This window comes from Battus philenor, unplaced genomic scaffold, assembly GCF_028537555.1.
Source record: "Battus philenor isolate CCGP_79_NKW_IND1 unplaced genomic scaffold, ilBatPhil1.0.hap1 SCAF_22, whole genome shotgun sequence".
Classification (NCBI taxonomy): Eukaryota; Metazoa; Arthropoda; class Insecta; order Lepidoptera; family Papilionidae; genus Battus; species Battus philenor.
The window spans coordinates 3,568,101-3,827,980 of record NW_027181685.1 but is presented as its reverse complement, the minus strand read 5'-3'; the positions used below and the strand labels follow the sequence as shown (position 1 = coordinate 3,827,980).

The following is a 259,880-nucleotide window of genomic DNA, read 5'->3' as shown; positions in this document are numbered from 1 at the left end:
GTCGCATGAGCTGTAATGTTAAAAACTAGACATTGTAAGAACGCTATGAAAAAAATAATTCAGCTTAATTTATTTAAGAATTGATTAAGGTTTAAGTTAGAAAATAGTTTGAGAAAAAACTAGAATAACTTAGTTCACACCGTGACCTGCAAAAACTAAAAAACAAAGACGAGGAGAAAAAAAAACCGGAAATATTAAAAGTAAATGTAAATATAGATCCGAGAATAATAAAAAAACTCCGGCAAACGCTACCCACAAAGTGGATATACGACCTAGTCAACGTCTTAGATGTTGGGTGCAGCTAGCTTTTGTGGTGATATATATTCACAAGAAATTATGACGTTTGAGTAAAAGGAGAGAGCGAGTTATTACAGCGAAACCTCTATACGGCTTGCGGAAAGAGTTTTATCGAAAATCTAGAGCGTAAATCAAATAATTTCTGGAAAGGGCCTTTAAAGCAACGATGGTAGGAGAAGAATTTAAAATTAGGTCAAGTAGGAATACCAATCCATTGCAAGAAGGCCTCTGTAAACTAGTTACGCAAGTCGTCAGCTCTGAACTCGGCCTCTTCTGAAACCCGCGCAGTGAATCCATGGAATGCTGAGAAGGTTCATCTGATCTATTATATTAGGAAACCGTCAGTTCTTTTCCCGAGCACACACTTCCAATGAAGCCCCGGTACTTAGTTATATTTGAAGTTTAAATTAACCAGCGTTCTGCCACCCGCCGATGTTTAATGATGTTAAAAAAAAGGTTTCGAAGATTTGGCTATTATATATATGAAAATTGCAAAAAGTAATGGTACATAAATAAGGGACATAGACAGAAGCTACCACTGAGATATTATCGTAGCCAGATTCTTGAATTTAATTTGTTTCCACTATCGCAGTGAACTGTCTTACCTAGTCTTTTTGTACAAGATCTTGAACAATGGTGTTGATTGTCCGAACTTGCTAAACAATTTTTGCATCGAATGTTACTAGTATGATTCTTCTTTGTGCCTTAATTGAAAGCACCTCAAACTCTGATCGATCTTGGACTTGGATCCTGGGCGAGGACCAGGCCATGCTGCATCTGATCACTTAGTTAATGACCGATACAACATGGTCCCCTGGCTGTCTGGCATTCGAAAGTTCTCGAAAACGAAACAAAGAGAAAGATAGAGGTCGGTAACATCGCCTCTGATGAGCGACGACGAACGTCGCCCCGCATTCCTCAGATGTTGCATTACGAGTAACCAGGAGGTTATAAGAAGTAAGAAATAAGTTCGGCTAAGAGTCAAATATTTAGTCAAAAAAACAGAAAAGTACAAAAGAACGTAGAGATGCCAAAAATATTAAAAAGATAGATATATGATAAATTTGTATGATAATAATACCAAAGATTTTAGAAGAGAAAACTAACTGTGGCAATGAGGAAATATTGGAGAAGAGAGAGAGGTGGTGTATGGGAGGAGAAAATAATAATAAAAGTAAGAAAGAAACTGCGATGGAAGATAGATGAAAGGAGTAGAAGATAATGTGATGTATGGAAGAGATAAAGTAAATAAAATAACAAATTTCTGTAAAAAATATAGAACTACTAAAAAGATCCAAACAAATGTCCTTTCCTAAATAGAGTCGAAATAACGAGGACTCTAATACAAAAAAATACTCACCGATAGCCAGTATAAGGGACGAGTAAAATTAACTTACCGTCATTAAAATTAAACGACTAGTTATAGAGAGCTGTAAATGTTACGGAGCAGTGTTCGTCTACTTTGTACACAAAGTACTGTTTTTCAATTTATTTGGTTTTAAAGCAATATTTTTAATATGCCTCTTTAATAATTAGTAGGTCCAGTAGGAAGTGTTCTGCGTGCACCGTGTTTCGACGACTTCCAAGTAACTTTGGTCCTTCTGTCCATTCTGCTTACTTACGCCGCTTTTGTGGATCCGCGGTTACCACACTAGAACCTTAAGGCTGCAGCGGCCATCTGCTCTGTGCGCTGTGTAGCCTGCACATTGACACTTCAACTTTCTCAAATGTTGGGCAATGTCGGTTATTTTAGTTCGTGTATCTCATTCCTGAGTCGGTATCGTACAGAAATTTCGAGAATTGCAATGCACTTACTTAGTTTGTGTACCGTGTTTTATGTAAACTTGTAATATTTTCTTTTCAAATGAAGTTTTTGATTGTACAAGGTTTAGCCCTTGAAGTTTAAGTTTGTAAAATGGATACCCGAGTGTTTTAACTAACATTAGGTAAGTCTATTGACTAAATTAGATGAGTATGCAGTAGCTAGTTGTTATAGAACACAGGCCGCGTTATATAACGCGGGCGATGGAATCGGCGTCCACACGCGAAGGGCCAATCTTGCTATCTCGACTTACAATCGCAGATTATAGCGGCCTAAAGAAGTTAAACAACACACGTTACATTACAGTGACAGCTTTTAACGTATTGCTATTTATTTAATTTTTAGACATTAAATTTAATAGCACAGAGCGATTATAAATCATACTGTTTTTTTTATTTATCGCCCGTGTTATTGGGAACTTCTCGTACATTTCCTTGTTCTTGGTACGGAGGGACAAAATATTTTCAATGAGTTTTTCACTGACTTTTTTATTTTCATCTTCATTTTTTATCTTTCACATTATCTTCTACACGTCGTCTTTCTTTTATTCGTCATATTCTCTTTCATTCCTTTTCATACACTATTTATCTTTTATACGAGTATGTCACCTCCCTCACTTCCAGACTACTAATTTTACATGTAATATTTTATATATGTTTTATTCTTATTTATTTGCTTTTGTTCATTAAAATTTTATACATTCCATTTTTTTTTGTTTTCTTTTGCTTTGATAAATTCTATATCATATACTATCTCAAATTGCTTTCACTTTCTGATCTTACCCGACTAGGATTTGTTTTTGTCTTTTAATTACCTTACTTAGTTTTTTTACAATACTCTAATTTTTGGCGCATTTCTTCTTCCTCTATCAGCTTCGCAATGTTTCTCCCCTCTATTTTCTTCTGCAACCGAATTTGGCAGTCCATATGGTCTGCGCCAATTACGGGACATCCGGTGCGCCACGGTTTGGTTTATACCAGGCATACGCAGGGTCACAGGTACACGAGGGACTCTCTTTGGGTTAAAACTTATGCAAGCACTCAGCGAATTCCCCGTATTTCCCGATCCCGATGGTCGATTCCAATCGATCTTACTGGATACCTATAGGAGATGTCCAGAGAGATTGTCCTATAGCCGTAATGATGATGATGATGATGAAATTTTTGATATTACTATTGACAAGATGCTCTCTCTTAATAGACACGAAGCATGATTTCACGTATACCTGTAGCTGATATCATAAAGCATGAGAATGAATCAATCTACTACTAAATTTAAAATAACCCGAAAGAACCCGTTTTAGTTTGCTGTGGGCACTTGTTGATCACACATTTCTAAACATATTACGTATATCGCAGTCGAATTAAAATAAAGAAAATATGGTAACAAATTAACCATAATTGATAAATGCGCATAGATTTTTAACCAAAAAAATTAGTTGAGATCGTTATTCCTATCTATCATCATCATTTCAGCCGCAGGACGTCCTCTGATGAACATAGAGCTCCTCCCACATATCAACCGGACCGGCAATATGCAGTCTTCTTTCTTCAGAAAACCAATAAAGGAGGAAATTGAGAGAAATAAAAATTAGATCATAACTATTAAAATTAATAAAGCGTCGGGTAAGGCCAAAGGAATGTAAAAAAATTTAAGAATATATAAAAAAATACTAAATATGAATAATAATAAATTAATGTCTAATCTAATTAATAATTAAACGTAAGATACAAAAGTCAAAACACAAAACTAGGAAACAATAATACGGTAAATAATCTGTGATAATTTGGAAATGATGAAAAAGGATGAAAGGCGATGGTTGAATGACAATAATGCTTATGGAGTAAAAGATTTTACGATGGATGAAGGAAAGAAAAAGCACGAAAGATACTATGGAGGAAGAAAGAAGACAAATTTTGACAAATATTAATAAAAAAAATATGTCTGAGAAACTTATTATTCGAAATTGTAACGTTCCTGTCGCACACCAAACTGAGGGATCGAAAAAAGAAACCAGCCTGCAACCTCGTATGTGGACGTCATTTGCTGCGCTTGTGGGTCTGTGATCTCCATTTCAGATCCTTAAAGGCTCTAGTGGCTATCTATTCTGCCAGCTATGTGCTCTGCTCGATGTCATCTCAACTTACCAATCCACTGGGCTATGTCAACTTCTTTCGTTCGACTATGAATATCCACTTGAACTTGTCGTTCGATAACTTTACTATTCGTGTATTTAAAATCATATTCAGGTTCAAAAGTTTCAGCATAAACAACCGCATGAGCAATGTTCCGAGGAGGTACACTCACGCACAGGATACGGCTTAATGTGGCTGCGATTGTACCCCCCATATTGGTGGAATTTTTATTCACCATAATTCAGTTCAGACCGCGTTAATTACCCATTTTTCGGTCACGAAAATTCACTTTCGCTGCAACCGACAACAGAACTTGTAAATTATAACGATTATTTATGTATACTATAATTATGGGGGTGAATAGAGGTTAGTTTAGTTATATAAATATTGTTACATAAGACTTTGTGACGGTATGAAATAGTTAATATGTAAAAAGCCATTCATAGTTGTAAAACAGCGACGGAATGTATACGATGAAATCGCAAGGCAATCATCACATCAACATCTTTCTGTTATATAACGTATATTTAAACCACCTTTTAATACGCCCGATTTAATGATAAAATTCTAGATAAAACAGCGTACGTTTTAGATACATTGATACAAGATGATTCGTTTCGATGGCCTAGATTTCTTTTTTGAATCGAAATACATTTCCACAATGTATAATAGTTTGGAGACGGATAGAAACGACTTGGTACAGATCTTCACACTAAAGAACGCTGTTACCATACGTACGTACATAGAGTCTATATACGAGACATAAGCCTCCCCCATAGATTGCCAATAAGACCAGTCGAATGCGGCCTGTATCGTCCAACTTGTGAGTGCATCGCAAGAATAAAACAGAAGAGCAGTAAAAGTAACAGAATAAGGTAATAAAATAAAAATTAAAATAAATATATTGATATTAAGAAGAATCAAAAAAACTATTAACAGTAATTTACACCTGTGATACATATAAGCTTTAATCAGTGGTGTACCAAGAACTTTTGCCGCCCGGGGCGATCTCCAGTTTGCCGCCCCTTCTATTATAAGTCAATCAAATAGTGGTTTTTCATAAATTAATACACATAAATAAATTATTAAGTTATTTAATCAATATTAATTAATACACAGAGTAAATTTTTTTAGACATATGTGTATGCACTCGTAAACATATTTATATAATATCTACTCTTCTTTCTAGCTTTCATACTAGAAAAATCGTGTATAATGCTCTCAAAATTAAAATTATTTGTAATTTCTTGTTCTATTGGCAATATTGCAAGATTTTGTGGTCTTAATTGACTCATTGTAGAACGAAAATAATTTTTTATCAACTTCAATTTTGAGAAGCTTCTTTCGCAACTACCGACACTGATTGAAATTGTTAAAAAAATTCTTACGTGCCGACCGCACCCACCGCCCCCCCCTAGGTACGCCACTGGCTTTAATAAAATAAAAATAGACTGTGATGCATTTTTACAGATAGATCTACTCTGTGATAATTAGTGAGAGGATGAAAGGCGATGCAAAGAAGTAAAATTAAGAATGAATGAGAATGTTAGATGGGTGAATGAATGATTATACGAAGACTGGAAGAAGAGACTGAAAAAAAAGACACGTGAAAAATTTATTAAAAAATGTAATAGTTCCACAATAAGCTTATAGCCATAAAAGAAAAAAAATACTCGCCGGGCTGAATCGATTACTTTCATTTGTCTATGGATATTCTCATTCTTAATTCGAAATTCCTAAGTTAGCCCTCTTCATAGTTTGTTAAGCGATTGAGCTAGTCAATGAGGCTTTAAAAGTAAGACCCCTTACCGTGACGTAAATCATTACGTCATCAAAGAAATGAATATGAGATCTTATAAGTATATTTAGAGCGACGTGTGTAATATGATGGAGTTTGAAATTTTGAATTTTAAATGCTTAGTTGACATCGTGTATCAGAGGTGAGCTTTTTTTTAATTAGCCTGCCATAATTTAACCATAATGGGTGATCTCCCACAGCTCCACCGACGTCGTGGCCGCGATGTGTCTCTACTTAGTCGCAGAGGGTAGGTAAAGCGGCGCATTATGACACCGTCATTCTTCTGCCTTCACTACTTTTTTTATTAATTCTAACTTGTTTGTTTTTTTATAATACATTTTTTTTTCTTTTACTAAGCGCAGACATTTGGGAGAGGGTTGCCGCTATTTGATACGGATCTTTGTTCTCCTAGCTGCGAGGCACGACAGCGTTTTATAATTTTTACAATTTTTCTTATACAATTTTCTCTTATGGGTAAACACAGCTAAAATTTATACATATTAACAATAAAATTTGTAAGTTTTACCCAATTATATATTAGATGGTACATTATTTTATTTCAAATCGCTACCCAAGCGCTACAGACCGTTAAATGCCTTAAATGCCTTCACTACTAAAACAACGATGCCAGCGGCTGCCTTGGATCATCTACAGGGTGATTGGTTATATGTGTAAAAAGTTTAAAAGGATGAATATATACCTCATTTGTCAGCAAAAAGCTTCAAAGTTTTTACACCTGATTATAATCACCCTATGTAAAGTGATCATTCTGAAATATGTCACATCAATTTTTTTTATTTGAATTCGACAACAACTTCCATCAGTACAAAGTCTGCATACAAATAGTAAAAAAGGAATAATTTTAAAATGTTTAAATCTGAATTATGTAAACGCTATTTCTTAACATATTGTAATTAAGTTATTTATTATTTTTGTAACTTGATTTTTGTATAGATTATACTATTCATTAATTTACAGCAACTGAACTATACATTAATCTCTTTAGTAATTTTACACCTATAACCAATCACCGCGTTTGACATTGGTCTGAATACATGGTCACAAGCAATTTATATGCATTATTGCTAGTTCGCCGAAGTAGGCGCTGCAGTGAACCACGCAACCAAACCGGGCATTTTGTTAAAAGATCTAGTGTCTGTAAGACCTATTCTTAATAATCTAAATAATATTTATTGAGGTAAACGACTTAAACTTATTAATGCTAATAGAAGAGATAGTTTTAAGTTAAATAATACGGTGCGAACAATGTCCGTTGATATTGAAAAGTTATATTCCTCGAAGTAACTTTAGTTTTGTTATAATCTTAACCTATTGTGCCAGTGTTCGGTCATCTCATCATCATCATTTCTATCATATCCTCCACTACTAGACATAAGCCTCCTTCTAAAATTTATAACAGGAAACACTTTCCTTCAAATTATAAGCATTTCAAATGATATCTGAACCTAAGGTCTCCTGTAGGGTTACTTTGAGTTCAGTCACTTGCTCAGCGCTTGTTATTCTAAGTAAAAATATGCAAGAAAAAGGCCAAAGATATGTGTGGCCGAGAGTGTTTTAGGTCTCAGTACACAGGTTTAGTTTTAAATTCTCTATCATCTCAAACTTGGTAACGCTGTTAATGTGTGTCAACATCGTCGTTTCACCTCATAATCACTCCCAGCAAGGCATATGACACCTACAAAGATATCTGTAGTGTGTAATATACTATAATCGCCACGTTATCAAGTTAGTTTGCGATTGCAGTTACGTATGATGGTATGCAGAGATCTGCCCACCGGGAAATACATTTATTTTTATTATACGTAACATATTTTACTATTACAGTTTGTCAGTCTAATACATTAATAAATAACCATTAAATAAATAAAGCTTATTCGAAGTGGCTTCCATTGAACACAATACATTAAACGTTGAATCTAGTTATCAATAGCAGCACGCAATCTTTCTGTACGAAACTTCTTCACTGCTCATCGATAGATTGTTTAAGAGACTACAAATTATCATAGCATATGGAGCCAGCTTTATTCTCTATAACTGTCCACATATCATAATCCAGCGGAATTAGATCGGGACTAGATGACTGCCAGTCTTCAGTTCTGATGAAGTCGGAACGTTCGTTTCTTTGAGTCTTGCTGAAAGGACTATTCTTGGTTATTGGACATAGTGTTGTTAAGATGCTTAATTACCTACTCAACAATGGTATCTTGAAGTACCCGTGCTTGTGCATGTTTTGATACCTTTTTATATGGTATATATGTATTCGGTTGACTTATTGGTACGCCTCTTTAGAGGTTTCAGCATTAATACTAATAATTCATTTTGGATTGTTAAAATATTGTTCAATTGTCAAAATTTTCTCATCCGTTAACAAATTTTTTTTTGATCTTCCTTTACCTACTGCTTTAGTAGCTGTTTTGATGTTACCACCCTATTCTTTATTAAATTATTAGTTTAGAAATGGCAATGCAAGTCCTAAGTCATCTTTTTAAATACGCAACATGGTTCAGGGTGCTATCTTCATCTCTCGAGATTAAAACTTTTGCTTTACGACGGGATTTTTTTAAATTCTTCTCTTTATTATTTTAATCGCCTTTATCGTATAAACACTACGTGGACGGCCTGGCCTTTTTCTGTCACAAACACAGGAGGTTTAATTGTATCAATAGCCTGGTACACAAAATATATTTGCCACCAAATCTACTTTATGTAAAGCAATCACTGCAATTCGGTTCTCTTTATCAACCCCCTCTAATTTAATATCACAACAAAACTAATAAAATATATAGGCGTGAAAACAAGAACACAGGGTGAACTTATACAAAAATGATGGATTCCAAATTCAAAAGTTTTGTTTATTTTTATATATAACAGTATTTATGGCCAGATTAAGTATAGATATTACAAATTCTCTTTATTTTAATATGTATGTATATCATTCTCCAACCCCTCGCATCAAGTGATGACCGCTATGTTTTCTCTTATTATATAGGTTCATCTAATGGAAAATCGATAAGACCGACCTTTTCACTTCTGCTTGCTTCTTGTGATATTTCTTTTATTTACTGTGTTAATGCACAGTAAAGAATAAATGAAGGGTAACAGATAACTTATGCAGATGTTATTTTATATCTCAGAATTAAAATTTAAAAGTTTTGCTACAAGTTATTTTTACATCGCCGAGAGCTATTCGCGTTCGTGCCGAAAGTTTTTCAGTTATGCCATGATCCTGCCACGTAAATATTGAGCGAAGGAGTTCCAACGAAGTTCCGAATACAAGTTTAAGAATTTCTTTAGCAATCCTGGCTTCTTGTTCCACGCTAGTGCGTGACCGGCGGCGTCACGCGCGGCTACGGCCGGAAATGTTGGGGGCCGTGCTATACAACAGTAGGGTTACCATGATATCCCTTTAATTTGATATATAAGTAATAGATCGTGTTCTTTTCATAACCTGTTTCAAAGATGGTATTGTGGAAATACGCCTTTGACCTTCCGAAACCAACGAAGGAAACCATCATTGCAATAGAAGTTATTTTTATTTAGGACATTCAATAGAATGTATTTAAATATTATCTCACTCATTTTAATCTAGTAGAAATATGCCATCAACTTTCAAACTGTTCCAATCCCGTAATGAATATGCGATAAGGATGATAAATAACACTAATTTTCTACATTGAATACTTTATGTTAACACAGGCTGCTTGTGATTGCTTGTGCTGTAATTATTGTTAGCACATCATTTATACATAGAGTATGTTTATATATATATACATATATATCACTCTATGTATACATATATATGTACATATCCATTTAACAGGAATATCCATCGAAAATCTACCCGGACATGATAACTCCCCCATCTGAAGATATCGATACTGTCTGGTAAAACAGTAGTCTTGTAATAGTATGTTAATTTTTTTCTAAAAGTTCTTCCTCAAATGTTTTTCATCTTCTCTACACACAAAAAGATAAAGATTAACATAGAGGGTGAACTTCCTGTGTACACTCCCAAAATGACTATCTGTGGAAAATGGTGAAACCGGTCTCTACGTCTGCTTCGAAGATCACACGAATCCGGACTAATAAAGTCTTGGTCAAACTTAATTGCCTGTCTCTGTAGTCCAAACTGTTACTTAATGTTGTGAAGAACTAAATGATGTTTTGATTAGTTATTAAAAAATTAAATCTGGTTAAGTCAAAATTTTTGATGGTCACCCTACTCGTAAAACCAAAGCTATCGACTTTATGGAAATTCAAGTAACTACTGACCGACACTCCGCTGGCGGTTACGGCGCCTGCAATCGACTTAGTCGACGCGATTTTCATGAAAACGTTTACCGAACGCTCACCTCTTTTATATGGATTTATAGTTAAAATTACGCCGTACTAAATGTAATCATCTTTTTTAATAGAGCTGCATACAATAAAAATCATTTATAGTGAATACTTGTGTCAGTCAAGAGAAGAACAACAGATGAATTTGACAGAAACCAAAATCAAATTTAGGTCTTCTATTATAGCATCCTGTAACTTAAAATAAAGCTACAAATGTTCCAAACACTTCCTGATCAGAGTTGAGGCCATAACAAATACATTCGGATTTTATTTGTAAACACTTTCACGAACTTTCTTTTTACAGTGTTTAGAGAATATATTTCAAAGTTAAAGTAGAAGATTTTTTTTATTTCTCGTAGGGTAATAATATTCCCTAGTGCATTCTTTACCTGACCTACCAAGGTGGTGCTATATTCTCATGTCTTGTTTCATTTGTTATATATATATATATATATGTATATATTTATAGATTATAAATAACATTTATGTAAATAAATATTTGATCATTAACTATTTCGTTTGGAGCGCCCGCCGTAGCGTCAGACGTGCTGCCCATGTGACGAGACCTGAATGCAGAGCGAAGCGGACGCCGCAAAGGGTGCGTCGGCACTGTCAGAGAGTATTTAAAGGATATTGTGTTGATTTAATCATAGATTAAGCTTTTGCTTATAACGCTATTAAGTTTAAGGTAAACATTAAATAAATTATGGAATTCTATTTTGTTCCATCAAGTAGCAAGTTACAGTGTATATATGAACTCGGAAATAAATTAATGTTTATTACTCTTTCATAAAAATTGACTTAGTGAAATTAAATATTATGTTATCATTTTCCAGCAAGTACTGCATAAATTGTGACATTAGATAAGATCTTAAGAAAATCTGTATCATACTTTCTAAAATACCATTAAAAACCCTGACAACAGCCTTATTAGGATACTAATTGACAAATTGAACTCCGAGTGCGATGTGAAAAAATAAATTTAAAATATAATGTATGTTTCTATACTATATCTACACTGACATTCATGTATAGGGTCTAAGAGGTCTCAGAAATGTCAAGATCACCATAGGTCTATGAATTGCTTGTTTGAAGTGATGGTGGCCGGGGCGTAGTGTCCGTGTGCTCGTGTAGCTGATGGCCGTTTGGTCCGAAATGTTTTAAGGTGGCGACCATGAGCCGGTAAAAGCTTCGTGGGTAAACTCTCCACTAGATGGACCGACGACATAGTTAAGCTCGCGGGAAGTTCGTCGTGATGAATGTGGGTAGTTCATGATCTGTCGTCGTGGCAATCTTTGGGGCAGGTCTGGCTGTCGTCTATCGGCTGAATAGAAGAAAAAGTTAGAAATTTAAGATTATTACGAGAGATGTAGACTACAATATGAACTCGTGAGTTATTTACAAATATATAATTATTTACCTAAAAAAGACAGTTAAATAAGTATTGAAGAAACAGCCTCTGGAATCTTCTTATATATAAAAATATGATTGAACCCCACAATATCAATTATCTACCAATCAAGGCGATTTTACAATTCGGTCAGGTTGTAATATTTATAAACAGGTTGATTCGTTATAGGCGTTAAAGATTAAAAGAGGCGTATATATAGATATCTTTTACACCTATTTGCAATCACCATGTATAGTACAGTAACCATTCTGAAACTGTGGCTATGCGACTAGCAACTCCTGTCAGTATAAAGTCTGCAGCAATCGATATATAACTATAATAAATTTTAACATGTAGTCATCCGACCTAAAGACCTTTTTTATTATATCATCATTATGTTATTTATTATATCTGAAATCATTGATTTTTGGATAGTGTATATACCATGAATTAATTAACAGAAAACAACATATATTTAATGACCTAGTATATGTGGACTAACATAGTCCGTTACTTAATTTCATTTTGTTATTTGGTGTTAGCTTTTAAGGCTTTAACAGTTGCTTGAAAATTCAATCTAAAAATATAGTTTATTGCTTAACTTAGTTACAAGTATGCACCCGAACTGCGGAGATTTTTAATAAAAAGGATCAGACGGTTCGCATTTTCATGCGGCGCTTACGTCCGAGATATCACTTAACACGCAGTGCTTTATCGAAGATGTTCCTCCTATTGTATGCTTATTTCAAACCGCAGATTGTATGAGCTTTAATACGAAACGTGTAAAAAATATTAATTTGTATAGTATCAACCAGTTTATACAAGTATCGATAGAATTAAGACAGTCGCAAGTGAAGTCTATATACTCTTAAATTATTGTTACATCACGCCAACGAAGTTATTAGCCCTGTAATGATTCAACTGCAGCGATTTAAGCTGTATCATGCTGTCTCATGTCACTTTGAAAACAAGGATACAAGGATGCGAAATCCTTTCAGCTGTAAAAAGTCTACTACTTGACAAAAGCCTCCTTCAGAAACTTCAAATTAGTCAGTTTGTTTGCGGTCTAAATGTATATTTAAATAATATTAATTTAAAATAGTATTATGTTAGTTCAACGGCACAAGGCATACCGCAATGGAATTATGGAGATTAATCTACAGCGAATGTGGAGCCATTCCTCGGCCGCTACCATAGAACCGGCTGGCACCGTAATGAAAACCCATTCTGTCGCTATTCCTCCACAAAACTACAATGTACAATGATTTGCTAAATTTTCACAATACCGACCTCATTCCCTTTTAAATTACTTTCATTCTGATACAAGTTTTGCCGCTTTTGTATACAAAACGAATAGTGATAAGCTAGAAACGTATTTATACTGTGTAAGGCACCAGCCTCATTGGTGCTTTAAATATTTATTTATTATTTTTATTATATCTCCACTTCACTCTATTTACTTGGTTCATTCTTCTTTTTATTACTTTGAATTAAATTCAACCTTGAAATTTGAGATTCATTTTTATAAAGATGGTTTAAAACCTATTGGTGGAAGATTTGATGAAACTTTTCGAAGCTTCTGGAGTGAAACCCACGAACCGGCAAAACGAACTACGTCCACCAATAATGCGGAAACACTACCTTTCCGCCTTCAATTGACTCTATTTTAAATCTATGGGGGAGGCCTAAATGCCTATGTGTATGTGCAGTTTAAGGTAATTACTTAAAAGCTTTTTTTCTATATATACATTATAAATTAATGAAAGAATCGCCAAATGTATTGATCGATGCAAAAATAGAGAATAGCTTTGGGCGATTAGGCTATATTTTTCATATTTACCTTAAGACTTAGAGGGTTTTGATAAAGATTAAAAATGGAAACTATTACAGATTTTTTTTTGACGAAAGACGTTAAATCCAAGCTGCTTTCTACGGGTCTTTTTTGAAAAATACCTTTGAGGTCTATATTTAGCTGTGGATTTGCTACGGCTAAAACGACAATGGTGATAACGATAAACACTTTCTTTGTGATATATAATTACAAAGTAAACTGAAGCATTGTTCTCTAAATGTCAAACATTTCTCATAACTAAAGTTTTTTGGTTATTAAATTAGACAGTATGAAGTCTGTTGGGAAAGCTAATTTGCATTCTCAAATTGTTCAGTACTTTCATTTCGACCTTCACAATATCTATCTTTCCGTAGCTTACGTATGAATATTTATGTTGATGATGTTATAATAAATCTGATCCTTTTATATAACGCGGACATCAATAATTCGTTATTGCATTACAATCACTGTTAAAGTCTTGATTTATTTTGTGTCTTTATTTTTGTTCTTCGAATAAAAGCTTATTCTTTGTTCTTTGATACACTTAGAGACATAACATTTCCTGTCATTGTTCACTTAGTTATAAAGGGTTTTCAGCTGACACATTTGCTGGCACTTCGAAGAACGGTGCAAGCTCAGCGGTAAGTACAAAGACTTGTGACAGTAGTAAGAAAAGTGCCAATGTTTAACCACTTCCGCACATGCAGTGGTAGTTGTGCAACAAAGTGCACCGCCCGCCAGCCCGCTGATAAATGCCAAACAGAGAGGCACTAAGCGGTGTAACATAACTCCTGGAGATGCCCTGTGGAGGGGTGAAACACGTGTTGAGTGATTTAACGGTGGTAATTGTGTAATTCGTGTTGTTTGCCGCATGCGCTTTTATCAGCGAGCTGGCGTGCGGTGCACTTTGTTGCACGACTACCAGTGCATGTGCTAAAGTGGCTAAATATTGGTCCTTTTCTTACTTAGGATGGACTTCCGCAAAATACCGCCTGATTCCATGAAATATTGCGATAGTAGGTCGCAAGTTCGATTTCCAGTGAACAATCGCATTTAATTCACACTCTGTGCGTTAATAATATAGGTTTAACATTGCTCACAAACATGTTTCTAGGATATGGGGAGCAGCATACTCTGCGTACCATAATACTACGCCGCGGTCGCTAACTTACCTGCCATGCGTGGCGATATTTTTAGGGTAAACTTATGCTTAGCAGTGGACGTCTATGGACTAAAGCGATGACAGCTGACATTTTCAACATTTTAATCTTTAATCTCTATTTATCTTAAATAAAAATCAATAACCAACGTAAAGCTTTCTACATCTCAATGATACTATACACCGTAGATAAGATGCTGGAACATCTTTAGAATTATAATAATCGAGAAGAGTCCATATCAAAGATGAAAATTATGTAACGGTCAACCATATCAGTCAACTTAAAAAAGCAAATAGTTGTAACTATGTTTTGATAAATTAGTGAAAACTCGTGACCATGGTAATAAAAATAGGTATATAATCACGTGATACATTACCATTCAACTTTTTTGCATTAGCAAAGAAATGTGGTGTCATATTTTCCTACTTACAATACATTGTGTAGTTGATAGCATTTTGTTTTTTAAATTTACGAAGAAATTTAATGAAAAACTTTCTTTTGCAAAGTTTGGTTTAAAATTCTACGTAGAGGAATCTATCTATTTAAGTTCAACCAGCTTCCATCTCATATTGTGAAAGCAAGTAGAAAAATTTAGACAATTTGCCAAAAAGTCCAACGTTGACATTATCAACTCGAGTACTACCATGGTGGAATAGTTGCCAAGCCTCTCTTTCTTTTCGGAATTGTATAGTATAGTAATAATACTGGTAATAATAATAGAAAACAGAGTAATAAGAAATAAATTGTATAATGATAAGAATACATTTACTTACTAAATAATTGATTTTTTTACTTCTTTGTGTGTAATTTACTTATAGGGGTAAAATACATGTTTATATTTGAGCATTTTTTTCATTAGAATCTATAATCAATGTTGATTTTTGATTCTTATTAAAAAATAACCAAAAACTACGTATCACTCATAATTTTATTAATAATTACATTACTCATATCACCGAAAAGCGAGGCCTCAAAGCTTATAGATCGTTAAGGCGTTTGATCTATGGAGTGACTGGGAGCAAGGGTTTTTGTCCATATGATCTATGTCATATATAGTTATAATCAAACTATTCAAAGGCATGTTGATACCTTAAGTTACTTAGAACGTAAGTAAAATTAAAATAAGTTGTTCGAGGATGTATTCTAAGTCATACAAAGTTCACAGAGGTTAATAGGTTTATAGAAAAAATATTATACTGTTTCTGATAGTTACCTGTCAACCTGTTGTGGCAGCGAATGAGTGGCGACCGGAGAGCAGCTGTTCAGACACCTGGCACCTGATGCTAGGGGAGGGGCCGATGCACGCGCTTGTACCCTCGCCACAATACACTCGATGTTTAAAACTGTTATATTTTTTAATTTTATTATTGATACTTTATGTGGTACAAGCCTGTAATGACCAGAATAAAGATTTGCATATGCATATTTTTAATTTATTTATTAAGGTTTCTCAACGAAAATTACAATTATACAACCAAATACAAGGTAATAGAAAAACACTGAACACAGCCAACTGAACAAAGGCACTGGAATAATTGCAAATTGAATAACACGCAACAACAAACTGGCGCCAAGAAATGAAAAAGTTAAACAATAAAAATGAAATCAGCAATCTATTTAATTCCATATCTAAGTCTAGTTAAAAATATAACAATAAGTAAATATAAAATAAGTGTTACAACAGTTTGTTGAGAGGATATATATATACATATATACATACGTATATTATTATCAAGTCTGTTTTCATACTATATTAACATAATTTACATTTCAAATGTTAGTTAGTCGTGTTAGTATGATTAACTTATAAGTCTTATATTAGTATGGTTAGTTTCATCTATGAATTGGTTCCCGTTTGGGTTAAGGCTTCTTTCTTTCACTTCCCTGAATTCTCTGTTTTTAGCGAGGGTCATGCAATTGTGTGCTGCCGTTGCAATATATATATATATATATATATATATATATATATATGAATGCGAAGAAATTTTCTAAGGAGAGAAAGTTCCAGAAATTAGACAATATTCGCTCTTGAGTTGTTTAATGGAGAAGAAATATGCCATCAACTTTCAAACTGTTCCAATCCAGTAATGAATATGCGATAAGGATGATAAATAACACTAATTTTCTACATTAGATACCATATGTTAACAAAGGCCGTGCTGTAATTTTTGTTAGCACATCATCTATACATACATAGAGCATGTTTACTTATATATATATATTATATAATATTTATTATATATATATATATATTATATTTATTATATATATATATATATATATATATATATATATATATATATATATATATATATATATATATATATGTATATATGAATGCGAAGAAATTTTCTAAGGAGAGAAAGTTCCAGAAATTAGACAATATTCGTTCTTGAGTGGTTTATATGTATCAACAAGTTATGGAGAGATTTCTTCGTTACAAATTTCGCTCCTAGGTTCACTGTACACAAATTTGCACTAGTCCTTATACTGTAACTATGCTTGGTCAACTACTTGTGCTTCATCACAGACTATTACGTTATTTATTTCACTAGACTGGGAAGCCGTCCAGCTCTGGGATTTTAGGTGGAGCTGTACGTGGTGACGTGTAAAGAACCATAGAGAAGGAACCTCGTGTGGCAAATGAATCTAAAGATTTAAACTTTAGAAACTAATTATATTTAAATCATACTTTTCGATATACGTACATGCATGGCCTATCCGCTAACAGGGTATTAGCATGTGATTATTTCACGCCTCGCTTGTCCATCAGTTCACGAGCGTGACCATATTGAATGCGAGTATATTAGATTGTACGATGTAATCGGCGAATGTACGGTCATAGCTACTATGAATAGCAACCTCGTAGATAAGTGGCCAGTCTTTGTTTTATGATATTAAATGATGAGATATGGAGAACATTGTTAGCACACGTACCGGGTATGAGTTGTCATAGTGCTGAAGGCGTTATACTTATATTTTTATACTGTAATCAATGTAAGGAGATCGCAGAGAGTCCTCGGTACAGTACGTTTCAATACATTTTTATTTGTTTCATGTGTAAAACTGGTTTCTACGAGAAATCATTTACTGTTCAGGCTCTGATCTCTGTTAGAAAATTCAGCCTTTGGAGTAAGAAAGGTTAAATCTTTGGCAAATTTCAAAAACTTTGTTAAGGTTCACTCACTATTCGTCTCTGAGGTATATTGTTTAATTTGTTTTATTTTTTTTATTTTAGAATAGCTAATAATTTTTTTTCCTCCAAAAATTATATCAAAAATTGTCTCAACGTTAACTAAAAAAAATTTATATACTCGTTCTTTTAATTGGATATCTATGATGTTATATGATAGACATTTATGTAAACATTGTATTTTAATTACATAGTCGATGTATTATAACAGTATTTAGTTATTTTTGTGATATGTATTGTATAAATATGCTGCATTTTATTTTGTATGTATGTAGAATTTTTAAATCTTCTATGAATCGATGACCGCCAGCTCTATTTTACTCTCAAGCTTATTCAATGGTTGTCTTAAAGAAATCGCCTTTTAAGAAATACATTTATAAAGGCAGTCTTACCTTGCAGTATAAAATAGGCAAGTATTGAATCGCCTGTTTTATTCTATATTTTTAATATCCTAAGTTGATGTAAGATACTAAGTGAAATAAATAAATAGTTTTGTACAGTGAACACACTTATGATTGATTGTTGCTAGCTGCAAAAAACTTATAAAAAGTAACTGTATCGTAAGTAACAACGCCCATGTGTACAGTTAAGTATCATATTATTTAGACTACAGATAGAGCCAGGAATACGATGATTTGTTGACTAGCAAAAGTTACCGACATACCCCGGCGAATTGGTAAGTTGAAATAATGGTGGGCAGGCCACAAAGGAGTAGAAAGGATAGCGATTGTGCTTTAAGGGGAGAGTGGATATCACGGAACGTCAATTGCAACTTAAAACGTCCACTGACATAGCGCATAGATAAATTTGTTAAGATCATTTGAATATGCTGTATTTTAGCCGCCTCCTATCAGTCTTATTGAAAATCTTTGTAGGAGCATTATTTTGAATAGTGGGTTTCCCACTGCTAATATGACAACGATTTTATATGGCCATTAAAACTATTACCAAACACTGTCCGAGAGGATACGTCATACAGTGTAAGTACAAGCTAATAACAAACTCACTAACAGGTAAACAACTGCTATTACTTATATTTTAGTGTATTTATTAAAAGCATTATTAAAAGCAGTATTTAGTAAAAGCAACAGTTTTTTTTGACAGTGCTTGATCGCTTAATTGACGGACCTCTGGAGGTTTCATCACTGTCCTCTTTGCACAGTTACCTGCATTCAGCATTTTCTGAAGATCTAAACTGGGTTGTCTGTCCATCCGGATGTCCTGCGCTGTGCTTGCCGGAATCTTAACCCCGAACTTTAAAGCTTCTGGGGGCCTCTGTCCGCTGCGCTATGTGGCCTGCACATAGACATTTTTACATGTTGTAACTTTAGAACCGCTAGAATATTTTTTCTTTGAGATTAGGTACCAGTTTTAATTTACTATTCGGGTCAAATGACGCGATCTTTACCCTTACCGCTTCTGAGCAATAAAGTTATTGTATGATTTACTTAGTGTAATTATCTCTCGAGAATCGAACCGGTGACCTGCTATAAACCGCAGTTTCATAATCATTAGACTTTAAATGCTATGCATGAACTTATTAGCGTAGTTATAATAAATTTACTTTCTACGTTCACTTTTCTCCAATTAGTTTCATTTAGAGTAATTCTAACTTTCTAACGTGTGGAGAAAAACATGTATTAGCTCGTGATTATCAATTTTCTTGGTTGCGTTTACTTGTAGTTATTACCCTGGTTCAGTTTGCGACTATTATGAAGACATTATCTACGTATTGTCGTCCACTAAGTCGTGTTTAAGACAATGCGGTTTGTGGTTTAAGTTACCGCAAAGTCCGAGGAATGAGGTGATACTGTTTTTATTGCGTATGCACGTGTCGATGCGATACGTTGTGGTTATTCTAATTAGGCCTCTTATATTAACACTAGAATACGAGTTTTCTTTTGCAAGGAATATCGCTTTTATAAAGTATCTGAATAAGTTCGATATGAAATATACTTAGAAGCTAAAAATTTATTTGTTACTGTTGTTCCGACTGATTTCGCAGCCAGGAAGTTATAGGCCTGTTGAATTCTTATAGAAAAAAGAAATGAATGTGATACACTTTAGAGAGATCACTTTGTTAATTTATTAAATACGAAATAAATAAATTACTTTTACATTTTCTGTAATTATTAAGTTTTGTGCAATTTTCATTTTTTAACGAGGTATAGAGAAATAAGTAAAGACTTTACCGATTTAATTATTTTTATGAGTAAAAATAATTAAATGTAATTATTGAATTTGGAACAAGTTGCTTGCCGGTAAGTGTAAATAACGACGCATCGAGGCGTCGATATCACGGCGGTTCAAAATTACGTCAATCCATCACTCGCCTCACGTAAAATATAATTCTTCGACGAACTATAATAATAGGTTAAAATTAACGAATTAATAAAATTGTGATTTTAAAGAAAACGAATCAGAAGTCGGAGAAAGCCCAATCATTGTTAAATCATTAAAGAAGCTTTTGAGCTTTGCTTTTGCCTTGGCAATGCACTCACATATGCTACAAGAGGAGAATTATCTTGTTGATCTCTGAAAATGTTACGCAGTTTGTCGAATATAAAAAGATATTTCAAAATTTTCTTGTATTGAAAATTTCTTGTAATTACCGAAATAATATTGGTAATGGTAACTCTGACGGAATTGCTGTCAAACGCTATTTATAAACGATATTAAAGCTCTATTACCTATAACATATACATAATAAATATTATATAATAACCTTTTCAAGTCCCGCTTTTGACAGTTTTGTATTTCGAACGCTATCAGGTGACTGGTAGTTCGATCCCTTAGCAACTATAGACCATAAAAAAATTATTTATGCACCTTGTGAGATAATATCATATGCTACGCATATTGTTCTGTGGTCTCCATTTCGGAATCTTAAGCCTCCAGCGACCATCTGTTCGGTGTGTGACCTTTACATAACTTGATCCAGTAACATTATAAACCATATCTAAGCATGTCTGAACTTTAATATTCACTCTATTATTACTAAGTGTAGGTATACCAAAATTCTTAGTATTAAGTTCAATTAAGTTGTCGTATGTTTTCATTAAGCTAACATTATAACTTTTTCAGTACAGAGTTGGCTTCAGCGTCGCGTGCTAGACCGCCCGTGCGGCAAATAGTCGGCTTGCGTGGGTACATACGGAGCTGGGGTTTGCCGTCGCTAGTTTTTATGGCGTTATTATAGGTTATAACGGCGATAGACGAAATATTCGTGTCGAGCTTTTTGTAATTGCTATTGCGATAGCATATAGCATGTGCTATATATAGACACGTGCTGTTTCACTTCTGCCATAGTCACGTAGAATTAAGTATAGAACTTGAATGGTAAGTAAAGTACACCAACTAATTCCAGAAGAAGTCTCCAATAACCGACTTTAATTACGAAAATACAAATGACGTACCCCTCCAGAGACCGCGACAAGTTTCGACCAAATGCAATGCAAAATCTGCCGTTATTTATTCCGCCATTCTTTCTACTAGGGCAAACGCTTTTCTCAGAAGAAAAGTTTTTCTTAAAAAGTTCTCCCTGTAGTTTAATTAGAGCTACTCAGCAGATAAAACAGCCCGTTCACGTATCCACGACTCGGAATCATCATTATCATTATAATATCAGTCAAAGATCTGAAAAGCTAGACAATGCCGAGAAATGCTGGACATCTTATTGGATCATCTTCTATAGACTTCCAACAGGTTCGGCTTCCTAATGCATTCTTTATCTGGCGTCTTTCTATGACTTTAACACGTCTTAAGCATAACAATGCTTACGGTCTGTTGTCTTCATTTCCGAACTTTAACTGTTCTGCGTGCTATGAAGCCTATGCAATGCTATTTTAATTTGGAATCGCAATGCTACTTGTGATTTGAGTCACAGTCAAAGCCAAGGTCCTTTGTCGGGTAATGCTCTTTCTTCTCACTCTAAGTGACCTTAGAGCTTGGTACCTTGCAAACCTGGTAAATATCATTGTCTGACCTCGACCTTATGTACTAAAGATAATAACAAGATTTAAGCTAGACACCTTCAACATCATACTACCACTAATCCGTCCTCTTAATAAATATTCCATCCAAAATATACCCCAGAGATATAAGTCTAAGATTAAGTTTACACTTCCAGCACTAACACGTAATATTAGTAAATGCGAGTAAAGCAAACGGTGAACTTATTCAAAACCTATGGTGAAATCATACGCTAGTCCATACATTAATTAATTAATTAATTTATATAATTATATAAAATATATGGGACCTTTGGATAGTAATTATTCGTGTACATCGTGAGAAAAATGTCGTAAAACACAATTTAATAGAAACCCAAAAACATATATATTTATATATATATATATATATATATATATATATATATATTAATGGATTCAGGCATTATTTTGCGGAAGTCCAAAAAAAACACAGAGTCACTCTGTGTTTGGCACTAATCGATGAAACTATTGAGGATGCCCCGTGGAGGGGTGAAACACGTGTTGAGTAATTTAACGGTGGTAGTTGTGTAATTCGCATTGTTTGCCGCATGCGCATTTATTAGCGGGCGGTGCACTTTATTGCACGACTACTGCTACATAGCGGAAGTAGCTATATATTGGTTTATAATATTTACACTTGCTACGAAGCTAGCTTTTAAACAAAAAAAACAACGATGTATTACATGTCAGATATAGACATGGTTATACTCTTACAGCTGTCTTCGTATTTAAGAACTAAAAATCATTAAGTTTTTATGACCTCTAGATTTCGCTGTTTCAAGGATACGTTTATGGGGCGTAAGTTTTATTTACCAAGCGGTTAACACGTGATTGTAATAAAATCTTATTTACACTTCCAACTTTACGAAATAGTATCGTAAAAATGCTAAGTCATAATTCACAAATCGAGAGAGATTTGTTAATATATAACTGTTGTGTTTTCGAATACGTAACAAAACAGAGAAATCACAGGAGACGAAAATTTATAAATAATGATTAAATTTATATTCCAAAATAAATGAAACTAATGAATTTCGATGTTTTGAAATATATTAGGGGGACCGGAAAGTAATGTCGTTTCTTCACTTTCACATATTTTACAGAAAAACCGATTGATTTTTACAGTTCCGGTATTGAAAATTTGTATACTAGATGGCAAAAGGTTGTTGATAACGAAGGCAAATATATTGTGTAATAGAAATATAAATATATTCTTATAATAAGGATATACATATTTGTTTAATCTTTGTTATTAATTTCCGATTATTACAGGACAGTCGCTGCTGTCAAAAGTGCTTTTGTAGTACTTATGTGGCAAGGCGCGAGTGGTGTTTAGCCTAAAAGTTTTTTATATGTCGGTAGCTTGAAGGCTCTATGGGGAGCGTCGGCTCGCTTCTGTACAAAGTCATGTCAAACCAAACCTAATTATGTTAACCTATTTATCTGTTTTTAGCAAAAAGGCTATTTATTGTTCCTGTGATTATTAAATAATACTTAGGAAATCTCCGACTAAACAATCATTAAATTTTTTCGATTTTTCAGCTCTACGTACATAATAATACGAATATTGGTATTGATTCGATGAATATATTTAAACAACAGACAACTGCACCGAACAACAGACAAATGACAATTGCACCGAAACCTTCTTAAATATTGATTTATTTTCTCTTGCCGTATGCAAAAACGAGGGTTAATTATTACAAATCAATATTAAACTTGGATAAAAAGTATGTTTTTCCGTTGATCAAATGGCTGTCAGTCAAATGTCTTTCGATGTGAGGGCATGCCGGTGTTCAACTGTCAAAAACACAACGCAAGTAAAATAAAGGCGTTATTTGACGATGATTAGATCGCATTAATCGGCTAATTTATTATGATGTACATAGTCAATTCCTCACAAGCGTTCAGAAGTCACAAACATTTATTATCAATTGTCTAATCGTTTTTTTCTACGTACTAAATATTCAGACTTTCATACTATTATAATAAAGACTATTTTCGAATATCTCCTTTTTGCAACGTACTATTTCATTACTATAACTGGTTTTTGATAAATCGAGTAGCGCCACTGTAGCGTGCAAGTTTCCGATATTGTTTTACATCGACACTTGTTTTAATTAAATAGCTGATAAATAAAACGGGTTGCCGCGTACTGCGGGCTGCGAGAAAATGAATATGATATTAATAACTATTCAAAATACACTAATCCTTATCAAATGAATGATTTTAATAACCGTTTATAATAATTTAATTTACATTTTAAAAAAGTTCACAAGGTGTCTTTTTTTAGCTTTTTTTCTACACAGTTAAATAGGAGATAAGAAAGGCATTGAACTTATCCGATAAAATGTTAAAGCCAAGAATAGTTAGGTTGCTTTCTTATGATAGCATAAGATTTTGAAATATAAAATCTCGGGATGATGGCAGGTGTTCTATAGATTTATAATGAAACCGATTGAAAGCAACCTGCAGTCAGCGTCACAAAAACAGCAGTATCCGTGGGCTCATATGAACAAGGTATAGATGGCGCTTTTAATAAACCTCTTTTAAAGGAATCATATATCTAGGATTACCTCCGGAGTGTTTTCTTTTATTTGGTCCCCGCTATTGGAGGCCTCTCGTACCCCTAATTAGTTGGGATCAGGGTCTTTGTTTACAAATAAGTTTTTCAGATTTTTCATCTTTATTCTACACTCACTGTCATTTTTCTCAATTTCTTTTATTCTTACCTTATATCCATCATAATATCTTTCATTCCTTTTTGCTTTCATCGCCTTCCTTCCATCATCTTATTACTCTTAGGTGGCTAGGTACATTTTTTTATTATTCTTTATTTCATTATTTACATATTCCATTTTTTATCATAGTTTTCTATGAGTTGTGCTTTCTTAATACATTACTACACTTTTCTTATTCTATTTTTTCAATTATTAATTGACTAGTTATTTTATGTGCAGTTTATTAGGTACCTACTTATCTATACTGTTTTGTTTCTATTAATAGTGTCACTCACCATCCTACGAGCAAACGATAGGAATGATGGGCGAAGGTTGTCGTCGCCCATCGTTACGGCGATGCTCTCTAAATCTATCTTTAACTTTACCTCCGTTTCCAGGGCACTGCGCATCCTTGCATGTGAGGGACAATAGGCCACCACCTCACCTCACCTTAGGAGTGTTGGCTCGGTCCACTACATTCTACTTTATTACCCGTGTACGTGTTTAGTGGGTGTAGGTGAATTGTGCCCTGAGTACATATCTGTACCTTCTTAAAGGCGAGATCACTAGTATATACAATTAATAGGAGGAGTTAAACTACCACCCATGCATGTATTTGTTCCTCAAAATCAACCCAAACGCAATGACAGCGGTCACATCACTGATGGCAACAGAATTCAAGTCTTCGCTTGAACTTGAATTCGGACGCACAAGAATGAGATTTAAAGGAAAAAGTATTGCGGACATAGTGGCATAATATGAAGCGTTATTACATTAACGCTGCATTGGATTTGATAAAATAGATAATAATATTAGGGAGGTCGGAAAGTAATGTTGCTTTCTTAAGTTCATTTGACACGGCTACATTATTAACAAGTTTTTATTTCTAATCAACAGTATATTCACCTTCGTTATCAACAATTTTTTGCCATCTAGTATACAACTTTTCAATGCCGGAGCGGTCAAAATCAATCGGTTTTCCTATAAAATATGTCGACAGAAATGACATCACTTTTCGATCCCTCTGATATTAATCGATAGTATCACGTCAAGGTTTAACTCTTTGGGATACCCCGAATACTGTGTTCCAGTACACAATAAATTCTTCTGCGGAACAATTAAGCTGTTTTATTTCAATTCATGTACATTAATAATTTCAAGGCACTGAAACCTGATCTCTCACTTTGAATTTTATTAGCATTCATGTCATGTAGCGGATTTCTCTATGAGATCGAATCTGAAATGAAGATCCGAAGACGAATGCAAGTAGACAGTGCAGCGGTTTAAAAAGAAAACTGATAATGGGCAGGCTCCATAGCGTGCTAAACGAATCGGTCCTGTGGCATCCAGGTTTTTAAGTGAAGACCACGGGCCTGCAATCACAGTGTAAGACGTGAACCCACAAAATGAACATAGAATTTTGTTAAAGTTCTTGGAAGATTCTCGATGGACTTCCAACCGCTCATATTGGAAAACTAGGTATAGGTATATGTATAAGTACAGGTATAGGTATAGGTATAGGTATAGGTACAGGTACAGGTACAGGTATAGGTACAGGTAAAGGTATAGGTATAGGTATAGGTATAGGTATAGGTATAGATATAGCTATAGGTGTAGGTGTAGGTATAGGTATAGGTATAGATATAGGTATAGGTATAGTTACAGGTATAGGTATAGGTTCAGCAGTGGACGTCTTACGCTTGAAATGATGATGATAATACATACGAATAAAAGTTATCACATAATGTAAACAAATACATTTTTAAAGAAATCTATAGTGGTAATTGTGTCAATGTAATAGACAATCGTAATATAATCTTAGACAATCGATTTTCAAAATGGAAACGAATAATGCCAATTATCTGCTGCAATTGCGAATTTAGATCAATGACAGCATTTAAATCGTAACCAATGTTAACGGAGTGGTAGCATTGTGCGATTTGCCGACGAAGGCTATATAAGAAGGTTATTCAAATTATGAAAAGAGAAAATTATAATTTATATAATACTTTGTTGTTAACAAAGAACAAAGAAAACGTTTTTTTTTTATTTCTTTCAATAATTATCAGTAAATCGTGTTAATGAGAATGCGAAGCGTTTTAAATTTATAATTTCTATTATCATTGAAAAATAAAATATAACTCCCATCAAGTTAGATATGGTAATGCTTCCGAGACGCTGTTTTTCTGCAGAAAAAGTTTCTGAAGTGAAAAATTATCCAGAGCTACAGCTTCAGGTTCATGTAGACAATACGTAGATTTGTTACTTCTTGAAATTGAGCATAAGTTCTATCAAATAGTAAAACTTGTAAGCCACACAACTAAGCATTTGATTTACCTCTGCCAATCATGATTTATTGATATTATTTTGAATCCTGATTTCAACAAAACTTTAAAACCACCCTATTCCCGATTCGAATACAAAAAACGTAACCAAGTGACCCTTTGCGTAAACCTTTATATACCCCCGTTCACTTTACCGGACCTCCTCAGGAGTCTCTCTGTCTACGGCAGAATCTTTTGATGAGTTGAACGGTACATTGCCCATAACCTCAAGGCATTTACATTTATTTGCACATATATTTTATTTTAATGGTTTTTCTTTGCTTATTTGGTACAAATAATACGTGGATATCAGAACTTTTACTTTTACAAATACACGAGGTTTGATTGAAGTTAACTGCCAGGTATAAAAATGTTCGACCAATATCACGGATAAAGAGTTTAAAAAAATGTAAATGTGTCCATAGTTACTATAAGTAATGTTATAGCAATTCGGTACTTCTAATTTTCATATTCTTTTTGAATATCACAAACGTATATAATACAGGGGAGGAAAACAAAAAAAAATAATCAATAAGAATGACGGATTTAAAACTGAAATATGGTACAAAGTTTTTCTATTCATTTTTAATACTTATGACCAGTTTAAGTTCAAAAATTAAAATAGTATTATTATGTACATATTTATCTAATACAGAAAATTCACAAGAAAGTATACTCTGAAACAAATGAGAGGTTTTGTACATAATTAAAAAAAATGAAATAGAAAAAGTATATCAGCAAGGTTTATCTCTGTGGCAAATGTTGTATTGAATGACTCATTGCATACTATATTCGTAAGTATAAGCATGGAAGTTATTTTTTTATTTTCTTTCACACAATGGTTGAGTGTGGGCTAAGTTCAACGTACGCATTTCTGGGCATAAACTAAGTCTGAATCATTCGATGCATTGTTTATGGTCGGTGACTTCCGGTGTAATATAATTATGATCTCAAGGCTTTGTTACAAGTTTTTATTCGACGATTAATACATATTTAAATAATTAAGCAGTATTAAATATATTAAAAACTATCTGGTATAATAAGATTACTGTCATGTAATGATACATATTTATGTAGGCTTTGTATTTTTTTGACCAAACTCTTACTTATGCTCTAATTGTTTTTGATACCGCGGGTTTTTAATGGCGCCTTTTTCACTCTATTCTTCCAGTCTTCACATAATCGTTCATTCATCCATCCATTATTTTTATTCGTTCTAATTTTCCTTCATATAATAGCTTTTCTATCCGTAACAATATACCACAGTTTATTATTATTTTGTATGATTTATTTTTGTCTTAATTTATATTTCTTTGGTTTTTCTTTATTTCATATCATTTTTTCTTTATTTACTAGTATTATGTTACTTTTATTGCTCTTCTATGTGCTTATTCTTTTTTAAGTTGCTTAACCGACCATAATTTAATTTTCGCTTTTATGTTTTATTCCTCCCGATTACGTTTTTGATCACCCTTCTGCAGTCTCCTGCCTTCGTCTTTTATAATGGAGACGATGCTCGTCTCTTCGATCTTCCTTTATAACCGAGATTCCAATTTGTATCTAAGTCCTCTGAATGCGGGATAGCAGGCTATCAGGTGTACCACAGTTTGGTCCGCAACCGGTTCTCAGAAGCACGCGGGACTCGCCTTAAGATTCTGCGGGTTCAAAGCGGCAGGGCGCAAAACGCTCCTTATATGACCCCTTTCAAGATAGAGAAGTACAAGAGCTCCTGGGAGAGCCTCGTCTAGGGTCACTACATGCTACTATGCGACTATTCAATCTGGATTGGAACGGTCGCTGTGCTCCACGGATAGACAACTCCCTTGGCCTCTACGAGGGGTTTTCGGTTTGAACTGTCGCTCGTCGATAATACCTGCTTAACATTCCAACACAAAGGCACCCTAAAGAGCCGAACCTCGAACACGATCTTGTGAAAGAAACTTTGTATATAATCTAAATATTCTTAGCTCACAAAATTGTCTTTATGTAGGTTTATAAATGTTTTTGCCACGATGCGCCTAAAATTTCTCTTTCTTTCTTAAAATTGCTCTTGTTATATCTACCAGATTTCATTACCCCAAAAAAAGTATAACTTTGACAGTATTAATCCTGTGAAAGTTTATATTTAACAAATACATCTTATAAAAAATAAATTGGAACAACCATTACGCTTATTTTATAAGCTTATCTGCTACATATAAAACGTATGTATACAGTATATACTTATATACTTAAATTATAAAAAAAAATATATAGTGTTAAACGATGATAATCTTTAAAGTTTACAATCGCTGGTTACAAAACAATGTGAAAGGTGAAAAATTATAAAATCAAGTTCTATAAGTTACATCAATTAAACTACAGGTTTCGTTTTATGTAAAAAGAATGCCGGATACGCGAGTCACGATTTTGAGGCAAAAATTTTAACCAAACGTAACAAATTTGTTGTAACAAAAGAAACCACAATGCCGGTTAAAATAGTGATGCATTAGAGTGGAGATAGACCTTAGAAAGATGAATAAAATCGCCACACAAAGACGGACTGCAAAGATTTACAAAGGCTAAAACTGGTTTTGTTTCCACTAGAAATAGAAGAAGTAATAAATTAATAAAAATGTGATATGATGAAGTATTAAATAACTCAATTTTAGATTAGATTCAAGCTTGTCGAGAAAACAGGAACATAGTAAAGAATAATTAATAATAAAAAAAAATTGTAGAATCAATGCATCTTTTTCTCATATTGTTATAATGTAAGGTAAAAAACGAATGTACTTTATCTAGTATCTCTTTCGCTGTGACAAGGGCTCATTCATTCATGTCAGCAGATAGAAGCTTAGTATATGTCATAAGCCTTTCTGCCCGTATCCAGCGACTTCCCGTGACCTTGACTCCGTCGTCAGTCTTAAGGGAAGGACCAGAGAGGTTCTATCCACACCAAATGTATCTCAGGCCTCCACTCGAGAACCTTTTGGCTGCACAAGCAATGTGTTCCGTCTACTGCCAATTCAGATGAGCAGTTCTCCAAGCTATTTCGGTGACTTTGGTTTTTCTACTAATCTGCTCATTTATAATTCTATCTCACTGCAAAGTTTCGAGCACAGCTCTCTCCATTGCTCTCCATGTGACCATGAGTCACGTCTTGGATCTATATGTCATCACTGGCAACATATAATGGCTAAAGACAAAGGTTCGTCCGTTTTAACATTGAGATTTACATTTTGAGGATTATTGTCAAATCTCAATATTGTGATTTAACTTAAATTGGAAATTAATGTTGAGACTTCAATCTTTAAGATTCGCAATGGGTTATAAATCACGAGACGCTAAATTTATTTTAGCTACCAACCCTATATCTGATCAAATGTGATGATATTTTGATTATTATTGATCGACGACTTATGTTCGAATAACGATACGACATCTCATTTCATGAAGTCATTGTATCCATTATATACTATAATGACATTAATGCCTTTGTTTTTGATTCCATATGCGACATTAGAATGTATTATTTGCTACCCAATTTATCATAATAAGAATACATGTAGTATATAATACTAAGATTCTATATTACACTTTACACGACAGACACAATGAAAATATTTTAAGCTTCAAATGTTTATTAGTCACGGTGGGTAGAGTATTTACCTTAATGTAGTGTGATGAGACATTTTAATTATTTGTGGATCCTTCTATGAGCAGAGGCCGCCTAATATCATATTTTGAACGAAGCCATAAAACAACGAGCGACATAATTCAATATTTTATTATATTAAATCAATTTATATAATTGAAATCAAACATATAATTTGCCATAACTTGACAAGTTTTGACGCTAAGCATATATATATATGCTTATATATCTATATAGCATTATGTCGGGAAAGTCATAAAGTTTTAGACAAAACTTTGATTATTGTATAAATAAATGTTTTATCTAATATCCAATTTATAGTTAATAGGTTGAGTAATTACCAATTAATTAACTTAATTATGTAAAAAACACCTCTCGTAAAAAGGAATTTGAATTTATAATTAAATCTTTTTAGAGGTTCGTGCACTGTTGTACCGTGTATTGGCTGTATCTATCCACGTTTTGCATAAAACGATTATGTTTGTAAGGAGCATTCGATTCCGCTTAAGTAATTTTAAAATGATCAATCAAAGTCCAATTTATTCACTGTGGCTTGATTATAGATTAATAGATATCCGTAGATTCAACTTTCAGTCTCTACGCGACGAGAAGGTATCATCCATTTAACCTTATCACCGGCGAATCTATGAGATAAATCACTCCACGTCAATGCTAATAGTAATAATGTAACAACAAAAAAAAAAACCGGACACGTTCCATTTTTGACGCAACAATCGGAGCCTCAACGACTATACGGCCTGCCTTAATATTTGCTATTGTTTTTAAAATGACAGGTGTAAAATACGCTATATGAGCCAGTCGGTGCTGAGCATGCGCAAGCGACGGTTGCGCTCGTTCCATACAGAAGTGAAAACATCGATATCACGTAAAGTGTTTCTCACAAAGTGTGAAACTGTGTGTCAAGTGAATTTGAGTGGGACCCTGGATTGCATGTACTTGTGTTTAGAATCTCAAGGATTTTCGGATCTATTCGGAAACGGTTTTCGGTGAGTTATATCTTTTTTAATTGTTCGAGCGTGCGTTATCGCTGGTTATGATGTTAGAGTAACTGTTAGGTAATTTCTGATAGTTTTTTTAGATACGTTGGGTTTTAGAAATAATAATAAATATTTATTCAGTCGTTATGGTGGTTGCGTCCACGTAACAACAATTACTGTGGACTTTTTATGTTGTTTAATTTAATTATAAAAATATAAATTTATTGTTGTTTGCCTTTATTGTTGTAGATATATCATATCTCTAATTTCAACGCTAGAGTGAGCATGCACGCATTCATTACTACCAAACCAAACTGCATATTACTACCAAATAATCCTTCACTATTTATATTTGAAAGTAAATATTCAAGAGTAACTCTATAGTTTTTAATAAATTTAAAACAATGTATTATGATTGAAATAAGAGAGTAATGTACATATTTTTGTGTATTTATTAGAGTTGATTGTTTAAATTTTCATTTATTTATTTATTTCCTCTTTATTGCATAGCAAAAAGGAACTTAAAATAAATTAGACGAAACACGCAAATCTTCCATGCTACCATTGGATGGACTTAGTTAATACGTGCTATCCATGGGAAAATAGAGCGGGCGTCATTAAACGAAAGAAGGGCTGGGGAAAAAGGTGTAACATATGTACATATTACACATTATCTATTATACAAAGTACGTATTATATATACAGGATGATTGATTGCAGGCGTAAAAGTTAGTGTACAGTAGTGAATGTATAATTTGTTGTCAATTAATGTGTGGTAAACTCAGTTCAAAATATGGTTTAGATTTTTATTATTTAATAAGTTAATGATAATAAAGTAAGAAAAAACGTTGACAACATTCGAATTTCGAACTCAAATTAAAGTTAATTATTGTTTACAGTCTGTCCTTACAGACATTACTACCAAGTTACTAGTCTGATGCATCCCAATACAAAAAAATACATTAATGTGACATATTTGAAAGAGATCACTTAACATGTGGTGAAGTGCAAAAACTTTAAAGCATTCTGCTAACGAATAAGTTGAACATTCACCCCTTAAAGAATTGCACGCAAATGAATGCTTACGAAGGATATTGTTATACAAAATTTGTTTAATATCGTCAGGTAAATCCCTCTTGTTTTACATTCGAAATTAGTTCATCAGTATGAGTGATCGGTTAGTGAGTTACGGGGCTAATAATATCATCTCATGTTTCAAGGCGATGTTCGCGGAAATGGTATTGCTCATAATATTGCATACACAACTCGATGTGACACCAGACTGTCGTGGACCGTTTGTTTTAATATTTCCTCAGCACTAACGCTTGTTCTGGTAAGAGATAATGATGCTACAGACGATATGGTGCTGGAGAAGAACGCTGCTAGTCCTTGATTCAATAATATCGTCAAGTCAGCCGAAAGACGCCCTCTGAAAGGCCTAGGTCTGCTCCAAAGATCTCCACGAAGACCGGCCTTATGCTGTCCGTATCCGCGGTCTTGACTATGTGGTTGGTTCTTCTAGTAGGTGGTCAGTTCGTGGTCGCGACGATAGACGGATGGAAAATCAATAAGCTTACCGTTATAGGAAAGATCTAAACTAAAAGACCAGATTGACAATATTTGAATATGTCAAATACGTAACATTCTAAATAGTAGAGTTTATAATAGCTTCCGATAGCGCAGGATCGTTAAAAAGAAAGTGACAGGTGGAAGGGGTCACGAATTCCAGAAATGAGAATAACGAAGAGAGAAGGAAAATATCTATGAAATCAGAGATTTTCAGGAATGTGCGAATAAAGTCCATGCCGAGGTCCATCTCCAATAGACCGTCTAGGCAACTGAAAATCTTGGCGGTTTTCAATATAATGACACCATCATGCAAGACGAAGGGGAGAGAGAATGCTTCCTCAGCTACTGCAGGAAGGTGGTAATAAATGCAATAGGTGCAATGCAATAGGGAACACTAAAATATAGAAATAAAAGGAATATAGTAGTACCAAAAATAGTGTAATAAATAGTATAATATAAGATGATAATTACAAAGAAAATACGTGTTAAATATTTGAACAATAATTAATGTTGCAAAATAAAATAGTAAGGAAACCTAGAATGTAGTGGTTGAGGATGGATGTATGGCTAATGGAATGAAAGAGAAAGACTGGGAAAATTGTAGAATGAAAGAAACAGTACGACAGATAAGATGATATATGAAAGAGAAGAATGATAATAATAAAAAAATATGAATAAATTACTAGAATTAAAAAGTCTCTGTCCCACACGAGATAGGAGAACGAGAGGTCCCCAACAGCGGGGACCATTTAAAAAAAAATATAATGACATGAACAATATAATCGCCTGAGTTCCTTAGGGAGCTTTCAAGCTTATTGTAAAAAAACCAAGGCATTGCATCAGCTCTCTACCGTCTCAAAAATGACGCGACGTACGTAGAAAATAGTCTGCTTTGTATACTTTTGAAGCCCAACTCCTTCGCAACACAAGCATTTATATTTCGAATATATTACCATCGAAATCTCAATAGGTTAGGTATCGTATCGCTATTTAAAAAGGTTTTATAGAGTCCTTTATGCATATGTCGGAATAAAAGTATATAACTATTTATGTATTTAATATAAATTATATATATTTATGTAAGAAAATACTATAGTTTATTTCAGATATAGAATATTATTTTAAGTTATATCATGTATTAAATATTTTAGTAATTGGTAACTTTGATTATTAATAATTATATGAAATAAAGAATATGATTTTTCTTGTATATTTTTTATTCTTAACACGTGATTTTGTCCACAACCACAGCTGTGTAAAACGAACTAATGAAACAATAATGTTGCTGTAGGAAGAGAGAGGTTTCGTATCGGTCTTGGATTTGGATTAAAACATGTTTATATGGTTTATCAGTTTTAGATTTAAATGTGTTATTGTCGTCCTCGTTTCAGCCCACAGATGGTCACTGCAGGGCATATGTATCCTCCAAAGATATCTATGGGGGATATACCATAATTGTGATAGGTTGGCGAAGTTGGTACGCAGGAGACGTTGCTGCTCATTTTCTGAAAACTTGTTTGTGAGCTGTGGTAATCCTATATAATTAATGGATGAAGTGTGAATTATATAATATTGTATCCCTGAAATCGAACATGCGACCTATGATCGCAAGTCTATCTTCTATTACTAAACTATCACTGTTCAAATATGTTATATATATTGATTATATAAGAAAGTTTCTTCGTGAATGTAGTAACATTAGTAATTGTTAATTAATAGTAATAATGTTTAGATTTTCTTTGTAAATGATATTATTTAGAAGAAATAGCATAGAAAATAAAGATTTTGTTTACAGTGATCGATGTTTGCGTCGCTTAATTGTCGAACTTTAGAAATTGAAAGTACACGTACAACTCCGTCATGTTGATGTCCATTTCAATAAAGTCATTATCAGAGATCGGTATAGTTGAAGTGAAATTCAGAAAACTAACTGTGAGATATCAGTATGGGATTCCGGAATTTATGATTTAAATTTCGGAAACTCAAAGTCGTAAAGAAATGAAACTAATATTTATTTTTTGGAATAGACTTTGCAAAGCACTTTCTAGGTAAATCACTTATATATATAATGTACATTTAAAATATTGATATTTACGACTTAATATTTTTTATCCTACCGTCAGGCAAGAAATTCGATAATAACTCTTTTAAACGCCAGTTTTACATTTTTTTTTCAATTTGAGAGATGATCGGCACCGATTTTTTATCGTCAATTGATTTAAATATAAAAAATAATATATCTTGAGAATTAATATACGCTAAGACTTGACTTCTTTAGTTGCTCTGGGAATCGTAGAGTAAATAAGGAAAATATATTTAAAATAAAAATATATAAATATAGTGCAGTGATAGCCCAGCCAAAGATAACTGACACCTGCGATCATAGTTTAAGGGTTCGATTCTTGGGATACCATCTTGTATAATTTACATATTGTTTATTAATTTTATAGGATCACCATTGCTCACAAATAAGTTTTTAAAGAATAAGCAGCAACGTCCTCTGCGTACCATAATACCACACTGCGATCTCGAACCTGCCTACATGACTATTATGGTATATCCTTTAATAGATATCTTTGGAGGAGACTGATGGCTTGTAGAGGCTTCTATGGGCTGAAACTGTGACGAAATAAATAAATGGTGCATGTAAACACATCCGTAGCTTATAAAAACCGTTAGATTAGTAATGTTTTCTGCTGTGAATTCTGTTCTATTAATGCTTTTTAAAACAAGCCGGTGACTTTGGTATGAATTGTAGTTTTGGTTTATGCTGAATATTCAAGCGTCAGTAAAAGGCATTTCTTTCCCATAGAGTTTGTTACTTACTAATTTAAACGTTCGTAAAGTATGTGAGTTGACAATATTAATTAAAAAAACTATTTAAAGAGAATAACAGTTTATTTTAGTTATAGTTCAGAAGTTTGTTTAAGGTCAAATGAGTCATATGGACTGGTAATTTGAATTTTTTTATTGTATTAAAAGACGACCTGTCACACAATAGTCACTTTCGACAGAATAATTTTAAATTTATTATTGCAGCAGAGATGGAGATAAATTTTCAATGTTTTACGACGTACCAAATGACAACAGAAATAAAAGAATTAGTAAATTTATTTAGTCATACTATTCAACAGGTAAATTTTTACAGATAAATATTTGCTTTAGACTGATTTTTACATTTGTAGAAGATAGTTTTGTATGATTTTGTATTAAATGTTCCACAATTTTCGGAACTTGAACTCATTTTAATAGAATTTATGGACTCTTTTATTCCAGTTAATAAAATAAGTTTTACCTTTTGTAATTACATACAGCACATTAAAAACAATCAAAAAGTGTGTGATTCAAAAATTTGCGTTCTTTCGCAAGCGAAAATTATTCCTGTTTTATTGTCTTCGCCTTTTGTCATAAAAGAAATGATGACAATTTTATTATTTATATATTCATAATTTTTCTTGCTACTTTTGATGTTGAGCTTGAATATTAATCACCTAATTATTTCTTGTGTTTACCATAAAAATATTGTTCACTGAGAGAATTTATTATAGTGATGATCTTATTATGTGAATATCGCAAGCGAATCACAAACTACATCTTTTTACTAACACGTCCGCCGACTTGTCACGCGACAGCTGACAGCCCCGGCGGACAACAAATAAGCGACAACAAAACATGTGTCAACGTGAGAAATTAAATACAACAGAATAAATGATCGGTGGAGCGCTAATAGTCTAGCGGATGGGAAGGCAGTGTTTCGATCTGAAAGTGCCACGTTCGAAGCCTTGCTTCGATTGGCTATGGAGCTAAATTGTATCATTATTAAACCCTTCATGGGTCTTAATTTATGCGTTCGGCAAGATATTTTAGACCTTCCTTTTCGTAGTTTTAAATCTAAAATTCAACATATACTAACAATTATAATACATCTTATATAGAATTCAAGAATTTTTCATTTTCCAGCCAGTGTTAGTTTACTATTGTTAAAAAAACCTACAATTCAAAAGCGCACGTAAATGTCTGTCTACTTGAGAAAAGGTATTTTGAATATTAATTTTTTATTTAAGCACGCGTGTGCACTTTATTTAGATTCTTTATAGACTGCTGTATAATAGTGAGGTTTATTAGTGATAGATTGATAGACTAAAGATGCGTCATTGAGAAATGATTTAAAACAGCATGGCGGAGAAAGGGGTTGAGTTAGCATATAGGCATACTAGACAGGCTTATAATGATTTGAACCATATCGCGAATCAGATTTATGACCTTAGCTTAGGCTTCAAGTGCCTTAGGTCTAATAGAGGTCTTATCAAATTTTATAATCATCAAAATTTATTTAAATAATGTATACGTATTTAAATCAGATTTTTAAATTAAAATCCTTTTTATGAAGACATTAAAAACACCGAAAAATAAACGGTCCCTTTCTCAATATTTTAAGCTCGTATTAAATATTACAAATCGTAAATTGCGCAACCAATAAAAGTTTACCTCAGTAAAGGATTATCTCTTAAATCTTTCAACCAATTACAAACGCATCGTCCGAATCACGAGATGCATTAAACGTGTGAAAAAATATTAATAATCATAAAAATATAATTTAAAACACGCCAATATTGTAAAAAAATGTATGCAAACAAATAATGTTTTATCCGATTTTATTATCTGTGCAGACTTACGACCGTTTGCCCTTGTCTGTGAAGTAAAAAAAACGACAGACAAAAAAAATGTAACCATGCATCGATACCTAATAACTGGAAATATACGTGAAGGATCGATCCCGTATTATTATTGAAGGCAAATAAAGAATTTTGAAGTCGTAAAATGTATCGCTTGCTCATGTTTCTTTATATCAATATACTTAAGTAATTTTAAATAGGAATAGAAAAAGGTGTAACAAAACACATTAATTGCTGCCTAAATGGCAATTGCAGATTCCGCGGGCATGAGGTGACAGGGCGCAGAGTGCATGAGACTTTTAAACTGGCTAAAGACAGCTTCTGTACTTATAGTAATTTGTTTTTCGAATAAAAAGAATATAAACTTACTATGCTTTTTGTCTTCATCCTTCATTTAGATGTTTAATTATTAGTTATTAAATAAAATATTAAAATAGGTTCATTGCTTATGTAATTTCATTCAAAGCTTAATTCGTTGTAAGTGCTGCAGCTTTAAGGGGGTAAATATAAGCTCTTTTATCTGCAATAAGTTTTGAAACTTTTATACCTATTTTTAATTACCCTGTATCACCCTGAAGCATTAATTTATTACACTATTAATATGAATTCAAATAAAATGGCTAAAACTCTTCTGTGATATCAACGTTACCTTATTTATAGCTTTAAGTAAATTTATTTAAATAATACGCAAGTTTGCCTCAGTTGCTATGGTTATTCGTAAAAATAATAACTAAATTTAAACAATATAAAGAAGAGCCTGTACCGATTTTAACATTTGAAAACGGATGTCATTTGAATGTTGTTTGAAACTGGAATGGTTATATCAACATACGTATAAGCTAGATCAGCAGGTGCGGCCGAATGTGCACACGCGTGTATGCACCCGGCTTGTGTAAGAGCGAAATTGTTTCTTCGCTCTATGACTATTGTTAGTTAGATAACTATCCAATGCCGAGTTACGTCACGACAGCTCATGGCGATGCAATTTACATGAAATGAGAAAATTGCGCTCATTGTTGCATTGTTTTGTACACAACAGACTATTTATGATATCAATACTCGGTTGTTTTGCGATTGGATTTGCGATTCGTTGATATAGAGTTAAAACCATGATTCTTTTCACCTTTATATAGTTATTTAAAGAAGCATACGTTATAATTATGGATAGTCCGTAATAGAAAGGTCAAGGTCACAAAGAGAACAATGGCTATGTTCGAGTTTCTGAGAAATGAGATCTGCAGACGAACCAAGATCAGTGACGTCGCTCGAAGAATTGCTCATCTGAAGTGGTTATGAGCGGGGCACATCGCTCTTTCTGATTGACCGTTGGGGGTTAAAGGTTCTCGAGTGGTGATCACGAGATGGTATATGCGACGTGGGCAGGCCGCCCAATAGGTGGACCGAAGACGAACTGAAGGTCGAGGGAAGTCGTTGGATGCCGGCAGCGCAGGTCCGGTCATCATGGCGATCTTTGGGTTAGGCCTATGCCTAACAGTGGGCCTCCATCAACCGAAAAGAAGAAGAAGAATGTCAATCCACACGTAGTTGGACGTTTCAGATAGTGAATTTGGTACTAAAAGAACATATTTTTAAAACGGTTGGATGTGGCCAATCGCAGTCCAATATAACAATGTACGGGTCACCGAAAACAAATATTTTTTACTTCTTCTTTGGAGACAAAAATTAACTAGACGACAAGTATGGCTGCGACTATCCCAATTTTTATTTTCGTTCTTATTTCAATTCGAACTACATTTCAATTAAAAAGTGGTAATAGCCAGTGCATATAGAATTAAATGTCCAAATGTATCGTTTTAAAATATCTAGACATGCGTTACCAAAAAAAATAGGAACCATGATTGTCTGTTATTTTTATTTATTATTTAGAATCGCGTTGATGTCTTTTGTATATAAAAATGAGCAAGTAATTTGTAATTTTCTTAAACATAATTTATAGCACAGTTTTATACTTTTACGATTTATGTGAATGTAGCATTAATCGAAATAAATTTTGTTAAATGGAGGTAACATTGCGTTATTTTCACGTTTATATGAATCACGAAACATGAATCGCGTTAATTAAAAAATCCAACTTCATGCTGTACTGTGAAATGTAGACGAACTCGGAAGTATGACTACATTATTTGGATTCTCTATTTTTAGTTCATGGGCAGATAGGTGAAGAGGGGAAAAGCATGTAGAAGGGCGAGGGGGGTGTGACGCCGGTGCGAGCGCGTGAGGAGATTGTTAAAGCATTGTCATTCAAGATTCTCTATGAGTTAAATCGTCAGTTACATGTCTGGAACATTATAACACGTATGAACATACGTTTGTCTAACATATTCTAATATTTATAATACTTTTGAACATTCATGAACGCTATTTTTATTTTAAATCAAATACTTATCGTATAGTTAATTTATTAATATTTCATTTTTATGTCTAAATATCGTTTACTTGCCAAATATCTATTTTTTACTTAGCGTGTGCTCATGTACCTTAGATTTAAGATACAAATTGTTTTGTCGTTGTCGTCGTTTCAAACTAAAGATGCCCACTGCACAGATACAAAGAAAACAGGGCAAAGATATCTGCTATCGGTCGATATACAATAATCACCACTCTTGGTAGGCGAATTGGCGATCGTAGTGGAGTTCTATGGTACGTAGAGTAAGGCGCTGTCCATCTTCTAGAAACTTATTTGTGAGCAGTGGAATCTTATATAATTAACGCAATAAGTGTTATTACATAAAATTATATTTCGGGAATTGAACCTGCGCCCTACGATCGCCGTCTCAGTCCGTACCGCTGAGATGCCAATGCACGTAGTTTTGTACCATATATTCAATATTGGCCTGTGTTTATTTATAGTGAAATCAAATATTGTGAAATTTTTTTGGGAACTTGTAATTAAAATATATATTTCTACAATTATTAAATGACTTGTATTTTTATGTACCGTCTGTATGAAAGAATAGATTGTATGTAATTTCTCTAAGAACTTTCTTCTTTTAAATATAACACATGAAAGACATATTTTTAGCGAATGACATAGCCATTAGTTTTATTTCTAAGGTGTTAGACATTCATAAGTAATAGTACCATACCGTTACAAAAGAACAGATAGAATTGCTATTTAAAAAGAGAAAAAACAATAGAAAGCTTCAAATGACTATATTAACGAAGCCTTATTATTTTCCTTCCTTTCTTCATAAACTTACAGCACTGTCGAACGTTGCACGAAATTTTAGAGTTATTTCCAATATCCATGTACGAGACTGGCTGTGCTTAGTGGAGTGCTTTATTAAGCACTGGGTTCTATTGTAATTTCGATTGTTAACAAAATGAAAATATATTTATGTATAAAAATTATAAATATGACCCCCGCAAATAATTTTTGTAAATCGATGACATTTTTAAAGCTTGTACACTTATATGGTTTTATTATAAATACTTCATCTGAAGCGAGTTTCGAATTGGTGAATTCAATAAGACGACCGCATGCAATGCGAGCGATTTATGTCTTCGGAAGTCGAACGTAGCTGACTGATTTACAACAGGACGGGTTAGGTAAGAGAAAATATTGCGTCTGTAAAAAGTCCCGCTATTGTATTGGATGCACATATGGTTGTAAATTAACGAAAATTATTTTTTTGTAGCGGACTTGTCTATGGGTTTAACTGTATTAAACTGTATACTTTCCTTATCACAAGATTGATATTTTCTCTCCTTCTTTTATCGACTATAGGCGAAGCAGCTTCGGACCTGATTTTAGGTGACATGTTAGATGATTAAGTCTACGATACATGAGTGCCTAGATAAGACCTATTCACTTTTGAAATGAAGACTCCCAAGTTGAAGTTAGCTGAAAACAACCACGTCGGTAAATTGTTTCAAACCTTAACTTTTGGCTATATTCGATTGTTGCTGGGCGCTGATAGCCTTTCTGGCTTTTACAGCTTTTTTGAAATCAGGGCCTTGGCTATTCACAGTACAAAAGTAATATCAAAAAGTTTTTAAGGGATTTTAACCGTGTATGGATTTCGTGAATCTGTGCGTCTTGTTGTCCGATGGAAGAAAAGAGATGTGGGAAATTAATTGATGTAACTCCGACACACATTCTGGTACTTCGAGCAAAACGATAAAGTTTTTTAAACTTGACGTGGTATGCAAGAATATGAACACCAATAAACCCGGTTAGAAGCGGGCAGTATCCAACCTCTTTTGACGAACTCACAAGGTCTTATTTTGTGGTCGGGTCTATTTTTCCAATCCGCTGGGCTACGTCCGATACTTTATTTCGAATACAGATCCCCATATTCAAAGTTTACAATCAATAAAAGTTCTGTTAAAAGGTCTACTACTGAATAAATGAATTGTTTATTTAAATGTATATATAACCTTTATCTTTGATTATTGTACTTAATCTACAACACATATTTTAAGTAAGATAGGCACCGTTATGGATTTCTATATTTTTAAAGCCGTGCGTTATTACTCGCAAATCGCAATACGAGACGGGATTTGGAGATATAATACACAAGAATTAAATAAATAAATAAATAAAATGGATGGATACAATTTTCGTCGACTCAGGGAGGTTAAACATTTGGTAACATTGAACTATTCGATAAGAAATAAATGGTGAGTAGTAGTTTACCAATAGCTTTAGCTACAATGGGGCTCTCAATAGTTCAAAATCACGACGAATCACCTTCTTTATACTTCATCTGCTAATGTTTTTGTTCTAGTGGCTGTAGTATTCCATTACATGTACAATGTAACTTTGTTGATAATTTGTTTGTACTATAAATAACTCAACTAATATTGACTGTTTTTGTGTTGTTTGCCCTTTTTAATGTTTTCTGTGTTAAGACTCATGACGATGACGTTATGCTTATTAACAGATGCATGTCATGATCACGTGGGACCAGCGAAGATTTTGAATATGGAATATTTTTATAATATCGGATATACATAGATATAATACGTTCAATTGTTCATATTCTTAGTCATTAAAATATTTATTAAGATTATTTATAGCTTTAGCTTAAGTTATTTTACAAAAGTATCCTTCAATATCGAGCTAGGATAGTTCAAAACATGTCCTGATCGGAGAAGAGCCCGGAAAAAACTCAGACGGGGTTTTTCGTGATCACTTTTATAATATTTTTAGCAATAGCTCTAAGTCACTCGAAAATCTTTCCCACTGTAAAAGAATTTTTGGAAGTTTTTGCTTAATAAATATTTTATATTTATTACATCATACTTGTACATACCGTACCCAGTTGCATAAAAAAACATTACTAACTTTATAGAGTCCAGAGAAAGGTACGAGTATATTAGCTTATAATTTTTTCTAGTGCTACATAAATAAAATATAACAATTTGAATAATAATTTCAAATAAAAAATATTTTATGATACTCTACCATTCGCACGATAATTTTTGGCGTTTATAATTACTAATGTTGTTATTAATTTAAAACGCCATCGTCGAACAAAATTTTGAATTGCGAAACAGTTTATTATAAAAAAAACTATAAAAAAAAGAAATGCAGGGAAATAAGACTATGAAAAACTTTAATGAAAGGACAATAAATATTTGCTATTTTTTTGTGTAGTTTTTGTCTCAATTGTGATTGAGCGTAAAATCGTCTGACGGTAGCAACAAACCAACCAATCATTGTTAAGATATTTAGACGAAGCTGTCCACCTACAATATTCCATTATGGCGCGAAGTACATTGTTATAAGGATAAAATTTACATATTGTACTCCCAAAAATATAAATGGAGATGTTTTTGTAATGTCACTTTGTAGTTTAAAAATAGATTTGGCTGTGACTTCTTTTCAATGTGTATATTCTTCATAATTATGTCCACTAATGCTATGCCAATTGAAATACAAATATACTCTCCATGGCTACAGGATATTTAAAACAAAAGTTGTAACAGGACTTTTTCTATTTGTAAAACATTTTCGTTAATAAGTTACGGGAGTAGAAACAGATTACAATTTTTGATAAAAGAATTAGTATCCTAAAGGATTTTTTTGTGATATTATTTGTAATTATTCATATACATAAAATAAAAACTTTAGAAACTTTTTACGCATTCTTTGTTTTATTTGGAATTAAAAAACAAAGTTGTTATTGAAACACCATTTATCATTTATTTAAAAGAAATATTTAATATGTTGTTTAATGATATACTATTCTTTTATGTTTATATAAATCTATATCTAAAGAATAATGTTCTAGTATATGTAATTAAAGATACATAACAACACATGTCGCCGTGAGCACAATTGAACTGCATATTTAGTTGTAATACCGAAGCTTTAATACGAATGAATATTGCGTGTGTTGTATGCATAGGCTGGATGTTGGCAGAGTTTGTACGGTGTGAATGGTGCGTAGTTTGCATATCTAACTATTTAAGTTTAGGCGGGTGCTATTTAGAAGCCTTTATTACGTTTTCGTGCCGATCTTAGAAGTAATGGCAGGTCATAGCTAACTTTAAATTATAAGGAAATGTTTTTTTAGATCATAGCTGATTTAATTTTGCTAGAGTTGTAGTTTAATATTTTATATTACTTATATAGTAAATGTATTTAATTTTGGTGTCATTTACTATTTGGTACACCCAATCCAAAAATCATAAGTTATTAATAACTTAATGGAAGTATAATTAGAAAAAGCGTTTAATAATTCATCATATTAAAATGAATTATTGAAAACCAATTGTCCATGCAGCATTTGCACTGCCAGAAATAAATGTAACATATTTCATAGTGATAGTGATCTCTTCAAAAAGTTTGATTGTAAATAGGTGTAAAAGCCTTAAAGTTTTTTCCTAATAAATAAGTTATACATTAAAAACAAATATAACTTATAACTCTGTCTATTTTATTTATCAATCCTATTAAAAATATAATAAAAATAATTTTAATATTAAAAATATGTTACGAATCAATGTGTATTTTAAATCTAAGCAGTTTGCATTATGTAAATCAATAATCTCAAATATTAGAAAGTATAAATATTAAACTAAACTAAAATTATTGAAGACAATAATAATGAATGACGATCTGAAACAAAACAAAGCTATTTAAAAAAAAAACACTCAAAGTATACAAACACTTCGCCGCAACATACCTCAGTGCTTTCCATAATGACTTTTTAAATACATCAACACTTATACAATTAATTTTACATGCCGGAAGCGGGACGTCATATTTAGTCACTAATTTTGTTTCGTCGTCGTCGTTGCCCATAGAAGATCACTGTAAGGAATAGGTCTCCCTCAAAGTTATCAATGGGGGATTACCATAATTGCGACGCTTAGTAAGTGGATTGACGATCGCAATGTGGTACAATGGTACGAAGAGGACAAGTTGCCACTCTGGAAACATGATAGTGTTTAGTGACATTCTCATATATTGAAATCACAAATTGTGAATTATGTAAAATTATATCTCCAGAATCGAAGTAACGACCTATGATCACAAATATCAATCCTCAACCCCTGGGCTACCATTGCTCGACGCGTAGTTCATTTTATATTGTATTGTAGTATTAATAACGATTGTTACAAAACAAAGTTTACTTATAATCTTTGATTCAGGAAATTATGTTTTACATTAACTTAATATTGATGTGGACATGCTACGGGAATTATTATTTTAAAACAGGAAGTCGATAAGGTAATGGTTACTATCGCTTTTATAGTTTTTTTTTTTTATATTGGCAGATTAAAAATCATTGAATGTCCGCCAAGAAAAGTTTTTATATTAACCGGTAAAATATTAAAAAATATTTTCTACTTTTTATTTTATTTTCAGTTGTAGTATATTACTGAAAATTACGTAAATATGACAGACCGGTAGGTATTGGTAAATTTTTTTTTTCAAGAAATTACACGGATTTATTGTTTAACTTATTTGTGAGGCTGTTGAATATGAATTGAACCATGCCCGATCTTTGCGTATATCAAGAGATTTACAATCTACAGGCCGCAATCAGAGGAGCGTTTAAAAAATTTCTCCATCACCTGGAGCGATGAACGCGGGCGGCTTGTCGGGGCCGAGAAAGCCTCTGTCAACAATAAATATCTTTAAAACGAGGCATCCAGGAATTAGCTCGAAGCAATTCGTGGAGAGAAAAGAGGTGAGGCCAATTCCGAACTCTTCAACGATTATGTAACACCAGATACATTTAGAAAGTTAATAATATAAGTAGAAATAATTTGCAAGGAGTTTATGCTTAATAATGTAAATCTCGTTGTTGTCCAATCAATGTATGCTATGTATACTATTATAATCTCAAAAGTGCTAGTCATTGCTTAAGGTATGTGAACGATGAGTCGGATAGAGCACATTGGACAAGACACACAGGAAATTTTTGAGAACAGATAAATCCTCGGATAACCATAGACAGAAATTATGTAATTGTTAAGTAGTTATAATATTTTATTTTTTTCTATTTCACATACTTCTGTAAAATCACGACATTTTGACTGTTAGATTAAGTTTCTAACCGAACTTTTGTATAAAAAGGGAAATGTCTGACTCCAAATATTATATGATGATTTGTAGTCTCTAAAGAAAGAAATAAATTAGTATATATGTATATATTATACAAATGTTTAAGGAAACCGTTTACAACAGATAGAATAGATGTAAGTTTTCTATATAGCACACACATTTGTAGGTTTGAAAGAAATAAAAAGCCGATACGTTTGCTTAGAATAGGTAAGAAAGTTGTTGTGAGACTGAAAGTAAACATTATGGTAACCAAATGAAGATTGTAAACAAGACATTGACGACAAATAAATTTTATAATTTATTACGAGGGCTATAAAAGAAAATTGAAAATAGGGTAAGAGACATATCCAGCTGTTTTTACTGTAAAAGACGCGTTCAGAATTTCTATGAACTTCATGATTGACGTCCAAAAAAATTTTCAAGAAACTCTAAGCTTTAAATTCAAAAATGTCACATGGCTGATATATTTTTAGTAATAAAATTTTATTTATTTTTAGGCTCTTCAGCAGATTGCTATATCTAAGTAGTCATACGCGCAGTGCATGTAAAGGAGTGTACACGAAAGCCTTTTTTTCATCCAAAATTATTGGATTGCGTGGCGAGTTTAATTCAGGGCGAATAGGGCGGGTCCGGCACAATAGCATGACCATAAAACTACGTATTAGTACCCTTTATGTGTTATATAAAGAAAGCAATCATAACATTTAGTTCGTAATTTAAGAACGTTAATATTTAGCGTGCAGAATAGATGGCAGCTGGAGCGTTATACTGAAGTATAGATCAAAGATCGGTAAGCCGGTAAAGATTGGTAAGGTTCGAGGGGAACAGACGACATTGCTAGGGGAGTTGGAAAGCTTCCAATAGGTTCTATTTGAAATCTTTAAGGGTTCTTTAAGGGATACGTTCAGCTCTTTAGCTGTTCAGATGTTCGATGGCTGAAATGCTAATGACATGAGGTTTCCTTTTCGAGAATTTCAATATTTTGGCTATAAGGACTACCCTAGGATTTTCTTGTAAGACAGATTTCTTACTCTAACTTTAGGGTCAAATGTATATTTTAGGATGTCGTTGGCAATCTAGTCACTTTTAAAAATTCAATTTTGAGTATATATCTTAAAAGTTAATTTGATTTTAGCAATAACCTTTATGGCAACTTCGGTTTTAATTTAGATTTTGTATAACATTTAATTTTAATTCAACGTGATGTAAAAATAAATCAGATTAAATATATAACAAATTTTCTAACTACCGGTCTATTCGCAAAAGGTATTTTTCCAGACAAACATACGGACTCAGTAAAACATAAAATTCATTTAATTTTTTTTTATTTATTTTCATTTAGGCTCTACTCTGGGTCGTTAGGTGTCATAATTGTGGAGAAGAAGAAGGAAGAAACACATTTACGACATATCTTTTAAACAAAATTTTAACAAGAATTTCAAATCGTTGTTGAATATTTACATTGTTGACATATATTTAAAAAAAAACAGTGGTTTTTTAAAATAATCTTAGACAATGATTTTTAATAACATATTGATACTTTTTACACTGATTCGAAAAATGCCTAGCGACAGAATGTTTTGCCTTTTATTATATAGAAACCATGTTATACGGCCAGTAAGCGGTAATATACAATTGATTTAACTAATCTGTACGGAAGAGGTCACTGGGTCAAGTCAGCCGCACGAAGCTTGGCTCCACATACGTTATCTAGTCGGAGATCTTGACCGCTGGTTTATGGATCCATATATACGAATGCGGTGGATTTAGTGGGGTGAAAATACTGGATATACTCTGTACAACCAGGCATATAAATATTTTTACAAATGTTTTTAATTTGTGAACATTATCATCTATCAAGTTTTTTTTCAAGAGTATTGCCTGTCCGCTAGCTCCTAGAAGTTAGATCCTAACTGTGAAGACATTTTTAGTAATTAGGCGCAAGGCTCCCTGAAGTATCATGGCACATGGTAATTTAAATCGATAAATTGCATATCTACTAAATCGATCCGAAAACAGACTTTTGCATGTACTGTCTCACGAAAAGAGTTACAAATTTACCCGCCACGTTTCAATATCATGGCCCATGGATAGGTGCACGTTGGTGTCAATTTTAGTATCGCTTTTCATGCTATTCTGTCAAACTCAGGTTAATAGTGTTCTTTGCCGAAAATCTGCCACTCATAACGACCCATTGTACTGAAATGTTTATTCTTATTGCGAACAGTTATAACATCTGAAGTCCATCATAATTTTAATGTACGCATACCAAACACATTTTTAACTGTCTTAGACCAGTTAATATCGGAGACAAAGATTGCTTATCTTTATAAAAACAGAACCATAAAATGAATGGAGTTGCACTAAATATTTACTCTAAAAGTTTACTTTTGTTACGAATTTACTGGTTATATTTAAAATATAATTATTTAATATATATTTCTTTGTATAATAATCCAATAATAGTAACCAATCAAATTCTGATAAGCACCCCTTAGGTGCTCTCGGTATGTAACATTAAAATTATCCGGAGTGACTCAACTCAACTTGTGGTTCCCCTCATTCCGGCCAATCGATCGAAACTTGGCGGCCTCCCAATACTGATTGTGAGGAAGTTTTCAAGCTTTGTTACTGTAAACAAGTCTAAGAAGTTGTATATGCCAAGGGACATTTTCATGACGATAAAAATATTTTTTCAAAGATACTGCAAAAAATAATGATTATTTTCGTTTCGTGTTATTTTTTTAAATATAATTGTCATTAATAAATAGCACGCGAATGCTATTTGCTCGAATGGGCAGTGCTATTATGTTATAAATATCGTTAATCCCTGTGTTTTAATCCCACGTGATGCGTCGTCGCGGGTCGCAGTTCCGTTGACCCGTGACTCAGACGGCTACCAGCGCGTTGTGTAACGGCCAGCCTTGAACGCTGCGTGTGTACGAGCCTTATGGCTGTTTGCGGACGTGTGTAGACGACTTATTGTTCATAGAGTTGTCACTTTTTTTAAACTGCGTATATCGACAAAAAGTTAAATTGCTTTTAAACAAATAATGTTTTATTTTTATGCTGTCTTGCAGGCTATTGTTATGAATGTGTTTAAATAAACTTTTTTCTGTTGCTCTAAATTATGTTGAGTAATTGCAGTATACGAATTTTTTTATTAGTATTTAAATGTTAGATGAAAGTAGTAATGTTATTGTATGGCTGCAATGTCAAAAATTGTCATATATATTTTTTAAATGCTATCAACATTTTAAGATATCTGTTGTACTTTAGAAGCTCGCCAACGTTAACCTTAGTGTTTTATAATTTTGTTTGTTCAAATTTCTTTGTAATAACTCATTATCTATAAAGGTTCTTGATATAACTTTCAAATAATCCATAACTTAGTAAATCAACTGACATTTTATTTAAAAAAATATCCAATTTTTTGTTTTAAAAATTTTGAAAGTTGAATATTTTTTATTGGTTGTATTTTGTTCTACTTTACAAGAAAAGTAAAGAACATTATTTTTAAATATTATACTTGATTTAATTTTAATTTTTTATACTGAATACTCCTTGATCTAGGAAATGAGCTAAAACAGAGTACTGGCGAGAATTTTTTTATAAGGCCCTCGGAACCATCACTCTATTGTATAAATATAACACACATATACAAATAAATCTATAAAATTCTGTATTATTTTATGACTATTTATTATTCCTGAAACGTTTGTGTTGAAATAATTTTAAGAAAGCATGGAAGTTGCCCAATTAGAGCAAAAAATGTATTGAAAATTGAATTGTAATGTAATGAAATTTAGAAAAATGACGGGTGGTTTAAGTATCCAGGATAACAAAAGTAATAGGTATGTTCAATTATAATCAGTTAGTTCAACAAAAATAATCTGGTTTTCTTCTTTTCGCTGCTTAATGGCTTAATCACCCACATAATAAAAAGGACCAGGAGAACTAACTTGTTTTCCTTGCGGCAAAGAGATAATGCAATAGCTAGTCATTCTACGAGGTATTAAATACACCTGATCATTTCATTAGTACATCAATACCGGCCACTATTTTTCTACCTAGCAATAATAACAGACAATTGATAACAAGAGATCTCCCAAAATTAAAAACAATATTGTCCATTTTAAATAATATATCTTTTACACCAATCGAAGCACGTAGCATAGCACTAAATTGACTGATAGTATGTATAAATTAAATAAACAATAATTCTATCACCATAGACAGTCCTAATTCTTTCTGATACCATTTCTTTTTGCAAAGCTTTAGAACTGCCGACTGCGGTACATAGAGACAAACGAAGAAAGAAAATATGCAGTCTTTTTACAGATAAAGTTTGGATTCTCTCTTATAAGGGACGAACTAGACGAACATTTATTAATGATAGATCTGTGAAACAACTCTTATGGCAAGAGTTGTTTCACAAGAAGAAATCGTCATCATAATCACCTTCATAATTTGGGCAGTAGAACGTCTACAGCTGGGCATAGACATCTTCGATTTTTGATTCGAGATAGTGACATATATCCAGAGATTTCTACTGAAACAATATCGTCAGATAAATTAAAGTTCCTAAAAACAGACTACAAACGGATTAAATTTCTTTTTGAATGTTTTTTATAGCTTTTTAATTAGTCACTTGAAATACTGAGTAGTACAGTCTGGTGATAAACATTGACTTGTATTTTTTTTTATTGACCCCCCTATTGGGGGCCTCTCGTACCCCTATTTATGGTGGGATAGGGACTTTATTTACAATTTAATTTTTCACATGATTTTTTATTTTCTCTCTCTTCTTTCATATTTTACTTTCTCTTTCGGTCTATTATCTATCTTTCATGCTACATTTCTACTTTCTTACTCTTTTGCTCTGTTCATCTATCATTCTTTTCTCTTTATCTTTCTTATTACATTTTTCATTGACTTGTATTTAGGCTAGTAATCAAGTAACTTGACTAAGGTCGGTTTAAATTACCAGTTAATAAAACTACAGGAACATTTATGGTTATTGGCTGTATCCAGCTTGTTATAGACAACGCAAAATAAATATGCATGATCAAAACTCGCGACGCATAGTGATGTGGCTTCTGTAGTGAGAATGGAATGTATCTAACAATCGAACATATGTGTTGATACTAATGTTTAAAATAACAAGCGGAATGTGGGAACTTATTCTCAGCGCACTGTCGTAATATTAGATTTAAATAATTTCGTTGTTACTTAGCTGTAGAGTTTGGAAGTTTTCTATTATTTACCGTTTAGATAGAGTCGGGTAATTTTTGTTGTTTGCTCATTTAGCGTCATATTTGGCTTTAATTTAGACAACCTCAAGGAATCACAGCTCACCTTTGATATCGTCGATGATCGTGGAAAGGTACCTCAGTGAATCTGTAGGGTTATTACTCCCGTATACCGGAGTATTTGAGCAGCAGTCTCCTCCTCTTCCAGGTATACTTTGAACATCAGCCTGTTCTTAAAACGTAAAGTAATCAAATGTTTGTTGTCAAAGAAGACCATGACCAGGTAATACTCTTTTCTCCATACGCAGTGGAGGTGGCACAGACGGAGCAGGATTTTAGAGAGTCTGCCGAAATGGTCAGCAGTCCTTCTTTAGCTTTACGACATTACTCATAACATTGTCCATGTTCAATCCTTATTTGCTTTGATGTAGATGATAATCCTAGTCACGCGCCAAAACGGCTAACAGCGCTCATCAACTTTCGAATATAGTCATGCGCTCAAGCATTATCATAATTTCAGTCCTAGGAAGTCCACTACTAAAGCCTCAGATCTGTACATTAAAGGTCATAATAGGTGCAAACCAATACAGCTAACGATAAACAATGTTGTATGGACGAGATGTGATACCATCAACAGTAAATTTTTACCATACTTTCTAACATAAAAATTGATTAATCTCATGTACTATCTATTTAGCAACATTGTCATTATGTTCGTAGAATATTTCGTCATTATATTATAATAAGATGAAAGCATTGTTACAGACGATATGGTGGGTGTGTGATCATGGTACGCGATAAGCAAAATAATTTTGCTATATCCATGTCCATTACGATTACATAACGTAAATATTTTTTTTTTTATAAGAATACATGATTGGTGTTGACTATATGAAATTTACATAACTTTGATACGTAAAAAGTTATTATGTAAAAAAAACTAGTCATCAAGTTAAGAAACTTGTAATTACAAGTTTAGCAATTGCCAGGCATTGGATAGTTTTTTTGGCCCCTCGTTCCCTTTATCTTATAGGAGCAACAGGAATTTTTGGTTCAATAATTTTTCCATCCAATTTTTATTACCATTCTCTCCTCACTTCCTTCACAATTTCTGCCACTCTATTCTCTTCCAAACATTACATTCTCTTTTCTTTCATTCTTCACACGACGCCACTATCTTTAATTTTACAATGCTGTACCATTTCATGTTAACTGAAGCATAGGATTGTTGTAGTTCTGACTGAATCACTCAAGTGAAATTCTCAGAAACAATACATAGATATACGGTCATATCACCGGAGGCAATTTCTTATAGAAAACCGAAGTATGTAGACAGAAGAAGGACAAGTGTTATCGTTGACATTTCAGCCCATAGATTTTCGCTGTAACGCATAGACCTCCTGCTATGATATTTATAGGGGATATACTATAAGGAACACGCTAGACAGGCGGGTTGGCGATCTCAGTGTGATATTATGTTACGCAGTGATCGTTGCTGCCCTTCCTCTGAAATATATATATATATATATATATATATATATATATATATTACCAATGTTCAAGGACAACATAAATAGATTTAAAAATAAATATTTTTATAACGTCTTAGAAGTGTATGAATGAAAAGTTTATATTATGTATTAAATATTTATTATTAATATTTAGTACTAAAACTGACCGCAGATTCATTTCATGATATAGATCATCTAGCTGTTCAATCCAGTATTTATACTACGTATGGTAAGGAGTTATTTCAATTTTTAATGTTGCATTCTAACTTGAAGTGCTATGTTGGGTCAAGAAGAAAAGTCCTAATATAGGATTATTATATGTGAGAAATTTTGTATGAGCGAAAAGGTTCTTGAGGGACGACAAGCCGGTAAACGAACATAGGCCATGCCACCAGGTTTATCGACGACATAGTCAAAGTCGCTAGAAGTTTCTGAGTACGGGCTGTACAAGACTTGTCATCGGTATCTTGAGGTGAGCATTTATCGACTGACATGACGTGATGATATGAGATCCTAGTAGCTTGAGAGTTTCTACGCTATTATGTAAAATTGAATGACGATCAAAATGTTATGCAATACTTAAACGCCCAAGAATAATTCTTATAGCAGTAATATCCAAACAATTGAAAGATAATTGTGGTCTGCGTTTATTGAATGACAATCGTCGAACGCGAAGTTAGTACCGTTAGAACTCGATCTCGTGTCACGAGAGTTGGTTATTTGCATAAATAAATAAACAGCCGAGCTCCATACTACAGTGACTATAAACGGATCGGATACACATGGAGTTGGTAACAAAACTATTTGAAGAGCAAATATATTTTTTCAAGACTAAATATACGCACTATGAATGAAAATATAACCTTATGTACATGATCTATATAAATACGAGGAATCAGAAATGATGTAAAAAGAAAGCAACGAACAAAGTCCAGAAGATTGCCGATTTGAAGTGGAAATTGGCAGGCCATATGGCACTTGGAAAGAATTGCTGTCGGAAACATAAGATTCTGAAGTGAAGACGACGGATCGAATATAAATGTATATACATAATTGATCGAATACATACATAAAGTTCCGCCAGATAATACATTTTTTTATTTCCCAAATCTTCATTTTATTCTTCTTCTTCTACTCTGCCTCACGACTGGGTGTGGTGGCCAAGCACGTCAGTTTCTGCTACCATATTTTTCCAGACTGTTCTATATTGTAAAATTTTTAATCTATCTTGCACGGTGGTGTTGCACGCTTTTGAAATTGCTTCAATTCAGTGAGTAGGTGTTGGTTTTCTGGCCCTTTTCCCCTCCCCATTGTCGACAACTCTTAGCTTTACCAGATCATTTGAGCTCCTCCATGCAATGTGGCCGAAGTAATGGAGTATTCTACGAAAGCAGATCGTGGTTCGTATAAAGATCTTTCGTAGTTTATAGCTAGATGAGATCGTGATAATATAATTTGCAGACGTGAATCTTTTGTTATACTGTGTAAACTCCATATGTATGTTGTATAATGGCTACATAACACCATGATAATTTCTATATTTTGATCTATAATTGAATAACCATGTTGTACATGCAAGGAAAGTATGGAAAGAAAATTATAATATATAATTTAAATTGTAATTTTCTAGTAAAATGTTCTTGTACTTTTCTATAACAAATTTAAATTTTTGAACAATCTATGAATATATTTACCATGCAGGATGTTCGATTGTAATTTGAAAATTTTAAAAGTGTCTATAGCTAGTACAACAGCCGAAATCTTTAAAGCTTTTACACCTATTTTCGACGACTCTGTGTTTATTAATTATTTAATTTCTTATGGAGTATGACATGCCTGTAACTTAGGGAAGTACATGGTTTGCGTTCTCGTTGTAAAATCGCGTAATTGTTGAAAACTGTTCATGGCCAAAACATATTTGAGCAGTGGTAACCTAGCGGTAGAGGATCGAGTATTGCGATCGTATTTCGCGGGTTTGGTTCCCTGAATACGATCTTATAGTTCACATATTGTGCATTAATTTATAGGATTCCCACTGTTCAGAAACAAACTTTCATAGTGTGGGCACCAGTATTCTCTGCGTGCATATTGTGATCACCAACCACCTGCTTGACAAACTTGGCGACTATATACCCCTCATAAATATCTTTGGGGCAAGCCTATATCTTGAGTAGGTTCTATATTTATGTAGGTCTTATAGTTTGAAACGACTTTACATATATTTTGTAAACACAATTGTTAAAAATTAATCGTTAAGCGTGGAGGAATATTTGTAATATTTAACATCTTGTTGGTTTGTATAAATAATTAAACATGTACGGCACAGAGAGAAGGCAGAAGAGAGTTGTCGCTAAAAGTCGAAGTTTTCGGATTTCTCGAGTCATTCTTACGCTGTTAGTGGTATAAAAGAAGAATCTCCGAAAGTCTTATTGAAAGAGTAATCGCTGAATTAATATTAGTGTTTCCGGAATTGCTGACGTTATACTTTTTAAGAATGCTATTGAGTTTTTATAAATTAATAAATTAATTATATTTAAATGTCTTTAAATGTAACGTTTGTGCAAAAATAAATAATTATTAAAAAAGGATGATTCACAGGTCATTGGACGTCAAAGTTTAATACCGATACTTATAATATTCACGATTTATACTTAAATATTTGAATCATAAATAAAAATAGATATGTATTTTCTTGTATGAGAATATCCGAATGCACATTACGTTATACAAATATTTGGAAGAATTATTTGATTACATTCTCAAGCGTGTTGTTGTAAGCCAATAAAATAATACTACCTGAATATAAATGATATCGAACGGATAAAATAACAATATCAGACCGAAACAGTGTATTTACCATAAAAAAGAAACTTATTTTTATTCATTGGCTGTTTTATTTACCTTTTTTATATTCTATAGTTATCTACGGGTTGACATTAATGTTCTGAGTCGTGATTTTTAATTACCTCGCATTAAATATTCTCAGCGGGAATATTAATGCGGTCCCATTTCTATTTGTTGAGGAAATTGTGTAATAAAGTTGGCATTGATGCAGAGTTTTAGTACTGAAACTAGTTATTGGCTGGACAATGGCGTATAAATCACACGGCCACAAAATATTCTAAAACTTACCGATAATTAACATTTATTTAATAAAACATGTATACAAAGTGCAACAACGAAAAACGGCCAACATTTTATTCCAAAAAAATATTTAAAATTCAAGGTAATCGTAAAAGAGAAACATATCGAAAATAAGTAAAAAAAAACACGTAAGATACCAAAGTTGATATACATTTTTAAATACTACTACTAACTATAATAAAATATAAAATCTATTTAAACTTAAGCTGTGCAAGCTGTGATTTGTGACTATATGTATATCTATACACATAAACGAAGTTTTCACTCATTCATTACAATGTCTCTGAAGCCATAAAATTCTGAAACTTCAACATCTAAGAATAGATTTAAAAAAAATTCCACACGCAAGGGATGAGCTAGTTTATTATAAACGTGATTATTTCTAATCTACAGCTCCTATAGGTTTAAAAATAAACAAAAATAGACTTTAGGAAATTATACCCCGAAAGTTTGTGCCGGCAACGCAAAACGGGGAAGAACTTGTTTTTCATGTTTTACTTATTTTTACAGCATTTTATCATGCGGGATCTTCACTAATGGAATAATGCATTTGATATTGATACAATATTTGTACTACAGAAGAGAACTGTTCAACTTGTCTTTAAAATGATAGGCGAAGCAAAAGTTATGATAATAAGTAACATAGTTAATGTATACACAAAAAGTTTATTAAAATGTGGGGTCAAAAAAAGAACATCAAAGCCACCGCCTGCGTTGATGGCGGACTAATGCAACATAGCAATCGGGACTTCCCCCGTCTCGCCGTTCGCATACCTAAGGCACGGTACAGCGGTTTTGGTGGCGTAGTAGCGTTAATAAACTTTTTTGCTTTATTGTTAGTTCAGGAATACACAGTGGAGATAAACTTGTTAAAATATTTTTTTAAATAAGACACCCATTCTTTTCTTGTTGGACAGAAGTAATCATAGGAATTTATTCTAAATAGAAATTAAAAAATATATAGAACCGCTTTCGAATTGTTATCAGTCTCTTAAATTAAGATTAAAAACAAATCAGGTACATTTTTCGAAAATCTTTTCGAAATTTAAAAGGGTGATTTATAAACCGATTTTTTAAACATTAAAATTTAAGCTGTGACGCAATTGAATGTTCGGACTAATGTATGCTTTTAGAATTACTTCACTCCGCGCTCCAGTAAGTCATTCATTCGTGTCGTTCACTCACCATTGAACACCTACGCGCACTGGCTACTAGCCATTAGTTATGGGACATAAATCTTTTTTAAGTAACCACTTATGTGCCTCTCAAATACTTGCCTAAGTTATACGTGACTCTATCGTACTGCGGTACTAAATATCTAAGTGAAATATTTATCTTGCGTCAATAAATTCTTTATAAATACATTGTCAAAGAATTAATAGCTTTTAATAAACATTGAAATAAATATTTAAAAGAAATAAAATACTGCAAGAAGTAAGAAAAATTTGCAACGTGTTTCGCGAAATACGTTTGTTATAGTATTGATAATTTTAAATTTATTCTCTTTTGTGTTTTAATTATTAAATGGTTGATATAGTAATCATATGTGAGATGAGATAATAAGCGGTTTATTAAAATAAATTTGAGACCATCAAGAGAGAATTAAAAAAAATTTACAACTTCGTATTCTTTTAGATTACTAAAATATTCAAATGATATGAACATATGATATGGTTATGTCATATTCATTTTGATTAACATTTATTTAATAATCAAGTTGAAATTAAACTAAAATAAATAAAGATAATAAAATAATATCATTATGATAACATTCTATAATATTTATTTATATTGGCTGTGCTGAAAATGTTTTTCTTTTATGAATTCACGGAGATAAGATGTTTAATTCTGTGGTGTTTTTGGAAACAAATGTCAAGTTATCGCCATCAGTCACGCCATTTTCTGCAATATATCGTATAAACTGGATCGTCAATATATTAAGTAAATTGTTTAATTCAGAAAATATGTGTAAGAAAAATAATGGTATAAAATTAAGATTTACATATCTTTTTCTATAGACGTTTCCCTCGCTGCTGAAAATCGTGACACTCTTTGAAACTGTTAATCTACTGTCTTCAAAGCTTCGGTTACATTTTTTTGATGAATTGTAGCACTTATTTATAATTCCAGATTCTTCGATATCTTAGCCACTGCTTGGCACTTCGGCTGATGAATGGAAGATAAAAGAAGTGAAAAAAAAAGTTCATTAAAGTCTTAGAAATCTGATGCGGGAGAATTGTAAATATCGTAGATACCGCATCGCACCAATTCTTCAGGAACTTGAGATGAAACAAGCCTTTTCGGCAACCGTCCGCTCTAAAATTTTAATTCACTTTAACATCGTCTCTCAAAATAAAGACGACGCTATAGATAGACTTGTTGTTTAGGGTAAAATGGATTAAGATTAAGAGGTCACCCAGTTTAGCGATGGCCTGTACTGGTGAACGTCATGACAGAATCTCCTTTGAAAGAATATCTGTGATGTACCTCGGAAAGGAAAGATATCGATAAAGATATATAAAATTATTGATACGTTATTCTTTGAGTTCCAGCACTTTTTAAATTGACAACACTAAGAGTTACAATTTACAGAATTAAGAATAAAGGTTGCTTTGGTAACAATGCGTATAATTTTTTTAATTCCGTAACTATGAAGGCATAGTTTTAGTCATATACGTTTAATATAGTTTTCTGTAAATCGTACTATCTATTTTGATTTGTTTATCAAGGTTTTCAAGCTGTACCTCCGCGTGGTTAAACACATACCAAATTATTATCTCTAGACATGTCGCAGATTGTTCATATTGCAAAGGAATTCGTCCCTATTGTTTGCGTATATACCAGTGAGGTGTTGAATCATAAATTATTTTAAAACCCAAGCCAATTTCATCAGAAATCCGTTTACATAGAGACTGTATTCCCGTGGTATAAATATACATGTCATTATTTGAACACTGTGTCATATCAAGAAATAAGTCATTAAGTTTTCAAGGTGACTCACACGACGCTCTTAATGTCCTTTCTGTGTTTCAAGTTGGAATACTCTGTTAAACTTAATACCAGTAAGTGCTTAGAGCGGCCGAGCTCTCTGGAATTTTCACGTACGCCTATTATCATTCAAGTTTCGGTGACTGACACGTAAATTGTTATAGTGAAGTGTTTCAACACTTAGTATGTTATCGTAAAATTAAATCTTAATGCTGGCCAGGTATTGAACATCATATTGTAATAAAAAAAAACATAACACATTTCATTTGAAAATGGAATTGACAGTAATTCTTTTATCTGTATTATAATTACATAGGAAAATGCAACAGTTTTTAGTTTTATTAAGTTGATAAACATTAACATGATACCTATATTATAGCTAAATAAAATCGATCTTATGACATTTAAAAAAAATAATTTTGACTTTTAAAACCTTTTACAAAATTACATGATCTCACACTTTTGGCTTCAATGCAGATGGATGTGCATGGGATTTCTATTTGAGACTGAATTAAAAGTAATCGCCATAGCTCAGCGGATTGGTCGAAGTGGCAATGAGCAGGGTATATATCATAGCATTTACCTTTACTAACATTGTGGAGCTTTTTAAAACAAACTTTAGGATACGATAAAAGTTTTGCCCGTATTTGTCCGCAACTGTTTCATGCTAAGTGACTTGTCAGCTGTTTTAGTCACACGTGCAGTGTGCTGCGATTTAGGCATGTTACACACTATGCAAATCTTTTGCCCGCATTTGAAATAATTATTATAAATTCTCTTCTTATCTGTCTAAAATGGAATAATGAATGTTTTATTTCAATAGAAAGAGTTGTTGACAACAATGTTGTTAGCTGCCAACTGTAAGATGCTAGATTTAGTTTTTCACACACATTTTTTTTCTGTTTGACACATTTTCATTTCTACTATAGTTGTGTCAAGTAAATTCCACCACACACCATTCAAGACACACGGAAAGACAAAACATAAGTAGGGAAAGAAATAAAAATTGATGGGAAAAAAGGGAAAGAAAGAAAAAAAAAGGATGGACATCTACACAAAACCAGCAATCTTTTTAAATTGAATACATCTGCCGGACTTCGTTGTGTAAGATGGTCTGGACTGAAAGTCAGTTAAATGGCGGAAGTGGTACAGCAGTCTTAAGAGGAGACATAGAGGCTTGTGAATCTAGTCTACAATCAAGTAAAATTCTTATCATCTCTATCATAAGTCTCTGTCAACGTCAGACGTTTTTTTTCAACTGTAAAACTATTGCGATCTGTTAAAATACTTTAATGACTTCGGACACGATATAGTTTACACTATTCAACAAAAGAGTGATATCAAGGTCACTTTTAGAACAGAGGGTTAATGATTTTTTTTGCGCTGAGGAAATGATTCGTGATATGTAAAATTCATATGAAGATCAATTAAAAAGACGAGTCGTAAAACTTGGCCAATTAAAATATGCTAATTTGAAATTAGTGAATATAAACAGTAAAATTTGATTTGGATATTGGAATCTATCTTTTTCAGTCTTCACATATTTATGAAAATTTATGATTAAAAAAAAAACGTTTTACGGAAAAATTCTAAATAAACGCTCCTATAATAAAAAAAAAAAACAAAATCGAGGGGAAAGCATCGACCGCTTAGATCTATCAGTTAGGCGACATCATTCACGGTTTTAGCATTCATATTGGCAGTAATTCCCCCCTACTTTGTCGCTCTTTTCTAAGGCGCGGTACAGCGGTTTCGGTAATATATATGCCATCCAAAAGCTACTAAGACCTTAGGTCGTTCAGGCGTCTGTGACTGAACGCAAGGATTGCTAACATATAGATTCTATGTTAGGAACCCTTACGCTTTTACGGCTAAATCCTGGCTCAAGAGGACTGTTATTTTGGGAGGTTTTTTTGGTTTACTGATAAAAATACAAAAATAAAAAATAGTCGTCGATGGTAAAAAAATCGCTAGTTTGAATATACCCTTAAGTAAAGGCATGAGGGAGCATCTTCGCAAAGATGACAATATCGTGTCATCGCATTACCGCGTGGGCTCGCTAGAATCTCAGCCGATTTAATAAAAGAACTCGACCTACGTGATACAATTCGTTCTTACCGTAATACGGCTTCGGCTACGGCTAATTTCTAACGGCTAATACTAATTTTTTATCCGTTTCACTGGTTTACTTTTATAAAAATAAACTGTGACATTCACAGTTTATTTTTATAAAACCCGTTACACAGTTATATTTAGGAATAAACATCTGCTTCGACAGATTTTGTACTGTCAAAAATTATTGACCAGTACCGATTTTAATATTTAATAAAATATAAGAACTGGATCACATCACACTATTTTTAATTTAATTAGAAATAAATGTTTATCAGTTCAGGACATGTCTTTTAATTTACTTCTAAGGTTTGTATGGGAAACGAAAATGTACGCTTCTATTATTTTTTACGACATAAAAACCTTCTTTTTACTTTAATGAAAAAATGAAAAAAAAAAACCATCCGAAATGGCCAAGCTTTTTTCGTGCTTTGCGCTTAGTAACAAACTTTTCCTGTGTGATTTTATAAAGCGATGTGAAATAACTACTCGTTTCACGTTAACATGACAGTAAGTCGTAAATGTACGATTTTGAGTTCAGTGGAATTGTGTAAGCTTTGAAGCTCGTTAAGAACTTTTCTCTCTTCTGCCGAGGCACGGATGAGGTGAAAGAAGTTGAAAGAGAATGCTGTGTATCTCTTCGACGTCGTAATAGTCTAGGAACTCAAAGTGACAACGCGTATTTTGTAAATTGCCCGCAAAGGTGGAAGGAGCCTCGAGAAAATTATGATTATAAGCAAGATCGAAGGTAAAAGACGATAGGGATGAAGCCGAATACCATGGATAGTACAAATCCGCACCACTCTAGACAGAAAAGTTTTCGATGTCTTACATGTAGCCGACTATCGCAGCCAATGGCGCAGGTTCTTCAAACAGAAAAGGATTCACGAAGAAGGTCACGACTCTCAATCAGGACAAGTACATTTACGAAAGAAATTCAAAGATCTTTGGTAATGCGTGAATAAAGGTCCAAGCCGATTCACAACTCCTCACGCTTAGGCAACCAAAAATCTAGGCGACTTTCTGGTCTATTAATATAAATAGTATAATCGCTTGAGGTTCTTATGGAGCTCCTAAGCTTGCTTTACAGATGTGTAGACATGAGAAGAAAGTTAAGTTAGTTTTTTTAGTTAGTATTGAGAAAATAACGAAAACCACAACCTCTAGATTACGACTGCCTTGATAATAGACTTCATAAAATATAACACAACTTAGGAGCAACATTATATTATCAAAATTAAAAATTGTAAATAATTAATTCAAATTGCCTGTGTTTGCTTTTGTATGAGCGTAAGGAGTTACACTTCTTTGGCATCATTAAAAATAGTTTTTAATTTCATGAAAATAAATTATTACAATAAAATAATACGAGATTGGAAAAGGATAGTCAACGAAGTCAATGAAATTCAGTTTAAATTTCAAAAATTAAATAAATAAATATTCATTTTTTACATTAAGTTAGTAAATTCTCTCATTATTTTTAAATTATGTCAACTTCCATAGCATCTTCCAGTAATGATAGAATCGAAAAAAGCTTATTTTAAACTTAGTCTTTTATCTTAATTTTAAATAGTAGTTATTGATTATTTAATATTTTAAATGTAAATGAATAAATTTTAAAATAAATTAATTCTCATAACCAATAATGAACAAGTTAATTCCACTTTTAAATATTAATTATTTATTCAATTACTAACAAATACTAGTGATTAGTGTTTTAATTTCAGGTTCGATTTGAATTTAAATGTTTTACTATAAGTATTTTTTGATTTTGTAATAAAAAAATAAGAAATGTAGTAAATGTTAGGTTGAATAAACATTTTTGAATTTATATATTTTTTTAATTCATTTACAACTTGGTCTCAATTGATATGAATTCATATAATTTTAATCAGAAGATTTTAATTTTATTCCGTCTAATTTTGCAAAATACTTGTGGTGCTAAAACGATGCAATACAATTAACCCGACACTTTATACTTGTCATACTTAGCCGTTATGAACGTGATAAAACCAAAGAGTAGATTACAGCTCGAGTGAATGCACTATAGTATGAACACGGGTTCGTCCCGACGTTACAAGTTTTTGTACGAGCCTTTGCTAAGGTAATGTATGGACTATTAAAACTTTGTCCCAGATACCGAGTCATAGGTTACTATACGATATAGCTTTATATGAACGAGAATTTTCAAGTTTACCTTTAACTTGCTGCTCCGGTACGACGTAATGTAATAGTTGCGTTAATTACCCAAGCAATCTATACATGCTACACGATAAGTGGGCCAACCATTTAGTAGGTAAGCCAATACATTTAAACGTAAAATAGTAACAATTGTTTTCATATTGCTAAAGAGCTCTAGTCTGTTGTTTATAAACTGGTAAAAACTCTTAATGTAAATCTCGAAATAAACAGTACCTTAAGGCAATAAGTTTAAGTTCGAACAGTTTTCCTTTAAAGTTCACTTATATCGATCTAAAGATTTGAATAATTATTTCTTTTAGTAACTATTGTTCTGAAACATAAACTCAATAAACGTCTGACAAATGGAGCTTTAATTCTTCAGTTATCTATTTAGGGAGAGGATCGTTCGAAAACCGAATACAAGACGGATGTCGTATCTAACGAAGCGATTCTTCAATTACCAATTGCCTTCAGAATTAATTTTTACAACGAATCGATTTATTTTGTTGGCGATTGGCAAATACGTTCTTTGTGTTGCAGCAATAAAACATCGTGTTGATTAGTTTCGACTCATATTTCTCATGTAATGCTTACGAAAATATACAAATTTGTTAGTTTTATTAAAGAGTTAACTATTTTTAATTTTTTCCTGTTTTATAAAACTTATAAAGCCTCTTCTTTTTTTCGCAATTAAGCTAATAGTTCTATTAGATATATTACACATCTGATTGCTGGAAAAATTGTCTATTTTCAATAATAAATTGTGAATTGGGGAGGTTCCATCATATTGTGATTTTAGATATCGAAGTATTCTTGGTTGTTCAACAAACTTTTGTTTTGTTCCGTTTGTGAGAGTTGCTAATGTTATATAATTAAAAAAGTATTGCACAAAACTTGATTTCGAACATAATTTCAAAATAATTAAAAGTTTATACATACGACTAAAATGTTCAAGAACAAAACACTAGATGAATTTTTCTAATATTATTAGTGATTATTTATCCATTTCAATACATTTCGTATCAACTAACTTTTAACTGTTGAATTAATAGTATATTATAAATGATTTTTTGCTTATATATAATTGTCGTAACGTTTTCTTCAAGAGTTCTGTTTTAGGCATAGATAGTACATATATCGTAATATATCTCATGTATCTATGATAGATGAATGGATGCAGTGTACCGTTGATGTCTCCAAGCTTGCCTAGGGTGAGAAAGATATAAAGAAAAAGAGAACTCGGCATCAGAAGAAAAAATATATTTGTATATAAAGGGTAATGGTCAGAAAGCCTGGTACACTCAATCTAAGGATTTTATATTGTACAATTTATAGAGGTTTTTTTGGATAAATAGCAAGAATTTAAGTAACTCAAGATATCTAACGACCATAACATCATCAGTTAAGTCGATGTACGTCCAGTATTGGACATATACATCTACAGATTTTCAATTAGATTGATCGAAAATAGACTGCATCTTGTAGTTTCCGACTATCTTAACTAAGGCATCTGTTCACTCCGAAGTCCTACGTTGAGTTTTCTGATCGGTGATCTCCATTCTAGAATCCTAACGCTGTTACCAGTAGCTTTCAGATTAGCTTTATGTGGCTTATCCACTGCCACTACCTTTTTTTCTCGTGGGGAAATCCTGCATAGGATACCCCTCCACTGCGAGGGCAACGAAAGGATTATACCGGACTCCTAATGGCTAAAACCCCATGGTCTTTTGAACTCCTTTTGTTAAATCTACGGAAACGCTTTGGTATACTATAGTAGTTTCCACACCGGTGCCTAGTGCCTTAACTCCTAACTTGCGGCGGATTACCCCGAATCCGTCGCTAAGTCCAAGTTAAGGGGGTTGGAGAAAAGCGCGGTTTAACACCTTCTGACGTCCAGGTCTCACTACCACTACCTAGTATAACTACATAATTTACTACTTAAAGAAAAATATCACTGTCATATCATAAAACATACTACACATACTTTATTAGAAAAGAAGGTTGAATATTTTTTTAGAATTAATAGATTTAATATGGTGTTCTCTTAAGACTTCTAGATTTGATGATTTGAATTTAATTAAACGTAGAAACTAAGTGTGTATTTAAAAAGAGTGTTGCCATATCAATAATTATTTTTCAGTAAATGAACAAAGAGAATCATTTCGCTGGTGATATTTTGAACTCCCACAGGTGAACTTTCTGTAAACGTTAGAAAAAAAAAACCAGTCGTAATATATCGATTGATTTCGAGCCCGCGACGGATTCCAATCGAATATACGCGTCGTTACAATTATTGATATTAGTGAAACCTTATACGCCGAGCGGCGAGTAGCGGGAGGTCTCGAGTAAAAGAGGGCTATTCTGTAACTATGTCAGCTTTTTACACAAATCAACGCGGAGTCTGAGGAAGTTTTTGCAATTGATAGTCGATTCTATAATAAACTAGAGATTAGATAGTATTTTTTATAGACTTTAAAGCAGACTTTACACTCGATTAACTGTAAAGAGAAAACAATTTTATGATTATGTAACTGGATTTTAAATTTACGTAAGATTATCGAATACTTTTTAGCAAAACAGTTTTAATGAAGTAAATAGCTTACATACTGTACTTAGTCTAAGCAAGAGTTTTTAAATTAAAATTCATAAACCTATTATTTAGCAAATCGTATTAAATAATTATCAGTCTGTATGACATGATGTGATGTTTATTCCACAATAATACTGATAATTCATTTGTGTGTTATCAGAAACTTATAAAATACAAACCGATAGGTGAAGTTTTTCATCATAATCACCTTCACTTCCAGCCGAAGGAGGTCGGCTACTCAACATAGCCTTCGACCATAGACTTTAAAAAGGACCGGTTGAAAGCGGGCTGAATCCAATGTTTTCCGATGAAGTTAGTTTGGTTATCTGTCGACCGTATGGTGGATATCCATTTTTGCGGTACTGGTGCATGGTCTCCATTCCAGAACTTCAAGGTCCCAGCTGACTTTAGTTCTGATAGGTCGGCATCCCGATTTGGTCCTATAAAAATTTAACGAGACCGTTTTTTAATTATTGTCATATTATTGTTTTTATTACAAAAACTAGGAACGACAAGAAGACTAGAAGTAGTTTAAGTAAAATAGTGCTACCAATATGCTTTGCAGTCATTATCTACATACTTACTTATACTTATTCTCGGTTGAAGTTGATGCTGTTAGCCTGGGGGTTTTCACAGCTTCATCGGAGCTGAGTTCACGGAGCGGAAGGGTCCGTTAACTTAAAAACTTAAAAATTAAAGAAGCTGGATGGACGCGTTCCAGTTGCACGAAGTCGTTTACACATTGTGAAGCGCTCTACCCGAGTAGAGCTGTGTAGTGTTTATGTTGTGTGTATGCGGCTTGAGACGGCAGCGTGGACCACAGGTGAGCCAAGGAGTGATTCGAATCCAACCTTGGTTCACCCAGGTCGTTCGTGGTTTTTTTTATTTGGCTTCCGCTGTTGTGGACCTCCTGTATCCCTCTCTTATTTTTGGAATAGAGACTTTTATTTTCTTTCAATAAGTTTTTCATAAAATACTTTTATTTTCACGCTCTTCTTTCATTCATCTTTAGTTCTTTAGTACTTTTCCTTTCTTTCAACATTTCTTCTACCTTTCTCTTTCATTCGATCCTTTCACTCCTCACCGCGTTCCTCGATTTTACATTTCTTTATCTTTTTTTTTACACATTGTGTTCTATTTACATTTCAATTTATTTTACTATATTTGCTAATTTACTGTTTATATTTAAAATTTTGTTTCTATTTATTACTTTTGCCACGATTTCCCTGAAAATTTTAAGGAATGTTCCTCTCTATTGTTCGCGATTAGAGAGCGGGCGATCGCCCTCTAATAACGAGTGTTGTGGTGTGGTGAGTAGCGATTGGTTCTGTATTATGCAGTGTCTTTGGCAGAGTGTCACAGGTGCAGTGGTTGCTGTATCTACATATGTAATTTATACAGCATTTAAACACCTAGTAGGGGCTGTCAAAGCTACGTATTCAAAGCGATATTGTCACTAAGCTCTTCGGTTCGTTGAGATATATACCCGTATACTGATATGGTATCGTATAATATATGGGCACTTATATACAAACATGTTAAGTTGAACGGTAACTTGATAGTATTTTTAAGTACATGTTTCAGCTTATATAAGTTTAAAAATGGAATGTAGAGACGGAAACTAGCTGTTTGCGTAAATATTTATTATCTCACTAGGTATGTCGTCAATTTTGTACTTGTAAAAGTTATGAACCAGTCGATAGAAAAAGTAAATTAATGAAACATATTTCATTTTTATCACTTTATTTACAGATCTAATGTCTTAATACTAAACTATGATTTTGATTTGATTACTCAAAAAAAAATTGTTATATTTATAACACCGCAAGACTTCGATAATAATGTGATTATATATACATTGAATCAATATTTTTTGTTATATATCCTAACATGTATTAAAAAAGCTACTGTTCAACATTCCGAGCCGATGGTAGCTTACAACTTCGTTGCCGTCATTTCAACGCGTACATGATTATGGTACGCAGAGGACGCTGTTGCTCATCCTCTGCGTACCATATTACCATACTGCTATCGCCAACCTGCCTGCCAAGCGTGGCGATTATGGGATATACCGCTCTTGATTTCTTTGGGGGGGGGGACACCTGAGCCTTGCATTGGTCATCTATGCGTTGAAATGACGGCAACGAAGTTGTAAGATATAAGAAAAAGAATCATCCCACTATTACTATTTGTAAATTTAAAATAATCAATGAAACTAAAGTCCTATTTGAACATAGATATTTGATATATAGTTTGATGAGTATAGGCGCATACAGAAATATACCAGATCAAGATAAAATGTATCTTGGGATAATTAAAACATATCTGTTGCGTTAACTTGGATCAGATCAACATAGTAGGTCTCCCGCGAGTCGTTTATCTTTGACGCAGCAGTACCGTTCACTGTCGCATCTGATACAAGATTGGATAAAATAAGTTCATCGGTGGTATAAGGCTCTCTTTAATACTGATTCTTTACAAGATAAACATGACTGACTGGTGAACGTTTTCCTCAATTTTGAGCGCTCAACAGACAGCTGCGTCTATTACAAAGAATATTCTAGATTTGTACATATTGTATAAGTTTATCGATTGTAGATATAATTAATTCAATAGGATGCATGTATAGTTAATATGTCAAATGATCGACCATATGTTATGGGTGCTGTGTGGTTTCCAACTGCCATGTGTTACAACTCATGATTATAATAATCCAACACATTAATGAATAGTAAAAGTAATGTGTTTTATATATTGATTATTACTTATTATTCCTTTATACAGTCTTTATAAATTGTACGTCTAACGGTGAACTAAATGCTGATGGCATTCTTTGTCAGTTAATTGTGAAGCGATGCAGTGCTAAATGAACAAAGGTAGGTCAAATAAGTTAATATTAAAAAAGACGAAAAATAGAATGAAAAGTGTAATCAAATTAGGACGTAAAATAATAACTTAAAAATATGTTATATACTAATGGCTACTACTTAATATAATTATAAATAAATATATCGTAATATATGTGTTTAAATATTTACATAAATAATTTAGATAAATCGAATTATAGTGATGATTTCGTCAGTTTGTCAAGCAAGAGTTTTCGAACCCTCGCTTTGAATGCGCAACGATTCCTTATCATCCTAATACCGAAGGAGTGCGTTCCAGAGAATAATAGATTTATTGCGAAAGAGGAGTGAGTAAAGTCCATTAGAGACATGTAAGTAGACGATGAATGCTCAAAGGTTATAATATAAAAAAATTGGATGTCATTTACATATATCAGATGATGTTTGAGGGTTTTCAACTTAGCAGTATTACGTTTTCGTCGAATTAAGGGATATTTAGCAGACAGATTCCGGATTTTAGTTACAAAAAAATCGAATGTATCACCATTTATATCAAATCAGTAACTAAGAGTACTGTATCTCTATCTGTGTCACGGGCTTATTCTTACGTTAGCACACGAGCACCTGCTTCAGCCTCGGTAATAGGCTGTGTAGCATTTAAAAGTAAAATCTTAGATTAGCAATACTAGATTCGAATACCGGACCCAAGATGGCTGTAAAATCTACTGTAAATGGCGCCAAGCGAAGAATCTTAATTGATACAGTGCCGATAGAAATTTTTGTATGTCTTTACGCATTGACCATATATTTCGGATGGTGATTGATGGGCTAATTGCATATATGACTATTTATAGAGTTGCCATCGCGTCTTGTTTGAAACATATACAGCTTTTTATATTGACTCTTCGTAGGTTATAAATCGTGATTTTAAATTTTTAAACTATTACCATAATGATACGTTTTTATTAGCGCTCCCTACGGTTTTGTGTAAACAAAACTTCTCTAACTTTACTTTTTATTTATTTATTTAGAAAAAGCAGACTTTTTTCGTAACGACTGATAGAGATATCCTATACGATACTCAGTCGCGAGTTTTGCTGCGAGATCAAATCAAAAATGTGGTGATCAGCAGGAGAACCAAGGTCATTGACGTAGCTCGAAGAATTGGAGTGGGCGCCTGGAGCAGTGGGTGGGGCAAATTGTTCGTGCAACCAACGGCCATTGGGGTAGAAAGGCGCTCTAGTGGCCATCGCCCACCGGTGAACACGGCATAGGTAGGCCCCCACTAGGTGAACAGCGACATAGTCAAGGTGAAGTGTAGGCATCGCTGTATGCGAACAGCATATATAGGTATAGCTATCAGTTAAATTTATTTATATTTATATATGTATATACAAAAATGATATCTACTTTCAGCTATATGAATCAAATGTGCCAGCGCTTCTTTTTGTTGTCTATAAACAACGATCGACGTCGGAAAATACTGGACTTAAATCTTAGGAAGGAAGGCCTATTATGATTTGTTCAGAAGTCAGACGTGTAATTTTGTTAATCATATATTTATTTATTAACACCTTTTAGTATACAATAAATAGAGGAAAAAAAAACAATTCATATCGTACTAGAGACGGTCTTATCGGTCGAGGCGATTTCCACCAGACCTTTGGATGGAAATGAGAGATATGAAAGAAAGGGCAGTTTAGGGCAGTTTTGTTAATTATTGTTTAAATTTAAAAATTCAATTGATGCTAGATTTATATGAAAAAAGAGTTTTTTTTTTAAATTACAAAACAGAAGGCATTTTAATATTGATACATTTTATTGGGGTAATAAGTATTTAAAATCATCTATTATATCTCTATTTTGTTATTTTTTTTAATGTTTCTACAGTTGGAACAAACCTTGCTATTCAGTTAATACATGACACATATCGTACGACGCAATTTGGGAATGGTACAGTATATATTTTGTATTTATTCATTTAAAATTATTGATTTTTTTATAAAAATTGCAATGTATGAAATGTTATGAAACGAAAAATTTGTAATAAAAAGTTTTTTCTTTTAATTTGCATATGAAAATGTCAAACACGCTTATAGTCGTTTAGTTCTGTAAGCAACCACTGCAGGCTACAGCCAAAGCACGCTATTAAGCTAATGGAAATGTCTCTTTGAAACGCCGCCTCGAGCAGGAAACCAGGAAAAACTATTTTTAAGAATAACGGTACTGGAGACTCGTGCTGTCCTTTGGCTTTACATGTTTGCTATTTTAAATAATATTTCATATATAAAATCGTTATTTAAAATATCCCCGTAATAATTTTTAATGTGAACTTTATGCAGATTTCAGTAATTTGACTATGTGTTTACAAGAATTTTTTTAATAATAACTTCTATACGACTCTGTTCTGTATATAAATGTAATTACGATTAATCAAACATATATTTTAAGCTAATGATCTATGTTATAGTAAATATATCACCAGTATGGGTTTGTTTCAACAATTCTTTTCTTGTAGGCACTACACTTATAATAAAACATTAAAAGTATACATAACGTTCCTTCAGAAAGATTTCAATTACAAGATTATTCCAAAATGAAATTGTAACTAAGAATACATCTTTATCGATTGGTAGGAATTTTCCATTAAGTGCTAAAGACATAAGAAAGGGTATACTTATGGATTTTTGTTATTTAATCACATTCCGAACATAATTCATTTAAATATGTTCATAGTACATAGTTCGACTTTTTTGTATAGATATTTGTTACGAATCTTTGATATTTGATTTATTAACTTTAAACTTGTCTTACTCTACGATCTTTTTAAAAATGATGGTGAACTGTAAAAGCGTTAATCATGACCTAAGTACATATACAATCGATTTAAAAAAAAATATTTTGTTAGAATTATTAATAGTCATATATATTCAAATAGAACAAAGCATTACACTGATTTAAATTCTATTTAGTACTAGCTATAATAACGATTGAATTTTGAGCACAGATGTAAACTCAATAATAACAGTTATTAATTAAAAAAATAAATGCATAAGCGGAAAATAATCTTAAATATATTTATGAAAATACAGAGATGACACTGCATTTCGGAAAATTCGAGATAGGAAACGGTTCCTAAATGAGGGGGCTCCAGGTAAAAGCCGGTGCAGGAAAAGTGCATTAGATGCAAAGGTAAACAGCTGGAGCCGTGCAGGTGCATAGCGGACCACACAGCGGCAGTTAGTTATGCAATTTATTATGAAGTGCGATTCGTTTTGCATCTATATACTATTAAATTAAGTTGCGCGTCTTACAACATTGTATTTTGTTGACTCCAATGTTTACTTGCGTATATGGTCTAATTCACAAGCGAAGTGTTCCGTTATATATATTTTTTACAGGCCGAAATTATTCGAAGACACAAGGAATTAATTACATTTCTTAATAATATTTTTTTTACTCCATATATTTTTTTGTCTATTTTTATTATTAACTTATATACATAACGTTGGACAGGCGATGTTGTTAAAGTCGTCGGAACGCTCGTTATTAATCGATTGTTTTAAGACTTATCGATATAATCTTATAAATATAAAAAGTTATAGGCCGTAGAAAACTAAGACTTTTTTTTATTAATTCTAATTTGTATCGCTAGTGTTTTTTTTACCATATTTATTTTTCGCTTTAATTAAACGCAGACAGTTGGGAAAGGGTTGCCGCTATTTGATACGGATCTTTCTTCTCCCAGCTGCGAGGCACGAGAGCGTTTTATAATTTTTTACTTTGACGTCAGAGGGTTCGATTCCCGAGATATAATCTTAAATAATTAACACTTTGTCCATAATTAAACATAGGATTGCTACTCAGAAACAAGCTTCCAGAGGATGGTCAGCAGCGTCGTCTGCTTACCATAAAACCACACTGCGATCCCCAACATACATATCTTTGGGGGTAGCACCTTGCATTGGGCTTGCAGGTCGCAAGATATTAAAAAATGTGACAACAGTCGAAATCTTTTTGATTTTGTATACTTCATGGCGATATTTTTTCTCCGGGTGACAAGGAGCATTCATAAAAGTACCGTAAACGACCACGTCTCGAATCACCGATAACACATATCTTTGGAAAATCACTGGAACTGGGCAGCGTATGACCGGCCATTATGTCGATCTTTGGGGGAGGCCTATGTCGTGCCGTGGGCGGACATGATGATGATAATGATTATTGATATAACTATCTACATAATCGTTATTTTATGAAAATGATTACGTTAAAGTTATACGTTAAAATGAATGTTTAAAAAACTAAACTGAACTAGTAAAGTTTTTGTATTTCGCGATTTATATTAAAAATAACAATAACTTAACTTAAAGTTGTGTTAATCACTTCGATGTTTGGTTATGTTGACGTCACTACGAGATAACGAGGTTTTCTGTAGTAATATTACGTGCTGCAGCTCAATTTGAAAAGAACCACAAAACTGTTTACTAACCACTGCTTAGTACTCGGTTGGCTAAGCAGGCCTCTACAAGAAAAGCCATATTACTTCAAAAATAATATTACCATTCCCTTAGTTCAACATGATTACGCTAAGTATATAATAGGCTAAGTATATAGCATTGACTGAAAGCGGCTTACATCCAATGTCTTTTTACGATATTAGTTCTTTTGTCCACTTAGTGCAGTGTTTTGCAAATTTTTTGTGCTGAGACCAACCATAGCCTTTTTGAAATTCTTTCATCCCCCTATGTAGCATTGATAACTTTTATATTAAAACGAAAGCGTTAAACATGTGAACGAGTACAATTCAGAATTGCTTCCCTGTAGGGCGTGGGTACTAAGTTTGAAAACACTGACTTAGAGGGTTGATGTACTTCGATGCGCTTGCTAGTCCGTGGTCTTCACTGCAGGAATTTAGGACTTACGTTCTAGGCGCTGTGTGGCCTGCCACTTCAACTTTTCATTTTTCTGGCTGTTGAAGGTTAATTTATTGTAAACAAAATCATTTAAAATGCTTAGGAATTAAATGTATTATATAAATACTTAAACAATTTTCAAGCTTTTGAAATAATAAATATCTGAAAACTTCTCATTAAAATATTTGCTTCGGCGCTTGTGAATTGGATTGGAATCTCGAAATTGCGTATCGTTTTATAAGTCAATCCAACGGTACGATATTATAATAATGAAGCTTTGAAACTGAGAAGGTGCTGGACGCTATTGCGAAATCAATATTAAATGTATCTAATACTTTCGATAAAGAGATACAGAAAGTCGCCGGCAGTCACAAGTAGTACGCGTATATATAAATATACTCAGAAACTTTGTTACCAAGACTTACTCAAGTAAGTAACTAGGTACGTATTGTTAATTATAACTAGATAACTTTGAGAAACACGTCAATCGTCGAACCCATCTCGGCAGGGCAGCGTATGAAATACTATATTACTATTGTCCAATTTACCTGTGATCAAGACCTAGGTTTAAAACCAATACGTTTTACCAGCGATAACTTATGGCAGTTGAACGTGATTTACTCTTCGGGCCTCATTACAAAGCTCACAGTCTATCTACGAGACATAGAGAGGGCTACACTTGGAATATCTATGAAAGATATAAGTTATAGAGTTAGTGAATAAACCTTATTGCACGCAGAATGCATGGCGGTTGAAGCCACAGAGTAGCGGAGACCACAGACTGGCGAAGGCACCGTAGGATCCTGTCAAGGCCGTCTGTCCTACCAGCCGGTAAACGTTGGATACAGGTCGCTTTCAACAGGTCTTATTGGAAATCTATGGAGAGGTTTATGTCCAGCCACGGATTTATGGCTGAAAAGATGATGAAAAAAGATTTAAGCGTTCTATAACCTCATTCCCGATGAAGCTGTTAGTGTCAACGGTCAAATAATAATATTCAACGACAATAAATATTAAAGTATGTGTAAATAAATCTAAGAGTAAATTTCCGAAACATTGTGTATGGGTGATGGTAAAAAATGCCTTGCGATCTTACTCCGCGGATGGGATGTTTCTTTCTATATAATACATCATCAGTACCTATAAAAGTTTAACTTTTTCGATTTAAGTAAATTCATTAATTTATTTATTTTTCCATTCCTCATACAAAGTACATCGGGAAATAATGCGGAAGACATTCTCTACCAGTTAACCGTTTGGGCGGTTTGGAGCAAAATAATATGAAGGAACAAAAAATAATTGAAAAGTTAAAAAAATGAAAAAATACTAACGTAGTGTACTAACTATACTAAAAATAATACAACTTGATTAATATGTACAAAAACGTTTACATTCACAGAGTAAGATAGGTAGGTGAAAAATAAATAACACATATTCGAATTTAGTGGTAACGTTTCGATCGAAATAGTTTTAATGTTCTTAAATTTTTTTTAAATAAAATTATGTATTAATTCAAAAAGGCTAGTGATATCATTATCTAATATTACTTTAATAATCTATCTAACGAAATATTCTTTTATAATTGATATTATGAAATTTTCGCAATTCAAAATAACATTAAATAAAAAGATACCGATTCCTAAAGGATATTTTTTATTTTATGAATGTGCTCTAACCACATCAGATGTAGTAACTAAAACACCATCCCAACAGTAATTGTGACACGTTAGTCTTCCGTATCACGATTACTAGTGTGGATGTTTTTGGCTATTTAATAGACATTTTTTGTATAAAATCACACTTGATGATCCTGTGTTCCGAGTCTACCGAATATTTGATGATCAACTGTCGGATTAACAACAATATCATTACAGATTTATCTGTTAAAGTTATTACAATAGTGAAGAGCAAATATTTACCTCAGTTTTTCTCGATTTATTCTGAAATATTTATGTTTATGAAACTTTTTAATTAGATCTTTGATCAGCTCTTTGTCTTGAAACATAAGATATGTGCAAATGCAACTATTACTATCTTGCAAGACGCCGTGCACTTGTTTTGATTGCTGTCAAATGTTTATTGTTATTTGTCTACTATATACATATGTGTTAAAATTAAAAAAATATTTTTTTAAGTATAAAAAAATATTTATTTTTTTAAACATACATTTTATGCATAACAGGAAACTTAAGGCAGAAAGCATTCTCTACCAGTTAACCGTTTGGGTGGTACAGAGATAAATGGTTAAAGGTAGATGAAACTAGTTTCCTTCACCTAATTTGGTAATCATTACATAAATTATTTGTGTTGCAAAAAGAATGTTTTATGGTGTAGATATTTATTCATTTATTCGACTCATTAGTGAAATAAATAACTCACTATTAATAAATGAATAAATATATATGTACACGATGAAACATATTTAAAAAAAAACATGTTAGAGTCAATACAGCAATGTAGGTATTTCTTATCTAACCAGAACGCCTACCTATACATTGACCCATTACAAGTTTTTGCACATATATCCAATCGCCCTGTGTATGCAAAGAAAATGCGTTTTTATATGCAATTATAACATGATGAGATATAGTGGTAATTTTATTGTATACTAGCTGATCCCGCAAACGTTGTTTTGCAAAAAAAATATTTTTAAATTTCAATTTAAAAATAATGGTTGATCGTAGAGGAGTGAAAATTTAGGGTTGTATGTATTTTTGTATGTTGTATCATAAAAAAATAAAAACAAAAAATTTCGTTAAAAAAATAAAAAAAATTTTTTAAGGGTGAACAACCCTTAAAAAATCACTTAGGGATATGAAAAATAGATAGTAGCCGATTCTCAGACCTACTAAATACGCATATAAAATTTGGTAAAAATCGGTCAAGCCGTTTCAGAGGAGTTCAAGTTCGAACACCGTGACACGAGAATTTTATATATTAGATTTATGTACAGTAAGGTTTAACATAAATGTAACGGTATGTGACCAAAGGGCACATCACTAAACCCTTGCCAGTATACACCGTATACGAAATCAATAAGTCACGCAGGTACCAAATAGAGGCGTAATCGTTCAAAATTATCGATTCGTTCCTTTTATTAATGACCAAATCGTTAATTTAACGGGGCGTCTCAGCGTAATACGTCGTGATGCGATCTCGTGCACGATACCCAATTGTTCGGACGATGAACGTTTGCAGGCATATTTTAAAACCTTACAATGTATAAAAGAAACGCAATTTCGGCTGTACGTCTTCCACGGGAATGCATGCACTTTGTTTCCTTTATTCGAAAAAAGAATTCGTGTAATAGGTAGCCATTAGTATGTGAACTTAAAAAATTAAAAAGCATTTTTTTGTTACCCATTTATACCAGGATTCAATGGTTTTACTTTGATTATATCCGATGTTATTTATCATGAATTCAAAATCCTTCGAGATAGACTTGAAAGAGACAAATATTCATCCTAAATACATACGCGTACAAACCCATATTCAAATAAAAATACTCAAATAAACTATTTACGAACAATAATCTTTGCCGTGGTAACAATCAAAGAAAGAAGTATGATTTTGAGCCTGTAAAATGTTACATAAGCCTTAAGATATAAACAATGGTTTTTTAAAGATACTATGATATCAAAATTAAACTACCTGATAACGATGTGACATACATAGCAGTGCTAGCCCAGCGGTAGTGGATTGGGACTCGAAACCGTTGATCGCTGGTTCAATTTCCGGGAAATAAGCTAAATAAAATATACTTTGTATATTGAATATATTGGATTGCCACTGCTCATAAACAAGATTCAAGAGTATATTTAGCAGCGTCCTTTGCGAATCGTAATACAAAAATAACACATTGCGATTGCCAACCAGCATGCCAAGCGTGGCGATTATGGTATAACCACCCATAAATATCCTAAGAAGCCTACGCAGTGGGCGTCTACGGGGTGAAATGTCGACGACGATAATGATGTTACTGCTGCTAATGATGACGGTAGTGCCGATGACGATGAAGATGTCAGTAACAACAGTAAAAAACTTCAAGTAAATACTTTTTGTTCATAAACTCTTGGTAAATTTGTGGATATTTGGTAAAACATCAAGGTCATGCATAATAAGAAAAAGGCAAACATGTAATTAACAAAAGTACATGTTTATTTGCTAAAAACAGGTAAAACATAAACATTTCGAAAGTTGTAATTTTAAGTTTAAGTACCAATGATTAAGCGATGTTGCTGTAGTAACAAATAATTTCCTCGTTTTTCAAGAATTTGTAATAAGTTCTTCACTAAGTGATACGTTGAGAAAATTATAACAAATTGCCTCTGGGACGTCTTCAGATTGCATATTATCGATGATTAAAAATAGGATATTCTAGTAATACGCATTACGGGGATTATGTATAATTGGAAGCCTATATCTGACAACACTCATGGGTATACCATAGAAAGACGTCACTTTGACATCTGTCAAGACGATTAGATAGATGGCGGGAAAAATGACGTTTCGGTAAAAGAAACTAATTATTTTTAAATAAGATTATAATAAATATAAAAGTCCAAACAGCGCAACATTTAGAGTAAGAGATTTGGTTTAATATTTTGAATAAGTGTTTGAAAGAAAATAGAGACGGAATTTTTCCATAAGTTCGAATCAGCACTGAAGAGATCCGTCGACTAACGAAGTAACAAAGGCTAGCGGATTTGAAAGTTACAGTGTCACTTGGCCACTGGGGTTTGGAGGTTTCAGAATCGAGAGCATGAACCAGCAGCGTAGGATGACCATCCATAACATGAACATAGAGGATGCAGGTTGCTTCCAACTGGTTCTATTGGAAATCTTCGAAGAAGACTGCTAAGCTATGGGCGACCTATGCCAGAAGTAATGACTAAAATCATTATTCACTAATTAAAATAACTGTACTTCGTCTTGATACAGCTGTTTTATATTACCTGGTTTTTATTATGATGAGTAACGTCGCAATAAAGAGTTTACTCTGTCTTCTATAAGATAAAATCAATTCTTCGTCATAGTCCATTAGTATAGCCAATAATACTTGTAGTATACTGCCTATATTGCTATTAAGTACATAGAATTTTATTTATGTAGTAATTTGGTATCTAATCTTTATATTATACGCGTCTTGACATCTCTGTATATAGCAAATTCGAATTCAAAAGAGAACGGATTACATTTTTTATAGAAGTTAAGTTGACTCTGCCATCTGTTCTAATGATTAATGCCTTAGACCTGAGAGGAACAAACGAAAGAAACTGAGCGTGATTATAATTTTTTTAAATATTACAAAGTTGCATATATTTAAACAGTGGCGTAACATGAAGGCGAAGACATAATTCCCAATCTGTTTTATCTCCTATGAAGGAGTTTACAGTTAATCCCTAGCATACGATCGATCATTGACAATTTTTTCTTAAATTTAACAATAGAAGCTTTATTTATATTATCTGGGATCCTCTTGTGAAAGTTACATTAAACATAGAAAGATTTGCTAACTCAATAAAGTAGAGTTTTAGGTACATAAAATATGCTTTTGTTAGTGGTACTTATATGTAGATATCACACACGAGATGTTCTTGGGAAAATTTTGTAATGTTCCGTAGGCATACAATACGCTTTCATACATAGCAACAGTCAACAATCATCAACAGTCCCAAAAGCTCTACTCATATGATAAATTAATAGATAAACAATCCATTTTCATATACATAATTAGTTTATAATATAAGCGTGACATGACCATCAGTTGTTGCGTTGGGTATGCTGTAACAATTAATTCACTTCAACGAATGTGACATGTTACATTAAGTCAACTGTAGTCGAGGAGCACGGTTGAATTAAAATGCAAATTAGAACCCAAAGCCATTGCTATCCACCGGAAGTTGGTTCGGTGGAGGGAGAAGCGTTGTGCGGAAGTGACGTCACAGCGCGCCGGCGCGTGAAGCCCCGCTTAGTACGTAACGGCTTTGCGAGATTATTTAAATGGCAATAGGTTTTTTGTTACAATTATGTAATGTTTCTTTTCGTAATTTAGCATTAATTTATTAATTTTTTTTCTGTCGATTATTATTATTTTTGACTCATTTCGCTGTAATTTTGTCAGTGACAATAATTATCTTTTTTTATTAAACTTAATTTTTGAACAATCGCCATTATTGTTTCCTTTCTAATCTGTCGCTGTAAACGACTACTATCATTATTATTTCAGCCGCACTTAAGTGGGATCGGTTGAAAGCCACTTGCATCCAACGTCTTCCGGTGACTCAACAATGTTATTGGATTAGTTATTACCGTGCACTGTATTGAAACAGAAGGAATCTTTGAAAACAATGTCAAATGTCAAAACTAATCACATCTGTCAAAATATTTTAAATGGCTTTGAATGAGTCATTTGATAAAACAGAAAAAATAACGCTGCTATCACAGTAACATATTCTATGTGGAAAAAGTATATAATTTTGGGATTTTAAATTAAAATTATATTTCGTAATATTGTTTAATTTTTGATGCACAATATATTTTAAAGATTATACTTCACTCTCTTTTTCTTTATAAGAAAGGTTAATAAGCATAGCATAATAGATAAAATGCCGATATATCTATAAAATCTTATTGTTTATATAAAAAGGTACCTACATTCTGTAGCTTTTTGTTTTCTTCACCATGCATTACAAATAATGAAAATTATTTTGTATTGAATACATTAAGGTTAAATACATTTAATATTGATGCAATATGCCTTCTTATGTTGCCCTACATTTGTACGTTTTAAAAGCATTGCAATTGAACTTGTTAAGATTCATTTCAATATTAGAATACTGTTTAGTGAGATATGTTAAAAATATTCCGTAATATTTATTATCCAAAAACCAGCGCCGTTAACGTTAAAAGTTATAAAGGAACATTTTTGTTATTTATTAGGTGTGTCGGAAAGCACAGGGTTTCAAATTACGTCGATGTTTACGAGCAGTAATTTCGGTCGCGACGCCACGAATTTCTCCATATCGATACGCGTCGACACGATTACGATGCGATAAGATCGCTTCGCGAAACGACCGTTGTTATCGATTCCGAAAACGTATAATTTTCCAAAGTCTTTGTTCGCGTGAAGGAACGCCGCGGTCCCGGACAATTACGAAGCCCGGGGGTGTGGGTCAGAGTCCGCTTACTGTGAGGTCTACGGTTCAATCTGAAACTGCATTTCTTTTCACATTTCCTCTTCATTTAATTTTGTACGAAAACAACGCGAAAGTTTAAAAAATTATTAATACTTTCTGAAAAAAAAATACTAATGTGACTATGTATTATTATAAAGTCACAGATTATAAAACTTGCAAGTATACATGTTCTAGGGTGGTTTCTAGGGTTCTGTTCTAGGGTGCGAGTAGGACCCAGAAGTTTACGAGAAGTTGTTAGATGTGGTCTACGTAAGACAACGTCGCCATCTTTGAAGAAGTGCAATGCCTGGCTTCTATCAGTTATTCTATTTTTTTTTAAGTTTTATTCTAAATTTATTTTATCAGTTTGATATTGATGATATATATAGCTGGTTATGAGATTGTAGGAATCAACGTTATACGCAATTATGAGAAAGAGTTAGCGTGGAAGCCGCTCATCAGCTAAGAAAACAAGATAACAAGAGTGGAAAATGTTAAGACAAGAAAGACAAATACTAAAGTTCAATTATGGTATGTGCACGTTTAAATGTAATTACTTTACAACAAGCAATATCTTGGATGGAACCCTGAGGGTCGATAATGCAGCTCCATCGTTTTTATTATGAATCCTTGAGAAGGCAAATCTGTTAATAAATAACTACAAACAAAAATTACTTAGTCAAGTTTTTTAAAGTTATTATACGGATGAGAAAGAATTCTCTGGGCTACTATATTAAAGATATTCCAAAACTTGAAAAAAAATACGCTCCGAAATAGTTAGTTGTGAAAAACTTGCTCCTGAGATAATTTTTGATTATTTTTAATCTGTGTTTCAAACAATTTTATGCTTTAATATGTCATAGTATAGCTACTGATTATCCATATTAACCATTTAATGCCATCTGCTTAGACTCAAGATACACCTGTTTTTGTACAATGTTATGTTAACTTATAGTTATTTCTTATATCTTCTTTTTGGGAGAGTTTAACAATAAAAGCAACGACATGTTGAGCGTGTTTTTATTTTGGAAATACATTTGGAAGTAACTAACATAAAACAATAAATTAACAAATTGTGGTAGTGGGAAGTCCACAGGCGCCTAGACCGCAGAAGCCTTAAGGTTTTGTAGTGTAACCCATAAACCAGCAAGCACAACGAAGGGCGTTCACTCGGATGGTCAGACGACCTTGATAAGATCAATTGGATGATGGTAATATGTTGATACTGTAAATACTTCCAACAGATTTTGTAGGGTGACCTTTTTAATTATATTTAAGAAAAAAAATTATCCAACATGGGGATGCCATTGTCAAAAAAGATCATAGTGAATTAGAAAGCCGTATTCACATTGACCCATAGAACGTACAAGGAAATACTATAATCATTTGTGAAAATTAACCTCACTAATTGGTCGAGGGGCGTGGCTAAGCCGAATATAAAAGATGAGTCACTATTTTCTTAACGCGTATACCCTACGGTGAAAAGTAAATAGTAAGACTTATTTCAAGACTTAATGCAATGTACGCAGATATACATTGTGTGGGCGGGTCTTATCACATACCATCAGAAACGCCCAGCATGTCTTGCGCTGGTTAGTAAAAAACTGTTTAAGGTAAAGAATGATAATATTTTATTTTTATGAAACTTCACAATACGATAATAAGATACAAACCGAAATAGTTAATGATCAAAACTATAATATACCCTTCTTCATTGTGACTATACACGTTTTTAATTTTTCTTTCTGTTAGTAAGATTATGGTGCAATAGTCATAAAAATAGAATAATTACAGCACTTAACTTGCTAGATTATAAGTACTGGTATTATACCGTCTATGTTATATTTTATAAATACAGAAGTTTTAAGTAATTTTGGCCACCTCGCTTGCAAATAGATAGCTTCGATAAACTATTAATTGTATGGAGAGTAGACGGTAAAAGACCAAATTCACGATCACCTATCCGCTGATCCGCAGAAGTATCGATATTCATTTATAACTGAATTGTACTAAACAATTGAATAATAATTCTTTACGGTTATATACCGTTCCATTGAGTTTTAAAATTAAAAATCATGATTTTTTAAAACAATAGCGACTTTCTCAATACCTTAAAACTATTTATATTATATTTAATTATGTTATAATTTATATTTATTTAAATTATAATTATAATTATAATATATATATATATATGTATATATATATTGCACGTACACATATATGATAAATTCGTTTTGTAACTTAAATCGGCTTGTGCATTAAATATAAGAATGTAGCTTCGACCGTAAGAACGCGAGTCAAATTGCATTACCACACCACATCCATTGTGAATCTCCAGTATGGGTGAGACCTTGTATTCGATATACTTTGGTAATGAATACCAAAATGTATTGATCACTATAAGGTTATTTAACTTAAATAAGCATTGTTTTATCAAAAAAGCAATAATAAGTTTCGTAGACAAACTAAAGTAATTGACATAGGCCAGTAAATTGACAAGCTGGAATGACAGCGGGTACGCCTAAAAGTATTAGAAACAGCTGGCAGCTAAAACCCTAAGGTTCTGGAGTCCAAACTATGGACGTCAAGCGCAGCACAGAACGCAAACCTTCAAGGTTTTTCTTAATGGTCTCCCTTTTTAGGGACCTGTCATCAAGTATCAGAAAAACTTCAGTTCACAGCACAGTAAATATTTTTATTCTACTTTTAATACTGATATACCAGGTCAACCAGCATAGTTTCCACTAGACAACTTATCACTTCGATGGTTATCGAACGAGTGACCGAGCTCCCGGCTCAATAATCAAAACGCTGTTTCAACCCCCCCACTCCCAATCCCTTTACTGGAAGTTGTCACAAAAGAGTGACGGGGTCGAGTAGTGTTGCCATTTAATAAAAATAAAACTAATTTTTATAAAATTATTACATAACTTTGTGTTATTGTTGGGAAAGAGAAATATTTTACTACTCTTTTTTTCTCTTCACTCGTCCTACACTCCTCCTTTTTCTTCTCCCCCAATTTTGATATCACAAACCTTGAGATTAAAGATTAATGTTAAACAGTTCTATTGGAAATCTATGGAAGAGGTTTATGTCTAAGATATTACGTCTTATGCCTGAAAGTATGATGACGACGATGACAAACATCCTTTCAAATAATTCAGCTTTTTAGGTTCTGGTATACTATTTACTTACCGTTAACTTAACCGTTTGTGGGTTGTGACCATATTGAATTATGTAAACTTACCGAGAATTGAACCTACGCCAATTAACTATTATAATTCGATCGGTGCCTACTGCTGGGCATAGGGGCATCCCGCGACGATAATTATGTCGGTGGTCCACCTAGAGAAAGATCTACTATGCGTCTACCAGTTCATAATCCGTACTATCAATGTACTACAACCTACTTTAGTACCATATCTTAATAATTTTGCTGCCGCAGCTAAAGTCGCTTCATCTATATCGTCTTCATATTACTCGACACAAATATTTGAATTAAGAACGTAAGCTTTTTTAAAGTATTATGAAAATACAGGCGACATTTTTATGAAATCTTTTCAGATCAAGAGATTGCTGAAACTCTTGAAGCTTTGAAATTTAATTTGATTCTAAATAATTACATTCTTCTGGGAATCTTCTCTTAAGGTACACGTGTGCACTAGATAGATAGATAGATAGATAGAGAGAGAGAGATCTAAATTGGGCATTTACATTCTGCGAACCATGACCATACCATGACAGATAATATTCTTTGATTAACACTGGAAATTTGAATTTGATGTTACTGCTTACTAAACTACGAATGCTTAAAGTTAGCTTTTATAATTAAAATAAACTCAGCACACTGGGGTCATCGTTTGTAGATATAAGACCTCTATGGTTAAATAAATCATTCAATAATCTATATATTTAAATGTAAATAGAGAGTGGTCCCAAATTGAAGTCAACATATCACGCTAGTTGATAAACGCGCACTGCAAGGGGTAAGTAATGACAATAAAATCAATACGCTCTTTTGTTTAGTTTACATATTTATTTATACTGTAACAATAACACACAATATAAATTGATACAAATAATTTTACATGATTGCAAAAATTACTTTATTAATATTATATATGCAATTAAATTTTCACATCAACGACTCTACTCTCTTAATAAAATTTAGTACTTTTAGGCACTGTGATTTCCAAATGATTCGATCTTCATATAACAAATTTAAAACAGCTTAATATCACTTCTAATGTAAAAAGAAATTAATGTAACTTATTCCAAAGTGATCACTTTATATACGAGCTGTGGTAGCTCAGTGGCAGAAGATTGAGAGTTGCGATCTTAGGTCGCGAATTCGATTCCCGAGATACAAAATTATATAATTTAAACTTTGTGCATTAATTACATAGGATTTGCCACTGTTTACAAACAAGTTTCCAGAGGAAAGGCAGCAGGAAACTTTGCGTACCATAATGCCACACCGCGATCGCCAACCCGCCTGCCAAGCGCAGCGATTATGTTATATACTCTTATAATCTTTGAGAGAAGCCTAGGCCTTGCAATGGGCGCCTATAGACTAAAACGATTTGAAATATATGTAATAGTTTAGAAGGTTTTTGTTGACAAATTGGCAATAAATTCAACCCCTTAAAGTCTTTACATCTATAATCAATGACATGGAAAATGGTAGCAAACTTAAATAATGTTGGTCAGCTACAGAAGACGTCTGTTATTTATACATATTCTTTTATTTACTTTCTGTTGTTCTTCTATGTTACCCGTCTACAAGAGAGATCAAATTTGTTTTTTTGGAATAGTGTATTTTCGCCACAACTTTACCGGCAATGATAAAATGTAACAAAAAAAAGACGTTAACGGAAACAACAGCTGGCGACCGCGGGCAATTTCATGGCCCCGCGGATTCGAACCGAAGCCATAATGCGCGGACAATCAGGCTGCCCGACCGGCGTGTCGGTGGGAGCATCCGAGTTAAATTTAACCGGTGTGGCCTATTGTAAACGCGATGATTCGCGGTTTTTACATTCCAGAAACTTCCATGTATATTTTTTAAACGAACCATTTTTTTATATTATCACTTATATTCAATGCCTTTCATTTTATTTTCACTGGTTTTAAATATCGTAAGTTACGCATAATGTTTTTGTGTTTATATATTATTTATATATTACGTCCTATTTTGTATATTACGTCTTAATAGACGTAATATATAAAAATAGGAAATTTAAATTGCTGATTTTTCAGTTTGCTGTTAGATAAAGGTGCGAAGTTCCTTAAAAATAATTGTTGCCAAGTTGTTCAAGTTGCCTTGAATAATAATTGTATAAGATAAATAGTTGCAGAAGAATATAGAAAACAGATATAATTAATAAGATTTATTAAACCTTCTTTATGTTTTTGTTTTTCATTCTAGACTGGCATCATATAACAGTGTTTGTTTCGCGGCCTGGACAACTTTTCCCAATTTTTATATCAGAATAGAACGAAATCAAGTGGTTACCTTAGGGTTGTAACATACAAGTTGCCAAATTGGAAGAAATGTCCACTTTCTCTCAAAACTCCTTCCATTGTAACTCGTTAAAAGTCTCTGCTCTACAAATTTTGATTGTTCCATGAAGATAATATATTCTGGGAGTGTGTTAAACCATATATTAGTGGTCAATTATCGTCACAGGTGTACAGTGCTATGATGTGTTGAACAAATAATCTGTACATATTCTATTGTTGCCTGAAAACCACGCAAACTAAAAGGAAAAATGATGTTAATTGATACCTAGTAATGATAAATATGAAAAAATATCACGTTAGTCGAATATTACAGGAGAAATTTAGTAAAAAAATAACCGCTAGAATTTTTTATTAAACTTTTTTATTAAAGGAAACCCCCCTTAACACGAGGTTCAGCTTGCTTTACAATTAGCACGCAGTACTCCACATTCTTAAGCCACATATCCCATTGTTAAGTCAGCGCTAATGTCGCACGAGGTTCCATAGTGTGTTCGGCTATAATTTCGTGGGGTTATTGACCTGCACTACGCTGGTATGAAGTCGGTGCTAACGACTCGTGAATAGAGTATTAAGTACTCTAGATGGTTTTGGTGGAAATGTTTTGGGTGTGTAATTTTGATTGAAACGTAATAAATAATTATGGACATACCAACGCGTTTTTCTAAGAAATCTGGGGCGTTATATCCTATTGTTTATAAGTCAAAAAAAATAACTGCCTAGTGTGTACTGAAACTTGCTTAGTTTACTCTCTCTCTCTCTCTCTCTCTCTCTGAGAAATAAAAAAAAATTGACGTAAAAAAATAATTATTGATTAAAATACTGGCAGGCCCATATCAAGGGTAAAAGTCAAAGTAAAGTCTTAACAGATTTATTAAATAAGATTATCATTACAATCATTTATAATTGTCACCTCAAACTTTACGCTAGTTCGTAAAGCGCTATCTGCTGAGAAGTACTAACAAAAAGTCAGTGAGGTTTTTTATTTTATTTAAATTAGAACAATTAAATTGTAAACATCTTAATCGTATACTCTGAAATACTATAATATGCCTTTTGGGAGAGCCAGTGTTTAATAAATCTCTTGAATTTACTAAGAAATACATTTATCGCGTCATCTGGTTGTTTGAATTATTTTTTTTGTATGTTTTTCGCAGAGAATTTGTGGTAATAACGTCTCACGCCTTTATTTCTCACCAAGGCTTTACGCACGTACGGATATAGCGATGATTCAGTAAGGAAATTCACTTGATCTGTTCATAAGCGAAACTATAGATCTTTATCCGTTTACACTACCCTGGACAACAACAGACCGTCGTATTTCTTTTTAAAAGATTTCTTTTGTAACAAACATTGTTTATGTTATCATTTAACACTTCTATAGTTGTCGTGGAACATTACTCATCATTTGTTCAAAAGAAAGGCTTGCATGAGTAATATTTACATATAAGAATATGCGCGCTCCTATCATTACGCCCAGAGTATCGTGTGTTTAATAATTTGGTTTACAAATACGATGCCTTTTCTACGTTTTTAGTTGTATTTAAATGCGTATACTTTCATGTTGGCACTTTAGGTTTTTCATATTAATTTAGATAAGTGTAAGTATGTGGGAGAAAAACGGAAACGTAAGGATAGAAAGATGGAAGGATTGACATTGACAGATGACAGTTGTTATGAGATGTTGGTTATGAGAAGGACTTTTAAGCTGTTCTATTAATTAAAGTTTTGGAAGTAAAATCGAGTGTTTTTTCCATTGAACATCTCACATATATCTTCTTTTATTAAAGTAGAAGAGATTGTAGAATAGAACGTCAACGTCCTCACACAAGATATGACATCACCTTGTTAATGTAGTCGTAAGACGCCGAATTTAGGTGGCATTTTACCGACCCTATTAAAAACACGTGGGACATTTTCTATGCCCAGCTGTCGATGTCCTGCAGCTGAAATGGAATGATGAAATAAATAAGTAATTAAACGAACGAATACATTGATAAATAAAATGAAAAATATAATAATACAGCCTTCATAAATAAAATAAAATAATAATAGCCTTTATTTCTACTACTAAGTAGTAGTCGCCTCTTAAACATAGGCTTCTCCTATCTTCTTCCATCCATCACGTTCCTGTGCCACACGCTTCCATAAGGATTTCTAAACATTTTCATTGTTAATATACTCTGAAATACAGTAAGTAGCCTTTTGGGAGAGCCAGCATTTAATAAATCTCTTAAATTTACTTAGAGATAAATTGACCGCTGAATCGTCTGGTTATGTGTTATAAAATTTGATACATTGAAAGCCACCCTGAATCCTCTTGCAGGTGAAACTTCGTAAATTCTATTGTTAGTTGATTTAAAAGTAATACTGTTGCTAAATTTGAATCCTCTATGTGTTATGTTTCTAAAGTCATTGTGATAAGTTAGTATTATTTTATGTCTTTAAATATTAAATATGTTTGTACGGGAGCAATACTCCCCGCAATTATGATATCTGTTTATGGCAAAAGGTTTCGTATGGAACGAAACCTTCTTTTATTTGGTCGTCCTCTTCTTCTTGTCGAGGCTTTTTGCCAATCCGGTGTTGTTAATCCTGCAGACGTATCCTGTCTAATGCCACTTGAGTAATATCACTTATTTTTACATCTATTATATTAGTTTTTTTTTCTGATATTGTTATTGTCGACTTTAGTTTTAGACCGAGCATGTTTCTTTTCATGTTACGTTGGCAAGTGACCACTGTATCTTCATCTAGTTTCCTCAATGTTTCCTTAAAGAACAATGCTCACGTAACTCATGTATTTACCTGAGTTAATGCTACCAACAGATACTTATCTCATTTGGCCTTTCGTAACAATGAATATGCACGAGTAGGTCTTTTTTAAGGCCGTGTAGGTAGACCTCACCAGGGTACGTTAGGTCCGCGTTCACGTTAGGCTCTTAACGACTGTTTCCGAACAAGGTAAATATATTGCAGATTTCAGGTTTTATCCTACTTATTGAAAACCTGTTAACCTGTAATATGGAAATATCGTAATTATATAATTTATAGGTAGTAATATTGTAGGCTTTCGGCATCAATTACTCAAGGCACTATTATAGAGTACTGACAGTTTTTATAATTACCGAAGTAACGCCCCAAATAAATTGAATAAGCAATTAATCGTTAGACTTACTACTTTGTTATTAAATTATTAAAAATATTCGTCACGTATGAATAAGCCCTTAGTAAATTAGTATCATTACTTGAACGCATTTATAACGTTTGTAATTTAATTAAAATTTGTTAATAATACAAGTCTTCTACTGCAGAAATATAATGCAGAATAAAAAAGTAGTCTATATTTATATTTTTGATCTATTCATATTGTTGTTGACTATGTATCATTTATAGTATCATTTGTGAATATCATGAGAAGAATGCCAGAAGAACCCAATTAGGTAGAAGTCTCTAGTATCAGGATAATTTCTCTAACGGTATGCCTTCAGGAAAAAAAAATAGCTATGGGAGTTCCAAACACACTCTGGTCTGATGAGAGCCTACAACGATCTCGTCGTCGTCGTTTCAGTCCAAAGACACCCACTGCAAGGGATAGGCCTCCCCCAAAGATATCTATGGGGGGATAAACTATCATCACCACGCTTGGCTGATAAATTGCCGATCGCAGTCTACGCTGCTGCTCATCCTCTGAAAACTTGTTTGTGAAGTGACTACTTTGACATTGTGATAATATTATGTCCCGAGAATTGAAACCGTGACCTATGATTGCAAGTTTTAGTCTACCGCTGAGCTATCACTGTTCCCGTCACAATAAACTCTATAATATTTTTTTTTATGATAAATCTCAGATTCAATCTTAATCCTAGGCTTTACTGCCGTTTAAGAAGTATTTTCCAATGTTATCATTTTTCTTATTTTGGTTAACATTTTGAAAGTCCGGCGTTCTTTTATTAAAACACCAGATACATCATTTTCATCCAATGTATAGGTGAGTGGAATCCCTCCGGATGCTTGGTTATTATAATTAATTTTTTTTAAGCATATGGGTATGTAACGAACTTTCGCTTGTGGTTTCGGATCTCCCATTCATGCTATAACAGCCCGAGCCAAAGCTACTAAGGGAACCCTTCTGTTTAGTCGCTTTGAAGAGTTCTTGGCCCTTTAAGTAGCACCACCTCAGACCTGGCGCGGCTGGTAGTGCCAACGGTGAACAACGGCTAACGTGCTGGTGGTTTTTACTATTACATAGATTTCCAATAGGACCGGTTGGACGCGATTTGTAATCAGCATCTTCCGGCCATCTTAAAACGGTTCTCTGACCATTTTGTGGTTAGATGAGCTACGCTGTGTTTGTAGATCCGTGGTCTCCAATTTAGATTTTTAAGTGTGAAGCGGAGTACCAGCTGTCACTTTGACCTGCCAATTAGCTAAGCCGCGTGACTGAATAATTATAAAAAAAATTCATTAGCTATAAGTAAAAAAGTTACAAACAACTGGGTTCAAAGATACTAATTTCCCGTCTCAGTTCAAGTTATAACATAAAAAGTGTATATCGATAAACAATTTATAACAGGTAGTCGAACAAAATTAATTGGGCCATCGCTCTTTTTCCTTGCTCAAATTAAGCTTGATTTATTATTTATTGTAAATCCATTAATTATTTTTTACGATCATTTGGCCCTGATTTTGTTAATAGTAAAAGAAATACTAATTCGCTTGTTCCAATCAGACTGAGCAAAAAGTATTATTGTAATTAATTAATACAATATATTTTATGGATAGAATTGAGCTCGTCGACCACTGGACTAAGTGTAAAGTACTTATAAAAGACCTTTTCTGTGCTTTAACTTATTTTAAATTTTTCCCTGTAGTTCAGTTACAATAAAGAATGATTCAACAAAAACTTAGTTTTCCAACAGATATGAATGAATATTCAGATCTTTATTTATTATCACTAAATTTTTTTTGAAAAAAATTATCATTTTACAAATCGATACAAGCTTAAAATTAAAAACTCGAAACGTTATTAATAAAATTGTTCTTAGATTGAATATATCTGTTAATCCTTAGTGTTTAACAATAAAAAAACCCCTGTAAAGTAAATATGTTTCTTAATTGATTTCCATTTAAAATTGAAAACTCTTGTTAAAAAGTTCATTAGAAACAATCGAGACGACTCATTATGTAGCATTTTTTATATAAAAAATTACAAAATACTAAAGACTGTTTTCTCATTTTTGCTCAATAAATTAAGTCTTATAATATTAGCCTCTTTATCTTATTAGCACAGCTTCAACCTTGACTTTTAAAATGTCAATGCATCGCAAAATCGCAGTCTACACAAGAGTTTATTTCCAACTAGAACTCGCTAGACCTATTGATCAGCGCGATGTGGTACGGAAGATGTATATGAAAAAAGTTCTCGCGTCAACAAATCGTAAATCTCGTCGGAGGCGTGGTATCCCCATGTTTGTACCACACAAGCTCCCTGACAGGAAGTTAAGTGGGTTAATTGTTAATCAAATGGTAAAAACATGAGATGCTACATGAGACCGTTACGCACGCATCGTGTAAGTGACAGATCGATTAAAAGAAATACGCAATTAAATAAGCGTTTGTATTAAATCAGGGAGGACATGTTCCCTCATACGGTCGAGAGGATGGTACGTTATGGAGCTAAGGTTTTCTTTTTAAACAGAAACAAGTTTTATAATTAATATCTACGTAAACATCTAGGATAACGATTTGAATGAACTAGTCATCTTATCTTTATATAGCGGTTACATTACCGAGAGTTGTAGATTTGATATTCCCACGAGAATTACTTCTATAGCTTTTTAAAGATGTAGTGTACTCCTTGCAAGTACACTTTTCATCAGTAGTATCTACACGTATTCCACAAACATAAAAAAGGCACCTAAAAGTTTTGTAAGAATTTCAAGCCCTACTGTTGTGAAATAATATGAGCTAATATGTAACTAAGTGTCACCTACTTCGATTATAGGTTTGGCAACAATAAAGAAGTAGTTATAAGAAAGAAGAAAGTATTAAAAAAGGGTCTCCTAAGATCACATTCCCCAAAGTGTTTTAAGTAAAGCCTCAGGGACTCAACGGGGGTCTACGTGGGCCTGACAATGAAATTGGGGTTCAGAATTCGTAAGCGAGGATCCATGAACACATACAAATTTACCTGCTTTTAATAGTAAAGAATATAATATTGGCTTGATTGCCAACATTGATAAGTGAACGTGTCAGTATAGGCAGATTATATTTTAAGAAACTCAGGAGTTGTTAAACTCGCATATTTAATGTTCAGTACCATGTGCAGAGACTTTTAAATCGCAATTTTTGCCGAGTTTTTAAAAAAAAATGAAACCTCTGCATTAGAATAATGTTTAAATTTGCTAACATTTCATGTAATATGTTAAAAGACAGGATTGTAAAATGCGTTATAGAAAACTGTACACAGCTGTTAACAGAAATTGCAGTAATGTCATAATTAACAATATCTTTATTCAAGTACGCATTTTCATGCACTTTTGTATCGTTAATTTTTTTAACATAAATAGTAAGCTACCACCGGCTCGGAATGCTGATCTGCTGCGAAGAGTTGGCCAGAAACTCAACAATTGCTCTTTTTAAATGAAATTTAACTACAAATTGTTCACAGCACAATTCTTGATGTGTAAATTATAATGTCAACAAACCAAGTTACACGCATTTCGATCGACCAAAAACTCTTGAATACAACAATAAGACTTATTTAATAGTATACTTTTAATTTTATGGAACTTTATTATGTATATACACTCAGACCCATGAAAGCAGAATTTTGGTGTTACGAATTTATTTTTATATCTTGTATTTATCATGTATGTCACTTTTTTCTAAATAAGACTTTAAATTGTTGTGCATAAATAATATGTTATACAATACATATTGAAAGGCGACCGTTAGATTATATATTTGTTTAAAAACATCTCAGAGGATCTCTAGCTTAAAAGTTAAAAATAGCACGCACAGATATTTGTTTCGTAAAATAAATATAGTGTGATATAATGCTAATTTGATAACAGAAGTTCTTGTCATGCTGACGACATAGAACGCATGCGATCAATAAAACACTGTAATGCCCCGTTCTCATCAAACAGGTGTCAAACGGACGGACAAATACAGCGCCGAACGAGCGTAGACTTCTATTTGATTTGAAAAAAACATAGCATCCGTAACGGGTCGAGCGAGTCCGTTCGCTTTGTTTTTGTTTGATTTCATATCTAGTAGCTGTTTGCGCTATTATGGTGTCCAAATGTTGTTTAGGTTTTTGCGATTTCTAATTTTATCGTGTTTTACCATTAATTAATTATTTACATAAAAGATATTCACGACAGTTTGTAATAAAGTAAAATAATTATTGTAAGATATTCTGTCTATTGACGATAGAAGCGCTGCTGGAGTGTGTTTCACCACTTCATCCAACGCAAATGATTTCCTAAGACGTAGTAACTTTCGCTTTAGGAATTCTCTAATAATAAACTATTCAGCCAAGGTTCATTTTTCTATGGCATCCTTCAATGGCAATGCCAAATGTGACTCCCCGCGTCACCACGAACGCATGGAGCGCCAGCCAAAGTAACCTAAGAACGTTTTAGTATCCCAATTCTTGGTTCAAGGATCTTGATCGAGCATTTTTTCTATTAAAAGGCTTCACCCAAAACCCAATGAAGCAGTAAGTATTAACGGAAAAATCAAATCAAATCAAAAAATCAAAACCAAAAACACAATTTTTCTTGCTATCTGGCTGCTCCGAATATATTTGCAGTTGTCTGATAAAAAAGGACGAACCTCGTGCAGCAGATGGTGATTGGAATAATTGGGAAAAATAACTGAACCATATTCGCTTGATTTGGCATAGAATTCATACTGCGTTCTTCGATGCTGAAGTTGGCAACTGGTGTTCTTATACAATGAAGACAAGGATTACTTTGTATTCAGGAGATCAGGACCGTCATCAATAATAAAAACGGTCCGAAGTAGAAATACCAAAAATAGAAGGTTTTTTATTTATTTACTTATTCTGAATCGACACGTGATAAAAGTTTACATTAGTTTCGTTAAATTGTACAAAATTAAACAAGTTTGTCTGTTTATTTATTATTATGTTAGCTTATATCTAAACATTAATTACCGAATACAATAAAGAAACTTTATTAAAAAGTAATCTCGTTGTTAAAATAATAAAAAACTAAACTTTAGTTTATAAAATAAACTTTTAATGATTTAGGAATAGTGTTTAAGCATTTTATCCTTGAAAATACACCTGAGGTCTCCAAAAATTAAAAACGTATAGAAGAGTGAAAGCTTCTATTTGCTTTCGTAAATAGAATGCTTCCATTGAAATTGTATTGAAGTTCATAACTTTACCGCAGTTAAAATATTAAGACGAAATATTTTAATACAACAACTTAAGATAGTTATTGCGCCCACGTAATCATTTATTCGTATGTCCTCAAGCTGAGGCAGATGGCGTTCACAGTATGTCGCCGTCCAGAGCGGTCTTGAGCCTCGCGCTTTACTTCGCTCCACATCATTCCAACTGCCTTCACTTCTGCAGTGATCGTCCGCCACCAGGTTTGCTTTAGGCGGCTACGTCTTCTCATTCTTTGAGGATTCCATTCGCCCCCATAGTGGATCATACACGTAATTATATTTCGTTCGAGATATGCTTACTATAATTACTGCTATCCGGCAGTGTAAATAAAACTTAATACAGACTGTACTAACATCACAGCATACTCCGTAACATTTATTCGGGCTTATCGTTTCTCGTGAAATATAAAAAGACAATGGAATTGCATAATCCTTATTTCGCAGAGGCGATTCGATTTTATTGTTTTAATATGATCAATTGTACAACAATGTCAAAGTCGTTTCTCATGGCGTTTCTCACATCACAATACTGGATTCTTATCATACAGAACGGGTAACTGTATCAGTTAACGTATATTTTTAATTGCAATACTTTTTTTTTGATGAATTTTTTTTTTCTCTGGTATAGAAGATTTTTCAGTTGTAGCCCAGCGTTATAGAACCAAGACTTGTGAACGTATGTCGCGGGTTCAATTCCCAGTATACAATCTTATATAATTCAGATTTTATATATTAATTATATAGGGCTGCCACTACTCGCAAACAAGTTTCCGGAGGATGGGCAGCAGCGTCATCTGGGAACTATAATAATATATTATGGTTGACAACCTGCCTTCCAAGCGTAGCGATTATTTTATATCCCATTGTAGATATCTTTGGAGAATGCTTTTACCTTGCAGTGGGCATCTATGGGCTGAAACGACGACAGCTGTCCAATGCTTGGGTTACTTTTCTTTCGATCTGTTTTTCAAACTACGAAAATGCTTTTTTTACTACAGTCTTAATAGCGGTTTATGCTGCCTTATGCAAAATAATAAGTAATATTTAATATAAGATAGGGATTAATATATAGCTACATCCGCTATACCGAGTCTTCGGTGTCACTCACTCGGTGTTTGGCACTGGTCGATGTAACATTACTCCTGAGGATGCTCCGTGGAGGGGTGAAACACGTGATGAGTGGATTAACGGTGGTAATTGTGTAATTCGCATTGTTTGCCGCATGCGCATTTATCAGAGGGCTGGCGTGCGGTGCACTGCATTGCACGACTACTGCTGCATAGCGGAAGTAGCTATATATTAGTCCCTTTCTTACTTAGGATAGACTTCCGCAAAGTAACGCCTGAATCTATTAGATGTTAATACTTAATATTTCTTTCTAAATAAATTATTAAAATTTTATGTTATACATTTTGTAAACCAAATATTGGCTTGACATTGGTAATTTGAAAGAATTATATTTGCGTACACAAATTTAAATGTAACATATTCTCTGTTATGGTATTAAAGAAATCATGAATTTTATAGAAGTACAACATACTTTGTTTAACATTTTGGACATGTTTTTCGAATATGGCGACTGTAATGTAACATGTTCGACTATAAACAAGGATTTTGTTGATGTTGTTTGTTGTAACAGAATGCGTACATGACGCGGTTTAATAAGGATGATGGGTCAAAGAGGTCGAGAAGATAATAAGGGTAGAGACACAAATGCGAAAGATGTTGGTTTTAACTATATAAATAATACTTTAAGCTTGCTAAATTTTAATAAAACTTGACTTCATGTTTAGTGGATAAATTATACACGTTGCACAACATCAGCATGCGGCATACAACGTCAGCATACAGCATACAACGTCAGCATACAGCACACAACGTCAGCATACAGAATACAACGTTAGCATACAGCACACAACGTCAGCATACAGCACACAACGTCAGCATACAGAATACAACGTTAGCATACAGCACACAACGTCAGCATACAGCACACAACGTCAGCAAATAGCACAAAACGTCAGAATACATCACACGACGTCAGCATACAGAATACAACGTTAGCATACAGCACACAACGTCAGCATACAGCACTCAAAGTCAGTATACAGCACACAACTTCAGCATACAGCACACAAAGTCAGCTGTATGCTGCATATGCATATGCACGTGTGACATTACAGTCAATTGCTCGCATTGTATTCTTTAATACTAACGGTCACTCATCGTGACACAAAATAATAAGACAATAAGAAACAATAAGCAACTTAGATAAAACTACATTAAAGTAGGCAAGTTACAGTAAGCACTTAGCTATTTATAATTGATTAAATAACCTACATAAACGGTGATTAGTTATTGTTGTAAAAGCTTATATTACTATTAATTAATATGTGGTATACCAAATTCAAAAATCAACGGTTTAAGTAATAAAAAATAAGGTGGTAATAATACAGCAAGAAAAAGGATTTTTAAAATACAACACAGTAAAATTATAGCTTACTATCCTTTTTTGTAGACTATACTGCCAGAAGGTATAGGCCTGTATATCTATATATCTATAATGTAAAACATCATATCACTTTATTTTTATTATTTTAGTATATGTAATATATATTTATTATATATATTATATATAGGGGTATTGAAATGTCTTTAAAGCTTTTAAATCTATAAGCTATAACGATGTATAGGATTGCCGCACTCGATGACATATACTATTTTCCAAATAAAAATGGCGTCCATAAATCATGTCATATTTGTTTTTAGATATACAGAAAATTGAAAAAGGCTAATAAAGTACTAAACTTACGTTGTTTTCTTTTCACGTGTTATAAATAAATACAATACAATACGGCGACACTAAAACCTATAAAGGTGACATCGAATGTCGAAAAAATAAAATAAAAGTAATGATTAAGTTATAAAAGACCAAGATGTCAGATTTCGTTCGCCTATATTGGCAATATAATATCATTTGTGTGATAAAATCGACGCACGAGGATATCAAGATCGAGTTTTGAATGTTTGATAAAATACATAAAAGGTCGTAATGTCGTTTCACAATGCAGATGGGAAGCAATGGACGTCCCGCGACTGATATGATGAAGATGATTTCATTTACATTTAGTAATAATTTACAAGATTAATATATATATATATATATATATATATATACATACATATATGTTACTTATGATTAATGACTAGTTAATCCGACAATGGTTACGTCTCAGCTAAAAATAATCAACATATTTTTGGCTACAATCAACATTTTTGTTGAAAAATAAATCATTTTCAATCGATCTAAATGTTGTCTGTAAGAAATTATGGGATCAGATATAACCGTCAATTGTACATGTGTTATTATTATAATAATTCTATGGTATGTTTATAAGTTATACTTAGTCTTACCATAAAAATTGTTGCAAAAAAAAACAAAGTTTTTTAATCGTATATATTATTACTATTATGTTATTACTACTATTATATTATTACAGTTTAATATGTTGATATAAAACTATTAAAAACATATGAAGATTATTCGAAGTGATCTCCACCGATAAACGAAAATATTAATAATTGTTATTATTCTCTTTTTCAGGTACGTTCGTTTTCGAAAATAAAAACAAGATCGATCACTCTCTAATATTTTGCACTAAAAAGGTACGAATATGTATTTTTTTCTTTAATAATATTTATATAAAACATATGTATAAATGAAATACATCCATGTGTTTATTTGCTTGAAAATAAATGACAGGTAATAAATCGTCGGTGCCGCGACGAGTAGAGACACAAAGAGTTATGTAACTCGATGTCAATGCCACCTGATTTAAATTTACGCGATTTAAAAACACCTAACAAGGTAGGCGAGTCGAGCGGGAGATTGATGTGGGATCATAGACGCTGTTGGTAACTCAAGCACGCCCCAGTGCCGTCTCATGAGGGATACGCGATCTGTCATCTGTTCCCCTACTACTTGTTCATTCCACGTGAATTTACTTCGAGTTTTAGTCAATCAAGAATTGAGTTGTTTAATGCTACCATTTGAAACCGTCAACTTTTTTATGTCAGAATCGCAAGATACATATTTGATGATACATTTAACTGCGTTTGAAATGTCTTGGTAAGAGCAAATTTGCGGGAGACTGTAATAAAGACTTGAGAAGATGGGGGAGTCTGACGAATTCTATGACCATGATTGACTTCCCAAGTATACAAGGAGACAGCTAGTAAATACATACAACATTTTTCTATAACATGATTTATTCTCGTTGCAAGGAAATAAAAAATGTGCATTGCAAGCTTGGCTCCTTGAGACTTAAGATTATGTGTTACATTGGCTCAATTATTTCAACAATATTGCATTTTAAATCGATACAAAGCGATGTTATGTATCACGATTTCGTCAAAATACTTTTATTCGCCACTATAAATTTGTAACTCACGTATATAATATAATTAAAAGTCTTTTTGAAAGAGAGCAGCCATCGAACAACCTCTTTTTGAGTAACTCAATATAGTTAAAATTTTCTTCCATTTTAAGATATGAATTCAACTTTGTAAGCGCTTTAAGAGCGTAAACAGTTGTCAGACTACGTGCGTAAGTTTTTCTATGTTAAAACTTTATTTTAATACTTTTGTATCGATCAAAGTCTAGACATGTAATTAAAATAGTATTAAAAAAAACTTATAGAAAATAGGTTAGTGAGACAATGGCGTTGTAAAAAGAATAAATACCAGTACGTCTAAAGCAGTGAGCTTTAATAATGCACAACAGAAAATAGACTAGAATAACTAGTTACAATTTCACATTTGCGAGGAACAACCTCGTATAAGACGTTGTCTTGTTAGTTTTAATTATCACAAAAAGTAAACTGTACCACTTTTTCTCGACGGACCCGTAGTAGGGGATTCGTAAAATATTGAACGTAACTCGCTGCGTTTTCATGTTTTTATTGCTGTAAGTAAAAATATACGTGTATAGTTGTCAGACGCGTAATGTCTTACAATTCGTAGAGAATAAAGACGCCTGGATATTTTAGTTAAAAGGCAATTTGTTCTGCACACGCATTCCGTGACATTTAAAGAGGCGATTGTACCATTTATTGCATGACATTGTTTTAATTCGTATGATACAATTATTAAGATTTTTTTTAATAATTATTCTTTTAAAGTGGTTGTATATTTTTTATGATGTGTTATGTAGCTATTGATATTCAATTTAAAGCGAAACAGAAAATACAGATAAAAATACTAAAACAATTTAATTGAAAGATTAAATACTTGTCGGATATTCTTTTATGTATAATCACAAAGTTTTTACCACAAATTCTATATCATACATTTCTTATTACGTCCGATGACGCGTTACCTTATATTTCACGACGGCGAGTCTGCACATAGTCTGACTGTGACTTATGGACTTGAAACTTAGAAAATTAAAACAAAATTAATGGAAATAGTATATCAAAAGCCTTTGCACGAAGACTGTTAGTTTCGTCACTATCTATACATGTTTATTTATTTAAAATTAAGATATGTAATTCTGGTATGTCGTTTGAAGCTATTGCCGTTGTCGTTGCTTCAGCCAGCAAGGCATAAGCCTCTCTAGAGAAATTGGATTGGTCATCGCTGCTGCCCATCCTCTGGAAAGTTATTATTTTTATTAACACCTTTTTGTATATCATTCACAATAAATAGAGGAAAAAAAGAAACAATTCATATGGTACAAGTGTCGGTCTTATCGCTCTAGGCGATCTATGCTAGACAACCTTTAGATGGAGATGTAGAACATAAAGGAGAGGGTGGTTCAGGGTGCATTTACGTACAAATACATTCATATATATAAACATAACAATACAAATATATGAAAAATATAAACATAAGTACAAATATATTCATAACTATTTACACATATATACAAATGTACATAACTATATATACATATATATTTAAATATATACGTTTGTGAAAACTTGTTTGTCAGCAGTGTCAATTCTATACAATGAAGGCATTAGTTTTTAATTATATAAGAGTCATTTACTATTACTACCCGAATATTTGAAAGCTAAATTAGTTAAAATCTGTATTACAGTCATCTGAATTGTTTCCTTAAATATAGAATTAGTCGAATGATACATTCGAAGTCATACATCAACAAATAAATTGAATAAAATGTAAAAAAACACTTTACAACATACGCAACTAATAATGTGTACTCTGTTTGTGCAAGTATGAAATTTGTTTATCTATGTTTGTTTAGGTGTGTAAAGAGTTGGAAAGAATTTATAATATATTAGTATAATTTGACGGTTCGGAATTAAAAAATGATATTAAATTACTAAAAGATTTGAAATGTTTAAAAGCAATATCGCATAGTATGTTAAGAATATATATTTTTTTGATCTATAAATGAATTATGGAAATATTTAAAGATACGTATTGTTGTACATAAATATGTAAAACAATAATCGTGCTATTTTTTAGTAAGGTTGACTGTTAGCACAATTAGTGGAAACATATTCGTTATTTCATCTTGATAATTTTTACCATTTTGAAATCATCGTAAAATGTTTTGTTAGACAATTTAAACAAAGTGTTCGTTGTCTCGATTTTTTGTATCCCACACACGGGCGTATCTGAAGTGGGAAATTTCGCATGTACCAACTGTTCATTTACATTGCGTTCAGTTTTTATGAGGTCACAAAGGTTCAGTATACATTCAAAGATACAGTTCTTGTTTCTTAAAGTACACCGACTTTTATTATCTGTAATATTAATTAAACTTGTATTTAATATAAATTAATAATATATTTTTAAATATTAGTTCATTTGTTTCTAGTTAAAATTATCAATATTTTTAAAGCAAGGTCGTTTTAAGCAATTTATTAATAATAAATACGTATGCTATAAATATATTGCACAATTTATTTCAAAGATTAATAATGTTATCATTTAATTAATACCAAATTTCAAGATCATATAGATCTTTAAATTTGATATTAAAATAATATATAAAATTATACATAATTATATGCATAGCTACGATTTTTATTTGTGTAATTACGATTTCCGATACACTTATAGGACCACAGATTATAGTTAAATGTTTTTATAGTTTTTTTTTAAACTTTGTCAAACGATAATATTTCTAAAATCAAAATAAGGTAGGCTTGTTGCCGTACATTATGAAATCTAGACTTTAGATGCTAAAATTCTAGATAAACTCTTGTTTTAGATACTTGAGAGATGGTTGCACAAAGTATTTATTGTATGTATTTATTTGCTCTTTATTGCGCATCAGCACGACACGAACAATACTGTCTTATTGCAAACAGCGATTCTTTCCAGACAACTGTTGGATAATGTTGGTTGATAAGGGAATTAAAGGTAATAACGTGATCAAGTGGTAGCGTTGGAAATGAGTACAAAAATGTTACAAATAGTGTAGTATTTTTGAGGGAGAAATTATCCACTTTGTGCAGACTCTCTATTCATCTACTAAAATAACCTGCCACTATACTTATGCGATATATACAGACAGATTTTTTTAATGTGTATTTTACTGGGACATAAGCCTACTTCTCTTACAGAGAGGGTACTTACTGCCTTTGCTTCTAGAAAATTAAACTATCTCACTAGGCTATAACCGCTCTCCCATAAATGCAAATGAGAAAGACAGATAAAAATGAAAATACAAATAGGTATAATAAACTGAGAAAACGTAACAAAGATAAAAATGTTCAAAATTCACACGCCATGTGGGTTTACGATCTGAAATGCATGCGAGCATTTAACGTACAGGCCGAGTGCACGGTAGCGCAATATGTATTGTTATTGGACGAATACAAAATGTTTGTAACAAATAATTTTTAATTTTATGTATATGTAAGCTTAGAATGAAAATCTAAACAATAGTTTTATTTAAAATGGTGATGATAGTTTTACAGACATCATTATCATCAACATCATGTCAGGTAGTGTTCTTGGAGGGAGAGCCTTGTAATCAAGGCATAGGCCTACCTCCAAGATCGCTACCATGACCCATCTTGAGCTGTCGGCATTCAGCGATTTTCTCCGGCTAGTAGGGCGCCTATCCACGCCGCGTCTACTGGATAGTGGTCACCACGGCACCGACATGGGTTCATTATAATTTTAGTGTATTACAACCAACTTCTAAAACGAAACTGTTTCAGAGTATTTATTTATATTTGACTGACAGTGTAACATACTCAGAGAAACAAACGCGACAGCAGTTTAAGCAACGTTTCTTGTTTTTGTGATGTCAAAATGTCGTTATTTATGCCCACTATATTTAATATTAGTTCACCTTCAATAACTCCCCTTTGATTATTTTTTACAAAATGATCATTTTTCAATAATTACGTGATTTGCACGCCGACTTATACTATGTATATAAAATTAAAAAAAATAAATCGACTTTATTAAGCGTTAGTATGAATAAGATTTTAAAAATATTTCGCATTATTTGGCAGTGTGAGTATATTTTTTAAATACGTTATTGTTTTAAAAAAGTAGTAAATGCACGTGTTAATGCTTTCAAAATTGTTGTTTTCAACCTCCGTTTTATATATTACCTTGACTAACGTATTGTTTATTTTCTTTTTTAGATAAGAAATGAAAACTCTCGTAGACAACTTTGCGAAACGGATTAATTGAAGAAAAATTTTAGTTGAAAATCATAAACTTAACTTTTACCTATTAACACAGAAATAAAATAGCTAAATTATAACTAAAGCCTGGAGGCCGTGTGAAATTATCATATTTTAATTTTTGTATAACAAGGTGTACACATTTATGTGCTAATGTGATATGCACCTTATAAAATAAAAAAATCTGAATAAAAATCCAGTTTTGATGCCTCAAACACACGCTGATAAAAAGAAAAAAAACTAATTTTATAAACCTTGCTGAGGATACACCTAATAAAGTATCTAATTTTTACGGTGATAGAATGTATAGTTTGTTGAATCTATTGACTACCGACAGATGGATCGCATTTATTTATATATACAGATTGCAGAAAAAAGTATTCGTATGTTTATAGACATATGTAGTAGTGATACTCTTTAAGACAATTTCATTTGTATCGAAATTTTACAGTATTATATTCACTTCCACATTACTTCAATCGATTCATTTTCTGCTACTTAAACTTATCGAATACCACACTAATGAAATGAAAGAATTTACAGTAAATATTTTTATTGACAGATAATTTATGGACCAATAATTCCGGACATATAAATACCAAGAATGCGTCGCAATCCAATGTGTTTTAATTGAGAAAGATATTTAATACTCGTAAAATAAATTATAAAACTGTTTACGAGAATCGATTTTATTTATAAAAGGCATCTCTTTAATTGAAATTTAAATAATTTGTGTGAAGTCACAGTTTTGAAATGAATACGTACATATAAACTAAGATACAATACGTGTATGTAAAACTGATTTAAATGTATTCAGTAGAATAGTTTCTGGATAAAGAAAAACTTGTTGCCAAGAGCGCAAATAGTTTATTCATCTGTGGGCGTCATTGAATTGCGTAAATTGGCGCGAACCAACCACAGACTATAAATGACATAATATTATTGTAAATCGTTGCGTTAATATTATAAATACATACATAGTTTAAATATAAATGCTGTATTTACACTCTTATTATTTAAATAGTTTTATTTGGCGTATTATTTGTAATAAATGTTTTATCTGAGGAAATAAATATAGAACCTTTAACTATATGCATAGGTAAGAGAAAGAAAATCATAGAAAAAAAATATTTACAGACAGCAATTTTTTTACTACTGTCCAATGTTTTAATAATCATAATGATAGAGTTTACTTTATGGTCAAAGATATATAGATCTTTACCAATGAGTCAGTTGAGTAAAACGTAAATATAATACAGGTTTAGTAAAGATTTGTTGAGGTATTAGATATAAAGGAGCGACTACGCCATATATTTTAAAAAATTGTGTCAACACATAGGCACAATTGTTACAGGCTACGAGAAAATTTTAAAAAAAATAATTTAAAACAATATGTTTCATGAATGTTCTTTTCAGCGAGATAGCACCGTCATAAAGCTTCATTCACTCAAATGTGGTTAAAACATTTGGAACTTTCGAGTTGATAACTGGTCATCCTCTTGTACCAATCTTAAACTGTTTATTTATTATTTATGGTCAGTTTCCGAAAGTAGGGCATGCTATAGACGTGATTATAATAAGAAGTCCTTGGAACAATCTATAACATTGGCATTGAAAAAATTTATCGTGAATAGATTGCGTGACTCTATTGATAACTGGCTTCAGTGTTTAAATACTATTAAATAAGTTTGTTTTATATTAGTCTCGTATATTTTTAATGTTATTATATCGTATTATAAACTATCACACTACAATAATGAAAGTTTTATATGAAAGAATATTTTTCCTTATAACGAAATTTTTGGCTAGACTAAGTGGCAGTCTAAGTTAAAAGCAAGAGCGATAGCTCAGCGATAGAGTACTGAGATTTACAATTGTAGATCACGGGTTCGATTAGCAGGATACAGTGTTATATAATTAACATTGTACTTTAATTATATAGGATTGACATTGCTTATAAACAAGTTTCCAGAAGGTGGGAGGCAGCATTATCTGCGCACCATAATACCACACTGCGATCGCCAATTTGTCCGCCAAGCGTGGCGATTATGGTATTTTATAGACCTCTTTAGGGGAGGCTTTGCAGTGGACATCTATAGGATGATACAACGACGAGGATTTTATAAAGAGTGGTTTGAAATGGGTGTAATAACTTAAAAGCTTTTTTGTGATATATGAGCTGTAAATTCAATCCCTATAGACTTTACACCTATAATTAATGACATGGAACATAGGGAATAGTAGCGAACTTCAATTATCTTGGTCAGTAAGAAAAGGACTAATATTTAGCCACTTCCGCACATGCAGTGGTAGTCGTGCAACAAAGTGCACCATCCGGCATCATTCATCTTCACAGAGTCTGTGTTTGGTACTAATCGGTGTAATATAGCTCCTGAAGATGCCCCGTAGAGGGATGAAACATGTGTTGAGTGATTTAACGGTTGCAGTTGTGTAGTTCGCATTGTTTGCCGCATACGCATTTATCAGCGGGCTGGCGGGCGGTGCACTTTGTTGCGCGACTATTTCTGGATGTGCGGAAGTGGCTAAATATTGGTCCTTTTCTTACTTAGTATGGACTTCCGCAAGGTAACGCCTGATTCCATTAAATATTATCTTGGTCAGTTTCAGAAGACGTCTGACGAAGTGATTGTCTAGATTATTGTCAAAGTTTTCTTGGTTAGGCTGACAAAGGTATTCATGTAAAATAAATATCACAGCTTCTATTGTAAGTGCCCTAAACGATTCGCGTAAAGATACTAAGAAACAATATAAAAAGGTTTTTCTATTGAAACTTTTTTATCGAAAGCGTTTCCCGTAGAACTATGAAAAACCGTTCTATTGTGTAGCCCAACACAATAGCGCCTTTTCGTAATTTTGCAGTTGTCGATACATTGAGGTTAACAAATAAAAGTTTTGACACGGAATTTTAATAGTAAATTTGTTCGTTTGAAGTATTTTGTCAAACGTAAGCTAACAGATGCCTAGTGAAATACCTTATGATGATTAAATCAAATATATCACAGGGTTTATCATTAAAATAAATATTTCCGGAAACTATTCTAATTTATGTTACAATAAATTTAAACGTTCATTAAACAAAAAAAATTAAAATAATCTGACTATAGTTTGAAATATTTTAAATGATAGTAAAGCTTGCGTATGTATTGCTATACTCTAATGTTCCCCAACGTTGGGCCCATGCCCATTGGGGGGGCAATTTATTAACAGACTTGACACGATTTTAGTCCTTTAACTTTAATATAAAAATTATATAGGAGAGTGTAAATATTTTCGGGTTGGGCATAGCATAAAAAAGTTGGGAAACATTGCTCCCATATGAAACATATTGTTGTAAATGATCACAAAAAACCTGTCTGAGTTTATTAGGGGCTTTGCTCAAATTAAGGCGCATATGGAAACCTCATAGCTTCGTTGAAGATTGCTATTACAGGGTTGTCCAATCCGATTCTTATTTCGATCGAACAAAAACATGAATGATCACTGTAAATGGTCATGTGTGGATGTTCAAGAAAATTGTAATATTACAATTCAATGATATCGAGCTTTGTGAGATTTTTTTTATGGAAACCGTAATATTTAGATAATTGAAGTTGAGTTCGAGGACATAATTGTATATGAGTATATTGAATTCAAGTAAATATTATATATAATAAAAGAATTACTCTTCTAAAGTGGCAGCGGGTGAGTTACATTACTCGTGAAGCCGATGGCCGTTGGGGCTGAAATGTCCTCAATAGGCGACCGTGAGCCTTGTAGACATGATGTGAATAGGCCTCCATTAAGCGGACCTAGTCAAGGTTGCAGGAAGTTACTGAATAAGGGCTGTTCATGATCGGTCATCATAGCGATCTTCTATGCAATTCAGTGGGCGTCTATCGGCAGAAAAGAAGAAGAAAGATGTATTTATTTATCACACTTAAGTATGAAAAAAAATGTGGCCTCCTTTCACAAGTATATTACTATATAATTGAAGTTTCCAATATAAATTAATACAATAATAAATAGCAGTTGAAAATTTCCTAATAATTCTTTTTTTACCATCAGTGGATCCTTTCACAGATATCATATGATATTTGATATACAATGAAAACTGCTCGATGAATAAAAGTTTTTAAATGTACTGACAGATATCTGTCCATCTCTATCTTTCTATAAATACTTATGTTGCGCCTAACGGTTGCCAATTACAATTTTAATTAACGTACAAAATTGATCCAGCGACCTTGCGCGAGCCATTCGTAGTTCACACAATAACCGAACGGACAAATTGCCAATGGTCCAGTAAACGGATGGGTTGGCAAACGCGCCGGCTATGGGAATGGGGTCACCATTTGTCATAGACGGTACAATAGTCTTTTGAAGTCGGCACACATGAATATGCATCGCTGGGCTGAGGTATTCGAAGCATTTAGACGTTAACAGTTATAAGTTTTATTTCGTTATAAATAGTTTTATAAGGATTTGGGTCAACAGAGACCTTCTATCCACGGAATCGACTCATAGTTGGATAGGATTTTTACCTCTAAATGAGTTACCATTGGAGAGATTAAATGTTATGTGGAATATAAAAGATATAAAGGTTACCGAGCAGTGATAGCCTAACGGAAAGGGACTGAGATTTGCAATCGCGGATTCGATTCTCGGGATACAGTCACTATATACAGTTATTAAATAGGATTACACTGCTCACAAGTTTCTGGAGGATGGGCAACAGCGTTCTTAGTGTACCTTAATACCACATTGCGATCGCCAACACGCCAGCCAAGCGTGGCGATGGTATATCCAACCATAGATATCTTTGGGTGAGGCTTTGCAGTGGGTATCTATGGGCTGACGACGAATGATATAATATATACTGCATCATGTAAATAATAGAATAACTACTGAAGTCCTATTATAATTTGAAAGACTTTTAAGTGATTATATATCTTAGATATTAGTTACTCTTTTATTGTATTAAGGATTTTGAAAAAATGTAGACTTTTCTCAAATAAGACCGCGTTCGAAACTCGCAGCTTTGTGTTGAAGGATGTCATTCTGGAGGGACTTAATGTGATTCTAGTTCCTGTCAAATTGGACGCTTGTCATAAGAGCCAATCACTAGTCTAAGTTACAAAAGAAGGATGATTCTAAATGATTCTAAGTTGATAATATTCTAGCTGACACGATCAACTTCGTAAAACTAAAAATATTAATTGATTCATTGATTTTCATTTACAAAAATAAATTATCATAGACTGCAAAACACAATCCTAACGCTCGGTTTTGTTTTGATTAACTGTCAATAAAGAGCTAGTGTTTTAGTTTTTTAAGGTCTTTGGAAAACGCCGAATGCATGCATCTTCCAACTCCTATAGGAGGTATGTAAGGAAAGTTTTTATCGTGAATTGGACGTCCTATGGCTAAAATAATGACGATGAAACTGCTGGCCTTAATATATGCGTATGAGCAATACTTTATCTCCGTTCAAAAGATTAATTTGTCTTTTATTATGAGTTCCCTTTGTGAAGTTTTAAATCAATTGTCCGTCGGCTCTTTTTAATGACCGCCATACATTGCCGCTATGTGTCAAAACAACATAAGATTTCATTAGCGCGGCAATGAATGTAGAACACGATTTATTGATTCTCAAACAATCAAAAGACAAGTTCGCACGTTTGTTCTCGCTACTCATTCCTAAAGCAATCTATTACATTATGTAACTGGTGACGTCTGAATAGGTTTCCGCGGAGGACGACAGCTCGAAGGTTGTTGGGTTCTTAAACACGTTTATATTGATAACTTCGAACGAACTTCGAATATACATGTTTACATAAAGACACAACCTTCTGAACAATGCGTTGTCTTCATATTTTTGCGTATTTATACTAAATTTATATTATATTGATGTTAAATATCACATATAATGTAGATAAATATATAGATATATACTCTTTTTACTGACTTAACACTATAAAATGTACAGGTTTTTTCATTGATTTGTAATAGCGTGCAAAGGGTGTGTTTACATGCTAAGAACGCATAGGCCGATTCGGTTCCGGAATCGGCCGCCCGCTTCCACCAGCGCGATAGCGATCCATGGTAAGATCCTATCTTATATTGCCAAGTAGTCCTAGCTGCTATCCTAAGCACCACACTGACGCTACACTTATACGTGAACAGCTGCTACTTTCAAGTTACCATGATTATGCAGCTGGAACACGATTAGTCCAGCAGATTTTTTGTAAAGTTCACGTACCCTTCCGTTCCGTGAAGTCATCACCGATAAAGCTGTAAAAGCCCTCCATACTAACAGAGAAGACATCATCAGAAACAATATGAAAGGGTACGTAATCAATATAATAATAAAATATGTATTCTTACGTTGATTATTTATTTATTACTTCATAATAAATGTCATAAATATAAAATAGGAATATTACAATAATAGCACAGGTATATTTGACGGTCTAATATCATTCCGCGATTCCTTACAAACATCTTTGGACGAATTGAAATAACTTTTCTAATGTAATAGAGGGGTGTAGTTTGAGTTGTATAAAAATATGTAATTTATATAATAAAGATATAGCTACTAGCTTCAAACGTAGAATTATTTGATTATGTATAATATAAAATTATAATGAAGTACATAATACATTAAAATATTTTATGTATTCTATTTTATTACTTACTAATTAAAATAAAATAAATATTAATATTAATACACTAAATGTTATACACGGGCAGTGATCGTCTAGCGGTAGGGGACTGAAACTTGCGATTAAAGGTCGCCGGTTCGATTCCCGGAAAAGAATGTCAAATAATTTACACTTTGTGCATTGATTATATAAGATTGCCACTGATCACAAACAAGTTTCCAGAGGATGGACAGCAGGGTCCTCTGCGTACCATAATACCACACTGTGATCGCCAATCCGCCTGCCAAGCGTGGCGATTATGGTATGTCCCACCATAGATATCTTTAGGGGAGGCTTATGCCTAGAAGTGTTCGTCTATAGCATGGATGCACAGACTGCGACCCGCCGGTCGAATACTGGTGGCCCGCCGACAGCAAAAATAATACTCACGTACATTCGAAAATTATTGAATTCTATTCCAGAATAAAACCAAAAAAATTTAATTACCTATACTTCTGGCGGGCGGCCCGCTATCAGTTCATGATCTGCCCGAGTGGCCCCTAGTCTTAATAAGTCTGTGCAACCATGGTCTATAGACAAAAATGACAAATTATTATAATACTTAAAAAAAGAATTCAATAGTTATACAGAAAAAAATGAAAAATACAAAATTCCGAAGAAAATTGATTGTCCTTATTTACTCTATAGCCTAGATTTATATTTATGTGTCCTTTTAATTATTCTTGTTTAATTTGTATTGTTATTACGTAGATATTGATTGATATTTAATTTCATAAACTTATTTATTTACGTTATTATCTTCGGAAGGAAAAATAGAAACGTGCTTTCAAGTGTAAATGTGTATATTGATAGGTAGATATGTAATATTGGCTGGTATAACGCAAACATGCAAATAGAAAATGTTGGTTACGCCAATTAGGCAGATATGTTCACACCTCGGCGCGAATGGGGCGGGCAGCGTGGGAGCGCATAGCAGGGCATGTTAGATCAATACAGCTTACAGTTGTCTTGCACTTGATGCGTGCTTATGACAGTGTGATTAAGTTATACTTTGAATGTGATTGTCTATGTATTCATGGTATTCACGGTCTGTATTGCTGGGTGCTGCAGTCACAATACTTTTGCGTTCGAATTTCAAATAAAAACAAATTGAATTAGAATGTTATAAGTGACGTAGCCGCCGCCATTGCGTTTGGATTGTAATTTAAACTGTAAATAATATTTTTAAATATCTAAACCTATCTTTATTACTCTTGTCTCTATTTACCTCGCCTTTAAGGATAAACAAATATGTAAACGCTACTTGTTCTTATGTTAAAATTATACAGTTACACGTATTTAAATTCAAATTCTTTATTTAAAATTAGACTAGATATATTATTGAAGTCAAGTTGAGTTTGTATTTGTGACAGAAGTTTAGATTTTAAATAAAATTGTGGTCTAAAGTTTACAGTTTCTATAAAAAAAATTAAAAAATTATCACAATGCACAATACCTTTAAAGTCATGTATTTCAGAGTGGTAAGACACTTTTTATAGGGTGATTAGAAATTGGTGTATATTTTGAAGATATTTTACTGGCAAATGTGATATACATTCACCCCTTTAAAGTTTAAAAATCAATAATAATCATTCTGTATAATGCCCAATATCAGCTTCATCCTGAAATGTGAAAAACGTGTCCAAAAATGTAGGCTTGTCAAAATTACTAATAGTACCGCTCTTATCTTTTAAATATTTTTATTTTTCATCTATGTACGAGTATTTCATTACTACCTAATATTCAATTTTCATTTTTTTAATAGAAGTTTTGGTTTTATTAGATCAGAGCCTTCAACAAAGTCTGACCTCATACCAAAGCTGTGTTGTTTATATATATCGACGAAGTTATTATGCCTGTCTGTGTGTGCAGTTCAATTTCCTGCTCCGCTACCGTTAATTATGGCTTGTAATTACACCGTGACGGCTGGTTACATCATTTTAACTATTTAAGGTATTGCTCCATCTTTAACTCAATTAATTATATGTTAGTTATTTCCCTTGAGAAATTGTTTGTAAAATAGACCAATGCGATTACTGTGTATTCCGGTATGATGGGTGCCTTACAATTTTTATTAGAATAAATACAGTATTTTATCAAGTTCAATAAGAGCGAACAAAATATATAATTTTACATCCAAATACAAATTAAAACAAAGAAACTATAGACGGCTAGATTTACAAAGAATGCCATATTTAGTTTGTAAAGGATTCACTTCTCTATAAATTACTTTACAGAAAATAGAAAACCTTTTGAATAATTTGTTCACCTTGATTTTTCACAGTTCACCTTGTTCACATTATTGTGAATTAAATATATAGTTTTATATTACATTACATAAAATATTGTCTCTATGAGTTTGTTTCATATATTTTTCTCAAGTCTGAGGCATTTATCTTTCGAACAGATATAAGATTTTAAAAGGCACTGAAATTAAAAAAAAATTGTGATGAAGAAATGTAAAATAGTTAAAGATAATAAAATAATGAATACAAAATATAAATATAAAAATAGTAAAAAAGAGGGAAGACAAAGGAAGGGTAGCGATTTATCATAGGTAGCGACACGTGGAAAAGAACGGAAGATAACCAGAAGAACAACAGAGGAATAATTGAAAAAACTTAAGAAGAACAAAAGACGAGCGAAGAAATGTAAGAATTAAACAAACCAAAAAAAATATTATAATTTTACTGTTAATAATGTCCCTGCTTACACATGGAGGTGGAGCACAGAAGGTACCCAAAAATGGGGACCAGAAATAAGTTTACTGAACAATTTTTTATAATATTCCAATGAAATTCAATGGATTTCATCTGTTTTACTTTCCAGATGAGCAACGACATTCTGATACAATAAACATTATTCAAATGAATAATTAATGTATATTGAGCAATAAATCTCATGAGCCAACGTAAAAATATTTACAACCTCTGCAATCCAGATTGGAATACATTAATAATGTTCACAGGCGCATACTAAAGCTAATTTAAATTTCGAACGAGTGTCTCCAGTCACTATAAACTAATTTTGTATACCGAATAACTCGCATCAAGATCGCATACTTCGAGTGGCATCGTGAAAAACATGAATTGGGTCGTCTAAAAATTATAATCGGTGTAAATTTAATGAATAGACTGTGCTCGGAGTTTCATCAAAACTGAGGGAATTTGCAGAAAAACAAAAGTCAACGATGTAGATTGATAAATTGCTTGTCTGTGGCAGTGGGCGTGGTATATTGCTCGTGCAACTGATGGCTGTTGTGGTGGAAAGCGTCTCGAGTGGTGACGAGCATAATTAAAGTCGCGGAGAATCGTTAATAGAAGAAGAAAAATAAATTTAATAAATGAATCACATTATTACAAAGGGCTAAATGTGCTTTGCTTAGTTTTATTTCTCGTGACTTTTTATTAAAAAAAAATTTTCCATTTTTTTCTTGCAAAGCGCAAATTCTCAGAAGATAAGAGAGTCTAAGTGCAGGTTCCCAAAGATCCCATTATACTTCACAAGTCGTTTACTGTACCGCTCGGCTGTGGATTATGTTGTTTCTATTAGAACATCCGAATCTCTTTGCTACTCTCGGTAAACTACATTACTGTCTGTGCTACTTTTGTTTTTTTTTTTGTTTTATTATTTTCAATGTAAAAGTTTATACTATTATTTATATATTAATTCTTTTTTCGCGTACCGTGTATATTATGTAGCAGCTATGTTATGGCTACTTTATTTTAAAATTTTTCTTTTTTCTTACCAGTCGATAACCCACTATCAATACACAAATATTTTCTAAGCCTTCCAGTCTAAGAAATCGCGTAATGCGATGATACAGTCAAACGTATATCTGTATTATTATTGTAATGTCTTTTTTATATTTACGTACAATAATGTGGATGCACAATAAAAAGCTACAGAACTCTACTAATTTTTTTGTACTTGCTATAATATTCTGCTGTGGAAAGAAAAAATTCCAATAACTTTACTGCACTCTTTTTAAAATGATATTCTTGCTGTTGAGATTTTTAGTCATGGGATTATTAGACGGACTTTTCCTTTGTGACAGTTTGTCCTTCCGAGAAATTTCTCGAATTATAGAAGCATTTTTTGAATCGCTATAATTTTTATTACTTAGCCCTTACATGACAAAACGTTATTTGTTTATGATTAAGAAAGCTTACAGACTAATAATAATATGTTATATCGTAAAACAATTATAACAGATTGATAACAAAAAGCTTACACATAACTTGAATCTGTGTGCTTTGAAGGCTTAAAGCCTCGAAAGCTTCGGTCATTAAAACGATAGAACATATTATTTATTTTAATCATAAAACACTTTCGTATGTCAATATTGGCTAATTATATAATGGCTACAATTTCCTCGTCTTTATGACAGAAATCGTCAAGTGACTTTTCTGAACTGCGTACTGAAGTATTTGATTATAGAAGGCAGGTTTGGTGATAGTACTTAATAGCTACATCGCATAATCTATTTTAACAAACATAAATGAGTAATTTTTAATTGAATTCAATTTATTATGTCATCGTACCTTCGTTCGCTTCATCCATAAAACTTCGGTCCACTGCTAAACTGTATTGAATATCTTGTAATGATCTTAAAGATATGTCGTCTTGTGGATGGTTGTCTAATCTAGGTTAGTCTCTACGGTTCAGCAGCCTTCATTTTTGTCTATCCACTGTTACTTCAACTTGTCGTACGGCGAACAGATGACTATGTTAAGATCATAAGAAAAGGATGCAAGCCGCTCTTGACCAATCTTTTTGGAAATCTTCGGGATACGTTCATGTATAGCATTGCTTCTGATAAATATATATTGAAAGTGATCGCCTTCACTGCCCAAAACAGGAAAAAGTGCAGAGATATGAAGGTGAAAGAATATTATACTTATATGGAAGGACGGCTTAAAATGAAAGAAACAAAAAATAATTATTTTACCTGCCAGTGTTGCAATGGGATGCCGCAAACTAAGTGCGCGTGTAAATTGACATTACAAGCTGTACGACATCGTACGCTGCCGTGTGACACAGAACAAGAACAGCGCAAAGCACTTACACTGCGCGTAATTTTACTTTCCTTCCACGTTGGCGATTGTTAGCGACAATCGACGGAAGCGCGTCGATGTCGTGTGCCCCACATGCCGAGCGCCGCGTGACGCCTTTGCGAAATTAGTATCGGCGGTGTGACACACAGCCGCAACGGATAGCGAGCCTCGCTGTTCGTCAACAGCATTTACCGCCTTATTTATTAATTTATTAATATTTTTTCCTTTTGGATCATTTATTACCTTCAATAGTTTTATCGTCATCATCATCATGTGAGATAACAGACGCTCAATGCCGGTACAGAGGAACAAAGTATTGAGGTACGTCAATTACCATGGTTCTTTTGTGTATATACATCCTTGCTTTTGATTTTTTTCATTTTCTCGTTTTTTTTTGAAAATAATAATTATTGCTAAGCTCTTAAACGTAAACAATAACACTGACTGCATTATAATAATTATACACCAAATGCACGCTTTAAAGATAGGTTGGCTATTTTTGTTCATACAAGAGAAATTCGACAACAAAGGGTAATACAGGAGTTATGGTATCCGGTGTGTAATAAAGTGACGGTTAGACTAAATCGAGTGGAAATTCCTAAAATGCTATCGATATTTATTTAAACTTTGAATAATTAATTAAAACTACTTATACACGACAAAAAAACAATCAAAATGTGCTAAAATGTGAAATATGACTCGCCCAAATTACTTCCTAAGATGCATTTTGATTTAAAAAATCGCAATCGTTAAAGGATTTCTTTGCATTCATTTTTTGATAAACTTGTTAGATTTTTGAACGAAGTTTCAAAAGTTAAGTAAGACCGTAAATATTGTGTAATGCTGGTCCAGCGGTAAAAAACTGAAACTTGCGAACGTAGGTCGCGGATTCAAATCCCGGGATACATATTATATGATTCAAACTGTACGTAAATTATACAAGATTGCCACTGCTCACAAAAAATTTACAAGAGGATAGGCAGCAGCGTCCTTTGCGTACCAAAGTTCTACACTGCGATCCCCAACCCACCTTTCAAGCGTGGCGATTGTGGTATATACCATATATGGGGATATCCCCATAAATGTTTTTCGGGTAGGTCTATGTCTCACAGTTTTTGAGCCGAGACGACAATAAAATATTTATGTAATAATTTATTATCCAAATAGGATTACAGACCATTTGTATACGACATGTAAATAATTGTAGAAAAGCCCAAAAAAATTAGGATTTGACGTACGTATGTGCAGATATTTAAAAAATTAATTAATTTTAGTACTTAATTGTTATTGTTTCTTTTACGTATTTTATGAGTGTAAAACAGACGCATTATAAATGTGAGTAATAAAAATTTACATTTATATCGTTGACACCAAAAGAAATTAAGAATTATTGCTTATGTGATGTGATGGTGTATATTTTAATTGACGAATTTATTATCATGATTTATACACTTATTTTAATATATTATTATTTATATTTATAACAAAAACATAGAATTGCAACTATAATGAGCATTGTCTTACGAAATATATCACTTATAAAAATGATAAAGAGGTTTTGACTCTATTAAAAGTACAATAAACTTTTAATAATCAATAATGATAGTTGAATAATAAAAATATTAAAGATAATTTTTAATGATTTGTAAATTGCCGTATAACATCAATGAAACTGACATATAATGACGCAAATGTATTGTTAAAAAACAGAATTTAATCAATTAATGAAAACCGATACTTGAATATATCGATCGTAACCAATAAAATGACCGTTTAATAATATTGGCGACGAAATTATGTAAATAAATTAGCAGTTTTAACACCGAAACATGATAACTGAATATATTTACATAAATACTTTACGGCATCACAAATCAAATGAATTAACCCTTCGAACGCTTTGAGCATAAACGCATTTATTTATAAATATATGTGTGTTGATAATGTGCAGTTATATTATTCCAGCACACTATCAATGTCTCATATGAAAGGTTATTTACGGTAAGAAAATATTATCAACTTTGCCTATGGGTGTAGACATGCATTTTAACTTGTTTAAGATCCGTATTTAAGTACGTTCAACTTAAATCTACATCGTTATTTCAGCCTATGGACGCACGCTGCAAGGCATAAGCACCATCACAGTGTGGTATTATGGTACGTAGAGAATGCTGCTGCTGATCCATTGGAAACTTGTTTGTGAGCAGTGAAAAACACATACAGTTATGCACAAAGTGTAAATGACATAAGAATGGATCTCTGGAATTGAATCCACAACCTACTATCGCAAGTCTCAATCGTCAACCGCTGAGCTATCACTGCTCAAAGATATCAGTAGGAGTGTGTACTATGAACGCCATGCTTAGATAGCGGGTTGACCATCGGTCTGATTATGGTACGCAGAGGATACTACTACCCATCCTTTGGAACCTTGTTTGTGAGCAATCCTTTGTTTAATAACGCAAAAAGTGTGAATTATATAAGATTGAATCTCGGGAATTGAATCCACTACCTACTATCGTAAGTCTCAATCATATACTGCTGAGCTACCACTGCTCAAAGATATCAATGGGAGTGTGTACTATGAACGCCATGCTTAGATAGCGGGTTGACCATCGGTCTGATAATGGTACGCAGAGGATACTGCTACCCGTCCTTTGGAACCTTGTTTGTGAGCAATCCTTTGTTTAATAACGCAAAAAGTGTGAATAATATAAGTTTGTATCTCTAGAATTGAATCCACTACCTACTATCGTAAGTCTCAATCATCTACCGCTGAGCTACCACTGCTTAAAGATATCAAAGGGAGTGTGAACGCCTTGTTAGTTAATTATGGTACACAGAAGATACTACTTCTTCTTTGGAACCTTGTTTGTGAGCAATCCTTTATTTAATAAAGCGCAAAGTGTGTTATATATAAGATTGTATCTCTAGAATTGAATCCGCTAACTACTATCACAAGTCTTAATCGTCTACCGCTGAGCTATCACTGCTCAAAGATATCAATGGGAGTGTATACTATGAACGTCATGCTTAGCTAGCGGGTTGACCATCGACCTAATTATGGTACACAGAGGATACTACTTCTTCTTTGGAACCTTGTTTGTGAGCAATCCTTTATTTAATAAAGCGCAAAGTGTGTTATATATAAGATTGTATCTCTAGAATTGAATCCGCTAGCTACTATCGCAAGTCCTAATAATCTATCGCTGAGCCACCAATGCTCAAAAATATCATTGAGGGGATATATTATAATCCCCTCGCTGGGCAAATGAGTTGGCGATTACAGTGTGGCATTATAATACGCAGAGGATGTTACACCCCATTCTTTAGAAACTTGTTTGTAGGCAGTGGCTATCCTATATTTAATTATGCACAAAATATCCATAATACCTATGATCGCAGGTCTCAGTTCTCTACCGCTGCTCAAAGATATCAGTGGGGTGATATATTATAATCGACATACTTAGAGGGCAATTTGGTAATCGCAGTATAGTAGTGATGTTATGGTAGGTAGAGAATACTGCATCCATTGAAAACTTTTTTCTGAGCAATGGCAAACATAAATAATTAATGCAAAACTTGTGAATCACATAAGATTGCATCCCGGGTATAGAACACGCTACATATGATCGCAAACATCAGCCCCTCACCACTGGGCAAGATTACGGATGTACAATAAGCAGAATATAATATTTGAAATATGTAAATTGGCCAAAAAATTCTGGCTTTTTAACTCTGGATAACTGTGTGTGTTATATTGCGAAAAGAGTGGTCTTGGTGAGATGCATCAGCGCAACGATGCGTGTGAACCTGTCGCAATTGCGCCAACGTATTGTTAGCCATAACGACTCGGATGTGGTGCGGACGAGGAAACCTCGTTATTGGGGCTCGTACTATGTAAAACGTTATTCAGTGTAATGCTTTGTTTTGCTTTGTTCTATTTGATTATTTCGCTAGTATCACTACATAAAAATCAGATTAACTTAATTTTAGTTTGTCGAGGGTTTTCTTTTATTGCCCCGGTTATTGGAGACCTTTCGTACTCGTCTATTCCGTTTGCACTTATAATTTTTAAATGATATTTTTCACGTTTTTCTTTTATTTATTTTATCTTATTTCATACTTCTGATCATTCATTCAGTCTACTACTATAATTCACATAATATTTCACACTTATCCATTCTTTGTTCCTATGTTTTCATCTCTTTTTGTTGATCGCCTTACCTCTTAAGTATCACTGGTATCCCAGGTATCCCGGTTTTCACAGAGTTTGTGTTTGTCTAAGTTTAGCATATTAGTTCGTTTGCACTTAGATTTTCTTTTGATAAATACGTTTAATGCTGCCAACAATATTTTTTGCAATTACCACAGGTTCGCGGCCGGACGCGGATGGTGTTCAGCCTGCTTAATTTCCGTTATAGGTAGTTAAGCTATAAAAGGCTTTCTAGGAAGCCATAGCCGAGGCTAATACACTTTACTGTTATCGAATTGGGAGGCTGCCGAGTTTTTAGATCTGACCTACCTAAAAATGTATATTTAGAATAAATCAAAAATGTGATATAAAATAAAAACAAAGAAATTGTAATAGTAAAGGTATGAGGAGAAGAAAGAATGGTATCGAAAAAAAGGAAAAATGGATATGAAAGGAAAAGAAAGACGAATTGCAGAAAGAAAAAAATAAAGGAATGAAAGATCATAAGAGGAACAATAGACGAGCGTGAAAAAATATTATATAAAAACAAAGTCCCTCTGCTACAATAGATAGGGGGGTACGAGGGGTCCCTATAGAAGTGGCCTTAATATGAAAAAAAAATAGGACCTTGGCTTGGGCTATCACTCGATACCCTTTATTATTCCGAGTAAAGAACACCCGATATGGCCAAACTTCGACTTTGTTGGTTGCAATTGCCTGGCTAACCTTACTACCAATTCGAAAAACATTAGCACTGATTGAAGAAATAACTCCAACAATGCTTCAACGTAATATGTTAGGAGGTTGTCATGTCCTGCGACACACGAGCCGACTTCGTTTAAGAAGCTGGTTGTTTTTCGAATGGCTGATAGTTTTGTACGTAGTTTTTATATCCGCGCATCGTTCGGAATTTCCAGCGGGTGCATGGGTCTTAGGACAGCTCCAATATTTAACTGATCACTTTTAATGCACTTATTCAGTACGCTTAAACATTGCGTTAAAAATATTAGCATCTGGTTGCAGGCGCTTATCGATCCTTTACGTAATATTATCGATGGAATTTTTGGCAAAAATGTTCGACTATAGTTAAAGCATTTTTATAGTAATGTTATCATTATAGCACGTAAACACCAATTATCACCAGCTCAAACCAACTTGGATTGAAATCATTAGGAAAGCTCCGAAACATCATCTCGTTGAAACACCGCAATTTCTAAAGGCAGATATCTTTAGCAAATATGTGGTGCTGGTGTTTACGAATGGATCTGAGACGTGATAGCTTACAATGGGCCTTATGAAAAAGCTCAAGGTCACCCAGAGGGCATCAGAGAGGGTTGTGTTTGTAACTTCGCTGTTAGACGAATTAAAATATTATCAGATCCGCAGAAGAATAAAGATAACCGGCGTAGCTCGAAGAATTGCTCATTTGAATTGGCAGTGAGTGGGGAACGTCATTCATATAGCGGACATTCGTTAGCGTCGAAAGGTTCTTGGGTGGAGACTATGTGCCGGTAGACGCGGCGTGGGTAGGGCTTCCCACTAGTTGGACAAAGTTCACGGTGGGAAGTCGCTACATGCGGGCAACGTGAGGTCCGTTATCATGGCGATATTTGGAAGAGGACTATGCCATATACTGATCGTCTATGGGCTCATATTTTGATGATAATGAGACACCAATCAGTCAAGCGATTGTCAAAAAATGACACTACGTGACCATCGATCTACCTGGCTTTTATTCACAGATATAACTTGTTTTTTTTTTATCCGGTACTCATTCAAGTGACATTTGCTCTATGTTCGAAATGTAAATAATGTAAGAAGCAGACGTCGAACAAAAACGTTTATTGCTTTATGGCTTAAAATCACCTACATTGCTACTTTAATACGCATTTAATTATCGCGTGTATATTAATTACTTGCACATGGAATTCGAAATAATAATAAAAGTAAATGCGCAGCGACGTTGATTATTAAATAGTACAGATGTAATTTTTTGCTTAAGATATTAATTTTATATTCTTGTTTCTATAAAATCACTTTAAATGATTTATGGACTACTAAAGGGTCAAACTGGGATACGTTGATTTCATCAGCGCATGGGTATAGCATTATTTGGTTGATTAAATAGCAGTATTAAAAAAACAAAAAAACATTCCAATATAGTGCGAGACAGAAGATTTGTTTTAGTTAATCTGAATTAACAGTTTTTTTTTCGAAAATAAACCCGTTCACGTACTGCCTTCATCATTATAATTTCAGCCTCATAACGTCCATGGCTAAACATGGGCCACCCCATAGATTTACAATAAGACCGTTTGGAAACGGCCTGCATCCAGTGTTTTCCGTCGACCTTAACAAAGACGTCTGTCCACATACAGCCTTATTTACTTGCAAATTTATCTTATTGATTCATCGTTAACCAATGAATATGAAAGATGTCTACGGGAACGCGGATTTAAAAATGTTAATTTTATTTATTTCGATTTACAAAACAGATGTACACTAAAGAAAATAATTAGCAAAGATGTCTTTACTTCGGCCACTTTACAATTATTATCGGCTACTTAATGTTAATAAAATTTCAATGTATTCTTTACTTTTTTGGTACTTAAGAGAGCAGTGGTAGCCTAGAGGCTGAGGACTAATATTTGTCGTTGTAGGTCGCGGGTTCGATTCCCACTTACAATATTATAATTCACACTTAGTCCATTAATTACATAGGTTTGCCACTGCTTACAAACAAGTTTCCAGAGGATGAGCGGCTGCATCTTCAGCACACCATAACACCACCCTGCGTTGCTAGCCCGCCTGCAAAGGGCGCCGATTGTGGTATATCCCACCATAAATACCTTTGGGGGCGACTTATATATTGCAGTAAGTGTCTATGGGCTGAAAAGATAACTTGAGATAAATTCAAATAATTTAAGTTTTAACATTATAAAGCACTTACATTTCTATTTGGTTTAATTTTTTCTTATGTCATAAATAGTGATAGACACATGATAAATATAAGAAATAAAAATTTCGTCTTCTAATTAGAAAATCGTTTATGGATGTGTACGTATATATAGAATATAAAGTTCCTCAAGATATCTTTTTTTTTTTAGTTTATTAGCTCGCGGATTTCGGATCCGCGAGCCCCGAGTCCGATGAAGCTGTAAAAGCCAAAACGGCTAACAGCGCCCATCAACTTTCGAATATAGCCAGACCTTATGTTTCTTAGCTTTATATCTAAAATGAAAAGTATATTATTAAATTAATCTTATTATAGCATTCAAGAGTTTTTGGCTAATCGTAAAGTGTGGAACTTGGTTTGTTGACTCATTTACATATTGTAGAGTACACGTAAAAAATATATGTTAAATTTCATATGAAAGACCAACTATCGCGTTTCTGATCAGATACACCTTTCACACAGGTCACCGAGTTGTACACAACAAAATCAAACTCCACTCACCACGCCACTCACCACGCCACAACACCCGTTTTTACTGAGCAGCCGCCCGTTCTCTAACCGCGAACAGCGTGGGCGAACCGTGGTTGGATCCGAATCCCTCCTCGGCTCGCCTGTGGTCCACGCTGTTGCCCCAAGCTGCAAGGACACATTAGTAACACATCCTTTCACAGCTCTCTGTTACGTGCGAACGTAACCGTGCAACTGGTAGGAGCCCTAGCAGCTTAATTTTTTTAGTTTGTAAGTTTTTTAAGTTCACGGACCCTTCCGCTCCGATAACTCAGTTCAGATGAAGCTGTAAAAGCCTTAGGGGCATCATCTACTTCTACAGAGAATAAGTAAGTTCTGGTCAGCTCTTCTCAACAGATCAGCTACAGCTTACTACTTATAATTTTAAAATAATTCAAGATTTAAAAGCGTTTGTACATACTTAATTGAATAATGATATTTTGAATTAGAATTTCACTTTGTTCAGTTTCACCGAGGAAAAAGTCGAGATCCTTACGTATCAAGTTTGCGAAGGTAAGCATTCTTCGTATAGGGTAACTTGAGCCTAAATCTGTTCGTCACCGAGGCTTGAATGAGCTTTGTACGTTAGTCCGTTTTAAAATTTAAAAAAGTTTGCTGTGTACTCTTTTTCTAGAAAATAATAATTAAAAAGAGAGGAAATGAAAAAAAGTAAAAAGAGAGAGAGACAGTATTCCGATGTCATTCAAGAAAATTTCTGCCGACATTTTCTTAATTTTATGCTGCTATGATGTGATGTTTGACACAAAGTATGCGCCTGATGGCGGTAGTCTTAGCAGATGTATAATCACAGTCCCTAACGAGATATCTAGTAGTCTAGTTTTTAGAAATGCAACAAACAAGAATTTTTTAGCAAATAACTAATTAATTTTTACATGTATTTGTGTTTAAATATATATATTAAAGTAAACGAAAAATACCGTTGAGCGAAGTAACTATAAATTTTTTAAATGATTAAGAAAGTACAGCGTACGTGTACGTGGAAATATTTTTCTCTTTACATAAACGTAATTGAAGTTAAACACTTGGTTTTGCATTAGTGAAACTGCAAATTGCAACCGCTAAGCGTTTTTATTCGTTTTTTAAACGTTTTTTTTTTAATATTACGTGCGTTCACGGGAAATTGCCGGTACACGTTGATGTAATAAAAAAATAAAAAAGTTATTCAAATCATACATAAAATTACGAAATATAGACGATATTCATATTGGGCAGTGGTAGTCTAGCGACAGATGATTTAGACTTGCTAAGGTAAGGTCGCTTTCGAGATACAATGTTATATAATTCACACTGTCTATTAATTATATAGAATTGCCACTGCTCACAAAGTTTCCATAGGATGGGAAGCAGCGTCCTCTGAGTATCATAATACCACACTGTAATCACCAACCCGCCTGCAAAGGAAGGCGATTATGGTTTATCCACCCATAGAAACCTTTGTAGAAAGCTTATGCCTTGCAGTGGATGTCTATGGCCTGAAACAATGACTTAAGATAAATTAATATAATTTATATAGTAATACCACTGGGCTCTTATTTCTGCTCTCTCTATTTGCATAATTTTTTTCTTATATGAAAAATATTATCAGACTCATGATAAATACAAGAAATTATTAACAAATCCTTCATGGATGTACGCATATGTAATAAGTTCCACAAGATATCTTAGACCTGTCGTTTCTTTGCTTTAAATCTAAAATTGAAAGTATATTATTAAATAAAACTTATTATTGCAAACGTGGCGATTTCGGTATATTCTCTCTCACTCTCGCACTCTTAGATATTGGAAGCCTATCTCTTGCAATGGCCATCTATGGATTGATACGATGAATGTATATTTTACAGATTATATTTTATTTGCCCCTTTGTTAAAAATTCTGAAATCGACATGGAATAAATTATTTAAATACTATTATAATAGTCTAATTGGAGCCTAATTATATTAATTCCATGTAGCAATCCTATTTCCTAAACATGTAGTAAATTATTGGACCATTATGCAAACATATTGTATGCGTGTGTAACAACATATTGTATATGTGTATAATAATCGAAGCGAATTTTAAACCAATGCAATATTTCCATATTATATAGAATATAAACTTGGATTAACGAATAGAAGTCATAAATAAGTTGCCCCATTTATTTAATAACGAACTCAAAGGAGAAAGGTATTAAAAAACTTTGTTTCACTCACAATTCTCTATAACTAACATTTTTTTTTAAATTATCCATTCTAGTAAATTGAGATTCGATATCATACTCTTGTCCCTAAGAGAATTAAGATAATGGGAACATTTCTTACTTTTAACAAAATTCTGTACAGAACCCACTTTTATACAGGATAGATATAAAAGCGTAAATGTGGCGAATGTTTTTCATTTTCTGTTTTAAGGTATGGTGCACCCAATTTAAAAAAAATCATTGGCTTCAGAAATGATAAATAACATAAAGATAATATATTAAAATAAAAGGATTTTCAAAATTGGAATTAATAGATATTGAAATTAATAATTATTTACAATCTGTCCATCCAGACTACATTCCTCAAGTAAAAATAAATTATATTTAGTATTATAGAACCAAAATCAAATCAAAAAATCTAGGGACACATCTAGTTTCGATTTTACATCGAGTGCACAAGATATCACTTATATATAATTACATATTCACATATGTATGTATCAATGTATAATAAAGGTTCCGAAAAGTAATGTCGTTTCGGTGGACTTATTTTAGAAAAAAAAACCAATTGATTTTTGCCGCGCTGGCATTTGTATACTAGATGGCAACAGGTTGTTGATAACGATGGTGAATACATTGTTGATTAGAAAAAAAACTATAAAAATGTAGTCGTGTAAATATAACTTAAGAAAGCGACGTTACTTTCTGGTTTATCTGGAGATATATACATATACAAATATATATCAAAAACCCTGTACAGTGTGACCCACCATTTGTATCAATTTTCACATCGGCCGACTCCTAACCAAACAATGGCCTTACATAACGATCACAAAAGTCATCAAATGCTAATAAGTCACGATTTCTGTTTAATGGTAAGCTATTAACATGAACCTGCGCCCATTGTGCTCTCTAGTAAACATTAACTTAAACGTTTACTTTAAGTTTAACCTAAATCTCAACAAGGTGCGAACCGTTTGAATGATCGTTAAGTCAAACTTACACTTCGATATTTGTAATTATTTTATTTAAAACAAGTCTCATGCTTACTGAGTTCAATGGTGAAGGCTTTTCCGGGAGCTTTCTTGTGACATCGAATCAGAAATGTGGAGAGCTACCAAGGTCACTGGTGAAGCTTGAACAATTCCTTGTCTTAGGTGGCAGTAGGTAAGGCCAATTGTGCAACCAACTCGAAGTCTGGTCTGGTACGATGCACGAAACATATCGGGTACCAGGTTCAAGGAGGCATATTGCTTTGGGCTCCACCTTCACTAACCAGATTTCTCCGTACCTAAACAAAATTTAATTCATCCTGCTTATATTGATCTAGATTCTCGTTATAGAAAAGAGCATATATTTTCTCTAGCAGAGTAAACAGTGCTCTGTTCAAATTCACTGTGATTTTATTATTAGTTATTTCCTTTACTAGTTCATAGTATTTATTCGAAAAAGTTGCGTGGGTTTGAGGTATATTTATTTCTATAGGTAACAATAAGTTGTACTTATTGTTGAAAGTAGGAATAAATTTGGCCTAGACGACGTCACTGCGACTTTCTGACAGTTTTTATATAGTTAAGGAATAATTTTACCTGTAATTTAATAATGTTATACAAGCATGGAAGTCTTCAATATTATGGATAAATAGTTTAATATCGAGGAGAAGCGAGAGCTTATTATTTTAGTTTCTTATAATATTTCGTTTAAAAACAAGCATTGCTCGGAAACAACAACGCAGAAATTCCGACCAGTTCTGCTAAGGTTTTCTAGTTTTTGTCACAGAATTACATTCATGGAAGTTGTATACATAAATGTTTTATGTTACAAATAAAGATCATTTTATGTATTTATTTATTTATTTTGCAGAAAAATTATATTTTATCGTCTTATTCAGGTAAGCGATGATTTTGATTGTATAATCAATTTGATAAATATTTATGTGTAAATAAATTTACAAGGTTTCATATTTATAACACTAGTTGCTTATCCATAATATTTTAGACTCACTTTTAATTTTTTTTATAAAGATTTTGATTATTTTTCCCTGTTGGCGTTTAGATCTTCACCAGGTTTGAACTGGAGGAGCGCTAAAAGCATAACTCCATACGAACCTAGGTTACGGTCGCTACAGCATTATCATTTCCGCCGTAAGATACCAGCAGTGGGTGACTTCTGGACAAAGGCTATCCCCATAAACTTTCAGTAGAATCGACTATTACAAATTTATATTTATTTTACCATCTTAGGAACCCGCCGAACTCCTGGGTCGTTTAAATAAACGCTACTTGCAGTGAATCTAGACAAGGGGCCACCGATGATGATACTCGGCTAATGCCTAACCGCGTTTCGCAAATCTAAATAATTTAAGAGTACTCGAGGGCATCGAACCTTGGACATATTATGTCTTGGACAGTGATAGCCCAGTGGTAGAGGATAGTGATTTGCAATCGTAAGTAGCAGGTTCGACACGATTCACACTTTTTAAATTAATCATTTAATATTGCCTCTGCACATAAAACAAGTTTCCATAGGATCGGCAGCAGCGCCCTCTATGTACCATATTACCATGCTGCGATCGCCAACCCGCCTGCCAAGTGTGGCGATTATGGTATATCCCTCCATAGATATGTTTGGTAGAGGCCTATGTCTTTATAGGCATCTAGGGACTGAAAGAAAAACACGATATTATATTTTCAACTTTTGATGTTAAAAAGAATATAATACGGCATAAAGTTACAATTATGCCTTTGATTCATTTTTATTAACAAATAAAGGAATTAATATATGAATGGAATATCATATAACATCAATTGTAGTGTCGTAAATGATATAAAAAGTCATTTATATTATAAATAATAATCGACGATACTGTCAGCAAATTCATATTTAAATATAAGAAGAAATAATTGGTGCGATCTCTGCATCTGTCATAGAGTGATTACGTTGCAGAGAGGCCGTTGGTTTTGTACGAAACAATATTATATTTGACCTTTTGGCAAAGGTCAATCGTCGCTTGATAATTGATAATAATCGAGTTGTCATAACAGTTTATAATATATATATATATATATATATATATATATATATATATATATATATATATATATATATATATATATATACCAGCATTGATTATTTTGTACAAATACATTACAAATCTTAGGTTAGATTGGATTCAAATTGCCCAGTCAAATTACGTTAATGCCGCGCATAATCATTACCAAAGGACATCTACATTAATGCATTATAAATTGTATTTATAGAAGGTTTACCTCCAGTAGATTATACATTTTATAATAATAAAGTGGTTAGTGATATTAAATTTGCTTTGCATTTTTTTTAAATCACAGTTTCCTGGAATTATAACCCTTTTCTTACCGCAGTACGTTCCTCCGAATTGACGCTATTGAATCGAACATGTGCGCCGCAAAATACGCACATTGTATGGCGGTAAGCTGGTGTTCGAATTTTCTTATTTATGTTAAATATTTAAAGATTTTACTGGTATAATTAAAAATAGAAGTAAGAATAATTCTTAGTAATTTATTTGGCTGTCATAAACCTTAAAACACGGATCTATACATACGCCCACATTACAAGGTGGATGCCGTCTAACTCCGGCGCTGGTAACGAAAGGGTTAAACTAACACGGTAACAACATATCAGACAGAGACAGATCTCTCAAACAACTCTCCCTTGTCGCTATTTACACGCACTAACAAGTAAGTTACTTATATACGACAAAAATCAACAATAACTTTTTAACAATCAGGTGTTTACCTTTACAATATATGTGTTTATCCTACAGTAATCGATCTGCGTGATTATACAACGCGGCCACGCCGATGTATTATTCGTGTTATAAAACTTATTAATTTTTATGTATATATTTTTATTTAAAGACTATATATGGATAAATCATATATTTATTATTTTTGTGACAAGGTAGTACTTTTTTATTTGATAAATATAAGCAGATAAACCCCCACCTCTTTTTATTTGCAACAGTGAATCCTTTTCATATTTCATCGTCGTTTCAGCCCATTTCAGCCACTGCAATACATAAACCTCCAGCTAAGATATTTATGGTGTGATATACCCTCATCGCCACGCTTTTTTTATATGAGGCCTCCGCTATTGGGACCTCTCCTTCCACCCCTATTTTGTTGGGAACAGGGTTTTTCATTTCTTAACAATTTTTCTCATGAATTTTTTATTTTCGTCCTCGTCTTCCAAAGTTCACAATATCTTTTTTTCTTCCTTCTATCATTCCATAATTCCATCTTCCTTTCTCAATCATTCCATTCCTTTCATCCATCCTCAAACACTTCAGTTGTATTTTCTATTGCAGCATCACAGTTTTATTTAGTTTATTTATTTTTCTTATGTACATCAATTTGTTTCACATATTTTTACATTTTTTATTTTAATTTCAATAGACGGCAGGCGGATGGCGATCGCGTTGTAAAATTATGATACGCAGAAGCTGCTTCTGCTCATCCTCTGGTAACTTGTTCACGAGCAATGGCATATCCTATATAATTAATGCACAAAGTGTAAACGATATCAAACCCGCGACCTACAATCGCAAATCCCACTCTACCGCTCGGCTACCACTGCTCTTTTCTCATATTTATCTGGAAGAAAACACTATTAACACGAACAATATATAGCTAGAAACACTTTAGGTGCTTATTGCTTTTGTAGAGAGTAATTAATAATACGAGTAAAAGTTGTAATGATTTTTGTACAGGTCATTTTTAAATAAAAATTTTAAAGCTTTAACACCGATTTCAAGTCATACTGTATAAAATGGTCACTCTGCAATACATAACTCACATTAATTTATATTTTTTCTATTGGTATGCGACGGGCCAATAATTACAGGCAGCGCAGTCTGTAGAGACAGATAATAAATAATTTTAATATTGAGTAATCAGAATGTTGATAAGGTTTTTTTTTATTAAATAATCATTATGTTGTTTTTTTTTTTATTTTTTAATTCATTGATTTTCGATAGGGCGCACTTAACATGAATTGAGAGTAAATAAGTAAATAAGTTATACTTCTATCCTTTTAAAACTTTAACATCCAAAGTCAATAAAAATACAAATTAAAAATGATGAAATAAAATTATCGATTATCTATAATTAAATGCAATTCAATTAAATAGACCTATATATTTCTAGTAGTTAAAAACTAGGTCACAGATTTATTTTTTATATATGAATTGTTCTATTTTTATTATTTTAAACCCTTATTACATGTATAATTTATAGCAGAGAACTTAATTCCTGAATGAAAAAAAAAAACATTGCAATGAAATCTACGCATTAGCGAATCCGCGATTGACGTTTTACTTAAGTGACGCTATCACTGACCATACTTTAAAGCATATAAATAAAAACATGTATATAAAAACTAAGCATTAAGCTTCGGAATTAACCGTAAACATGAAGTGGCAGAGAGCAGGTTACATAGTGCACGGAACATGGCCGCTGTGGTATTAAGGTTCTAAATTTGAGACCACGGACCACAAGATGGGCAACCTTATAATGGTCGCCGGAAGACGCTGAATGCACGCCGCTTCCAAACTGTTCCAATTGTAATTCTATAGAGATGCCCATGACCAGAAGTAAATGTTTTACGAAAGTCAATAAAATTCCTAGCGGATTAGGGTGAAGTAGTAGTGGTCAGACCGCAAAGCGAAAATTCTTTTCTTCTTTCAAAATTCTTTTGTTCTCATTGAGATAGTTATAAGGTATAATGTATAACAACTGTAACTAATTTTATATTTCTAAGCTTCTAAGTTTGTACTTTCTTACTGCCTTTTGTTACTGTCTATCTCCAATGAAGTAAATAAAAAAATAAATAAGTAATAAGTACCAAGGCGGTCCACCTACAAATGGATCGATCGCTTTAGATATCTTTGAAGGAGGCCCATGTCCCTAGCATTGGACGTTGAAATGACATCGATGCTGTAAGTAAAGCATGCTATGCGTATTCACGTTACAAAATAATAAATAGTGTTAATATATAAGTTAAGACAAAATAGAAATCTACTTTCTACGCCTATCCGCAGGATTAGTTACATTAAACGATTCCAATAAACGCGTTTTAAATTATACGCTGATTTTAGTATAATGTTTCTCGTTGAAACGACTCCGGTAACATCGAGTCTACAATTACGGTAATCAAATACGTGGATAAATAACCACCACCTCCACGATCCTGCTAAGTGCCACCATCATTAAAACCTATAGACGTACACACTGACAGACACGTTAGTTGTAATTACGGATCGCGGTGCACGCCACACCATTCTGTTTCTGATTGGGTCTCAATTATTCATTGTTGTTTGTTGAAAGGTTATCGGGGGCATCTAAATCGATTTATTGATTTTTCTACATTAAGGTTAAAGTTTTCGTTTCTGTTTTATTAGAGTGGTAAGAACATGCACACGCAATGTTAAATTAAATATGAGATCCTAATTCATCCCGGATACTTTGTAGAGAAACATCGTAGTGTACTGAAAGATATCTCTCATTAAGTAAGACGATAACCAAAAAGGTTTTTGTAAACACAACAACATTAAATTACGTTTAATTGTTACATTTTCAGGCATTTAATTCTGGTTTATTTTTCTATATAAATTAAATACAATCCAGGGGTTTATTGAAAACGAAAGATTTAATTATTCTAATACCATTTTTCAGTATGAATCATTCACATTGATATTATACTTCAAGATAATATTCGAGAAGCCAAGTTTGATAAAAACATTTCTCATCTGTTAATAAAGGCACGAGTGTTCAACGCGTACACTACTTTAATTTATGAAGCCTTTAACAATATTCAATTTTGTTTTGTCTGTGTTCATTTTGAATTTCATCTATAATCCAGTAGTAGGAACAATTCATTTTCAAGCATTAGTTGATTATCTGACTCATTTTGTCTTTATGAATATTTTAAAATTAAATAGGATAATTCTAGTAAGGGTTTTATTGTAAAATCGGTCACAGTTACATATAAAGTGGTTACTAAACCTAAATAAAAGTGCGTGAGAATGGTGAAAAATTATTGTGATAGAGTCTATAAAGACATTCACTTTCACTTATAGTTTTCTTTTTATCTTTAGGTAAATTTACTTGTAAGTAAGCTCAAAGGGTTCATTCCTATTATATAGGATGTGATGTGACTGTCTCGGCCAAACTTTCTGAAAGGACCGACAAGGTAGATTACGTAAACGAAGTTTAAGTAAGTTTGCTCGAGAAAAAAAAATAGCGAAAAAAAAATGTGTAAACAAGACAACAGTATCTAGTAGATCTAGACCGTATAAAAAATCAAGACCTTCCAATTTAGTAAGGTTTTAATTCTTTGTTTCCACAATATATAATATAATGTAATGATTTACATTACATTAACCTTGATTATTTGCTCCCTATTATTATAAAACTGAAACGCTTTATTCTAGAACTAAACTATTTCTTCTTCACCTAGAGTGTAGGAGGCAAAAAGTAGGGAGTAGACAGTAATCAACATCGTCATCAACATTTCAAGGGTCCATGACTAGTGAATCCATGTCCAGATTTTTATTTTCAGTTTTTCTATCTTCATGTAAGAGAAACAAAATATATGAAAGAATAAATCATAAAAATATAATAATCAATAAAACTTATAAATAGATGATAGAAATCAATTCGTGAGGTAGCGCCATAAATAGTGAAATCAGGTCTTAGAGCGATCGCTACTTTAAGTTATCAAATACCAAGCACGATTAAAGTCTTAATCAGTAATGCTAAGTTATTGGATTAAGTAAACAATTAATTTATTTCTCGTAATTTATCGATTTCTCTAATTTATATAGATTTAATAGACAGTAGTGCTACAAGTATTATGATATATTTTTTTTAATTAGTGAGATTTCTTGGCTTTATCTGATAAATGTATATGTTTAAATCTGTATTAAACTTTATTAAAAGATGTATTGTTTTAAGGTTTCTTTCTGCTTCTTCTTCACAACTATAATGCCTTTCGAAGCAGATTAGATTCAAAATAAAATAAGATAATAAAATAATAAAAATAATTAGTTGACAATCATTAAAAGTTATGAGAGTAATGTTGAATAAAAGATTTTTTTTATTTAAATTATCGATAATACCTTACTACTGCCCTTCTCCATTATAACATCGAAAAGCCCAGGATTTGTAAGAAATAAGTATGCAATCCACACGTATATCCAAGAAAAAATGCGTTTTGAATTAAGCAAAGCTAATGTGAGGTATAAATCAAAATTCTGTTTCGTCGCACAACGTTTCGTACTAAAATCTCTCATGTTGTATCGTTCTGGGAAACACAAGGCTCCATACGAATGCTATTGTCAAACGTTTTAGCCATGGGAAAGTATACGCGGCCACCCAAATTTTGTACCTACTCGTACAATAAGTACACTCTATTACCGTCATTGTATTAGTAACTATAGGGTTTAAGCTTGCGTGAGGAATGTTAATGGGATTTTAGTAGGCTTTGTGGTCAGGTATTTCGATTTAAATATTCTACATGCATTACACCGGGTATTTACTATTTGATCACGTGACTTATCTGTTCGAAAGGTTTTTAGTACAAAAGTAACATCATTCATCACTTCTTGTTCGGTATTGTTTTATATTACGACCTATAACGTCTTATTGTTTGTGGCTTATTAATTGTAAAAAATTAAAAGTTTTTTTGAAGGATAACTCACAATCTCTCTTAATAAAGTGTAATATATAAATACCAAGATTTAAAAATAACTACAATTATAACTAGTTATAGCTGTTAGTTATAACTGCTATTAATTTAAATATGTTAAATGCTTTTTATACCTACTAAACTGCGAAATTTATGACAGAAGGCCACTTCTATACGGGCACATAGTACAAGGACCTGGTTTATAATATAAATTAAGTGAGTAATTAAACGGAATTATTCAATTTCATGCGCTATCTATGATTTCGTTAGTCGACTTATCATATAGTACAATTTATTATCGCAAATTATTTTAGACAAGCAGCTTTCGTCAATATGTTCCATGTTTCATTACACGTTAACATAATGTATATATAATTAAATGGACGAAGGTAACGCTAGTATAGAGAAGACTTTTGGAAAAAAGAATGAAAGTTTATTTCTATTCCTTCATTCAATTACATCAGCTGATAGACACCCACTGTACGGCATAGACCTTCAAAGATCGCCACGACGTCTTGCGTAGCACGCATCCAGCTATTTCCCGCGGTCTTGATTATCTCGGCGGTCCAGTTAGTGGGCGGCCTATCCACGCAGGGCCAACAGGCGTGGGCTTCATGAGCGATATGGCCCGTCCATAGCTACTTCAGGCAAGCAAATCTTCGAGCTCCATTGGTATGTTTGCTTATTCTGGAGATCTCGTCATTTCTGATTCTACGAGTATAACCATCTCCATTGTTTTCTATGTGACCTTGACCCATCGTATGAGACCCATCACAAGCGAACACGTCTTGGATCTATATGTTATCGCTGGCAACACTCTTTGGTAAAGACCTACTAAATAAGAATTTTACTTTTTACTAATTCCCTTGAAATATCAATACCTTGATACCTCAGGACATGAGACAACCCAGTCCAGCTGATTGCCCATAGTGAGAATAATTAGAAAATTGGAGTGTGAGTGTTTCGGGGTGGGTAGTAATGTATACTCCATCCCGGACGCCGTCTCAGCCTACCGTGTGCTCCGTAATATCGAGATGGACGCGGTCTTGATCCAGCTCTTCACAAGGGACATGAGGTTCTGCGAGTACCTTCATCGATTTAAGCTCAAGGAGGACCCTTCTTGCTTATGTGAACCGGGCGTGGACCAGACTCCCATCAGTCCACCTGGTAGCGCACTATCCCGCATTCAGAGGACTTGGAGTCAACTCCGAATGCTGGTTAGGAATGAAGATCAGCGAGGAGTAAATGATCTCGCTTATAAAGTATGACGAAAAGAGACCAGTATGCCTCGAGCTTTTCAGGAAAATCGCAGAAAAAGCAATCAGTAGAAATAGAAGCTAAAAATAAGAATAAGTGTAAACAATAAAATAACACAATTTTAAAAATCATAAAACTAAATTTAAATACGTAGGTGTATCGAAGATTAATAAAAAAAAATCATCTTTTTGAGAGCGACTTCAGAACACCTGGAATATAATACTAAATATTGCAATAACAATTATGTAAATGTAAAATGAATACAATTAAAAGTATTTAGCGAACGTTTTACGGTCTCAAATCAATTCTTAATTAACGTTTCATCATTGTCGCACTTCTGACGAAATAATTTCTGCAAATTTTCATCATCAGTTTGATGATTTAATTGGTCCTCTGATTGTGAATGGCACGCGATAGACAGATATTGAGTTAGACAATCATTAGATATAAAATATTATTTTATTGACATTCATTAAGGCATAGTAATAAATAGAACATAGCAGTAAAAAATAAAACTATAATAACGATTTAAATATATCATAATAGGGCACAGAATGTCCATGACGTCGACAGATGATCTTGTTGGAAGATCCTAAATGCAGACCACTTCCAGTTGGTCTTATTGGAGATCTATCAGGGAAGCCTATGTCCATCATTAAACGTCTTACGGCAAATATGAAGATGATGAAATTTACATATTTTATATAGCATAAGAAGTAGACATACCTTATTAAATCGTAACAATACGTAATCAAGGTCACGGGAAGTTGCTAGATACAGTCAGCGCGAGGTAATTGTGGAGTTTTTTGAAGAAATTAAATTATTTAATTAACTTTTAAAAATATGTAGTCTGACTCCACGATAAGTTAGCTATCAATTCGTTACTGGATAAATCTATATTCGTTAGCGGAACGCATTAAAATTCATTCGTTTCTATTAACATGGGAATATTTGTTAAAACATTAGTGTAACCGGCACAGTGGTTATTTATACAATAATGTTTATACCATAATTAGAGGGACATAATAGTTCAGTTTCTTGTTTCAGTCTTCTACGATAGATAAATATAGAAAAAAACCTGAAAAACTTTAACGATACCAGAGTATCCTGGGAAAAATTATAGATCTATGACATATGAATACATTAGAATCCCGATGTAACCTTCCGCAAAGTTATTTTTCAGAAGGATGCTATAGAGAAAGAGATAGAACACATCTGTCCGATCAAAAGAGAATTACACTCTATCACACCTTGTTCTTATGAGACATTAAAAGAATACATCACAGAATACTTTATTTATACGGGTATTTTTAATATAATTTTAATTTACGAGTACTGCTGATATACCTAAATAAATAAATATATAGTAAAATAGATAAATATAAAATGTAAAATATTATCATCAACGGTAACGCCCACTAGACAATGCAAACGTTTTATACAAGTGTGTTTTTCTTCCATGATAAATCTCTTGCTTTTTCATGTTATGGGGTGATTATGATGCATGGGAAACTTAAAGACAGTTAAATAAAGTTAATTAATTTAAGATTAATATTAACTTAAAGTACACATAACAAAGGTTGTCTGATAGAGATCGCCTCGAGCGATAAGACCACCTCTTGAACATCTGTATAAATTGTTACTTTTTTAGTTAGTATCTATAGTATACAATGAAGTATAAATAAATAAATAACATTATTATTTAAAGTCATTATATTATTCATGGAAATGTGTTATAATACCGTATATAGTTGCCCATAATAAAGTTACTAATTTTAAAATTTCCTATAATATTTAAAAAAGGTCGCAGCTATGTGTCATTTTTAGTACGGAATAAATTGTCTAGCTTTCTCTGTCGCTCTGTGCTCTGGCGTGTTTTAAGTCTTTTTAAATAATATAATATATATATATAATATTAAACGATAAAATTTTGTAGGTTTTTGTGGAATAATTAAAAAAATTCGGATACTAACCTATAGTGAGTAATAAATAATAGTTCGTAACTGTATAACAAAGTACGAATCCAGTTTCCAGTTGTATCGGATTGAGAGCAAGTGACGCCGGAACCGGTTCGCGATGCAGTGTTCACACGGCCGGATGTAATTAGACTGCTCGTCAGTATTATACACCTTCCTGTTTCCTTTTCTACGTACGTATTCCTGTGTACAACGTGTTTTTTTTTCCTCGAATATATTGTGCGCACGATTGCAATCTTACCAGGATTACTACTATTTCTTGAACCTTCGTTACGCGATTGAACCAGGAATGAAGAGATCCAAAGAGAAAACAAAGTCACTTGTGTATATCGTCTAAAGTGGCAGCGAACGTCGCATATTGCACGTGCTTCCGACGGCCTCTCGTTCCCCTTGCTTTGTATGGGACAGAGTCGTTATAAATCGGGGTAATAATTTTTTCAGGAATATTTTTATTTACATATCTCTTCTTTCTTTCTATTTTTATTCATCATAAAATCTTTCACTTTTTAACCCTTAATAGCCTAGAGTTTCAATTTTGATACCAATCTTTTAAACCGAATGTTCACATTACCATTAGTTTTTTATAGGTTGGCTGTACGAATTTTACTGTTGTATAATATTTTATCCAACGAAATTTAAAAAAAAATCTATTTTTTCCTTCATCTAGACCCTCAAGCAAACACAGTAATATTAAAAAAAAATCACTTTCGTAAATCAGGCTATTAAGGGTTAAGTATTCTAGTTATTTTTTCAACTTTTTAGCGTTTCTGTGGTCTTACCCGACCGTTTACTAAGTTTTATTAGTTTGATTAATTTATAGCCCTTTCAATTTTCTCCATTAATGTTGTTCTGCTGGGTCGATACAATCTGCGAGATGATGACGCGCCTATATATACGGTGGGGATAGGTCTCCTATTAGATGAACCGGCGACATAATTAAGGTAGGGGAAAGTCTCTGAATGCAGGCAGGCGCAAGACCCGTCATCGTAGCAATTTTGGCTGATGATGATGACGCATGGATTTAATCATGATATTTCCTATGTTATGATGATAAGTGAAAGAAAGTTTAAATAATAAAGGAGCAGACCTCATAGCATACAAAACTATGGCTGCGGAGGGCTAAAGTTCCTTAAGTGGAGATCATCGCAAGCGAAGCGCAAGGCTTCTACAAGGTTGTATTGCGGCCGTGTTAAGTTCGCGAAAGGCGCTGGATGCACTCAACTTCTTGCCGGTCCTTTGGTAAATCTGCAGGAGACGTATATGTCTAGCAAAAGACGTCCTCTGACTGAAATTATAAAAGTCATGATGATGATAGTATTTAGCATCTAATAATAAAGTTCTGGTACTCTCAAACATACGAGTTGAACTTCAAATATCTTCACTTGAAACTGGTATTGTAAACATCGAAAATGAACTTGTGTAACTCGGAACTAAAAATTCTTTTTGAATCAGACATACAGTAACTTATATTTAGCTTGAATAGATTATGCTTTCTCTCTAGAAGAAGGTGCACTACTAAACATTATCCTTTTCTATATATAAGGAGCGGTTGGAAGCGGCATGCAGCACCTATCGACTGTCTTAACCTGGTCTGTTCGCCGTGTGGGTTGCCGTGTTACGCCTTTTGAAGGCATATGGATCAACAAAGGAATTTGAAGTTACTAAAGAAACACACACAAAAGAACGCATAATATTTTTTGTACGTTGTACTAACTCAAAGCTTGCCTGAGGCTACTGTAGAGATCTCATTTGATAATATATTAACTTCCAAGCTACTGTGTTACATACAACGAAATTCAATCACTGATAACCGACTATTTCATTACAATGCTTATGTATATATTAATACTGTTTAATGATCAAATACGCACGGTTATGTTTCTGTAAAAACAATATGTTTTTTATCATATAATAATTCTGTTTGTTAAAGAGAAAACATTTAGTATTTAGTATAAGTATACGCATTAAGAAAAAGTTACCTATATATTTACATTGTTTATTTTAAGCATAATTTTCATAGTATTCCTTAGCAGATAAGTTTTATTATCTGGGTCTTGCGTAGGCGATGGAAATTGCTAAAAACATTAAGCTATAAAATCTAACATAATCACAATTTGTTTGACTGTATTGATAAAAAATTACGTTCCTTTGTCATCTATAATTTTATTAGAACCTAAAATTGTCGCTTGAAATACATCGATATGATCTACGGTCTTATTTCAATTGTTACTCATTTAAAAAACGATAATACTTATTGTATATACTAAATTAATAAACATATTACTTGTATATTTTATTTCCACTGATTAAATATTTTTTACATAAAATTAATGCGAATTTTTTTGGTCACCTACTTGACAACATCATTATTGATTTTATATATAAAAATCGCAAGGTACTGGCATATATTTATACTATTTATTATTGAATGTTTTAGAATCATACTTATAAATGTTTACATGGCTAATTGTATGTCAATAATTTAGATTAGAAAACAAACTATATTGTGTATCAAAAAAGAATAAAATATTTCATATTTATTAGGATTCGAATTGATTATTGATACATAACACAGGACGTCTGTCGGGTCACCTATTTATCAATAAAAACCGTAACAGAATTACACTTTAGATATCGTTCTTTAGTAAGGCGGATGTCCAGACTGTACATCAATCTCAAGCAATAAGTCATAATGAAATACATCGCAGAAGTTCTAGTCGATATCAATGGCGGTTTTATAGGGTGGTATCTTATTCGTGAAATCTCAACGTAGTGACAGATTTATTTGATGAAATATTTTAACAGTTGTGGTCTTTTAGATTGCGTGTGTTTTTATTGCGAAGTGATGGGCTATTTGATGGAATCCGATATGTCTACACGAATGAAAGTGACCGACAAGCGAAGAGGATTATTAAGAAGTGACAAGGAACTGGCCACGGGTTCTGGAGGGACATTATTTTCTGACTCGGTTTAAAATAATAATAAATATAATTAAAAAACTTTTAAGTTAAACGGTTTTTTGATACCTATAGTGTGGTGGTTGTGGAAAAATATGTAGCTAGTCCGCCATATTGGAACGGCGTCCATCTTGAATTTTAAATTTTGACATAATCATCGTGTTTTACTAGTATAGCCCTTTCATTTGATACCTATATTGAGGGGGTTAAGGAAAAATACGTAATCCGCCATTTTGTATCGGCGGCCATCTTAGATTTATAATGTTATTCATTTTATTATATTGTATTGTCATCTAAATTAAATGTGTGTACCAAATTTCAGATCAATCTGACAACGGGAAGGTGCTTAAATTTCGACCCAATTTTAATTTTGACCCAAATAAATAAACAAATAAATTCCGTACTGGTCGAACTAAATAAAACCGTTTAAAAAAAAAACCACTAATAGATGTCGAATTCCTATAACGTAATCAGGTCTTAAAGCAATCCTTAATTAAGTTATTTAGTAAGTTACCCGCGTTATTAGTCTTATTCAGTAATCATTATGCCAAGTAATCCAATTAACTTGAACAATTAATATATCTCTTGTAATTTATCGATTGCTCTGATTTATTTGAACTTAATAATAAACAACGTTGCACGTATTTTATTAAGTTATTAGTAACTTTTATGTATTTATTTAAAGCGTTTTCTTAGGCAGCAATATTCTATTTTCTGTTGCGTAAATAAATAAGTTTGATGCCATATGATAAATAATAGTTTCAAGTTTGATGACATAAATACTCGACGCATGCACTTGCAACTTATTTAACAACATTGCGAATGCAAGCCGCGCTGAAGTTTGTATTTTTTCCGTAAAAACCTTAAACTTACTTTTAGGAAACTCGTTTTAAAATATGAATGAAGCCGGTAAGTAGTTCCTAAGTTGTAGCGTGACCAAGAACAATATAAATATATATATATAACAATATATATAAATACACAACAATATATATAAATAATAAAAATCGTAATTATAATTTGGTTCTATGGTGGGATAGTCTGTTGCATAATTGACTAAGCGCGCTAACAAAGTATGGAGGTGGCTTTAATGAGTTACAAATAGGTAAATTAACAAAATCATCTACATTCAGAGTTATTTGAGCTCACACGCAGGTGTAGTTTATAGTCTCCAAAATCCGTCTTCTTTTCAAAAGTGCTCTCCGTAATTAGCCAACACATAGTGTTTAGGTAAATCTGCATACAAATTTCAGATTATTCTCTATATTATAAAACTCTACACATAATTTTGCTACATGAATGTTTTTGTAATGATATTTAATTAAAAATATGTTTAAAACGTGTTGGTAATTAAAAAACACTTTTTAATTGAATGTAAAATAATATATTATTACCAAATATTGTAAAAATGTTGGAATTTGATGTTGACGATTAAATTTATATATTTATTTATGTAATAAGTGATACAGTAATTGATAATATTATAGTCCCCTGACGCAAAATGAGCGCAGTGTCACTTGGTTACCAATACCAGCCCGTCGAGCCTAGACAAGACAAGATAAATACAAGGATATTACCAGATTAGTAGGGATACTATATTTAGAGAACACTACAGTCAAGAAATGTCACAAACTTGAAAAAACTGCCCGATTTGAAGACAAGTTGCTAACAAATCGGACTCTTCTTGTAAATGTTTCTTCTCATGACGTGGTCACTTTAAATGACTGTATATGGAGAAAAAGCTAGTCATCATTGCTTCTCACAAATGACGACAGAAGCATCTCAATATATCTATCGGCAACTCTTCGAAGTACTTCACATATTATGAGAGTTCCATTACAAAGATTTTAATCTATTTACTACATTTTAATAGCTTACGTGATGGTTTACGTTTCATACCTTACAACTTCTGATTAAGAAGGCCTCCGTCCCAACAGTGGGCATTACAAGGCTAACAACAATGTTTAAAGTAGAATTCAAGCTTCCATTTAAGCACCGCACCTGCCGTTCGACGCCGACACAAAGGTTTTAATTGTATTTAGTTTTAAATGATTACCAATTAAGTGTTGAGGATTGTTGTCATCGTGATCGGGTCATTGTTCCATTTGTTCACACGAGTTTCCCATAAAGGGTTGAAGATATATAAGGCGATAAATTCTCTTTATTATAAACAAGTGTACAAACTTGTACAGTAAAATTAAACATAGTTTTGTACTATTTTTAATGTGTCTGTTCTATTTTGAAAATAAACACGTGAGAACTTCTACTTATAGAATTGTTCGTGTGGTTTTATAGTGATGTAAATATTTAATACAGTCGATTGTATTATAAATATAGATTATATGGGACATTTAGAAAGTTTTAAGAAAAAAAGTAATATAAATAAAATTTTCTCCATTGATTTCTAATAAAGCCGTTCAGGAGCGCCCTGATTCCAGTGTTCTCCGGACCATAATAAGGTTGTCTGTCTCCCGACCTTGGTCTGTGGCTGGCCATACTATGCTGCTCTAGTTGTTCCGTTGTATCCGCCTCTGAATCTTAAAGCTTCAGCTGACATCAGTGCAGGCTAAATGGCTTGCTCACCGCTGGGCTATGTCCACTTTCATTTGTCCACGGATCATCGCATTTTCATTTTGATTTCGAATGCTTATCCTGTGCAATGGAAAGGGTTATGCTTTCCATGGCTCGTTGAAGTACTATGAGCTTCCTAACAACGCCAGAAGTGAGATCATATTCCCGAGTTACATTTTTTTAGCAAATTCTTTCAAAGATCTCTCAGTTAACGTTTACACAAAGTTTTATACGAATCAGTTGTCGTTAATATGTTCTTCCTGTAATACTATTGCGAATCTTCTGCCAATAAAAACTACCTTTAGCTGGTTTTTAACTTTTTTTTTTTAATTTTAGCTGAATTTTTTTTCCCTTTCATCCTTCCCATTTGATCCAAAACTATTATTTACAAATCATCCTTGCGTCACCTTCCATCACACATCACCGCAATTCCTATACTATTGAATTATATTTATTTTTATTGTATTACTATTAAGAGTACGAGGCAACTCTCCCCATCTGCCATCAGGTAGGCAATGCTGTTGCTATCGTTTTTTTTTTATATTAAAAAATATAAAGACGTTGCACAATACGAAATCTGAGTTTTAAAGAAAAATTACATAAAAGTTCTACCAGTATAGTGACAAGAAAGTCAAAAAGGGCCTTAATTACGTAATTTAAACTTGCAACAGATGTACGAAAGTATTTATTACTAAAAGACCGCCAGATTTCAGGGGCCCGTTACAGAACATGGTGCAATTAAAATCCTCGTAGCATTGATAGAAAAATATTGTGATGGGAGAATGCAAGATAATGTGAAGGATGAAAAAAGAAAAATGAAGAACGAAATACTGAAAAAAAATGGTAAACCAAGTTCCTGTCATAGATTAAGACAGGAACGAGAAAAAAACCTGTATGGATAGTAACATGAATCGCTGTCGTTTCAAGTTCACGCAGAAGAAGCTGCTGTCCAACCTCTGGAAACTTGTTTGTGTTCAGTGGCAATTCTATATAATTAATGCACAAAGTATGAATTATATAAAATTTTGTCTCGGTAATCGAACCTTCAACCAACGGTCGCAAGTCTCAATCCTTTCCCACTGGGCTACCACTGCTCACGTAGTATAAATAAATAAATATAAATCAAACTTTCAAAATAAATTATAGATCGAGTTTCACATATAAAAACTTTTTTCTCCGAACGGTCTAGTATACATATCAAGAACTAGGTCTATAGCAAAGATGAAAAGGAATGTAATGAGATTCTTAGTTGTATAAAAAAATACAAGTTTGTCAGATCAAAGATTGCCGCAATTAAATAACTTTAAATTATATCGTCTTCGATGTCATTGAGCGCACTGTTTCATTATTCAACAAACGAGCGGTGAAGATGGCGGACAAACTTTTTTTTAATACTATTACATTATTAATTAATTGGTTTAGCTTAACGATCGTGTTTCATTCGGGATGTTTTTTTTACAGCAAATGAAAAATTTAAAGGTTTTATTTATAAATACTATCCAACAATTATTTTTTTACTTTTATTATAAGCCGCTTCTTGTTTACGTTATAATGAGTGGAGCCCTTGAAGGGTGACAAGTCCATAAAAATAAAATCTTTGACAGTTAAATGTATTTCCTATCGCATAATATATGGTATACCCAATCTAAAAAGCAATCATTTTAGAAAAAATAAATAACTAAATGATAATAAAGTACCAAAAAATGTTTATACATTTCGGAGTACTATATATTAAAATTAATTATAGTTTACTACCTGTCCCTGCACACTTTCTATTCGTGGCGTTTATTGACCTTTCGCATTCCAATTGAAAAATTTAAAAATAGCATATAATGAGTGATCATTATATACAGAATGATTGACAATAGATTTAAAATCTTCAAAGCTATTTCGTTCATAACCAATCATCTTATATAAGAAATTTAAGAAGATTCTAAGAATTACTATTAATTATCTTAACTAATATATAACGGAACCTTTCGTCCCCAACGACCATCGGTTGCACGAGCGATGTGCCACGCCGACTGCTACTTTACATGAGCGATTCTTCGAGCTACGTCGGTGATATTGGTTCTTTTGCGGATCTCTTCATTCCTGATTCGTTAAGTATAACGCTTAATATGTGTACTTCTAACCTTAAAGAGATTTAAATTTGAATCATAAGTATATAGTATTTATATGGACGAAATGGGAGGCCTAGGCCTTGCAGTGCATCTATCTGTTGACATTATAATGATTATATAAAGGCAACAGGTACAACGTGCACACGCGGTATTTAATTTGAACTGTACAAATCGTTAAAAATTTCATAGTATAAAAATATTACGTGGGAAACCCCCGTGTTACAAAGTGAAATTATTAATACGCGAGGGATTTCAAATCGCGTAATATGAAACCGTGTTATAAAAGTACAGTGTTATAAGGAATATATAATTGGACAATTATAGGAGGATATAATTGTACAAAAATTTATGAATATGAAAGTTTGTTGATGCTTATAGTATAGCCGCTGGAGATTTATGGTATTGTAATTGAGACTCCACCGGCAAGAGCATAGTCAACGTCGAGCTTAGGATGCAGATCGCTTCCAACTGTCATATTAAAAATCTATGGAGAGGCTTATGTTCAGTAGTTGACGTCATGTAACTGAAATAATAATAATAATAATAGCAATAGTACAGGATTTTACTTTTAGAATCACTGGCCGCATCATTATACTATATTTAACAAAGATATTTTAACATTTTACTATAAAATTTTAACGTTAAATAACCCTGTAATTTTATTAAAAATTCAGCGATACAAAACAATAATGTAAGAGAGATTGATTTTAAATAATAGCGCTAACGAGCTCCTTTCATGCTAATTATAAAAATAAACACTAAATGAAATACATGTTTACAACGAAAATTTTAATGTAATTCACCTAACTCGCTACATATTTCTACAAAGTAACCGCTGCACCTAAAATGCCGCATTGCGCTTTAACTTTTTGTTTTTGATTGCTTACGTTGCAACAAGTTATTAAGCGATAAATCTAAAATTATTTTAGACACGCCACTCATTATTTTTATATTTCGCTTCGACCCCTACAGGGTAATTGATTATAAATGAAAAGTCTTTAAAAGAATGTGTAGCTCATTTGAGAGAAAATTTAAAAGTTAAAGAGCTTGCTGTCAAATAATGTATGAAAAATCGTTTTTAAATATAATTAGTTTCATAAATAATTAATAATTTCAAGATGTTATAGTAAGAAACATGTTTTCTAAATTCGTATTATTACGTGGTAAAATTAATTATTGTTTTAAATATTACAGTTTTTGTCTCTACAGAATCTGTACTATTAGACGTTATGTTTTTCGCGTTCCAGTCGAGTTTCAGAGTGTTCACTTTATATAGGATGATGGAAAATAGGTGTAAAAGCTATCAAGCTTTTTACTGACAAAGAAATTATACTTTTCTCTTAAAGCTATTATACTAATAACCAATCACCCTTTATTAACAATACAATATGTACTTTCACGTATTGTATTAGAGGGACCGAAAAGTAATAGCGCGTGCTTAAGTTAAATTCACGCCTACTTTTTTAACAAGTTTTTATTTTTAATCAACAATATATTCATCTTCTCTATCAACAAAATTTTGCCATCTAGTATACAAATTTTGAATGCCGGAGCGGTAAAAATGAATCGGTTTATCTGTAAAATATGTCGACAGCAACGACACTACTTTCCGGTCGCTCTAATAATATCGAATTGTAGATTATTATTTTCACAGTTACAAAACACGGCAATATTTCATGTTGAAATTTAAATCATTATTATAATTTCAATTGTAATACGTCTACTGCTGAACATTGGCGTCCTCAACAGATTTCTAATATGAGCTGTTGAAAGCTCCAGCGTCTTTTGACAACTGCTAAGGCCATTTGTCTACCTACCAGGTACCAGGCAAGCTTGCGATCTCCACTTCATTGTGATGCTTGAATGAAATGAAAATTAAAATTGAAAAAAAAATAAAAATTACATTAATGTTTGACAACCAGTAAAAATAAAAGCAGTAAGAATCATATTGTGTTGTGACTCTCTTAGTTTCATGGTGGTGGGAACTAGACCCTTCTGGCATTACCGATTTGTGCCTACGTAAATAAATCAGAGCCGCGTGTCACCCCCGTCTACAACCCGTGACCTATTAACGTTCACATGGGTCATGTAACCCTTTATGTGACTAAGCTTTGAAATGTCTACTACATACTTATGTACATACACTAATAAGCTTCGTGTTATTCAAAATTATAGGGCTATCGCAATTACATCAAATAAAAAAAACTTATTTCAGACGAAATAACTAAGTCCAATTTCACACGACAATTTGATTACCTCATAAAAAATATTTTTTATTACGATCTAAGTCAGATGTTTGACAGTAAAGTTAAGTTAGGTTATATATATATATACATATCTTTAAATTTGTCTTTTATTTGTATGGAAAAACTAGTCTTGTTTTAACTAAGTTCCGTCCACTAAAAATGTTTATTTCCGCTAAAATCTATTGAATTACCAGATACAGACACTACTTGTACAATTTTAATTACGAACTATCTTTATAATTGTAAGTTTGAAGCCGTAACTGGCGAATAGTTTTTTTTGATTTTTGACATCACTGTAATTGAAAAAGTTTTCGCTAGATGGCGTTGGAATCGTCTGTGTAAACATTATTGTACATAAAGTTGTAAAATTAATATTTTTAGATAAAATTTGGCATATATTATATTTTTTACAAACTACCGGTTACCGTATAATACTTACGTCACATTATAATTACATTATCAGATAGGGCTACTGATTGAGTGTAAGTTCAACAGCTTCAGACATTTCGGTACTCGGAACGTGGAAACTGATTTCAGTGATTATCCAAGGAAATAAATGGAAGGACCTTGTTACTTAGTCACTTCATCAAGCAATCGCCAAAGCTACTTAATAACTTGGTGCCTAACCGATTCTTTGAAATAATTAATATAACCGAGCCGAGATTCATGAGCGAGTACGCAACTTTAGTTATTGTGAACCGGCCTTTTTTGTCATATGGGTACATAGGATACCCTTTTGGTGCAGTAGTAGTACTTCAAAAACCTTTTGAAAGGGTACTACCGACACTCTACGGTTTCCTTAGGCATCTTTTCGCCAAAACTACAGGCTCTTCGCATATTTCGGTAATTCTGACGGTGTTGGTTTAATGTCTTCAAGATCTTAGAGTAGAGCAGTAGTTGCTCACCTATAATCATAAAGATTCGGGGGGAATTTCTTTACGCGCTTCGGGGCGAGGACATTTCTGTGGTGAATTACTCTGAATCTAGGCCAAGGAGTTGTTGAGGGGGTTGGAGAAGATCGTGGTAAAAGGTTCGAGAGTTTATAGTCCAGGTCCATTAACTTGCGCTGTAAAAGACCTAAATCATATGCTTCCACTACTCTGCCATCTCAAGCCTGAGAAAGCTGGAAAGACCAACGAGCTAAAAGGATTTATTCATGGCAAAAAAAATTGCTCTACAATGTATTGCTGGTGTACCAGCAGCTTATGAAAGAACATTCAGTTCCTTCTGTAGTAAGATGGTACAGAATACTTACAAATCATTAAGTCACCCATTAGATATATTGTAAAATTGATAAATAAAGAAATATATATATATATATATATATATATATATAAGAACATTGACCGTAATGAACATGAACATGAACATTTGAATTGTATAATCTTTATATATTACTTATATTATTACAGTTCCTTTAAAACATCGCCTAAAAAGTAGGCGTTCGTATTGTATCATGGTTAAAGTTTGAGTCTAACGTATGTTCCTGTATAGTTGAGCAGTGGTAGTGCAGCGGTAGAGGACTGAGACACGATCGTAGGTCGCATATTCGATTCCCGGAATACAATCTTATATAATTCACACTTTAGGCTTTAATTATATAACAATGCCACTACTCACAAAGCAAGTTTCCAGAGGTTCCACAAGAGTTTCCACAATACAAAATTGCGATGGGCAACCCGCTTGCCTAGCGTGGTGATTATGGTAAATCCCCCATAGATATCTTAGGTTCAGGACTACATTTTGCAGTGGGCGTCTTTGAGCTGAAACGTATGTATGCCCATACAAAAATCTATTTTTGGATACAGTCCGGCGGCAATATCCCTAACAAGTTGTACCGAAAGCTAGCTTTATGTAGATTGCCCGTAATATATATATTAAGATTAAGATAAGTTAAGACTACGTTAACATAGTCCATGTTAAGTAATAAAATCGATATATCACTACGCATATTAAGTCATCATACATAATGCTTGATTCCTTGAAATAATTTAAGTTAAAATTTTGATAATTTAAATACTAATGACCACAGCTGCAAACACCTATCTGTTAATTAATCAATAAATGCTAATTAATGAACCAATTAAAAAAATTATTACTTTAGCAGTGCGTCATTTATGGTCTCTGGGGTCTTTAGTTTCAGGAATGGAGACCGCGGAACGGCAAGTGCGATGAAGGACAATTGTCCGCCCACAGGGTCTATAGAAGGCTTTGTTACGGTCGTCTAAAGACTCTAAAGTGAAGGTGCAGCAGTGGTCGACAAGTATAAACTGTAGATTTACTTAAAACATTTTCTAATTGTTAATTAATGACCAAATGTTTCTTCTCCTTTTTTATTCTTTATTTTTGAACAACAATTACTCTCTTCGAATTATTATTACATATAATTTTTAATTTTAATAAAATAGTTGCGTTAAAAACAAAAGGCGGTCGTGGTATACTATTTATTTTAGAAAATAAGCCATAATAAAGAGTGAATGCGGCACATAGTTTGGCCCATGTAAGATTATCATTTTTATTCGTATTTTAAGATGATATTTTTAAACGAATGAAATTGAAGTTAAATAATATTAATGTATATAAGAAAAAATTATCGTACACATTAATAATTAATGAATGATTTTATTAGGATACCGTCATTTTTAAATCAGCGATTTAAATATTAAATATGAAATAAGAATTAAAGAAATTGCATCAGACGTTACCAGAGAAACTACATATTATTACATATTATTACTATATGATAAATGTTTCTCGTTGATTTATAACTTTATTGTATTCCGAACTTAAAGTATCCTTTTTATTTCGTCTTCTTTGATTCGTATCAAGGACATCTATACACGCACAAACGGCCGTATTGACATTTTGTGTTGATAAATAAATTTAAATACAAATTATCATTGCGATTGCGATAAGAAATTAAAAATCACTTGTCAATAACCTGTAAAAGAATTGCATACGATTAAAATATAATTTTAAAACGGTTTGCTATAGACATATGATACACTTTTTTTAAATAAATAAAAGCTAAAAGCTGTAAAAGCTATTTTTAGCTAGATAACGTTGTTGCTATGTTTATTTCATAAAATTCAATATGTTTTAGATCAATTAAATCACAACGACTGTTAAATTACAGATTGTATAATCCTGTTACGTATAAAAGTCTTTAGAAACTATTGTCTAGTTTATAACTCAATGTTTTACTTTATATTTTTTATTTATCACAAAAAGTATTACTTGGGACGTGGTACCAGTCGTGACTTACTTTCATCTTTCATAACGTAGTATCGCCATAAATTTAATCCTAGCAATATGTTTTATTTTCACATTTTTTGTTGAGTTTACATTAATTTATTATTCACAGTTAACAAGGCATTTAGACATTTACACTTTTAACGTAATAAGTGTGGGTAAATTAACTATTACATATCGCTTAAGTCATAGACACGTACTGCAAATCATATATAAATCATATATATACGATTTATCTTCTAATGTATATTAGAGGATATACCATAATAGCCACGCCTGGGATGCAGGTTGTGGATCACACTGTGGTTTTATGCTATGCAGAGTACACCGTTGCCCATCCTCTTGAAACTGGCAATGCCGTGGCAAGCCTATATAATTAAAGCACAAAGTTTGAATTTTTAATGGAATCAGGCGTTACCTCGCGGAAGTCCATCCTAAGTAAGAAAAGGACCAATAGTCGTGCAATGAAATGCACCGCCCGCCAGCCCGCTGATAAATGCGTATGCGGCAAACAATGCGAATCACACAACCGCCACCACCAAATTACTCAACACGTGTTTCACCCCTCCACGGGGCATCTTCAGGAGTTATGTTACACCGATTAGTGCCAAACACAGAGACTCTGTGTCTGGTCTGGGCTGGCAGGCGGTGCATTTCATTGCACGACTACCACTGTATGTGCGGAAGTGGCTAAATATTGGTCCTTTTCTTACAAAGTTTGAATTATTTAAGGTCATCCCGAGAAACGATCTCGCGACATACGATCGCAAGTTTCAGTTCTAAACCACAGGGCTGCCACTGCTCATCAACATTATTTATTAATTAGTGTAAGGATATTTAAAAAAAATATTAACAATTTTTTAACCCATTGCATATATGTTATTAAAGGGACCTATCTAAGTTTATATATTCGGAACACAGTACTGAAATATCAGTTTCATCAATTTTTAATATTCATAGTAGAGAATATTTTTTAGGTTATTTAAACTTTTATTATTTTATTGGGAAAATGAATATTGTATACATATGTTAGAAATAAGATTATCTTATTATTAAATATATTAAAATCTAAAACGTGATCACGGATTGCTTAAAATACACTTAATCAAATTAAAACTAATCGGTAAAGTATAATCGACGATAAGAAGAACATTTGCATTACGAGTTTTTGTGGTTGTAATTTTATTATTTCCTTCTTTCCGAATATAAAAATATCTAAGTTAAAATAATTATTAGTATAAGTTTTTACATGTCTATGAGGGGGCTCACATGTACCTTTATTTATACAACACGTCGTTGTAGCATAGAGTTGGTAGATGCTCTCCTTCCGTCTAATTATGATTATGAAAGTGAATATCCCTTACAGAAATCTAAAATTATTACCAGTTTTTTTTTTGCTTAAAAGTGTTTTGTCATTTACTTGCTTTAGAACTTAGAATATATATGGTACATATCTTATTAAAAATACTTGTGTGATTTCTAAACAAAATATGCGTCACATGACATGACTACCTAACGTATAACGTTCAATTCATAGTATCATAATACATGAGAAATTCACAGACATTATTTTATCAGATCACAGAATATATCAAATTTTGATTTATTGGTTTAAAATTGATAGGATTTTAAAAATGACAAAATTATCAAAGGCATCATCATTATCATTTTAGGTATAGAATTTCCAATACTGGACATAGGACTCTTCCATAGTCTTCCGATAGGATATAGGATAGGTTCGGAACGGCCAAAGCCAGGCCTTTTCCGACATCCATACGGTACATGTCGTCGATCAACCTTGTGGGTCGATCTTTTACATTGCGCTTGCGGGTCTGTATCTCCACCTTAAAGTCCCAGCCGCCATTTTGCACACTATGTGGCCTGCTCGCTGTCACTTCAACTTGCCAATAGGCTTGACTGTGTCAGTTTTTTTTTAATAATTCCACATTTGTTTGTCTACCGATCTTCTCCATACTAACTTGATCTCGTAGAGAAATTCCAAGCAAAACCATATCTACGGTTTCTTGAGCAACTGTGTGCTTGTCAAGAAGTTTCAGCTAATGATCATATTATAATAATATCGCATGAGAAACGGCGTCGAAAAGGTCTTGCGCAGGATCTTATTATACATGGTTTATCCACCCACTGCTTTGAGTTGAGTTATGTTTTATTTTCAATTTATTGCATAAATATGCTTATGAAAATAGAATTGTATGTTTTGAATTATAAATGGATTTTCACCGCAATAAAACTGAAAAGTTCGATCTGGACAATACCAATCAATCATTCCGTCTCCTACATAATTAATAGTTCGCCTTTAGCCGTTGGAATCACCACACCACCCCAGGACAATTTGTCTGACTTACCATGAATACCGGCGCCCTTATCAGTACATTATGAAAATAGGGGTACGCGAAATAATCAATATACCGCTGCCCCGCCCGTTGGGGCGCATGCGTGGTGGTACTCACCTGGTGGTGGTGGTACGACCCCGTGGGATGGATAAACCCATGCTTGAAACCCATAAACCATTCTTAAACAGCAAGGCAAGCGGGCAGCACTTATCAAACGACATGGCATTAGTCGGCAGAAACCCAGAAGCTTGGTGTCACAGACCTCCTTGTAAGTTTTCTTTTTAATACGACGTTCTAAAATCAAATTCTTCTACAATTTTTTTAAATATTACGCAACTTGACATAGTTGCCAGTATTAAAATAAACCGCCATTTTATTTAAACGCGGACGGTAGCTGAGTTTGTAATTGTGACCATTTTGTCTAATTTACGTTCTTGTTTCTCAGAAATCACGCAACGGAGCGAATGACGAAATATGGTAAGACGTGTTTGAAGGTTTTTTTGTGAAATCGCTTTTTTTTAATTTAGTTTTTCTATTAAGTTACTTACGTGCACTGTAAATAATTAAAGCACACATACTAAGGTGTACCATGGTGTATACCCGAGTTTCTATGCACACATGGTAAAATAAACACTTTGTGAATACACACTATTTGTTTGATGCCCTCACCGTTCCATATTACAGCGTTAAGCGGGAGTTTCACTATTACAAATGTATCGTTGAAAATAAACCTTATTTTAAAAATAATCACGATAAAGTCAAATATCTTGTGTGCCACCGGCTCCGCTTCATTTATTTACATATTAAATCTTTTTACGCACATCGTGCACTGGCGAATTAACTTAATGAACCAGGCAGGTAAGCAAATATAAAAAAAAACTGTACCGATTACCTAATTACCAATAAACCCTATACTTAAATTGGGGGATACAGTTTACAGATAAACTATACAAAGGCATTTATCTACAATGTAACATTCCATTAAAATAATTAGTACATTCATATGTTTTAATTAAAAAAATATACATAAAATCGAAATCATAAATATTCTTCATGTATATGTAACATCTTGAGATTCATATTCAGTTGGAAATAAAAATATCAACACGTTTTATAATATTTAGGATATTAGGTAGGGTTTAAATACTTTTTACTTAGAAAAATCAAATTTTGTAATAATCGATACAATCATGTCCATATGTCAATACACGAAGAATAAAAAATAAATTATATTTCTTCACCATTGTCTAAAATTTAAACCAGATACGTGTTTAGTATCACGAAACTGGTTCACTTTCATAAATTTGCTTCGAGTTTTATAACAAGCCTTCCATGCATTGCGTGTACTTGCCCTTTTATATTTTAACCCCCTTCAATTCAACCCTCTATCGGCAAAAATATCATTAGATATTACGAAAAGAACCATTACTGACCTTAATTTATACAAAAATAAACAGCAAAATTAAAACTGTTCGGTTACAAGGAAATGCACCTTAAGTCATCACACAAGAGTATATTTTCGATTACTCTGCAATTTGATAGTTTATAGAGCGGTATTCGGGTGTTTTCCTATAATTAATTGGTTTTATTAATTACCTAATTTGCACAGCGTTATATATCCGAGCATTATCTTTAGTGGCTATCTTCAATATTGAGAATATACTTCGCTGTACATCGAAGCAAAAGTATAAATAAATTCAGATATTCGTTTTAAATTCCTCTATAAGCTTGGCAATGGATTATGATCCAATAGTAACACCATTAAAATATTTAACATTGTTTATAATAAAGGATATATTACGTGTTTTTAAACCCTAGATTTTTAAGGTGTAAGTAAAAATAATATGCGTTAAAATTTGGTACTGCTGCAAAAAGGCTTTTTCTTGTTACTACCGCCATCACTGCTTCTATCCTGTAAATAGTATCTAGTAACCCGAGCCCAGGCTTTGGAGGCCTGAAGGATTGCTTACTAAAACGTGATCTAGGCTGAACGTCCTTTGGTTTGCTCCTTTAAGCCCGCGACATTGCAAATTCTAGCAAAACAACAACGACCTTTCATAAAGAAGTTCATCGATTCTTCTTTCTTTCACTACCAGCAATACACAAACTCCGAGAACTGGAAACCTGGATGTTTATCCATTAGATATTGTAGTTACCAAGAATTACGAAGTAATCCCTCGAATAATTTTAAGTTCTCTTTTCAAATGCTATTACCAATAGCAGTTTTGTTTCTTGTACATTTTTATTTTCGTACATCCTTTAAATATTCTATATTTTAACCGAAGCAATTACGTGTATTTGTCAGGTGTAAAAAAGTTTCCATTGTCTTCGTAACAGCTATTCCGAAACTCTGACAAGATCCATTTATCGTAAAGCTAGAAGTCTTCTGTTTTTACAGCCGTATACTCTTTTTTAGTGTCCCTCTGGTCGCATAAAATGGCGAAAATATTTTAAACTTTGATAGTGAATTTTTACCGTAAGGCGTTGTTTGATTTTGAGCTCCTGATGGTTGGAGACAACAGTGCGATACTGAGTCCACGATATTCGTAACATTTTTGTCCATTATCACTTGAAGAGAATACTACGTTACAAATAAAAAACATTAATGTCTATTACATAGATTTGTTCACTATAACACGATGTTAATAAATACATTGATTATATGCGTAACAGATTAAATATATAAATAAAATAATAATTAAAGGAACCATAATATAGAAATAGCGTTTTAAAAATTGTATTAATACATATTAATTGTAGTTTACTATCCGTCGTTGCGGACTTTATACTGAAGTTGTTGACCTGTCGCATTGCAGGAGAAAAAATAAAATAATGTAACTAATTACAATATGATCTTTTCATATCTGAAAGTCGTGTCTGTCTTGTATAGCCTTGAGGAAGTCGATAACATGCATTTCCATACTCTCCTTTCTTCTGCTTTCCTCAGGACAATAGTAACGGAGAAACCAGTTATTGATTTGACTTGATTATACCAGCAGGTCGTCCACATGGTGTTTTACCTTCGAGCGCTTCTTATAATATAGCTGAAAATAGGTGTTGAAAACTCTAAAGTTTTTTGCTTACAAATAAGCTAAAGTTTGACCCCTCTAGAGCTTTTACACATATAATCAATCACACACTGTATATAGCGACATCCTGTACTTATAAAGACAGATGGTAGATATTGAGGTGTGTTAAATACTTAATGCTTTGACAACCTATCCAAAGGTTATATTTACTACGTTTTCAACTAATCAATCTCTACCAATGTTAAGTTCAATGAACCGATGCCTTAAATCTTACTTCCCGAGTGGGCGGGCACATAAAATCGCAGCTAATTCACTTGTGTTTTGACTGACAAACTTTTTAGATGACTGTATACTCCACCTACGGCTTCATTAGTATACGGTTCATAAATAACTGTAATGAACAATGCATAGTATGATAGTAGGAAATGTTTCATAAGCGGTTCTGTTTGAACAATAAACTTTTGAAAGTGCCGAGATCGACACGGCCACTATATACTGACTTTACAACGATGTAATTTTATTATTTATTATTCTGGGATTAATGTATTAAGAACTGTGATATAATGAAGGATTTTAAAATGACAAAACATAAACTGTGTCGCTTTAGAGTCTTCGTTTACTTTAACAATATCGTCATTTTTTTAGTCGTGGAACGTCCACAGCTGGAGATAAGTGTGTACCATGGATGTTTCATAAAATTATTTTAAAGCCAGCATCCGGGGCTTTAAGACAGTTGTCTCTACTTCAGAACTTTGGGCCATAGCGGCCATCTATTTTTCGCATTAATTGGTCTGTTGACTGATACTGCAACTTGTCTTTCAACGTGCTTGGCTGTTCGTTTATTTAAAAATGTCCTCGCTCCTGTTTCGATCTCGTAAGGAAATCCCAAGCTTTGCTCTAAATTGCTCGTAGAGCCACTGTTATATTGTCAATAAGGCCCTAAGTTAGAGATCATGGTTCAGTGCCATAAGTTGTCGCTGTTAACACACATTAGTCGTTGACTTTCTCCTTCGCTTCTCTCATATTTATATGCCGCTTATAAATATAGTCTCCAATCAAAAGTGAGTGATATTTAGTGGTCAAAAGTCAAAATTGTATTTAAAAAACATATTGTACTGAACCCAATTCGATCGTAAAAAAAGTGATCTCTCAAACGATTTCACATAAGCTGTACCGAATTCGGTCTCTCTCAGAAAAAATAACGTACAAAAATTATTTAAATACATTTTTTATTTCAAGACACAATATCAAACTATTTCTTCGTCGTCATCTCGTGTGCGTCTTGTCAATCACGCTCTCTCAGATCTCAACGCTCACGTACCTCAAATATTACCTACAGAAGCGTTTCTGGAACCTTCTTTCGTTAGTTCTTTTCTTAGCGCCTACGCTTTCTAAAGTGGTTGACATTTCCACTGGAAACATATTTATTACTTTAGGTAATAAAATATTAATAAAATTCGAAGTGTAATAGATTGCCACCGACCACACTTGTTTGGCACCTTCAATTGTTCAACAGCAATTGCTATCACGCCCTAGATCTTACTTTGACCATTATAAACGTAGCCGTAGACCCACGTAAAAGTCTCACTAAAACATTAAAATTTAATTGTATACAGCCGACCATTTTATACTGGTGCCTCAACATCGCAGATATACAAAACTTGTATTTGTAACGAGTAATTAAAAAACATCGATTGAGAACACCTGAGATATAAATCGTTAGATAATGATCCGAAATTTCGCCACAAATTTATTATGTCCTTGGCATCGTTCATGTCGTATGTAACATTAATAGAGTGCATATAGTATGGCTAGATTCTTAATTGTATAATATCCACTTTATGGCGTAGTTAAAATTATGTAGAGTATACACTGACCGATTAAAAAAATATTAAGGTCCCTCTTGATTTAACGATTATTTTATTTATAATATAGAGGTCTATTCTTAGCTGCAGACTAAGGGCAAATACCATTCGTCTATTGTATTAAAAGATAGAAGACTTTTTTATTTATTTAAAAAACGTACATTTTCGTATTATCATCACCAGCATTTCAACCGTAAGACGTGTGCTAGACAAGGCCTAGCCATACGTCATTTGACAAACTTAAAAAGGTCGTTCGCCCGTCTTGTCTGTCTGTATGTCCTACCCTGCGTTCGTCGGTCCGCGATCGCTATTCCAGGTTATGTTTGGTGCTTGGTTTCGTTTGAAGTTGATGCTGTTAGCCCGGAGGCTTTTACAACTTCATCGGACCTGAGTTCACGGAGCGGAAGGATCCATGAACCTAAAACCAGGTTATGACCTGCAGGGACGGCTCTAGCTCGTGTAGCGCCCGTATGCAATGAAACCCTAGCGCCCCCTAAGTCTGACCCTCACCCCCTGCGACTATATCTATTAACTTTGCCGTCGTAAAAAGAAAGTTTTTTCATATTCCAACAAGCTATTTTATAAGTAAGTATAGTTTAAAATGTGGTATTAGTTACGGCCTTTCTTCTTATGACAGCAGAATAACACTTATTGTTTTTATGCCTGTAGCACATCTCTGTTGCCACGGTGCCCCCTGAGACGGCGGCGCCCGTGTGCATTGCACACCCTGCACTTTAAGTTAAGCCGCCCCTGATAACCTGGCGATCATCTTTTCTGCAAATCCTATGAGTTATGTCGATAATTTTCCTTCGCCTAAAATCTTCTTATTTCTGATATCTACATCATTAATATATATATACAAGTATTCAGGATTATGTACCTTAAGTATAATATTTCAATATTAAAACACAACACGAGTTTATTTATTTTTAATTATTACTTAAATGTATTTAAACTTGTCGAAACATTAGCTTATTTCTGGAAGGTACTTCCAAAACAGCAAAGGTAAGGTAAATTAAAATGTGGTTAGGAATGTAAGGACTCATGTCGGTAAAGATGAAAGCCTTAAATCTATTGAGCTGTTTATCAGATGGCACCAAAATCCACACAATGTTATGAACCCGGCACCTGCACGATGAATCCACGGAATACTGAGATGTAACGTCATTAAAAAAAAATATACGTAAATATCATATAAAGAAATGTGAACGCCACTTAATAACGTACATGTTAATTCCAGAAGGCAAATCGATTAATATTGCCAATGATTTAACATTTAATTCAATTTAATTAATTTATTGTTTAACAGTAACTTCTGATGTGTTCGGATGTATAATTTTTATCGATGTCTTTAATAATTTGCCATGAATAGTATCTCTTGTAAAAACATTTTGTTTGTTTATTGTACAAAGTCAACTTCAGAGTAAGTTCGAATATTATTCGAAAAAGCACTTAATGGACATAAAATATCTAGAATATTATGCGATACCATGATATAAGGTCCAAAAATTACGTCTCAAAACGTTTACCAACGGACTATCTGTTAAAATTCCGAATTGTATGACACTACGAATAAAACAATTGTTGGTTTAGTTTAAACTCACATAAAATTACCAACCGGTAAAAAGTTCTTTATTCAAATAAAACCCATGAGAATCCGAGGTTTATTAATAGTATATATAAAACTCTACATACAGCAACCGCGTTATTTCGCAATAAAATCGGACCGGTTATTTTATATTTTAACTACACGAGGTATAAAATTTATTATTTTATTTTAATCCGTCAATTACTTTACAAAGCTATATACATTAGCATAAGTATAAATAGCTACATTGATATGTTTAGTATATCTTTATCGTGGACTGTAAATGATAAGAAATGTATCTAAGAAGGTATGATATATATACGTCTGTTTTACGTATTGCTTCACCGAATTTATGGTGACAGCGCTAAAAGCAAGCTGCATTATTTGTTTCGTCTACTTCAGGACTTTCCCATTAGATTTTCAATAACACTAGTTGGTAGCAAGCTGCAGCTAGCGTCTTTCAATGACTTAAATAATGTTGTCTGTCACTATGTCCACACCCTACTACAAGGCCCCAACAGTTCTGCGTGCTATGTGACCTGAGCGTTATCACTTCAACCTTACAATTCTCTGGACTATGTCAATTGTTTCCTCTCATTTACAAATTTCCTTATTCCAAGATGAGTATTTACATAGGTTCGTAATAAAGCCATTCCAAACGTAGGTCTTCCTGATCTTGATTAATTATAAATGTATTAAAAAGAGTTGAATAACTTTCAATTATCTGATCATATGTGACCATATATTACATGTGAATATACATTAATTCAATGAACGTGAAACAAAGCAATTGATAATGGATGTACTATAAATGTTCAAGTTGTTCTCTTATTAATGATATCTCTTCCACAATCGACAACAAATCGATTTTTAAACATAATCGATGAAAAAAACCGGTAAAGAGCGTATCGCCACCGCGTCTGACCGATATAGTATCGATATTTCGTAATCGCTATCAATTAGCTTAAGTTCGACGGGGAAAAAAATCGATTTGCGGAATTTCTCGCTTGCATTATAAATGCCAGTTTTTTTAGCCAGTAATGGTAGCAATTTAAAATATTAATTTTGTTAATTATTTACGCCGTCTTCATCGATCGACTACCGTTAGTTAGTTGTTTATGGTTACGGATTTGGAGTTCTGTGAACTTAACAAATCAATATTATTATTATTTTGATAAGGTTTTAGTTTGAAACGCCTTTGCAATATTAAACACAAAGTCCAACACAATGTCGGCGATGCGTTTATTTAAAATACTAATCATTTAGTTAATTTAGCGTTATATGGAATATATAATTTGAAAAAACTGGCTATAGACATTGCTCATTATAGTTAGTTCTTAAAAAGATTCAAATTAAAATACAATATAAAATGACACAATTTGGTTAGAAGCCTTTGTTAAAATTGTCGTAGGACGCAAGATGCAGGCCGCTGTCAACCAATCCTGTTGAAAGTATATAGGGGAGGAAAATGCCCAGCAGTGAACGTTTTAAGGTTCAAATGATCATGATTAATATAACTGACTATTTGTTTTATCTAAAAACACTTATTTAAACATTTTACATTTCGTTTCGCTTAGTTTACATTCACGACATTTTTTTGATTTGTTTAAAATATTTAATTCATACATTTACTTGGAAATTAACATACGACAATATTTTAAAATTTAAAAGAGTTCTCAAATGTCATTTAAAAAGTAATATTCTGTTTCAAGTATTTATTTCTTGGTAAATACTGGTATAACAAAACAAATATTACGAGATCTGTAAGGAAATAGATCTAAAATGATTTATATTTGAATTTTATAAGATAACGGTCGAGTAGCATGTTTCATGTTAATAATTTTCTATTCCGCAAAATTGAATTGTAGACAAGAGCCAAAACCATTTTTGGAATTATTCATATTCAAGACTGATTGGGTAGTTCGGTTATCTGTTGGTGTATTTCATTCGATGGTAAAGGAACATAAATTTCTGATTATTATTTTGTAATGTTGTATTTATTTATTTATTTACTTCAATATTTTAAGTTTTGGACGATTTTACAGGAGAAAATATACTTTTTTTACGAAATATTATCAAATTCCAAACCAATACATTTAATAGTCCTCACAAGGCTCTTTATTGACACTCCTATTGGATATTTCTTATTATATTTTAAAAATCAAATTGTTTAACAATAAAAGTAATATATATATATATATATATATATATATATATATATATATATATATATATATATATATATATATATATATATATATATATATATATAACTTATATATACAAGTATATGTATATACGTATTTACCAGAAATACATATTGCGTAGCAAGTTCTTAAGATTGCGCTTAATCAAAAATAATTTGAATAATTTATCTTCTAGACAGCTTGACGTTGTTTTGATTCCAAAATGGCGGACTATAAATTAAAATTATCGTAAACTAGTAAATAAATTAATTACGTCGGACAAATTCGTAGTGCGTATATTCATTTGCTGTCTCTACTATCAACGGATCCAGTATTTAGGTTATGCCCTAACTCGGAGCTGCCAGCGACTTGACGATTCCATAACGGATGTCGCTTTGCAGATTCAAATTTATGACTTTCCATTAAATTTAACTGCCTCCGTTGCTTACTCGAGTCCGTTCATGATAGTACAGTTTTGCTCCATTTTATTGCAACTTAGTGTATTTATTCCTTTATTACTCTTTTCTTTGGTGTATTCGAGAGTTTCTTTGTAAGATTTCAGTATTCGCGAATGTACGTGGTGAATTTTAAATTCTTTTATTGATGATAAATTACTGTTACACAAAGACTATTGAATTTTTATTGCACCGAATGAATTTCAATTTATAATTTATGTAGTTAATAAAGCGATCTTACAAGATAAATGGTTTCGTGTAATTAATATTGTTTCAATTTTATTTTATTTTATTAATTATGACCACTTATTAATTATGTTATTCGTTGTAAATATGTTTGACTTATATACTTATCAAACTGGGAAAGAGTCACTGACGTATCAAGTGAAATGTTCTCCTTCTGTTTTATGTACATACCCATAATGTTTACACACATTGTATCACAGTGTATTGCTCTTTGGGCTGTAAAATACTAAGCGATGAATGAGGCGTAATTTGAATTGGCGATGAAGGCCTTGTAAAATTCCGTAAACTTGTAATTACCGGATATAGTTTAATTTAGAATAAGACTAAGTACTACACAAGATGACGATTTATTTAATTTTTTATTTATTTTGACAATCAAAACTTAACAGATAAGGTCTGCGACTTTTGATAGAAGGCGCTGTTTCAAACAATAACTTTAACGGGGACGATGAGGTTAAATATTATGAATCAATCAACCAGCCAGGCTTAAAAAAAAAACAATAAAATTAATTTTAATCAATTAAAAAGTTATAATTATACATGTATATATATACATGTTTTAAATTTGCTTTACTGTTTGTTTACTTAACTAGAATAATATTAAATATTCGCACAAACTCCACATTGTTTTATATAATGTATGTTATATGATTATTATTAATATACATAGATTATACTCTTACAAAGGAGGCTTGTGTTCGTTTAAATCGTTCGATTAAAGAATGGAAACACTAAAAAACTATTTAATAGTCAAATCTGCAACTTAATCCACACCAAAGTGCCATAAATATGCTAATGTTTCACAACATAGACGAACAATGTCACGAAGAAGTCCACACCAACGGCATCCGTTCACCTGTCGCCGTTTCCTTCATACGGACGATTACTCCAACAAACTAAAATATTTAACTGGAGCTTAATTAGTCGCTCAGTTAGTCACGACTAGATTTGCCAGAGCACCGGGGACGGAACACTGCCTTCCAGGCAACGTTCGTTATCTTGATAGATTTCACACCGATTCAAAATGGCGGCGGTACGGAATGTCAGGTGTAATTGAAATTATTAAGTTGCCAATTAGTTTCTGTTCTCGTTGTAAGTTATGCCTTAAGTATCCGTCGTTGAAATAACTTCTTTTAATTTTCAAAGTAGAAAAATATCACAGACTGTAATTAAGTAAAATTTTTTATCATAATCGAAAATTAGTGGAGTTTTTTCCTGCTTATTCACCACAAATATTAAACTTTACGAAGCAGAGTAGAGTCGAAAACAAAATAGATTAAAAAAAAATGGACAATCAATAAGTGTTCTCTTAAAACTTCAAATGTTAATTAAATAAACTTTATCATTATATTTAATGTTTGTCATTTTAAACTCTTTACGTATGATTAAAAATAGCAAAGAATAATGATAAAATATTTTTGGTCTAAAAACACGAAGGTATATACTCACAATAATAATAACATTACAAATAATCTATCGCACGCAATGTCTTCAAGCAAGAACTTTTAACTAGAGTCATACGAATTGCCCTGAGCGACAGCGAATCTGGTTTAAGTTTTAAATGAAATACAGTGGAATGTGCGTTTTTTTATTTATATTATTATTAATGTACACTCTATGTAATTTTTAAGAGAGTTTACCAATCAATCTAGTAATGCAGAGATACCAAATAGGAAAATTTATTTATTTAAATGTCGTGATAGGAAAACATTATAATCTTATATATAATGTTTTCCTATCACGACAAATAAATAATGTATGTATAAATACTATATATATTCTTATTTTTACTTGAAAATCCCAACCTTGGAGGATATTATGTTTATAAATGACATATGCACATACAATTCAAACATAAATGTGTTTAGGTCGTCGCTATTCTTTAATATGCATATATACAATACTTTTAATAATGTATGTACATCCAATTCTTTTTTCGCACAGTTTTTTTTACACGATTTACAAAAACGCAGTTCGCCAGTGACAATAAATACACAATATTTAATATAATAGAGCAACAAAATACATTAAGAGGTATACAAAGTTATTAAAGATCAACTGCTTGACTAGACATCCGCGTATCTATTGAAGATAGCATATTTGGTTCAGTCCGTAATAATCTTCCACGCTTTTTATAAAATAGCGATGAATAGTTGCTAAAATTGATTTTTATTCCTTATTTAAATTTATATTATTACAAGTTGTCTACCAAGGGATTGAATTTTGACTGAAGCCTAATAGTATTTTTTAAACGGTTTTAATTAGTTCGACCCGTACGGAAGTTATTTGGATCAAAATTAGAAATTGAAATTTAAGCACCTTCCCGTTGTCAGATTGATCTGAAATTTGGTACACACATTTAATTTAGATGACAAATCAATATAATAAAATCAATAACATTATAAATGGCCGTCGATACAAAATGGCGGATTACGTCTTTTTCCTTAACCCCCTCAATATAGGTATCAAATGAAAGGGCGAAACTAGTAAAACACGATGATTATGTCAAAATTTAAAATTCAAGATGGTCGCCGTTCCAATATGGCGGACTAGGTACATATTTTTCAACAACCACCACAATATGGGTATCAAAAAACCGTTAAACTTAAAAGTTTTTTAAATTTAGTAATAGAAATTAATTATTTTGATTTGAAAATTACATACATCTTTTACAAGAGTTTTTGTCGATCTTATTTAGAGTTTTATACATTTTACACAAGTTTTAATAGTGCAGGAACATATCCCCAATTTCAACATGCCACAAACACAAGTAAACAAAAATTTGAGTGTACATACATTATTAAAAGCTTTATACATTTGTATATTATAATATGAGCGCGTGAATGCATTATTAAGTAGTACTCTAAACTTATCAATAACGATGTTATTTACTTGAAATTTAATTACATGAAAGGATTAAGATCGTGAAATAAACATACTCCGCTCTTAAAACTTTATGAAAATTCCTAATGACAGTGAACGATCTTTTTATAATCTTTTCGTAATCATTTATTTGTTACGTAATATCATTCGCTGATTACTTATATTATTTAATATTTGTACAAAATAATATTTATTTAAAAAGTTCCCGTGAAAGGAATCTATGACTTTCATTATTATAATGTCTTACCTTGTATTTTCTCCTTCTGTCAATACCGATTCCATTCATTCTTTTCAAAGCATCCTGCTTGAATAAACTTACCCTTTTAATTAGAGAGTCAGCTAAATGTTATTTAAAGACGTAAGATTTGACGTGATTATCATTACTGGTATATGATTTCATCATCATTTCAGTCGTAGGAAGCCCACTGTTGGACATGGGCTTTCTTTATTGATTCGATCGGTTGGAAAGAGCGTTCATACATCCAGCATCTTTTGACAACCTCAACGAGGTCTTCTGTCCACCTCGCAGGTTGATGACCTTTGCTGAGTTTGCCAGACCGTGTATCCACTCCAAGACCTTAGTAGCTATCTGTTCTGCGCACTATTTCACCTATCCATTGGTACTTCAACTTGCCAATGCACTGGACTACATCAATTTCTTCCAGTCGTCAACGGATTTCTTCAACTCTTATTCGACCTCGAAGAGAAACCCTGAGAAGGGGGTATCTCCATGTCTCGGCGAGCAACTGTGCGCTTACCAATAAGACCATTATTTATAATGAAATCAAATATAAAATTTAACAATCAATTAAAATGGATCCATTCTGCATTTGCTTTTTACTTTTATTTACTGTTTTACGGTATTTTAATAGACATGTGTTATCAGTTAATCTTTTATTATTTCGATGTAAAACATTGAAATTACATTTGCGATATCTTTATACGTATATTATTATCTGGTAAGCAGGAAAACGAATTGTATTTTAATTCCATTTTCAACTGTTTTGCGTATTCCAGTTGTTTAATGTAACATTCTAGAATAAATGGTAAAAGTATCACTTCCTATGTAATTTGACTAATGACGATCGAATCTTGTCAATTGTCTAACTACAATGATTTGGCGAAAATTGAATGGTGAATGACTTTCCAACTCGCATGTGGTTTAATCGACCATAACTTTTTTAGGTTATTCAGCGCTACATATTTTAATATTATTTCCATTTTTTTCATTTCGACTTGTTAATATTAACGACCTTTTATATTAAGCTTGTGAATATTGTAACATTTATCAACAATATTAATTATTTTTTTTTATATTCCAACCTATTTAAACTAAATTAAAATGAACTTTATTATGTATGCGTGCCATGTATATAACGGATTCAATTTACTATTTAATACATTTACTTTTTCCTAGTTACACTATTTTTTATCGCTACACTATCGCCAGGATACGTAGCTTGTGTTGCGATTTGCATGACGTAAGGGACGGCTATAAAAGTACAAACAAAATATGTTTGCACCCTCATTACAAGGCAGCGTTTTAGTATATGTTAAGCTATACTGTATATAACTTAGTAAAGGTTCCTATTGCCAATATCCGTATAATATCTTGCCTGTATTATTCTTAAGTAAAGCCAACAATAAAAATCTTGTCCATTTCTTTCTTTTATTTGATCTTGTAGTTTCAGCCCATAGATACCCACTGCAAGGCATACGCCTCAAAGATATTTTTGGATGGATATACCATAACTGCCACGCATGGCAGGCAGATTGGGGATTGTAGTGTGGTATTATGGTATGCAGAAGATGCTGCTGCCAATCTTCTGGAAATTTCTTCATGACCAGTGGCAATCCTATATAATTAATGCACGAAGTGTGAATTACATAAAATTGTATCCCGGGAATCGAATCCGCTAGTTAAGATTGGAAGTCTCAGTCCTTACCGCTGGACTACCACTGCTCATTATCATTATATCACCTAATCTAAAGTTATGACAATGCTATTTTTATTATAATTATATAATAAAGCATTTGTTTAACTTTGTACTTTGTGCCAAAAGCAATACAGTACATAACAATTTCACGCCGTAATTATCATCTAAGCTGAGCTATTTTTTTAACTGAACAATCGTGTTAATGATTTTTTTGTTTCCTTTTTTACAGATAACTCTTTCTAGAGCCATTGAAAATGTTTACGTAGACACCGAGTCGTTTACCGAGGTAAGTAAATTTAAAATTTCCCATCCGATTTCGTAAAAAAAATGACACAGTTTATTCAATTATAACTTATGTAATCTATGATTCGTTCACTGGGTTATTTTCAATTATGGCCACATGTTCACACATTAACTGTACCCGAAAACATTGAATTTAATTACTATTTTTAAATGAGTATATTCGCGGAAGATCTTAGGTCACCCACGTTGGCTTGAAGAATTACTGTCTAAAGTGGCATTGAGACCAAAAGAAAAGAGCGACCACGAATTGGTAGACGACATGGGTAGGCTTTCTCTTTCTCCACCACACAATACAGACAGACCGACCAAATAATTATGGTCGTTGGAAGTTGCTAGATGCGGGCAGTGCAAGACTGATCATCGAGGCGATTTTTGTGGCAGACTTATGTTTATGAAGATAATAATGATTTTTCTTTTTGTCAAGTTATATTTTACCGAAATCTCTCTAGTTTAATTTTTTTGTTATTGTTATGTTAGTGTAGTTATTTATGTATTATTGTTTTGTGTGAAGTAAATCTATATAAAACTGTACACGTGTAAAAAAGTTATATAAATTAAAAATAAAAACATATTACACGAAACTAGGACGCTTCCATATATTTGTGTACTGGATATCTTGAATGTAGCTACGGCTTGTATACCATAAAAGGATATATAGGTGAATAAATTCGTGTGTACGTCCGTTAGCAAGATTTATTGCGTCAAACTATGATTGCTGAGAATTTGGCACGCCGTATAATTTGCTAACCATCGACTTCAGCTTCGCAAGTGGACCTTATGAAATAATTGACCATACACCTAGTCTATTCATGTTAAGAAAAAAACATATTAAATTAGAAATCCGTGTTTACATCGACCATTTAAAATAACCCAATTAAAAATACGAAACTTTGACTTAGTTCTTAATGTAGACAGTTAAGTATTTCTTCATATCATCCAAGGATGCACCGTGTCACGTTCATCGCGGTATAGAGAGAGAGGCCAGCTATGATTTTAAGTTTTTAATTGAATAATATTGTTATGAGGTACAAGCGGTCTCTGTAAATTATCTAAAGTAGATAATTGTATAAATAAATAAAACAAATTAAATCTCTCTATTTTCAATTGTAATACCATTGTTGTACATTGATCCTTCTAGATGTTACGGTCATACCTGCAGGTTTTTACTGATATAATGCCTTATATGACACCGGTTGAATTACTATAAATGGAAAAATTTCAAATTCGGCGTATCCAATATAATAATTTATATATCACCAATAATTTACCGGGTCGAAAAATGCAAATCATAAATTCAAATTTTACGATTTAATAAAATGAAAAATTCAATTAGTTTGAAATATAATTACGGTCTAATATTTATATTAATGCAGTTGGTTTTACAAATGTATTAATTTATTTGGGACATCGGTTTTATTCTTGGTTTATGTGTGGTATCCTACTGGCAACTGTCGTGGTGAAGAAAGACACATTTATTTCTGACATTAAGTAATTATTTAAAAACAATATCACCGTACTAGATTTTTTATATAAGCTCCGAGTTGCTTGGAAGTGTTTTAAGCTGTTTTCTCATGTACCTCCAATACCGCTCTTGTCTTATCTCCTGTTTATCTTATGAATTAGTTTGTTTCTTTTAACAAATAGAAACTTCATGGAAAAGATGATTTTAAAAATATATGACAATGATCACTCACAAACTTTTTTAAAAAGTAGTCGCATGTAAACGCATCTTTAAATTTCTTTACAATTTTTGTCGCCCGCTAAACATTTCGCCTTTAACTTGCTAACATAAATTCGATATAAATCGCACCCTTATTAACTCTCTTCGGCTAACAAACGCCTCATAATTTGTAGCATATGCACTCGATATTTGTGACCAATGCATGAACAATACTTTTGAGTGAAATTATCCAGATAGAGTACCATCCCCCAAAACACCATTGATCTCACGGAACGTTTCTCTAGCGGATTTGCCTTTAACGAATGAAAACTTTAAAATAGCGCGAATTTCGGCGTTAGTGAACTCCATGTTTACACGTCTATAACTGTTGAACGCAATATCCAAACTAATCATGCATAGCGTCGTTTTGTAGGTTATGTCAAGACCTTTCAAATTATGTATAGTATTGCCAGATACGAGCTCTGTAGCGCTTTGTACATAGCCGCGAAATTTAAAAGACAAAAAGGCGGAAGGGAAATATTTGACAACCCATTACTAGAATCAATGATAGAAAATTCATTTTTTATGCAAGAACAAGTAAAGGGAAATGCGTTAATATAATTTTTGTAAGAAGCAAAGATTATTTTCTTCTTTCCCGTGATCAGCTTTACCAGATTTGAGATGATAGACTGCTGAAAGCAAGTGCTGAACGCATCTTTCATTATATCAGTAGCCAAGGTCTTATGTTCCAGCGTTGGGGGTCAAGACACAAGCTATAACGTCTTCAAATCTGAATAGATATTTTCTTTTGTGTTTAGTTTTGCTTACCCTACCCTACTTGTATTTACCGATAGGTAAAGAAGTGGTACAATTTATTCTTCCACAAATATCTATGATCAAATGGTAAAATTAATTCAATTTTAAAATGTATACATCTCTTACAAAATCATGTTCACTGTAATAGGATTTATTGAACGGCAATTCAGAGACATTACACGTGTGTATTATAAATCTGTGTATACAGAACAGTGTTAGTTATGTTTTAATATAATGATATCTAAGTTCCACATAAATAAAATAATGTCTATTTTTCTCACATATATACTGTTCTATACATAGATAAGGTTATGATATATACATATACACAAAGTTAAAGCTAGTATTTATATATATATATATGTGTATATATATATATACATCTATATATATACATATATATATACATATATATATATACATATATATATATACTAATTATTGACATCGTTCTTAAATGACGACTCTTCTTAGAGAAAGTGGGAATGGTAAGAAGAGAACAAGAAGATTAGGCTTTCTAAAATTTTTACGTCCCTCTAAGTAACATACATAATTTTAATATTAAAATGAAAGACTTAAACTCGTATCGAGTCCATTTTCGAACTGCTTTCCTTACAAACACTCTAATTCTAATAGTTCTAATGTCTAACAATCGACGGACTTGTAGGATTATAAATTTCGAAATTACGCTTTTTAATCAATCACAAACCTGACCACGTGACACAGCTAGGCGAAAAAAGATCATTATCAAACAGCGGCAATTCCGCTCTCTAATGTCAGCGCCCAGTAAATACAAAGAAAAAAAAATTGTAAACAAAACACTCTACTACAAATTAGTTTGTGAAAATGCTCCGCTGTAGCTTTTTACCTAAGCCTACATACCAAGATATTCTCTATCAAGAGGTTTTTTATCAAGGCCTCTTCCAAAAATATCTACGGGAGATATGCCATAATCGCCATACCTGGCAGGCGAGTTAGCGATCAATTTGGTATCATATACCCAGAGGACGCTGCTGCTCATCCTTTTGAAACTTGTTTGTGATCATCGATCGATACACAAAGTGTTAATTACATAGGATTGTATCACATGAATCGAACCCGCGACCTATGCTGGCAAGTCTCAGTCCTCTACATACCACTGCTCTACTACTAGAATTATATGAAAGTAATATGAGTACATTACTAGAACATTTGCTACAACTTTAACTAACTGTAAGGTATATTTATCGAGCCAATTATTACAGCCTGCGACTCAAGGCGAAGTGATTTGTGATAGATCATTATACAAAACGCCGTCTATCTGTTTACATGTAATTTGTAAATAAATATTTGTTGAAATATATCCAGTAATATTAAACAAAGTTAAGTAATCTATTTACTTTTGCATTGTATTATAAAGCATAATTAGAATTTTAAAAGCTATAACGGGGTGAATGCTAGCTCATTTATTGTCAATTAATATAAGATACACATCCAAAAATCAAGGGACTCAGAAATAATAAACATATCAATATTTTAATATGAAAAAGCTTTTTTCAAATTCGGATAACTACATATTAAAATTAAATATAGTTTACTATCTGTTCCCATAGACTTCGTACTGTCACAACTTATTGGGCTATCACATTGTAATAGAAAAAGTAAATTAATGGAACATAATTCAAAATAATCATTTTATACAAGATAATTGGAAATTGTAATGTATACATTCACCCCTTAAAAGCCTTTAAACATATAATCTATTATCACGTACATCCATTCCTATGTATTATGTAGAAAGTTAAGCTATCGATTTTTGCATATTCTTTATTCTTTTCGTAGTGCATTGTGAACTATAGTTATGTGGAAAGAAAATAATAAGTCCTTATGTATAGAATAGCCGTCTTATACCAAAATATTAAAACCAACATTTAGTCACTTTCGGACATGCAGTGGTAGTCGTGCAAGAAAGTGCACCGCCCGCCAGCCCGCTGATAAATGCGTATGCGGCAAACCAAAAACAGAGACTCTGTGTTTGGCACTAATCGGTGTAACATAACTCCTGAAGATGCCCCGTGGAGGGGTGAAACATGTGTTAAGTGAATTAACGGTGGCAGTTGTGTGATTCGCATTGTTTGCCGCTGCATGTGTGGAAGTGGCTAAATATTGGTCCTTTTCATACTTAGGATGGATTTCCGCAAGGTAACGCCTGATTCCATTAAAGACATGTAAGGTTCTCTAAATTAAAAGAACAATGACGTAAGCAGAATACCAAATAACGTGTCAAATGAAACTGGAACTATAACCAAAATGGCAAATGAGTTGTAGGCTAAGTCAGTATTGTTAATGACAATATCATAGCTAATACCCATAATTTTAAGAAATGAGGTGAGGAAAAATAGTATTTTTTACATAAATCACAATGCAGATTCGTTCGTTAGCTCGATTTATCCCATGGACGCCCACTGTGAAGCACAGGCCTCCACAAAGATATCTATGGGCAGATATACCATAATCACGCTTGGCGGGCGTGTTGGCAATCAGTGTGGTACTATGGTACCAGTATAAGGTATGTTAAGAGGACAGTGCTGCCCATACTCTGGTAACTTATTTTTGAGCAGTGGAAATTCAAAATAATTAACGCACAAAGTGTATATTTATAAGATTGTATCCCAGGAATCAAACCTGCGACTTATGATTGCAAGTGTCAGTCTTTACCGCTGGGAATAGGTAATCAAAACTTTAATAACATAATACCTGGCCTGCATTTTTAAATGCAAGAAAATGTAAATAAACTATATAAATCAAACAAATGTCTAAAAACACATTCTTTAATATATTTCTTTCAACAAATTCTGAACATATAATGCTTAGTACAAATCTATTTTAAACAAAAAGTTAATCGCGTACTAAAAAAATTGATTATGTTTTTAAATTTAATATAAAAAGTTTAAATAAAAACCATCTTGTAATATTACAATAACATTCTTGAATTTTCAATTTACATACAGGTGTAATAAGAGAAATCAATAAGTAAAATATGTAATAAGTTGTGTGTAGTATTTTAATTATGGAAGGCATCGTGCGATGTTTGAACTTTAATATAACTCTTCTTAATATGCAATCAAATTATATTTTATGAAAACGACCCTTAACCTTACAAACATATAATTTTTATTTTTATGTTGGCAACCCTTTTTATAAGCGCGTAATAAATTAACGCTAAACAGGGTCAAAAATTCATTATCAATGCCATATAGTTTATTGAATTTACATTTTTATTTTTGTATGTTTATTTGTTTTAAAGACGCTTTAGGAACGAAATGATTATTAGCATTAAATTATATTTGGTTATTCGATTCGATGCATTAAAGTTATTTGGCGTTAAGTTATTGGTCAATAAGTGATAAATTTGAATATTAATTTTAAAAGGAACGGCCTTATTTTTAATTTACAACGATATTAAATCTCATGACGTTTATAATTGCTTAGTATATATGTACACAAAGAAAATCATTATTCGTTATTCAGAGTCGTATTCATAATTACTGATCCTGTCAAAATAAAATCGTCACTTGCTGAATTGCTCATACACACGTTTCATCATCGTCATCATCATATGCTGTCAGGCACAAACCTACTCTAAAGATCACCACTATGACCAATCTTGCGCTGGTGCAAGCTTTGTGCGGCTTTCCGCGATCTTAATTATATCGTCGAACCTTTCAGCCCCGACGGTCATCAGTTACATGATGGATCTGCTCCGCCTACTGTTATTTCAGACGAGCAATACTTCGAGCTATGCCGGTGATCTTAGTTCTTTTGCCGACCTACTCATACATATGTTTCTTTATCTCTCATTGTATCCTAATTTAATTTCATAAAATACATGACTCGTCTAGTTTGAGTATCCTCTTGTAATAATTTTTTGTAATTATAATTACTTTGTATAGGCTTTAATGTAATGGGACTACGAAATTTTAAAAGAACATTTCGATTTTAAATTGTGTTATATTTACTGTCACAAAAAAGTAATACAGTTTTTTTTATATATATATGTGTGTATATATATATAATATATATATATATATACACTTATATATATATATATACACATATATATATATATATGCCTGTGCGTGTGTGTGTGTGTACATGTACGTAACATAATAAATTTTTTTATATATTATGTTACAATAACGTGCGTATACCAACATTTATTTTAAATTTGTCATCTAAGGTAATAGTATATTTCTTTAAAGGGATAAATAAAAAAATACTGTGAACGTAGAGGTATTACAGCGCTTTTCTTTTCTAAAAAAAAAACATTAAAACTATCATTTATCTGAATAAAACATTATTGATACTTAATTTTTCTTCATTATATCATCACGTTTGTTTTGAAAAACCTACACTTTCACGTGATCATGCCAATATGTAATAATCCGGTGTTATACAACCTTTTAAAGTTAAGATAGTATCTTAGAGATGAAAGTGCGACTAATATACTAGAAGTTAAAGGTTAAATTAATTACGCAGTTGTAACGTTATACGAGTTTATACGGTAAATTGTGACCAAAAAGGTTATGTTGTTCTGGGAAACATTATATATGGGCTGCCAACAACTGGTTCTTAAATTCCAAATAACTTACCCTTATTTAAGGGTAAGCTATTTATAGACAGGTGAACATTATTACGGTGTTTTTATTTTTTTAAGTCCTCTCTGTTCTGAGGATCCTAGCTCTCACATACAGGTTAATTTGTTATAGGTAAAAAAGCTTTGAAGGGTTGGAAAAGTAACTTTTTTTTAAATTAATGTATGGTATATGCAATCAAAAAATCAATGGTTTCTGATATAATAAATAATGTAAAACTTTAAAATACTAGACTACTAGATTTAATTATTGTTTACCATCTGTCTCAGCAGACTGCGCTGTCAGAAATTATAGGACTATCACTTTACATAGGTTTATTGGAAAAAGGTGTAAAAACTTAATAGCTTTTTGCTAGTAAATTAAAACTTTTACATCTATAACCAATAATTCTGTACAGTTCCAAATTAGCAGCTGCGTTTGAAAATATACCTTCAAATGGTCACTGTGAAATTGACTTTCTAATCGTGAACGATTTTATTGAGTCCAGAAAACGATGATTCACTGGATTCTTAACCCGTGATATTTAAATTTACTGGACTATACCGTGACAAATTTAAAAAAAACTCGTTAAAGCCGTTATTTCTTCCCAAGCTCAATAACACGCTACCCTTGTTCTAATTAAATGTACTGACCCTATCGCTACGGTTTCGTGACCACAATCTACAGACTATCTAACGGCAGCTATTTTTAACGATGAAATTATACTTTTATGATAACACCTGAACAATCTTGATTCAACTATGTAATATACTGTGTATTACAAAAAAACTGATAACAATACAATAAAAATCCGAGGTCACATTTACCAGTTGAAGTAAATCATTTAGAAAATATGAACCAATCTTTTTAGTCGCGGTTGACTAGACGCACAGGAGATATTTAAGAACTGATATACCTGAGGATAAAAATGTGCAGAATCAGTTTGGTAGTTATCTCAACGCCAATTATTGGTTCTAGGGTACAGTGGTTTTCTGAAGAGTTATTTAAACACATCAGCTGCAAATGAGACGGGTAACTGATACAAGGTTGCTAATAGTGGTGACTAATACCCTATATATACTCGTGTGAAGGTTAAACAAAGCGCGTCTGCAGAAGAATATCTATCAAATGGAGCCAGAAATCTAGAATAAACATCGTCCAATTATAACAGACGAGATAAAGAATAAATTATTTAAAAGTAAATTAAAGGATTTTCTAATTTATAGACATTTTTATGTTGTCTTAGTCATAAATAACGTAATGTAAAAAAAGTTAAATATATTTATATGCAACCTATTTATAAATACTTTGTTACATGTTAAGATTCTTTGTTTTATAAATGGATGAATGATTACAGATGTAAAAGCTTTAAAAGGCTGCATGTATAACTCATTTGGCATCAAAAAGTTTTTACATCTAGTAAAGTGATCGCTCTGAAATATGACACGATAATTTATTTCCTCTATTAGAATTTGACAGGCTAATAGCTTCTGGCAGAACAAAGTCTGTACGTACAGATAGTAAGCAATAAATAATTATGATCTGCATTTATATGTAATTTAAAAACGCTTTCTCTATGTTATTGCTTTTGAAACCTTTAAATTTATAAAAGAGTGTATCATAAATTAATTAACAGCAAATAAACAACGTAATTATTCCTTCAAAGCTTTCATTTTCAATCATTCTGCATAATATAAAAAGACGCCGACCTGTATAAGGGATTTTCACCTTAGTACTAACTCATCACGATATCTCTAGAGTCTAGGGGCGGCCGTGCGACTCGCGAGCCACATATGGCGCTTTGAACGATTATTTTAGGCTCCGATAGATTGTCGAATTATTTCAATATTTAAATTTATATTATCTATGTTAGCTCCTAGGAAATCGAACAAATTACTGGTGTAAATAATAGTTACTATTATTCCACCATAAAATAGCCAAACATAAATACCGATCATTATTAATTAACCGGCATCTTAAGTATTATTAGATGTGCGTGTACCATTATATCTAACTTCAAATCTAAATTCAAATATTTTGTACTTTTGTTTAAATCAATTCAAGAAATATGATTTAAGTGAAGAAGCATTACTTTGCGAGTTTTAAATGCATATTCAATTGCGGCTCGCAAAAAATTTCAAATTTCGAATAATGGCTCTCACTATCAAAGAGCTTAGCCACCCGTACTCTATACACATAAGGGCAGAGACTTGACATTTGGTTACTATATTACTTTTAAGTAAAAGATTAGCTAAGAATTTACGAAAATCACTCAAGGAGATTGGAGGAGCGCTTGATAAGTTAGCGCAGCGATCTTGAGACAGTTAGATAGTAGAATGAATGAATGAATGAAGGAATGAAGCCTTTCATTACTAAATCTATCAAAAACAACATTTGCAGCCATGTTAGTAAAGTTTAGTGTTCTCTTAATTTGGTACAGTGCTAAGCATAATATACTAATAATAATTCTTAACATATTTTTAATTGTAAATTCATATATATCGTATTTCAATTATATTTGATGCATATTGCACACATTAAGGATACAATATGATATTTCATACATATAAAATGCATGTATCATGTATTTAGCAAAAAATATATATAATTTATATATTTTATTCATACAGTAACAAGATAAGATTCAAGTTTAATATATTATCTGTTCTTCACTAAATTTAAGGTTGATAATTAAAAAAAATCTCAGTTCATTCTTTCATGTAAGCCGATAGACGCCCCAGAGGGCGTAGGCCTTACTGATAAGGCCTAGGCCTCCCCAAACATCGGCACAACAACCAGTCTTGCGTTGCCGCTTGCAAAATTGAAAATTAATAATGAAAATTTTCATTGATGAAAGTTTTTTTTTTTGCAATTTTAATTTATTCAGTAAGATTGATACATACTGCGAGTTGTAAAACGAACATAATAACAATTAATTTTTTAAACAATGACCATGATATCTCAAATCGAAACTATTTTCGTAAATCGGTCTTAATAACAGATTTTTATCTATCATTAATAGGTTTAACTTAAGATTTTTTTTTAAATTGGCTTTCGCTGTTGGGGACCCGTCGTACCCCTGTCTTGTTTTGGGACATGGTTTTTAATCCTTTTTAATTAATTTTTTTTCACACCCTTTTTTAATTTTTTATCCTCTTCTGTCATTCTTCATAAGATCTAACTTCAGTATCCTTCATACTTTTACATATAAATTCCGTTCATTCCACCTCACTTCCTTTTCGTTGTTCCTTAAATATCACAGAATTATCACATTTGTATATTTGTTTATACTATTTTACATTTTTGTCCTCCTTATAATATGCTAATTATTATTATGTATCACAGACCATCATTTTTTTTTGTTTTATTTTCTTAACTTTATACTAAACTTGCGATAAAGTCGTAAGTATATAACTGACCCAATTTATTTGAAATCCTTTAGCAGTAGATGACAGGGTCATTTGGGCCGGGTGACCTACTTAGACCCACCCTTTCGGGAGGGGCTCAATCAACAAGGCGGCAGTTAGATTTTGTTATAGTCCGTGATTTCTAACACGCAACCATTGCTTTAACGACTCATTAACGTTAACTTTATGTTATACATAAAAGTATTTTTACTTAACATCTGCTATTTTCAAATACTTGGTTATTATATATATGTGTAAATTTTTTAAAGCAGTAAAGCAAAATATAATGCCTTTTGTTAGCAAATAGCTCTAAAGCCTATTGTAGAAACTGATTTCTCAAAAATATATTACATTTATATATTCTTTCTGTTGGAATGCGACTTGCCAATAACTTCTACAAGTACAAAGTTGACAGTAACAGACAGTAAAAAGCTAATAATTTTAACTTGTGGTAATCCGAATTTTAAAAACGGTTTTTTTTTACTTATACTATCATTACCTAATATATTATTTCTGAGACCATTGATTTTTGGATACAAAACTGTTTAAATGTTTTATACCTATAACAAATTTTCCTGTCTAAAAATCATCCACTATGGTATTATTTTGTGATATAAACAAAAGAAGCTATAACGCTATCACCTATCAACGAAATAACACATTATAACGTTACCAACATGGAAGTACAAACAAACCAGGGCGAGTAATTTGACGTGCATTCAGCACATTTGACGTCTGGGTGTTTTAACACCCCACCTGTCGTCATGGCGACTGACTATCAACACTAACACCGTTTCTATCGGCCACATAAATTTAATCTTTATTATCGTAACTCAAAGTTTATTTTTCGTTGCCATAGTTTTCTTTCGATTTTAATTTTTTAATGGTGACTTGTTTTTTCAAGCTTAATAGCAGGGCTTTTTTGTAAAGCTTAACGATTGGTTAAATTTAAAAATAGAATGTCATGTTTGTCGTGGGGTATTAATCGCATGCAGCGTTTGTGCTGATGGATAAATTTCATTACGGTAAAAGCTATCATTGTGTTCCAAACAAAACATTGTTCGATAAATAGAAATGTAATTTCACTTCTATTAAAACATTCTACAGACATCTAATATTGATTGGATATTTGTCTATTTTTGATGTATTCCGTGACAATTTCTGCGAAGTCGTAGACTTCTGTCAAGTGATAAACTATCACTTATAATTATCATTGCCATTTATAAACGTTAGGCGTAATATTAGCTTCAGCGATGGTTGCATTAGTAGGCGTTGTGTTTATTTTAAATAATGAACACTCTTTTTTAAGTTTATTTATTAATTAAATAAGAATTCTGCCACTGGTTCTCTTGTTAACTCTATCAGGAACGGGTCGTTTTCTTATTTCTTCTTTTTCTTTTTCCAAATATAATAATTTGCTATTTTATTAATCGTTACGTCTTTAATCTAGTGTAATTATGAACACAGACTATATGGCTTAATGTTGATTGTTTAAAGATTAAATTTATGCGATTCCAGATAGAGAGGACAAATAGTTAATATACAACTTCAATAAAGTCACTAGCTTCTCTTATAAACTTTTCAGGTACAACATTAAAACAGAAGGGAAAAGCTACTTTTAATTACAATGCTTCTGGTTTATTCTTCTACGATTCAGAGAGAAGAATGAAGGTATAGAAGACATCATCGATAGCTGTATCGGGTCTTGGCACTGGGAGAATTCACAGGAGTTGTGTTACATACCCGTGAATTTCCTGATGCCTTAGCCCGGTGCGGTGTAACTACAGCAAGAAATAAGAAGAGAGATACAATTAGAAGAAGATAAGAAGAGAAGAAAATAATATTCATTCATAATTCGAACCATAAATTAAAAGATATACTGTCAAATACTTTCATATGTGAACCAATAAAAAAATTGTTTTCTTTCGTAGTGGTAATAAAATCTCTGCGTCTCATAGTTTAATGTTAAGTTCCATAGTATACTTCCTGCCTCATTGTTTTATAGTAATGAAACCTCTTGCGACTAACAAGGCTTAAACTGAAGCGGATTTATTATTAATTTTTGACGCCATTTTAAATCTTTTTTTATACGAAAAATATTAAGATTGTTTAAATTATAACATCCTGTTAAATTGTAACAATTATAATGTTAAATATTATGTTTACCACTTTACAGGATGAAATAAGTTAACAAATATACTATTGAGATATTTATCTAAACGAGAATTACCACGAAGTGGTTAATATCAATCTCAAAAGGTTAAATTTAGTTTCCCAAGCGTCTACATAAACGGAAAATAATTTTGGGTGTGGATTTGGAAAGTCTATAAATCAACCCAAATTAATTTAAAAGAATTCTTGGTTGATATTTTTAAAATATTTTAGGGGTTTTTAAAATTGAAATACATATTGCGGTACATTTATTGTCATTCTAATTATAACAATGAGTGAAATATTAAAAGGAAATGGCATTGTTGTACTTGTATAAAAGCTGTTGACTTTTAAGCAATGTAAGTTTATTCATTTAACCAAATGTATTTCTTTAACAGTTCATCTGTATTATGTATCAATATGAAAAAAAACTTTCGTTAGAATGTAATAATTGTTATAATTCTGTGATATTTGAGGAACGAAGTGCAGAAAGTGAGGCAATGAATGAACGGAAATTAGCATTAAAGAAAATTGTAAAATGAGAGGAAAGGAAAGATAGATCCTAAGAATAGTGACAGAAGAGCATAAAACAAAAAATTATGTGAAAAAATTAATAAAAAAGACTAAAAACCCTGTTCGAAACAAGAGAAGGGCAATACAGTAATGGGGCTACGATCTGAAATACCACTTCATTTTGGAAAAGAGGTCTATTGCCAAAAATAATTTGGAAATTCCTATCCTAGGAATTCTAGAATCCTGCAAATAACAAAGAGCTATGATTTATGTTGTAATATACATATACAATGCATATACAGATACAGCATATTATTCCCTTCTATGAAACGTCTTGTTCGTATTGTAATTAGGAAAAAAATTAACAATCCGCTACAGCACATGCAATGGAGTGTTTCTCAATTTAAAATGACAGTTATTACGACGGGACCCTCTGGCATTGTTTCCTCTTCATAATATGTTCCCTCTCTTAATCCATAAGTAATGACGTACCTTACATTAAGCTGAGAAGCTTGTTAAACTTAACGGATTTCTTTTTATCTTGTTAAGCCACTTAAGAAATAATTAAACTAGCATTTACTTAGTGCAAACACGAATATACTTTTATACAATAGATTTAAAAAAGATTAACAGCATGCTTCCCTACTTTTCTGATATCGAGGTCAGAAAAATAAATAAAATAACTTAACTCTTATTAGAAAAGAGAAGTCTTTTACTCCGTCCATATTTAATTTACTTTATTGTTACTTTTTTCTACTAACGTAACGTCATTATTGAAATCTATAATTTAAACGCTGCAACACCGAAGAAATAAATGCATGTAAACTTACCACATTTTTTATCTTTTATAAGCGAAGCATTTGACTTCTGTCTCGCCTGATATTAAGCTATGACGAGGTCTAACATGTTACACGTTTAACTAGATGAAACCTATTCACTTTTATCTGATAGGTTGTTCTACTTCTTGATAAATATATTAGCAAAAGGCTTACCTTGTACGGATATCGTGAGCACGGATTCACGATATCCTAGTCTTGTTGTCCGATGAAAAAAAGAATGTTGGGGAATAATTCAGTGCAATTCCGCTACACACTCTACGAAACACAGTCCGTGGGAAACCGATACTCTCATCTACTAAATTCACTACACAATTGCACTTCCATCCTATATGTTCATACAAGAAACGTGATTTTACATTTAGTTTTCCATAAAATGGAATCCCTTATTATCCTGATGCGCTACTCATCATTATCTCGTCAGCCGATAGAAGCCCACAGCATTTGATTCGCTAAAAGAGAGCTATGATGACGCCTTGCCTTGCCCCTATCAAGTGACTTTGATCTTGAGTATATCCTCGCTCCTCGCTGAATCATGGCTAGTATGCTGTATACTATACTCTACAATGTTAAGTCAAACATTTAAAGTATACATAATTAGTTTAAACGAAGTATTTCGTTGTAATCCCACTTATTTTAAGGGAACCAATAAAAGACATAGGAAGCGAAGTCTACCTTAGTTCACGTTAAAAAAGAAACGATGTCATTAACCCTGCTGTTTAACAAGTTTTTGCTGTCGTCGAGAGACTGATGGGAGTCAATTTTGTAGACAATGCCGCAAGTTGTTTCTTATCTATCCGCATTGATTCAGTTCAACTAGATATGGCAAGAAGTGATAAAATATACAAAAAAATTATCTATGTATATATATAAGAAATTTTTCCCTGTCTTTAGACTCATCACGTTATCTCTGGAACTAGCTACACTTGAAGATTTACTGCGTTCACAACCTACACAACGTCTCGGGTGCCGGCGCTCATTCAAATTTACATTATAATTCTCATCTCGGTCCTTCAACTTCATTCTCAGAGCATCTTTAAATTCACGTTACAATCTTTATATCGCCTCACACCCCAATGGGATAAGTATCGTATAAATATTATAAAAAAAACATTAATATTAAGTAGCGTTTAGCTATAAGTTAGTTCTCAACATTTAGTCTGTGTTCATAATTCCAAATGAATTTCGCGAAATTCCACCCGCAAGAAGGAATGATAGTGCGTTCGAAGCGGACGAAAGATAGCTCGCTAGTAATATATCGACATAAGAAGATGAAAATGTAACAATTGACGATCTAAGCAATATAACTTTTCACATTGTTTTAAGTTTATTCCTAGAATTGGCATAGTTCTACAATAAATTACCAACTATTTAAACATGTAAGTTACATAAATCTTCAACCTTAGTTTAATACACTTTAATATTGAATATGTAAATATATTAGTAAGTAAATTACTCATGATAAGGCTTTTTACTAAACTTTGTGATCGACAATACTACCGTGGAAGCCTGCATAAATGACTGGTATAACAAGCGCAAGTTCATCACCTCTTAAGATACATGTGCGGCAGAAAAGCATAGCAGATAAAGACCAAGCCGTTTGTTCTTTTACGTATACGTCTTATCAATCGCGCCTTTGTCTTACAGTTCACATATCTCAGGCGGTTTAGCACTTCCGCGCAGTTCTGGAAAGAACAAATGTATTTTTAAAACTGATTGTCTTATTTTCCGGTTTAATTTTTTTTTCCGAAAAACGCAACATCTTATCCTAAAAACAATAGTTTAAAAATTACTTACACAATAAAATTTATTATTATTTACTATCGATCCCTGCAGAACTTGTACTGCCAGAAGTAATTGACCTGTCGAATTACAATATAAAAAATAAATGTAACGTACATCGATCATTTTATGAAGACCAATAAAAATGTTTGTAAATGCTTTAAGTATTTTTTGGTGACAAATGAGGTTTTAACCTAAAACTTTTTTGATAAAATATTTATAAACTAAAAAATCATCATAAATCGAAATAACAATACCACATCTAGTGGTCATAAGTCTGTGGTTTTATCTTGTTAAGTATAAAGTAGGAAACGGTTGTGTCAGCTTGAGGAGAGGCGATAAAGAGTTTACTGTCGGGATAATTTTATTTTAATCTCAATATCCATTCTGTGCCTTGTAATATCACAAACTACTATAACTTTTCTCTCACAATCATTACGAGCAATTTAAATCGAATTTTTATGTTGAAAGCGTTGATGTTTTAACGATTTGTACACCTATATGTGTGGAAATGGTTGTATTCTCAACGGTCTAATACTTTTATCATAATGAGTCGATTCATTATTTTTTGGATAAGGTATACGCTTCTGTAATAAAATTCCTGAAGCAATTTCCAATTAACCGCTAAAAAATTTAGAGCTTATATCAAGGTAAATTGACCAACAAGTCATATTGTTGTGAACATGCCTGGGATTAGAATCATACTGATTTTTACTTGACAAATAGATAATTTAATTAGTCAGTAAACGAATAAAGTTGTAATACCTGTTTATAATATTAAAATAACCGCTTTTTTCTACATGCATATAAATATGTATTCACGGTACATTTACAAATGACCTACATTTTTTCATATTTAGTGAATCATATGATATTAAGTTTAAAAACCAACCTTTTCGGTAGGTAAAATTTTCTCAATTCATACCATTTGCTAACACAAAAATTTGTTCGATGATCTGTAAGTCAAATTTCGTGAATCAAACCCGCGGCTCCTAAATCAAAAAGATACTTTAACCACTGCGCCTGATATTTATAAATTAAATCATTTCTCAAGTTACCGGAATTTTCATTCACGAAGCCGGTCATTAAGCAAAAAAGCTAAAACTTAACTAATGCTTCTGGTAGAACTTAAATCGCTCGAAGTTCTCAGAAGCTTGCCAATAGAGCTAGCATTTTGGCCCGTGCCTGTTCACTGTATAATTAACTCGGCAATTTCGTTCCAAGAAATCTGTATGATGTTTATAGATATAGCTGTTTTTAAAAACATTTATCGTGGTATTTTCGTAAGGAGGAAAAAAAGTAAAACGTCTATGGAACTATGGTGTCTTTTACTTGATCGCTAGGAAACTGGTCACCGAGAGTAAACGTAATTTATTTGTTGTATCTGTTTTATAATTTTTTACTTAATACATATTTCACTATCTATATAATTTCAGTCTTAGAACGTCCACTACAGCTGGGAATAGGCCTCCCCCATTTTCAAAACGAATGATCGGAATCATGCCACATCCAGCATCTTTCGTCTTTAACAAGATCGCCTGTCCATCTTCCGGGTTTCTCCGTTGTCCAGGACTAAGGACTCAGAAGCCACATGTTCTGCGCGTTATGTAGTTTGCCCCTTGCTAATTTGTTTTGCCATAAAAAGTATTAACTATGCGAACATTTGGAACAAATAAACGGCTTAATTATATGAGATCATTACAATATAATCGTCGGCTTAAAGTTAGTTTGTAATATGCAGCTTACTGGTAAGAAGTAACAAGAAACTGCGGTGTTTGTAATTTTTTTCTTTTGTTTATTGGCATTTCATTTGGCAACTTTTATCCTTAAAATTATGTTTTGTATCTCATTTTCAATTTTATATATTTATCATATATTTCAAAGAGTCAAAGTAATATTTGCTTAGTAATATTAATCCAGACGGCGGCACTTGGAAAAAAAAAATCGGAGAACTATCAGAACAAAAATTGTTAAATTGCTTCTAGCGATCTTTCTAAAATTTATATAGTAACTAATATGTAACTTTTATTTCTTTCCTTAACAGCATATTAACTACTACTAACTATTACCATACACACTATATTTCATGATGTAATGGAACATTGAAATTAGCATAAACATTCTAAACATCAATGATTATGACATAATAAATCGTCGTAGTTTCAGCACCTACTCTTAATACAAGGCATAGCTTCCCCCAAAGATATCTCTGTAGGGATATACCATAATTTCCAGGCGTGGCAGGCGGGTTGGAGATTGCATTGTTTTATTATGGTACACAAAGGACGCTGCTGCCCATCCTCTGGCAACATTTTTGTAAGCAGTAGCAATCCTATATATTTAATGCACAAAGTGTGAATTATATAAGTTAGTGATAAGTGTATTCCGAGGATCGGACCTGGGACCTACGTTCGCAAGTCTGTTTTCTACATCTAGGCTACCACTACGCGTATATTATATATAAATATATATTTAGTTATTATAGTTTTGGTTTAAATAATGTTTACATATGTTTTGAATGTTTATTATATCGAGAAGAATATATGTAATTAAAGACAATCTTTGCTCCCGCCCAAGTTTCCTATTACACATAATTTAACTTTAAACTTAACTTCGATCATCAATAAAGTGAATTAAATGTGGTTTATGACATTAACGACTTAGAATACGTACAAATTGGACGAATAAAGCAGAGAAGGCGTGAGAAGGAAAGGACCTATTCACGTCGGTGGGCGATTGTATTGCAAACCAAAAGTAAATCTATACCATATTTCTTAATCAAAATCACTAAGTTCAGATAGTGATAGGTCAATATAGTAGACTGATGTTTATATACATAATTTAATTAAGTGATTTGACTAATAATATCAGTAATATTTAATTTCAAAAAAATTCTTTGTGTATTTTTAAGAAAAAAATATTCACTTATGTTCCTGAAAGCATACGTTAGTTTTGAAAATAAAAAAAAAATATTTTATGTTACTTATAAAATTATCGTAATCTGTACGGCTGGCTTTCTTATAAGATGGCTCAAGGTACCCAAAGAGCATTAAAGAGAGCTATACTCGGAGTTTCGTTGCGGGATGAAGTAAGGCCACGGATGTTGCTCGAATAATTGCTAGTACAATCGATGGCGGTATGATAAGTAGCGTGGGTAAGCCCTCCACTAAGTGTACCGACGACGTAGTGGTCACAAGAAATCGGTAGATACGGGCAATGTAAGACCGGTCATTGCAGCGATCTATAGGGGAAGCATTTTTGTCTTGAGACGATCTTTCTAATTTGCTAAAGTAAATAGTTAAAAATATTAATAAGCAACTATGTCATAGTTCGCTATCTTCATTTGATTTGTCATATTTTTAGGATTCCAACTTAGCCAGATCATAGTGTGCATATATAAAGTTGTAAAAAGTCAAAATATATTAAATCAATTTATTACATATCCATTCCCGTGATGTAAATAAATATAGAAACTATGTAAGAGTAACTTAAATAGACATGAAAAATACTAAACATAATCAGTGCGTTAACTTGTATGAATAAATAAGGTTTACATGTTTATCATTTGCTATTAAAATAACAAAGGATAAATAAGTAGAAGACTAGCTAAATATGTTATTACAATTGACTTGAAACGTTAAAAAGCAAAAATTGCAGTAAAATACTTTTAACTCACATATTTAAAAAAAAAAAAGAAAACAAAATTAAATACAACCGTATAGCTCCCGCTGATTGAAACCTATCTTACTTCTGTTTACAAATTTTATTGTTTATTTTCGTATTTTATTTGACTACATACGAACGGCTAAAATATCAAGCTATATAAATTGTAAATTTTTTTATTGATTAGAAAAATTATGTTGATATGCATTTTGACATTTAGCATACAAAAACCATTGCTAAGCATTTTCTTTACACTTTTCACATCGGAGCATAAATAAAAGAGGCTGGTCCAGGCTGCAATTATATATTAATTAGTATAACAGGTATACAAAAATATAATGAACACTTATTATATTATTTAAACTATAAAGCCTTCTCGGTAAAATTGAACTTTTCAGACGAAAATCGTCATCGAAAGTATTGCTACGTGAGAATACTTCCTACTTTACGCAGGCCGGTATGCGGTCTCTATTCCAAAACTTAAGGGCCCAGCGCTCGTCTGTTCCGCGAGTTACGTGACATTTCCACTGCTACTTTAATATCCTAGTGGATTGCTGTATATCGGTAACCACTTTAAGTAAACAATATTGTGTTAGTACTTTTAGGATGATAGGTACTGTACTTCATAATATTGATTGATATCACAGTGGTGTGTGTGTTTCCTAATTTCATAGCGTCTAATTCAGAGTTCCCCAAACTTTTTTATGTCGTAGACCCCTTGCCATGTTTTTCCGTGTTGGGTAGATCCCCTATTTACCTGATATTGATTTCCTGTAAATTTCTAACTGACTACAGTTATATTATAGTTATATTATTCAAGTTTAGTGTTAAAAACTTAAAGTATAAACACATGTTAATTTATACATTTATTAGGTTTTTACAAGTTCAAAATGTTTTGCGACCACAAAGCGAATACCAACATCCTACAACTTACACAATTTTATAACATATATAACAAATTTTTACTTCATAGGTACTTTTATAAATAACGTAAATGTTTTGATATTATAAGATAGTATTATGCAAGTAAATAGGTACTATCAGTGTATGTGTTGAGATCCACTATCGTGTACTCCCATTTTCATGTCATGGACCCCCAAATTATTTTTCGCTGACGTAGACCCTTTGCAGGTTGTCATAGTGGGAATCACTGATCTAATTGAAGAGGTATCATCGCTGGCTTTTCAAAATAAACGATTAGGTAACTTAAATATTAGGGGGACCGGAAAGTAATGTCGTTTCTGCGCATGTTGATATTTGATTTTTATTTGGTAGCTCATTACGTACTTGGAAGACGTTGTATACTAGATGGCAAAAGGTTGTTGATAACGAAGGTGAATGTATTGTTGTTAAGAAATAATAACTTGTTAAAAATGTAGACGTGTGAATTATTGTCATTTTATTGAATTACATGTCATTTTTACTCGCCAAACTGAATGACCGTGTGTCACAGAGAACACGGCACGTCTTTGCGTGCTCGCGGGGCTCACTGCGGCTCTCGACTCCTGTAATTACGTAGGTATTACGCATCGAGCGAGGGCTACCGATAATTTGCTTGTAACACTCCTAGTTGCAACTTATAATGGAGTACTTCCGATATCGATGTATTTTATAATTAAAACTTGAATGTTTTGCAATGCATTATTCATACAATATATTTGAAAGACCCTTCATTTCTTAAAGTTTTATTTTAATATTAAAACGTTGTTCAAATAATGAATAGAAATATAAATAGTTTTTATTTATTATTAGGGTTTAAAATGTGTTTTAGAGTGGTTCGTGATCACGCTCAATTTTCTTTAGAATAATAAGTGATCATTGCTTCCAATAACACATATAATTTACCATTGAACTAATTGATGATTTATCAAAACAAACACATGGTTATAACTGTTTAAATGTATATATGAATTAAGTAAGCTATCTTACGGAATATATACATAACAATGGTAAGCGTATTTTTTATGTAATAGTAGTAAATATGTGGGTCTCCACTGCAGGACATTGCTTTTCTGCATATATTTCCAAACAGACCGATTGAAAACTGCGAACTGCTTTATTAATTTACATTTCGTAATAAAATTAATATTTTGTAAAAATAATTTAAAATATCGATAAGATAGCTTGAACATCACTAATGCTACCGTTCAGTCAGCAATCAGGCTGTAGGCGTCACGTAAACACTGCTCCATAATGCCGACGGCCGCCTCACTACGTACTTTGTAACTACCTAATTGGACCACAATATCCTGCCACACATCTGGAGAAGTGGAATGAGGCTTAAGATAATTAGAAGAAACCTATATGTATGTTTATTTAATTTCTTGATTTGTTCTAAATATTTTCTGTGTCCACAGGAAAGAAAGATTTATTCGAACAAAATTACATCACAAACGTATTAAAAAATATTTAATATAGTTATCTACACGTTATCAAAATGTAAGAAATATACTGAATAATTAAAATTTAATTAAGGAATGAGATTGGACGAGCCAACACTTATTGAAAAAATAAATTACTAGTATTTTACTCATCTATTATTTTGTTTTATTTTGATCTTCAATGATTTTCAATACAAATATATGTACTTAATTAAAACTGTAAATTTATAAATATTTACTAAAGTGCTCAAGCTTTTGATAGCTTTCGTTAATAATAGGTAATTTCATGCAAACTGAAGTGATAAAAAGTTTAATCAATATGTCAATCACTAATGTATCTATTTACTTTTGCAGCTATTATATACACCATATTGTTCAAGAGACGCTGTATCATATAATATTACTTGTCCCATAATAATTACTCTGTATTTCAAAAGGGCCGGCAAAGATAGTTTTGAGCAAAATTTTGTATTAAAAACCCATTATTTGAGTCTCGTGTGATAAGACATATGAGCGTCTATCCCAAGTAATGATGATCCTATAAATATTGATATTGTAATTATTATATAAATTTAACCAGTATTTATTTCGTGTATGTAAATATCGATTACCGAAAGATCTTCTTTTGCTTTGTTTTAAATCTGGAATTAAAAGAAAATTATTAATTAAATATCATTATAGTATTCAACCTTTGAATTTTGGTTGTTAGAATTATGTGGATCTTGGTTTTTTGACTATTGCATGGTTCATATTATATTGTATATATCAATAATAGTTAAATTGCATTTAAAAATAGCAACTGTTGAGTTTCTAGCCGGCTCCCAGCTGATCAGCAATGTTAAAATAATTGACGATTTTAAAGTGCGTGTAAATTCCTACTTGAGTAAAGTTATTTTGAATTAAAACTTATGTCTTTTATTTATGTTTGACCTATTTTCTTATAATATACTCATTAGTATAATGGGTTAATTATAAGAAAATAGCTTATTTAAATTAGTATAATATAATATACACAGTTTTCTATTTTTTTTTTCACATTTACGTGCCTGACGAAAACTTTCAACGTGTTCGGCTTGTATATATTCTTTTGAACGTCCTTGTATGTACAATAAAGGAGTAAATTATTAGTAAAGTGCCGTAAAATAATCTCAATTATGTACTAATCTAAACACGATTGGACGTGAACCAAAATACTTCGAGGCGTGGTACTCGCCCTAAATGCCAGGGCAGGGGTGGAATAAGGGGTGAAATTGGAAAGGGGCGAGTAACGGAAACGCCTAATGACGCCAAGTCACGAAATTCCCGCTCAAATAGCCTCCACGTTAATGCTTTCGTGGAAAACGATGCGAGTTTTTTTTATTACACAAAAGTTTATTTTGGTGCATAAAATATTACTCTGCAACATTTTAAGCGTGGTATACACTATGATCACGTCTTTATTTGTAGAAAATATAATATAATAATGTACAAAAAATAATTAAAATGCTCTTACCTTCTAAAAATATATTTTTTTAATGATACGCGACAGCTTAAGTATATTTAGTTTACTGTATTTAATTGATATCGATCATATTTATGAAGGCTGCTACTTGCTGTAAGCATTGATTGTAGTCTAAAAAAAAATATCTGTTTTACTATTTCCGTATACATTTTGTCGTATTTAACAATAATAAGTCAGGGATTTGATATCTCGAGAGTCTTCCATTTTAATACTTACTTACTGAATCTGGCCAGAAATATTATCATAATTAAAAATAAACAAAACATTACTTTTGAATTTGGAATATGTCATTATTATATGATTGTTTCAATGTGTTTTTTTTTATTTTCGAGACAGTATATTGTCAAATATTGTATGATATTAGAATGGAATGGGATGATAAAGAGTACCGAATGGCTGTGATTGCATTACTTAAAGTAGGTGTGCTGCTAGATACGATTTTTAAAAACTTCCATTCGCTTGGTACTAGACTAATGTGTTTACCGAGCCGATATGAACAGTAAAATCTCTGTGACAGAAAAACATCTAGGCGTCAACGTAGTGTTCGAACGAAAAAGGCGATCAAACTAGTAAGAGAAAAAATTCGAAGAAATCCTATTCGAAAACAAAAGATTTTTTTTCTTGAGATGACAACAGCACGTAGAATCACGTCGCGTATTTTAAAAGATGAATTCCAGCCTGAAATAGACGCACTGGTAATTTCTTAACTGATATTTAAAAAAATAACAGGGTGCTTAAATCAGAACAGTTGCTTAAGCGGTACGTATAGAAAAAAATTGTTTAGAGATAAGAAAGTTTTAACAACTGAGCTACATTTTAACACACGAACCCTTATTTATGCTGAAAGCATTATAGAAGCTTCCTAGTTGGTCAAAAAAGTACAACGTTGACATTATCCGACTTCGGTGATGGTTTGGTGGCGTGTTAGCTATGAAGGAGTGACTAAGCCATGCTTTTGTCAAAAACGTATCAAAACATCGGCATAAGTGTATCAAGATACATTCCTGAGACGGATGTTAAAAACTGCCAGTGAGGTGCCGATCTCGCGCCGGCGCGAGGTGCCTACGGACCAACTTTTATGAACTAGTACGGCGCTGGCATCGCGCGAAGTAACTTGTTAACATGTCTACATTGAGCTTGAATGTTTCAACTTCGTTGGAGATCTAGTGGTTTTTAATTATCAATATGAGTACGAGAATGGATGCGCCTAAAAATTCAAAACAAGGCACTAATAGCGAATTCCTTTCGCAGTGCCGGTCTCGCGCCGGTGCGTGATGTTTTTAATTTCTTTTTTTTTATTTTAATTACCTTATATATGCAAATGGCTTTTAATTAATAACATTTGAATCCTCTTTAAATAACCAAAAAGGATTTTGGCTTCTGATTGACTCTCATGTTCAAGACACTAGCAGTGATGCTGTGGCCTTTAACAACACCATATTGAATAACAAAGGAAGGTCCTGATCACCTGTTCTAGGCAATCTAGGTTAGAAACGAACGTTTCCGTAAGGCTTTCTCTAAACGTCATGATAATTTGAAGCCCCTGTAACAATCCATACAATTGTCAGTGAAGATTTGTTTTTTGCTTCTATTGATTACTGGCTTCAACCTCCATTTCCAATAATCACTTCGAATAAGCTTTATACAGATTTAATATTAACGTATAATAAATAATGTTGTTTACCCTTGTTACAATATTTATGAACTAAATATTTTTTTCTTCGATCCTCAAATCTGATGCACATGATTTAAAATAATAAGAAGAGATATTTTTTATAACTTAGGTTTACAATTATTGTTATCTACTTGATGTGATATAATTTTTTCGTAATATTACTTCGTTATTTTTTTTGTTATTTTACGGTTTAATAATTTTAAGGATAAATACAGAAAAGAATTTTTATTTATAAACTTAGTACTATTTTTACCGTAATGATACCATGATACAGATCAAGATAGTTTCGTATTGAGTTTGCTAAGTTAAGAATTCTTGGAGCTATATACATTCAGTTAAGTGATATCATATCGTCTGTATGTTTGTCATAAGTATTGTACAAGGTATAATTAAACAACATTTAGTTAATACATTTGTAGGTTAAGAAAATATAACCATAATAGATAGTTATCGACTGAAATGTTGCAAATAGGTTTCATGTCGATCCTAACAGGTTTACTACGGAATTATAGGTTATTTTACACTTCCGTTTGCTATACGTACCAGGCGCGGAGTGACGCCAACTTGGTACGAACTTTAAAAGTTGGCTGTTGTTGGCAAAGTTTGTGGGTATACTTGATTGTAATTATATGATAGTATACTGTAGCGGATGTACAGCAGGAATTTTGTTTTTAAAGGTACATTGTTTTTGTGACATTTGGTTTCATATAGTTGTCATATGCTGAAGACATGTTTTTTTGTGGATACAAGCTGCTTCCTACAGGACCTATTGGAAATCTTTGGTAGAGACCTATGTCCAGAAGGACACCTTACGGCTGAAACTATGATGATGATGGATTATCGCATAAGTAAGAAAAGGACCAATATTTAGCCACTTCCGCACATGCAGTGGTAGTCGTACAATAAAGTGCACCGCCCGCCAGCCCGCTGATAAATGCGTATGCGGCAAACAATGCGAATCACACAACCGCCACCGCCAAATTACTCAACACGTGTTTCACCCCTCCAGGGGGCATCTTCAGGAGTTATGTTACACCGATTAGTGCCAAACACTTCCGCGAGGTAACGCCTGATTCCATTAAATTTTGATTATCACATAGTCATCGCGACAATTAATAATGTGAACAAATTTTCACTTTATTGTGAGAATTTCTTTTAGTGACAAATTTGAATATAGCGTCTACGCAATACCAAACAAATTAATCACAGACTTGAAGCTTAAAATCGATGTCGAAATATGATGCAATTAAAAAATAGATTAAAAAACATTTAAAAGGACAAAGAAGAGGATTACAGTATAGCGCAATATAAAAATTATGTTATTGAAATTATCGATAATTTGATAGGCGGTATTTGTAATATCATATTAGTTATTTAAAAGTTTCCTTTATACACATATTTGGGGATTTACATTAATACTATCAAAGTTAATACTTGCGCCTAAACTAGTTCTAATCTGTGTCATACACAATTCTTTCAAAGGTGCTATTTTCTATACTACATCCATACTAAATACTACACTGAACTTGTCGACGCGAATGTATCGATCACGGCATTATTTCAACTCGCCTGCTCAAGTCTCTCTACATGCAAAAAAACAATCGAATTGCTTTTAACACACGCCACACCATTGGCCCTAAAACCGACACTCCGACAACGGAGTGAGGTTTTTTTTTTCGTCTGAGTCCGACTAAGTTTTCATAGCCTAACACCAATCAAATATATTGATTCAATGTTCGGTTTAACGTTCAACGCATCTAGCTACTCTCTGCGATCTTAACTATATCAACGGTAAGCCAGGTAGACGATCGGTGATGTTGGTTCATACATGTTACATACATGTTACATACTTATGTGATCATAAATAAAATGAAAGATAACATTAATAATAATGCATTGAACATAAATCTGATCAACAATTTCATTTCAGGTGATGTAACATGGAGGCATCGTCATCGGACTACAGCGACGAAGAAGTAGGTGTGATAGCAAGGGGCCAGAAGCTCTGGGTCCGAGGTGTTAAGTCTCACACGACCTGCGCTGACATCGTCCGGGCTTTACAAGATGCGCCAGAAGGTATCCTTTACTTATCCCTTCTTTTCTTTTCTCTTTTTGCAATCCGTGTAAGATGCATTAACTCTTTTTGTTTAGTCATGGACAAACGCTGATTCTCTATTGGCATTTACAGTCAACAGAAAAAGCCCAGCGGATTGGCAAGTTAAAGTTTCATTAGGTGGGCCAAATAAAGTGCAGAACAGATGGCCACAGGGGCCTCTGAGTTCTGTAGGGGAGACGAACTACCTGCAAGCGTAACACAGGATGTCCACTCACAAGGAGGACAGACAACTCTATTGGCATTCGGAAGAAGCTGAATACCGTCCACTTTCAACCGGTCTTATTAAGAATTATAAAAGTTCTAAGCGACTTATGGCCAGCGCCTACTGTCGAACTTATCAAGGAAGTTAAGTATATACGAGTATCTTGTGGGTGGATATCCTGCGGTGAATTTGTCAGTCTGTTGTATCAACTCTAGAATATTAAGGTCCTAACAGTCATCGATTCTACGTTCTATGTAGCAGTCCGTCTGCCATTTGCCAATCCGCTATGTCTCATTCGATCTCGTAAAGATATTTAGAGCAAAGTCCTCTCCATAGCTTGGCGGTGAAATACAGATAAATACAGTATTACAAAACTAGATACGGAAAGCTATTTATTTACAAAAGCCGTAACTCTTAAACTGTTTTTTCGCAGCTGGAGGGATGAGCGAGCAAGGTGAATGGGTTTTGGCAGAGAGGTGGCGTGGTGTGGAGAGACCGTTGCCACCAGACGCACCGGTGCTCCACGTATTGGCCGCATGGGGCGACGCAAGGCATGAGGTATGTTACCTATATAGAAAAAATATACAGATTTTATTATAACTAGCCAACGACACAATCGACTTATTCAATATTCCTATTACGTATAACGGTCTCATAAAATTGCTTTTATGTATGGTTTATGCGACTGACTCGATATTTTTACAAGTATATGGGAAACTGTTGCTTCGTATAGTGTCTATTGGTAATGAAGATAAGAGTATGGATTTTTGAAAATCAATTGCCTCGAAATTGTTGTTTTCTAGTTGATTATGTGCTCTTTTAAGATAAGGAAGTGTTAAGAAACATCATTTTATTTAACATTGAAGGATTTCATTAAAAGAGATTTCAATCAATTCTAGATCTTCTGGCATTCTTGTCTTAACGACTACTTGTGACCACTATAATTGATGTAAAGTGTAAAAATACTATATAAAAAGTATAAAAAAGTCAGTTGTTTGAAGCATGTATGCTGAATACGGAATGCCGTATAATTTTCTGAACTTGTGTTCAGATATGTAGCTGTTTATATACCCGCGAGATTAAGCAGTTCGATATATCGTATGGCCCGCCTTGTTGATATGTTGTGGTGACCTTTGACAAAGAGCGATGTCTTGTCGCGGCGGCGTTCGACGGAGTCGCGTATAAAACAAGACAGTCGTCCAATTATAATCCATATCCTGAATGCGTGTCATTGGTCGCAGCTGCCTTAAAAGGCACTTAAAAATGAAAATTTGAATCGAATTGGCTTTTAAAATTGTAAATAGTTTTAATATTACATGTGTAATGACAGGTCCGGCTTTCACTCCGACGGTTATCAAGTGGCGGTGAGGATGATTCCGGTCGCGACAGCGATGCGGGCAGTCGTACCGGAGCAAGGCGGCGTCGTAAGAAAGGCATACGAGCTGCTACACCACCGCCCCCCACACGCAGCGAGGATCCAGCAGCGAAACTAGTCTCCATCATCCAACATCAAAGCAGAACTATACATCAGCAATTAGATAAACTTAGGTAAGATAATTTCAATCATCATCATCATAATCACTTCAGCCAAAGGACTTCCGGTGGACTTTGGCCACCTTTGTCAATTTTCAATAGGCCTGCATACAGCCGTTCGACAACCTTAACGAGATCGTCTGTCTACATTACCGGTGGACGTCCCTCGCTGCGCTTGTAAGTCCGCTATCTCAGAACTTTAAAGCTTCTGCGGCCATCCTGTGACTTCAACTTGCATAACCGATGGACTGCATCATGAAAAACTAAAACCTGAATCATAAAAACTCTCTAAGATATCTTTTTAATGCAGGAGTTTTACAGAAAATGGCATCTGTTTACGATTACAACAGCTTACCAAAATAGTAAAATTTAAAATTATACAAATTCAAAGTCAACTTTTAAAAAATAATCTAATATACTTCTTTTCTCACCAGGGAACAAGAAAAACTCATAGACCATTTGGAAGACCAAACTCACAAAAATCGAATGGAAAAACACGGTACAAATTACTTACTCGAATCGTACCTGAGAGATCTGGGACGTTGTAGCGAGGTAAACGACAGCCAAGCCGGTAACAGTGACAGTGGTGTTGGAGTCGGAAGTGGAACACCTCCACGAAGGCATACGAAACATAAATCCAGAAGAGAACGACACTTGATGAGAGAACATTACTTTACTAAAGAACTTACAGATATTTGCCAAGTCAATTCAGAACGCCTGGTTCAGACCAGTACCGACACTGATTCAGACGTCTCAGCGGATGAACTGTCAAGGATACGGGAAGAAATCGAACTGTTAGAAAAACTTGCAATTATAAACAAAAGGCTACATCGAGAAGAAGAACTAGTTGTAAGGTTAACCGCAAAGGTGAAACGCTATATGGACGAAAACAAAGCGAACAGTTGCGAAAACGTGACTCAAGTGGCAATGTTGATAGATAAAATAGAAGAGGAACTGGCAAAAACTGCGCAAGAGATGGAAAACAATGCAATCGAACTGGCCAGAGCAGATAGAGAAATAGAGAGTCGAATGAAGTTACTGGATGAGTTGACCTTGGAGTTAGAAGAAGAGGAATTACAAAACACTGTCCTCGAAAGAAAACTGAACGAAGCTTCGAGTAGACAGCCAATTCTTCTTCAAGAGAGCTACATCCCTGTACTTGATCAAGCAAATAACCAACCTGTGTTCACGTACGGGCCTACAGGTTACGTTTTAGATACCCTCGTCTGACGATAGGATCAGGCTGATGCAAAATTTGTCCCAAAGATAAACTTTGAAATTACCATTTACTTACAATCCTCAAAGTGATTATATTCCAAATCGCGAAAAATCCCCAAATTAATTTCGTCGAGTGTAAATTTACAATGTATAATCTATATATATATATAATATCGAGTTATAATAGAATAACATAAATGGTGCTAAGACGAACTGTGTATAATTTTAAATATATATACCATTTAAGTTTTGTAAGAATAGTTGATAGAAAAAATATTTATATTTTGAGTCCAATACCAAAAATATGCTACAAAACCACCAATCACTTTTTATATAAATTAGTTGACCTAGTCAAGTTGTTCGAGTGATCTTAGGTCCGACCGCCTGTCTCATTTTAATGTCTTTATTTTTTTAAATATTACTCTCCCACTTTTACAAGTACTTGTAGTAAAGAAAAAAAAATTTTAGTATTCATAGGTAATGCAGTTGCAGATTATAAAAATATTTCGAGGTAAACATATGTTAAATTTCAAAAATGACACAAAAGCATTTCCGTGTGTTGTTTCACATAAAATTATTGTTATATAGCTCACTAAAACTAAACTAGTTAAGAATGGTTTAATATAAGCAAATGTAAAAAAATCCAAAAATAATCATAATTTGTATATTTTTTATCTGTTGAAAATGTTTATAATCTAATTTAGATGTGTAAATAAAACCTACATTGATTTTATTATTTGATGCAGTCTTGTTTTTTTATTATTAAATCTTTAAGATAAATATTAACTGTGTATAACAGTTAGCGTGCGGAGTCACCGCCCGAGCGCGTATCGGAAAATGATAGCCAAGATTGGTCAAGATGGTGTATTCACCGCTGTACGAAGATTATTTACAATTTACACGACGTAACAACGGCAGCGATCACATCACTGATGGCACTCGAATTCTAATCGCCGTTCGAATTTGAATTCAAATTATTTTACATATAAACATTGTGGCCATAGTGGCCAGCAATATAGAGCGTGAATGCTACGGGAAATATTGCATTTAGGCAACAGATACAAGTAAATAATAATAACATTAAACATGACAACATCAAATAAATATCGGTTTACATTAATAAAATAATGAAAACACATTAAAAATAAAATTTCCGATTTTCCATTATTATACATTGTCAATTCATCGTCACTTTCGTCGATCGCATTGTGTCACAAGATGGCGCCACACGAGGGATGCTGTAAATATTTTGACAGATGGATGAATGATGCCCCTAATATGATGCCATGAATATGACATTAATTACACATAATTTTAAACTATTTACACACAAAGAATTTACATAAAATGAGTCATGTTATAGCGAGTAAAAACACAGAACTATTAGGTGCACAAGAACGTGGTCGTCGAAACCGGCGTAGGGAATTGCCAGGACTTGTTCAGGCGTGGGATAATACCGCACATGTACAATACATGAGCCTACGGAGTCGCCGGTGGTATTTTGTTCAAGTAGGTCGACCTTCACCCAACGACAGCGACAATATCTTTAATGGCGCCCGAATTCAAATCAGAATTAGAATTTAAATTTGAATTCGAATGCCGTAGAATGGTTTTACACAAAAGTATTGTGGCCGTAGTGGCCAACAATACGGAGCGTGAACGTTACATCTTAAACGTATTTCGTTTGGCACTATTAGACAAATAATTAACAGAGCCATCTCTTCAACACAAAATAAACTAAATAATTCTTTTAGATAAAAATGTTCTAATTAGCGTCATCTATGATAGTTTTAATAAACACTATGGTTACGTTATACTTGGGATTTCTTTAGGCTGCGCTCGGTAAGATAGTTCTATTAATGAAATAAAGAAAAACAAATTTTTCAGTCGAAATTATAAAAATAATGCAAGAATTAAAGTATGCATTCAGTTTATTTTTAATAGCAAAAAAAGACATTGAACAAAAGATCAATTATACAATACTATCTGTAAGCGTTGTGGAAAAAAGCTGTTCGACGATTGGACGACTCTCCCGTTCAGTAAACTCCAGGTCAGCAAGCGTAGTTCTTTTAAGCGGGTTTGGTCTAATGATAGACATAGGTAATTCTTTAAGTCCCGACACAAGCCCCCATTTCTCGTAAAGAATGGGTGCTATAAGTTTTGTATCGTTTGATTCCATCGGATCTATATTAATTGACAAAAATCGTTCTTCCACCGAAGATCTGACAATCTTTTGGGCCTGGCTCTCGATAAAAACCTCATTCCGTACTGTGGCGTCTAAGGCCAAAGACAAAAACATCGACCATCTAGGCGTATAATAGTAATGAAACATTTCAGCCCATTGCTTGCAAGCATAGTCACTTATTTCTCCATTCGGGCCCCATAACGTAATCTGATTTCTAGCGTTGAGCTCAGTCCAGAATGAATAACCGTTGGATGCGTCCCGGGCTGCTTCTAGCCAAGTAGACAAGCTGAAATCTTTATTGGTTGCTAAGATAATTTCCAGATCATTCATCAAATCAATAAATCGGACGATCGATGCATTGAAAGGTCCGAAGTTGTTGAATCTGTTATCTAAAATATCTAAATACAGTTGATCGGCTCTGTATTGCAAAGCTTGCCTCGTAACATCAACAAGGTCGTGGAAAAATCCAGGAGAATCACAACCAGAGCTAGCTGCGTAAACGAACTTTTTAAAAGCTGTGAATAGATCGCTGCTCTTATACCAAGCCCATGGATTTATTCGAAAGCTGGGACGGCGAGTGATAACGTATTTGCCTCTGATAGGATTCAGTCCGTTGAAGTTGTACACGCTTCGCAGTAAATATACCCATGCGCCGGATGTCGCATTGCAACCATACCTCCTCTCTGCGTACTCGGCTACCCAGTCCTCCAGGTTTTCTATGGGCTTCTTGCGCCACGCCGTTTCCAGCATTAAATCGTAAACGACATAATTTTGATTAATTCCCTCAGGAGTCAATCCAATTCCTATCATTGTGCTGTTTACACGATTTCTCACTTCATAAACATCTTCGTTGATAGTATTTACGTTACCGAACATACCCAGTGTCCCCCCGAAGTTGTGGAGCATGCACCAGATAAATGGTTGACCGTAATACATTTGATACAGATCGAATTGGGGCCACTGTTCTGATTGAAGATCCAGTACCAGCATGCGTCCCTTTGGCACTGCCGTCAGAAAAGACTTCACTCTTTGCAAAGGCCATTGAATAGGATTATGTACGAACATCCAATTCTGAACTAACCATACGGCTTTGTTATCAAATTTCGTAATCGTTGAATATATTGCATTAGCCGTGTCTCGCACTAAGTTAGTTGACCACGGCTGTACTTGGATTTCATTAAATGGATCAGCTGTGTAAATATTGCTCACACCTTGTTCAGTGATCTCTCTTAAAAACATCTCGCCTATCTCTATAAATAGAGGTTCTCGTGGATTTATAAAAGAGCCGCAACAGTAATCAGGTCCGAATTTATTCCACCTTTCAACTTCGTAAAAGGACACGTTGGGGTAGAGTCTCAAGAATGCTTTAGGAACGTGGCCATTAAAGGCGGGCAGTACCGGAATCATGCCGAGTTCAAACATTGAAAATACGATTTCCTGAATTAACTGCTGACGGTCATGCCAAGACCTCGGCAAAGGCCCGCCCCATCCATGAAGGTTACCCATACGCATCCAAGAGAGAAATGCCGGTCCGGTGAAGTGGTCATTGATTTCTTCATCTGTCATACCTAATTTACGATATATACGATCCCACACAGCCTCCTGTGCAACGGGAGTCAACGCCAGGTTTATTCCGTTCAACGCCATCCACTCTAGATGTGCCTTCCAATTATCGTAGTTCCACCACACGAAGCTATAAGAAGCTGTGCATACATTCTGGTAGTAACGTAGTCTATCGCTCGCTTCTACAGTCTCGTCGACATCTGGAAGTGGGTCTGGAATCGCGATTCTTCGAACTTGCCACGCTATTTGACTCTTGCAGTACTTTTTCAAATAGTAGCCGAACGCCCAAACGGCTGCGACACCAGTTGTTGCTTTGATATGAAGCTGATTATCGGACGTACGAAGAAAAAATACATCTTTATGGTTACGGAATAATAGCGGTTCTATTGTTACAGTGAATCGATTCGGATCTATGTAATTACTAATGATTGAAATTGCAGCTCGCTGTTGGGTGTCGGCCGACGTTTTCGTTTGCAGTACACTTGGGTCTAAATAATCTAAATTTAAGGCGACTGAATAATGTATTATCAAACAAAATAAAAGACTGAGTAACTTCATGTTCACAGTGAACACTGGACGCGGTGGAACTCGGACTGAATTCTCGGATAAGAAAGATACATTATATATAACAATAAACAACCGTTGACCCTTATCTCAAGTTACCGTGCAGTGACCACAAATTCTAAAATCTTTAAATACAATCTTCATCTGCAAAAACTAGTATATTAAAACTTAATAACAATAATTTCCATGTATAGGAATTATAGAAGAATCTTTCTTGGCTTGGTCCAAATTCAACGTGTACTGCGCATATTTACAAAAATAAACTGAAAGATAACTCTTACTGAAAATTCATCACAAATCCTTTAATGTGGTTTATTTACCAGGATGATTGAAAAGAGGTGTAAAGGCTTTTAAGGGATGAGTAAATAATTCAGTTTCTCTCGATTAACTTATGCTACGCCCTATTCTTAAATCATTGCTTACTGAAATAATAATTAACGTAATGAAAACGTAGCAAGAAAAAGCGTTTCCAAAATACTGATTACCACTTATTAAAATTAATTACCGTTTACTATCTGTTCTTGCAGATACAGCCAAAACTTAAAGGTCTATCACATTCCAAAAGAGTTTCAGAGTGATCATTTGAAAAAAGGTAATTTAAAAAAGTTTACTTATATTCAGTCTAGTACATGTGAATGAAGTCGACACAGAGCTGTTGGGACCGTGATCAGTGGAACAAAAGTCCTAGATCCATGTCTACAATGCACTCAAAAAGACGAGAACGTAACAGTGTAATATACCGCGATGAATTATATTCGCGCTAATGTACGAAGTTATTATTATGGAGTTACAAAAAAAATCTAAATCTATACGTGTGGACCAATTCTACAACCAAATTTTCGATCTAAGTTAAAAATGATGGTCACCCTAAAATTATAACGATGTCTTTCTGTGAATAGTAACGTGTTCTTTTGATACACTGGATCGTTACTAATGGACATTATCATGTCAATATAGGATTGTAAAATCGAAGAGGTACTTTCCGAATTATTAAACTTAAATGTTGCCAACAAATATACGAAAAAAAAACTTTTAAGCAGTAACAACCAAAATATATAAGTAAAAACATGATTATCGACTTTTTAATTGACCTATAAATATTTTTTTAATAAGCAACAGTTTTAAAAAAATCACTATATATAACTATAAACTATGTTTTTATTGGTGTGAAATTTTAATCTGGCCAACAAAAATACGGCAAAAAGCTTAAAGCAAGTGCTTGAATTAATAGATATCATAAAAAAAAAACGATTTTTTGGTGTTTTCAAAAAATTGTAAAACCTTTTTTCATTAGATAACATTTTTGTAAATATTATCTGTGTTCTTTATCTATAGTTTTTAAGTGTATATATAGAATGTATAATGCAATCGGAAAATATGACAAATGGCTAATAATTTATCGTAGTCGAACGATTACGTACGGATATCGGAAAGTTGTGGATTGTAATATATTGCTAAAAACAATTTTCAGAGATTTTGAAGTTCACTTAGAGAATTTTTGTTTAGTTGAACAGTTTTTTCCCAACGTGGCGCCCTCGTCCCACTGGAAGGCAATTTGATTGTTGAGAGTAATTCGAAAATTGCCTCGACACGAGTTTAACCCTTCCGCTCCTGGCAATTTAAATGAAATGATTCTTCTAGATTTCGATGTCAAATTTAGCAAAAAAACAATTTCGGTTTGCGATTAATAATTATTAAGTATGATTCGCTTGACAAGACCAAAATATCAACTGCGTTTGAGTCAAGTAAAATCCGTGGAGCCTGGTGTCTGCCGCAAAGAACCCCGGACGTTTTAAAATTTCTCTAAGCAACGCAGTTATTCGTACATGAATGACTCAAATTCTGTCGTGTTTTACAGCATTCAGATAAATTAGTTTTCGTCATAACTGTTGTAAAAGCTCCTTAATTTAACACAAGTACATATATTGTATAGATTTCCTTACGATTTGTTTCTTAAATGAATAATTCAATGTTTTTATTATTAAAAATATGTATATTTCATATTTTAGATCATCGCCATTTTAGCACAGAGTAGATAATCATTATGATTATTATTGTATACCATAATCGTGACGCTTGGTAGGCTGGTTGGCGATAGCAGTGTGTTATTATAGTACGCAGTAAATGCTGCTGCCCATCATCTGTAAATCTGTTTCTGAGCTTTGGCAATCTTATATATTTAATATGAGACTTTATCCCGAGAATCGAACTCGTGACCTACTCGTTTAGTTACTTTGCTTTAAATTTGTCAAAACTAAATGCGAACAAGGCAGTCAATATGGATCTTTTCAAACTATAACACACAACATAGTTATTTTTATTATTACAGAGAATCTGTCTTGACATCATGTAGACCTTTTGTAGTTATTTTAATTAGCTATCAAATAAACTCCAATGTCTATAGAAACATAAATAAATTATTTTATCATTATCATGTAGGTGCTCTTCTCCATTTTCTATAAAAATTAGTAACTTTGTAGTAAATATTTAATACTTTTACAATTTTTTATATTTTTACCTTTGTAATGTTAAAAATTTTAAATAAGTAAAATATTATTATCATGTCAGTCAATAGATACCCACTCCATAGCAAAGGCCTCCCCACAAATATTGCCGACCAATCTTGCGCTGTCAGCATCGACACTGCGACTTCACTATCATCAGTCCAATTAGTAGGGGAACTACCACCAAGGATATTTAGGAGTAAACATACATGTCAAAGTTGTCATGAAAAAACCCCGATTGAATTTTCGATGGGCTGTTCTGAGATCTTGTGTCGTTTGGAACAAAAAGCTTAATTTAAGTAATGCGGGAGAAATCAGTTGAATTGTTTTTTTTCTCAAATCAGGTTATCCTGTCAAGTTTCTATATCTGTCACAAGTTATCTCTACAGATCAGAGGTTTAGACTAGACTTTTTTTTTTATCTTAGACTACTTAAAAAATTTTGCAGGTCCTGGTGGATACCCTATAGCTATGCTTCTAAGTTTTTGAAAAAAAAAAACGAGAATTTATTATGTTCTGTCACTAAAACTGATAACATCCAACTTTTTTTAATATAGTCTGTTTGCGGTATTAATATTTTAAATCAAGCAAACATTTCAGTACATATTACTTTTGAAAGCAGATAGATTTTCATGGAGCCCCCTCATATCAATTTATTGTGAAGCCCCATTTCTTTGGCAAGGCAACATAGACTTCTGGCGAGTGTCCCGTAACTCTTGCGGATCCTCCATCTGGACCATTTTGTGAACTAAGGCCATAAATGTCTGGATAATGATCCAGAGGAACAAATAAAGTGAATAAGTAATTTTACAATTAACATTAATGCAGGTATAAAAAAGGAAAGAAAACACAAGGACATTTATTCAAAAATTAATACATAAGACAATGAAAAATTAATAGAAGGAATTTTCTCTTGTTTTGCCTTGGCCAGTGTTTAGATGAAAGAATTAATGACATTTCTACAATATTTCTTAATATGCCTACATTTTTTAATGTGGCAACAAATCTTTATCCAAACACTGGCCAAGGCATTCCTTTAGGGATACAAGAAGGGACAAAGGAGGAAATGTTTTTGTAAATTTTTAGATGAAGTCTCAAAGAGTGAAAGAAAAGTAGATCTATCTCATCTGCCACTCCTTGCTTCTCCAACTCTTCTAAGCGGTCATTTATCATTCCGTGTCCATTGCAACCTGGAATTTAAAATTATTTGTAAAGATTAATTCTAATATTAAATTACACAGGATTCTCACGAGCGAATTTAATACATAAGACTACTCAGATAACAATGCAAGATATTCCATGTTAATTGTAACATTGTTTTAGAAGATATACATAAACAAGACTGGTGCATGACAGTTAGAATTTAAAGAATGTCAATCACCACAACAATGTGCCAATATCTGCCATATTGCGTTAAAAAACCAACAAGGAATATCATATGGTGGTTGGTTTCCCAGGGATGAAAAATTGAGCAAGGGCATGCAAAAGATATATGGATGACTATCCTGGTTGAAGAGCAATTTCTAGAGATAGAGAAGCATGTAAAGTTCAAGGGTGGTTCCTGTCTTAAAGACAACCCAACAAATTCAGAAGTTGATGTCAATATGTTACTCAAACAGTTGGGAGCGAATAATGGATTTTTTATTTTTCATAATTGCTTAACAAGACCTGACATCTGTTAGATTAAACAATAGCATGACTCTTACGATTATTATTTAACTGGTTCAATTATAGATTGTGTGCTTGTATAAATAAATAAAATTATAGTGTTGGCTAATTATAGAAAGAACTTTTGTACTACATAAATCTCGAGATGCAAATGGAGTTTTATAGGCTAACCACACTTGGTTGGAGACAGACAGACTGAGAAAACAGATATTTTATCTATTAATTTCAATTAATTTTAGCTTCTTATGTAATTTAATAGATAATAAATATAACTCAATTTTATTAAATAAAAAGTAAGCAAATTTAGTTAAGATAAAATATAAAATAGAATTAATTCGCTAATTGCAAAGTTCCACTGAAAAGGTAAAAAATTTTTCGTAATCAAATATTATATTTTTTTAAGTTAAAAGCTCTTATATAAAGTAATTGTGTGTAAAAGAAAATATTTTAAAGAATATTAAAACCTTAAGAATTAATAAATTATAATAATTGATGAATTTTTATTAGTAATTTAAAATAAAGTTGCTAGAAGTAAACTAAAAAAGTTTATGAGTAATAAATGCACAGGTTAAATAATTTTTATTATGCGTGAATCAAAAAAGTTAATTTTTTAATATAATTGTATGAAATAAAAATGTTAAAAAAAGGATTGACCCCGACGTGATTTGAACACGCAACCTTCTGATCTGGAGTCAGACGCGCTACCGTTGCGCCACGGAGTCGATATGTATAATTATGAAAACCATTATCATAAATTTTTGTTATTACATTTCATAATTCGAATTTAAATATATTGTTATAAATTTTCTTTTATTATTTATGTACAAATAGAGAGAAATTATTGAAATTGGTATGCAATATTAATAATTTATTTCATAAAATGACAAAACACCTTTTTTTTTCCTAAAGTAATCAAGTTATCAATCTTTAGAAGTTAACTAAAAGCCTTATTTGACGAGTTTTGCAAAATCAGGTAAAGTTTGATGTCTCACTCGCACAACTTAAAGGGGCATCTGCCTCATTTACTCATTTTTTGATTAAAAAAGCTTACTACAGTAATTGCCAAATTTTACCATATTTATAGATAATTGAATATAAATATTCTAAATCCTGTAAGAATCACAGATATTGTAATGAAAGAGACATGACAAGTAACATCAGAGACATGGGAGTGAACATGTAGAGTAAGAAAGAGTAAAGTATTATTACTATCCTGCAAATAATGTACCTCCCATTTGAGGTTTGAGCGAAAGGCCCTTAAGTCCAGGTTACTAAAAAAATTATCCCAGTCGTGATCAAAATTTGATGTAGTTGGTTTTTATTTATCTGTCTATTTACAAGCTTAATATACTTGAAATGTTACTTTGAAACAATATGGCTCACTCAAAAAGATATTTGACGAAAGTCATATTATTTTAAAATACCTACTTACTATTAGCTATAAGTCAAAGCAATAACTGCATTTTCCATTACTACTGCCCTGAGGAAAGCATAGGATAGTATAGAAAAACGGCCTTCAGAAATGACGTGAAAACTAAGAAGAATCTTCTTCTTCAAGGGTTTATGCATAATTCTTATTTAAATTGTTTATACAATGAAATTTCTATTAGGCGCTATATCTATGAAACCATGGACTAGAAATTTGATATTTGATAGGAATATTCCTTTCATTGAATAGGTAGCTAGATAGAGAAATTTAATATTTTTCTCTATATTTTACATAACGGAAAGCAGACGAGGGACAGCTATTATTAATTATAACAAAGTAATTCTAAAATATAACAATATTTAAATTTGTTAGGTTTCAAAGTAATATTTGTAGTGACTAAGATGCAAAGGGCTTACCGCTGGCTGAGGGTCTCTCTCGTCCCCCGGGGCTCTGTCAGGGGCAGGTCCTGCGTCGCCAGTTGCGCTGCCACTCCCACCACGTCTCTCCTCTCCCTCAACGAGAGCTAAGAAGCGAGTTAACTCTGCTTCATCACTGACACGAAGTGGAGTTTTAGGACCAACAATAGCAATAGACACATTCTGAAAAAAAAAACGATCAGAATTCGGTAAACGAAAATTATACCCATATTGATCAGTTTTTCCTGCTCTCGTGTTCTCTTCTGCTCCGGTAAGTATTTTGACATAACAATTATACTTACCTACTAATACCAAAAAGTAGTTCAACTAAAATTCAAACAAAACTGTCTATATCAATGTTTCCCAAATCGAAAATAGACTCGATACTGGTGTGTGTGGTTAACCCTTACGCACTATGTATGTTACATTAGGAAACTTAGAACTATATTTTGAAAAAAAATTTGCCATACATATGTAATTTTTTCACAGAGATAGATGGCAGGGAAATGCATGAAGGGCCATGGCCATGAAATACTTAATTGTATTTAATTTTTAATTTATTTAAATATTAAATACATCTTGTCTTAGTAGGACTTCCAATAATGAAGTCGAGAATATGTGATGATTTTTTTTTAGTTTTCATCATCATTCCAGCCATAGAATATCCACAGCTTGAAGACAAGTCTCCATGGCAGATTTCTAATAAGACTGCAAGGCCTGATGACTTTAAAGAGGCTATCTGTACACCCTGCACTTACTGACCCATGGTCTCTAATCCTGATACTTCAAGGCTTTTTTTTAAATATTGCAAATTGTTACATAACACATGTACAGCAATAAGCGTTCAAAATGTAGTTTTATCTATGTGTTAAAAGGTGTGATGACAAAATCCATAAGAAAAAGTGATAATCACAAAATGACAACTGACTAATCTATTATTGAACTCAATTCTCTGTGATTTACTGTTTTTTTAAACCATTATGTTATGTCCTAGCAGAGCTACTGTCAGGAATCATTCCACCTATTCTGATTGTAGATTCATATAAATTAAATGTTGAAATTAAATTGAAATAAAGAAGAATAATGAACATTATACCTTAGTGTTAAGCTCAACTTCATTAGGGAGTGTATCTCTCAGAGCTCTCAATCCATGAGCCACCAGTTCTTGAAGGTCACAATCAACGAAAGTCAAAAGATGTTTTTCCAGATATGTGCGGGCTGACTGAGACCGAGCCCCTATAGCCATAGCACGACAATCAAAGAAATTAGCCGAAGGACATGTCTGGTAGATATGAGGTCCTTGATCCTGAAATATTAGAAATTTAACATACAGTTTTTTTTATTTTAAAACAATCAGTTAAAGAGATCAATTTGCATTCAGGCACTGCGAAAACAATTGTGGATTTAAGATTCTATTCACTTCACAATTACATTGGAGAAAATATCATGAGGAATCCAGGATATATTATGAGATGAAATGTAAGAGAGAAAGCAAGAGGATCATAATCATAATTTCAATCTTTGGTCTTCCACAAATGAAGTTAAGTCTTCCATTGATTTTCAATAAGAACAATCCAGACAAAATACTTAAGAGTAGGCTCACATTCAGAGAGATCCAAATCAGAGAAGAAATTTTTACTACCAACTAGTATTAAAGTATTAGTAACTAACAATAATTAAAAACCAAATATGTGATTTAATTTTAAACATTCATTCTTAAATTTGCAAGTTTATGGACTTTGTTTGTTACATAGAAGGACCAATATTTAGCAACTTCCGCACATGCAATGGTAGTCGTGTAACAAAGTGCGCCGCCCGCCAGCCATTACCTGCTGAATGCATATTCATGATTGAGGATGGGGGGGGGGGGAGGCAAATATGCTTATAGCCTGATTGTATATATGCACCGAGATAAAAAAATCTACGTGATTGTTTTTAATGAACCCTTCAAATCAAGGGTGGCCACGCCCTTTGATAATGCGAGCCATTTTTAGTAATTTGAAATCTTTTGCGAACTGCAATTGGATATGCAAAAGAATGTTTTTTATAAAAATCATATTTATTGAAATTATTACAAAGTGCAAAATATGTGTATAAGAATTAGGTATAATGGCACACATATGACAGCACTCCTAATAATACTTAAGATGCTGGGTGTCAGGATTTCGCAAATTTTATGGTGGAATAATAATAATATTCACACCAGTAATTTGTTTCGACTTCCCAATAGGTGATATGGGTAATATAAATTTAAAATTTGAAATAATTTGTCAATCAAAAAGAGTTGCTTGTGAGCCCCAATTTGACCACCTCTGCTCTAGATAAATTAGTCTTATCTGTTTTGTCCTGATATTATTAGTGAAAAAAAAAATTTATTAGTCAAATCACAGCGATTTGAAATGGATAGTTTTGTGTTTTAAGATTTCAAATAAGGATATATAAATGTATACTTACATCATATCCAGCAACAAGTAATCCTACACCAAGTGGACGTTTGTCATACCTCTGAGTACAAATTTGCATCTTGTTGCCTACTAATGCAATAAGACGTCCAACCGGCATTGGTGCATCATGGGCATAGCGATGGTTAAGGCATTCTGTTCTCATAAACCGACTAGAAAAAGAACAAAATAGGAATTAGTGCTCCAGCAAATTAAAATTTACTTCCTTCCATTTTGGAATTTTAAGTCTTATTTTATAATACATGGACATGAATTTATAACATAAGTTATTGTATGATAACAGATAATTGAATTTTCACCTAGTTTTATTCAGCAATGAAATTAGGGATGGCTACAATTAAGCACAGACAATGTAACTATTTTTGAGTCTATCTATGCATTCAGATTCATTAGTTAACACAGTAACTGCAGCACTGTTTGCATGCAAGTTGCTAGTCAGTTGGGAAGTAATATAGCCCTAAGAGAACTTTTTTCATTGCAACATGAGTCAGTCATATATGCCCACAGACACTGTTGATTTAAATTAACTGTCAATCAATAATGCATTGAAATATTATTGTTTTCAATACACAAACATAAAAAAATCATTGAGGTATTGCTACCTGAACGGAGAACACTAGTTTTCTCTATGCTGCATGATGCAAGGTATGCATAGGGCAATATGACAGCATGCAGCAGTAACCGTACTAACTATGCATCCTGATATCCAAGCTCTATTAATGATAAAATATGAATATGTACCAGTCATGATGATACTGTTAATGTATAATATTGATTTATTAATAGGATCATTTATTGTAACCACTTATGTAAATCAAAAAAATACTAGAAGAACCCAATATGATAGAAAATTACTTGGAACCCCCCTTAAAACCATCCTTCAACTTAAAAATCTTTTACCAATCTTTCATTGATTACAATTTTTGTTTGGAGTACATTGAATAAACCTAAAATTACATGGTTTTTGTTGTTATTAATCAATATTGAAAGGTTATTAAATGAATCTTAGATGTTGAACGAAATATCTATTATTTATTACCTCAGCATCCGCGCATCAGCAGTTAACCCAGAAATTGATATACCAATATGCTCATCTATAGGTATAATTTTCTTTTGATATGCAGACAGCTCACTTACAGCCCTTTTCAGTGCAATCAGTACAGCAAATTGTTTATTTTTCAGGCCAACAGTTGCTGAGCCTAGTTTCACTGCTTCCATAGCATACTCAACTTGATGTAGGCGACCCTGAGGACTCCATACTGTGACATCACTGTCATATTGATTACGGAACTGAAAAATCAAATTAAACTTTAATTATTCAAGTATTTTTCCTGTAATTTATATAGCAGAAGCTTGTATTACAACCAGAAAAGTCATATTTAAACTGAGAGTGGCTCAAAGGGCAATGAATATGCAAAATAGCACAAATGTTGTCCAGAAAACAAAGTAGTCACAGGTTACATCATAATAGAGGAATCACATAATAAAGGTGGCAGTTTCTGAACTCTCATTACACAAAACAGGAAAAGGAGTGAGACCATATAATTCTACAACCATTCTGCATAGGTCTGAATACAATGGAAAGAGATAAATGATTATATATCTCTATTTTGAGTTCCGCTCTTCTAAATTTATAGTCCAGAAGGGCTAAAAAGCAAAATAGGAGAAGTATTCAGTACTGCAAATGAAACAAATGTTGATGTAATAAATGAAACGCTTATGACTTACTGTGATAGAGAAACTGGATATATTTTACAGTAAAACCTATTAATGTTTACCACTCCAGTAATAAAAAATTGTACACTAGATGGCAAAAGGTATTTGATAATGAAGGTGAATATATTGTTGATTTTGAAAAAAGTTGTTAAAAATGTAGTCATGTGAATTTAGCTTAAGAAAGCAACATTACTTTCCAGTTCCCCTAATATATACTTCTTCAGGTGATTAAAAAACAGTCTGTGAAACTTTTTATAATTTTATGTCCTAAGTTTACTTCTTTTATTTCAGTGTTATAATTGTTTTTTAGAAAACAATGATAAGAAAAAATGGGAATCTATTGTCTGCCACAGATTTTCTAAAGCCAGTGCTAGTTTAGAACCTTATGACTTAGTATCAAATCTTAACTACCTCTAATAAGTTTTAAAACAAATTGATTCTAAAAGTTAAATGAAATCAGTCCAAAAGCATAGAACAAACAGGAACAATCAATTTAAAATCTAAAAAAACGCATATCCCCTGCACATAAATCATTGAGTTTATTCAGACCAATTAATAACATTTGCTGTTTTCTGATAGTGACTAATTGGTCATCATAATTACCATGTCAGCCAATAGACGCCGACGACAATGCATAACTACATGGTTTCGGTTGAAGTTGATGCCGTTAGCCCGAGGACTATTACAGCTTCATCGGAAACAAGTTCACAGAGCGGAATGGTCCGTGAACTTAAAACAAGGCATAAGCCTTCCTTAAAGATAGTCTTGGTGACCGCTCCAGTACAGGCCGTATTTAGCGACTGGCGAATATAGTATTATTAATACTCATGTTTTAGTATATTCTGAAAAACTCATTGAACATTGAACAGAAAACTATAACGCCGCATAATTTATAAACAAAAATGATAGTACTTTGTTGAAAAGGTTTACTAACTATAGAAGTTATAAAGTCAAAAACTTTCTAATATTATAGAATATTTCAATCACGTTATATTGACATTCTTCAGAGTTTTATTTCTACTAAAATTATACAAGTCATTCAGTATAACCATATTAGACCAAAAATTATAATTCTTATTTACATTATCTTAGTAATGATGAACACATGAATATTTGAAAGTTTTACATAGATTACTTGGGAAATTATTATTTAAATGTTTACATACCATTTTATTATAGGTTCAGGTATTTGAAAAGGTAACCCAAAATAGCCGACGCTAAGCAACGATGACTTTGAAAATGTCAGCCTGACAAATACTTTTTCAACAATGTTACCAGGTATCCTTTGTTTCAATTATGCTGCTTTTAGTATTTCCATACCGACTTGTTATCTTACTTATTTAAGGATTCTAATTATCTCTAAAATTATATAGATTGATTTAAAAATAATAAAATTCGTCATAAAAAATTGTGTATAATAATACGTGAGCATATGTCCGAATAAAATTAATACAAATAATCTCAAAATTGTAAATGAAAGTTGTGAATTAAATGCAAGCAATCAAATTTTTAATAATAATCACTATTTTCACTTACATAAGATATATATCAAGACCTAATTGTTATCTATTTTTGGGGCAAATGTTTTGGCAATGGCAAATTTTTGCTAAAGAGCGCAACAAAAGCAAACATTTTTTGTATAAATTTGTTACCGATTTATTTGTATACAACGATATTGTTAGGACTGTCTTTAAATCGCGGGTCGCCAACCTGCGAATATTTAAACAGATTAAGCTGTTTTTGGTTATTTTAAGTTGGTACTAAAAGTCGTGCAAGGTTTATAGCACATCGAATAAAAAAATTTAAGATATAAGAACCACCTCTTGTACTCGTATGCCTGACGCAGATTATTTCATTATCAACATTATCATTTTAGCTGAATGGCGTGTAAAGCAGGACATAGGGTCAGACGGAAGCGGATTGCGCCACACATAATTTATGTTATGTGTTTTAACTATATTTTTAATATTTATTATCAGCAGTGAGTGATTTTTTTCATGTCTAATTTTTGTAGGTTCCATATTAAACGATAAATAACGAAATAATATCGTAATAAAACGAGCATGAATCATATGATAGCCATCGGGTGACCTCGAGTATACGTGAGCTTGTTATTTATATGATTTGTATGCAAAGATATAATATATATATACATATTATTCTTTGCATACAATTCATAGTGCGACTACAATCTTTATTGCACTTCACTGTTGTCCAAACCTTATTAGCATGTCTTAGTGGTCCATTTGATTATCGACCCATAGAGATATACGATGGGGCCGGCATTCACTCAGTCGTTAAAATGATTGAGTTTAAAGGAACTTCAAAACTTAAAAGTAGTGTTAATAATAATTTTGCGCCAGCTCGAACTTTTATATACCACTCAAGTACAGAATTACAGAAAGGATAATGAAAGGAGGATATAGATGGAAAAATCGACGTAATTAGTGGACTTAAATTTTTTTATAAAATTTCTTTATTTAACATTTTCAAAGTGTCATTCATCGTACACAACAACCGCCTTGTTTGACGCATTTTGAGGAATTGAAAAACCAAGATTAATACACACATTGACAAATATTGTCACAACTAACGGCGTGTTTCTAGATACGCCGCGTTAGTCGGTACCCTTTATGATATAAAGGAAAGTATCCACGGGCTTATATTTATAAGCCCGTGGAAGTCATGTATTTCTTCAATAAAAAAACCGGTCATCCTGAAGATCTTTAAAGGAGGCATATGCCATGCAGTGGGCGTCTACCAGCTGAAAATAAGAAGAAGAATAGAAAGCACAAGTGATCAAACTCACGAGGTTACATTATATTTATTTTATTAACGATAAAATAATGATATTTCATTCTATTACAGTATTCTTTCGACACTCTATGAAGCTTAATTTATATAAAAAATGATTAAAATAAAAATATTACTACGTTAACTCGGAAAGCTAAAAATACCATCAGTCAAACTGATAGATTTCCCCCCATTTTTGTTACATTTTGTTTCAATAAAGACAATATATAAATCAACACCAGTCCAAGTTATTTTTTTGTCATTTTACAAGTGTGTAGAATGCACTTAACAACACTAGTAGTAGTACACTTACTGCTTAACAAATAAACAGTAAGTGTTACTGTGATTCCGATGTTATAGAAATTAAAATTATTATCATTAATAATGGATTAAATAAACGAATCAACCGAAAATGGACGTCAAAATTTAAATAATTTATCATTTAAATAAATTAAAGGAATTGTTATACATTCAATTATAATCTAGAAAAAAAGAAATGAAAGAATTCTCAGACGATTACTTTAAAGTTCGTTATGAAAACAGTGCAACGGAAATTCGATCTGCTAGCATTTTAAACTTGGTCAAGCGTTTTATTCAATTAAAACTTTTGCATAGTGGCAACCTGTCAAAAGCATCAAATAATTTTAAAACATTTTTCAAACAAAATAATGGTGAACTTTGAATCGTATATAAAAATCTAAAAGTAAAATAACAAAATAGTATTTATTTTTAAATAAATACGAGTACTGGCAATTTTGTGCACAATTCGCGAACTTAACATTTTCTCTGCCGAAAATAAAAAGTAGTGTCCTGTCCAGGCCGTGTCGGTCAATGATGGATGACATATTCCAGTTCAAGCCGCATTCAAGGCTGTTGGGCAGTGCTGTCAAACTAAATCTCATATTAATTGACTCGCTTGGGCCTCTAGCTTTTACATAACAAGTTGAGTTTTTGAAAAATTTTCAAAGAAAAACAACAATTACGATACCAAAGATATTTATTGAAAAAACCATCCATAAATAATGGCTCAAATTTACTTTTGTTATATAGTAAAAGATAAAAGCATATAAACAAAAAAATAATTTAGTAAATTTTAACTAGATTTATGATTTTTAAAAGGCCTAAAGGGATACCTCATTGACAGTCAGCATTGACCGTGTTAACAGAGAACGTGTTAATGAATGACCTTTCAACCCCATTTTTCGGTTAAATTTCATATTTATTTGTCCTTAACTCACTTGTATTTAACGAAAGAAATTTTCCCACCAAATTTCAAGTTCCTAAGCCTTATGGTTTCCGAGATATCATGATGAGTCAGTACATGTGTAGAAGTCTCTTATACAGAGTGATTGCTTACAGATGTAAAAGATTTAAAGACTTGTGTAATAATATTGCTATATAAAAAGCCGCCATATGTGAAAGTTCCCGCGGACGTCGTCACAACGCTTAACCTTTTGTTCGTCTCGCCCACTCGTTTCGCTCACTCGCACGGCGTGCACGATACGCGCTCTTGCTTGCTCTTGACAGGTAGCCAAGACGCAGCACGTGCGCCCGCGGCCATTGGAGTTCTCGGGGAGTCGGATTTGAGCCATGGTTCGATGCGCAACCGCGCGTAGGCGAATTATTCATTTTCCGCGCACAAATTGTTTTAATAATTAAATAAACGTTTTTCCACATCACACTTGTATGTATAGTCCACTTATCGTCAGTTAATGTTTGGAACACAAAAACCAATCGTTTCAGAGATTATAAATAACGTTATTATAATATAATAGGAAAAAGCGTTCAAAATTCTAAATACATACTAAAATAAATTAATGTATACAATCGGTTTCTGCAGATTTTGTACCACCAGATGTTATTGGTTTGTAGCATTCTAATAGAAAACAGGTGTGAAAGTGAAAAATCTTTTACATCAATAACCTACAGGATGATTATTATACACTTTATTATAGATTAGCTGTCCACAGTCCTCTTTGCGAACTTCACAAGCGCCTCCCAAATCCCCATTGCGGATGGAATTTGTCAAAATTCATTCTTAGCTAGCCTACTCTAAGTGTAAGGAATATTCACACAAAATTACATATCTTTTCAACTTATGGTTCTATAGATGTAGTGATGAGTCTATAAAACAGAGGAAATATAAAGTCATATGTTATTATGTTTCGACAAGAATTAAACAATTATTGTTCGAATGAGTCTTTTTTTTAGTTAAGCTGAACGAAATACGTTATAGTTTTGCATGATATTTCCATACAAAATCTTTCACAGCATCGCACTGTTAGTGTTGAAACATATCATTGATAAAACATACATAGATAAAACTATTAAATTAGTGGTTCTTTTTTATAGAAGCGTGCCATTAATTTAACCACTGCTTTATTAGCGTCGACTATATTCTATTGTCTATTGTCTCATATGAAGTTTTTGCGATTTGCCTTGCGGCTTTTACAGCTTCATCAGAAACGGGTTCACGGAACGGAGGGCTTCGTGAACTCGTCGACTATAATCGTCGGTGTAAGCGCACAGTCGGCTCTTACCCGCCGTCACACTGAGCCCGTCTTGCGCCTTAACACGCTGTGATGAAAGTGTTTTTTATTAGAAGCGGATACAGATAAGCATTACTTTCACGCAAAATTATTATAATGAAAAGTAATAGCAAAGATCGGCCAAAATTTTTTGGTTCACGAATAAAGTCAACGCTCGGCTCTGTGTATGGTTTTGTGGCCGACAAGCACCGTACTGAAAAGGTTAAGGTTTCAAGCAATAGACATCAACTGCAAGGCAGGCGTCTTGTAATAATATCTATGGATGGATATACCATAATCGCCACGCTTGATAAGCGGGATGGCGATTGCAGTGCAGTATTACAGCATGAAGAGGACGCTGCTGTCTATCCTCCGGAAGGTTGTTTATGCGAGGTGGCAACCCTAAATAATTATTGCATAAGAAGTGAATTTTGTACGTTATTGTACTGGAAATTAAACCTAGGGTAGGCTACCACTGTTCTATTATATTTTCTTTTCTGAAAAGCCACAGATTAATACGCTCGCAACATTCTACTTACGTGTATACCGTATCTTTAGATAAACGTATTAACATTCAAGCAACATAGTGTTGGCTTTGCGGTGTCAACAATACGGTTTAAATCTTAAGACGTGGCAGGACGTGGTAAGACGAGGCGACAATGGCCTGGCGACAATGCGCCGCCTCTCACGTCCGTACCGGCACACAAACTGAATAGTTTCGGATTAAGCGTACTGAGATCAGTTTATTTACGTCAAAATGAATGTTATTTACTACAAATTGTTTTATTGTTTATAATAAATAGAGGTTGATTGCTCCCCTTTAATATATGAAACGCCCTATCCAAAATCAATCGTATCGGAAATAATAAATATCGTAATGATGTTATAGCAAAAATAAGCATTAATAAAATTCTGATTATTATATACTATCAATTCTTGCATACTTTGTACTACCAGAAGATATTAGCCTATATAATTATAATAAAAATGATATAAAAAATTAATGTTACTTATTCTAAATTATTACTTTAAGCAGGGTTATGAAAATAGGTGTAAAAACTTCAACTTTTTAGTGACATTTGAGCAAAACATTTATACTTTTAGACCTCTTTTCACTACAACGAATAAATACCATATAAATTCATATCAATCCTAATATTATGGATATAAGATACTAATTGAATATATTAAAATAAGAAAACATATACGTATACACACATGCACTTGCAATCGTATAACATGGTAGCGGTAAAAAATAACACGTACGCAGTATGTCAATTGTGAATACAATAAATAAAGCAAAAAAGCTAGTACACGAGGCATAGTCTACTGATAGCGCTACTCATTTCTTTTCCTCGGCCCACCTCGCCGCATTTTCCTGAGACGCGGTACGTTGATTTCGGTACCACTTCAGGAATTTCATTAGCAAATCATTTATTGAAACTTCCATTTCATTTTTGTCAAAAACTCTATAGGCTTCAGCTCAACGGTTGATAAAAGGCGTTATAATATCTCGTCATTAAAGATATCGAGTATCCATATCGTGTTCAATTCATGTAGTCATCGCACTTAATTTACAATTTAATGTGATACCTTAGAAGAGGACAATGCCCTTTTTTCGATAAACATTTCTTTGTTGTTAATACTTCTTTTTCTTGCTTTTAATTTAATATAGAAATTGGCTACAATCAATCCTTTTTAAAGACGATAGATACTTTTCTCAGAAAAGCGTAAAAAATAATATTTGAAAAGTATGATAAATCTGAGAATATGTTCCACAAGTTTAAAAAATAGTACGATATGAAAAAACTCTAAATATTCTAAATTCTATAAGTACACAAAATAAGTAATAATTAAATTCATATGATGAGTATTTATAAAATAAAAACAATTCATTTTTATTACAAAAAAACTTTTTAATTAGTGTACATTGAAAATTCAGAACACAATTAAAAAAATCGAATTTAAATTAGGAATCAAAATAAATTATTCAACTATTCAACGTTATTTTGTAACAAGAGTGCACGTTTTTTACAGACTAGACCAAAACACCTGTACATATGCCTCTTGTACCATATGAATTGTTTCTATTGTTTCCTCTGTTCATTGTCTAAAATTGTTAATAAATAAATAAACAGACTATCGGGTTTGTTTCAAACGAAGAATTTCATTCGTTATTTATGGCCTCTGTTGTTTTTTTTTTATATACAAATACACCAAGTATCTAACGCATCTATGGGCATAAACTAACCAAGGGTTTGTTTGCATATTCATATGTATTTTGTTGCTGTTTAGAAAAGTTTCTGTAAAACACTATAAAAATTGCAATTAAAAATAATTTAAGGGATTCGTGTTAGAGCAAAAAATTCGTGGAAAAGTATGTTCATTCATATTGGCGAATCCCGTTACTTCATAATCGTGTAAAAAGAGAGTTAGGTGTACTGACTTTCTTATACGTATTGCACAAGAGTCCTTAATTTCATGTCCAGATGACTTAAAAATCAATTAAAAACTCTTTTTCGGTTAACGTGTAAGATATGCTTCTTCGTAATAGACAATGGGTAATGTCAAACTTTACACCGACTACTGCTCAGGTAAAAAGGACGTATCTCCCCTCCCTGTCTCCATACTCAACGCCTTCGGACTGGGAGGACGTCCCCACCCCGAGGGCAAGGGCAGCAAGGGAGCAAGTGCTTACAATTAAAACCACAAAAAAAGTTTCATATGCTGGTGAATTAAAAAATAAATACTTATGTCGAAACTCTTTATGGGATCAAAGAATTTTATAAAAGATTTCTTCATTATAGACATATACCGTTGGTATCAAATGTAAAATAAATATTCATTTCATTTAAAGAATTGTCGAACCGTTAAAGGGGTCAATGATTTCGGATTCCGCAAATAACCATACATCAAGATACAATGTATATATTGTATCCTTCCATTACTAACACATACTTGTGTATTTAAAAATGAAGTATTTATAAATATATAATAAGTGTAATAATTGGACATGTACACATAGCATTTGTCCACATAATTAATTAATTTTTTATATTAATATTAAGACATAACAGTGATGACATACACATAAGAAGCTCCAAGGTCACCCAGTGGGCAATGGTGAGAGCAATTTTCGGAGTATCGCTACAATATCGAATCAGATATTAGGAGATCCGTAGAATTCTCGAGTGGCGACAACAAGTCGGTAGACGCGGTGTGAGTAGGCCCTCCCCCCCACTAAGTGGATCGACGATATAGTTATAGACACGGGAAGGTGCTGAATGCAGGCACCGCAGGACCATTAATCGTGGCGACCTTTGAGAGAGACCTATGCCTTGCACTGAGCGTCCATCAGCTGAAAAGAAGAAAAACACCTGGCTAGTATCACAGCACCACCATGGGTTGACTAGTAGAGATTGTCTGAGAGCACTTATTCCACAATTGCACAAATGGTAAATAGCGTTATTAAATAAATAAATATGAGTAAAAAAGGACCAACAAAATTAGAGCCAAACAAAGAGTCACTAATCGGTGTAACATAACTCCTGAAGATGCCCCGTGGAGGGGTGAAACACGTGTTGAGTGATTTGGCGGTGGCAGTTGTGTGATTCGCATTGTTTGCCGCATACGCATTTATCAGCGGGCTGGCGGGCGGTGCACTTTGTTGCATGACTACCACTGCATGTGCGGAAGTGGCTAAATATTGGTCCTTTTTTTACTTGAAATGTTTCAGTTCATTTGAAAACTTATATTAACTTCGGGTTTATTATTATTCACAAATCTATGTACGAAGGGTGCTGGATTTAAAGTTTAAATTTTAAACCTTTATCTTTCAAAGATACGACGATACGCTATCGTGCTGGTTGGCGACCGGAGAAGACTCGATGGAAATTGGGGAGACCCAGGCGTCCCCGCGGTCTCCGAATTAGTTGGTCAATGGTACTGTCTCCCTTCTGAAGTAATACGACAAAATCACATTCCACTTCCAGCCTTTTTTCCTTCTACGCGAACTATCGTAGACAATGTCATAGCTTAATATCAGGCGAAACAGAGGAATACTTCGTCTATGAAGAATTATAAAATAAATAGAATAAAAATAATAAAATAAAAACCCTATCCCCCCAACTAATCAAATGTAATTTCTTTTCTTTTGTAATGCCTTTGTGGCACTAGTACGTATTAAGGATGATATCATATAAAAGAAAATTCCTCTAAGTCTGTTTAAATTTTGGCAACAATCAAATTCATTGGTAACGCAAAACACCCACCTTGTACAAGAAATAGTGGGCGTAGTAATAAAGACAAGTTTACTGCATTGAAAAGTTTTTCCAATTGTATAAATAACTGTTAGTTCTTTCTAAAATTTCTGTTAAATGTGATTATATGACGTACTTAAGGAAAGATTCCAAGGTAACAAAATTACATGAGATAAGCGTTCATACAGCAAATAAAGAAGATATAAAACTCATTTATCAATGACTGCATAAGCCTGTGAACTTCATTCTGTCTAACAGTCTCGATTTCGATTTTAGAATAATTTCTATTAGCCGATTTCGAATTTTAAAATTAACACAAAATTAATAAGTTATTTTTTTAATAAAGACAGTAAATATAAACAATAGTAAAAATAGTGATATAAATCAAGTATTTAATGACGTGTCAGTAACATTAGTATTATTAGCCATGATTTCTTCTTTTACTTTCACTTTTACTGCAAGGCATAGGTATCACTCATAGACCTCCAAGATGACTGGTCCTGCGCTGCCCGCTTGCAACGACTTCCCGCGTCTTCAACCAAGTCGTCGTTTCACCTAGTGAAAGGCGTACCTACGTCGTACCTATTAGTTATTAATTTTAATGAATATATGTTGCAATTTCCTTTTGTTACTAATAACCATTTGTTACAAGATTGACTTAGAAACAAGGACATCTGCAGAAGAACCTAGTTTACCGATGTAACTCTAAAACTTGCCTGTCCAAAGTGTCAGTGAACATTTCTCGTGCAACCGTGGAGCCCGAAAGTTTCACGTTTCACGAGCCGCAGTACATGTACGTTCTTCATTAGTCACCATCGATATAGCCTATATGAAGGCCTGTCTTGTAATGGGCGTCTATCAGCTGACATGATAATGATAATTAACTGTTTGGTTCTAATACATGTCATTGCCATTTACAACAAATTAAAGTCTAGTCTGATGTTATGACGGATATATTTTTAATAATAAATCTTTTAATGATGAATATTGTTACGTACTGTGGGTTCCGACTCGAAATGAAATACCACAAGGAGTCCTTTATTCACAAATCAGATGGTCACCTTACTTTAACACAACGTATACTTACGCTTCGTCCAAACTACACTTTCAAATCGCTTAAGAAATCACTATCCAAATAACTTGCCAAAGAGTCACTTTGTATCACTGATCGTAGATCTTAATCTTATAACTCGAAAAACAATACTAAACCGTCGTCCTGGTGAGTACACTTATTTATGCTACGGATAAGGTTCTCGTAAGTTCGAGATAGTACTTTAGAATTTCCGAGAACCGTACGCAAATTATAAATTATAAATAACTTCAATGTCACTCATGTTCACGGGAATATGGCACTTATGTATTTAGCATAAGGATTTTTTTGTTGCTTATTTGATCCTAGGTTTCAGTGTTTATCGTTTAGAGAGTTCTGAGGTTCATATATAACTCGTGCTTTGTAACAATATCATATTTTAATACTGTGAATGGTTAAGCCATTTTTGAGTTAATAATGGTGTAACGAACATGACCTGTTGGTTTATATACATAATTAATTATCCATTACATATGAATTGATTTCGATATTTTCAGTATGAAATTTTGTATACAGTATTCAATTATGTTAATGTTCAAATGACATATTTTTGATAATATTTTAATTGAGAGTAATGTCGTTGGTGTAGTGCAAAGTATGATCGGAAAAGTAATTAATTCGTAGTAATTAAATCGGGAAAGATCGCTGTAATAACAGCCGGCTTTATATGATAATATTATTTTTTAAAATGCTCACTAACAATGTGTCACTATAGAAACACAGTTTTGGTTTAAATAGTAAATAACGCGTCACCATTATCATAATTTCAGCCAGAGGAAGTCTCTTTCTGGATATAGATTACCAGGCCTCGTCCATAAATTTCGGAAGAGAGCGGAAAAGGCCCGAGCGTATTGACAAGGCCTACCTGATTGGTGAACATGCTACGCTGCGCATGTCAGTCTGTGGTAAACACGCCAGAATTTCAAGACCTCAGCAAATATCCGTTCTGCACACCTTGTGGCCTGTCCAGGACCATTTCGAGTGTCGAATAACCAGACCAAACAAAAAAAATACCTCGCAAAACATTAAAGTTTTATTTATTGAAATTGTACATTCATTTTATTTATTACTAGCTGTGCACGTGACTTCCTCCGCATGGAATTAAACAAAAAAAAAGTAAATTAAACTTTTTTTCGACAAAAAACTTTTCGATTATGGAAGTGGCCTAAGTTACTCCTTATTATATCAGCTACCTGCCAGTATAAGTCCCGTCAAAATCTTTCCAGCCATTCCAGAGTTTAGCCGGAACAAACAGACAGTTAAAAAGTAAAAAAAATGTAATTTTGCTAAATGTACCGTATATATATTCTTATGCATGTGGTAATAATCGGTTATTTTAATATTACAAACATACACTCTACTTGTATATGTTTTTTACAACTCTCCATTCTTCTCTTTTTCTCTGTTTCTTCTGTCGTGCTTCCGTGATAAAAAAATTCTTTTCTTGTACTTATAATTTCAAGTTTTTTTTTTCAAAATTGATGGGTTTTCTGTTCACCTTGACTTAATTGTGTGATCTTGCTACTGACTGACTGACTGCTTCGCCTATAATTTTCAAAACTCTTTCTTGGCCATAGGAATAGAAAATTCTACCAGAGACTGTCTTACAATGTACCAGCTAGATACTGAGTTATTTAAAATATTGAGAAGAAATTGTTATAGAGGAAATGAGAAAGTTTTAATAGTATTGTATAAAATGACATAAAATAGAAATTAGAAATAAGTAGTGCCTATTGTGTCAGTTATATTTGTATTGTTACTTTAGTGTTTTTATTGTGTACAATAAACTGTTAAATAAATAAATAAAATAAAATAAAAAAATTGAAAAAATTGAAAGAAAAAAAAATAAAAATGGTTTATTCGAAATGTAAATAATCAAAATTTTAAGAAATGTAGAATGTGTGCGTAGAACGGGAGGCGATGCGTGAATATAATGTAAACGGATGCTGTAAGATTGATAGAAAATATGAAAGATGAAAGAAGGAAGAGAGAAATTATAAAAGATGAGAGAGAGACGGTGAAAATAAGAAAATTATGTGAAAAAATCATTGTTAAATATATCCCTGTCCCAAAAATAATACGAGGGAACCGATAACGGAGGGCATATAAAAACATCTACCAGCGTGTGTTTAGCTGTGCCAATTGCCTCTCCTCATACATAGCGAGGTTTTCGTTACTATTTCCTTATCTTGATAGACCACTTTGTTCTAGGAAAGACATTTTAAATGTAAAATTTTAATAATGGTAATATTATGACAAAAATTTTCATATACTATTAAGGAACTTATGTAATAGGTAACATTTAGCAAATTCTTCTTTGAATTTCAAATGAAAGATAACTAACCGAATGTAAGATCTTAATATGTTATTTTAATATTATATGTTTTAAAGATAACTAACGTAATTAGGTATGAAATTTATTCACATAATTTAACAAGAGCTTAATATCGCTGAAGTCGTTTCCTTATTTAGTATGTAAATGATATGCACTAAGAAGGTTGCTGTTTCAAATAGAGCTTATTAGCAACTATAGCTTTGGTACACTGTTAAAAAATTCTAGTTCTATATTTTGCTAATTTAAGTAAGAACTTAATAGAATTTCTTTTGTTACTGACACAAGTCGTTTTGCCGTCGACAACAAAAACTTCACCGGATGTGAGGTGGTATTAATGGCACGCCTAGGGTGCTTCGTTTAGATTTTTTAGCATAAAAGCTGAGTTCTCATGAACTATGTTACTCTAAGGAGTTACTGTTGAATTGTTATGGATTGCATCGAATTTGTATAGACAGAAAAAAATTAGGTAAGTACTCTACATGAGGCGACGTTATATATATGAGAAAAAATATTTGAGAATCATTCGAGGAAAATTTGTAAATTAAGAGAGTTCACAAAACTGGCTGGTTTAAAATAGCGTAAGAAAAACAAGTGTACGATGATATTGCGTCTTTACAATAGCATAACCTTCATCGACACCGCGCAGTAGTTCTTTATGGCTGAAAATAATTTATTAATAGTCTAAACTTTCATACATTATCCTGATAATAAAGCATATTTGGCTTGGCGCTTTGCCACAATCGTGGGAGGTTTGATTGATTTCATAAAGGTGAAGTTATTTTGCCTTTCTGTAAGTTGAAATTCGTCTTTTCTCCGAACGCTTTTTGTAAATATTTTTACAGCCTTACAAACCTCTCCTTATTGGGCCATTTAAATTAGATTTGTTAACGACTAAACTGGCATTCTATTAATTCTTCAATACTATGTTATAGTACAGACAGTAGTATGTTATAGTAATTTCCGAAGTTATGGTATATGATATGTGGTGGTGTGATAATGGAAGTGATCACTTTATTTATTGATCGATAAACATTGACTTATGCAGCTAATTAAAACGAGTATATAAATCTTCAACGCTTGAACTATCAAACGCGCGAACTTCAAGGACAGCTAACAAACTTTATAAAATATTTTTTTTTGATAGTTTCAACATTATTCATTACATATTTTTTAAATTTATCCAGTGTGTACCCCAAATTGTAATAATTTCTTCTTCGTTATTGCAAATGCAATTCGTAAGGCTTACGCAAAACTGTAATTTTTCAATGAGTTCTGTAAAATATTACAAAACATATAAATAAAGTTTAATGACATTCGTTAAGGTGTTTTTAAGTTACGTAATTAAGTAAGTTGTATCGTACAAATTATTGCAAACAAAAAATTCATAACCATAAACCTTTCCATCAGTTAATGTTCGAGTTCGAGCGAGAGTGGTCATAACAGGCTCGTGTCTATCCCGACCACAGAGTAATCCTCGCTTTGCAAACCTACACTACACTCCATTCACTACAATACACCTACACGGGTATAGTCAATCTTTGTACGAATATCATTATTGTAACTGGAATACTATAGTCCAGAGTAAATTTTTAGCTTACAGACCGCTGTTTCGGTAAACTAAATTTCGATGAAGATGTACAAAGCCCTAACCGGCTAGCATAACATCAATCACATCAAACGTATTTTAATATTCCTAAATTTTAGTGTAATGTAGAAATTAAACACAAAGCGTGACGTAATAGAAGATTGATGACATCACTAATCAACCTATGAAATGAACATTCTACGGCTGAAATAGTGACGATGTTGATTTACCAAATACGTTTTATTTTTAAGTATATTTTGATACCCTTTTGTTTTTAATATTTATTATAATGCTATAAAATCCTTCGGAAATTCAGTCCGAAATATGACCTTTATATATAAAACAAAGGTATTATTAAAGCTCACCAGTAATATTTCAAATGGTAAGATGTAATTTGGATCTCTTAAGTCGTTTATCGTTGATTGGCCTCGAAGTCTATAATTATGAAGCTGAACTTTCAAGATGACTATCAGGCGCCTGAATGTCGATACGCAATACCATAGTATTACATGTCACTTTATGTATGATCGTTTCAACTAAATGAAGTCATAATAATGTTTATATTAACGCTAGTTATTACAAAAGAGTTTATATTGTGAAAAAATACTGGCCAGTAACAGTGAAAAAAAGATTTTTTACGTATTGATAAATAATACTTATTTAATTTTCTATTTCGTAATTTCCTGGACTTTAATAATAACGTAATTATGTTTTAATTGGATTACTTTATAACACACGATCTTTTTGTTTTATTTCATCTACAAGCTGTTTAAAAAATTAACATTTACTTTAGATTTATACTGTATCATGATTCCTAGCCTTCCTTCAAGAATATAGCGAGATAATATTTACATATTAAATTTGAAAGTTATAGATCTGACATTTTTTCGAAAATTCAAACAGTTAAACGTTCTGTGTTTTTTTATTGATTTGTATTTGTACGTAACATTGTAAATTTTGTAAGCGATTCATAATAAATAAATAAAAAAAATTAAAACAGGCCTTTTTTGGTTGACTTCTAACATTTAACAGCTACTAACAGATGTTTTAATTAACGCTGTGGTTTGTACGTGAAAAGAAACTACGTTCACTATTTTTGGGGTCCAAGTGTCTCTAGGTAAATGAATGCAACCAAGCAGATCTCTTTTGACTACTGGTGTCAATAATGTGGGAATCTAATCATTAGTTACATGTTCATTAGTTAAAGCATCAGTAAGCTAAGTTGATGTTAAATAACTTAATAAACCTCTGCCTTCGCACATACAATACCGTAACCGGAAGACAGAGATATCCGACAGTATCAAATGAATATACTCGTATACATATGTAAGATATTGACCCATATAGACTGACTTATCAAAATAAGTTACATATTCTATTGTTAAAGCATCAGTAAGCTAAGTTGATATTAAATAAGATAATAATAGCTTAAGTGAGCGCTACGACTGCACCATTTCTAGTAGTCATTTAACCAGTGTCCTTTTCACACAATTTTTATATTTTTTCTCTACATAAGTCTTTCAAGTACCTTACGAAAAATCGCAAACAAAATTTATCAGTATTGGTAGAGTCAATCTAAAATTTTGAACTTTGCTACATTAGACGTTTCAATTTTATTTGCCCAGTAAGATATAGTTTTATGATTAAAGTTTCTGACAACTATAAGAAATTTATTTTGAGTGATTTAGTAAAGATGTTTGTATAATTTTTGTGTACGTTAAAATCTAATCTCTTCAAGGTAATGCCATGTTCATTACATCAACCGATAGATGTTCACTGTATAGGTCACCCTCAAAGATCGTTTCGGTGACCGATCTTGCGTTGCCCGCAACCAGAGGCTTTCAGCGACCTTATTTATGTCTTCGGTTCACTAAACGGGAGGCGTACTCGCGCCGAAAACTTTTCAGCTCTATCTACTCTCGGTTGCACAAGCGATGTACTTTACCTACTGCCATTACGGACAAGAAATTATTCGAGGAAGGTCAGTGACCTTGTTACTCCTACGAAACTCCTCATTTTTTTAAAAACTATTATAAATCTTTAATTCGATTTTCAATATATCACTAAGTAACATAGTAATGTATCTTTTATTTATTAAACAATTATTTCAATAATATATTTATTTTACTAAAATATGAGCAGGGATGATAACTATTGAAGTGACTAGTGAAGGAATGAAATAGCGATGCGGTGTCACTTAGACATAAAACTATCCTACTTCAAGAAAATTCACCATAGTTTTACATTCTACATTTACAAATATTTCGTGTCTTTACAATTTAAAACTGAGAATAATTGTTACAATATTATTATTGCATAATTATAATGTCATCATAATCAATTTTTCTCGTAGATTAATAAATTTTGTATTTTATTTATTTAAACATATTAGTTATCTTAATTAATAATAAAAAAACATGAATTATTTCAGCCCAAAAACAAAAATGATTTAATTTTTTTATTACATAATTTTACGATAAAAATCTATGAAACAGAATAATGACAATATTATTACATTTACAAGGGATTCGTTGATGTCTTTTACAAGGCCACCATTTTGGGCCTATTTCGTTTGTTATTTGATTATTTATCTGACATCATAAAGAGGTAATGCAAATAGATTTCCACAACATGACTTAACCTATATGTTAAATTAGGCTTTAATGTAACAGTAGTCTATTAAAATAATTATCATTAAACTAAGTTTAACGTAAGTATGTGTAAGGAATGTTGGTCAATAAGTCGAATTTCTACAACTCGCAAGAATATGTATTATAAAAATTCATTGTGTGAAATAGGTGTGAATTGTCACGTAAGCACGCTCCATATTACTGAAACCTATGACAATATACTTTTTAAACTTAAAATATCCACACGCGTTCGAATTTCATATATTTAAATTATTTTCTGATTATGAATGGTGGAGCTGTTAATCATGTAGATCTACGTGGCATATAATAGTTTAACCTATTCAATATATTTGAGCTATCTATCACCTCATGAGGTATATAGATATAGTGTCATCTATGTATGTAAGATATTATAAGTAGACATTTTTAACAAATTTTTATTGAAATTTATATTTCAACATACTCTTTAAAGAGCAACTTCAATTTAAAGTAAGTTAATTATATTGATTAATTTCATGGATTTTCTGTTTCTATTCACGTTGTAAGAAAAATACCAATCGAGCCTGATTTTACAGAAGGAGACTTCGATACCTCTTTAAAAAAATTTAAACAAAAAGGCATCCTACCATTTAAAGGTACGAAGCTACATATTATCACAGTTACTCTGCGTAGCATAAAGTTATCTACATTTTACTTGGATTTCATCATATGATAAAGATATGAAACCTTTAAAGTGATTTTTTTTTATTTCAAAAACAATTTAAAGAGTAAAGATTCGATTGATACATTTTAAATATTGTATAAGTTTTACTTATAGAGGACAAAAAAACTATAGGCAATAGCAATTATTTTAGAACTAGTTTATCATATTATAAATATCTTCATTTAATTGCAATAAACTACTTTACTCTAATAATAGATTCAGCGTTTCAACCCATAGACGTCTATATATAACACCATAATCATACATAGGTCATCACATATAGGTGATATACCATAATCGCCTAACTTGACAGGTACGTTGGCGATTGAAGTGTGGTATTGTGGCACACACAGGATGCTGCTGCCTATTATATAGAAACTTGTTTGTGAACAAAGGCAATCCTACATAATTAATGCACAAAGTGGAATCGGACCTGTGCCATACGATAGTAAGTATAAGTACTCTATCGTTGAGTTACAACTATAAAACGATTCAGCTAAGACTATTACATAACAATATGGCCGATGAGATAAAGGAAAGAAACTGTCAGAAGTAGAGATTTATTAATTACTTCGTAACTAACTTGTAAAAATTTTTATCGATCATCCGAAAGAAGTTGCTCGTTAGACAAGTTGTTAACTTTAAGTACATTTTATATTATATAAATGGCTAATTGTGAAATTATTACTTTTTAATGCACGTGAAAATAACATACATTAGGTACTACATAGGTAAGTTTGGACCTGTAATAGTTTTCAGCGTATGATTTTACGAAATAGATTCTCCTTGATAATACGAAAAAAAAAACAATAAAAAAGTATTTCAGATATTTATAATAGAAGACATATAATTGCATTAAAATATTACCTTAACATAAATATATTGTTATATATAATATATAATATATATAACAATATATTATATATAATATATTATATATAATATATTGTTATATATAATAACCTTTTGCTTGTTAGAAATATAAAAATAAAATCGAAATAGTTTTTCCGAAAAACAAAAGCTTATTTACAAAGTTATGCAGTGCTACAACCCTTAACAATTAACATTATCTTGTTAAGCAAGATAGTTACTTACCTGAAAACAAAAGAAACAACATTTAAAACCGTTATTTCAAGTTTTCCGATAATTTTTAATTAACAATAATTTTTTTTACTAATTGCAACCGTCAGCTGTGTCCGATGATAACGTGACAAATTCAATTAAGGAGGGCGATAATATATATACTGATTTTCTTTTCATCATTTAGGTGAGCTCATACAATCTATATATACATAATTATATATGTAACACATTCAATGTGTGAAACATTAATACGAATTTTTTTGTAACAAAACATAATTTTTTAACAGAAGGCAAGGATTAGACAGTTTTATTTTATATTCAAAGTAGGAAATATCCCCTGAATTCTAAATTTACTAAATAAATTAATAAAACTAAATTTAAATGATGGTTGTATTTTTTATTGTATTTCTATATGGCGAATTTAATACAAATAGGGATTATTTTTTATCAAACCTTTAACAAGACAGAAGAAACCAAAATATAATAAGAAAAAGGAATCCGATAATTTAAAAACTTGAGTGTCATCAAATATATTTTTAAGCAATTTGCGACAGATATATTAAACTTATATCTGATGATTTAATCATCATTGTGGCTAAAGTTAAATTTATTTATTAATACTAATAAACCAAACCCTTCTTAAATCAAATTTATTTTTAATTAAATAAATGTTATTACATAAATGACGAATGAAACTTTTTAATATTTATGATTATCTATATGTATATAGAAATGTTTTTCAAATAATGCATTCAAAATTAAAGTTTTTTACTTAACATATTACCGATATTTATGTTATATGTACAAAACAATAGACACGTACTATTATGTTGTCTTCTTCTCCACTACCCTTGATTATGATAACTTATGTATGTAACAGTAAACTCGTCCCACGTACCGTTGTTTTTGGTCGCTGTCCAAGTGACGTCATCATGGGGCGCGCACATATAATAGCCGGGATACAGCAACAGCCACCAAAACCGTAGAGCACTCGCAACGTCGTAGACGCTCTACGCGAGTCCGCGCGCAACTTCGAACGCGTTACAGTGCTACGCAAATCCAAGTTTATAAAGGGTACGTAAAGATTTATATATTATTATTTTACGTACAAAATTTATTTAAAAATAAAATTGACTATATTTTATTAGATTTTACGTTTTTATCGTAAATTTTGAGTAACCAAGTACATCCTTAAAATAATTTACATTAAATATATTGCAACTCATAAAATATTTAAATTTTAATTTTCTCAAACAACGAGTAAGTGTTTACAATATATTTAATTGTTAATATTTATGATAATTAAAAAAATATTTTCGGCAAGTTAAATAAATTATTTATTTGTTCTATTCAAATATGTAATAAGAAGTAACTAACAAAACTTAATATATTGTTTAATATTGTTTAAATTTGTGAATAATAGAATTTTATTATAATTTTAAAAGCATACGTTTATTTTATTACATTACATCTATAAAAGGGTTAAGCTCTATTCACAGTCGTCAATTTTTAATGGAATTTTTATTATCTATACTAAATTTTATGCACAAAGTTCGTTTTACGTGGCATATACGTTATATGTTGTAAGAAAAAGATTTTGATTGAAAGAATTTGTAGACAAAACCTAAACACATTTATCATATTATAAACTAGAATATATTTAGATTAAAAAAAACTATATACACTATATAGATAAGCTTAATCCTGTGACAATTTTCTATCGGTGATTATATAGAAAAAAATCCCTATGATAATATTTTAAATTATTCCTGGTTCATTAATATAACGTTACGTATACTCCGTTTTCACTTTTTCATATATTTATTTACTTTATAATTCTTAATTTTATATAAAGACTCGAGAAAAGAAAATAAAACATATTAAATAAGTAAAAGAAAAGGCTGCATGGGAAACATACCGTGAAGAGTTTTAAAAACAATATTTTGTAAAAAAAAATCGGTAAAACCCAAGCACATTTCTAATCATCAGGATAATCACCTGTTGGTTTAACATAGAATTATTTACCACAAATAACTATATTGTGGATTGAACGGTCGTCAGAATAATTTCCGGAACTTAACCACTTGGAGACCATCTAGGATAGGCAATAATACAATGTCGTCTACTTTAGCGTTGTGGACACTTATGGGCAGTGGCCATCACCTACCTTCGCCATATGCAACCATTTTAATAAACACAAAGAAAATTTTATCTTGGTTGCTTTATTACCTTTACTAAAATTACCCAAATTCAAGCAATAGACAAGATTAAAAAAAATTAAACTTTTTTTACATAATTTACCTTTTCGATTTATAAAAAAAACATACATGATATCGAAATCTAATCTTATACAGGTTGTAATTATTGACTTATTTACATACTTAACTTTACTCAAACTGTAAATAAATAATCGCGAAAAAATGGAATGAACCTTTTTTTATTTTTTTCATTTCGAATAATACAACATATGAATTAAATCTTTCATTGTTCAGTTAAACATTTACATATTTTATGTAATATAACTTTTTTGCACAGAGAAATAAATGTACAATGCAATTCATATTTAATTGGAAACAGATCTTATTTATGCAAATATATTTGCTCCTAATTTATAACGTAGCAATGCTTTACAACAGTAATACCAGCAATATTATAATATTTAATAAAAAATAAAATACAGCGGTGTTCTTTATATTATAAAACAAATATAATTTTTTGTCAACTACATTTACTATTAAAGATATTAAGTATGTCTTTAATTAAAAAAAATCCGATCAGCTTAAACTTCATTTTATTAATTAACTGTATAATTTGAACATTGTTATTACAATTACATGTGATATTTATTTATACTCTTTACTGTACATGTGTACATCAACACATTAAGGTCTTAAAGCCTTCCGAAAGCGCTATTATACAGACCACTTTGAATCGGTCGTATTAGATTTATAGAGTCAGCCCAGTGCTAGGCAATGTCATCCTATAGCTGAAATGGTGATGGTGACAGGAAAAAAAATGATATGACAAGACAGAGGAAGTACGAGAGGCGCTCAAAAACCGGGGCAAAGAAACTGGCAGTTTAATCGCAAACAGCGACTTCTTTCAGATATCATTTGGATGGTCCAAGTAATCATATTTAGAATAAAGAGAGCTGGAGATCTCTTTATTCTTCTACTTTTCAGCTGATAGACGCCCACTGCATGGTAAAGGCTTGTCCCAAAGATCGCCACGATGACCACTTATAAGTTGCCTGCATCTCGAGTCAATCATATTAAAATACGTAATACTTATAATACAAAGGCATATTATTGAAAAAAAACTACAAATTTAGGTACCACATTTACATATATGCCGCTACTTATATCCTTTCAGTTTTGTTTCTTTACTAAAGTTGTTTGAAAGAAATTGCCTCGAGTGATAACACTGCTAAATATACTTTTTCTTTATTGTTATACAACTATATATATATATATATATATATATATATATATATATATATATATATACATACATATAACTCTATTCTGTGATAAGCAGAAGTATACATCAGTGTTTTTCACTTCAGTAATCAGCCTTTACCAGCCTAGAGTCTTGTATCTTTGAATAAACTTGAAATTTTTCTTAAATTCTATTTTCTTCAAAATCTTTTCATAGTTTTCACGAGATATCTTTATTTCATGTACGTGAAATGCAACGCGTCCAATCTTTGGATAACTTCCAAGTTGAAAGGAAGTTACATAGTTGACAAGGAGTAAGTTAGTGTCCTTCCATCGCTTCTTGGTTTTCATTTTACAACGAAAATAATTTATTTAATACATTGTTATAACGAAGATCAATAAAATGAGACGATATATATAAACAATGTAATGTCTTCTTAAGTTGTTTTTAATGGTCAGATTACCTAATAAACACTTTTATTTTTATTAATAAAAAAGCTAGATTATGTACTCGAAAAGAATTAGCAAATTAATAGGCCGAGATACACCTATACAGGCCTTATAACTACAAAATATTTTTTGTATCAGTTAGTAACTATTTATCGCAATGTCACAGATTTAAAAAGTCTATTATCGCAGTAATAATCAAACTAGACTATTCTGGTATTCTTTTATTTAAACAAGTAACTGTATATTTATTCCACTATTATTATTTTTATTGGTATAACAAGCAAGTATATAACAACTTAAAAATAACATAATGTCAGTATCAAGTTATTGTGCGATCTACAGTTTTCACGTTTTGATTAAAATATATATTGTAATTCACATAGGTTCATATAAAAACAAATTAAAATATTTTTGGTTTTGTATTTAGTGTACGAGTATCTACAATTTGATTTTTATGTACGCTATATATAGCGAATATAACTATTTTATTGGAGTATATATACGTATGACTAACATTTGTAGCAAAGAATTCGTAGACGCGCGCCTTTCCACTACAAGGTTCCCCCTCTCCCAAAGATTTCTATGGGGGGATATACCATATTCGTCACACTAGGCAGGCGAATTGGTGATAGCAGTGTGGAAGAATTATGGTACCCCGGACGCTGCAGTACATCCTCTGGAAACTTATTTGTGAGCAGTGAAAATCCTTTATAATAAATGTACAAAGCGTGAATTATAAGCCCCAAATATTTAATCGAATCAGGCGTTACCTTGCGGAAGTCCATCCTAAGTAAGAAAGGGACCAATATTTAGCCACTTCCGCACATGCACTTTGGACTCTGTGTTTGGCACTATTCGGTATAACATAACTCCTGAAGATGCCCCGTGGAGGGGTGAAACACGTGTTGAGTGAATTAACGATAGCAGTTGTGTAATTCGCATTGTTTGCCGCATACGCATTGAACAGCGGGCTGGCGGGCGGTGCACTTTGTTGCAGGACTACCACTGCGTGTGTGGAAGTGGCTGAATATTGGTCCTTTTCTTACTTATAAGCCTCAGTTATCTTCTGTTTGGCTACCCCTACTCAGTCTGGTCTAAGTACTTAATGCCATATTTTATTAATTTATGATTTATATTAAAACCAGTTGAATCGGCTTGTTTGACCGCTTTGTGGGCGGGTAACCTTCGCTGCTTTTGCTATGGTTCCAGAACCTTGAGGATCGTTGGCTACAAATTCCGCGTGTTATATGGCCTGGTATCTGCTACTTCAACTTGCAAATCTGAAATGTTTGTTTCTTCTGTTTCGTCTAGCCATCCTTATCTTCACATTGTTAATTCGATGTCGTAGAAAAAGAGTATATTCCTCTCCGGCTCCTTAAGACACTGCGAGCTTGCCAATGAGGCTAGAATAGAGAGACCAAACTATTACGTAAAATAACTTAATCTTACATTGTTTTATAATGCTTGTTATACATTCAGATTTTTTTATAAGCCGCCACGTTTATAGCGATACATTAACTTTTCAACACTAATATTACTATTAAATGTTTATGTAACACTCAGAGTATGCGTAATATTTACTTGAACAATATGGCTGTTACATTCTGTGCGGAAGTATGAATAGTCACGGTGTTATTATTAACATACAGGATGATTGGACACTGTAAAAACTTTAAACTGTTGAATAGGCTTCGGTAACGAGGATGTTTTTCCCGGACGCCGTCTCAGCCTACCGCGTGCTCCGCAGCATCGAGGTGGACGCGGTCTCGGCCCAGCTCTTCACGGGGCACGGGGGGTTCTCTGAGTACCTTCATAGGTTCAAGCTCAAGGAGGACCCCTCGTGCTTCTGTGAACCGGGCGTGGACCAGACCGTGATCCACCTTGTGGCCCGGTGTCCCGCATTCGGGGGACTCCGGTTCGGCTTCGAGTGCCGGTCTGGGGTTCAAATCAGGGAGGAGTCAATAGCCTCCCTGATAGGCGGAGAATACCAGCAAGATTTCATAACCCTCTGCAAAGAAATAGTTAAAAGAACAATAGAAATAAATAAAAGACAAACATAAGTAAGTAACAAAGCGACAATAAAATGGGAAAAAATTAAGAAATAAGACTGTGATAAATAAAAAATAATTATAAAATAAGAAATCCAAATGTAAATAAAAAGATAAAAATGTAATTATTAATAAGAAAAGAGGGAAGAATGAAAGCTGAATAGGGCGAATGAGAAAGAAAGATGAATTGTGGAATGAAAGATAGAAAATAGAATGAAAGAAATGACATTATAAGGAAAGAAAGAAGAGAAAGAAAATAATAAGAAATGTGAAAAATTATATTGATACAAAAGACCCTGTCCCAAACTAGATAGGGGTACGAATAAAAAAAACAAAAAAAAAAAAAAAAAAAAAAAAAAAACTGTTGAATAGATAGCTTATTTGTCAGCGAAACTTTAAGCACTTACTCTGAAGTATATACACATATTTTATTTTTTCTATCGGAATGCGAGAAGAGCAATAACTTTTGACACTACAAAGCCTGCAAGTTAGAAGTAAATTAAACTTAAAGTTCATTGTTGCAATACGAAGATTAAAACGATATTTATCATCTCATTTATTAGGGGGACCGTGAAGTGGTGTCGTTTCTATCGACATATTTTACAGAAAAATCGATTGATTTTTACTGCTCCGGCATTGAAAATTTGTATACTAAATAGCAAAAGGCTGTTAATAACGAAGGTAAATATATTGTTGATTAGAAATACAAACTTGTTAATAATGTAGTCGTGTGAATTACTTTCTGGTTCCTCTAATATTTGTATATATATAAATATATATATACATACATTTTTAAAAGCAGATTAACTATACTTTCAAAAATATAAAACTTTTTTACACCTGTATGCAATTACCATATACATCTTAGCAGATACGTCTTGTTTGATCGGATGTACTGTACAGGTAATCTAATCCATTCACAGTTGCACACAATAAAACGAAAAAGTTCGTGTTCGATGAATATTTAAAAAAATATTGCTATCAATCGTGCCTTTCAAATACCAGTAAAACTAGACCGTAAAGTCATACTATTATTGTATACCTCCTAAAATTCAAAATGTAAAATACTTTTAGGGTAAACATTATTCTATACTTTTACAAACAAAAATATATCATAATAAATTATCTTTTTTTCTGCCGTTTGTTACAAGCAGAGGTATTATTTTTTTTAAAACGTCTTGTCGGAATCCACTATGGACTCTTTCTATGACTATCTTGGTCTCTACCTTCCACTAGTAGGTAATCCAAGTATTAACTTGACTTACCATAGCAGCGAGTAGGTCATACTTACCTGACCTTTTACCGTCTCCTTTTTCTGCAAATATTTTTATTACATAAATATTCAGTAATAAATCATTATAAATAATTCTGAACGAAATTATGCTGTTATAGAGGACTGCGACTTGTGATAGTAGATTTCGGGTTCGATTCCCGGAGTGCAATCTTATATAATTCACAATGTGTGCACTAATTATATAGAATTACCACTGCTCAAAAGTTTAAAACAAAATATCTGTGATCAAATTGTCATTTAAAACTCTAGGCCATTTTAGGCAGGTAATTTCCTAGGTTGGTTAGACTGCCAATAACATTTGCGTCTGTATATCAAATGAATTAACTATCTCTTAGTTACACATGTTTTTTTTTTCAAAATTCTATTTTGTCGAAGGCATCAAGTCTAGTGTGGTGCTAAAATCACATATTGGTTTAAAACGTCAAAAACTCGTCGCAATTCGTTCCGCTATCACAGTGTTGGGTAAGTTTCTAGAGTACGGGCAGTAGCGTTCTCTGTGTACTACGATATCATACTGTGATCATCAACCCGCTTGTTGATCGCGATTATGGTATATCCCCTAATGGATATCTTGGGGGAGGCCTATACCTTTACCTTGAAATGGGCGTCTATGAGCTGAAAAGATGATCGTAGATTTATGTCATGATATGAGACAAAAACTTGCAAGCATGAAGATCGACTTTAGTAAGGAAGAGAGAGAGTAATTAAGATACGCAAAGTTTTCCGCACGCTTATGGATAACATTTTTCGTCCAAAATAAAAATAACGAAAACAAAACGTTGCATGTTTCATTAAATTAAGGTAACGTAATAATAACTTTGAAATAAATCTCTGCAAAAATCATTATTATTAGGTAAATTACCATAAAAAGATCTTTAGATTTATGTAATATTACATATCATTGTGGTTTATTGCGTAACATTTGAAGCAATGACTCTTATTTACCTTTAAATTTATTTGTTACATTAATGTTCATTTATATCGTAATATTTCCACTGGTTTACGGAATATTGTAATATCTTTATGATTTGAATAATAAACGAACGTATTTATGCTTAAACTATGTTGCGGTAACATAGTTATAGGATAAGAGTGGAACTAAATTCATTTTACCCGTCGCTCGTGTGGTCTTCTCCCACAGGATGTAGAAGTGATTATCCTATACAATTTCCTTAACATCGTTGCTTAGGAAACTATGTTCGTATTTTAAAATAGAAATTTATTTATCGGACTCTAATAGAATCTTTATAGATTTCTTAGTTTAATCTGTGGCTATTTCTCTATCCAAAATGTTTGTTTTTTTTATTTCACGTACATCGCTCGTATCGTCTGCACCATCAACGACAGCAACAGTGATGCCAGTTTTAGCGGCTCCCGTTACATTACAACGTTCGACACCTGGGAATAAGACGCGTTCGTTCGTAGGGTTAAATTCAACGTTATGTATGACGTGTGATTTTAGTTTTTCCTTCATTATTATTTGAAGGGAGTTTCATCACTCCGAAGAGGAGTGATGTAGCGATTAGGTAAAAACACTTCGTGTTACTGGCGTATACAGCCATAATACTTTGTTTTGGATCATTTTTGCGTGTTCGAATTCAAACCTAAACGTGGATTTAAATTCTGACTACACAATTAATGTTACTATCGTCATTGTACTTGGGCTGATTTTGAGAAAATATGCGTTTAACGGATGATAGTTTCCAACCACCCTTTAAGTGCATAAAGGTTTGGTTACCTAGACACATGATATAATATTATATAAATATATTATGCGGATATAAGTATAATAAATAAAAGTGAACTCAATACATAAATCATCTATTCATATTTAATAAATGTTATAGTTTATATATCTTCTATATATAAAAAAATGGTACAGGTAAATATACAAAAAGATTCGGATTCGGATTTTTGGAATCCATACCTGCCAAGCAAGTTTTTTTCCATACCAAAGTGGTTTCCATAATAAGCTAACACATCGGATCTAATGGTAAATATCATACAGATAAATCCATTTTTCAAAAATTGCATTCAATTCAAACATGAAATATATATTTAATAATATATCAAACAAAGATCGCGGTGAGATGTTATGAAAGATTTATCGTGCATCTATTTCGTTTGCAATAAGTGTAAACTTCTCAGGAGATTGTACGTATCCAATATACAGCGCTTCCTTCCTTGCGTTGAAACTGTATTGAATATTAACATCCGCGAACATTGAATATATTTTTAAAAGTATTCTTGCGTTATAAAACTTTGAATATAAAATGAATTGCTATGTTATCGCATCAAGTTTGACCGTAGTCGAATTTCGCGCACGATATTACTCTCTTTTAAGTATCCCATAAAAGAGATAATAGATTCATAATTTTTAAGCGTTAACTTTAAAATAGCACTGTACCTATTCTATAAGGTTAAAATCGAGTTAATACCACCAGAGAACGAGAATTGACACGTTATCAACTTCTCATATCTTTCAATTTCATCTTCAAAAAAAAATGATTTTCATGGCCCCCGCTATTGGGATCTCTCATGCCTCTATTGTAGGACAGGGACTTGGTTTTTATTAATTAATTTTTTCATATATTAATTTTATTTTCACGCTCTTCTGTCATTCCTCTTATGATCTTACATTCCTTTTTTTTCTAGTTTTAATGGAATAGGCGTTTGTCTTCCATCTCATTTGATGGAAAGTGTAGATGAAAACGAAGGCGGTAGACGCCAATTCAAAAGAAAATGTTCAATCTTACTTCTACTCTTGAAGGCTCCAGAGTTCAACTCATCAGGAAAAATAGACCCAGGCAGGTCATTTAAAATACCTTTATTTCCTTTTTTTCTACAATCCTTCTACCTTTTCCTTTCATATCCTTTTTCCCTTTCATTCGATACCATCTTTTTTCTCCTCTTATATTAACTATTAAAATCTCTGTGTTTTTATTCTATTTCTCATTTTTGATATATTCAAGATATTACCTTTGTGCAATATTGTTTTATTTATTTATTAGCCTATTTTTACACTTTAATTTACAGTTTTTATTTTAACACTCACCTGTTGTTTCTTTTTATTGCGTTTGCCGTAGTCATTCTACACATTTTTAGAAACGTTGATCTAGATTCTTCGTCGTTGATTAACGAGGCCATAGAGTCTTCCCCTATATTTCTTCAAAAAGTTTACGAAGGGCTTAGTGTATGCGTATATAATAAAGTTCCACTAGTATTGCAAGCCCTTTCTCTTCTTATTTATTAATCTAAAATTAAAAGTATATTATGAATTAAATGTTATCATAGCCTTCAAAAGTTTTTAGTTGATAGAAATGTGTGGAATTTTATTTGACTTATTTGTAAGGTCGAGTAGATATTTACATGCTCTTTTAAATGGACAACTATTTTAAAATTATAAGTAATAAGGTACCACTAGCTCGGAATGCTGATTGCTGTGAAAAACCAGCCAGAATATCAACCATGTAATTAAGTCAACAATATTATAACGAATAATTTAAAAATAATTATTATTTCATTTAAAAAGAACAATTGTTTCATATTTGACCGGTTTTCCTCAATAGATAAGCATTTCGAGCCAATGCTAGCTTATTCACAAACAGCCTACACTGACCTTTTTATAATGTTGAAATAATTCACGCATCGAAAGCGCGCGTAAATGGATATTTGAATAAAGATATTGTTAATTTGAATATTGAATTTGTTTTTTAACTCATTGTGGTTCGAGAAACTACTAATATATTTAAAATAATAATATGTACTAGGTTTGAGGTCGATTAGAAATTCTATTTATAATATAATATCAATGTTGATTGATTGACGCAATATATATTAATCCATAGTTATTGATGATTTGATTTATACTTCACATATTTGGATATTTAGTTTAACACATTACATATTTACTATTTTCGTAGTAAACGTTCTATATTTTCACCGCAAAAGCGCTTTTCTTAATGAAAATATGTAAACAAAAATTAACACATATCAATGTTTTCCAGATTTGTGCTTAGCAAAACATTAGGCGATTCCTTTTTTTGTATAAAGGGTGCATCTATAACCAATCAGATATAAAAGCGTACAGAGGTGAATGTTAACGTCATTTTTCTGCAAAAATATTTAAAGTTTATAACTTTTACACTTATTTCCAATCACCTTGTATAAAGCGACCCCTCTGAAATATGTTACGCTATATATATTTTTCTCTTGGAATGCAACAGACTAATAAATAACTTCTGGCAGTAATAAATATGTAGAAATTCAAATTTTGAAAATATTTTTTCTTGCTTTCGTTATTTATTATATCAAAAACCATAGATTTTTGGATAGACTATTCGATACAATAATTGACAGCGAACAGGCTATACACCCTTTTTAAGTTTTCACACCATTAACCAATCATTCTGTAGATTTTAACCTGATTAAATATGTTAACAAATCACTCTTATTTGTTTTTCAACCATGCCACCAGGTCTGAAGGTAACAGATTTACCGAATTTCAATTTGTACTCTCTTTAATTTAAGATCGATGGTTCGTGTAATTGGATAAGATGACAAACATTTCACACCTGATAGGATTTTCTCATGAGTGCGTTCTACGTGAATGATATTTAAATATACGTGGATATGGGGGGCTTTTTTAATTAAGTGTATGTTGTACTTAGTACTGCGCAGTTTCCAATTCCATTTTATATATGCTAACTTTAACATTAAATGTGATATTAATATGTAGATCATACCAAAATTATCTCGCACGAAGATTGAAGAAATTTATAAATTCCTCCGTATCGGTTGGCTTAGACTTATTGTCAGACAGTCATCGCATCTTCTTTAAATACTGGAAAGATAAGCTTTTGTTTATAATAACTCCAATCTTCCGAAGTGTTTCTGGAATATTTGCAGACCTGAAGCTCCTGGGGTTGACTCTTACCACGCTGCTCAACCACAGAAACTACCTTAAGTCTAAGCTTAAATTAGCTGTTAAATTCTGGGTATCTTAAATATATATATATATATATATATATATATATATATATATATATATATATATATATATATATATATATATCCATCCATCTAAAGGTTGTCTGATAAAGTTTGAACGCCTCTTATATATAATAAGGACATCAGGCGGTTTTTTACACTAGGACAGTCGCTAACTCTGTATCAAACACAAGTCTGGTCATATGTGGAATACTAAATATTAAATTATATGTAAAACCATGATTATCAATTTTAGACAAATATCACGTATGGTCACGTCATTGCGTACACCTCAAGAATATCACCTTTGTTGTTATATTAGAAACGACAGATAGCTCTATTCTGTTTGAGGATGTTTAGGTTTGTATTACAGAGCCGCCCCAAAAATATGCAACTGATTTATTTAGTTTCAATTCATTGGCCGCGTAGATAGTGTGATACTTAGCCTGAAGAGACGTACCGTCCCGTTTCTTAAAGAGACATCCGTACATAGGGTGTTGAGAAATTAAAGAATTTTAAAATTATGTCAATTATGAAAAGTTCTCTAAAACAATTCCCGGCAGTTGCAGAGTTAAATTTAAAATAAAATTAATTGCAGACTGCAATTGCAGAGTGACAGAATTGATCTGCAGATGACGTACTGCAACCCACTTGACAAAAACTTAATTAAAAATCGAGTGAAACGTTCGCACCTTTTCCGCTTAGTTCAAATGTTTTCGACTTCTCTCAATTTTATTTCGATATTTCAAATATCGAAACAAATTTTTAGTTTTTTTGCTATTGGACTAATTGAATTAAGTTAAAAGAAAATAGTAGGAGGACCGGAAAGTAATGTCGATTTTTTAAGTTAAATTCACACCACTACATTTTTAACAAGTTTGGATTCCTAATCAACTATATATTCACTTTCGTTATCAACAACCTTTTGCGATCTAGTAAAGAAATTTTCAATGGATGAATTTGTCGGGTTATTTTGTAAAATATGTAGACAGAAACGACATTACTTTCCGGTCCCTCTAATATTAAAACACATCCCTAAAATCATGTTATTAAATTAAATTAACGTGAAACGCTTTTTGTTTTTTTTAATTACACTAAAATTTTATTAAGGCCTTAATAATTTAGTAAAAACACTGTAAAATTTTGAAATCTTCTATATAACCTTTATTGAATAAATATTTCAAGAGATTTTACACACGGCGAAGCTTTTGGCTTGTTAGATCTACTGTGATATAAAGTTATTTCTTTAACCTTATTAAGGCTAATTATTGATGTTGGAAATTGAAATAGTTTCATTGTAAGTATATCATGAAGATAGTTGATACGTATCTGTTTAATAATATCGGAAGCAAAAACAAATTCTTTATACTTAAGACTCGACTGAAGGCATTTTACTTGTAACATAAACGTAGTACAACCTAAAATACATATCTCCATAGGACCTAAACATTTTCAATTTTTGTTGCTTTGTAAAAAAATATATATAACATCACAAAAATATTAACCTGTATAAATAATAGCTCGAATCTTAACTATAAAGCGGAATGTATTTAGAAAAATAGTGTATTAAATAATAATAGCATTTTAAGTTGTAACAAAATCGCATTATCCCTTTTCAAGAGGTGAAAATGGAGTTTGATAGACGACCTTTTGATAGCGAAAAATAGCGAATAATCGACCAAACCAATATTATTTAAGGTGCAATTTTTGTCAAACCATTAAAGACTGAAAAAAAAAATAAAGTCGTGTAGTAAATTTAATCATATTATTTTTTTGATTAAAGACTGCTTAAACTTATGTGGCAGGATTTGTTACAAAAATATTGTTAAATTCGCCTTCAATTTATTTATTTCAACTATGCTAGTACCGACGCCTAGAATAATCCGCATTCTCTCCTTCCGTGGTTGTCGTAAGATAAGAGTCAGCTAAGGGAAGAAGGCCCACGGACAAATGATAACAGCATCTACGAACATATGTACATGAACTAAAAAAATGCGCTGACCAACTCACATGCCACCCTATAGTAGACCAGAAATCTATGGGGCTGAAATGATGAAAATGATGTGATCTATTTAATATATAAAGAAACTAATGTCATAAAACTTTACTTATGAAACTACACGGGATCTGCCTTGTCTTTGGTCCGAGTTGAGGCTCCAAGAAATACCTTTATCTTAGTTACTGAAGATCTACGTGCAGTTCAGAAGTTGTACATCATCATCATCTTTTCAGCTGTAACAAGTCCACTCATGGACATGGGGCTATCCCATGGGTGTACAATAGTACCAATTGAATCCACATCCAGTGTCAACGTAAATATCAACAGGCATTCACTTTAAAAAAAAACATTTTTTTAGTCTGAATGAATGAAATACTTTCAGTGAATCAAAGGAGTGTTTTATTCCTTATATTTTAAAATACATAAAGGGCATCATTTTTGTACATATAAATTTAAAATTATTGGTGGCCTCTAAAAGGTTTTTTAAAGCACCATAAGTCATATCGCGTGCCTAATTTGTTATGTACAAAGCTTACACGTATGGTGTACATCAATGACTTAGCAGGTTCGTATAAATAATTTAAAAGCTCTCTTCACTCTACTCCTGGCAGCGGTACTATGTGCAGTGGTAGCCGTGCGGTAGTAGGTCGCATGTTCAATTCCCGAAACATCCCCACTTTGTGCATTAATTACATAAGATTGCCATTGCTCACAGAGAAGTTTCCAGAGAATGGGCAGCAGCCTCCTATCACCCATCCACTCGTACCATAATCCCACACTATGACTGTCAACCCGCCTGCCAAGTATGGCAATTATAGTGTATTCCCCATAGACGTCTTTGGGGGAGACTTTGCAGTGGGCATTTATGGGCTAAATAGACGACTCTACCGTTCGATGAATACTATCATCGTATGCTCTTTAAGGCGTGGATTGATCTCATATCAAAACATTATTAGTAGTTAGTATATAGTAAGGAGTCTTTTAACAATTGCCACGGGAGATCTGTTTGACATTACAAGTTTTTTGTTTTTCATAGATTTCATTCTTCTTTACTGATAATATTTTTAATTTATTCCTTTTATTTAATGTGTATATTATTTTTAATTAAAACTAATATAATTTTTAATCTTATCCTACAAAAAAATCAGTTTAAATTTTTTTTGGCGTAGTTCGTTTATTTGTACACTGTGATATCCTATAATTGAAGAACACGTCAAAATATAAATTTTAAAAACGTTTCCATATTAAACTCTTTATAGATCGTGTATCACCGGAGATCTTAAGAAAATTGAATGAAATAAAAATCACATATCCCAATATTGTGTATAAAATAGATCTTTTACAAGTCTTGAAACTTTTTAGCTACATTTTACAGTACACCTATACGTTTTCTGTTTAACAAACTGGAAAATAATTCCCTCTCGAGTTGTCCGTAGTTAGTATTTTTTGTCTATATAATAACACCGGTTTTTGAAAGTATAAAATCGAAAAAAATTGAATGTATAATAAATTTAAGTACTAAGTTTATACACGTCAAAGCGATATTTGCTTTTTATTTAATTTATGTAATCCAACAAGGGTAACATTGTGAAGAAATTAAGAATATATTTTAAAAAATATGATATAGATAGTAACAGTTCAGTACAAAATATATTACTCCATTTTTAATTGGTAATGTTCCAAATATTCATTCTCTCTCACGAGTATCGTCCGCCTCAATTAGATACAACCACAAAAAATTGTATTCAAATGAAAAAAGTGAGTACTCTGCAATACGTTTTATTTGCCAAAAACTTTTGAAAGTATGAAGTCATTCGGAGGATGTATAATTAAGAAAATACATATATAACAGTCGCTAATTGTAATTTTTGTGAGAAAAATAACTTTGACCAACAATTCGCCAAAAAATGTACTAGTTTATTATCTAAAACAAGGATGGTGAACCGGCTTGATGACGTTATGGATCAGTAATACAAGAGCTAATCACCTTTTAATTTTTTGAGGGTAATTTTCTGAGTTGGAGAAGTAGACAAACGTCAAGTCATGTGTATCTCATGTGCGTCTTTTCAACCGTCTTTCACATTCATACATGTAATTTAAACATAAACAATTCATTAATATATTCATCGCATATTGTTTTTAATTTCTGACTGAATATCCAAACTGTCAGAAATTATAAATTCAAATTATCGTTCTAATTTAGCTATAACACAGAATTTCAATATACTTTTTTAATCATCTAACGTTATTTTAAGAGTAAACTCTCCGAGTTATATTCAGAGTTCAATGAGAAATTTTCTAAAAGCTATTACGAAGTGAATCAGTTACGTCTGTATAAATTTTGATTACATCTATTCGGCTGATATTAACAGAACCGTAAAGGTTTTTAAATTTATATTTTGCAATAAATGTTTACGATGCGATATTTTTATAATTACAATACGATACGCTTGGTCAACTTTACCCATATCCGTTTGTAATACTGATTAAATTCTAATAAAACATGCATTTAAAATATAAATCACATCAAATCTAAAGAACGCGTAGATATCGAAGCGATGTTTCGGCTATTGACAACCAGTTGATAATAATTAACAGTTTTAGGTAAAAAATGATTAGGTTAGTATTTACGCCTAAATGAGACGAAAGTGCTTATAAGAGAAGAAGGTGAATAGATTGTTCTTAAACTAGTACGATTATCAAAACTACGAGTAGCTGATTTTAAATTTTAATATCAACAGAGAATAGATAGAAGTCATGGCTATTATATTAAAAAAAAAAAAATCTATTTTTAGATATACTATTCCTTTTTGCACGATATAGCTATTTCAAAGTATTCGTCGATTTTATTTTAAATTTAATTATAGCCGAACTATAATCTTTATGTATCACGTGGTAAATAAATATTAATAAACATGATGTAAAAAAATGTAAATTGTTACAAGTAAGTTTTCAATTAGCATGTCAGTGGGTCATTAAGACAACTGATAAATAAATTAAAAGAACGGAGTTCGTTGTTTAAGAATGTATTTGGAATGCCGCCAATCAGACGTGCCTAAGAGCAAAGTTAACGAAAGGTTAATACGGATTTAAGTACGATTTAAGACGCAAATAAAGTGATGTAATAAAATTAACGTTTACGCTAACAAATGCGATGCTATATAGCAGAGTTATTGTTAATTTACCCTATTACTTTTTTTAAACTAAAAAGCTTAACTATATGCTAGACCTATTACAAATATATATATACACTTAATATACCAATTAGCAATGTTAGCTCAGCGGTAGAGAATGGAGATACTATTGTCAACTCTCCTGGTTAGTGTGGCGATTATACTATATTATATGTACACCCACAGATATCTATGCGAAAAGCCTATACCTTGCAAAAGGCCTCTATGGGGTGAAACGACGAACAGATATGGTTATTATTACGTATATATCGTATTTAATATTTAATGTGTATTGTATTACTCGTTTCCCTATCTTAATATTATCATAACTTTGGTTTGGTTATGGATTGATCAGTAGCTAAAAGGTATTTAATCGGCCATTACACAAAGTGAACGGTGTGATAAAAAATTAATTCATCAAGGAATCTATTACCGCGGTATGTAATATAGGAATAGGAAAATAAGGCGCGGTATAGGAAAATTGTGTTAATTAAAACCAAACGCAGTTTTGGTTTGTACAAATTCTACCCTTTTTTTTAAATGGTAACCATGTATTTTTTGGAACTGACTCTCACACCTGTGTCGGCACCTGCTCAAATGACATTTACATATTAGATTCCGCGGCTTTGGCTTATGCTTTGAAATGATTTATTAGAAAAAATCTAAAATTAAATTGTAAATCTGTTTTATTATGTTTAATGACATGGACACAGAATATTAAACCTACGATAAAACTGAATACTATCAAAAGATCTTCATTTTTTTAAATAAATTTTTAAAAATTAGAAAAAAATTGCACAAAAAACAATAAATATTTTTAAGAGTTAAATGTTGCAAAAGATATATTATTATACATTTGCCATTCTATACATAGCTGCCCTTTTGTTCTCATATGCGAACGCCCTTTCAAGTTTTTACATCATTAGCAGTCGATTCAGATCGCTCCTGATAATTACTACTATTACTTGTAAGTTTTTGTTAACATTGCTTTTATTATTGTTGTTATAAAGCTTTGAACGATATGACGTTTAATTTGCTGCGGTCAATTTAAAATTTCAAGGTAATCTGTGTCTAAACAATGGACAATATTTTTACAATTCACCGAAAATTCTAGTAGTTTAACGATAATTTCGCTTCCTTTTTGACAATTCGCCAAACGAGGAGCTTCAATTTTATTTTACGTTGAAATAACGAAAGTTTGTGAATGACAATGTTTCATAACTACTCGCAATAGCTTGTGATCCTTTTATTTAAAATATTGTTCTTATGAGTTGAATTTATTTACGTTTAACCTCTCTGTACGCGTGTGCGCTCTGTGCGCCTATAAGGTACTATTTTCATATAATAAAATAAATAATCCAGAAAATGTTTCGTTACTCGACTATTAATATAAACATTTGTAATATTACTAAGTTTAAATTTGTAATATCTATTTACGATTCCTTATAAACAAAAGAAGGAATATGACTAACATAAATAGTATGTAAGATAAACACTATTAGATTACGTGTAGGTATTATTAGGTAGTTAGATGCCACCTAAAATATAACTGCAACGTATAGTATTCAATATTTAATGGAATCAGTCATTACCTTGTGGAAGTCTATCCTAAGTAAGATAAGGACCAATATTTAGCCGCTTCCGCACATGCAGTGGTAGTCAAACAGCAATAATAATGCAAGTAAAACAGCAATAAATAATATTAAATTTAATTTTAAAAACAAGTTATAGTCTTTTTTTAATAACGCTTTGTTAAAAAAATACCTTTGTAACTAAATCATAATAATATAACGGTCCAGTCTTGGTGGTAGAAATATTCATATGAATAGAACTTATAATCCTTATTATGACCTGTCACTGGATCCTATAACAAAGAGAGCGGAGAATCCGACGCGCATTGTATCCATAAACGGATACCTGTGACATTATGATGCCTTCGTTATATTGTAAGGGTGAGAGATGGCGACCCAAGACCTCGTTATTCTATATCAACGCCTTTTGTTTCAAGCTACATGACACCCGCGTCTCAAGTCGCCAAAGGCTTCGTAGCCTATTGTGTAATTTCTCGGACTTTATTTAATTTTCATAGTTTGTTCCCCATATGCGTATTTAATCAAATTTATATATCGAAACCTCGTCTCGATGTTACAATAATGAAAAAACTAATCATAGATTATATTTTAATTACATAAAGCATCATTAAGTTTATGTTAAACGAGTAAACATATTGTGAGGCCTTGCCTAACCACGTGCAAAGCTGTAACCAGAATAGTGAGATATATAAGAAATTTCCATCAATATACTGACTCATTAAAATATCGCCAGAACTATAAGGCGTAGAAACGTTGTATATAAATATTTCTTGAGTAGAAGTCAGCTCAAAACTAATTTTATGAAATTAGAGCCTAAAGGAATTTAAGGAGACTTTCATTAAGTCTAAGAAGTGGGCGGAAGACATCTATTATTCTATATATCGAGAAATTTTATTTTGTACTAAAAGTTGTAGAAAGCTCATAACTAAACTACCTATTTAAAAATAGCAATATACACAAAGCAAGAATTAGAAGTAAGTCCTTATTATACCTTCAAGCTTGCTATACCTTCTAAGCTTCATAAAATTAAAAACCCCTATGCAAGCACCTCTGTATGCTTTTACATTAAACTCCTTTGTAATATCTGAGAAATATATTGAAAAGTGTATTAAGTAAATATTATATTAGTAAATAAACGGATGCTATTTGTAATCTATGGAGGAGAAAAAAAAAGGAGGCTATGACCCACAGTTAACTACTTATCGCTGAAATGATTGATGATAAATCTACTTTTAGGAAATTTAAATACAGCTGTTAATAGTGTATTAAAAACGTTTATGAAGGATTGATTTCACAGATTGTAGCGGCCTTGGAAGCCTCGTGGGTGCACTATAAGTTGACATACGAAGCTAGACTAAATAGTTATAATTAGAAAATTAATATCACAGCAAGGCGTTGAAGAAAAACTTTAGAATAAATACACATATTCAGTTAGGCTCTTTTTTTAAAAAGATGAGGTGGTGATAAAAACAAAGAGAATAAATGAATCAATAAGTTAACGAAGCCTTTAGTGAAAATAGATCTGATATAGGCAGCTTTAAACCGTAAATTTAATCGAAATGCTGGTATTATTTCAAATATCAAAGAAACAATCCCGGATGTAATATAGTCTAATATAGTTATTTTCATTACAAATCTTCATGCTAAACAATGTTATATACAATTACCTTGTGTTTGTTCATCAGCGGTAAATATTTCTTATATTAACGACAATGCTTATAAATTTATCACTAAAAATAAAGAGAAATTTATTACACGTTTCTCTAGGCACCATAAAACCAGTAACTCTCTTTGGGGCAATGGTATGTTAGACAATATACTCCCGTGTAATGCCTTTGAATTTATAAAAAAAATAAAAGTTTATCAAACAAAACTTATAACAAACATAGCACGTAGGCTTTATAATATATATTCTCATAAAATTCTTCTCAGATAGTATTTTAGTTTAAGCTTTTTAATTCGCAAGTGGTCATAGTGTTCATTTATGTATCGAACGAACCTTCATATGAATTTCCTTGCTAGTCTGTTAAAGTTATTGTGAAAGTAACCACAAAACAAACGTCTGAGCTTTTTGTGGATTTTTCTCAGATCAGAATGCTTTTTAACTCTTAAAGCTTTGAATTGAAGGATGCTAATATTCTTGGAGAAGAGCTTAATCAGATTCTATAGTCTAACAAATCGGGTTCTTCGGGCATTCTCGTCATGACTTATTATTAATGGTCCTTAGCCGATAATGATGTAACTAAATAAAATAAACATCTCTGTTCAATTTTTTTACATCGACTAAACAAAAAAGCATTTAATATATCTCTTATATTGTCTTATTAAATTTATTGTCTTTTTAAATTTGAGTTCAGTTTCATCACCGAGAAGAATAATCTTAAAACAAATCATACATTTATTACGAATATTATTTATTTACGTCGCGATACAGAAGTGTTGATATAACTTTCACAGCGTTTATAAGTCGTTCACACAACTTTATCTTAGAACGTGATCTAGAAATAGAAGCGTTTGCCAATAATAGATTTACTATATAATATACTAAATCAAGAATTGTAGGTGCTCTTGTCGGTTAAATTTAACGAATAAAATACATAAACGAAAATGTGAAAACTACTTTTATATTAGGTTATTATCATCATCATATCAGCTAAAAGATGCCCAGAGCAAGGCATAGGTGAGAAAAGGATCAATATTTAGCCACCTCCGCACATGCAGTAGTAGTAGTGCAACAAAGCGCACCGCCCGCCAGCCCGCTGATAAGTGCGTATGCGGCAAACAATGCCGCATGCGAATCACACAATTGCCACCGCCAAATCACTCAACACGTGTTTCACCCCTCCACGGGGCATCTTCAGGAGCCATGTTACACCGATTAGTGCCAAACACAAAGGCTTTCCCTAAAGACCTTATTAACCATGTCGACGGTCCAACTAGTGAGGGACCTACCTAACTCGTATCTAAGACTCGTGGTTGCCACGAGGGTCCTTCAGCCTCAAAGGTTGCGCAAGGTTTCCCATTCAATGTCACATCAGACGACCAATTATTCGAGACCTCCGTCAATGACTCCGGTTCTTCTGTGGAACCCCTCATTTCTAATTCGATCTCACAGCGAAGTTCATCAACAGAAATAAAGTGTATATCACAAAATACAGGAAAAAAGTATACAATGTCCATGAAATTACATAAATAAAGTATGTTTATTTATAACCATTTATGTAATTAACATAAGCATAGTATTTATATAAATATCATATATTTGTATAACCTATTAACTTTTAAATAACATTTGGCACTTTCCTACTAAATATCTCTGCACCACCTTAGGTTGACTGGGAGAGAATGCATGAAGTCATTAAGCCAACTTTTACAATATTTGTGAAAAGGATGAATACATAAATGAGTAAATATATGTAGATATTATATCCTTGAGAATATAATATGGTCTTGAATAACAATACTTTAATAGAGCATAGATATTTAAATTTTAGTATTCGAAACCGGAAGGCTACACAGAAATGATATCAGATCATAGTGGTTAAATAATTTATAAAGAAAAATTTGTGAGTTTTATCAATTGACGTCATTTTAAGCATTTGAAATCCATAGATTTATGCCAGCCTTCCTAATAAATTTTCAATAGGTACCGAGAGAAACCGTCTGCTTTGTCGTACGAGAACATTAATTTAAATAGATTTGAATTTAGAATTTAAAGCTCAAGTGCCAAATACAATATTTCAAAGTGACCTTGCAATTCATTTAAACTGTGTGACGACTTATGGGTTATAATTACGTACGATTTTAAAACAAAAAATCATTTTAAAATCTTCATAGTTGATGTACGATATACGAGTATGATGTCACATTATAGAATTAACAGATATATTTGTAGAAAGGAAATTGAAATCCTCTTAATGTTCTCGTTAGTGTTTCAATTCTTAGTCGCAAATTACTAAGGCACACACCGACGTCAATAGCAATCAAGCTAACCAAGCAAAATTCAAACACAACCACAAACTGGTTTATAATTTCATTCATAGCAATTGTTAGGTTTATTTCATTGTTTAATGTGAGACGTTAGTTGGAAGAGGTTTTGCTGATGACCTTATTTCTTAATTTGTCCAATTCGCATGCATAATAGATTATTTTTCATTACCTACATTACAATTACCGTCATCGTCAATATTTCAGCCGTAAGACGAGCAGTTTTATACAGACTTTCTCAATACATTTTAATACAACCAGTAGGAAGCACCTAGCATGCAACGTCTTGCAACGTCTTCAACATGGTCACCTGTCCATCTCGCGATTGGATGTCCTTCGCTGAACTGTTATTTCCGTGGCCTCCAATTATCTTCAGGCCTCAGCGATCATCTGTTCTTCACGCTATATGATCTTACTACGACCTCAACTTGCCAATCCTCTGGGCTATGTCGGATACTTTAGTTCGTGTACGAATCTCCTCATTACGACAAAAGACATGTGAAAAAAAACATTGCCTGCAAGTTATCGTTGAAAATAGACATTTAGTTGTTATTCAAGATGTTTTTATGTGATTTAATAAAATTTTATGACGTAATTATAATTCGAGGAAGGTGATAGTAATCTGTAAAGAAATGTTCAATTCACAATCGTTGAATATATAATGCCCTATTTAAATACAGAGTGTTTACATTTACGAATATTTTTTTAAATATTATAATAATATCGTATGCCAGTATCGCAATATAATTTTATTAATGAAAATATTCCCGAAAAAACAGTAGCAACAAGTTTTAAACATTATCATACTATGGCGATAAGAGCTAGAAGATACCAAGTTCCTTCCCAAATAATTTGTAATCTTTAACATGAGACGTTTGGAGCAAGAAAATGGAAAGCAAGTAATCACGTGAACGCTCTCCAACGAGATAGTCTGACCATCATTATATTATCAATTCATATCAAAATTGTCTCTAATTATTCAGAAAATAATACTCTCACTCCGCCAAACACCGAGCTGCATGACAACGTTAAGCGAGAGAACCGACAGAGTCATGGGAAAAAAAATATGAAACTTAGAAAATTTAATTTAAAATAACACTTGGGAATCAATTGATCTGCTACTATCAAGGATATTGTAAATATAACCACAAAAAAAGTTTGTCTTTAGCTCTTTTCAGAATTTAGAATAGTTTAAAATTTAACAACACTTTTATTAAGGTTAAATATAGTAAAATATGGTTGGTAAAGTGTAAATGATGCTATGTGGATATAATATATAAGAATAATAATAACAGCGGCCGAAGAGATTTACCTATAAAATCTCCTTAGTCATTTCAGCCCCCGCTGGCATGAGGCATATATGCCTCCCTGAAAAATAACTATGAAGGGATCTACAATAATCGCCACGCTTGGCAGGCAGGTTGAAGATCAAATAAGTTTCCAGAAGATGGGCAGCAGTTTCCTCTGGAAACATATTTGTTACCAGCGGCAATTCTATACAATTAATGTAGGATTGTATCCCGGAAATCGAACCCGCGACCTACAATCACAAGTCTCACTATCGCTCATATAGTTGTATAAATAAGTTCTAATAACATATTTTTTATCTTTTTCTCTCATCTCGTTCAGAACTAATGACTTCCATTGTTTCAATAGTATAGCTAAGAATTAATTGTGCTTAGCTTTTGTAAAAGATTTCTTTGTTCTTTAAACACTGTCTTAACAAACAGTTTAAATAATTTTCTTTCTTTTTTTATCTATACAGTACTCCTTTACGAACAGATGCGCTTTGAGTTAAATATTTTCTCAGCGAATAATAACATGATTTTAAACAACGTAGATAATAAGAATAATTAATATTAGTGAGAATAGATTTAATATTCACTCAGTTTATTTCCATAGACTGTATTACATATAAGGTATATACTTTTTAATAATTTACATTAGAGCTATTTATTTATAACGACATCTCTGAAATATTCTGTTTAAAATTGGAGAGAATAGTTCAGCGAAGAACAAATTCTACCTTAAATGTATAAAATTAGGTCTGAATCTTTTTTTAACATGTTTAAAATTACCAAAAATAGTTCATATTATTCATTATTCGTTAAATAATATATATATATATATATATATATATATATGTGTGTGTGTGTCTATTGTATGCGTACACAGTCCTGACCATAATTATCTAAACATTACTAAAAACACAAACAGGCTCTCTGAATAATTATAAAACTGTCCAGAAATTCAAGTAAGATAAAAAATAATTTTACACTTTGATTTTAAATGTTCGAGTATATCGCTCAGTTATAAGAAATCACTGATGCGTTTATTTTATTAAGAACTAACCGGATTTGCGCTTCACAACCTTGTATCCGTTCCTTATTTCTATTATTCTAGATGAAACTGTGAAATTAAGTATACGTTAAATAATATTGTCGGTATAGCTAATCTAGTCGATTTATGCTATGACATTTATCTAGTTCTATGACTAAATCGATTCCAATCGACATGTGAAATGACATGTATAACTCAATTAACATATCAAACGAATTTCCGTTTATGATACATATTGATATTAACTATCTTCTACAATTGCTTTATATTAACATACATCTATAGACATTAAATCTTTGTTTCCCACAGTGACGCCATAACTTTAGTATACCTTATCGATTTCTACCATTTTTTAATTTCTTCATATATTTTTTAAGGTTCTTGTGTTAAAATTAATTATAAAAATGCATGAAATCTTGCAAATTTTCACTAAAAAAATTTTACATGTTTGACAGTTCGCTTTGAACTTTGCGCATTTAATACTTCGTTTGACAGTTCACGCGCTGCAACTTCATATTGTCGTTTAACAAGTGCATCAGTTACTATTTATCGACCACAGAAGAAAATGATTCACTTTTAATCAATATATAAAGTTGTCAGTCTGAAATATGTTTCATTCCATACATCTTTTGCCTTAGTTACAAATAAATTGAAGAAATCATCGCAATTATTTAGTTATTTATCTAAATTTTAATTACAGACCTTAAATAAAGAAGTAGAAAATCTTTATTAGCAGGACAAAGACAGTAAAACATTTTTTCAATCGCTCTTTTGCAAACGAGTGATATATGAGATTGAACATCAATAGTAAAGAATTATAAAGGTGCCTTTACACGCATCTAGTTTTTCAAAAATGTGCTAATAACTGTTTATGTATTTTTAAAATTCACTTCCATTAACATTTTCATTTCGTTTGTCACTTTTTGCTTAGTTCCCTGATGTATTTGCCTTGTTTGTCTGAGAAAAACACCAAGTGACAGAATAAACAGAAATCAATGATAAACAAGCCAAACATCAGGTTAAATAATAACCAGTCAAAACACATGTATATATAAACGTATCATCATTATTATATCAGTCGAAAGAAGCCTACTGCGACTTCCAGCGACTTTAACCATTTCGAAGGTTCATATTGTAGTCGCCACTCGAGATATACCCCATATATATACCCCATCTACTGAGACTCCAGACAAGCAATTCCTCGAGCTACGTCGGTATACTTGGTTCTTATGAGCGCCTCCTCATTTCTAATCCAATTAGTGTAATGCATTGTATGTAAAATCGTCTTAAAAATACTTGACTATCGTATTTATTTCACGATTCAATGAATAGGATCATTAATAATAAGTGCACAAGATGAAATATAAAATGTATTGAATCATAAGATATCGACAAAAATTCGCTAAGTAACGTCTTGTTAAATGGACTGTTTATTATTTATGAATACATAAATAATTTTTCTGAAGCTCTTAAAGTAAAAAATTATACTAGGAAATTATCTTTCTGAATAATGTACTTCGTATTTGAAATATCAAATAATTAATTTTATAATGAGACAAATTTGTAGAAGAAGCACGGAGGTTTTAATTAACTTCTTATATTATTCTGTTTGATTTTTTTTTCTTTATGTTAGGTACACTTAACCTGACCTGACACGTATTTGATGCATCTTATAGGTATAAAAGCTATAATATAGTAAATGCATGGCTTATTTTACTGTCAATTAATGTACGGTACACCCTATCTAAAAATCTCTGTGTTTGGCACTAATCGGTGTAATATAACTCCTGAAGATGCCCCGTGGAGGGGTGAAACACGTGTTGAGTGATTTGACGGTGGCAGTTGTGTAGTTCGCATTGTTTGCCGCATGCGGATTTGTCAGCAGGCTGGCGAGCGGTGCACTTTGTTGCACGACTACCACTGCATGTGCGGAAGTGGCTAAATATTGATCCTTTTCTTACTTAGGATGGACTTCCGCAAGGTAACGCCTGATTCTATTAAATATTAAATAACGCAGTATTAATATAGTAAAATCTTTTTCAGAATACGAATACATATACAGTATAATTAATCATTGTCTATTATCTGTCAGAGGTTATTAGACAGTCAAATGCAAATAGAATAAAATAATTAATATAACATAGTTTAGAGTAATCGCTTTATATAGGTCGATTGGAAATATTTGCAAAACCTTTGAAGTTTTTATACCTATAACGATTCATCCAGTTAATAGGAAAAACTATTTGCCTCAGTTACGATATCACAAAATTCATTGACCTTCACATAAGAATTATTATTCTGTTTCTATTTTGAAAATAGTTATTGTGAGTAAAAAACAAATAGCTCAGAAATTCGAAAATGTTCTTATAATAAAGCGACTTTTCAATCCATGAATTGACAGTTCGCCTTGAATTTCACCCGATCCGTAGAGCACACGATGTATATTATATATTTCGGGACAGTTTGTTGATTTATATATAAAAGACTAATATAGACTAAATATACGTAATATTTCTTCGTAACAAAATTCGTTAAATTCAATGATACACAAAATTAAATAAGGCGACAAAGTACGCAAACCTGCGCTTATTTACGCAAAGACCTTCGCTTGTGAATATAACGTATAGTTTTCGGGTGGCGGTTTGAATTTCAACGGCTATCGTCTTTTTTATTTTATAATTATTATCTTGTACTACTCAATTAATAGACTTAGACTTGCGATAGTAGGTCACGTTGGAATCCTGGAATAAAATTTTATAAAATTCACACTTTGTGTATTAATAATGTAGGATCGCCACTGTTCAGACGCAAGTTTCCAGAGGATGGCCAGTAGCGATCTCTGCATACTATAATACCACACTGCGATCATAAACTCTTGTGCCAGGCATGGCGATTACGATATATCTCCTCATAGATATCTTTGGCGGAGACCAAAGCCATACATACATACAGCGCACTCTAAATAACTGGCCTATGAAAGACCAGTCCCTTTGCACACACACATACACGTACGCCCAAAACACACACGCGAGCATTATTCCATTCGGGAGAGTAAATAAATATTTACATATATTTCTACTTATTAAAAAAAATTATCATATTTATAGTGTTATTTTGTGTTTATTATGTGCTATAAATATGCAATTATTACTAAAGTAGCTAATAATCTGTTATGGTGTATTTTTATTTCAATTCATTAGCCAATACATTGTATCAAATAAAGATACGATCAGCTTTTTCTATCGAACGTGTTTCGGGAACATTTACCAATAAATTATCTACCCACATCGGCGCCGTAGTGTCTGAACGCACGTCCTTGCGAGACGAAACATATAACGAATTTGAACCTTATCCCCTTGCACTTAAAATCATTTTCATTTATTTTGATTTAGGTCAAGATGTATCCTCCGTTGTTTACAGCACTTTGCAGTCATTTGTCTGAGAATAGTAACGAAGTGATATTCGGAATATCTAGCTTAGACTAATGTGATTTTATTGAGCTTTGTCTGGAAGTTTCTTAGTATGCAAATGATCTTTACGACCTCCTTTAGATTGTTATACGTGTATAAATTTTAAAGGGGTATATGTGTAACTAAAAGCTCTGTATCAATATTTACAAACATCC

At 32.6% G+C, this 259,880-nt stretch overlaps 3 protein-coding genes and 1 non-coding gene across 4 annotated transcripts; 1 reads left to right on the top strand and 3 right to left on the bottom strand.

The window, feature by feature from the left end:
• Nucleotides 1-31,607: 31,607 nt before the first annotated feature.
• On the top strand, nt 31,608-198,012 carry LOC137923686 (coiled-coil domain-containing protein 102A-like). Its single transcript, XM_068766923.1, has 6 exons — nt 31,608-31,665; nt 167,294-167,350; nt 194,296-194,441; nt 195,117-195,241; nt 196,014-196,231; nt 196,651-198,012. Exons 3-6 carry the CDS (start codon nt 194,306-194,308, stop codon nt 197,444-197,446), a joined length of 1,275 nt encoding a protein of 424 aa, XP_068623024.1. The 5' UTR covers nt 31,608-31,665; nt 167,294-167,350; nt 194,296-194,305; the 3' UTR covers nt 197,447-198,012.
• A 1,335-nt stretch (nt 198,013-199,347) lies between these two features.
• On the bottom strand, nt 199,348-201,771 carry Naglu (N-acetyl-alpha-glucosaminidase). The gene has a single exon (XM_068766922.1). The coding sequence runs from the start codon at nt 201,738-201,740 to the stop codon at nt 199,407-199,409; it is 2,334 nt and encodes a 777-aa protein (XP_068623023.1). The 5' UTR covers nt 201,741-201,771; the 3' UTR covers nt 199,348-199,406.
• A 3,320-nt stretch (nt 201,772-205,091) lies between these two features.
• Nucleotides 205,092-213,196, bottom strand: Prosalpha6 (Proteasome alpha6 subunit). The gene is made up of 6 exons (XM_068766891.1): nt 213,107-213,196; nt 211,264-211,514; nt 210,217-210,376; nt 208,859-209,068; nt 207,763-207,945; nt 205,092-205,439 (listed from the first exon to the last, which is right to left on the bottom strand). The coding sequence occupies exons 1-6, from the start codon at nt 213,107-213,109 to the stop codon at nt 205,419-205,421; spliced, it is 828 nt and encodes a 275-aa protein (XP_068622992.1). The 5' UTR covers nt 213,110-213,196; the 3' UTR covers nt 205,092-205,418.
• TRNAW-CCA (transfer RNA tryptophan (anticodon CCA)) lies at nt 206,568-206,639 on the bottom strand. The gene has a single exon. It is a non-coding gene; the product is annotated as a tRNA-Trp (tRNA).
• Nucleotides 213,197-259,880: the final 46,684 nt, after the last annotated feature.

What these genes read in the sequence shown, in the direction of transcription:
- LOC137923686 (XM_068766923.1), top strand. Translation starts at nt 194,306, where the DNA reads ATGGAGGCATCGTCATCGGACTACAGCGACGAAGAAGTAGGTGTGATA. An exon ending in TTTACAAGATGCGCCAGAAG is followed by an intron (nt 194,442 to 195,116) that starts GTATCCTTTACT and finishes GTTTTTTCGCAG; the next exon opens with CTGGAGGGATGAGCGAGCAA. An exon ending in GGGGCGACGCAAGGCATGAG is followed by an intron (nt 195,242 to 196,013) that starts GTATGTTACCTA and finishes GTGTAATGACAG; the next exon opens with GTCCGGCTTTCACTCCGACG.
- Naglu (XM_068766922.1), bottom strand. Translation starts at nt 201,740, where the DNA reads ATGAAGTTACTCAGTCTTTTATTTTGTTTGATAATACATTATTCAGTC.
- Prosalpha6 (XM_068766891.1), bottom strand. An exon ending in GCTGATGCGCGGATGCTGAG is followed by an intron (nt 210,377 to 211,263) that starts GTAATAAATAAT and finishes TTCTTTTTCTAG; the next exon opens with TCGGTTTATGAGAACAGAAT. An exon ending in AGAGAGACCCTCAGCCAGCG is followed by an intron (nt 205,440 to 207,762) that starts GTAAGCCCTTTG and finishes TTTAAATTCCAG; the next exon opens with GTTGCAATGGACACGGAATG.